Source organism: Aotus nancymaae, unplaced genomic scaffold, assembly GCF_030222135.1.
Source record: "Aotus nancymaae isolate 86718 unplaced genomic scaffold, 86718_ANA_hifiasm-v0.15.2.pri h1tg000007l, whole genome shotgun sequence".
Taxonomy (NCBI): Eukaryota; Metazoa; Chordata; class Mammalia; order Primates; family Aotidae; genus Aotus; species Aotus nancymaae.
Genome location: NW_026988418.1, coordinates 33882044 through 34170401, shown reverse-complemented (window position 1 = coordinate 34170401; position 288358 = coordinate 33882044). Strand labels below are relative to the sequence as shown.

At 37.7% G+C, this 288358-nt stretch overlaps 2 protein-coding genes across 7 annotated transcripts; both read left to right on the top strand.

Moving 5' to 3' along the window:
* Positions 1–29485: 29485 nt before the first annotated feature.
* On the top strand, positions 29486–47287 carry ZRANB2 (zinc finger RANBP2-type containing 2). 2 transcript variants are annotated; one of them, XM_021667767.2, is made up of 11 exons: positions 29486–29593; positions 31756–31808; positions 31897–32005; positions 33605–33687; positions 37986–38062; positions 38297–38431; positions 39560–39729; positions 41204–41290; positions 43664–43822; positions 44838–44912; positions 45455–47287. In XM_021667767.2, exons 1-10 carry the CDS (start codon positions 29538–29540, stop codon positions 44869–44871), a joined length of 963 nt encoding a protein of 320 aa, XP_021523442.1. In that variant the 5' UTR covers positions 29486–29537; the 3' UTR covers positions 44872–44912; positions 45455–47287. The 2 variants fall into 2 exon arrangements, with proteins under 2 accessions (XP_021523442.1, XP_021523441.1); XM_021667766.2 differs by lacking the exon at positions 44838–44912.
* A 17643-nt stretch (positions 47288–64930) lies between these two features.
* On the top strand, positions 64931–252163 carry PTGER3 (prostaglandin E receptor 3). Of its 5 annotated transcripts, none has more exons than XM_064372508.1 (5): positions 65138–66067; positions 101063–101242; positions 133779–133904; positions 145694–145785; positions 148164–149122. In XM_064372508.1, the coding sequence occupies exons 1-5, from the start codon at positions 65171–65173 to the stop codon at positions 148165–148167; spliced, it is 1299 nt and encodes a 432-aa protein (XP_064228578.1). In that variant the 5' UTR covers positions 65138–65170; the 3' UTR covers positions 148168–149122. The 5 variants fall into 5 exon arrangements, with proteins under 5 accessions (XP_012298026.2, XP_021523440.2, XP_064228578.1 ...); XM_064372507.1 differs by lacking the exons at positions 133779–133904; positions 145694–145785; positions 148164–149122 and adding exons at positions 163775–163795; positions 223195–223251; positions 225748–225831 and having other exon boundaries at positions 65171–66067; XM_064372506.1 differs by lacking the exon at positions 148164–149122 and adding an exon at positions 149418–150384 and having other exon boundaries at positions 65171–66067.
* The last annotated feature ends 36195 nt before the right edge of the window (positions 252164–288358 follow it).

Genomic DNA, 288358 nt, shown 5'->3' with positions numbered 1-288358 from the left:
TTAAAACTTCTATAAATTCTGAATTGTATGAATATCAAATTATTTTGATTACTAAGGCATTCTCTTAAGGTCCTGTGTTGATTATTATTGCTACATAATTAATCATTCTAAAACATAGTGGCTTAAATCATTTTATTATTATCTCTCTTATTTCTGGGGTTCTTGTTCTAGGTCTCTCATGCAGTTGTATTCACATGACTGCCGTGGCTGAAGCCAGAGTAATCCCCAAATCTTCCTCACATACATGTCTAGCAGTTGATGCTGGCAGCGGTCTTGGAACTCAAATGAAACTGTCAGCCAGAATACCTATTCATGGCCTTTCCATGTGGTCTGACTTCCACACAGCATGGCAATTGGGTTCTAGAAGTGAGCCTCCCAAGTGAACCAGGCAGAGCTTTATGACAACACCTCAGAAGTCACATAGCATCTCTTCCTCCATATTCATAGGTTTCTTAATGTCCAAAAGAAGGGAAAATGGATCCTTACTTCTCAATGAGAGGAGTGTCAATGTCACACTAGAAAAAGAGCACGTAGGATAGGAGATCTTGCTGCTGCTCTTTTGAAATATACAATCTGCTGTAGGTCTCTTTGTTCCAATATCGAAAAATCTACAATCACATAATGTTGAATAACCATTAACTATCTTAAAAAGGAGACAGGATCAGACCAGCAGATTTCAAACTGGGATATGTATACTTTGGTGTCATGAATAATTTCAAGGAAATAATTTCTACATCCTGAACTTAACATGTACACTTTCCTAAAATTTGACTGTCAGAATATTTATACTGGTTTTTCTTATCCTTGTTATCCTTGTCACACTTTCAAAAACAGGCATGCTTGTCATCTATTTTACCATTTTACTGTGGTACACTGACCCTGAGTGTAAAAATCTCCAGAGTTCTAGGACAATTCAAAATATTGCTTTGGTGTTGAGAAAGTAAATGACCCTAATAACTGAATAATAAAACCTAGAATTACTTTCAATTCTTTGCCTTTAATGAAATTCAAAGAAGACCTAATTGAGATGACAGCTGGTACATCATTAAAAATAATTTCTGATGAGACATAACTGTGATTTTTGGCATATAACTTGGAGGGAGTTCAAATATTTGAATGACACTGCTAAAACACAACCCTTTCCACTTCCATATACTTATTTATGAGAATACATTTTCTCAGATCTTGTCTCTATAAAAACAAAAATAGAATAGATTGATGCTAAGCTTTGGCTCGTTCTAGCAACAAGTAATATTCAGCCACAGATATATACATTTGTCAAATAAGAAATAGCTCAGTCATGAGAATCATGAATACAACTAATATATTTTAGTTTTTCATGTTTACTATCTAAAAATCATTCATTATGTTTAGACTAATTATATATTAACATGAATAATGAAAATTGAATTCAGAAGAAATCTTAACACCTGGAGTCTAAATTGCAAAAACATTTGAATTATTCTTTCAATGTATATCCATACTTTTATGGCAGGAAAAGGGTAATTACTACAAGACTGAGGCAGAGAGAATGCATTAAACTAGGATAAATCCCATTGAAAAAGTGGTATAGAAATAGATGTTCAGGAAGAAGAAAAATTGAAAATTTTGTGACTGTTACAGATGAACTTGTTTAAGTATTTTAACATTGATTTTTCATGGGAATCAAAATGAATTTATTTCAAAGAAGATAAAACTTTTATGTTAATATTTACAATTTGCTGTAAATGATATATTTTACAATGATTTAAGCTTAAATTGAGAAATTTTAGAGGTCAATTTATTTAGAGGTCAATTTTAGAGAGATGTAAGTTTTTAAAATGTACTTAAGATCATTGATTTATAATCTTTTTTTTTTTTTTTTTTTTTTTTTGAGACGGAGTTTCGCTCATTACCCAGGCTGGAGTGCAATGGCGCGATCTCGGCTCACCGCAACCTCTGCCTCCTGGGTTCAGGCAATTCTCCTGCCTCAGCCTCCTGAGTAGCTGGGATTACAGGCACGCGCCACCATGCCCAGCTAATTTTTTGTATTAGTAGAGACGGGGTTTCACCATGTTGACCAGGATGGTCTCGATCTCTTGACCTCGTGATCCACCCGCCTCGGCCTCCCAAAGTGCTGGGATTACAGGCTTGAGCCACCGCACCCGGCTCTGATTTATAATCTTAATCACCAAAACAACATATGAAAGAAGGTTTTCTTGTTTTATTGTGCTACTCAATTGCCTCACAATTACATGCACAATGTACAATAAAAATAACTGTATAGGTGAAAGAATGAATTTCTGAACATTTTCATATCCTGTTCACCTATACAGTTATTTTTATTGTACATTGTGCATGTAATTGTGAGGCAATTGAGTAGCACAATAAAAGAAAACCTTCTTTCATTAAACCTGGCAGAAAATTGGTATGGCTGAATTTTACTATTATGCCTAAGACTAATTAATTAGAACTGAGATTTCTGGTGTTACCTAGAACTATTTTTACATACACAAAGGAACATGCCTAGGGTGTAATTAGAAATCTCTTTATTATGACATTTTTGAGGAATATGAGGGATATGGAAACATAGAGATAAATGCTTGTCCATTTCTTTTGAAGATTATTAGTGATGTTTACGGAATATAAGACATCAATATCCAGATATGTATTCCTTGCTCTTTTGAGTGACTCAGTGCCCCTCTAAAAGCAAGCTGGTACACCCAGCCTCAAATAATCTTAATGATATTATTTATCCCAAGGCTCATCACTGGTGCCTGTCATAGGGTAGATGTTCAATATCTATTTGTTGAATTATTGAGTAAATGAAAGAACTGGAATATATTCAGTTAGTGAGTCAGTTAGGAAGACTTTTCCACTTTCAGAAATGTTCTATTAAAGTACAAATGTACATTGTACAGTGTTCCCAAAAGTCAGCCCATACTCTGACTGCTTTAGTGTGACCCAGAGTGTGTCGTAAATTTAACCTCCTGTACCCCCACCTTATACTACTAATGCTGAATACTTTAAGCAACATGAGGGCCAAGAATCTTCTTTTCTAACAGTCTCCCCAGTTGACTGACATGCACAGAATTGACAGGAAGCTGGAGAATCAGTTTTGGAAACAAGAAAATCTAGGGCAGATTTATTCAGAGAATGAGAAAACAGGAAAAACAGGCCGAGTCTCAGGGGAAAAATAGTCTGGTCAGGGCACCATTGCTGGAAATGAAATAATGCTAAACATTTGTTTCATTGTGCTCAAGATTCACATTTGAGGAAAGGACTCACTGCAGGACTACCCAGGGTCAGGTCGGTACCTTTTGTTTAGGGTGAGGTAAGGACCATGATAAACAGTTTCACTAGACTGTAGCAGATCAAGAAGAGGTTTTTCTATACACATAAATCAAAATGCTGGTAGAAATTAGGAATATTTTCTAGGAAGCCAAAAATAAAAGTTACAGACATAAGGCTATACACAATGGAATGGAGTGTCTCATAAAGTAGCATGTGTCCTGTCAACATAGAACTAAACACCAGACTTTTACTCAACTGGAACACTATAGAAAGAATTCCTGCCTCAAGTCCTATTAGATAACCTTGAAATTTGTCTCCTATTCTGAGAGTCTGTTGCTCTGTATTACTAATTGAATTCCAAAATCTACATGTATCTACTTTTAGTGGGGCACTGAGTCACTCAAAAGAGCAAGGAATACATATCTGGATATTGATGTCATATTCAGTGAACATCACTAATAATCTTTAAAAGAAATGGACAAGCATTTACCTCTATATTTCCATATCCCTCATATTCCTCAAAAATATCATAATAAAGAGATTTCTAATTACACTCTAGGCATGTTCCTTTGTGTATGTAAAAACAGTTCTAGGTAACACCAGAAATCTCAGTTCTAATTAATTAGTCTTAGGCATAATAATAAAATTCAGCCATACCAATTTTCTGCCAGGTGTAGTGAAACAAGATTTACAGTTATCTACATGTCTGCTAGATTCCTGTTAATATCCAACTCAGTGTTTACAAATCAATCAAACTTTGTTTGAAATCCTTTAGAAAAACTAAATAATTGATCACAATGGTAACTTTTTTGCTATGTCTAATGATAGAATACTAGGGAATGTTTATTGTAGGAAAGAATAATCAATCATCATCTGCTCAGTTCTAGGCCCTTTTAGCTAACCTAACTCCTTCCACCCATCATATGCCCACTGTTCCATAAAGAAAAACCTTAGTTATCTTATCCCCATCATTGTCAAATTAGGACATTGTCAAAGAACCACTTGTTAACTCCCAAAAGGCATTTTCTCTTTTCAAATCTTATTTCTTGGCTAAAAGTTGTTTAGCCTAATTTTGGCCTAACAATCTAATGTTCTTTCTTTCCTCTGACAAATGTCTTCTTTCCTCTGGCAGATTTGTCAATCCCTTGGGCTCACTGCATTCCCATGGTCCTGGGTAAGAATTGCATTCTCTTCACCATCCTGGAACCTAATTAATCACCCCTTCCCCAACATGGTTCACGTTGGCCAGATCATTCTTCAACCCCCATTTAAGCAGAAAAGTTTAATTAAATGTGTGACATATTTAAATAAATATGTGACATGGTTGAATATGGAGAGGCTCACTATTTAGCCAGGAAGTAAACTTTGACAAAACATCCAAATAGTTAAATAACTTCATAGCCACATCATTTTTCAGAAATTTAAATTTGTACGTGGCTTTTCTGATTCATGTCATTATTCTTTCAATGATAGAATGGACATGGTACACTGCTCTGTGAGGAATACCTCATTACCTTTCACAGTTCTCTGAAGTTCATAGTGTTGCCTAAAAATATCTTCTCACCAGAAGAGCCCAGAACAGCACTCAAAAGAGAGCTGTGTTTGCCATTACACTAATCTTAGTCAGTAGACGCCAATGGATTATTAAACAGCATGCTGCTCATAAGTCAACACACATTATACTTGTACTTACCTGCATTTTAGTCTTTCATCTGTGTACTGAGTGACATTTAATGTTAAACTAATTTAAGAATTGCCTTTTATCTCTATGGTTTGTTTTGGATTATTTTCTTTAGCATATTTACCAATGACCAACCTCTTCAAAAATTCATACATACTGATGATCTATGTAACATATCCAGGAAAATAACTTTACTTCTCTCAAGGAAAAAATGACTCAGACTATGATGAAAAGCAACTTTTTGACAACATAATCATGCTGTTGTTGAAGCTTTTACTGGAGCCACAAAGAAGTCAATTCTAAAATAGGCCTGTAATAGAAGCTCAGTGGCTATTCACCTGAACTCTGTTCACACAGAAGGTGATATTGGTTCAAGCATTATTAAAGCACATGAAAAGATAAAAAGTATGTGCCATAAAATTAACTCCAAACAATTGACTAGTTCTGGGTAGTACATTAACCTGATAATTTTGAGAATTCCAGTTGTCATCTAATGCTAAGGTATATGAACTCAACAGACATAATTCTTACCTGGCAAGAATATAGCTCCTAATTAACATTTGAGGGATAACAGGAAAATCTACACCAGATACAGACAAGCAGGATGGAGGCACTGGCTAATAGCACTGAACGTAGCATTAGGAGATCTGATTTGATCTTACGCAAACCAGTGGCTATGATACTACATATGTCTTTAAGCCTACATTTCTTGATCTTTAAAAGGAGAGCAAAAACACTTCTCTCACAGGGTGGTAGAGACAGTAATGGGAAATAATAGATATAGAAATGCTTTGTAAATTCTATAGTGGCCTAGAAATATAAGATACTATCTCTTCTGTTTCTTGTTAGTGCCATACCATAAGCTATCAAGGCAAAGTAATAGTTCTGGAAAGCACAAGTTTAAGGCAAAGCATTTGTCAAAGAAATCCCACTGGAAGAAACAATATAAACAAGTTTAATAAATAGTCTTTCCTATGCTTCTGGATACAACGGTAAGTAAATTACCAAAGATATTAAATAAAAGCTTCTATTAAAAAGGCTGTGCTAAAATGCACATAAAGAGCCCAAGAGATCCATTCCATAGGAATTCATACAGTTAACCCTAGCAATGTCTGAACTGGTTTCCAAGCAAACTGTCTCAAAAATGAATCAATTGGAGTTACCATCGCAACACCAATATAAGTGAATGTAGTGGTATGCTGGTCCTGGAGTATCGACATATCTGCTAGATTCCTGTTAATATCCAGTTAAATAAATAACAGGCTGCAAAAATGGAAAAAAGCCATTGCTTATGTCAGTGACAGAAAAAAATATGTCTAGAAATAAGGAAAGAATTAGTGATAGAGTGGAGCACACAGAATAGCTACCACTTTAAAACTATGTGGACTTACGCTTCCCAGAAGTCCCAGACCTGTCATTTTCCTAGCTACTATCACTCCTTACACCAAAGCTGTCAGGTTTGAATAATAGAACAGCTTCTGTTACTTTCTCTGGATACCCAGTTCACTCAGAGGGAGGCAATTTAACTATCCCTCCATAGTCTTGGTTCTTTCTTCCCTGACAGATGCAACGTCTTCCGAGAATGATCTTCCACAGCAATGATGAAAAATGAGAGTTTAAGAAAAAAATTGTTAGAAATTCAAACTAAGGGATTGGTAAAATGGTTTAATAAAGTAAGCAATATAATTTTAGAGTTAAAAACAATATCCTTCAAACCAGAATTTTCTTCTCAATCTTCTTCAGTTGGTTAAGACTACTGTTCTTGGCAGTTACTTAAGCTCAAGTATATTTGATCACCCTTACTATAATCTTTAAATTCTACAAAATGACAATCACTTGGATGGATAAATTGTGGTATATTTATATATTAGAATATCATCAAAAAATGAAAATAATTGAACTACAGATACATTCAACAGCATGTATAAATCTCATCAACATTGTTAAGTAAAAGAAGTTAGACACAATATCTTTTATGTAATGACAGATATATAGAATTAAAAAATAGTCACCCCTGGTCTATGGTGTTAGAGGTCAGTGGAGTTTCCTTGAGGGAAAAAGACAGGTATACTCTTTGAAAGGGGCTGAATGGACTTTCTGATATGTTGGAAATGTTTTGTTTTGTGATCTGGGTAGTGGTTTCAAAGGTGCATTAACTTTGTAATAACCTATTGAAATGTGCACTTATGTTTTGTGCACCTTTCTACATATTTAAAAAATATGTAAGTTTTTAGTTTGGACTTTAAGATTGACCATGATTATTTCCCAATGTGTTACTCCAACCTTACCCTCAGGTTGCCTCACTAAATATTTTATTCCAACTATGTTACTTTATTCACGCATCTCAAACAAGGTTATAATATTTTTTAACCCTGTTATTTTGCTTATGCTCTTTCTCACTAAAAGTCATCTTCTATGTCTCTTCATATCAAAATCCTAACCGTTTTTCAAAACTCAACTATACCTCTTTTATGTAGCCTTCCTTCATTTCAGCAAGTGTTCTTTATTCATCCTCTGAGTTGCAATGATCATTTGAACTTCTCTCATTAACTTGATTTTAATTACCCCTGAATTAAAAATAAGTTTATTTGTTTTATTATCTAACAGGTGTATAAATTATTGGAGAGCCAGGAACTATATATTACACATCTTGAAATTCTTTCCCTTACTTCACATATTAGCAGTACATGGTGCTAAGTGGCTAATTGGATGAGTGCGTGAATAAATGAACAAGCAAATAAGCCATTGAGTCAATTCTTTATAAAACATCTATAATCACTGTACACCTCCAAGGGGCACTTGGATCAAGTTTCATCCCAGCCCAAAAGTAAGGGTTGGTAAGTCCTCCAGTATCCTCTTGGTTCTGGCCAACAAATCAGTAGATGAATGGTGGAAAGTTATATAATATCTTGTATCTTACCACACCCCAAAAGTGAGAGAGAAACAGACTGAAAGCCTTGAATTAGTAAATATACTATCTGTCCAAGACAAAATTGTGAAATAAGAAGTTGTTTCTTCTCTACCCTTCCTCCAAGGATCATGCCTTTGTCCACTCCCACCTCCACACTGTCTTTCTCCTCTTCCTCCTTTATTTTCAGAGGTCAATAGTGACATCTGTGATTGCTGTATTAGAGTTATCTAAAGACACGGAGCCAATAGGATATGTGTATGCAAATTTCCATGTCAAGAGCAAAGCAAGAAGGTTATTGCAGGATCTACTCTGCAAGGTTGCCAAAGGCCTATGTTCTTGGCACATTGACTGAGGCAAAGCTTCACCAGATGTCATTATACTCACACTACTGGCTTAAGGGATGGCAGGCAGCCTGACACCTTTTTCCTGAAATGTCCCTCCAGCATCCTCTGCTGAGAAAGGTTAACACAGGCCTCACTCTAAAGGAGAAATACTAAAAGGAATTGTCTGTTATCACAGAATATATATCGAAGGGTGAATTTGGAGCCAAGAGGCAATAACTTGATAACTGGCATCAGGCTATGAGTATCATTTATGAGAGCCAATAAATTCCCTTTTGGTTTTAGATATTTTCAGCTGGATTTTCTGAGTATTGTACTGAAAGACTGTTAACTAACAAAAGGCCCAGTCTGCATGGTGGCACGTGCCTGTAATCCCAGCTACTCAGGAGGCTGAAGCAGGAGAATTGCCTGAACCCAGGAGGCGGAGGTTGTGGTGAGCCGAGATCACGCCATTGCACTCCAGCCTGGGTAACAAGAGCGAAACTCCGTCTCAAAAAAAAAAAAAAAGGCCCAGTCCTCATACCACCTAGAGCAAAGCAGAGTTTTTCATTGAATATTGCATGCTTTTCTGAGTCTTTCTGCCACTGTTTTCCCTAAAAACCTTTCTACCCTGGTCCCATTTTTTTTAGTTAAAATTTTACTTATTGTCTTTGATATATATGTTAACAGCCTGTCAACAACATATGTCTATTTTAATAATAGAATTCTAAGAAATAAAGGCTTTAAAACAGACGAATGGTAGTTAGGTATCTTAAAAAGTTGATAGAATATCTTAGGACAATCCGCACTTTGGTTTCCCTCAAATAATTAAGCTATAATATATAATAATAAAATAGATTTTGAATTTTTAATTCAATTAGGATTGCTCTCAAATTTGCCTAATACTAGAATTTCACCTTGACAACAAAACCCAAAAGGAAAGCATTTATTCTCAGTATCAATTAAAAATACTTAAGTAAGCAACTTTAATAGGGTTTACATGGGCTATTTAAGTTAAAAGTGAGATATCTAATGCAAAAGACAATTGCTTTCTGTGTTATTTTTGAAAACAGAAGTGTCAGAAAGTAGAGGAGTTAAGAACATAAAAACTGTGCACAATGGTAAAAAATGTGTTAGTGGCTAAAATAATTACTCTATGAAGTAGACTCCCAAAGAATATATAAAAGTTCCCAATTAGACAATATTGGTTCTTTGAAAAGTTTCATTTTAAGATTTAGACTAACATATATCTTTTTTTTTTCTTGGTTTCAGCAATTTCTTCTAACTCCCTCAGTAGTCTTGTCTTCCTCAGGTTTTATAACCACAAAGTTTATTATTAAAAAGTTTTAGTTCACATCAAATACTTTCTGTGCTATTTGGGAAAAGTATCTAGGGGAAAATTCAAGTAAGAAGAGTAAACCCAATTTAACAGAAAACATGAAAAATTGTTGATGAAGGGCTTTCTGTGTGTGTGTGCTCAGCCCAAAGGAAGCATTGGACTGGCTCTGGGAGTGGAAGGCAGCGTGAAAAGATGCAGTATCTCCTCCTCTGCCTGCTTGTGTTGGATAAATGGATCATTTAATTGTCAGGTTGGCTGAGACTGAACGTCAACATTATACAGGAAAGTCCCAAAGGTATGCAGCAGAGGAGATGCTATACCAGTTTCCTTCACTTGATGCTATTAAATGAGCTCACAGTCTGTAAGATAAAAGCTGGATACATTGAAGGCCAATAAGTACCTAGTTTTATAGCAGTGCTTTATGTTCAAACTCCTCACAAGTTTATACATGTTTCTACGAAAAGACTGCATCTAAAACAATGCTCTTAACAAATGAAATTTACAAGAGAAAAAATCCCTGTGAATTGCTATACTGATTAGTGTTTTTTTCTTTCACTAACAGTAGTATACTAGTCAGTTACAATGTCTGAACATTCTAAGCCCTAACAATAGATATTATATTTTATTTAAAATTTCATACATTCCATGCTCATTTAGAAAATTTTTCCTTTGTTACATATAAAGAACACTCAACCATTCATTTCACAAAAACTTACTTGTTACTGTCTATATGCCAGGAAACCATAATTTCTGCCTTTACAAATCTGTCTAGCATATGAAAAGGTGTTTTGCTATAAAAATCTGTGATTATCATGTGTTAAATGGGCACCACACTTCAAGAAGAAATAATATTTTTATGTAGTGATATAATTTCCAGAGTGTACACACACATACATATGTGCATGGAAAGAGAGAGTGAGATAATGGTAATATTCAATATATTTACCAACTTCTATAGCACACGTTCCAACAAACCAAAATGCAAATGGAATAGACTGATTTGGGAAAAAACTATAGAGTACAGAATCTCAGCCATTATGTCCACTTGCAAGCATGGTTTAGCAAGCTCCCACTGATCCAAAGACAGAAACTTAAACTGGGACCTTTCCCCCGTCTTCCCACTGTAATATGAGAACTTAAAAGAGGTTATAATATTAGAAATTAGAAATTGATCATTAATACATATTTATTACATTCATACTATGTGTCAAAACTTTGCCTGGTATTCAGTCGAAATAAGCCAAGTTTCAGGTTACTAAAGAATAAATATAAAACAAACAATAAGCAGGGAGTACAATGAGAGAATATTGATTGTGGTAGAAGCAAGGCTGAGGAGGAAGTTGTAGAAAGAGATTGGGGAAAAGGGCATCATTATTAGAGCAAGAACTTGCAAGTGGTAGAAGGTTTGAGGTCAAAGGCAAAGGGAAAGGGAAAACAAGGAAGAATGACTATGTTGAAGGAGGAAAGAAAATAAGGATGGATAAGAACTGTAAATCAATTTAAAAAGTTGTGGGAGAAGTAGAATAAGTCCTAGACTTATAACAGGAATTTGGAAAGAAAGAAAAAGGATCATCCAGAATGAAAAGAATAGATGAACTTTAGGAAGAAGTTATAAAGGAAAATTTTTCATGACTGTGACAACTATTTCCTCTGTGAAGTAGGGAAGGTGATCTGCTAAAAATAAAGAGTGAAGCATTAAGTACAAAGTTGAAAACGTGGTAAAAAAAAAAATTAAAAAGAAAATGTCATGAGAAATAGGTAAACATCTGTAAAGATTCCATAGAAAAAAAACTGAGAGTCTAGCAGAGGTCGGAAATCATAAATGTATAAGGCAGACAATCAACATGGTTATGTGATTTGCTCCAGGATTATTCAGTTCCTGGTTTCAGTATCAGAACAAACAGATGGTTGGGTTATTTTAGAACTGAGGATTAGGAATAATGGAATGAGAAGAAGGTTATGAGAGTGTTGGGAATTAAGAGTGTCAGTGAGAGAGAGGTTTAACTGAATGACTGTGGGTTGTCAGCTGGAGTGAATAAGGAAATGAAGCCAAAGAAGGCTTATTGATCAAGAACATATGAAACTAACAAAGTACAGAAGAATCAATGAGAGTGAAGAGCAGTTACTCTCCTGAATAAAATCTCTCAGGGTGTTCTGCAGCCTAGACGATAAAGTACAGTTTACTTCTTAAAACATACAAGACTTTTAATAATCTTACCTGCCTCTCAAGCTCATTTCTAATTACTTCTCCCAAATGCCTCCAGGCATTCTGTATGTCCTGGCAAGCAGACCAGATATGATGCTTTCTGTCTTCATGTTACTGCTGTTCTTTCAAAGAGCTCCTCTTCTCCTAAACTTCATCTCCTCTATTCACTAATAAACTTCTCAGTCTTCAAAATCCACTTCAAGCATTTCTTTCTTATTGACGTTACCTATAGTAATTAGTCTCAAAAGTGGCTGCCAAAATTTCCTTCCACCCTTATACACTCTTGCCATTACTTTCACCAAAAAAACTCTTGATTCTGGACAGACCAACACAATGCTGCAGAACTGACACTATTCCAGTTCCAACCTAACTCAATTGCCATGCTGCAAAGAAGTTCAGGTTATCTGGCCTGGAGTATGAGACACCATGGAGAGAAAATCATAGACAGGAGAAATGGCATATAGCACCTGTACCTCAGACATATGAGTGAGGTCTTCTTGGCCATTCCTGCTCATCCCAGCCACCAGTTGAATGGAGGAGGAGTCCAATCAACCCATAGAATTCTGAAAAATAAGAAATCATTTCTCTTTTAAGCCACTATGCTTTGGGGTTTAGTTATTCATTTATAAATAAATGGTATCTCTCTTATTTTCAACCTACATGCAACTGTTCAAACTTTCCACTGTATCACACTACTGCACCTAAAATATATCTGTATGATTTTTCTTATCACACTAATATAGCAAAATTGTTTTTAAATGTCTTCTCCCTTCCTATTCTGTGAGATGAAACAATGTTTCAGTGCTAGGGTATGTTTACAGTATGTGTGTGTGTATGTGGATGTGTTGTGAGTGTCTGTGTTCTAAGCCCTAGCACATATGATATATATTTCGTAATTGACTTGAACTACATTAAATATGGACTGAGTGAGTGAAAGGGAGAAAGAGAGCTATAAGGTCTGGTCATTAGAATTTCATGGTTAAGTATTACATAAAAGGAGCAGTTCCCTGATTGGAAGTGAAGTTGGTTTAAGGATAGTCTAGGAATTCAGGTGGGGAGGTAGAATCATCAAGGATGTGGACTTATGGCCTAGTACAATTACAGAATTTGTGTGGAATGGAATATGGTGATCCAGTAGGAAGAGACGGTGAACTTCAGAAAAAGAGGCTGTGAGTGACAGCTTTCCAGTGAAGAAAAAGGCTCTTAAAGTAACAGTAAACCATTAAGAATATGCTGTTTAACCTTCTGCCCAATGTATGCTCAAGGGAGAAGAAGTAAGTCTCCATTTAACAGACTTATGTGGAATTTGTACCTTCATTAAAGGAAGTTTCCCTCTAACTCATCTGAGTACACCTTTTCAGTCTCCTCTGTTGACCCCTTTTGTTCCACTGCCACTGAAAGCTTTCTATATAGTCCTCTGCCATTTTCACTCAACATTTGTTCTCTGGGCCATGTGAGTCACCTCCCATGGAGTCAATCATTACTTATTCACTGGTATCTCCTACAGCTGAACTCTCTGACTCCATTTCTTTTATGAGCCTTCAGCACTATTATTTATAATTCTTTTCTGAATATCTCCAGTGTTTGGTCTACCACTTATGTCAAATTCAAGATGTTAAGGGACAAACTGATTATTTGCTATTCAAAACATGTGTTTTCATCCTGTATTTCACAGTCCAGTAAATGGCATCCCTGGCCACTCCATGAGTATAGAAAGAAAGAGTCAGCACAGTGGTTAAAAGTTTGGATTCTGGAATTAATCCAACAGAATATGCTCACATCTGGCCTTCATAAATTACTAACTTGTATAGTAATTCTAGTCTGCTCAGGCTGCTGTAACAAAGTACCAGAATCTGAGTCACTTAAAACAGACATTGATGTCTCTCAGTTCTGGAGGCTAAAAAGTCCAAGATCAGAGTTCCACCATGCTGTTTCTGTTGAGGGCCTTCTCTGTGGCTTGCAGACATCTGCCTTTTTGCTGTGTTCTTACACAGAGCTACTTCTCTGGTCTCTTCTTAAAAGAGTACTAATGTCATCATGAGTATCTTTATGACCTTATCTAAACCTATTTACCTCCCAAAGGTTCCACCTCAAAATGTCATTACATTGAGAGTTAGGGTTTCAACATGTGAATTTTGGGGGCATGAAATTGAGTCCACAGCAACAACCTTGGCAAATTACTTTTCAGAGACTCATTTTTCTCACCCATCTTCAAAAGCTTGTGAAGAGTAATAAATGCTTATCCAAACCATCAAAACTAATCATACCAACTAGATCTCTTGAAGCCATTCTTAACTTCTCCCTTTCCCTTAGTACCCACCTCTTCCAAGCAACCGACTGCCAAATTCCTTCTAACATTCAAAATTTCTCCATTTCTAAAGTGTATTTTAATATATGCATTTGTCCATCATCACTTCCACTGTGCTAGTGCAGACCTGAACATATTTCAACCAGCCTATTCCTGACCTCGTCTAACCCATCTTTCACACCATTGCCAGGCATAATGTTTTAAAAAATATAAATCTGATCATAACCTTTTTCTTCATTTTCAAATTTTTTTTCAGTAGCTCCCTATTTCCTACAAAAGTCACACCAAACTCTTTAACATCTGATATTTGCGGTCTTTCTCTAAACTACCTTTCCAGGGCCACTCTACATAATTTCCCACCATTCCCTGTATTTCCCAGTCATTCTCTGAACATACTCTTCTGCCTTCATGTCTATTTCCTTTCCTAAATCCTCAGCCCCTACTTTTCCCCCTGAGAATTCCTGCTCAAACTCCAAGACCCAGCTCAAATGTGATTTTCTTTCTCTTGTCTTCCCAAAAGCCCCAAGTGACATAGATTGCTCCTTCATCTGTTTTCCCACAGGGATGTATACAAATATATCTAGCCTTTATCACACTATAGTATAGTTATTAATTTACTTGTCTATCTTCCCAGCTAGACTCTGAGCTCCTTCTCAGAAGCAAGGATAGTAAAATATTTATTCTTGCATTAAAAGTCCATAACATAGTTCCTGGAAAACACTAGTTAGCATATGTAAGATGCTGGATAAATGTTGGTTGAAAGAATGAATAAACTATGTAACTTCAATGGTGCCTGCTATATATTAATATATTAATTAAGTTCAGATTTTTCAGGTACATATAAAAAGTAAATTATGAAAACTGGGCATTGAAAGAAGTAGATGATAAGTATTTTTTCCAACTTTAAAATTCTATAATCTTATTGTGAACTGAGCTAAAGCTCTTCTCCAGGCATATAGGATTAAAGTCTTCTCTGAGATAGACTTAAATTTGTAGATAGGATCTAGTGGGTTGTTTAAGGTATATTTACAATTTATTCTATTATATTAACTTTAATAAACTGTATTTTGTGAATTTTATACTTTCAATTAAATAAAATTGAATTATATGCAATTGTAGATCTTTTAAAATGGTAACATAGTGAAAAAAGTTTTTTTTTTTTTTTTTTCTGAAACCTTGTCAGCTTGAGTGACATGTGAGTACCCAGCACTAAGCATCTGTTAGGGAAATCTTATTACTCTGTGTCTATCACTAGAAAATTGGAACAAATGTTGCAAGACCTACACACTTAAAATGTTATGATGTGTTTTTAAAACTGCTTTCCACAGAAAGCCTTTTATTTTATTAGAAAATTATAAGCAAACAAGGCTTGTTTAATGGCTTTCAAAGTATAAGCACATTTCATGTCAAAATTGTATCACTTTCAACTGCTGACTTGTGTGAGAAAGCTGTCAGGCCCTGGTGCCCAAGAAAATAGGGCACCATGGCAGAAATTTCTTACTGAAGGATATATAATATGTGCATGCTCAACTAAACCAACACAACGTGTGTAATGGTCTAATTCTATCTTAGAATGTACTGCTAGCTTTCTGTTCTGGAATCAGAATTTTCCTAATGCCTGGACATTTTGTTGAATCCCATGTAAGAAGTGATACAATCTTTGAGTTTATATCTCAGGGAAGGTTGGGCTCTTTTTCCTTTCTCCTTTTAACATTCAAAAATTCTCAGATATATTACCTTCTTAATCTGATAATCTATGTATACTCTGCTCCCTTTCCAAACTCTCTTAGCTTATTAAATATCTTAACTAAAGAAAATATGCATGAAATGCTAAAATTATAGCCAGTTTTTCAGAGGAATCAATTGTTGGTTATAGTGTTATTTTTTCTTGAGAAACATTCCCAAGTCGTTTATCTCTTCAAATATCAAAAATATCTATATGCGCTTCAAATGAATTTGATGATAATAAAATATAATGGAAAAATCCTGGAAAATTCCAACGTTCCTTATATTGTTTGTTAATTGACAAGTTTATAACAACTTTGCTGCTGTAAGCCAGCAGAGATCACCCACAGAGGTGGTGGATGCTAACTTTTCCACAAAATATGGCAATAAATAGATAACATTTAAGATATATATTTTCCTATATATTCTAAGGAAAGATGACTGCTAAACATGAATTCCCCATGATAGAAGGATATTGTATGCTACTAAACTGCCATCTACTGGATTTGTTCACCCAGTACACAAAATCATCTATAGACTTGTATTTTTCAAGGAATACGTGACTTTTTTCCCAGCCATTTCCTGACTTTCTTTCTTTTCCTACTTCTAGCAATGAGTGCTACTAATGACCAGGAAAAAAAAAAAAGTTTCAACTAATTATAGTCCAACCAAAGTTATTCACATCATTTAAGACTTAGATTGATTAATCATAGTGTCATGAAGACATGTCAATTTGAGACACGAAGAGGTTTAGAGAGGTTTACACTTTTCAGAGTGCCACCTGTCTCCAAAGGGCACGTTCATTAAGAAGCTCCAGGTGCAAGTTGTGGAAGCAACACAGCATAATGAAGTCCTTTGCCTCCTTGTGCACCTTTTGATTAATAACATCCTCCTTCAGTTCTAGCAGATTGTATACCAGTGTATGCCACAAGAAACCTAAAATACGAGCCTACTTTTCTATCTTTCTTTGAATAGAGTAAATCACCATGTATCTATGACCAGAATCAAAAGAATTAACAAAATAAGGTATTTGTGGCACAATCTACTTTTATAAGGAAAGAACAGCTAATAAGATGACTGATAGTATTTACTTGATAACAATGTTTAATATGTGTCACTGATCAAATTCCACCTAATCTATCTTCTCTGTTCTACATTCACACATGGAAATAAAATTGGTATTTGTCCAGGCATGGTGGCTCACGCCTGTAATCCCATCACTTTGGGAGGCCAAGGCAGGTGGATCACCTGAGGTCAGGAGTTCAAGACCAGCCTGGCTAACATGGTAAAACCCTGTTCCTACTAAAATTACAAAAAATTAGCCAGGCATGGTGGCGTGCACCTGTAATCCCAACTACTCAGGAGGCTGGGGCAGAAGAAATCCTTGAACCTGGGAGGCAGAGGTTGCTGTGAGTCGAGATCACGCCATTGCTCTCCAGCTTCAGCAACAAGAGCAAAATTCTATATCAAAAAAAAAGAAAAGATGGGGAAAACTGGCATTTATTAAATACTATTTGCTAGACATTTTCTTTATTTTTCTTTTTTTTTTTTGAGACAGAATCTCACTCTGTCGCCCAGGCTGGAATGCAGTGACAATATCTTGACTCACTGCAACCTCCGCCTCCCAAGTTCAAGCGATTCTCCTGCCTCAGCCTCCCATATTTACTAGATATTTTCATGGGCACTATCACACTTTATCTACATAGCAGCCTGGTTAGGTAAATATCATTAACCTCATTGTCATCACTGAAAGTGATTGAAGCTCAGAATGATAATAAGAGCTAACACTTATTGACTACTTAATATTTTCCTGGCATTGCCTTTATTACTTTAGAAGAATTGACACAATTAATTCTCAAGACCACATTATGAAGTACACATTATCACTATCCTCATTTTATTAGAGGTGACTCCAAGAAGCTAAGTAATTTGCCCAACATTATGCAAATAATGTGCAATAGAGTCTGGATTTAATCCCAGGCAAACTGGTTCCAATGCCTGCAACCTCAACATTATACAGTTTATGAATGTGTATGTGTGTGTGTGTGTGTGTGTGTGTGTGTGTTTGTGTGTATACTTTAGTATTAAATGGGCTATATTATTGTCTTGCTTCTAAAAATTGGTAATTGTGTATTTATTGTAGGCATTGTACATGCATTATCCATTTGAAATACGCACATATATTATCCCCATTTTACTTTGAAAAAACTGAGGTTTGGAGAATAACAATAATAAGAATAATCACAGTAAACACTCACATAACACATACCATGTGCTAGATATTCTTCATACAAAGAGTTTTAAACATAGTACATATTTAATACTGGCAACAACAATATGATGCACTGTTATTACTAATGTACAGGTGAGGAAAAAGAAAGGTGGCACCTTGACCAAAGTTGCAAGGCTAGCAGAGCAAGAAGTCTAGTTCCAAAGGCCCATGATTTTATCCACTACTCTAGACTTTGAAACAATTAAGAATAGTCATTCCTTGTTTATTGCAACAAATGTTTGCAACACACATTAACTATAATAGCATTCATCACAATCAGACATTTTGTTGCATACCAAGTAAAATAATTATGCACATTTGGTAGAGAGTGAAAGAGAATCAAGCCTGTACAGTTTCACATTGGTCAGACTTATGCATAGTTTCAATAGTGGTAAAAATAAAATTCCTCTCTTCATTTATCCTACAAACATTGAGCACTAACTTTGTTCCAGGTGCTTGGGTAGTGAAAATAGGGTTCACGTTATTCTGTGAAGAATTGGAGATACACAAAAGCAAATAGGTAATTACAACATAAAGGGATAATTGTTAAAATGAAGTTTTGCTTCCTAAGTCAAAGCCAAAGCTACAAAACACTATATGCTACCTGGCTTCATGGCTCCAAAAGAGGTCATACACAGGGTGAAACTAGCAAAAGAAGAAAAAGGCAGAAGAACATTCTTTCATAAATATATAAAATAAGGTGTTAAAATTGTTATAATAGTTGCAATCTTACTTAAAATTCTGATAACGTTTATGTCTGAACCACAGGTGGAAGTTCATGATACATATATTCCTTGTTTCACATCTGATATTTTTCTTTGTGTACTACTCCTTCCCAGTGGGTTTGCCTGGTCCTGAGTTCCCAAGTCCTTCTAGTCTGGCTCGTGTCAAATTCAAACTATCATATTAATCAGAATTTATAGTTGCAGGTGACAGAAACCCAGTAAAATTTAGCTTAAGCAAAAAGAGAGTGTGCTGACATGACTTAGATGACTGGGAAGTCCAAGAGATAAACATGCCTTAGAGCTAAATTCAGGGGTCCAAATGCTATATTTGGAGTTCACTTTTTTCCCTCGCCCCCCTTCCCTCTCTTTAATTCTCTCCATCTGTCAGCTCTTACTGTGTCTGCTTGACTTCTTTTTGTGGGTACTCTCTATACATAGTGGGTTTCACATTCACATACACCAGGTTAGCAACTCTAATGAAGAATAACTTCTCTTTTCCAGTAATCCGAAATGAATCCTCAGGAATATTCTGACTGGTCTTGCCTGGTTCATATATTCATTTTTCAGTCAATTACCATGATTACGTGAGCTAACATATAGAATTTGATGATTGAAAAGGACTCACAAAAATCTGAAATAGCATCAACCTTTCCTAATAATTTCAGGAGTACACACAATCAAGAGACAAAGACAGAGCAGAGAAAGTCTGGGACATTCCGTGTGGCCTTGCCAGATGCTTCCTATCCACTGACCCAGAGCGATTGACTAGGTCTCTGTATGTAGTTTTGCTGATTATTGCCTCACAGAGTAGAAGCACATAATTTATAATACATCTCCATTTTATACCTCAGAATGTTATAAAATGACATGCCATTACATGACATTCTCCAGAGAAGCCATGTCCCCATAAATCAATAGATTCTAGATTTATTTACTGGAAGTAATCCTTATCCAGGGTGACCCTGCTAAGGGCTTTCTGTAGAAAGATCTCCTTCTAACATTATTCTATTTATTAGGGTGTCTAGTTTGCAAGGAGATTAGAAGAGATTACATGCTTTCCTTTCTTTTTCCTAGTGGTGCCCCTATATGAAAGGAAGTGAATGGTCTAGAGGGCTGGCTGCTTTACTCCTACCTCCACATCAGGAGACTGAATATTCTGACTGGACATCCTGAGACAAGAATCTCAAACTGTGCTGGAGGGTAAAAGAAGAACCATGATTGACAGGCCCCCAGAAGCACCTGGACTGTGAGCTGGCAATAGAAAAGCACATTGAGTAGATACAAACTGTGGCTGCTCTTGTTTATTATACTGCTCCTGTCCACATAAGAGACTTTTAAGAGTTCCAATGATGCTGTAACTTTCCTGTTCCTGAACTTTGTCTATTTCTTTCTAGTTTCTAACTGTGAAAAACTCTTCAGCTATGTTCTATGACTCATAGATAAGGAACAAATAGTGACAGCAAAGAATGGAAACAACTATGCCAAATCTTGGAGCCTGTAGGAAAGAAATCCAAAAGAATGCTGAATAGGGCCTCACAATGAACCCTTAGGAGGAAAAAGAATATCCCAAGTGTCTTCCATCTAGGCTTATGTCCTCATATCCATTTTCTTACAGAAATCTAAAGTTCTAACATAGCAAATAAATTTATTTAATAGGCAGGGTACCCAAACAACTATCCTACTGACCTGATAATCCAGCAGAACTTTTTGTTTGGCCAAGACAGTATTTATTTTTAGGTTGAATTTGAAAAGCGTGAACAGCTCATCACAGCTCATCACATTCTCCCTCATTCCCTAGTGTTTTACACACTAGGTCTGCCTCATTCATTTGTTACTGCCATAACCCTGTAAACATCTGAGTTTTTGATTCATGGTTTAAGACTTGATTTAACAACTGAAAATCCCTTTTATTTTTTTAGACGGAGTTTCGCTCTTGTTACCCAGGCTGGAGTGCAATGGCGCGATCTTGGCTCACCACAACCTCCGTCTCCTGGGTTCAAGCAATTCTGCTGCCTCAGCCTCCCGAGTAGATGGGACTACAGCGCCACCATGCCCAGCTGATTTTTGTATTTTTAGTAGAGACAGGGTTTCACCTTGTTGACCAGGATGGTCTCAATCTCTTGATCTCGTGATCCACCCGCCTCGGCCTCCCAAAGTGCTGGGATTATAAGCGTGAGCCACCGCGCCCAGCCTTGAAAATCCCTTTATAAGAATGTAAACTTTAGGCCGGGCATGGTGGCTCATGCCTGTAATCCCAGCACTTTTGGAAGCTGTGACTGGTAGATGGCCTCTACTAAAAATACAAAAATTAGCCGACCGTAACAGTGCATGCCTGTAATCTCAGCTAGTTGGGAGGCTGAGGCAGGAGAATCACTTGAGTCCAGGAAGCAGAGGTTGCAGTGAGCTAAGATTGCACCATTGGACTCCAGCCTATGTGACAGAGCCAGACTCCGTCTCAAAAAAAAAAAAAAAGAATGTAAACTTTAAACTGTTTTTAGTTATTTACACGAGAATGTAAACAGCTTTTCAACTGTTTTTCACTGTGCGGGATGAGAAGTTTTTGAAGAACCTAAGACTGAAGGAATAACAGGATGGGGGCTAGGGTGACCCAGATGCCTAGGGTTCAACATTTAAGGAGGTGCTCATTCTCAAGTGAGACCTCCAGGCTCAGCAACTGAGAGAGACTACCTCCTTAAATGTCATGCCCTATGTGGCTTGTTGGCCTCACTCTTGTCCCAACCCTTTAAGGATAAAGTTTAACCAGCTTTGGTTTCTGTTACTTGTGATGAAATAACTTCAATGCATGTCCCTTCCCCACCCATGAACTGAGGGAGTTGTTCTTCCTGGGAACACCATCATATCCTCTAATTATACCTATATTACACTTACAACCCTGTTTTCTCACTGTTTACACATATGCACCAGCACTCTGTGTGCTCCTTAAAGAAAGAGACTGTGACATACATAATCTTCTTTATACCTGCAACATCTAGTTCTGTACCTGTTGAGTGAGAGAGTGAATGAATGGACAAATAAATAAATGAGTGTGCTATCAGCATTGAACATGACATACCTGCTGTGACATGGAACACCTGTGAAATTCTGTGTTAGTAAAAACGTTTTATTTTCTTATAGATTGATGGCAAATTTCAACCTGCTTTTATTCTAATTGTGATATAATTGTTCTCATAACTTTATATGTAGTCTTTGTATTGTTCTAGTTTTTTATTTAAACATATGTGCTCAAGAAAGAACTGCGGGAGATTTGCCACTGACAAGGTATATATGCTTTTGCCCTCAGTCTCCAGCAGGGCCAGCCTCTTTGACCTAATTAGACTTCTCCACTCCCTCATGGCTAGTAAATATTATAATTAATTTATAAAGAACTCTGAAACACCAGCAGGCAAAAATTTCCTATTAATGATTTCTACAGAACGAAAAGAGCATTTAAGTTGTAGGAGAGTTGTAATATGTGTGTGTGTGTGTGTGTATGTATCCACATTTTTTAATGGAGTGAATTTCTAAGAATGTCAAATCATACCATGTATTAAGTAAACAATGTTTAATAATTTCTTGTCATTTCTTTCAGCACATTTATTTTAAATCGTCGAGAAAAATCTGTGTGACAAAATATTCTTAGAGAATATTTGGGGTGGGTGACACTTGAATGGCCATGGATATTCACATGCATCCCATAAAAATGTAATTCTTAAAAGAAAGTCAAAGAGAAAAAGGTGGAACATCAGTTTAAGAAGGATGCCTCAATGCTTTGAGAAAGCAACAACTATAGTGACCACCTTTTGGAGTATTTGCCTATTCAGAAGCCATGGTTGGCAGAATTTCAAGATGGTTCCCAAGATTTCTGTGTCCTGGTGTACACGCCCTGTATTATATTCTCTCTGTGAGTGTGGGTAGGACCTGTAAATACAATGAGGTGGCAGTCCTTTGATTATGTTATGTGGCAAAGGGGATAAAACCATTTCTCCTATGATTGTATTATATCATATTATATAGCAGTAATAGTTACAGCAGTAGTGGTAGTAGATAGTAGTAATGGTAGTGGCAGCAGCAGTAGACTGGAGAGAAATTCTCCTGCTGGCTTTGGAAAAGTAAACTCCATTTTGAGATGGCCATGTAATTAGGACCTGAGGGCAGTCTCTAGAAGCTGAGAGAAATCCCTGGCCAACATCTCCCAAGAAAATAGGGAACTCGAACCTAAAGTTGCAGGGAACTAAATTCCACTAACAACCTGAATATGCCTGAAAGAGAACCGTGAGCTTCAGATGAAATTGCAACTCCACTTGGTGCCTTGACTGCTGCCTTTTAAGACCCTAAGCAGAGAATCCAATTAAGCTATGACCAGACTTCTCACCCACAGAAACTGAGAGATAACAAATACATGTTACTTTAAGCTTCCAAGATTGTGGTAATTTATTACATGGCACTAGAAAACCAGTACAAGAACTAACTGCTTTTTCTTTTCTCTGGGCACTACCCTTTTCTCCCCTTTTCCCACAGGAGTGCCTCTTAGCAGTCAGGCCTATACATTACACCATGCTCCTGAAAAACTGACATAGCTGATTAAACAGAGGTGCCCACCTGACTCAAGCAAGAGCAACTAGAGTCTATCTGGAAATTTGAAGGTAGGGGGCTAAGAGGTTCCAGGTGGGAATTTCTTGAATGGAAGAGAGCTAGAAACTTGAACACTTCAGCAAGACTATCTTCTGTCCAGGGCTGCCCATAGAGTATTAAAATCCTTGAGGAAATATTCAAGGAGAGGGAGAACCTATCTATAGCAATCATTTGATTATAAAACTAATTATAAAAGTCATGGACCCACATGAGATGGAGAGATTTACTGTTAAAGAGTCAAGGCAAGGAAAAGCTACTAACATAGCTGTTTACTGTCCAACTGGTAAACATAAAAATTTCTCCTAGTTTCTTGGAGTCACCTATTTGTATTTGTTATTTCTAAAGAAACCATTCCTGTTTAATTTCATATCTATCACTGCAAAGAAAAAGTAGTAATACGATTATCATTCACAATGATAGGATCTTTGGATCCTATTATAACTGGAACCGTATAGCTCTTCTTGCCTCTGCAGTTCCATAGTGCCATTTATTTAATGCTGATTACAGCATTACTCACATTGCTTCAACATCCATTGTGCTGCCTGTGAACACTGGATACTAATGACTCGAATGCTGTTAGTGTACTTTGTTGATGATGATTCCAAACATAGATCTTACGCAGAGAATGCAGGAAAATGCAAACAATTATTTACATTGTGGTCATGCTAAATTTATTGTTTGGAATTTATTAATAGCACTTATTTATAGAACTTACTGCATTAACATAGAATAGGACATCTCTGAACCATGTTCTCTCTTGAATCATCTAGACCTTAATGACTGCCTCCCTGGAATGTGACCCTTTTAAGGTTGGCTGTAGCCCTGCCTTCCACATATAGTTATCAGTAGTAAAGATAGATGAGGAGCCCTGGATAGATAAAAAGAGCCATCCCACTTGGGCAACCAATGTCCATCACTTGTTCAACAAGGCTTAAGACCAATCCAGAGCAGGTTGTCACCACGTTGATTAGAAGTAAGAAAGGACATAGATTGAAATGGACCATTGGCTTTGTATTGCTACAGTCTCAAAAGCCCTGAAAGGAGGCAAGCATTGCCATGATAAGTAGTGTCTGATATGTGGCACAGAGCTTGCGGAGGGGTGGTATGACTGCCCTAGTGCCAGCAGCAGGGTGAGGGCAGGATACCCCAGAATAAAGGATGTCTGCAGACACACATACCTCTTTCAAGCGCTCTCCACTAGAGGTGGCTCCTTGGTCTGACTAGTCAGGGACGAGCCCACATACTGGCTCATATGGTCAGCTCCAGACCAAGGATCCATGCTGGACAGTAGCCCAGAGCACTGAACTCATCCTGTGTCTGATACTAGTGAAAATCACCCTCAAACCAGTGAAAAAGCATCCTTCAGTGGACCAAACTTTGGAGATCCCATGAAATAAATAATGCCCCATCCAGTGGCAGCTTTTGCTCCCAAAGTTGCTCTCTAGGAACTGGCAGGGCCATCCAGTCCTAGGCCACCCTACAGGTGCTAGTCCCAGAGATCCTGGGGCACTGGTGGACCCTGAGTATGGTAAGATGGCAGTATGGTCAGGAGGGCCTGAAGGGAAGAAACAAAGAAGGCAATAACATTTTCTCTAGGCTTAGGGTGTCCCACCCAACAGGTCCTATTGACCTGGCTGGTCCCCGTTGACCTGGCTGGTCCCCACCACCAAGAGCAATAGAACATCTCAGGACTCCCATTGTCCAGGACCTACACAGTACTATGTTTTGGCTCCAGGAGTCCTGCTGGATGGTCCAAGACACCCAAGGGGAATTAGGGCATCTCAAGGAAGGCCAGGTGCAGCACCAGGTTAAGAGCCCCGGTTGCCCAGGTCTAAGGGCATCATTGATTTTGTCTTCTGAACTATGTAAGAGAAAAGCTACTCTGAGGAAAGAATAATGTGTACAGCAAAGAGACAGACAAAGTGTGCTGCTTGAATACAGGATAGCTTCTTTTAGGCTCTTTCTGGAACTACTGCACTCCTGCTCTGGCATTCCATCAAATATCACTTCCCCTTTATAATATGCTTACCCTTCTTGTTATTTAAGTCATTTTATGTTTATTTTTGTTACTTGCAAGCAGAGTAAGCCCTCTTACAATATTTAGAGCCAGATTCTTAGCTTTGTAGGTTCAGAAACTCAACTTTACCACTTCCACCAGAGCTAATTCCTGGGGACCAACATGTTAAGAGGACCCATAAACAACTGATAGGCATTTCAGGATGCCAAGTTATCAATCTAAAAAGAGAGCTTAATCCAGAAGAATAAATTGTATGTATAAATTCACTCTGGGTATTTCACCATGGAAGGTTAAGTATGTTCAGGAGAGGAGACAAATTATCAGAGGGCTGTTTGGTGAGCATATAATCAGAATAAAGAGAATGGGCAGAATTTTTCTTTCAAATTAGGATAGCTGAAAGAAATTTCTTCTGTAGAAATATTCCTCTTTGAAAACTCAGCTATAGTCCTTGAACTCAAATAACCTCTTATGATCATTATCAGATGCATTCATGCATATTGTTCATTGTTGTCCCAGACTTAGTATAGAGGATTTTTCTCTTGACACATAATTCTCCCAGAAAAATTTCACTACAGTTAGTACAGTTGAATAACTGTTGTTACATCAACTGCATGTCATTTACCAGCTCTTGCATCTATTATTCCTATTGACACCATCAAGTCACTACCTCCTCCCTACTCCCAAAGGTGATCACTATCCAAGATTAGTTTTACTGCTTTTGAATTTCATGTAAATGGAATAATATAGCATATGCCATTTTGTGTCTGGCTTTTTTTCAATTAAGACTATATTTGTGAGTGAAATAAATACTGTTCAATAATATGATTGTAATTTGTTATTCTTGTTACTGTATATAGCATTCCAACTGTGTAAATATGTGACTATTTATTTATCCAGGCTACCATTGCTAAGCAATTGAGAAGCTTCTAGTTTGGGCTATTTTGAATAGTACAGCTATGAACATTATTATATACATCTTCAGTGAACATTATGTGCATTCCTGTTGGGAATATGCCTAAGAATGGAATTTCAGGGTCATAGTGTATAAAAATTTTCAGATTAATAGATTCCGACGTTTTCCAAAGTAGATGTATCAACTAATACTTCCACCAGCAACGTATGGGAATTTCACTTGTTCTACATGCTTTCCGACACTTAGTGTTGTCTGAAATTTTCATTTTAGTCAGTTTGATGAATGCATAATGGTATCACATGGTTTTAATTTGCATTCCCCTGATTTGCGGTACCAACCAAGACATAGTAAGCCCACAATAACCTATCCTTCCTATTGATTACAGTGAGAAACCCAAGAAAAAAATACCAAAAGCAACTGCCTGAAGACTCTGGAAAAACAAACAAACAAAAACAGGTGAATTGAAGTGGAAAATGAAAACCTGGAGAAATGTTCTGTGTGTTTGCTTTTCCTCGTTTCTCATAGCTTTTGACTTGAGGCCTAACACCTAGTCAAACTATGGTGGCAGCAAAAACTGACAGAAACCTGTATTTTTTGCCAGATGAATGGGGATAGAAGGCTTTTGTGGGCTAGAAGTTATTGGGGGGAATACTTAATTTTTTTACATTTCTATCTCTCTCTCTCTCTCTCTCTCTTTTTCAGCATTGGCCCAAGAGTGAGGACCTAGGCTTGAACATCTAAAAACTAAAAGAAGCTCTGTTTTTCTGGACAAAGGAAGTGGGAAAGGAGGCCTCTGTGGTCTGAAGAGTTGTAGAGGGAATCCACATTTTTTCCTCTCTCTTTCCTCTCACTACTTTGTCTCAGAATCTGCCCTAGTTATCTGCTACGCCAGGTGGCTAAAACTCCAAGAGGAACCTCATATTTCTGGCCAGAGGATCTTGCAAGAAAAAGGGAGAGGAATGTAAGAGGAGAGAGCTAGAGAAGAGGATCCCCTAATTCTATGTATGAACCCATACAAGTTCTGTGTTCACACCTAAACTGAACATGTGCAGGACAGACACAAAATAGCATAGCAAAACTGAATTTCAATTTAAACTATTGCTAACATCCCCAAATAACCTCTGAGCGTTGTAGGTATAGGATGGACCCAAAGCAGCATAACAAAGCCTTTGAAAACCCAGCTGATGTGGAACCAGTACTCATAGAAGATGAGATTGAACTTTTGACCTGAAACAAATTCAATCAATTGCCTTCTAAAACAAAATAAAAAGCAACATTCCTCAAAGCCATTTAACAGGACTCAGTCTATGCAACATAATATTCAAAATGTCCTGGATAAAATCTATAATTACACAGCATAAAAGAAATGGAAAAGGGTGCCCAACTTGCAAGGGAAAATATAATCAATACCTGCCAACTCCTAGATGACCAAAATGTTATAATACGGATTTTAAAGCAACAATAACTAGAAAGTAGTTGAACAATTCCTCTCCTAAATATAGTCACACTTGCATAAAGATATTTCAGTCAATGATGAACCACATATACAAAGGTAGTCCTATAAGATTATAATACCATATTTTTACTGAACCTTTTTTATGTTTAGATACACAAATACTGTGTTAACAATTGCCTACAGTATTTAGCACAATAAAATGTTATACAGGTTTGTAGCCTAGCAGCAACAGGCTATACCATATAGCCTAGGTGTATGGTAGGCTATACCTGCTAGGCCTGTGTAAGTACATTCTATTATGTTCACACAACAGCAAAATTGCAGAAGGTGGCATTTCTCAGAACATATCCCTATCATTAAGTGAGGCATGACTGTATATGCTGTATTCTAAAAAATATTTTGCATTTATACACCATAATCTATGCATAAGAATGCTCATACTAGGGTTGTTTGTAAAACCAAGTCTGGCAAACAGAAGGAATAAACTGTCACAAGGAATATTACCAGTATACATCAGTGAAGACAACAGAACTACACCTATACACTTCTACATGCCATTACCTAGGATTAATTTAGAAGCCTAATGCTGCATGAACAAAAGAGTACATAACCAACTATCCTGATACAGCTTATCAAATTAAACATATATGTATGTTAGGTTTTGAAAGGAAGGCCAGTGTTAAAGAAAGAGAGGGTGGCTTAACAGCAAATGCAGACTTTATAACCAGCATACGACCTACAGAGGTGGGAGACCAGCTTAATACCAGTGCCCACTGCTACTTACAGGCTGGGGTGATTTATAGGCCTAGGTTGGAGTGGTTTGTGAGCCCATGGCCTGCTGCATGGGAAAATGTTGATGAGTGTCCCCAGGATGAGGCAGTTCTGGCCCTTGCTCCGGTGGAATGTGGTGTTCTTTGCACCTTCTCCCAGCAGAATATAGTAAGAGGCAGGCTGTTTCTCACCACCTGAACCTCGTGGAATGTTTCAATTTGACTAAGGCCTGTAAAATGGCAAGGGGGGCTTACAAAAATGGTGCAGTTTGGACTAACAATGTATATAAATTAAATTTTTAAAAAGCAAGAAAATAAATCCCAAATATGGGAAAGTGTTATCTCCGGAAGAAAGTAATGGGATGGAATCAGGAAAGACACTGGTAATTTAAACAATGTTGGCAATATCTAAGTTTTTAAATTACCAGTTGATTCCCACGTATAAGTTGCTTACTTATCTGTTACACCTATTTATGTACTAAAAAAAAAAAAAGGTTTCTAAACGACATCCTATGTGTATGAAATAACAGAATTCTTGTGCCTTAGTAAAATAATTTCTCTAAAAACTTGGAGACAAACCAACCTCACGCCCCTGAATTGATCAGTCACTTCCGCCTCCACCTTTCCAGCTCCGCCTATGGAAGCGGAAGTACTTTACTCTAGGGTCCTCCCACCTGTAGGGGGCTCTCCGAGGCTTCTAGTGCCACGAAGGCCTCCTGCCTGGGTTGTCCTTGTGGCGCCTGTTAGTTTAGTCCTAGAAAAGGTATTTGTATTTTAACCTTTTCATCTAAGAAACAATAGCGCAGACCTCTTAGTCTGGACAACAATGTTCAAGCTGAATTCCTGACCAGTGCCCTCATTGTCAAACCCTGACGCAGTAGTAGGCGGGAGTCAGGCGGTGTCGGGACAGCCCCGAGTTGCCGAAAGTCCCCGGCCCGCTTTCTGCCGTGAAGACATAGCTGCGGGTGGCTGTGCTGGTGGCGTTCAAGATGTCGACCAAGAATTTCCGAGTCAGTGACGGGGACTGGATTTGTCCTGACAAAAAGTGAGTTCAAGAAGGGTCCTGAATTGGGGCGAAGTTTATTAGTGGAGGCTTTCCCAGTTCCGTTCGGCATTTTCCTTTTCTATGATTTCCCGTGCCTTAAGAAGCGTTGAGGCGACGAACCGCCAGTTCCTGGGCAGGAAGAAGGCTCCCAGTCTCCTCATGAGAGAGGTCTTTCCCGGAGTCTTTGTTCTAGATATGTTTCCAGCGTTTCCTCGACATTACCTCTCCAAGGTGGCCTCTCTTCAGAGTGCGAGATGGCCTACCTTTTTGCCCCCACACCCCACCCCCGCTCCGGCCAGGTTTCAGCGATAGGAAACCTCTCCGTCAGGCCAGGTTGGTGTTGTATCTCCCCACGTGACTTTTCCCTGCAGAACTTTATTCTTGTTCACGGAAAATAGTGCTTTCTCGCACTCATCCATTTGCCTCTTATAGTTCACTTTGTTTTGTATTTTTACTCAAACTTTTCCTCCGTACTATTTTTCCCGTTTCCCCAAGCTCTACCCCTCTTTGGTTTGGGAAATTCTGACCATTTTCTTTGTCGATCATTAATTTCTCCACAAGAATTGGTCTTTTCGCCTCCTTAGAGCCGAAAAGGAGGGAAGAGGCCTGTGTTTTTGCCTATTCAGCCCTTAAGATGCCTGCAGCAGTGAAGCACATGTGTTAGTGGCTCTGCTTTTTGACATTGTTGCTGAAGCCAATGTGCTCTACTAAATTGTTAATCAGATTTTTTTTGAAGGGTGCACAAATAGGTGTATCTATTCAGAAATAACATGGAAAATAATTTAATGTACAACTCATGTTCAGATAAAAACTTTTATTTCTTGTACCTAAATTAGCCATAAAGATGTTTGGATTGTAAAGAGCAAAAACTGGAACAAACCTGGGTTTAATTAAAATTCTGTTACTTATTTAACTGCTAAAAAATAGGAATAGAATTGCTCTTTTGTAATTAATACATAAAATAACATGGATAGGGTATGTAAACAATGACAAATTCTTATTGGTAGCTATTGATAGTAATTTGATATTAAGATGACCTGAAGGAGTAGTTCAAGCCTAACAAATGATATTGAATAGAACCAGAGTTATATGTTGTGAATAGTATTGCTCTGAGTGGAAAGACATTGAAAACGTTCAAAAGAACAACAACTTCTGACTTTTGTTACCTGTAAAATAATGTGGTTTTGTCAGTGTCTTTAATGACAGCACAGGTAGATATTTGAGGTAGGAATCAAGGAGAGTGCATTTCAACTCATTTACAAATATGTGAATAGAATGTTGCTTGTACAAGATGTATAAATCCAGGAGACGTTTTCAGAGTATATTTTCCATACTTAATGTAAGGAATATTTTCAGGGGAGAAACTTAGCCTAAACATTATTTAGAGTGTTTCATCCCATACTTCACATCTGTGTTGTATTCTAGTATAAGGCTTTAAAAATCAGCCTTTAAAAATTTAAGCGTGTACACGTGCACTACTAAGGTCATGTGAGTGAACCAGTAATTCTTTAGGTTTGAGTTTGTTGAGCATAAGCATAAAGTCATGCTGTACTACATGAGTTGATTGGTTTGGGTGGTTGTGTCACTTTTCTCAGCTAAGTCTCAGGTTTGAGAAATGCCCAGTAAAACTCAGTCTACTTACAATTATTGAACATTTTTGTATTTTTAGTCACTACAACCTATCATCTTTGATTCCTTACCATCCTACCTGCTACCTGCAAAAAGATAATTTCATTAAGATCCATGAAGCGTTCCTTGATTAGTAGGGTTTTTTCCTCATTGGTCCACCCCTAGGGTTTAAAACTCCCTGGTACCTTGTAAGTAATTACTGAAGTAGAGTAAACTCTCACTTCCAGCTTTGTAAAGAGATTATAACTAATGATATGTGCTAATGTGAGGACTTGAGGCAAAGATCCTAAGTAATATAACCAAGACCACATAACTGGTAAATGGTAGATTGGGATTTCTTATCCTGGATTTGTGACTCCAGATCTAATATTTCCCCCCCTCTAAATTGTGAGGAGTTTTTTGGTAGATAACATTGACATTAACATGACTAAGATAGATTAGAAGTTCTGGATTCCAGATATGTAGTGGGGACACATTAACATGCAAAATTTTACAAATTTAAATTTTTATAAATGCTTTTTATTCTGTTTCAGATGTGGAAATGTAAACTTTGCTAGAAGAACCAGTTGTAATCGATGTGGTCGGGGTAAGTATTTAAGGAAGATTCTGTTTATACTGTATATACTTCATTTCTGTTTCCCCAGGTTCATCTTTCATGATTTTTCTGTTTTCAGAGAAGACAACTGAGGCCAAGATGATGAAAGCTGGGGGCACTGAAATAGGAAAGACACTTGCAGAAAAGAGCCGAGGCCTATTTAGTGCTAATGACTGGCAATGTAAAACGTATGTGTTTTAAATTATTGTCTGCTCTTTATTCCAAAATAATAGATCTGGCCATTACTTGTTTATATTACCAGCTCTTATTAGTCACATTGACAAGCCAGGATAACTCTTTAAATCAAAAGCTTGTTGATTGTTATTCAGTCTCATCTTTGAGTGTAGTATAAAGACATTTTAAGTTATTCTTTGCATTTTTTAATGGTAATAGTTGTTACTATGATGGATTGTGTATACCGGTAAACAAATACTTATGGTGAGCTAACAACCAGTTGCGGGGTGGCAGTACTTAAAAGTACTAAGGCCTACTTCTTTGTTATTGAAAAATCCCCCAAATTTTTAGACTGTATTGTTAGTGTGAAATGCACCATAAAACTCATTTTGCTTATTTACAAATTAACGTCAGAGTCATAAGTTGTGTGCCATAAGTAATTATTCCTAATTATAGGTAGGTTTCATAATAATTTTTATTTTCAGGTTTAGATTTAATTCAGTTCTTTATTGATTTTTCCAACTTCCATCTTTTCTCTATGCAGACGAATCCCATGTGTTTGAAAGAGGACTAAATCAGAAAAGAGTATTAAATAAGTTTCTCTTTTTGTTCATTTGTATTTTTTGTTTTGTGTTTTTTGTTTTTTGAGATGGGGTCCCACTCAGTCACCCAGGCTGGAGTGCTGTGGGGTGATCTCAGCTCACCGTAACCTGTACCTTCCAGGCTCAAGCCTCCTGAGTAGCTGGGACCACAGGCGCGCGCCACCACGCCTGGCTCATTTTTTGTAGTTTTGGTAGAGACGGTTTTACCATGTTGCCCAGGATGGTCTCGAACTCCTAAGCTCAAGTGTTCTGCCTGTCTTGGCCTCCCAAAGTGCTGGGATTACAGGCAAGGCATGAGCCACTATTCCCGACAAGAGAGTCTTAAATAAATTTCTGATCTGCTAGATTATAAATTTGTATTGGAAAAGTTTCCAGCGACGGATTTGGTCACTGGATTTGGTATGCTGTGGAATTCAGTGCTTGAAGTGATTCCTCAAAAAAAAAAAAAATTAACATTACGTATAGGATATAACCATACTCGTTAAGGTAAATTCAGAGACTGAGAAATTATTGGAACCTTTAATTTAAAGTGATACTTTTTTCATAAGGCATCAGAATTTCTATAGTGGTTCAGTATCACTTATCTGAAATGTTTGTGGGCTCAGCATCCCTAATCTGAAAATCTGAAATGCTACAGTGAGCATTTCTATTGAGTGTCATTTCCTCTTCTAAAAAGTTTTAGATTTTGGAACCTTTTTGAATTTTGGATTTGTGGATTAGTGATACTTAACCTGTGATTATAGTTTGTCGTTTAATTCTCAAAATTACAAAGTCACTTCATACTGCATAAATTTTACTTCTCTGGTTAAATGGTTCAGTTTGTTGTTGGAACCCACATTTACTCTTCAGACTGTTGTACATTTTCTTTACATTACCACTTAATAAACCACTTAATAAACATTTCTTTATGATAGTTTCATCCTAGTTTTTATTTTAAAATTCTAAAATATCTAAAAATATGATACCTACCTATGTGATAGCCTACTAATTTGATATTTTTCACTTCTAAAGTTGCAGCAATGTGAATTGGGCCAGAAGATCGGAGTGTAATATGTGTAATACTCCAAAGTATGCTAAATTAGAAGAAAGAACAGGTATGATACAACCACATTTTAACCAAGTAATTTTTTTTAAAGAACTAAATATTGAAACAATAATTGTATTACCTTCAATTAAGAGCACAGTAAGTGAGGATTTTGTGTATTCTGCCCTGAATGTTTCTTACTGGGTATTTTCTCCCCAATATACACATAGAAATTTTTTGTTTCACAATTTATAAAATAACAACATTAGGGATCTCTACCCTAACAAGGAGGGGCATAATACTTTTAGAAATATTCTCCTCCTTTCCCTTACAGTGGTTTATGTGTTTGTTGTTAGTAATGATATAATGATACCATTTTTTAATTCTTTTGATAGCCTGCTGTGACTTAAAGGGCAAAGCCACACCATTTAAAGTTCTTCTAAAGCTTAGGCAATAATTCTGAAACTTAGCTCTGTGTTAGGATCATCTGAGAAACTTTTTAAAATACAGATTGTAAAGTGCAGAACTGTTAAAATTATTTGGCAGTAGGTTTCCAAAATCTTCAGGTTGTTTGGATGGTGTTTAGTCATCATTGGCCTAAATAATAGCTGATCACTGTGTGTGTTACTGGTGAAATGAAAATGTTTACCTAATAGCGTATAGTTTTCTATTATCAGCAATTAGCCCAACCACATTAGCTGTATACTTCAAATCTGATTTTGTCATTCAGCTGCTCATATGTCACATGATCAAAGGATTCCATCTGTATGTAGTCACCCCATCAGACCTACACTTGGTGAATTACTTTCCTGTTTTCTTTGCCTCTCTAACTTTAGGCCATTTTCACTGTCTATTTAGTTTCTAGGGATCAGAGGGCCACTGTTGAATCTTTTTGACCTGGCTCTTCTAGACTTCAACAGAAATTCTATTTTTATTCCCCCTCCAACCCCTTTTTAAAAAATTATATTCTCATATGTGGGAACATTATAACATAATGTCCTAGATTTTTTTGTTTCCTTTTTCAACCCTCAAATCCTACCTTATTCTTAGGAAGTGATTTTGCTTTTCCACTGATTGGGTAGGTTAAGGTTTTCTGACAAGGATCTCCTTTTTTTCTTCCCCTCACTGAAGGTACGCAACACATCCCGCCTCCCCACCTTTGATTGTATATTCTGTCTCCTTTGTAGGTTTCTCTTCTTTTGGCCACTGATGTTGAGATTCTTTGTGGCCATCTCTGGCCCTCTTTCTTTCCTCTATTTTCTAAGTGTTTTCTTCTAAGCACAAGGTTTAAGTAACTGCATAATGCCCAAGTTTATGTCTCCACCTCAGACTTCTTTGACCCATATATCCAGCTAGCTGCCTGTTGAGCATTGCCAGGCGAATGTCAAACTTACTATATTCAAACTGAATTTGTGATTTTCCCCCTGGGACCTGACCCTCTTCCAATGATCTCTTTCTCGTGATTAGTACTACTCACCATACATTTGTTACGTAAGCTGGAAATCTTCTTAGCCTAGATAGCTCTTTCTTGGTATCTCCCATACTCAAAAAATTCTTTTCCATTACCACCCTAGGCAAAGATACTATGTTTTATGGAAAAATAGCCACCTAGTTGGTTTCTACATATGGGTTTTTTATTTCCGAATTTAAAACTCCCTTTTTTAAAAACCCATTTTGATTGCTTTTAGGATAAAGTCTAAAATCTTTTTAACAGTTTCAAAATTTAAAAAAACTTTTTCTCTTTTCACATTCTCTTTGACCTATTTCCTGACTCCTTTATAGTTTCACTATCACAAGAACTATAGTTTAACAGAGAAGTAAGCAAATTTAATAGTGATAAATTCTCACTCTTCTTTACTCTTTGTCATTTTTCAGTTATTTTGCTATCTTGAACCTTTCCCACTTACCTAGCTACACGTATTTGTCTTTGCTGGTAACAGTTGAAGGTGTGAAATAACTTATTCTGTTGCTTTCCTGTTTCTTTTGGCTATTTGTAATAAAGCAGTACAGGGTTCAGGGAGCATTTCCTAAGCATGAGACAGGATATGAATAAAAGAGAATGTGATTCACTACCTCTGAAATAGCTGGCTTTTCCTGCATAATTCCATCAAATTGTTCAGTAATTTACTTTTTTCCTGTTTCAGGATTTAGGATTATTACTGTTTTTGTCAGCTTTCTTAAAAAAAAAAAGAAAACATTAAAGATAATAGCACAAACACAATTTTAGTACATTGTGATTTTTATTCTTTTGGATTATTTCTTTAGAATAAGTTCTCAGGAGTTAAATTAATTGTTCAGAGTATAGAATCACAGAATTTTCCTGTTAGGCCTTAGTTCTTCCTTTGAAGTACATGTTATATTCATACCCCTTTTCCTCTTTTTTTCCATTGTGACAATCCTGATCCAAACAATCATTTTATAACTGTGTTTGATTCTTTCCTGGCCCTTCCTCAGCTTTTTACATCATACTGTGAGACAAATTTGAAAATACATTCATTGTAAGACACTAAAATCTACAGAAATTCTTGGTTGCTTTTTAAAGCCTTCCAAAGAAATTCAGATTCATTAAATGATTCCAGAATTGTGTTTTCTATATTCATTCCTTGAAGACTTATTTATAGGCCACTGTGCAAGGTCTTGGGGATACCTGGGTGAGCAAAATAATTTATAGCACCAATGAAATGGAGTCCTCTTTTACAAAGTTTATGCTTAAGCTAAGAGTGAAAGATGAGTTACCCAGGGATGAATTAAACACTCTTCTTTCTGGTTTGTGGAGAAGAAATTAGGAGAGGTGGTGGCAAGAGTGGAAATAAGAAACCAATTTATACAGCATTACCTGCATTGCTTTAAATCGGTAGAATGAAGGAAACAAACATACCATTCCATTGATTCCACTATCTCAGATATTAAGTGAAAATGATATGCTTCAGTTTTTTCATCATAGGGAACTAGTGTATTTCCCATTCGTAGGGAAAGAGTTAATGAGCTAGCTTTATATAGTCTGAGTTCATACAACATACCTTACTAATGTCTTTGTTGTCAACCATTTTGCTGCTTTTTCTGTGGCTTGTATGAGAATATGTGAAAATTGTTCTGTATTAGTTGTGATACTCATTTTAAAATAATTTTATTTACATACTTTTGAAAAATAACTACATGAGTTATAGTTCACTTTCTAATCTTACTATAATTTATTTTTGAGCTCTCCATATTTGTCATTACTTTTCAGTTTTTTTCTCTAAATTATTTCTCTAGATCCCATGTATGTTTAAAAATATTAACTTCCAAGTATTTTGAAGTTTTCACTAGTATAATGAAGAAAATATGTTATATTAGTGTGGGGTTTTTTTTTTCAGAAAGTGAAATTTTAAAAAGATTTTTTAAATGCTAATGATAGGCAAATTTTAAGTTACAAGTCCTAATTTTTATTAAAAAAACTTTTCATTATAAATCTATTTAATATTAACTAATGAAGTCTTTAAGTCTAGAAATCACTGGCCTTATGTGCTAATACTGCACTGGAGTATGTGACCAGTTTGATTGTATTACTCTTGATCAACACATACTTCTTTAATTTTCCATGGGAGACTTTTTCATAATATGTCAGCTCACTTTTCTTAAAACTAGCTCATTTTTTAAATTCCAGTCTCTCCTTTAAGCTTATGTCAGAGACTTGCCAATTGAATTGTATACGTTGGTTATGACATGAGATAATAGTGGTTTGCTCATCTCAACTACTTTTTAATAGAATGATTTAGTTTCAAAATTTACTGGCTAATTCAGAGAACCTGTGTGACCTTTACCTATGTGTTAAAAAACAATTACATTAAAACCAATTTAACCAAGGCCAAAGGATGGCTTTTATTGTGTTACTGTATTTGCCTATGTAATTAGGACTTTTCCAAGCTCTAATAAGGCCCATTACATTTTAAAGTAGCAAAATTCCAGTGGATCAGAAGATTTCAGAGTATTTGCAACTGGTAAACAGTGGAATTTAATGCTTAGTTGTTAATGAGCCTACTGTTTCCAGAAGAATTACGATAAACTATAGAGGAAAGTCCTTTAAAACTTGGTTATAGCAGAAGTTTGAGACGTTTTCCACCAGTGCATTCTATAAATTTAATGAGTCATATAGGACAATTTGAAGTTGAAAAAAGCTAGAAGTATAGCCATATGATGTTCCAACTAAGTTATCTTTATTTTCTGTGGTGATTTCTAGTATGCTTTCTTAAAGACTAGTAATTTATTAGATGGATAGGCAACTGTTGTTGATTAGATTTTTTTGTTGTTTGGAGATTATTTGGGCATGATGTGTTTAATATTTAAATGAATTGTCATAGGGTAACAATTTGTGCCCTCTTTTTTAAGGATATGGTGGTGGTTTTAATGAAAGAGAAAATGTTGAATATATAGAAAGAGAAGAATCTGATGGTGAATATGATGAGGTAAGCTATGTGTTGGTGTTCAGGTTGAATATAAATTAGAAAAAAATGACAAAAATTTCTTAAATGCAAAGGAAAACTTTTAAACATACTTTATTTTTATAAGTGTAATTTGAGTCTTCAGCAACTGATCATTTTCAGGGAATCAAAACTAATATCTAAAAATAATTTTTTAGAAAATGTATTAGGTTTAATGCATTATCAGCTGACAAATATTTTGAAATTGTTTTTCTCTAGTTTGGACGCAAAAAGAAAAAATACAGAGGGAAAGCAGTTGGTCCTGCATCTATATTAAAGGAAGTTGAAGATAAAGAATCAGAGGGAGAAGAAGAGGATGAGGATGAAGATCTTTCTAAATATAAATTAGATGAGGTGAACAACTTTCTTGACTTATTTCCGCTTTGTCTTATTTGAGTTATACAATAACCTGAATGCTTTTGACAATCTTAGGCACTTGGTGAAAATATATTCTGTGTTTTCCTTTGTTCTCACAAAGGTTTTGAGTTTCCGCTTTGCCAAGTACTATTTGTACATGGAACACTGTTGTTCTGGAGATACAGCAGTGACCAAGACAGAACCACCTTTCTCTTATTCAATTCTAGTGAAGGGAAGATATAAATAAACAAGATAATTTTGATAGCAATAATGTTATGAAGACATATGATGTAATAACAGTTTAAAAGCAACTTTGGTTTTTGCTGATGGATAATGTCTGAGTAGGTGAAGTTTGTGCTGAAACTTGGATGATAGGGAGGAGCCACCAATAAGAGCTGAGATGAGAGCACATTGAGGCAGAAAACAGCAAATACGGGTTCCCTAAATAGGAAATAAGCCAGCAGCCTTCAAAAATACCATATATAGGCTAATGCAGTTAGAGCAGAGGGGAGAATGAGATGAGGGGACAGCACACAATTCCAGTGATACTTGTTCTGTCAGGCCAGAGTGTAAGTTTTATGCCATATTAAGGGTACCTTGAAGCCTGATAATAAGAGATTCTGAAATGCAACCAAAGAAATAATAAGCCAGTTTTAAAGTTTTTAAGAAAAAAGTGAGATATATTTATCTGGCCAGTGTTTCTGATGACTCAGTGTGTTGAGATATTAGAGAAGCAGAATGGATCTTCAGATTTGAGGAGACCAGATAAGAGGTTACTGTAATATACTAGAGAAGAAGAAACAGAGTTTCTAACTAAGATTAAGAGTTGTGGATTCAAGGACTTTTAAGGAGATAGACTTGAAAATTTTTAACTAATGGGGTTGTTACACTATGTGTGACAGAGAAAGAGTATATAACCTCCAGGTTTATGTCTGCAATACCCAAGATAAAGTTGTCAAGTCTCTTTGAGATGAGTTTAGTAGGTGAATTTTAGAATTCAGAATGAATTTGCTGAGATACCTTTGATACATACATATGGAGGTGTTCAGTACACTTAGCTGTTTTATTTTTTCTGGTAGGTAACACTAATATCTAAATGTCTACTTATAATTGAATTTTTATTAGGATGAGGATGAAGATGATGCTGATCTCTCAAAATATAATCTTGATGCCAGTGAAGAAGAAGATAGTAATAAAAAGAAATCTAATAGACGAAGTCGCTCAAAGTCTCGGTCTTCACATTCACGATCTTCATCACGCTCATCCTCCCCCTCAAGTTCAAGGTCTAGGTCCAGGTAAACGGGTACAGGTCAAGGGTAACACCAGTCAAAATGTCAGTATCTAACTTTTTTATTTATAAATTTTGTTTTTCTTGACGAAATAAACTTTACTTTTAATTTTAAAAATTTAATTCAAGTCAACTTTTAAATAATTTTTCAGCTTAGTGCCATACACCTGTTGTCCAGTATTTTTAGAAATGTAAAGTCTTGGCATGAAACTTCCTTAACGTATTTTGGCCTCATGCTTTTGACTAAAATAGACTTAAAAACTGAATTAAATCCTTACATGCACTTATATTTAATTAAGCCAAAGAGATAGCTTACATTTAGAAATTAAGGGAAGATCTGTATTTTCATTCAAGATGTTGGAAGCTAGCACAGAAATTTTCTAGGTATTAATTAAATCATTGCTTGTTACACAGTATTTTAATAGTCTGCTTTGGTATCAGTATTCTGAATAAAGGAGCAAATTCAGCCATGTTAGTTCTGTTGACTAAATGCTCTTAATTTTGAGATGTCCAGGACTAAACTAAGTAGAGGACTCAGTTGGTGTACTTGAATATTCTTTTGTTTGTTGATATAAAATACATAATCTCTGATTTTATAGTTAACAATAAAAATAAAATTTTAGGTGAGTGAAAGTAGTGATTTAAATTAACAGTCCTCTTAAAAAACCTTAATCACAGTTAGTTGATGGCATGGGCAATTTTAATCATATTTAGGAATAAAATATTAGCTATTAATATATAACAGCTAGATATGTGTTAATTGAGCACAACAAAGGCTGAGAGCTTAAGGGAAGTGGGACTATAGTAATTTTGTGGTAAAAATATAGTGATTTTTTTCTGCAGGTTATTATAAGGGACAAATTATAGTTGCAAATTAGATTAATGAATTTTGTGAATTTAAAATTCGTATGGACCATATTTCCCTTTTTGTCATATTTTCCAAAAATGTAATTGCTTAACAGTGATAGAATTATATATTCTCCCTTTAATTCTTTAAGCATTGAGTATACAGAAAAATATAGGGATGAAATACACGCATGCCAACATTCAAAGCTTTGTACTAACTAGAAACAGAAATAGAAGGGAATTTATAAAGGAAAATGATAGAGACATTTTAGAGAAATTAAGTAAAAACTGCCACATTCTGTTTCTTGGATGTATTAGTTCTGGGTAGCTTCTTATTAATTACTTGTAAACAGAAAGTATTCAGTGTTTTTGTAATAAAGTGATAATACTAAATGTTTTATTTGTACAGTTGAGTAGCTTTAGGGTAATTTAATCACTTGGAAAGTGATAGTTATATTTTAATTATCTTTTGTTACTAAAAAAGCTTATTTAAAATAGTGTTTTGAAAGTATGTATCTTGTATAGTTATCTTTTTATATGAAAATGAACTCTAATACCTATCTTTCTTTCAGTGTTCATATCACAAAGTTCAATTAAACGGTCCTGGAAAAAAAAATCCTTCCGTGTTGTTCCAGGTCCCGTTCAAGAAGTTCTTCCAGTTCGCAGTCAAGATCTCGTTCCAGTTCCAGAGAACGTTCGAGATCTCGTGGGTCGAAATCAAGGTGAATGAGGTAGCATCTCTCTGTAAAGCAGAGAGAAAAATATTTAAAGGCTGCAGAAGGTGTTGCTGCTTTTTTTCCCCTTATTTTGCTTCTACTTGTCAATTTTATTTTAGCATTAGCTAACTAATGCACTTGCCTCGGCTTAATTTTCTCACCATAAAATGTTTCCATTGCCAGCAGTGTGCTAAGACATTCCCATGATTGAAATAAGGTGGCTATTTTGCATTATGCAGCGTTTGTTATTTTGGCGATAAGATGTGATGAAGTTGGAAGATGAAGCCAAGTCTTATCGCCACATCTCTAGTATATTAAGGCCAAACACAGTGGCTTTTGCCTGTAATCCCAGCCCTTTGGGATTCTGAGGTGGGAGGATCACTTGAGGCCAGGAGTTCAAGGTTGTAGTGAGCCTTGATCACAGCACTGCAATCCAGCCTAGATGACAGAGGAGTGAGACCATATCTCAAAAAAAATAATAGTAGTAGTTCAAATAAAATTACATATGTAAATAAAAAGAAAAATTTTCTTCATTATTAAAATGAGGAAAAAATAACCCTACCTCAAAACAGGTTCTGTTTTGCAAGGCAGTTCTTTTCAGAAACAAATTTGCCATTTATATCAGATAAAGTTCCTAGAAAGTACTATATACACATTTTCCTTTCTAATTTTACACAGAATATTATTTATAGAGCACAAAACACTCTAAATCAGGAGGTGTAGTTGGTTTAGATAGGACATGGTCTTAAGTAGTAGTAGACAGTGTTGTAAACGTTCATGTTACATGTAGTCACATCTATAGAGGGAAACATAATTTGAAAGATGCTCTCTCTGGAAATTTTTTTGTATTTAGTCAAAATATGCTGTCTTTGTTTTTAAGTTAATTTATGATGACCTACTAAAGGTATCTAAAATAAAAATAACAAAATGACTGAAATTCCCTATTTGTGGAAATTCACATTGAAGTCTAACAGTGGCTCTTTTAGTAAAAATATTTACTGCTTTGAATGAAATTTAGCATTAGAGGGCTACCACAGTGTAAACACGTTAAGGAGAAGACAATGGTGTGCACATTTGCTTTATAAGCCAATAAGAAATAGATAACAAGGCCAGGCTCAGTGGCTCACGCCTGTAATCCCAACACCTTGGGAGGCCAAGGTAGGAGGGCTGTTTGAGCACAGGAGTTTGAGACAAGCTTGGGCAACATAGTAAGACCTCATCTCTACTAAAAATAAAAATTAAAACAACAAGCCAGGCATGGTGGTGTGTTTCTGTAGGCTGAGGTGGAAGGATCACTGGTGCTCTGGAGATAGAGAGTGCAGTGAGCCATGCTTATGCTACTGCAGTGCAGCCTGGGCAACAGAGCAAGACCCTGTCTCAAAAAAAAAAAAAAAAATAGAAGTAGAGAGCAAATATATTTTTTATTGTTACCATTATTTAGTATCAGTATTTTAGTGCTTTATAGGTAAAAATCCTTAAGTTCTGGAATTCCCTTTGGGAACCATTATAATTAAGGTTTACAAAACAGCCTTCATATACTTCCCAAACATTTTTTCATTGCTTGTAACTTTCCAAAGAATTCTCCTTTTGGGCTTTCTGGTTTTATTTTAAGCCCGAAGGTGAATTTTTTGGGAAGTTTGAGCTAAATTCCTTCAACCAAAATACACAAGTGAAGAAAAAAAAATTTGTATTTAAACATTTGCACATTTACTTCTACCTGAAGCATGTGAATGTCAACACTTCATACTTCATAAATAGTGGGTTTTCATAAAAATAAGTATTGTAAATATAAATCATTTTAAAGTTACTTTTTATTTCTTTTTGAAGATTTAGCAGTTTGGTACATTTACTAGTCTTTTGTTTCTGTCCCATATACCTGGTTTTTCTGTAACAGCTTAACTAATGAGTTGTGTAATTCCACATGGAATTATGTTTATTTTCCTCAGGAAGTGGTTATGTTTATTTTCCTCAGGAAGTAATATATGATACATATTTTCTCCTTAAATGGAAGGATGAAGGATGTAGTTTCTAAACATAAAGTCCTGTTAATGCATTTACCTGCCGATTTTATAATACTCTAATATTTGTGTATACTTTGGAAAGCCTTAAAACAAGTCTTAAATTCTATGTTGATATTGCGGGGTTTTAATTACATATAATAGAATTTTAAAGAGATGAAATTAAAATAATATACCTAAGTAGAATGTTTTCCTGGTTGATCCAGAAGTCTTCTGTTGAGTAAGCAGTAAGTATTCTTCCTTATAAAATTTTCATAGTTGTTATAAATCCTGTTATTTTTGGAGCTATCTGATTAAACTAAATAATCTTCCTTATTTCTTCTTTTAATGAAATGTTTGATTTGTTTCTCAATCGATGAAGATCCAGCTCCAGGTCCCACAGGGGCTCTTCTTCCCCACGAAAAAGATCTTATTCAAGTTCATCATCTTCTCCTGAGAGGAACAGAAAGAGAAGTCGTTCTAGATCTTCTTCATCTGGTGATCGCAAAAAAAGACGAACAAGATCACGGTCACCTGAAAGGTTTGGGTTTCTGTAGAAATAAGAATGGGTGTTCTTAAGTCTGTTTAATAGATAAAGTAAACTTCCTAGTCAAGGGTTAGATTTTTACTATCTCCTGTGTTCCAACTTTCTACTTTTCAACTTTCAACTTCCAAAAAACAGATTACTTTGTTTATCCTTTGTAATTTGATCAGGTTGTTTAGAATTGTAGATCAAACCATTCTTTGATCATTTTATTGTTTAAATTTTTATTTCTATATATAATTTTTATAGCCAACTCTCGGTTATTTCTGTCTTTTGAGATTGCAATTCAGAAGCTATATGCTGAAGTAATTTATGAGTTGACTTTTTTGCCTCCTTAAATACTAAAAGTCAGGAATTCTAGAGCATCTAATAAAAAATTAACTTTCAGATCATTGGGAATCTGTCCTCATTTAAATATGTGTAAATGCATTTCTGCAGCAAATTGCTTCATGCCCTTTATCTATAAGGAAATTATTCCTTGTAGCTAATACATTTTTCATCTTGCAGTCCAAATCTTTTTTCAAAAAGACCTTTATTAGGTTACTTTATCTGTGTTGACACTTTTAATAATGGGAGAGTGCCACTGTCATCTGCCAGCCTTTTCTGCAACAGGCTACTCAGTTTCATTAATTTTCTCTTTGTTCTCAATTATGTAGTCATTTTAATGGCTTTATTTGTAGTCTTTGCAAATTTTTCATATTCTATTAACTTGTGAAAATAAAGATTATGTAAACTGATAATTGCTTGGTTCAGTGGTAGGATTATCTCATGATTCCTAACTTGTACAGAATGATTAGTTTTGCTTCACATTTTGGAGTTTAGATGTTAAGATTACACACAGTCTTGTTTCTCTGCCTTTGTTTCTTTGTTTAAAAAAAAAAATTACTCTGTATTTGAGTGGAATTCATTCTGTTGCTTTCTTACCACTTCTGCAAATTTTTATCTTAGCCACATATAATCCCCCTAGTTTGTTGTCATCTAAACTTAATGAACATGTTCTCTATTCCATAAGCCAGGTGATTGGTGAAAACACTAAACAACCCTGAGCCCAGGGCCAACCCCTACGGAACACCACTACTTTACCCAGGTTGATATTGACTTATTCATATTAGCTGCATGAATATAACCCTATAGCAAATTGTACAGTCATCTTGTGTGACCTAGATTTCCAAAACTTATTTATGAATATATTTTATCATACACAGAAGCCTTGCTGTATCTTTTTTACATATAGACTTCTTACACTTTATACACCGTGTCACAGGGATTGGTTTAGTCACACTTCCATTACCAAGTCTATATGCTTTTGTTGTGCATTTTCTGTAATTTTACACATTTTTGCAAGGCTTTTCTTCAGTATCTTAAATAATTGAGAGGTGGCTATATTTTGAAATGAGAGGATAACTTTTTTAAATTATAGAGAATTTAAAGTTGTATTTGTATCATAACTGGGCTCATATCCAAAGTCTAAACATCAGATAACTTTATGTGTGTAAGTTCCTATCTCAGTTTTTAATTTTTTTGCTAGCATCATGGTACTGAATTTTGTATATTTTCAGTCTTAAGAATGAATGCTGAAATTCAGTTCTAGCTTACTAGAATGCCTACTCTCTCCATTATGTCTTACAGACGCCACAGGTCATCTTCTGGATCATCCCATTCTGGTTCCCGTTCAAGTTCAAAAAAGAAATAATGCATTAAAATTTACATCTTAAAAAAATCCAGTACAGTGCATGAAGCATATTTTTAAAGAAGTTGGTGTTTTACTTGGTCAGAAGTGCTAAATCTGCTAGTAGAGGTGCATGCCTTTCATTGCTTTTCAAAACAATACAGCTGTGTTTATTTGTGAAGTTAAAAGTAAATAGCATTTTAAGCCATAATGTCCCAAAATAGATGCTCTGTCATTCATTATTTACAACCATTTGCTCCATTTAAAACCATTTCAGCTATAACAAAGTATTTTGCTTCCTAATTTAAACCCATTTTTCTCATTTTCAAATACATCCTGTCCATTGGCTAAGACAGGATTATCTAGGCTTGCCTGAACTTTGGGCATGGATGCAAGACTGGAAACTAGTTGGAAACAACATATTTATGGAAAAGAAGTCAACGTGTTTATGCTGTTAATGGATGTCAAAGTGATTCTCACCAAAAAAAGTTAAACTATGTTGTGAATCAGCCAGCTGTAAATGTCGTTATTTTGAAATTCCCTATGCTAAGGGTGCCTTAGAATCATTGTCTCTCTTTTATCCAGCTTTACTTTTCTGCTCCACCACATTTAATGCAAAAGAATCTTGTGACGTCTAGAAGGAGAGAAGTGGTATTTATTTTCCTTTCTGACACATAATTTGGGGCAAAAAAGAAAGTTTAACAGTTTATCACTTCTCTGCTGATATGGTTGCTTGATAAAGACATCTCAGAATGTTTCATATTTTAAGAAGCTTTGTGTGATATTCTTTAAAATCTAGTTATCAAATATAATATGGTAGAAAAGGCTAAATCATAGTTAATGAGCAAATTGAAGTAAGCTTTTAAAGTGTATTTCTCTTTTGGTGAAAGGCCAATGGAGACATTTGAATTTAAGTGAATATTGGCCTCAAAATGTTAACTATAAACACACTGCATATAATTTTCTTCTGAATAACAAATTAATGCTTATCTCTGCATGATGTAAGCAAAAATCATTATTTTTCCTATTCATTTGAAATAAGTTATGGCTTAAAATGCTTTCGGAGTTTATTTCTCAAAATCTGGTCACATGAGCTTCAATTTGTTTTCTGGTTTAAAAAATAAAAAGGTTTCTCTTAACAGTGTTTCCAGTGACAATGCAAGGTAAGTATATCAAGGGAAATCAACACTTGTGCTTTTTGTTATGGGGTATTGATTTCTGTTTCTTGTTTTTTTTTCCCCCATAACATTGTCTGCTGCAATTTAAATAAAAATTACGACATTTTAAGATATTTCATAGACAGACCAAACAAAAATATATGTTTTTTATTTTAAAGTGAATGTTTTTCTCTTCAGCTGATCTAACGATATCTTATGTAGAAATATTTTGATAATATTTTTACAGTGAGCTTTCCCGTGTTTTTATGTCTTAATTTTCTTTGCTGCATTTGTGTAGGTTGCACAAGAACTTTTACTCTCTTGTATTTGTGCCTCAGACTTTTTGAAAGTCTACCTTCTAAATTGCCCAGATGATCTAGATTCTACATGTTACCATTGGTTTATTCTTGTGCTTTCTGTATTTAAAACTTTGGCTGTACTAAGCAAATGCAAGGTTATAATTTAGCTAATAGTAGTTTATAGACAATTCTGATGATTATGATTTCATTTGGTTTAACTAAGCTGTATTAGTTCATTTCATAAGGAAATGATACTGTAGACAAATGTAAATAAAGCCTGTGAGTCAAGCATCAAGTGGTGTTTGTTAGAAATAAACTAGAGATTTTTAAGCTGTGATCTAATGTTCATTTTTAAATTAATTACAGTTTCACTTGTTACCTTTGATTTGTTAATTTTTTACACTCTTTATATTCACCTACCTTTTGTATAGGAATGCTTGGTGTTTTAAATTCCAAAGCCATTATCACTGCAACCTCAGAATTTTTAATTTTAACCTTTATTTTTCTTTTTAAATAGAGAGCTTCTAAATTAGTTGCACACTTCTTGCCAGAACATTACATCCCTTATTCCATGTGGTAAAATAGCATATCATAGTGTGCTTCCTAAATTGAATTACTCTTAAACTGTCACCCTATGTAAAGCACTCAACAGTCCACTTAACCCCTAAGTTTTCTTAAGTTTCTTTTTGGAATCCTTTCATCTAAACAATATTGAATAATACCTGGTAATAAATGTCCAAGTTTAGAACTAGATCTCTAGGCACAATTACCAAGCTAAATCAGGTCTTTGAAACCATCTCGTCTTCCTTCTTGCTATCTGGCATACATAGCTGGTATTGTGGATGTTGGTAAGAAGGTAGGGAATTTCCCCACTTTGCTCCCTGTTTTTGACATAAGGGTTAAATGTTTTTAAATGTTATTTAAAAAAATTTAGGAGAGTGTGTGTGTGTGTGTGTGTGTATTTGAGTAGATGGGTTTGTTGGATTTTTTTTCTTTTTTTTTTTGAGACAGAGTTTCACTCTTGTTGCCAAGGCTAGAGTGCGATAGTGTGATATCGGCTCACTGCAACCTCTGCCTCCCTGGTTCAAGTGATTCTCCTGCCTCAGCCTCCAGAGTAGCTGGGATTACAGAAATGTGCCACCACACTTGGCTAATTTTGTATTTTTCATAGGGATGGGGTTTCTCCATGTTGGTCAGGCTAGTCTCAAACCCCTGACCTTTGGATCCGCCCATCTCAGCCTCCCAAAGTGGACAGTTTTAACTAAAAGACAGTTGTGTGTGTGTGTGTGTGTGTGTGTGTGTGTGTGTGTGAGAGAGAGAGAGAGAGAGAGAGAGAGAGAGATTTGAGTAGACCGTTTTAACTAAAAGTTTTGTGCGTTTGTGAGAGATTTGCAGGCATTATCTGATTCTCCCTATGATACTGTGAGGATATATACTATTGCATATCTTCTGTTTTATGAAAAGGAGGGTTAAAGCACAAGGAAATTAAAGCCTTTTCCAAGGAAGCCACAGGAATAGCAAAGTAGGGATTCACCCTCAAACATGATGGCAGATTTCAGTATTATGTCTGATAAAAGCCAAATCTCTTTGAGAAAATAATGCAAAATTGCTAAGCCAAATTTTTTTTTGTCTGATAATTTTGTAGAGAATATTTAATTTTAGCCAATTATAGGTAGGGAGGCTAGACAAACACTACTTGGATGACTTTCAATTTATGGAAAGTTGCAAAGATTGTACAGACAGTTCTCGTTAAGTCCCCACCAAGCTTCTATGGTCATTAGTATCTTATATTACCAGGTATGTGTATTTCTCAAAACCGAAACCAACATTGGAGTATTACTATTAATTACATTACAGATTTTATTTGAATTTTACCATTTTTCCCCTTAAGATATTTCATAATCTAGAGTACCACATTGTACTACTATTTTCCTACTCCTCTGTTCTATGACAGTTTTTCATTCTTTCCTCAATTTTGATGACTTTAACAATCAGAGTGAGTACTGGCCAGGTGTCCTCTAGAATGTCCACCACTGCATTCTGTATTTGACTGGTTTTTCTCATGATTAGATTGGGATTATGGGGTTTTCAGAGAACAGCACAGAGGAAAAGTATCTTTTTCATCACTTCCCATGAGGGTACATGATAACCCTGTGACTTCACTGGGAATGTTAACTTTAATCATTCGGTTAAGATAGGGTTTGCCCTGATTCACTATTGAAGTTACTGTTTCTGCTTTTACCTACTCTTATTCTTTCAAATCAAGTTATACTAAGTGTAGCCCATCATCATAGTAAGATGGGGGAATTAAGTTCTGCATCCTTTTGGGGTTAGGTATCATCACCGTATTTGGAATTTTTCTATAAGAAAGATTTATCTCCATTTGTTTTACATATCATGTACTCAGATTTGTTTATTTTATGTTTGTTATTTATTTTGTTGCTCAGTTTGTTTCAGCTTTGGCCATTGGGAGTTCTTTCAGATTGGTTTCTGTGACCTTTCACAAGCCTCTGTTCTGATAGCAGGGAAAGTAGATAGAGGGAAGAATTGTTAGAGAGGTATCAAATAGGAGGAAAAATGGAGTCTAGAGCTGTGGCAAGGTGGTAGGGAGTGCCTTCAACATTAAATGGGAGCCTCCACAGTTAATTATAGTATGAGGAGGGATGGGTTCAGATTGTATTACGGCCAAGTTTGTAGTCACTGAGAGTGAGCAGTAAACACTTAATGAGTTTTTTTTTCCCCAGCCACATTTAACTACATGGCTGCTTAAATAAGGGTGTTGTAACATTACACACGGATATAAAAAATAAACATCTAGTAATTGTTACTAAATACTTGTTGAGCAAAATGAAAGGTGCTGGAATAAGAAAAATGTTAACAATAACTTGGTAAATTCTAAATACTTCAATGCATGATTAAAATGTATCTAAAAAGATTTTGAGGAAAGCTATCCAACTTTAGTCAAAGAAATAAAAATACCTAAATTTGAAGCAAAAAAATGCGTAGAACAGCCCCTCCCCTTAACCTCAATTTAGTGGGAGAAAGCTCTTACAAAATACAGTTGTACTTAAGTGTCTGTGGGGAATTGGTTCCAACATCACCCACAGATAGCAAAATTTAAGGATGCTCAAGTCCCTTATATAAAACCACATGGTATTTGCATGTAACCTATGTATATCCTCTCATATACTTTAAATCTCTAGAGTAACCCTAATACAATGCTATACAATACTTCATGTAGAATCAGCATAATACCATGTGGCGAATTCAGTATTGTCTTTGGAATTTTGTAGCGTTTCTTTTCCTTTGAGTATTTGTAATTTGCTTGTTGAATCCATGGATACTGGATACTGAACCCATGAATATAGATGGCCTGTTGTTCTTCAGGTTAAAGCCTCTCATAAAATAGGAACAGCTTTGCCTGAATAAAGAGGCAAACTCTTAACGAGTTGACTGAGCAGTCTTGAAGGACAAGTTTATAGATAAGAAAGGCGAGCTAAGGTTATTCTCTTTGCAAAACTTAAAATTTGATGTTTTTAGGGAACTAAAAGTACCATGGCTGTAGGAAACCTCAGAGAAAGACAGGGAACTTTGTAATAATGCTGTTGGAATTAAACTGGACCACAGTGAATATTGACTACAAACTGATTATTTGAATACCTAAGTGTGTAACACAGAACAATGAGATTCTTGCACCTACCTTAAAATGAAACATCTGTGTCCTGTTAGCAATGAGGTTATCACAAAGGCTAAGTACCTGCAATGTAAATGTAATGGGAACTAAAGTTTAATGAGTGTGATGCAGTGGTAGAATTGTCAGTGATGCTTGGTTGCTGTCTATTTCTTCTGCTTGAGTCAAAGTGCCTTGAGTTCAGTTTTTAGTTCATGATAACTAAATGACTTGGGACATTCTTTATGCCTAAGTTGTTATACCTGTAGAATGAAAATGACAGTGTAGGAATTTTAAATTGTAGAAATTCTAAATAATAAAGTATTTGGCACATAAATATGCAGCCAATATTGCCAGTTTTTATCCATTCCCCATGTCTACAGATACTTAATACATATGCACACATGTACATATGTGTGTGTGTGTATATATATATACATATATAGCAGCATAATACCCTGTGGAGAATTCAAGTATTATCTTTGGAATTTTGTAGCTTTTTCTTTTCCTTTGAATGTTTTTAATTTGCAATTGTTGAATCCATGGCTACTGGATACAGAACCCATGAATATAGAGGGCCTTTTGTTCTTCAGGTTAGAGATAAAGCCTCTCATAAAATAGGAACAGCTTTTCCTGAATAAAGAGGCAAACTCTTAACAGGTTGACTGGGCAGTATTGAAGGACAAGTTTGTAGATAAGAAAGGCAAGCTAAGGTTATTCTCTTTGCAAAACTTAGGATTTAAGTTTTACATGAAGACATTTATATATATATAATATATATATAATATATATCTGTGCATGTGTGTATATATTCTCATGCCTATTTCCCACTTACTCTTTATAGAGCACTAGAGCCATATATCTAGCTGCCTCCTGTGTATTTCCCTTTATTTTTATTTTTTATGAAGATGGGTCTTGCAGTGTTGCCCAGGCTGGCCTCGAATTCCTGGACTCAAGCAATCTTCCTGCCTTGGCCTCCCAAGGTGCTAGCATTATAGGTGTGAGCCACTACACCTGGCCTGTATCTCCCTTCCCATGTCAAACAAGCAATTTTACCGTATCTAAATTCTCTAAACCCTCTACCCACCAAACCTGTATCTCATGTTGTGTTTCATATTGATAAACATTATTAGTAATTGAGAATCCTTTTAGATTTCCTTTTTGCCTTCCTATGCCAAACAAAATCTGATTTACTTAGAACTGAGAATTCTGCTGCTTAATTCTCAAACCAATACTCTTCTGTTACCACTGTTTTCATTTGTAGGCTAAGATAATTGCACTTTCTTCCTAAATGGTCTTTTGGCATATAGTAGGGTTTTAGTAGTAGTTGCTAAGTGAATTTGTTTGACCAAGCATTAATGTTTTCATCACTCCGATGCTAGAGTGCTCTTAACTAACAAGCAATTTAGTTCGTGTTATTTCTTTGCTTAAAGCCTTTCAGTGCCTTTTCATGACTTTCAGAATTAAACTAGAATCCTTTTGCATATAGTAAAAAGTTTCCAGTTTTTTTCAAGACTCACACTACTCCCACCTCCCAATTCTAGCATACTTAGGTACACTAGCTATGCTGAACTAGTAATAGGCTTTCATCTTAGTACAAGTTTCTTAAACCTGGAATGCCCTACACATACCCCACTACCATTCCTTTTTAGCTTTCATGACTCAATTCGGAATACTAGGATGCCACCCCTGGTTCCTCTTCAGTTTCCATGGGAATTTGGTGAAAATCCTGAGTTTCTCCTTCCCCAATATCCCTCTCCCTTAGCATAGTGTCTGTCATTATAGCAAGCCCTCAGTGTTTGATGAGGGTCAATTAATATCTGTTACCTTTCTCAAGGTTTTGATCAGTTGTACTTTTTCCTCATTACTGATATAAAATAATAAATCTGTTTTTCAATGGAAAGCATTCTTTGATTGTGAAAGGAGCTTTTATTCTGAAGTTAAAGCTTTGTAAGATAGACCATTGTGACCGTCATTAAACTTGTGTCAGAAGAAACTTTTTTTTTTTAATCTTTATTTTAGAGACAGGGTCTCACTCTGTTGGCCAGGCTGGTCTGAAACTCCTAGCCTTAAGTGATCCTCCTCCAGCCTCCCAAAGTGCTGGGATTATAGACGTGAGCTACCATGCCCAGCTTTTTTCTGTTTCTTACATCCAAGAAGGCCATGTCTTCACAAGCCGAAAAATCTTTGAAGTTAAGGATAGATGCCTCTAGAACATGTAAATAAACTTTATTGTCCTCAATTTTCTACTTAAAGTATGCCAACTTTATTAGACACAACTAAGACATTTATTTTGGCTTATATACATAACACTAACTGTTATGAGCTATTTGTGTGGTAAGTAATGAAATAAATACCTGAAAGTCAAAATCAAAATGAAGTATTGAGTTTGGATGAAGCAAATCCAGTTAATTACAGTCTATCCTCATATTAACTCTGTTAGTGACACTGTTACCTCTAGTCTAGCTGTTGACTGTGAACCTGTTAAAAATGTTGCTTTTTCAGCAATATTTTCCCTGTGTCAGAATGGGAAAATAAATTATCTGTATTCTTATGATTTGAATAATGTATTAGAGCCTAAGAATTTTAAAGTGGCATTAGCAACTGTGACATGAGAATAGGAGATATTTCCACCTTTGTAAATGGTGCAATTAGAATTACAAGATTGTGTTGCCCTATATCACACTCAAAATTGTGTCTCCTATGTTATAATTGATGCCTTAGAATCACAAAAAAAAAAAAGAGAGAGAGAAATGTTAAGGAGAATGTAGTTAATTCTACCAGAAGAGACTGGTAGAGTCTACATCAATATTCTCAGGCTGCACACCTAGTACCTGTGGTACTAAAACCCTAGTATAGAAGAGTGCTAAGAAGGAATTAAAAATAGAATAATGAAAGTTGGGTTTTGTGTTTTTTCCTCAAATTAGTGATAATGAAAATGTTTAAATTCAGGCCTCCCATAAAGTATTCTATATCATAAAGTCTAAGGCAGGTACCTTACCATGAAAAACATTTTGAAGCACTGATGACTGATAGGAGAGACAAAATGTGTAACCTACAATTTTGGTAAAGCCATTGGAAATTGGCAAACCTAAACTATGTTTCCTCTACATTTGGAGACTTCATCTGTTGGTAAAGGGTAGGAGGGAAGCAGATGTCCAGGTTTATAGTTAATGTAGATGCAAAAGAAAGTCTTGTTCAAGGACTCTACATACTTAACACTTAATATTATACATTAAAATTCATTTTTTAGGTACCACTGCATTCTGGTATCATTACTTAGTGCCCTCCTGATTATATTTGCTGGGGCTATTTGAATCAGTATGATCTATTTTTGTAAAATCTCTAATTTTTTTCATTAGAGGGTAAGTTAGCCTAGCCCTTTTAGCGGCTAATTTGAGAATATCTGAAAAATTAGAATATTCACAGTATGAACATTTAAACATGAATTGTTCATGCTAGGCAGTGAACTAATGTTAGGTACATTGATTGAAGCAAGGAGAACAATTCTGATTGGTACTGTGAAGGACATAAAAGAGATCGGTGTATACTACTCTTAGATAGGACAGTAAGTATAAGACCTTGGGGTCTGGCAAATTATACTTGGTAGCTGAATTCTCAGAGTTCAGTGCCAGGGGAGCTAAGTCTCCTCTTGGAAATGATAAGCCAGTAAATGGTTTGGGGAAAAAATGGTCTAAGGGTTGTAGAGTTAGAGGACCTGTCATGCAAGCCTGGTGAACCATAGAAGGGAATTTACATTGTATGCAAAGAACAGTTGGAAAATATTAAACAGTTTGAAGTGACCTAGTTAGTTTTAATAGAAATAAATTGCTGCTTGGAGAATGGATCAGAAAGAAGCATACTGGATGGGAAGGGGATAGTAAGAAGTCTTGCTTAAGCAAATTAAAGTTATTAGAAATTTAATGATCAAAACCACTAAATTTTAGGGTAACTACATGACAAAGACCAATAGTGTTTTACGGCGTTTAAAATGTGGAAATAAAGTTACAACACAAGAAGTGGAAGTAGGTAGGTTGAGCCATTGTGAGATTCATATTTTAATCTCCATAACCATTAAAAGAATAATAAAGGTATAACAAAAAGTACAGGGGAATAAATGGAATAATGAAACTGATTAATACAAATTAGTTTTTTAAGAGAAAACAGCAAGCCAGTTAAACTGTCAAACCTGTAAATGGATTATGCACTCCAATTAATTCGGATATCAGGGTTAAGATGAATTCACAAAACAAACTGTATATTTGTAAGATGTATTTTCAGAATAAGAACAGTTTGGAAATAAGAGAATGAAAAGTAAACATTTGGAATTAAACATCCCCATGGGTCAACAAATAGATTTTTCTGAATGAAAATACAATTTATCAACACCTGTGAGATTCAGCTAAAGCAGTGCTTGGAATAGTATGACTTTGGAAGCCTACATTAGACAAAATTAAGTCAATTAAGCTTTCAAGAATACAGGAAAATAATGGCAGATCAAACAATTCAGCGAAAAGAGCAGAAGAGTTCTTCAGGCCAAGATTTACCCTTGAACCTGTAACAAACTAAACAAAATGTATTAAGCAGCATTTTTCAGTACATCAATGTAAAGCTGTGGAGGAGAGGTACTGGATAAAGGAAAACAAGGTGAGTCGTATTAATGCTTCCAGCTTACTCCCTTGAGAGAATTTCTGGGACACATCGCTGGGAGTTACCTGGATGGACCTCTGCGATCTTCCTGAGTTGAGGTGAAGAGGGTGGGCAGAAAGCACAAGGCCACTAAAGTTAATAGAATACGAGAGAGGAGAGATTCACAGATGTCTCTGGAAATCTGTACAAGTTTCTCTTCAAGTCTTCAGATGAGTACATCTATAAGGAAATCATATGCCTTTGAGGAAACTGCCACAAGCACAGGAAACATGAAGATGGAAAAAAAGTGCTAAAATCTTAAGGCAACCAAAGGGGAGGCCAGGGGGGCAGAATAATGTACTGCGTAGAGGAACACTTGTAAAGGTGACACCTGACTTGTCAGAATCAATGTAAGCCAGAGGATGGTGCAACCTCTTAACGTACTGGAAGGAAATCTACCAGTCTGATATTCTGTACTTGGTGAAAATATCTTTGGAAAATATATGTGAAGTACAAACCTTAGTTTCTTTAGAAGGTAATTGACTAAAACAAATTACAGATCTTAATACAAGTAAAATAAACAGCAGCAATAGCACATAGGTCGGGGGGAGAAGTGGAAGTGCACTATTGAAAAGTTGTTACACTGTACACAGATTGGCACATCATCTTGAAGGGTACTGTAAATACCAAAGCAACCCTAAGCATATCTAAGAGTTAAGCCTATAAAGTAGGGAGGAAAGTGAAATCAGATACTTGATCCAAAAGAAACCAGAGAAGGAAATGAGCAGGAGAAATCCAGCCATACTCATAATCACACTAAGTGTAATGATTAAACACCCCAGTTCCAAGACAGCATTGTCACACTGGGTAAAAGAAGCAAGACTGTGCTTTTACAAGAAACTTACTGGAGACGTAAAGACACAAATAGGCTACAAATGAAAATATGGAAAATGTAAACCATAATAAAAGAAAATGATCTGAAGAAATAGAAACCTAGAGTGGTTATATTAATTTTGGAAAAATTTGAGCATTAAGGTAAAGATCCTTTCATGTTGATGGAGTCTATCAGTCTCAAACATATATACACCTACTAAGCTTCAAAAGACAAAGGAAAAACTAATGGAGACAAAAATAGAAGGATCCATAATAAGAGATTTCTACACTTTCAGAATTGATGCAAGCTGTAGAAAATAATATAGAATTGAAAACCAACTTGATTTAATTGACATCTAAAGAGTAATCTACCCAACAACATAATGCACAGTATTTTTAAGTATATGTGGAACATTGAGGGAGGTCGACCATGCAGAACACAAACAGGTACACAGTCTGATTCTGTTTATGTGAAGTTCAAAGAATGCAACATTAATTATTGTGACTCAAATCAAAGTAGCGATCACCTTAGGTCACGGTGGCGATTATTAGTTGGGTTGGGACACAAGGGACCTTCTGGTTGATAGAATTGTATATAGCCACCTGGATGGTAGTTACAATTGTGTGTACATTTGTAAAAACATTTTTATAAGAACATTTTTGCACTTTGCTGTATGAATTTTATGCCTCAAAACAATATAACAGTACCTATCTATAAATACAAGTAATCTAGTGAACTAAGATAAGCAAATAGAAAAAATCCAGGGCTTTATGGGAATCTTTTTTAAACAATTTTTGGAATAATTTTAAATTTATGGGAAGTTTGCAGAGCTACTTAGCTCCCTTACACCTCTCATCCAGTTTTTCTATTAATTTCTTAGTATATTTTCAAAAGCCAAGAAACCAATATATGCACATTGTTAACTGAATTGAGATATCTGAATTTCACCAATTTTTCTACTTAAGGTTCTTTTTATTCCAGTAACCAGTCAAGGGGGCCACATTACATTTACTTGCCTCCCCATTGTCCTTTGTCAGTTTCTCATTTTGTTTTCACAACCTTGATGTTCTTAAGGAGTCCTGGCCTCATATCTTGTAGAATGACCCCCATTCTGGGTTTGTCATTTTCACGACTAGATTGGGATTCTGGGTTTTTTGGAAAGATTATTACAGGAATCAAGTGACTTTTCTCTTCACACCATAGCAGGGCATGTATATCCACCACATCACTCTTGATACTAACCATTAGTTGATTTCGTTTGCCAGGTTTCTCCACTGTAAAGTTACTCAAGTTACTATTTTTCCCATTGTATAGTATATTCATTTGGCTTATTCAATACTACCTTATATATTTTGTTGTTCAAATGGTTCCACCTTTGACCATTGGAATTTTTTTTCATGTTGGCTTCTTTGTCTTTTTGACACATCCCCCAATTCTTCTGTCTTCTGAGCACTTCTTTAATTTCTGGCAGTACAAGATGCTCTAGGCTCATCTTGTATTTTCTCCACCACAGATGTAGAATCAGCCATTTTTCCAAGGAGCCCTGTTTTGCTTTTAAAAAACTGTATTTAGAAACCAAGATCTGGACACTGGACTAAATCGTCATTTAGTAAATGATGAAATAGGTTTTCAATTAAGATGAGAATTATGATTTAATAAATGATGTTAGCTGTCTGCGTGATAATCCATAAAAAAGAAAGAAGTTAAATTACTTCATTACCATTTGCTAAAAAGTACAAATTTTAACATTTATTTAGATTGAAAACATGACTGTTTTCAAAGTAAGAATATTATCAAGTGCAACTTGGATATAGGAAATAAGGAGAGACTTGCTTAATCAAGCAGGAATACTCAAAACCATAAATGAAAAAGATAATTTTCCTGAATAAAGTGTTTATATATGGTAATATGATACAAAAAGTGAAAAAGCAAATGACAGGAAAATTAGAAACAGATGGTACCTCTATACAAAGAGTTCCTACAAATTAATAGCATAATGATAATCCAATAATGTATATAATTAATAGAAGAGGATGTTATTTAGCTTCACTGGTAGTCAAATTAGCATAATAATATATCTGGCCCATTGGGTTGTAAACATTTTCAATACATTTTATGAGTGAAAATATCTTTGTATGAGTGTAGAATAAAGCATAAAAGAATATGCCCCAACCAGTTAATATTGGTTAATTTGGAAGTTAAGGATCAAGAGATTATTCACATTTAAAATATCTAAATACTCATTAAATTTTAATTTGTTACAGTAAGCATAGTTTAAAATTGTAAAATCAAGGCAATTAAAAGTCTATTGCAGGCCAGTTGTGGTGGCTCAAGCCTGTAATGTCAGCATTTTGGGAGCCCGAGGCAGGAGGATCACTTGAGGTCAGGAGTTCGAGACCAGCCTGGGCAACATCGTGAAATCCCCCTCTCTACTAAAAATACAAACTTAGCAGGTCATGGTGGTGCATGCCTGTAGTCCCAGCTACTCGGGAGGCTGAGGCACAAGAACCACTTGAACGCAGGAGGCGAAGGCTGCAGTGAGCCAAGATCGTGCCTCTGCACTCCAGCCTAGGTGACAGAGGAGATCCTGTCCCCCCCCCCCCCCCGCCGAAAAAAACTATTGCATCCAGGTGTGGTGGCTCGTGCCTATATTCCCAGCCCTTTGGGAGACTGAGGCAGGCAGCTCACCTGAGGTCAGGAGTTCAAGGCCAGTAAAGTACAAAAATTAGTCGGATGTGCCCGCTTGAACCCAGGAGACAGAGGTTACAGTGAGCCAAGATCATGCTACTGCACTCGAGCCTGGGAGACAGAGCAAGACTCTGTCTCTAAATAAATAAATATCTATTGCAGTAGATTAGGCAAAATATTGTGGTGACTTCAACCAGGGTGGTGACGATGGAGATGGACATGAGTATATATGAGATATATTTTGGTGTGAAGTTGGAGTTCAAAAGAAGTGTAGACTGCAGGTACAAATTTGAAAGTCATCAGCTTATAACAGTCCACTTCTAATGATGTATCATGTAAAAGTGAGTTCCACAAATATACATACCAGTATGTACAAGAATGTTATTGAACCACTGTTTTCTTTAGCAAAACAGGTAACCCAGACATTCAGAAAGAATTTGATTATTCTTAGAGCCAAGTGGAAGAGCCTGAGGAAGAGCCTCCCAGGTCATGCTCACAGGCCACACACTGTTACGCAGTGGAGAGCCTGACTTTGAAGCTGAAGGGGAATGATTTCTCGGCATCGGGCAGTGGGGGGCTGTGTGGTGGACTGTGTGGGGCTGAGGTGGTGAGATTGCTTGTGGCCAGGAGTTTGAGACCAGCCTGGGCCACATAGCATGACCATGTCTCTACAAAAAATAAAATTGTAAAATTAGGAAACTATAGAATTTCTGGGCATACTAACCAAAAGAGATAATCACGTTGTTCAATACAACAACAACAAAGCTGTAGGAGTACTTGAGGTAATGATAGAGGAGGAAAGAGGTCACAAAGAAAAATCCTCTTTTAATCTAGGAGGTTTATAGTTTTAACAGGTACTTTTTTTTTTTTTTTTTTTTTTTTGAGACAGAGTCTTGCTCTGTCGCCAGGCACCAGGCTAGGGTGCAGTGGCGCGATCTCGGCTCACTGCAACCTCCGCCTCCCAGGTTCAAGCAATTCTCCTGTCTCAGCCTCCCTAGTAGCTGGGACTACAGGCGTGTGCCACCACGCCCAGCTAATTGTTTTTGTATTTTAGTAGAAATGGGGTTTCACCATGTTGGCCTGGATGGTCTCGATTTCCTGACCTGTGATCTGCCCTCCTCGGCCTACCAAAGTGCTGGGATTACAGGCGTGAGCCACCACGCCCGGCCTTACCAGGTACATTTAAGTCTATTATCTATTTTGTTTTGTGGTGTAAGGTCTATGTTCATTTTTATATCCATTCAGATAACTAGTTTTTCCAGCACCACTTGTTGAAAAGTCTGTTATTTTGAATCACCTTAACACTTTGAACAAAAATCTGTTGAATATGAATGTATGTATATGTACACATAGCTCTATGTATCTCTCACACACATATGTGTATATACGATGCTCTTTATAATTCTTTTATTGATCTAAACATCAGTATCTTTGTTTTGTGCTGCTCTAAACAATACCATGACTGGGTAATTTATAAAGAATAGAAATTTATTTCTCAAAGTTTTGGAGGTTGGGGATGTCCGAGAGCAAGGTGTCATCATCTGGTCTCTGGTGAAGGCCTTCTTGCCCTGTCTTCACATGTCAGGATGACAAGAAAGAGACCAAACTCCCTCTGTCAAGCCCTTTTATAAGAGCAGCTAATCCCATTCACTAGAGAGAAGTCCAGATAGAAATCTAGTCTTAAAGATAGTTTTTCAAGAATGCATCTACTTTGATGCTTTCTTTAGGGGATGTATTCCCAACTGTGCTGTATGTAGCTTGAGTGGCAGAAAGGTGAAGCTTTAGAAGCTTGAAATGTCAGGGAATAGCCTTAAGCTGTCAGCACAGCTGGAAATAAGAGGAGAATCCCTAGAATCAAGGAATTTACACAGAAGGTGATCTCCATCACTAACCAGAAAATTAAGAGGCATAGGGAAATGAGTCTATAGGGAGCCAAGCTAAAAGAGCAGCCATGGAAAACTATGAGAATAAAGCAGAGATATCAATAGCTGCATGCGCCAGGGGAGGCAATATTGGCAGTTTGAATCCGGAAAAGTTAGCTGTCAAACACAACAAACAAACATAAAATCAGTAATACTCAGGGGAAACAAAAAAAAAACAGTAGAATCAGAGTCATTAGAATACATTACAATGTCCAGTTTTCAATCAAAAATTATTAGGCATGTAAAGAATAGGAAGAAAACACAGGAGAAAGGCAATCATAGCAAGAGACTCGAGCATATCCAGATACTTGATTTAGCAAAGACTTCTAAGCAATGCTTTTATTTTGTTGATACAGTAATTATATTGATTGATGTTTAAATGTTAAATCTGCCTTGCATTGTACTTCCATGGCAATCATTCTGAGAAGACAAAAGCCATGGGATCAGTGTTTTTTCTTTGGTTATTTGGCACTTAAAATCAATATTTTTACACTAAAATATAAACTCCATAAATGTAGAGACTGTTATATATTGCTTTTGTATCCCTAATGACTGTAGCAGTGTCTGACATAGATTGGGTGCTCAATGAATAGTTAAAGAATGAATGAATGACTAAAATATAAACTAAAATTACTGATTGGCTCCATGGAGAAGAACTTTCAGATATTTTACATCCATAGTGAGGCAATCAAGGGCTGATCATGTGACTAGTTATTGGTCTTGTACCCATATTTAAGATTTTAAAATAGATGTCCAATAGAAGTAAATAGCAAAATAAATTTGTCACTAGCTAAATATTAATATATATTATACATTTTACACTGTAAGGTACAAGAGGGGTACAATTAAGTAATCTGTGAATTTAAACCATGTCCAGGGTAGAATTTCATTGAAAATATAAGAGGTGAATATATACTTAAAATTTTTTTTTAAAAAAAATTGAATACCTGGTCTTTCAATTTAATCCTCTACTGGTTTGTTGACGCTTAAACAAAGTTGCCAGTTTGTAACCTCAGAGGAAAACAAAGTGACACAATTATGTACTGATAAGTAGATCTCTAGGAAAGAAATCAGAGATTCCTTAAGCAAAGCATCCATTGGCCCTTTGGAAATTCTCTTAAAACAGAATGAAGCATGTTATTAGCCTTTATGTCACTAGAGGGTGGTATTGTTTCAGACCAACACAATTCAGCCTATATCTGTAGTAACTGACCAAAAAGTGCTAACCAGAATCCAACTGCTAGCTTCACATTGTTATTCCACAGATCCTCATGACCCTGTCTCTATAAAAAATAAAATTGTAAAATTAGCCAGACATGGTTTCATGTGCCTGTAGCCCTAGCTACTCAGAAGGCTGAGGTAGGAGAATCACTTGAGCCCAGTTCAAGCTATCATGAGCTAAAATCATGCTACTGCACTAAAGCCTGTGCAACAGAGTGTGAGTGTCTTGTTCACAAGGTGAATAGCTAAAGGCAGACAACTTAGGATGAAGCAAAATGCTGAAAAAAGAAATGTTAGACAAATTATCTGAAATGCAACACATTTAGTTCATTGGTATAGAGGTAATAGGCTAACAGTTCTTTACTAATACATGCTCTGATGCTTATGCTTATCAAGTCCATTTGGCTATAGCAAGCATTTCAGTGGGAGAAGTAAAAGTTTCAAAGAAGTCAAATATTTGTAAATAAAAATGAGAATAGTTTTTTTATGTAACTGGGAAAAGATCAGCTTTGCTTCCTTTACCGTGTGAATGGTGAAATAGTCTCAAATTTTAAATATTTAATTACACTAGAATTGTATTAACTGCAGAAGGAATAAACTTGATAGCCACTTTCATCCAAATGCTTTGGATAAAACTTCGTCTAAGAATAACCTCAAATATTATTTTACTTTTCAAATGATATTAGTCTAGAAAAATACTCTCCCAAATATGGGTTTGAGATTAATTCAAAATAATAAGACAAAAGTTTGGGGAAGATTTTAGAGTTAAACCATTTCACCCTTCCTACCTCTTGTTCCCATTGTAGATGTGACATTTTAATTAATAAAACTTAAAATTGCAAAAAAAATTTTAAATGACAGCAAAACACAAAACGAAATTCATGTTGTGATTAATGAGTTATTAAAATGGAATTTAAATAGCATTCTTGCTTTTCCTTCTTTAAAAAATATATAATGTTGTAGTGATATTTTTTCAAACTTTCATACAGAATCAAGACAACAGCACATAAAGAAAGCATGCAGAGGGACATATCCCATTCTTTTTTTTTTTTTCTTTTCTTTTCTTTTCTTTTCTGAGACAGCCTTGCTCAGAGCATCACCAGGCGCCAGGCTGAAGTGCAGTGCTCCGCCTCCCAGGTTCAAGCAATTCACCTGCCTCAGCCTCCCGAATAGCTGGGACTACAGACATGCGCCACCAGGTCCAGCTAATTTTTTTTTCTTTTTTCTTTTCTTTTTTTTTTTTTTTTTTGAGACAGAGTCTCGCTCTATCACCAGGCTGGAGGTGTGATCCCGGCTCACTGCAACTTCCGTTTTCCGGTTTCAAGCAATTCTCCTGCCTCAGCCTCCCGAGTAGCTGGGACTACAGGCACGCACCACCACGCCCGGCTAATTTTTGGTACTTTTAGTAAAGACGGGGTTTCACCATGTTGGCCAGGATGGTCTCGATCTCTTGACCTCATGATCTGCCCGCCTCGGCCTCCCAAAGTGCTGGGATTACAGGCGTGAGCCACCGCGCTGGCCGACATATCCCATTCTTACCTCTTAACAGTAATTTAAAAGTAAAGAACACCCATACAGAACATCAGCTAAGCTAGGAAAGGCAAAACCGATTGGACTTGTTCTGAAAGTTGATCTATGTCCATCAGAATAATGGTCTTTATAGTGCTATATGATTATGTCTAATTTCTTATAAATATGAGGAAAAATGAACTTTGCAATTATTTTTAAAAGTCTTTTTATTTCTTGAACAGCATGAAAAGAAAAAAAAAAGACTTTCCTAAGATTAGGGGAAAATGATCTCACATTTAATATTCATCTGCTGAGAGCAGTTATGGGATCCATGTCAGGAATACATGGTTCAAATAAGATGGGAGTTGAGAATTGCTGAGACTTCAAGAACATTCTTTAGCTTCTTGAGGGCTCAGTTACCCCCCTTTAAGGTGAATAATAATGGCAATAGTACCTTGGAGGATTTCTCTGATAAAATGAGAAAATGCTTGTGAGAAGTACATAGTATATGGCTTACTGAAAGATGTTATGAGGCAAGCAAGTATGCCTCTTTTCATTCAATGTTTATTATGTCAAAGGCAAAGTTTCCATATAGATTAAGGCCTTCATAACATCTAAGTATTTTACTAGTTCTTATTGTATGAAGAAAAGAAGGATGGTTGGAGGCTTTGTAAGGAATACCTTTCTCCTCTGCTCCCCTCTCAGTCCCATAGGCTGGGAGCAGCTGATTTCACTACCTCAGATACGCAAATTGTGCCACTCTCCTGTAGCCACTTTGGCCCTAGCTGACTGATTTGCTGGGGTCGGAGGGCGAGGAGAGCGGGCAGGATTAGGTGAGTGGTAATAGATGAGATTTCTTGGGCCTGGAATTCAACCATCCAATGTATTTGTTTCCCTGTGTCTATTCCCTTAAGTCTGCAGGCATTTTCTAGTAATTTTATAGTTTTTAGCGGCACCGCAGGAGACAGGACAGCTTGGCCGTTTTATAATCACTCAAGCAGAGTCCCAAAGCAGAAAAGAAAAAAGTTAACGATCACCTGTGCAAAGGCTTGTGTGGATTGCTTAAGGACAGGCGATTTACACTTTACCAAGAGTTACTAAAGGACTTCGGGAGAAGGGTCCAGTCCCTGTAGGAGCGTTTGCGGTGGAAGACGCAGGAGGGAGAGCGCTCAGGTGCGCCTCGGCAGCTTGCCTGGGGTCCCCAAGCCCAGTGAGACTTACTAGCTTGCTGTCCCCCGACACTTAGGCAGAGAACTGGAGGAGGCGCCCAGTGGGCTCCGCGTCCGGCCAGGAGGAGGGCATTTCAGAGGAGCCCGTCTGGGGGTTTTCTCAACCCAGGCATTCAGGCTAGGCAACAGCCAAGAGAGGCGCTCAGTTGCTTTGCACCCTCCTCCCACCTCGGTTCTGTCCACACCCACGGGCGCCCCGCCCCCTCGGCCTTATAGTGGGGACCGGGCACCTCTGCGCGCCTCGGAGCCAGAGGTTTCTCAGAGAGGAAGGCGCGGCTGCCTCCGGGGCCAGTGAGCTCTGGCGCCGCCGCGGCCGCGGCCTCAGTAGCGGAGTAGGGCGGCGGCTGCGCCCCCACACCATGGAGGGCAGCCCAGCCCCAGCCGCGGTAGCAGCTGACCTCCGCCGCCGCCCGCGCCGCTCCTGCCCCGTCCCGCTGCGGCTTTCTGGACGCCATCCCCTCCTCACCTCGAAGCCGACATGAAGGAGACCCGGGGCTACGGAGGGGGTGCCCCCTTCTGCACCCGCCTCAACCACTCCTACACTGGCATGTGGGCGCCCGAGCGCTCCGGCGAGGCGCGGGGCAACCTCACGCGACCTCCAGGGTCCGGCGAGGATTGCGGATCGGTGTCCGTGGCCTTCCCGATCACCATGCTGCTCACCGGTTTCGTGGGCAACGCGCTGGCCATGCTGCTAGTGTCGCGCAGCTACCGGCGCCGGGAGAGCAAGCGCAAGAAGTCCTTCCTGCTGTGCATCGGCTGGCTCGCGCTCACCGACCTGGTCGGGCAGCTTCTCACCACCCCGGTGGTCATCGTCGTGTACCTGTCCAAGCAGCGCTGGGAGCAGCTCGACCCGTCGAGGCGGCTCTGCACCTTCTTCGGGCTGACCATGACCGTGTTCGGGCTCTCCTCGCTGTTCATCGCCAGCGCCATGGCCGTCGAGCGGGCGCTGGCCATCAGGGCGCCGCACTGGTACGCGAGCCACATGAAGACGCGCGCCACCCGCGCTGTGCTGCTCGGCGTGTGGCTGGCCGTGCTCGCCTTCGCCCTGCTGCCGGTGCTGGGCGTGGGCCAGTACACGGTGCAGTGGCCCGGGACGTGGTGCTTCATCAGCACCGGGCGAGGGGGCAACGGGACTAGCTCTTCGCATAACTGGGGCAACCTTTTCTTCGCCTCTGCCTTTGCCTTCCTGGGGCTCTTGGCGCTGACAATCACCTTTGCCTGCAACCTGGCCACCATTAAGGCCCTGGTGTCCCGCTGCCGGGCCAAGGCCACGGCGTCTCAGTCCAGTGCCCAGTGGGGCCGCATCACGACCGAGACGGCCATTCAGCTCATGGGGATCATGTGCGTGCTGTCGGTCTGCTGGTCTCCGCTACTGGTAGGTAGTTCCAGGGTCGGGGGAAGTAGGGATGCGTGTGCGAGTAAGCGGAAACCTAAGAGTTCTGGAAGTGGCAGCATCTGCAGGGGTGTGTTTGCAACCGCAGAGCTCTGGAATGTCCTCTGCTCCTGCCCGCGCTGTCTTGGGTACAGCTGCAGAGTTGAGCTCCTCACTTACTCCCCGACTCGCTGAGCGCCTTCCAAGAGCCAGAACTCGCGTTAGGCACTGGTTATGCGCACATAGAGATCACAGGGCTGCTCACATTCTATTCCGGGAGCAGACAGGATGTGTCATTAAAATGACATATATACAGAGATAGAAGTTTGTCCTGGGTGCAATAAGAGCAGAATGACTATGATAACTATAATAACTGTAGCCTGATATTGTGTGGGCGGGTGGCGGGGGAGGTTCTTTATTTCAAATACCTTTCTCACGTTAATGCGATTTTCTGTCTGCAACCCCAGACAGTTACAGCCCTCTTGTAGCTTCCAAAACACTGAGCGACCTATGGGCGCCTTCAAGGTTCACTTTCTTTCTTTCTCTTTCTCTCTTTCTTTCTCTCTCTCTCTCTCTCTCTCTCTCTGTCTCTCTCTCTCTCTCTCTCTCTCTTTCTTTTTTGAGACTGAGTCTCGCTCTGTCACCCAGGCTGGAGTGCAGTCGCGTGATCTTGGCTCACTGCAACCTCCGCTTCCTGGGTTCAAACGATTCTCCTCAGCCTCCGGAGTAGCTGGGATTACAGGCATGCTCCACCACGCCGGCTAATTTTTTTGTATTTTTAGTAGAGACTGGGTTTCACCGTGTTAGGATGGTCTCAATTTCCTGACCTCGTGATCAGCCCCGCTTGGTCTCCCAAAGTGCTGAGATTACAGGGGTGAGCCACCGCGCCCGGCCTAGGTTCACTCTTGATGAGGCAGGAGAATGAAAGATGCGAGTTGCCTCCTCAGGCCTTTGGCATGGTGCTTGACCCTCTAGGAAGTGCCTGAACAACAGTCTGGGATTCCAAAGCCCAGCAGCTCCTTCAGGTCAGCATTTACTTATCCTTGTTGCAATCAAGCAGGATTGGCTATTCCTGAGATAGGAGATAGGCGTTTCTCCATGTCCTAGTTTCTCACACCAGAGCAATGCGGAGGAGCAAGGGGTGTTTTCATAGGCTCCTTGTCCAACACCTGCCTTTACATGGTATTTTTGAGGTTTGTTTGTTTGTTTTTTGTCTGTGTTACTTTTAGCTAATAAGTGCTGTTTACTAATTCCTGAAGAATAGGTGCTTACTTACTTAGGCCCTGTGAATCCTGGGTTAACCGATGTTGCAGAAAGAGTGATCTGGTCACTGTCAGAAGGTATAACCAACTATATATATTATACAATTGTGGAAAACCTTTGAAACACATGAACACAGTTTTGTTTTTGTTTTTTTTTTTCCTACTTGTGGTCTAATATATTACATACAATTTAGAGTTTTAACCATCATCATGTGTACAGTTCGGTGGCATTAGGCATTAAATACGTTGACTTTTTTGTGCATCATATATACTTTTAAATCCTTTGCATTTGAAAATAGAAATGTAATTCCTTTCACCTGGTTTGGTATCTTGGAGCACAAACCTTGGCTCCAAATCAGTGGCATGAGAGGACAAGGAGAGTTATGTTGGGACCCAACTGCCCACAAGTCACTTCATGGTCACAGTTCTTTATTCCAGGAGTTGGAACTCAGGCTGATGTCATCACTATGGCTTATCAAAACCAGCACCAATTTTAGACATGCAGTATTTACTTCTACAGCTGAGGAATGGAGTAAATAAGTGGCCAACTAGGAAGGAAGAGTTCTAAATAATAATCACTTTATTAAACTGTGGTAATTAACATAAATATAAAGGCAAACATGGTATCTGAATTTTTTACAAGTGTCATTTGAATCCCACATCTTTGAGTTTGCTGTATCACATGATTTATATCCTAGGAGAAAACACAGTTAAATCAATTGAACAAAAAACCCATACAGTTAATCAGACTTATAATTTATTGTTTGTATATTTTGTTTTTAAGTCAAAGAGAAATCATACAGTGTGTTTTTTATTTAGACACTTTAATTCTAGTACCATGAGTATGGTGACCTCAGAAAGAAAGTAGATCAATCTTGAAAACTGTAATTTAGGATGGCCAAACTCACTCTTACAAGAAAGACTATATTTGAAACTAATCTTACTTAATTTCAATTTATTTTCATTCAGACAATACTTACTGATTTGTAGCATTTACTGGGCACTTTATTAATTCAGTTATAAAAACATTAAATAAAATAAGTTAACATGTGATCATATCAAAAAGGATAATTTTTTTTTTTGAGACAGAATCTCGCTCTGTCGCCCAGGCTGGAGTGCAGTGGCAAGATCTCAGCTCTCTGAAGCCTCCACCTCCCAGGTTCAAGTGATTCTCTTGCCTCAGCCTCCACAGTCACTGTGATTACAGGCGCCAGCCACCACACCTGGCTAATTTTTGTATTTTTAGTAGAGATGGGGTTTCACCATGTTGGCCAGGCTGGTCTTGAACTCCTGACCTGAGGTGATCCACCTGCCTCGGCCATCCAAACTGCTGGGATTACAGGCGTGAGCCACCACGCCCAGCCTAGGAGAAATTTAAAGTTTCAAAAAAGGAACTTTTTAAACAAAAAGTTTCCATCGTCCGGGTATGGCGGCTCACACCTATAATCACGGCACTTTGGGAGGCCGAGGTGGGTGAATCATCTGAGGGCAGGAGTTCGAGACTAGCCTGGCCAACATGGCGAAACCCTGCCTCTACTAAAAATATAAAAATTAGCCGAGCATGGTGGCGTGCACCTGTAATCTCAGTTACTTGGGAGGCAGAGGCAGGAGAATTGCTTAAGCCTGGGAGGCGGAGGTTTCCGTGAGCCAAGATTGAGCTACTGCATCCCAACCTGGACGACAGAGTGAGACTCTATCTCAAAAAAAAAAAAATCTTCAAATATCTTCAAAAGGATTTACTGTACAAAGTTGGAATTATTTCAAAGTCAAGAAACTGGCAAAGCTGCTTTCTTAATAGAGAATTGTAGGAATAAAAACACTTGAATTTAGTGAATTGAATTTTCAGTGTATTAGTGTTAAAATGAGATCTTTTTTAACACTTTTTTTTCTAACTATGGGTAAAATATAGATTTCCTGTTAGCTTTTGTTATGTTGAGTACAGGATACTATTCTAATTGTCCCAACTTCTTACTTGAAAGGACCCTGAGTATATCCTGGAAGACTATCATGACTGTAACAAATACTCAGTTGTTACTGCAGGAAAACTTGGTAGGGCAGAAATACCATAATAAGAAAATGTCCCAACTGCTACAAGTTCCCACTACATAAATACTTAAACAGAGGTTTATGTATCCTTAAACGATAGTTTGTTTCCTTTTTCTTTTTCTCAGAGACTTTGCAAAAAACAATATAAAATGTGAAAATAAGAGAGTATAGTGGGAAACAATGTCGCCATGATCGATGATCTACAGTTCTTAGTTACTGCTTATGTAAAGCATCACGTTGTCATTCTGCTGCAATCAGCCAGTTGATTCAGCAATGCAGTCTATTTGACTTTTGTCATTATTGGTTTATATTTTATGAACGATGCTCAACATAGTTCAGCTTTTTGATGTGATTGCTAAATTTCCAGAAGTGGGAATGACCTTAGGATTTTGTTCAAAAGAAGCTGTGAGTACATTTTGTACTTTTATAACTTGGCACTCCCAAACAGGTAGAATGTGGCTAATACTGTAAGCTATCTCAAAAACAGTAAATATAAAGCCAGTTATCAACATTGTGAAAAGTGAGGTATGAGCAACAAACAGTTTCTCATCATCAATCTTGGAATGGATAAAAGCAGCCTTAAAAACTGTTGCCTTTAATCTTGAACCAATGAATTCCCTGCTCAGTATCCACAAATCCAAACAGGGATGTTTCAGTTCAAGAAGATATTTCACAAGGTAGTGATTTAAAATTTTTTTTTAGTTAAGGAATCACTGATTTATTTTGACAAGTGAAATTTGCCTTTAATATGCCACATGTGGTAGATATGTGTGATGAACTATTTTTCAGAAATAAGGTTGTTTGACAGCACATAAAAATATTATTCAATAGCTAATCTCTTCTGCCTCTAACTTTCTACGATATTCAGGATGTTGCTTCAGAGAAAATGAGTAAACATATGAATCCACATTGTAGGAAAATATTCTGCAATTTTTCTCTTTAAATCTGTGAAGGTCAACAAAATATTCTATGATTATAAAACTGATTAATGTTATAATCTGTTCAGAAAAGCAGAATTTTCATATTTATGACTGAAATATTTAAAGAACAATGGTACAAGATAGGGTGTAAGTAACACCTTTGGCTCTCAGAAAATAGTCAGTCTGAATTTGCCAGAGTAGATTTCCAGGAAGAGGTGAAATGGCATAACTTGACTTCATGACTGACAGCAAGTGTGTCCCAAAACCCAGCCCAGTGAGAACAAAGGGTGCACACTAACTAGATCAATGGGAATGATGGTTTGAAAATGTGCAAGAAAACAAATTTAGACGATTGAATGACAAGATGAGGACTTCGCTCTTTTGTCTGTAGGCAGTAGAACCTTCCTTTTGGGTTTTTGAGTAGGGAAAAAAGATTATTGGCAGAGTTGTAGGGCGTGGATAGATTTACGCTGGAAAATGAGAATGTGAGATCAGTATGACTTGCTAAGGTTGGTTAGGGCCTTAGAGTAGAAACAGTGAGAAGAGTTGAGTCAGAGAAGGAAACGTAAAAGAGAACTGATGCTATTAGAAATGGTTGATTTTAAGGAGTGATTGATTCAACAAATACTGAGTGTCTACTGTGTCTTATGAACTGTGATAAATGTGTTTCCATACATTGTGTCATTTAATTGCATCCTGTAAGATTTCCACTATTATCTACATCATTCAGATGAAGAATTTGAGTATAAAGAATATTGAAATCGTATTTCTAATTCAGGATATCTGATTTTGAATTTTAGTTTTCATTCTTGTTGTTGCTTATTTGTTTGCTTGTTTAGCATAGATAGAGGCCAGGAATTCTAATCCTAACAGCAGCAATAGGGGATTTATATATTCTCCTATCTATAAACACAGAAGTATGACTAATAGAGCTAATATCTTTTTCCATTTTTAGTATTTTCAAATTCTATTCTCTGGGAGAATCATGGTTCAATGAACCAAAATGGGCAATTTGGAAGGGGGACTGTTTGGTAGATGCTAAATAAGGATGGAACTCCCTGAGTGACTGGACTTGTGGACACAGTACATATGGGTCGATGGTGGATTATCTAAATGATATATCCAGAATCCAGTATAACTTGAAGATTAATGAGATAAATCAGGGCTAAGAAATGCAGATTTTGAAATTTTGAGTTTATCAAAAAGAGCTAAGAATTAAACACTTATTAAGCCATCATCTTTGAGGAAATTCACATGGTCCGAAGTTGCAATATAATTGTGAGTCACTGACCCTTCTCTTTTGAAAAAGCTGTGAAGGTCAACAACTAAATTATAAAAGTTTCCATAGGTTTAGTGTTCCGGGGCTACCACTCAGAACTATGCACCACAAGCATCTGTAACAGGCTATGATTCATCTGAGGGTGCAGAGGGGTGATAGGTGAGGAATACTGGGTGCTAAGTTTCAATTTTTAGTTCTGCCCTTGCAATGCAGGAAAGAAATGCAGGGAAGTCCTCCCTAAATCTCTTTACATCTGTGTAGCATTTTTGCAACCTGCCAGTGTTCCACATTTATCTCATTCATGCCTTGCAACTCTAAGATCTACAACTGTAAAATGTCAAATTCTTACTCTCCTATTTTTTCCAATTGCTTTTCAAAGAGATAAGGAAGGAAGTTTGTATTTCAAATCCTCCCAGCTATGCTTCTTGAGAAGGACTAGACAATCTCTCAAGCCCTTTTCCCTAGAAAATTCCAACTTTCATAAAGATGGTAACTGATGAAGGAATCTAATTTGGGAGGGGGGGTTCCTCTTATATCTTGTCCCATAAGTATATAACAGCATTTTACTGTAAACATAGTATAGACAGTCTCCGGCTTAGGATTTTTCAACTTCATTATGGTGTGAAAGGAATGCACATTCAGTAGAAACTGTACTTGGAATTTTGAATGTTGATCTTGTATCGGGCTGGTGATATGCAGTGTGATACTTCTTGGTGATGCGTGCACAACTCCCAGTCAGCCACACAAACACAAGGTAAGAAACCAATACTCCACAATGGACTGTACTGCCAGATGATTTTGCCCAACCATAGGCTAATGTAAGTGGTCTAAGCATGTTTAAGGTAGGCAAGGCTAAGCTATGATGTTTAGTAGGTTAGGTGTATTAAACGCATCTTTTTGACCTTACAATATATTCAACTTACAACATTTTCAGCTTACAATGAATTTACCCAGATGTAACCCTGCTGTAAGTTGAGAAACATCTGTAATTGATTCTTACACAGAAATGACAGTTGGACAGCATATGACTGAGATACATACAACATGGAATTAGCACTGCAGAGTGGAAATTCTCTGTGAATTCCTGCACCCTGCTCTCTTTACACGGAATACTTCCCTCTCCATTTTCCATTGCCACTTTGCCCCTCAGCCATTCAACAATATCTGCAAAGCACCCACCTCTCTTGGATTCGCTAAGATCTCAAGTTAGAAGCCATTTTCCAGCGAAGACTTCTTTCATCCTCTCTAGGCTGTGGTTAGGTGCCCTGACCGTTTTATCTCACGATACCCTGCATGTCCCTCTTGTAGTCTGAGTCACACTTAATTGGAGACATTGGTTTATTGTCTTTCCATTCTTTTCATTCTGCTAAGGGCAAGTACAGTGTCTGTCTTGCACATTATTTTTTTCCTAGAAATGATCATAATTACTTGCCACATAAGATCTGCCCAATACATGCTTATTGACTGAATACTATATTTTTATTTATTTATTTATTTTGAGACAGAGTCTTGCTGTTGCCCAGGTTAGAGGGCATTGGCATAATCTCGGCTCACTGCAACCTCTGCCTCCAGGGTTCAAGCGATTATCATGCCTCAGCCTCCCGAGTAGCTGGGATTACAGGCATGCACCACCACATGCCTGGCTAATTTTTGTATTTTTTTAGTAGAGACAGGACTTCACCATGTTGGCCAGTTTGGTCTCAAACTCCTGTCCTCCTGTGATCTACCTGCCTCAGCTTCCCAAAGTGCTGTGGCATTATAGGCATGAGCCACCCGCCCGGCCTTGACTGAATACTTGAGCAACTAAATAAGCAGTTAGTTTTTGACCTTAGACAATTCACTTAATGTCTTTATGAATCATTTTCTTTTCTTTTTTTTTTTTTTTGAAAATAGAAATAAAAATGTCTACTCAGTTCATTTCACAGTATTATAATGAAAACCAACAAAATTCATATGTGAAAAGAATTGGGTAGCATACAGTACTATGAAAATGCTTTATTACTGAGTCCTTGTAGCAAGCTGGGAATATTCCTTCCATATTAGGAATACTACTGTGATGTTTTACTGGATAATAATGCTGCCTCTTGTGTTGAGATAGGTCTTTCCCTTAGCAAACTGGAGAAAAGAGGCAAGTAGTGTTTCACAGCTTGATTAGTTATAGTTGACTGGGGAAAAAAATGTGGTAGGGAATGCAACTTTCAAAAACAGAAAGAAAGAAAAATGGTAAACCACCCGTGCATAATTCATCCCTTCTTCCCTCCCCCTGCCGCAATCTCTCCTCTGCATTCTCTCAGCCCTTTACAGCTTCTAGTTAGCTCTCTAACTCCAAAACACACTGATCTCATTTCCCCTTTCCCTTACATCTGAGGGAGGAGCTAGTACCTTGTGTCCTGAAGACCTCTGACACAAGTCTGGAATGCTCTTTTCTGCTCTATGGCCCTGAGAAGGGGAGGACTCACCTGCAGTGAGCTGCTCCCCTCCCCACCTAAATAGTCGTTCCTCTGTGTTGGGGTTGAATGTGGGTCTTGCTAGCACCCACATTGTCTCGTGTGAGCTGTTTCCAGTCAGAGTCTTCTTCCTGTTATCCTATATGTGCACAAACCTGTTGTGAACTGAATCTTGAGTTGAATTAATTGTGCATCTAACTGTTGTCTAGGATCAAGCCATTCTGCAAACTTCTTGAGAGAGTCTCTCCCTCGGTTGTCTTCATCTTTTCACAGGTAATTAGGAATGTTGGGGCTGAAAAGAACCTCTGCTGCTGACTGACAGCCCAGAATTGAACTGACACAAGCTAAGCTTAAGTCAGACCAAAATGTGCGAATCAGAGCTGTAAACTGCTTCACACAGTCTGACCAGGTCCTGACAACACATTAATATTATTTGCAGCCTGCAAAGAGCACAAAGTGTTATTTTCCTATCCAGCAGCCCTCCCAGATATTCTATGGGACAACATTTATAAGGAGGACATTTTAGTGACTCATGTGGGTGCTTACTTAAAATCTATATATTGTTTTAGCAGAACTGATTTTGTGATAGATATTTGAAGCATCATCAATCTAAAATGAAAAATGGTAGCAGAAATGGAAGAGGAGGCTTGATTATTCACATTTTATGTTAGGAAAAAAAGAAGACACCTACTAATTTAGATAAAAGTCGTGCAACATAAATACAAGATAAATTTTCCACCAAATACCATTACTATTTTAAAAACTCGGTAAAACAAAAACAAAAGGTCATGTTGGAACTGGAAGCCTGTTTATTTCAAATAATAATTGGTCCCCAAATAGTAAGTGTAATTTAAAAAATATACTTTTCACTAATTTTTTATTTCCTGAAAGTAAATTTGATTTGTATATCTTTTTGTCTTTCTTTCTGAATACATAATAAATGTCATTTTCCATGGTTGAGAATATGCTGCTATCGTGATTCATAAAAACTTGGAAAAACAAGTATGTTATTAATGTTGAAATGATGAGTGATTATAAAAGATAAGAATCATTCTGAGAAAATCACAAGACAGTAAAGTGGAGCTCTAATTGCTGTTCGATGTATGAAATTTCATTGGTAACATCTTGCTACCAACAACCTTATTTGGATTAGAGCTTCTGGCAGATCACATACTTTCGTATTTCCCCAAATAGAAGAATGCCTCAATAGCCAGCTCTTTAACCACAGAGTAGCATCAGTGATTAAGTGACCCCTGACTTGTGAGGACTCCTCTCTGCTTCATAAGAAGAACAGAAGAAAGTTATTGAAGAAGCCAGTGAGAGCCACAGAGAGAACAAGGCACTGGATGGCAAGAGATCTGGATCTGGTCATGGCTTTGCCATGTGATCTAAGTCACTTTGTCTTGCTGGACTTCCCTTTTCTCATCAGTGAGATAAAACGATGAACAACTCTAATCTTCCTTTCAGTTCTCACTTCCTGTGCCTCTAAATAGATTAAATGGCCCCTATTGGACATATTATTTCAGATACGTGGGGGAAAATACCTAAAGACTTAATAGGAAGAAGCATAGAAATGTATGCAAGTGGACAAAATAGATCATACATTCTTTTATCCAATGATTCTATAAATATTTATTGAGAGCTTGTTATGTGCCTGGCACTCTCATCATCCTGGCAATACAGTGGTGGCCAGTGCTGATTCATGTGGCCGGACAGGTTGAGCAATTACGTTGCTTGAGAGGGTGCTATTCACATTATATTGTAAGATGATGACAATCTTTGGAGTTGAGCATATGCAATCTGTGCAGCTCTTCATGGTAGCCTTGATGGTAAACCAAACAGAGCACTATCTTCCTTCATGGAGCTTTCAATCTACTAAGGTAGAAGACAGTAGATAAACAGTCATTCCAACAAGCAAATGTAACCAGTCTGATGGGTCTTACTGTGGTTGCCCTTACTACCACGCATGAGCTAGGCCTCATGTAGGCAGGACAGTGCTGGTCCACTACTGCATGATTGCTCGAATGGAACATGCCTGGCCCCAACTGTACTGGGTCTGTGCTTGGGCTCCATAGTTAGGGAGCACATTAATTCACACCTATGACTCCAGCCATAATGCTCAGCTGCAATTCTCCAGAGCACAACCACTGCTAGAGTGAGTATATGGACTCAAAGGGCTGCTGGCCTCAGGCCATATGCTGTTCTGGAACAGCCTTCCCTCTGGGGTCATTAGGCTATGGGTGGTACTCAAATTACCTCCTGACAAATTTGTCTTTCCCTTTCTTTTACTTTTTAATTTATTTATTTTGAGACAGTGCCTTGCTGTATCACCCAGGCCGTAGTACAGTGGTGTGATCATAATTCACTGCAGCTCGAGTGATCCTCCAGCCTCAGCCTCTGAGTAGTAGTACTGTTAGGTGTACACTACCATACGCAATTTTTCCGTTTCAGGAAGTTTTCTTTTAAGGCTTTTATGTCTTTTCCCTGTAGTGAATGTGGCCAAATCCACTCTGCTTCATGTTTCTTGGCTTCAAATCTTGAGAGCAGAAGTTCAGTGTCTTGGTCTCCTCTTCCACAGAAGGCCCTGAGCCCCTTAAGTACCATCTACCTCTTCCCAAGTGACCGGCTATATCATAGAGTGTTGTGTGGGTTTTCCTTTGTTATACCACACAATTTGCACTATGTAAAGCTAATGATTCAAAATTTACCAAAATAAGTAATTCTTCTGAAACTTCTGCTCCAATGTAATTTGCTCTGCCCACTTGACCAGAGAAGTGCAGATGGATGCTGGCATACCTTTTTATACATCAAAAACGAGCACTTTATGAAGGCAAGAGAAAGGTGCTTTGGGAGAGTGTCAAAGAAGATCTCCTATTGATGCATTGGGTTAGGGAGGGCATCTCTGAAAAAAGGGTCATTTATGATGAATCTTAAAAGATACGACTTCACACACCAGGGTCTGTTGGGGGATGGGGAGCTAGGGGAGGGATAGCAGGGGGTGGGGAGATTGGGGAGGTATAACATTAGGAGAAATACCTAATGTAGGTGACAGGGGGATGGAGGCAGCAAACCACTATGGCATGTGTATACTTATGTAACAATCCTGCAAGATCTGCACATGTACCCCAGAACTTAAAGTTAAAAAAAAAAAAAAAAAAGACTTCAAGGAAGAAAGAGCAGGATGTGAAGGTGTCAGTGTAGGAATACACTGGAAGCACTGGAGAAACTGACAGAAGGCCAAATGGATGGATTAGAGTGAATAAAAGGGAGAACGTCTGCAAGGCCAGCTAGAGAGGTAGGCAGGGCCAGATAATTCATAACATTGTCATTTTTGTTTGGGAGTTTAGATTTCTACCACAGGTACAATGGAAAACAACTAAAAGCTTTAGGGGAGTAATTTGGTCTGCTTTATGTTTTAACAGACCACTCGAGGTTGCCTAATGGATTAGATGGGTGGAGCATCAGAGCCCTCAAGGACTGGGGGCAAATGGAGTTGTAGAGACATTAATAAAAAGAAAAAAATTTCCTCAAATGTTGCTTTAAAAAAAAGAGTGGGAAGTAGCTTGGCCTAGAATTGGTGGGAGAGGGGAAGTGGCAGTGGGTCTGTGCAGATGATACACCATGGAAAACATTGAACCGGGTGTGCTGGGAATGGTAAGCAGATCTGTTTTTGTAGAAGTACATTTGAGGATGTCAAGAAATACAGATTTAGTCAAATAGAGACTGAAGGAAGAGGGAGAAACACATAAGAATATTGCTTAAGATTAGGAATGAGAATTTGTGTTTCATTTTGGGCAAGTTGTATTGATTTTCTGTACTGTTCTGTATTTGTAAAACAAGAGAGTGGGCATTATAAAATCTGAATTCACAAAGTTCATTTAGGAAAATGACTCATCTAATAGTTGATATCTTCCTAGAATAGTCTTAATGAAATTGTTTCAGCTGTGTTTGTTTCCACTTTACTGAACACCAGGCTTTTTCTCACACATACTTTTCTATTTTTTTGCGATAACTCTATGAAATAGGCATTCTTGTCTCCAAAGTTATAGATAATGAGAAAACTAAAGCTGAGAGGAATTGAGTGATTCCTCAAGGTAGCAGAGCTATTAAGTGGACAGGCTGGGATTGACAGGCCAAGCTGTTTCCTCCATGCCATGATGCCTTAGAATACCCTATTCATCTTGAGCTGTTCTTTTTTTTTTTTTTTTTTTTTTTTTTGAGACGGAGTTTCGCTCGTTACCCAGGCTGGAGTGCAATGGCGCGATCTCGGCTCACCGCAACCTCCGCCTCCTGGGTTCAGGCAATTCTCCTGCCTCAGCCTCCTGAGTAGCTGGGATTACAGGCACGCGCCACCATGCCCAGCTAATTTTTTGTATTAGTAGAGACGGGGTTTCACCATGTTGACCAGGATGGTCTCGATCTCTTGACCTCGTGATCCACCCGCCTCGGCCTCCCAAAGTGCTGGGATTACAGGCTTGAGCCACCGCGCCCGGCCCTTTTTTTTTTTTTTTAATATATATTTTATTGCATTTTAGGTTCTGGGGTACATGTGAAGAACATGCAAAATTGTTACATAGGTACATACATGGCAATGTGGTTTGCTGCCTTCTTCCCCAGCTGTTTTTTCTATTGGAAAAAAATCACTTCCCTTGTATTGACTGAGTCAGAATCTGTCCTCCCTTTTGCTTCCACCTTTCGGTGCTAATACGAGCTCTTGGATTAGTTAGAACAATACTAAATTTATTTCTATTTTATTATTTTTTTATCACAAAGATTATATTTTTTTACTGAAACTTAGTCACTGCATACATACTTTATTGCACAAATTATAAGTGGATCAACAATTATATTAGCAATGTAAACTCATGTGCATTTACATACAACAGCTGCCCTAAATTCTGGTGCATTTTGTGCCAGGCACTTTACTTTGTAAATATGGCAAACATAAAGGGACTTTGCTACTTCAATTCATGTGAACAAAGAATTATATATATCATCTTATAAAATACCTGTTATGTCAAACCCAGGAAAAAAAATGACAAAAGGAACACACACATACACATATATATATATATATTTATTTTTATTGTACTTTAGATTCTGGGGTACATGTGCAGATCATGTAGGATTGTTGCATAGGTACATACATGGCAATGTGGTTTGCTGCCTCCATGCCCCCGTCACCTATATCTGGCATTTCTTCCTATGTTATCCCTCCCCAACCTCCCTACCCTCTGCTGTCCCTCCCCTAGTCCCCTCAACAGACCCCAGTGTGTGATGCTCCCCTCCCTGTGTCCATGTGTTCTCATTGTTCAATACCCACCTATGAGTGAGAATGTGTGGCATTTGATTTTCTGTTCTTCTGTCAGTTTATTAAGAATGATGGTTTCCAGATTCATCTATGTCCCTACAAAGGACATGAACTCATTAAAAGAAAATGTAGTGATAAAAATGTTAGATTAGTTTCATGTTCTTAGGGAACTAGCATTCTAGGAAGGAGAGAGGCAATAAACAAATAAACTAGAAGTCAGATTATGATAAATACCATTAAGAAAATAAAGCAGTGTGCCAGAATAAACCCAGAAGCATCCTTCTGGCAGCCATGTGGAGCTCAATTGCAGAAAGGCACAAGTGGGAGCAGGGAGATCAGGTAGAAGGCTGTTGAAGTCGTCCAGGTGAGAGGTGGTGACAACTGGGATTGGAGTGGAGAAGTGCACATATTCACATGGTGTTTTGGGGACAGAGTTTACCAGACATTCTGGAATTTATTTGATCACTGTCCTATGACTCTGACAAGAAATAGGGCTCTCTCTGGGCCTTTGGTTCTGAGGCGGACAGCTATCTACATAGGGCTTTCCATTTGGCTCCCCAAGACGGAAGTGAGTGCTCTAAGCTTACACAACAAAGAAGGGAGAGAATTAGGAGGTAAATTCTATGTAATGGATGTTATTTCCTTTTTTCTGAGACATGAATCAGAACAGTCACACAGAGGCACAGAAGTTAGCAAAGTTTGCTTATAAAGTAATAGAATGTCATAAGAATTGTGATCCCCAGAAGATCTAGAGCATGCTGGTTTCCAGGCTAGGTCTCAGAAGAAATTTTTTGTTGTCGTCGTTCTTTTGAAACTGGCTCCGATTATTGTTTGCCTCTTTATCTCCTAAATTGAGAGCAGTTCTCAAATTAATATTCCCTACATTTAAAATCCAGATTGTTTGGCTGCAAATGACTGAAAACTAATGCAACCTAGCTTGAGGAAAAAAAAAAAAAGGTAGGGGGAGTTGCTTGATTCACATAAATTGCAGGGATGTGAAAAGTGTAGGTGGCCTTATAAAAGACTGAAGCCAGGACTGTCTCTTTCTGTGCCTCTAACTTTAGCTTCTTACTATGTATCAGAATGCCCAATTCAGGCTCTGTTCCTAAGGAACCAACCTAAGCCATAGCTTTGCAGCTCTTTGGCTAGCCCTTGTGTTATTTTTTCAAAACTTCAAGTTAATAAGTTTATATTTGCAGTCTACATGTGAGGTTTTAATTTTGCTTTTATAATAATACAATATTTTACTGAATACATCATCTTGAAGCACTGTTTAGACATCATAGATTTTTTTCTATTGTTTTGTTTTATAAATACAAGAAACAGTCATAGATGACAAAGCTCATTTTCAAAGACTAGGTTGAGTTTTCTAAGCTATGAGGAAGGATTCAGGCACTGAGAATTGTCCAGAAGTAAGTTAAGAGTATAATGAGAGGTGGCATTATAAGACTAAGAATCTTACAAATACTCCATTAACACCACAGCGAGATGACTAGAGAAAAAAGAAGTTCCTTCTTGATTTTTCCATAAAGGATGAGTTGTAGTCTGGCTTTTATGTTGATCTGGCAACGAGCTTTTTCTTTATAAATCAGTAGCTGTGCTAACGGCCAACATGCTGGGTGGCAGACTTTTGATGTCTTTTAATGGTAGTAATTTTCTCCAAGAATAGACTGAGGATTTGCCTGGATCCAAAAGTAAATTTCTTAATATTAGCTTTTGCTCTACCAAAGACATTAGGGAACATTTTGAAATTCTTCTCTCTAGCATCTATTTCTAATTAAATTTTGCTACAGATCAATATCAGGAAGCATGGAATATCTTCTGACTTCAGAATTCCACCCTCCTCCTTAGAGGAGGTTCTCGGCTACAAACAACTGACTGTGACTCCAAGTACAAAGGGCATATGCAGAAGGATTTCAGGAGCTCAGAGTCCATAGAAAGCTGGCAGGTCAGGTTTGGAAAACAGGCAGGACCAGGATGTTCTTGATGATGAGCTTCAGGCAGCACAGCCAAAGTACTGCTGCAAAAATGTTTGCTGCATGCTGCTGTGATGAATCCAGTGTCTAAAAACCCCCTTCTCCTTTGCGTTATGCTTGTAAAATTCAAACTTCTATTGCCAGTCTGACTGCTCTTACTTGGGTTATTTACTCCCAAGCTATAACAAAGGATGAAATCAGGCGCCTCCAGCACTTGGTTTATGAAATATGTGCTGGGATTTCTCTCCCACCCAGAAGACAGAGAAAAAGTTATCCAAAATTGGATATTAATAATAAAAAGTAGGGGTCCATTTTTTACCATTTATCTAATTTATTATTAGAAACATTATAATAGTAACATTTTTGAAGCCATGTGCACGTGTGTGTGTGTGTGTGTGCGTGTGTGTGTGCATGCATTCCTGTCGTGTGTCTGTTGGAGAAATTGGGGTATCAGTGAGACTGATGGAGTGGAAACTGAAGAGAGCCACAAAATATAAAACGGCTTCTATTTACTGAATACCTATTATGTGCAGGTACACACTTGAGAATTATCCTTTCCATACATTATCTAATTTAATCTTCACAATTTATGAGTTTGTTATTTTTCATTCCCATGTTTAAGTTGCAAATAATGAGACATAAAAGATTTGATAACTTTCCCTAATCATATTCCTAGTAATTGACAGATCTTAGGCTTTTTTACACTGTAATGCTATGTGTCATATTGTGTCTCTCTTTCTAATTAGTTTACAAAAATATTTTAAAATCATTTCATTGAAAATATTGTACAAAAAAGAACAGATTGAGACTAGTAAAAAAAATCACAGAAACAGTGTTGGTCAGATAATTATAGTAATTAATATTTCCTGTAGAATATCTAATGATTCATCAATGGATCAACGTTTGTAGGAGCTTGAGTATCTAGGGAACAAATTCTGCAAATCCCTTTAGAAGGCGACAAGAGCTTTCACTTGTCGACAGTCACCTGTTAAATGATTCCATTCACCATGATGCCTGCAATTTAGGAAGAGTTTTTTTTGTTAAGGTGTGGCATCAATTTTATTTACGTCTGTGTGTCTTTTAGGCTTAGAACATTCACATCCAGTGATAAAGTTTTACTAGGCAAACATTTTTCAGTTAGTACAAGTCACATATATTATTCTCTTCACTAAACTATTTATAAAACAAATAAAACTGTCTATTGAGTTCTTTTTGCTTAGTGGGAAAGTGTTTGACTACAGTCTAAATTAGAAACTTTGTTTTGACAGTTCTAAAGCCTCCAGTATGACACAGTGCAATTGGGATTCTTGCAAACCTGCTTTCATCTTTTTTTCTTGTAATTATGGAAAAGAGAAAGCCATAGAGAAACTCGGTGTGACCACGGTGACTCTCTAACATGGAATTCAGGCATGTAACTATGTAGTAGCCTCTCATCCAGATTGAAAGGCTTCAGATTCTTTAGTTTAATCCTCAAGATCTTGGATTTGGCCACATTTACCACCATACCATTTTTTTCCATCCCTCCCCTCTTATGCTTACCTTCAGTGATAAAAATCAGTTTGCAGTTCTTGTAATGATTCATACAATTTCACACTCAGAAATATGAACTTTGTCTCACATACAAAGCATCTGCTGTTTTGGGAGATAGGGGATTCTCTGAACCTAGAAATTTATTTATTTATTTATTTTATTATTATTATTATCAGTTTTTGAGATGAAGTCTCACTCTGTTGCCCAGGCGGGAGTGCAGTGGCGTGATCTTGGCTCAGTGCAACCTCGACCTCTGGGGTTCAACTGATGCTCCTGCCTCAGCCTCCGGAGCAGCTGGGATTACAGGTGTGTGCCACCACACCCAGCTAATTTTGTATTTTTAGTACAGTTGGGTTTTCACCATGTTGGCCAGGCTGGTCTCAAACTCCTGACTTCAAATGATCCACCTGCCTGAGCCTCCCAAAGTGCTGGAATTACATGTGTGAGCCACCATGCCCTGCCCTAGAAACTGATTTAAATGCCCTTTCTCTTTACTCCATAATTCCTGTGCATACCTTTACACTTAATTATACACAGTTATAATGATCACAATGAGGATGATTGGCCGTTGTAGACAAATCTTATTTTACAGTTAATGCACGTTGTATTTCACAGATATAATCTCATTTTGTTCTATTGATGACAACTTGAAGGGATACTGTCATCTTCGTTTTCAGAAGAAGAAACTGGTTTTGCGATGTTAAGTAACTTTCTTGGGGTCAAACCCACATTTGTCTGATTTTATTGCCTATGTAATTAACCACTAAGCTCTATGGCCTCCCTCTTGTTAATATCTATTTGTCTGATTTAGTGTAAATTATAAACTGCTTAAGAGCAAAGATCTTGCCTTATTTGTCAATAAACCTTCCTGGTCCCAAGCAGTTACTCAATAAATGATTGTGTAATAAAGTACTTAAGTGAAAAGGACACTAGATTAGGAAGAAGATCAAGGTACAAATCCTGGCTTTAAGAGTTTTACATATATTAGATGGTTTTTAATCTTCACATAAATCTTGAAACATAGGTGACATTAATTCCTGTTTTTTATTTTTACTTTTTTACTTGCTGAGTAAGCAACTTGATTTAAGGCCACAGATGATAGTGTTGAGTGAATCAAACTCAAATCTTTTTTTATTCTAAAGCCACTAATCCTCTTGAATCTAATGAATAATAGGGACCATTTAATACAGTAAAATTTATGGGTATTTAAGATAATAGTACATGTTTTGCTTTATTCATTACTTTTATTTTTCCACTTCGTTGTTAGTAATAAAAATTCTAGGGAAGATTTAAACATACCTTTAGGGAAGACAACTGTAAGAGAGACAACCTTGTTTTTATAATGGAAGACAGAAGTTAATTGGAAGCAATGGGAAACAACAAATAGAAAACAACTTCTCTAACACCTGGTGTTTAAAGAAGGAAAAAATGAAAGGGATGCTTGGAAAGGTGCCTTTGGGGGGTAACAATTAAACATGAAGAATTTCAGCAACAACAGGGAAACATAGTGAAAAATAACAAAGAAAGGAAAAAACATAATGCTTCGAAAGATGCTCAACGGTTTCACTAGATTTATGTTACCCTCAGTCATTATTAGAGATGATGTAATATAGTGGTTTGGGAATAAAAAACATAACTGAAAATCCAAAGTTGGGGCAGCCTTCAGAGTTGGTCAAGCCAGAAGCTTAGCATTGTCATCTAGGACCAAGGTTTGCCTGATCTGTCTTTCGCAGTACAATCTTGGCCTCATGCTACGGCTTACTCCCTGCTGGTAGTAGCAGAGATGCTAGTACGTGCTTCCTAGTTCCCGCAGGAGAGAGAAGCCGTGTTTTTCTATGACTTTCGCTAAACAATGAGGAAACTGTTGCGATCTCATTGGCTAGGATGAGGTCACATGATTATCCCTAACCCACGTACATTTCTGTAGCTAGGGATGGGGTCAGCCGTGAAGCACATAGACTCCAATGAAAATAACTATGTCTATGAGCAGGGGAGATGGAAGAATGGACGCTGGATAGGCGACTAATAGTGGACACTGCAGTGATAATACCTATGCAGTTTAATTGACAGAATGAAGGTGGGAAACCCTGAAAAAGAATAAAGTACTACACTTTCATCATACAGCGTAGTAGCCACTAGCCACATATGGTTATTTGGCCCTTGAAATGTGATTAATCCAAATTGAGGTACTTTAAATGTAAAGTACACAGCAGAGTTGGAAGATTAAATACAAAAAAGTGAACATAAAATATTGCATTAATAATTTTTATATTCACTACATGCTGACACAACATTTCAGATACAGAGGGTAAATTAAAATTCAAAATGTTTCTTTTTACTTAAAAAAAAATCTGGATACTAGAAAATGCAAAAGTAGACATGTACCACACATTTGTGGCTTGAATTACATTTCTCTTGGATAATGCTGCATTAGACTGGTGATTTTTTTGATTGTTTTAACTAGAGGAACTATGTCAATAAATCTCTTTAGAGAAATAGATGAAAACAGAGCTGTTCTGGTTAAATGGAATGGGGAACTAGATAGTTCCAAGTCCCAATAGATCTATTTGCCAATTCCTGCAAAACCATTCTTGAAAATATCTACATCGGCTTGGTGCAGTGGCATAAAATCTTTTGTTTTTAATTCCAGTGCTTTGAGAGTCCCAGGCAGGAGCATCACTTGAGGCTAGGAGTTCAAGACCAAACTGAGTAATGTAGGGAGATGCCAGTCTCTACAAAAATTCAAAAAGAAAAATATTAACCTGGCATAGTGACACATGCCTGTAGTCCTAACTGCTAGGGAGGAACCCTTGAGCCCAGGAGTTTGAGGCTACAGTGAGTAAATTGTGATGACATTACTGCACTCCAGCCTGGGAGACAGAGAAACCCTGTCTCTTAAAAAAAAAAAAAAAAAAAAAACTTACATGAAATACAGGATTTTAGATGAATTCACCAAAAGCATTTTCCCTACTATAGTTGTGGGAATTATTTTATTACTACTTGTTTAAGATCTTCCCTAGGAAAGTAAGTGCAGTAAGAATGGCTTTCACTGGGCTCACACATTAAGGAGAGAGGAGTCAATGGTGTTGGGATCTGTTGATCTTTTTACAGGATCCTAGGAGCCTGTGATGCTCATAGGCATTAGGCATTTGAGTCATGTAGGACAGGGTTCTTCCTCATATTTGCTTCCTTCCTGTTCTTATTATTTGCTGTTGGACCAAAGTCCAACATAATATTAATATAACATAATAATATAATATAGGATCAATAATAATGTAGGATTGTGTATTAATATTATATAGTATTGATCCAAATAATATAATATTAATAATAACATATTAATCCAAATAAATCAATAGATGAGAAAAAAGCAGCCTAAGGGGGTAAACATAGAAGATGAACACATTATAATTTTCCATTTTCCTGCATCGCATACAATACAAATTGTATCTTATTCAAACTTCCTTCAAACCTGGTATAAAAATGTAAGTGCTAACCATTATTTAAGTGAGATTTTAAAGTCTGATTTCCTGAAAAAGAAAATAAACATTTTTCAGAAGTTTTGAAAACTAAAGTTTACAATGAATAATATAAATATAGCATGGCACGTGCTGGTTTTCAGCTGTCACCTATGTATTGCATAAAAGGAAAGAGTGATTGTGAGAATGAATTACAATAGTGCTACATAAGCCTTGATGGGCAAGAGGGTTAAGACGGAACCCATTTCTGTCTTGGACGTAGCAAGTTATCATTCTGTGGTTTGTCATAGCCACACTCCCTGATTTGAATTCAGATATCTGGGAGGTCGCAATGAAGACATCTTTAATGGTTCTGTTTACAATACATAACATCCAAATAATAACAAAACAGCAAGTAGTGCTTACCTAGCACTTACGTAGGTAGGGAACTGTGAGTATTACTCAGTCCCTATTTACAGTCAACAGGACAAGAGTTAGCTGTAAAGAAAGCTGGTAAATTTAGCCAGGGGTGTGTTTTGTGTTAGGAAAAGGAAAATGAATGAATATAATGTTAGGAAGTCCCTGATGCCAATACTGAGTACAAGCCTAACTCTGGCAAGGAATTTGCAAGTGCTAAATTAAACTGTGACTGGGGTGTCATCGCAGATTCTCAGGAGTATTTTAAATATTTATCACAATATAAGCAAGGACTGAGTAATCACACAATGGCAGATTCACAGCTCGAGGAGCTGAAAGTGTCCCACGATGGCATTGCTTTATCTTTTAACGTTAAGACCATTCTGTGATTTCCTAATTATGACAGGGAGTTTGGTCTTCAAGGCCTCAACCTTTCCAAAGACAGCTATGCTCACTGGGTTTAACCCACAATGTTACTGCTTGGCTCTTGTGAAGGGAAAAGTGGCAACCAAATATTTCTGCCACCCTCTCCTCTTGGGGCTACCAAGTGGCAGCACTGAAGTCAATGATTCCTGCAACCCACTTACCCCACAGGCATGCATGGTCTCTTATAGTAAGTATTATGTAAGTATTAGTTGCTGTTTTTCATTCTTCTTCTTCAGATGTTAAGTATAAGATACAGTCTTATATTTGGGGGCAAAAATTCTATAAGAAAGGAGTGCTAGAATCATATATAACACTTTTACAGTAATAAAAGGACCTTTGATACTATGTACTAAAAATTCTATGGTATCCTCATTAAAGACTGTGTTAATATACATAATATCTTCTATGTTTTTTCCTTGAGCTATGTTTTTAATAGATGTTATTAGTCAATAGAATTTCTTCTTATAGATTCAATATATTTTATTTTAAATACTAAATACTTGCTTGTCTTTTTCATTTTATAACTTCAACTTACCAGCCTCAGGGTTATTACTGGCTATCATCTGAAAACGAGAGCATTCCAGTGAAAATCATGAGTGATAAGAAGATATGCCATTGTCCATTAGCACCTAGTTTGAAGCTGTTATCCTGGCTAATTATAATAACAGGAAGGAAGGAAGGAAAGAAGGAAGGAAGGAAGAAATGAAGGAAGGAAGGATGAAAAAAGGAAGAAATGAAAGAAGAAAGGAAGGGAGGGCCTGGAGTCTTGAAAAGCGTTGAATGTTGGTAGATTTGTCCACTAGATGAAAACTTTAGAATCTGTTAACCCCTAAATGGGCAGGATACACTGTACCCTTGTTCTCATTAACTTATTTGTTAATTCAAAAAAATTTATTAATCTATTTGGCTTGACCCTTGCTGTGATATACCTAGAATATAAAATAGAATTGATCCCTACCCTTGTAACAGTTTTTGATTATTGAAAGAGACCAACAATTAAAAACGAGCAGCAATATAAAATGTTTAGGGATGATAAAAGAAGTAGAGAATTATCAGAGTCCATATTAAGATTATATTAAGCCTTGCTTTTGTCAAGGGAAAGATCAAATAAATTGATGTTTTGAGACCACACACGAAATAAGTCAGAATTTTTCAAGTAAAGAAAAAGAGGATGAGAGTTTTAAGACTTAAAGATCCACATTTGTAAAGCCTCAAAAGCAAGAAAGAATTGGCACTTTTAAAGACCTGTGAGAAGTTCAGGGTAATTGGAATATTGATGCATGAGGGTAAGAAATGATGAGAAATTAGGCTAGAGAACACAACAGGTACTCACCAAGTAGAGGAGCTTGGAGTTTAAGTGTTTGGACTTTATGCTCAGGGCAATGTGTATACATAAATGACTTTTCAAAGTGGAATAACAAGATTACATTTTCATTTTACAAGGATCCTTTGTAAGCAGCAGCATGGGCCAGACCAGATGGAGGCCAACATATCATGTCAGATGATTGTGATGGTTCAGACAAGCATTGATGGAGGCCTCAGTTTATGGTCAATTGGGTGTGTAAATGAGAGAAGAGACAGATTAAACAGAAAACATAAGAGGTTAATTGGAGACATTGTGGTTGATTGGATGTAAGGAATATGGTGAATGTGGTGGAATGTGGAGAGAGACAGACGTAGAGAGACACACACAGAGAAATGAATCAAGGCTAACTCCCAGGTTTCTGTTTTAGAGAACAGGATTTACTGCGATAAGGAAGATGAGTGTAGAAACACCTCTGAGGAAGAAGATAAGAGTTTCCATTTTGAAAGTGCTGAATTTGTTGTAAGACATTTAAACAAAGCCATGCTATAGCAGCTAAACTAATCAGTTTGGAACACAGAGAAGTGGCCTATAGCACATAGATGGGTTTTGAAGCCATTGAGATGGAAGACCTCACCTAGTCAGTTTATCCACAGTAAGAAGAGGAGGCTCCTAAGATAAAATTCAGAAATCCTAACATATTTTGAGAGACAGAAAAACAGGAGCATATAAAGGGGACTGCAGAGGAATACCTAGAAAGGCAGCAGGAAAATTCGTAACAAAATCAGAACAAACGGTGACCTGAAATTAGGGAAGAGAATGTTTCAAGAGACAGCTACATTCAGTTAGGACTAATGTTACAGATAAGTCAAATAAGACTGTGGAGTTGATTCTGCAATCTTGTTGGTGGCCTTGGAAACAGCCCTGTCCTAAGATTTATGAGCACAGAGGTTGGGGTGTAACAGGTTTTGGAATAAGTTTAAAGATAAGGAGAGCAGACATCTCTTTTGAGAAGTTTGGCTGTAACTTCTGGAGCAGTCTATATGCAGGTAGGTGAGAATTCCACAGCAGGTTTTATTTTCTCAAGGTGGCAAAAATTTGGACATGTTAAAATGTGAATGAGAAAATGCCAAAAGTGGGAGAAGTTAACTATAAAAGAGAAAGGGAACGCTTGAGAATACATGATCTTGGAAATTTAGGATGGGTAGGATCCAGGGGATAGGTAGAGGCTTTGCCTTAGATAGACAGGTCACCTCTTCCAGTCAAATCAGAGGAAGGAAGGAATGGATGGCTGCAGATGCTGAAGTTGGTGGTAAGAAGGTGGGAAGCCCCCTAAACAGATTCTGTTCATGTGTATGTGTGTGCGTGTGTCTGTGGTAGTGTGTCTGTGTGTATAAGAGAGAGAAAGCACTGACTAGAGAATGTATTAGGATTGGGAAGCATACATTTAAGGACACCCCAGTCCTCTCATATTCACCCAACGTCCATCCCGAATATAAGATGGATCTATTTTGGATTCTCCTGTGAGATAAAATCTTCAGAGATTTTAAAGGCAGTGTCATTTTGACGTACTGCAGAGTTTAATAAGAATTTATCATATCAGATTAAAACCATATTCATTACCCTGCATTATGTACTGACTGTGGCACAGTAAAGGATTCTTTTGCATGTCATGGCTGTATCGTTCATGAAGTCCGTCACAAAGGCCAATAATTTACCACTAAATTTAGTAAGCCATAATTGTTGATCAAGCTAAATGTTTTGATCAGATCAGTTATAGACTGTCAGACTGCTTACCTCTTGTTAAATTATGCACACACTGACCTCCTAAGAATTCAACCTAAAATGACCACATTATAGTTCTAGGATTGCAACACTAACTCTTTACCAATAAATGGATAGATGATTGTTTATAGCTAGACACCAGCTACTCTAAATTTGTTGCTTTTTAAAGTGTAAAAAAGAGAATATTTATTGTAAATAATTTGGGAAAGAATACAGAGAAGAAAATAGATATTGCCCTAATTCTCCCCAAGAGAAAACTGCTCCTAGTATTTTTTTCTATATATAAGCACAGCTATTTTTTAAAATTTGGATTATACTGTGCAACATTTATTTTTACTTTTCACATTCTGAACATTTCTTCATGTTGCTAAATATTCTTCAATAGCATGATTTTCAATATCAAAATTAGAATACATATAAATTATGCATATAAAGGATTTTCCATAATTTAAGCAGTACTCTATTGTCAGTCATCTAGATTTTTCTAATTTTCTATTTTTATATTGAGGTGACTATCTCTGGACACAAAACTAATTCACATCTCTGATTTTTTTTTCCTTTAAGTGTTTAGCCGTTTTTAATTGTCACTAATACTCTGGTTTTTTAATGGGTGACAGCAAAATTGAACATTCTGTGTTTAAATGAAACTATATTTTGGGAGGGAAGAACTCTTAAATCTGAGCATTTTTAAGGATTAATGTACTTTAAGCCTTGTCAATGACATATTATCTAGACTTTCTTTTGACATCTGAGATATAGGTGTTTGAAATACAGTAAAGATAACTCTTCTTACTTGTGTGTTACCCAGCTAATCCATCATCTATGATCCAAGAAATGAATCCTTCTATAGAATAGATTTTGCCTTCCCCCTTTCAGCCTGAATTTGAATACTTACTTGGATATTGACATTCTGTGACTGTTCTAATAGAAGAATAAGCATTTATCTAGACATATGTCTTGAGCTATACTGAGCCAAGTCATAAAGAATTTACAATTTACACTAATTGAAAGGGAAATTCTTACATAGCAAATAATGTGGTAGTGGGCTGCTGGCTTCTTTATAATGTTGATTTTCCATGTCCAGTAACTGAACAATGGTTCTGCATTACTAAACATTTTTAAAGTTCAAATTTGAGATGAGTTTTCTAAAACTACTTTATTAGCTAGAAATTCAAGGAAAATAGACGTAATACATTTATTTCCTTGCAGTATTCCCCTAAGCATTTTCTGTTCTCTTTGTGTCAAGGCATTTTGTTCTGGAAGCATATGCAATAGTGTGATAGTGGGTGTGGCATGGGAAGAGATATGCTATGTAAATTGAAGGTATTAATTATTCCTATCTCACTTTAATTTTTGCAACTGCACTACTAGATGGAGACGATATACAGTGAGTATGTGTGAATCATGTTTTAGAGAAGGAAGAAGTTAACAACCAAAATTAGGTAACTAGTCTCCAAACTAGAAGCAGAATTGAATCAGACTTACGGAATTTCTTTAACTCCTGGTCAGTATGTTTGCCAGAATCTGCTACTTCTTTTAATAAAAATACCCCCACTACACCCCCACAACACACGTACTCTGCTGACATACACCAAAGCTTCATGAATCTAGTCCTTTGTTCTCATACACTGTCTTCTAACTTTGTAGTTTTTCTCTTTCCTACAGTTACCCCTTGGAGTTTTTTTGAAGAGGAATTTTGACTTTTGTTTCACACCTTTTTCCTGTAGGTTTTAATTCTTTTCCAAATGAAATCCTTTCATTTCCCAGCTTTGCACCAAAAATCATCAGAAAAAAAAGCTGTAGAAGTATATGCAGAGGCCATCCAGTCCAGCCTCACTGTTTACTAGTAAATTTAGTAAAGTTCAGAGATAAATGACTTTTCTAAAGTTGCAAATGATGGCAAAACCAACAATATAATTGAATTGATTCTTAATCCATTGCTATTTTTGAAAATCTTATTAAATTACATAGTAGTAAAGATGAAATGTCACAAATTCTAGTAATTTTTTTAATGTTTGTGAGATGTTTATTTGTAATGTTTTCAGCTTAAATAAGGAAGGGAAAGCTTTTGAAACAGTAGTCTAGGATCCCGAGATGATCTGACTACTAGAGAACAGTTGTAACTAGATTGGAAAGACTACAATTGTTTCTTAATCCACAGTGAAGCTTCTTCCCATGCAAATCCTTCAAATTATGTAATTAACTGGTTTAAAGGGCCCAGGCTGGCTTTAGTATGTTATGATGAAATACACTTATCAAACAATAGGGGGGAATTTCCGGCAGAGCAGGTTATTCTCCCATAGTCTAACAACAGAGAATTATGGAAAACAAAACATCACAGATAAAAAGTGCCTTCTGAGGAAACTTCTGTTAAACACTTACATTACGAATAAACTGGAAATGCATAAACACCCCAGAATTGAGCCTAAGGGCAGTTAACCAATTTATTTCCTCCCCCGGAAATTAATTTTTCTGGGTTTACTCATTTATCATCTTTAATAGATATGTGTGGCCTACAATCTAAAGCACTTTTAAACTAAGAAGTAAAGTACTAAAGATGTTTAAATGCGAAATTATAAATCCTGCTGCAATAGAATAAAATCCAAGGGCAGAATATTAAAAACAGCCTCCTTGATTAATGCTTTGAACACTTAAGAGAACATTATCATTGGGGAAAGGGCAAATCATTTTTTTTTTTTCTTTAGGATGGAACAGAGTAATTGTACTTGACAGCAGTCGGGGATGGAGAATTTACAGGTCACTGATGTAGTTGTGTTCCTGGTTATCTCAAGTGCATAAAGAGCTCTCTATTCCTGCTGATAACCAAGGGAGAGCTCTGCTAGAGGGACTGGGGAAGTCACGTGGAACCCAGGGACGAGGCTGGCAGAAGAGCTGCAGCTCTGTTCTGCTAGAATTGGTCTCACCACTCCCTTTACCAGGTCATTTGTTATACAAGGCTGTTCAAAAGGAGAAATAGTGCAGGGTATATGTGTGTTTGCTAAAAACAGTGAACTGCCTCTCTGCTAGGTGAGCATCCTGCTTTTTCTTTGTCTCCCTCCCTTGTATGACATAGAATTGGACTAATAGGAATAATTAATTCTATCAGAAATCTGCATATTCATGCCTAAAGTTTTCTCTCAAAGTCTAAACAGTCTGAAAAATATTTGCAAACACATACACAAAAACTATAATCGCTATATAGCTGCTTAAATATAGAGACTCAACAGATGGATGCTTATTTGAACTTATGTTCAAAATTGGATGAAGAATTTGGAGCCCCATTTCCATCTCTGCTGCCATTTGGACATGGCAGTAGCATGCTCACTGCGTCTAATTCCAGTTATCTCTGTATTGCACGTCTCATGATTTCTGGGAAAAGCTAGAGTGCCTCTCCTCATGTGCCAGCTACTGCTATAGAGCTTGGTTTCATAATTTCATAATCACTGCATTCTCAATAGGAAATTACAGTGTACTAAACAATGTAAGGCATATGAAACCTATATTTGCCTCATAAAATTAATTTTAAATTATTAGCCTCACAAAAATTAATTTCCAAATAATCAAGGAGGAATGTGTAAAATGACTGAAATCTCATTTTAATAAGTAATTTCGTGAATTTTTCTGATCAGAAAAAATTAGAGAAATCTAATTCTTTATTTTATAAAGAAAATAAAAATATAATTTAAGTTAGTTTTTAGATAATTCTAGACCAGGCCCAGAACACTTTCTAGAGGATGGTAAGTGGTCAAATATATTTAACTATTGGGTGGGGTAAAGGACTCAAAGAGATAAGCAAAACTTTTCTAATAGTTTACAAAAAGAGGGGAAAGGGATTAATAAGCTTTTTTGCATAAAGCCAACTGAGTTGAAAATATTAATTTTATACCTTTTAGTCAAACACATTGACATCTAACTGATGCCACTAGAATACAGGCATTTGTTTTTGCATGTTGTAAATTTAGAAATTGAGATAATTTGGATAGGAGTTAGAATGAAGTTTACTTTTACTTTATTTTTAAGTTTCCTAAGAAAGTGAAAAATTTAAACAAACTTCCCAGGCTATTTTATGTGTAAGAATGAGAAAATCGTTTTCAAGTTCATTCCTTCCATTCCTCTTAACATTGGTTGAGAGCTTAGTGAGCGGGTATATTTGTTTTCTACTGCTGCTATAACAAATTATTATAAGCTTGGTGGCTGTATTAGTCCACCTGAGACGTGCTATAAAGAACTACCTGGGGCCAGGCGCAGTGACTCATGCCTATAATCCCAATGTTTTGGGAGGTGGAAGCAGGTGGATTCCCTGAACCCAGGAGTTCCAGACCAGCCTGGCCAACATGGTGCAACCTTGTCTCTACTAAAAGTAAATGAATTAGCCAGGTCTGGTGGCAAGTGCCTGTGGTCCCAGCTACTTGGGAGTCTGAGGCACGAGAATGGCTTGAACCCGGGAAGTGAAGGTTGCAGTGAGCCAAGATTGCACCACTGCACTCCAACCTGGGTGACAGAGCAAGACTGTCTCAAAAATGCATGGTTCTGCTGGCTGTACAGGAAGCATGGCTGGAGAGGCCTCAAGAAACTTGTGATCATGGTGGAAAGCAAAGGGGAAGCAGACACATCTTCACCTGGCAGAGCAGGAGAGAGAGCAGAGAGGAAGGTGCTGCACACTTTTTTTTTTCTGTGGTGGAGTCTCACCTGGTCACCCAGGCTGGAGTACAATGGAGCGATCTCAACTCACTGCAACCTCCACCTCCCAGATTCAAGCAATTCTCCTGCCTCAGCCTTCCAAGTAGCAGGGATTACAGGTGTGCGCCACCATGCCTTGATAATGTTTTGTATCTTTAGTAGAGATGGGGTTTCACAATGTTGGCCAGGCTGGTCTCAAACTCCTAACCTCACGATCTGCCTGCCTCAGCCTCCCAAAGTGCTGGGATTACCGGTGTAAGCCACCACGCCCGGCCAGTGCTACATACTTTTAAACAAGCAGATCTCATGAGAAGTCACTCATTATCATAAGAATAGCAAGGGGGAAATCTGCTCCCATGTTCGAGTCACCACCAGGCCCCTCCTCCAACACTGAGGATTAGCATTTGACATGAGACTTTGGGAAGGGACACAGAGCTCAGCTGTATTAGTGGCTTCAGAGCAGCACACGTTTCTCTAGCTGTTCTGTAGGTTAGAAGTCTGATAGACCTCACTGGGCTAAAGTAAAGGTGTCACAGGGCTGCGTTACTTTTCGAGACTCTGAGGGAAAAGTGTTTCCTTGCCTTTTCCAGTTTGTAGGAGAGGCCATCCTCATTCCTGACCTTCTGGCTCCCTTCCTCCACCTCCAAAGCCGGAGACATTGTGTATTTCTAACCATTCTTCTGTAGTCATGTCTCCCTCTGGCCACAGCTGGGGAAAGTTCTCTGATTTTCAGGACCCTTGTTTTTACATTGTGTCCACCCGGATAATCCGGGATTTATCTTCCCACTTCTGGGTCCTTTACCTTAATCACATCTGCAGAGTCCTTTTTGTCTTGTGTGGTAATGTATTCACAGATTCCGGGGACCAAGAAATGGATATATTTGTGTGTGGTGGGAGGGGCATTATTCTGCCTACTATGATGGGAGGTAGTATTCAGCTCATAGGATGATAAGCCAGCCAACTTCAGAATATATTAATGTATTTTAAATAAATTCAGTGTATAATAATCCATTATTTATCAAAGAAGGGAATAATCATCTGCTTTCTGTAAATAAAAGACTTTATTAACATCATTTGAAATGTTTTTATATATATATATATATATATATATATATATATATATATATATATATATATTTTTTTTTTTTGAGACCAAGTCTCACTCTGTTGTCCAGGCTGGAATACAGTGGCACAATCTCGGCTCGCTGCAACATCTGCCTCCTGGGTTCAAGTAATCCTCCTGCCTCAGCCTCCCAAGTAGCTAGGATTACAGGCACACATCATCATTTCCAGCTAATGTTTGAGTTTTTAGTAGAGACAGGGTTTCACCATGTTGCCCAGGCTGGTCTCAAACTCCTGGGCTCAGGGGATCTACCCCTGGCTTGACATCCCAAAGTGCTGAGATTATAGGCATGAGCCATCACACCTACCCTGTGTACATACAGTTTTAAAATTAAATTAATGCTATTGATTAACAGTAAATTATAGTTAAATAGCAATAATTCCATTGCCTCCCACAAGTCTGCATATTTTTAATAATATAACAATAAAACTTTATATGTAAAAGTGTCTTATAGTCTGTTTTTTTACTTAATAGGTATGCTGTTTGTGAATTATTGTTTTATTAAGCTTTACACCTGATGTTAGAAATGTATGTGTTTATAATTTCTTGCTAGTATATATAACGCTCCTCTGAACATTTATTTATTGTATAGCTACTATTTACTTTTATTGAATAAATCATTTGGAAAAATTCCTGTGAAAGAAATTATACAGGAGGATTGCTTGAAGCCAGAAATTTGAGATCAGCCTAGTTAACATAGTGAGACCCCATCTCTGCAAAAAATAAAAATACTAGTTGAGTGTGGTGGCATATACCTGTAATCCCAGCATCTTGAGAGGCTGAGGCAGGAGGATCATTTGAGCCCAGGAGTTCAGGACTACAGTGAGCTATGATTGTGCCACTGCACTCCAGCCTTGGTTACGGAATGAGACCCTGTCTCAAAAAACAAAACAAAACAAAATGAAAAAAAAAATACAGAGTTAGAATATTTGGCTATCTACTGCTTTTCTACCCTTCTCTTCTTGTTATTTCTTTATAGAACAATAATTTTGTTTGGGTTTAGGGGGCAATTTGGTCAAAAACCATGAGTCAAACCCAAGAGCATGAATTTGCCATATAAGCCAAAACTGGAAATTCCCATCCCCTCTGCCAGGGATCAGTTTAAGAATAAAAACTGACTAAATAAGACAAAAGGAAAATGGCTGGAGACCAATGTCACAGTCTTGTAAGAATTTTGTTGTATGTATTTCCTCTCTTGCCTGTCTGCTTAACCTGCTCTACCTGGGTTTTTTTTGTTGTTGTTATATACCTGTATCTTAAAAATAAAATTGAGATTACATGAGCAGAATTGGCAATACCAGAAATCCTATGACCCAGCTCTCCTTTCATATTGACGTATCAACACTGGGACCAGTCAGTATCAGCTTGCTGGAAAAAGACACAGAAAATGGGGAATTAAAAGAATCAAACATTTACTTATTTCAAGCTAATATAGCCAATTACATCTTTTGGCTCACAATAGTAGTCCATTTTGCCAACAAGAGTAGAAAATTCTCAAACCTGATGGCTAAGTATCCTTTTTCCCAGAGCAAATCAATTTCAGATATGTCAATACTTTGTTCATTTGCTTACAGTCAAGTTCAGTAACCTTGGAGCTGGGTTCCTACATGTCCCAGGAAAAAAAGCTTATGTCCACTTTAACTCTTAGAGACCCACCTTTTTTCCCCTGTATGTCCAAGTTTTTGAGGGACATGTGGATGCCTGCTAGTATTGTCTGTCTACTACAAATGTGTGTTTATATCTTACACACACACCCACACACACACACAAAAAAAAAAATTGTAGGCCTTCAGAGGACAGTGGTTTGGAATGATCAGGAAAGACTCAGATGGTCCTGAAAGACATGGAAGTCTCGAAGGTAGAAATGAATACTAGGATTAAAAGTGTTACAGGGGTAGAAAATAGAAAGAATAAAAGCCAAAAGTGAGGAAAGAATAAAGGGATGTTCTAGACCAACAGACTATAGCTAGAGTTTGACGTCTGTGTAGGCGACTAGTGGGAGACAAGGCTGGAAAGAATAGTTTGGACAGTATTGTAGAGGGCTTTGAATACCAGAATTGAATTTCTGTTTGGTGGACAATGGGAAGACATTGATGATTTTCTAGTTGGAGAGGATTTGATCACAGCTGGGATTGGATCTGCACCTGTGATGGACAGATATCCGTATACACTGCCTTAGTCTGCTTGGGCTGCTATAATGAAGCTGTAGACTCGATGGCTTAAACAGCAGACATTTACTTCTGACAGTTCAGGAAGCTGAAGATTCTAAGATCAAGGTGCCCCCAGATTCAGTTTCTGATGAAGGCTCTTTTCCTGGCTTCCAGATGTCTGTCTTCTTGCTGTGTCCCACGTCCCACGTGGCTGAAGGAGAGACCTATGGGTTCTTCTCCCTCTTCTTATAAGAATAATAATCCTATCATGGGAGCTCCACCCTCATGACTTCATCTAAACCTAATTACCTCCCAAAGCCCTCACCTCCTAATACCATCACATTAAGGGTTGGGTTTCCACTTATAATTGGAAGGGAGGCACAAACACGCAGCCTCTACATGTACCATCTGGATGTCTGTTATTACCATAATTCAAATGAGAGGAAAACCTGAACGAGGATGAGAATGCAGCAAGAGCAAAAGGCATTGCAGAGGAGAGGGGAAGAAGAGTTCACAGACTCTCAGATGTTGAGCCAGAGTGAGTGTAAGAAAGTGCCATCATTGGAATTGTGGTTAAGTGGTTAGGGATGTTTTGGATGTGCAGAGATGTTGAATTCAATTTAAGTTATGTGACCTGAGGGCACATAGGGATAAGTGCAAGCCCCATGAGAGAGAGATTAAGTTCAATAGAAATGTACTGTGAGCAAAAAAACACAAGCCACACATAATGTAAAGTTTTCTAGTAGCTGCATTCTTAAAAAGTCAAAAGAAACAAGTGACATTAATTTGAATAATATATTTTATTTAATTCAATCTATAGAAATATTATTCCATTATATAATCAACATAGTCTAACATTGCAATGTGCTTTGGCCACATGTCAAGTACCCAATAGCTGTATAGGTCTAGAATGATAAACGTAGGAGCCAGTTACAAGGTCAGCTCTTTTCTTTTTTCTTTCTTTTTTTTCTGAGACGGAGTTTCGCTCTTGCTGCCCAGGCTGGAGTGCAATGGCGAGATCTTGGCTCACTGCAACCTCGGCCTCCTGGATTTAAGCAATTCTCCTGCCTCAGCCTTCAGAGTAGCTGTGATTACAGGCAGCTGCCACCACGCCCAGCTAATTTTGTATTTTTTTAGTAGAGACGAGGTTTCACCATGTTGGCCAGGCTGGTCTCAAACTCCTGACCTCAGGTGATCCACCTGCCTCCCAAAGTGCTGGGATTACAGGCGTGAGCCACCTCACCCAGACTTAAGTCAGCTCTTTTCTTTGCTTGTGAATGTGAACCCATGTTTGAGTTGTTCCTGCTTTTTTGCTATTATGAACAATGCTCATATGAAACAGTCATATACACAACTCTTGGTGCAGGAATTCTGGACAGTATATTCCTAGGAGTAATATCGCTGGGAAATAGCAAGTGAAATAGTGCCAATTTGTTTTCTAAGGTGGTTGTTCCAGTTTACACGCTCACTAGTAATGTGTAAAAGTGTCCTCTCCTGCCAGGCGCGGTGGCTCACATCTATAATCCCAGCACTTTGGGAGGTAAGGCGTGTGGATCACGAGGTTAGGAGATTGAGACTATCCTGGCCAACATGGTGAAACCCCATCTCTACTAAAAATACAAAAATTAGCCGGGTGTGGTGGTGCACGTCTGTAGTCCCAGCTACTCAGGAGGCTGAGGCAGAAGAATCGCTTGAAACTGGGAGGCAGAGGTTGCAGTGACCCAAGATCGTCTCAAAAAAAAAAAAAAAAAAAAAAATGAGAGAGTCCTCACCTTATTCCACATCCTCAGGAACAGTACAGTCACATTTCTTCATTTTGATCAATTGAGTCAGTGTAAAATGGCTTTGTATTTTGTTGTAATTTTAATGTTTTCTAATGATTACTAAGTTTGAACATTTTTCATATCCATAAGAACATTTTTCATTCAAATATAAATATGTATTATATAACTCATATACTGTCATTTAAGTGTTGTATAATATATTTCTTCAAATATAAAAATTTGTTCTCTCACAAATACATATTATACAACTAATATACTGTCATTTATATGTTGTATAATATATTCTTTAAAATATAAAAATTTATTGTCTCAATTACTTATTGAACGCGTGCTATCTGCTACACATTGATCTAGGCACTTGTGGAAAAAAATAGTCCCAAATTCCTGCCATTGTGGAGTTTACATTCTAGTGTATGTTGGAGGGGGGCAAAGAAAAGTAAAATATTGTACATTATATGGTGTTAGTAAACTTGGGTTTAAGTCTGGCTCATACATTTCACCTCATTAAATCTTGGGTTCTGCAAATGTAAGAAGAAAGTGGTAATACTACCTATCACATGTTGTTTATTAAATGCATATGAAGCACTTGACACCATATCTGGTAAAAAGTAAGGATTCTGAAAATGTCAATGGCAATAATAACAATAATAACAATATTATTTTCCCCCTTTCTTACTTCTACTTTTTCTTTAGTAACTTTTTTAGTTAGAGCTACTAAAAATTTAAGGTTAGCATATTTTGGTTGTTGTTGAAGTGTTGGCTCTCCTTTAGGTGAACTTGTGTTTTCTGCAACAAGACATGACTTTGGCTTATTTTGAGATGTGTTATTTTCAAGCTTCTTAAATTTCAAGAACCAGGAGCCTGAAGACATGCATGTTTTAAAGAGCTACATCATGTTGAAGAGCCACAAGTGTGGGAAAATACCTAGGAATGTCATGTATAATTCAGGACTCTGATCTCTGAGTATAAATGTTGCTTGAATTAATCATTTCAATCCAACAACCAATTTATTGAAAACCGACTATGTGCAAATTACTGTGTAGAGGAGACGCATATGACCTTAACTAATCTTTGAAACAATTATTTGTCCCCCTTTCTTAGATAATGATGTTGAAAATGATCTTCAATCAGACATCAGTAGAGCACTGCAAGACACACACGGAGAAGCAGAAAGAATGCAACTTCTTCTTAATAGCTGTTCGCCTGGCTTCACTGAACCAGATCTTGGATCCTTGGGTTTATCTGCTGTTAAGAAAGATCCTTCTTCGAAAGTTTTGCCAGGTAGCAAATGCTGTCTCCAGCTGCTCTAATGATGGACAGAAAGGGCAGCCTATCTCATTATCTAATGAAATAATACAGGCAGAAGCATGAATAAAACCACTTAACCTGCATGTGCACAGCTTTTGGTAACAAATATCGCTAAACCTTACTGTGAATTTAGGCATCTCTGGCATGCCACTGTTTATGCATTGAGTGGAATTTTTGGCATAAAGCTAAATGGTCTTAGAAGCATAGAAAATCCCCTATGTGCCAAAAGTAGTGAAACACAAACAAGAGAAAATATATTAATAACAGTCTAGTGTTTTTGTTGAGTCTGCCATTTGTAGCTGAGTATGTGATTAATTATGTGATGAAAACAATTTTTATAAATGATCTTGGTCTATTAGGGGGCAGGGATGGTTGATATTCCAGTACACTGAATACTTGAGGAATTTAACCACATATATCATTAAAAACAAGGGATAGTAGTGTGTTTTTCTTCAAAGATATTACTGTGTTCTCTTTCATTGCGTCTTTTGCTTTCTCTCTGTCACTTTTTTCCTCCTTACAATAACAAAAAAGTTTAATTAGGGTTAAAAATGTATAATGTATCCATAATATTCATTGATTCTGTTATTTAAATATTGCTCAATATAGCAAATTACCTCCTAACCTTACAAAGTTTTAGTTGGATTGATAATTAGGTTTATTCTTTATGTGAATAAGAGCCAATTCCATTTGTTTGAAATATGGAGTTTGTGACTACCCCACTTGCTAATTATCCTTTCTTTTGAATATATTTTACTTTCCTACAAGCCTGAGGAAGACTCATGAAACTAACCTATGAGAGTCATGACGCGGCTTTTCAGAATGCTATGTAAGGACCAATTTGAGCACTAACTGTAGGTAGTCTGAATATATATTTCCCTTGACTTTTTTCACCAAAAGTGTTCTCTAGTCTTTTGACTCTTTAAATTCCAATACTGATCCCAAAACAAATAAATGTTTGAAGATTCAATGAATACTTTCCACAGTTTGGCCTATTTATATAAGAAAATTAATAACATTGACCCCTCACAGCTCTTCTTCTGCCTGCTCCTCGAAGTGGCCCTATCCAAATATTTATTACTAAAATGTCTTTCCTACAGTCCAAAAACCTCTATAGCTAAGCTTGACTTATTTGTACACAAGTAGATCACTACAAGTTTTGGGAATTGCACTTCTTAAAAAAGTCTCCCCACCAAGCATAGTAATCCTATAAGTTACGCTTACACAATGCTTGTCATATTCTTTGGTGCATTCATTTTGTAAACCCATTAACTTCTTTATCTTGTTAAGATTTTCACTTGCAGTTCCTTGCACTGCTTTTGTAGCTTTTTAAAAGCTTGAGATTTATTTATTCTTCTTGTAGTAACTGCATTTTTGTGTGTGTGTTTAGTGGTCATTTGGTAAATAATTAATTTCGATAGGTACAATATGTCTATCAGATTAATGTATACACCAGCCTATGTCAATCAGTACTAATCATTTTAAATGACATGCCAAATTGAATTTGAAGACAAAATCTACTGAGGGTGCTTATATAATTCAGGATGGTTCTACTAATGTAAAGTTTGGAAAAAGTGATAGTCTATACTAAAACCTCACCATGCCATAAAATTGGATTATCCCATAGGTCACCTCATGGGGTATAACACAAAACTACCTACTTTTTTTCAAAAATGCACTTAAATGACATAATAAAGAGGCTTTGCCTCTTGGGTGGTCCTGTGACCTCAAGTTCTAATCAGATAGACACACAGGCACTGTGAATTTGAGTGGCATGCGCATGATTTCTTCTAGCACCTAGTATAGCACCTGGAATATAGAAATTGTCCAATAAATATTTATTCAATGAATCAATGAGCAGAAGTTTGCCAAAACTGAGTGCACATTGGCAAGGCACATATCATGTGATGGAAGTGCTTCATACCATTACAGTCCATCAGGCTGATAAAGTGAATTATTCATGCTTATTTAATTACAGAATTTGAATTTATCTTCAAGGGTGTAGTGTCATATTGCTGTACCACAAAGAACTTTATTTATACTAATAATTTAGGAGACTGATACTTACAAGTGATAATGGAGATTACTATCAAAAGAATATCACTTTTCATCAAACCACAAAAAATACAGAAAGGCAAAAAGCCTGAAGCTTATTCTTAACTGCAAAATAAATTCCTGCCCAGGGGTTATGTTTTAGGAAGGGATGAATGGCAGGTATTTTTGTTTTGTTTTGTTTTTTAATAAGCTTGAAAGGGAGATGGAAAAGAAAGAAATTATTTAAATGGCATATGAGTTTTGTTAGCTAGGCATTTGTTAGTCCAGGGAAACCTGATAAGTAATGAAAATCCCAAATGATTTCAGCCTTTTCATGGTTGTTGAGGTTCGGTTTCAGACAGAGACTAGAGTAGTGGTTAGAAAGAGGACATATGTAGTCACAGCAGAAAGACGTGTCTAAGTTTAATTTTATTGGCCTTCAAGTTCACTCTTGCATACTTAGTTTGTCCATACATATGTCTAATCAGAAAAAATGCATGTATAGATTATGACAATTCCTTGAACTTTGAAGTATTGGTTTAAAAGACAAAGGCCAAGAAAACCACATGGGAAGAAGTAAGCAAATGGAATATATGTAAATATTTTTATATGGAATATATGTAGAAATATATGTAAAATTAGCAAGTGTCAATTTTACAAAGTAGTACTGATTTTCCAAACAATGAATTTATATACTATGCTGAGTCATAGAAGAGAATGATCACACATTACTTAATGAGAAGTTTATTTTTCAAATAAAATAGGTATGGTGAATGTCTTAAAAATATCTTGAAGTTGAAGAAACAAAATGAGTTATCTCAGTATTTACCAAATTAACCTAGTGCTCTATGTGTCCCAAGATATTTCAGGTAAAGGTGAGTGTTTAATCATACCAGATTTAAACTAGGCTGAAATATTGGATATACATATATTTCTACTTACACTTCTTTATTTTATGAAATATCTCTTGACTGTGTTGCAGAAAATAATTGTGAACCCTTTTATAAGTTGACTATGAAAGATCCTGATTGAGTGACAGACAAACTTAAAAATTAACAAACAGTATTTTAATGATGAGGTGACTCTGTGGCAGTATTCTAATATTGCATTTTCTAGTAGATTAGGCTTTTTATTTATTCAATGCTTTTTATAATTTGTTCTTTTTGACCCCAAATTAGTGGTCGGCTTTCAACCTTCTCCACATCAGCAATCATTTAATAGTTCTTTTGGTTGAGATCAACTCAGAAAAAGAAAATAGAAAACTTCTGTTCTTTGAAATTTTAGACATACATAATATCTATTTCTTTTCATAATTTAACCCCAAAACTTCTTCTGCAATATACCGGATTCTAGGAGCTGAATAACACAAGGAGACTACAGAGTATTTATTATTACAAACACAGAAAAAGCTTAATTTGAATAATTAAAATTTCTATTTTTTATCTATATAACAAGTATAAGCCATCAAGGATGACAAATTTTCACAGCTGCTTATTTATTGCTTGTTTTGTATGTTTATATATCTCAAAATCTGTTAAAACTGAGGTCTAAAAACTGTACAGAATTGTGCAACTGTGGCTTAGTCCATAAGACTGTTCTCTGAGTTGCAATAAAATGCTGACACAGAGTGACAGATGTCTGTGATGTTCATGACATAGGTTATGATACAGCCAATTTACAAAATTTAATAATCCACCTAAACTCACATATGTATTTGTTAAGAAGCTGACATCAATTCAGTATTATAAGGAAACTAACCAGGTGGTGATGACGATAGGAGAATTAGAGAAAATATTTTATTTGATATATTCTCTGTTTTATAATTCCTAAAATGAAGATTCTATTTAAGGGTTATAATTTATACAAGTTTAGTCATATACCATTACATTATGATACCATAAGCAGACTGCATTATGATTCTTTAGAAATACAATTCAATCAGATATGTATCATATTCATTTATATGTCACACATTTTCTTTACTGAGAATAAACATTATCTTATTTTCAGAAGCTTTGTATCAATTAGTTTCATGTAATAAGCAATGCAAATGTCTACTAGATTACATATTTCTTCATTTGAAATTACGCGGTTTTCTCCTAGTCCCCTTGACTCTACTGTGCTTATCCATTCTTTTGTGGAGAGGAAGTAACAGACATATTTCCCATTGGTGAGGCTGGGATTGTTTTTAAGAGGAGAGATAATAACTTCATATTTTTGATACACTCTAACAGGTGAAACAGATCAGAATCTGTTTTGTAGTAAGTCTGCTTTGTTGAAGAATTTATTATAGAAGTAAAGATAAGAAGGAAGGAGATCGCCATCAGAAACAAATCAGCCTTTTCGTGCTTTTTTGAGCATTTTGGAAATAACTCCACTTTTTAAGTTATTGTCATTCATGTGTCTCTTCAATACTATTTGTTAAATGCTTCAGAATTTGAATATTTTGATCCTTTAATTAAAGTGAACCAAATGTCTAGGCAGAAACAGCCAATCACCAAACTTTAATAGTAATTCAAATATAGTTTCCTTATACAGTTTTCCATGTCTGTAGAAATCAAAACTGTAATGTGAAGCAGGGCGAAATGCATGTGATTTACTAATACACTTCTGTGTTCTTTCTCCTTCTGAAAGGATACTTAGGTGGGTGGGGTAGAGAACATAGAAAAAGATACGATGGAAACCTGTCCCTTTTCAACCTGTTAAACTTTATCATTTTGGGCCAGGCCCTGGAAGCAAAGAGAGGAAGGGACTGACTGCATTTGTCTTTGCATACCTGAGCATCAGTAGGAGAAAGTCCTGAGTGGCCAGGGGTCTTGTCTGTAAAAGCAGATGATAAGTTCACTCGGGCCCTTATTGACTGCTGAACTCTCTTCCTTCCCAACTTACCTGAAAGAGAAAAAAATAGTTTCCCTTCTCCTTCTCTTTATCAAATGTTTTTGTACAAATAGTATAAGCCTGTTTGAGCAAACCAATTAAAACAAGCACTGATTATTGTGATCTGTTTGTAACAAATGAATGTAAGTACTATTTACATAGTGTGCCTAAGGGGGAGTTGAAATCATTGGCACTTTAATCCATATTGTAAAGCTCAGTATTGAAAACATAGTGTTCTTCACCTCTCCTCCTCAGTATCCATCCCTATATACTTGATTCAATGGAAAAGTCTGTTTTATCACGTCTATGTAAAGCTTTTTGAGTAGTTATCTTCAGTGTGTTTAAATATATCTTCTAGTATGTTTTAAAGGCTGGTCTTCAATATTGTGGAGACAAAAAATAAAAAAGCCTATGAAAAGTACATCAGACTTTTGTGGGCATTCAAGTCATGGCTAGTCTGTGTATTTAATAAACGTATGTTATTTATGTCGTGTTTGTCAATGGAAAATAAAGTTGAATGTTCTGAAATGTCCCTGTGTTGTTTTCCTGATGTCAACTCCTGTCAGGAATATTTTACTTATAACTATGTTGACTATTTTGCTGAAATCTTATTTGATGTGCTTTGTCAAATAATAGCACAATGTAATGCAATAGCTCCATGCTATCTGGAAAAATTAGATCATTTTGTTTTATATTCCATAAATTGAACCATATATTTGTTATGTATATAACAAATTATTGTTGATTTACTATAAATCTGAGATTTGCTCTTTTCCCATTTTCAACATGATGCTTATTTATTTTATAATCCCAAGGTTATTGTACTTAACACAAATTACATTTATAAATTATTCTAAGCTTAGTCATTCCGATTTCTGGTGGATTTTGGTGTAATCCATAGGCAGCCAAAATAAGAATTGTCCTTGCTCATAGTCCAGCCCTTTAATTGACTTGTACCTGAGTGTTGGTGTGAGCTGAGTCTTGGTGGATATGAATGCTGGCCCCCCCTCAGCTACTTGTTCATGTACTTATCGAGGTCACTGTTGGTCTTCCATCTTCAATAAAGAGAGACGTTCTGTCAAATGTAGATGCAAAGTCAAGCTCATTAAAAGTATCTCTCTTACTTCCTAAGAAAAGGTATTTAGGGAGAATTCTGTCCCTGGTTCCTTTCACACTGGGGTTCTAAGTCTAGGGCTAGATCTTACTATCTCTACAATCTTGATTCTGTAGTATTTCAGGATAGGCAGAGATTTGTTGAAGTATACAAAAATCACAGCTAGATAAGAGAAATAAGTTCTAGTGTACTATACTGCTGTAGAATGACTACAGTTAATGCTAATATATGGTTTCAAATAGCTAGAAGGAGGATATTGAATGTTCCCTACACAAAGAAATGATAAATGTTTGAGATGATGTTGATACGCTAATTACCCTGATCTAATCACTATACATTATATGTACCGAAACATTGCTGTGTACCTTGTGAATATGTACAATTATTATTTTTATTAAAATAAATGCGTAAATAAAATTTAAAAGTCATTATGACTACTATAGGTATGGCTGACCCGAAATTTCCACCATTGTGCTGGTAAACCTACAGGCCATGGGGTGAGAAATTCCCCAGTTTCATGTCCTCAGAGGGCATGTGGCCAAATGTCCTTAGGGCCAGTGTGCTTGCTAGTAATATCCTCGAGTAAATCCAGTCTGGATGGATGTTGCTCACGGAGAATCTAAGCCAGTTCTCCAGGCCTTGCTTTTTCCTTCAACATATATTTATTGCCTATGTATTATGTGCCAAGCTCTGGTAGGTACTAAGACCCAAGGATTAATAAAAACAGCAAGCTCTCAATGAATTTATAACCTAGTAGGGGAACAGAAAATAATCAGAGCTGCAATTAGAATAAGCACATGGTATCATGAGAATACATGGAAACGTGATGTCAACATATGAAGTATTCCTGTAGAAGGTGACATTTAATACACATTTTGGGGAAAGAAATAGGTATCAACCTGTAAAGGAAGGACATTGTAGGATATTTTTTCGCTTCATTCTGTCCAAAGCATTATAATTTCCACATCTGGCAAATGGACTAAACTTTAGTGGCTCTGTGGGTAGTGTGAGTCTAAACAGAACCTATCTATATAACCTCTCAAGGTGATCGAAGTGGCATGGCCTTAGGGCAGGCTTGCTTTCTCAACATTGGCACTATTAACACATGGGACAGGTAATTCTTTGTGATGAGGGCTGTCCTATGCATTGTAGGTTATTTAGCAGCGTCCCTGACTTCTACCCATGAGATGCCAGCAATGCCTCTCTAGTTGTGACAATCAAAAATATTCACAGACATTGCCAAATGTACTATGGGGGATATAATTGCCCTCAGTTGGAACCTCTTCTTAAGATAAAGGGCCATGGCCCCTAAACAGATGCTGTGTACCCAAGGATTTGTGGGATGAGGCCATCTGTGGGGCCTCGGTCCAGATAGGCTCTGTTCTGGCATTTCCCGAGGCAGCAGGTACTAGAATGCCAGTTTGTGTCTGACTGCACAAAAATGTGATGCTACCACTACAACAATGCCTGGATCACCACAGGCCCTGGTCAGCCTCCATAGTCACATAAACCTATTCACAGACGAGTCGGTACAATTTCTTAGAAAGTATCATCTTTCTACTGATGCCTCCAATCTCTATTCTCTTTTTTGATAAGAGGCCTTAGGATTTATATCTCTCTCAAAGTGATACCTAAAGTGAATCCTTTTCTCCAAAGACCTTTAAAAAATCTCTTGTAACTACATCATTAAGTACACATTTCCAGACAATTCTCTCAGTAGGAGAAAACTAATTCATCAAACTCTTATTTTAAATTAGATGTTTGCATATTTAGTCTGTATAACAAAGCTGCAGAAGCTTCATTTTAGCTGAAAGATTTTTTTTTATCAAAGGACAAATATTGGGCAATGTCTCTTGACGAGCCTTTGCCTTTCTGAGTTCATGGCAGTCTTCAATTCCTCAGGTCTAGAGTTATTATCATATATTTTGATAACAGAGTTCAAGTCATAATCTCTGTAACTGACACTACTGAAACCTACTGTTTGTATAAAACGGGAAGATAAATTTACGTACCACACCAAAAACCAAAATCTGACCCAAAAAATACAATTAAAATGAGGGAACTAATCTGTTAACTTTAAGTTTCTGAGACCAAGTACAAAAAAGACTATGGAGAATCAGTGTTCATGCATAATATTCTTACCCAATTTTTAAAAGAAGGCTTTGAATATAACATACAAGGTTGTTTGAATCTGATTTTGCAAAGAACATTGAGAGAAAATAATTCTGAAATCCACAGTTGAGACCATTTTAAGTTATATTTAATTAGAAAGAATAGTGATTATCAATCATTTTAGGATCAATGACCCTTCTGAGAAACGGATGAAAGGTATGTGGTATTCCCACAAAAAGTAAAGAAGATTTTTGCACAGTGTCAGAAATTGTACAGGCCTGCCAAAGTCTATCTATAGACCTCTTGGGCATTTATGCACATAGGTTAAGAAATCTTTTTGTGAGAGTCTCTGTGATTTAAGGAACTGCAGAGGTTTCCATGTTTGGCTAGGAAGTTCAAACAGAAAACTGGAACCAAGTCAATGTAATTACTTCCCGGTGAATGCCAAAATCCCTAGACATCTGACTATATGCCCATAATAGTAAAGCAATGTAATTGGAGGTAGAATTATTATAAGGAACTGTAATCTTTTTTTTCTAAAAGTTGCTATCATGTGATGATAAGGAATAACACAATTCAATCTGAGGGGAGCAATATAGGTTACCCACCCCAAAACAGGTTGAAAGTGAGAGACTCAATTTTAACAATATATTACAAGTAATCCATGATGCAGTTGCCTTACAATAAAGAGGTTGTTTTAGTTTTGCCTTGTGCTGGCCCAGCAAGAGAGATTTATAATGTAGTTATTTAAAAATCAACACAAAAGTCGTCTACCCACCTCCCTGGAGAAATGCAATCTCCTATCCACAAGAAAAACTACATGGTTAAAATGTAACTTTACGATACTAGGATATATTTATAGACACATATCTATTTATACTTCTACAGGCACTAAATTTATGCATTGCTATTCAGAATGCAAGTGGCAGGGATGACCTTATTGATTGAATCTTTGAATAAGAATGCAAGGCATGCACTCACAGACCTTCTTACAAATGTATAATTAATAATGCTTTAAGCCAACCTTTAAAGCTATTAGTAGAATGTCTTAGTGATGTTTATAGTTTGCATTTCTCTGGAGAGAAAAGTGCAGAGCAATTAATGACATGTATTTTTTCATTTATCTTGCCTTATTGAAGAAGATGGAAATGAAACCTTAGAGCATTGATGTATTTGTCAATCATTAACAGCTCTTTGATACCAAAGCATCCTACATTCTGGATGTGTGTGCATGAATTGGATAGATATACATTATGTGCATGATATTACAAGTTGATTTTAATGAGTCGGCAGTAGTCCGTGAATTGGAGTCTTCTCCTTAGAAGATCTACGAAGAGCTGTTTTTAGAGGAAAAGGAATTGCCCTTTTTTATTTTCAAAATTCCTTGACCATTTAAATTTTTTGCCCAACATTTTTATTTTAAGAATTAAGGGTACAGAATGGATTTTTACTTGAAATATTTTGGAGAAATAATATTGGTATATCACCAAGAGTAATCACTGCCTTAAAGGTTGGGCAGTTCTAATTAGATAATCATGACTCATCCCTGTCCCAGATTTTCTCCCTTACAGGAATATTCAATATTAATTCAAACTATTAATAATTCAAAGCTAAACTAATTCATTTATTTTGGCCATATGTAATTTAAAATATTTTAAAGTATTTTTCAAATACAGTCATTTTACAAAAGTGCTCTCTAAAGTTTTGTGTGTCATAATGAAAGAGAAAATGTTCTACATTGGACAAGGAGTCAGAACACCTTGGTCCAATTATTTGATTTGTTATTCACTGGTTATTTGCCCTTGACAATTTATTAAACTTCTCTGAATAAACTTGAATTTTCTTATCAGTGTAAGATTGTTTCAATTACATGAGATAATGAAAATAAGGACACTTTTTTTAAGTTGTAAAACTAATCACATAACATTTTTTCTAAAGTTTATTGAGGTACATGATAAATAAAAACTGTGTAATCTGTGTAATGTGATTACTTGATGTATACACATGTATATGTATAGACATACACATATATCTCACACATATATATAGTGAAATGATTACTACAATCAAATTTATTAACATATTTGTCACTTCACATAGTTTATCATTTTTGTGTGTGTGGTAAGAACACTTAAGATCTGTGCTAGCCAATTTTAAGTATATGATACAGTATTATTAACTATAGTCAACCATGCTGTATCTTAAGTCTCCAGAAATTATTGATTCTGCATGACAAAAACTCTGTACTATCAACATATCCACATTCCCTCATCCTATAGCCCCGGGCATCCACCATTCTACTTTCTACTTTCATGAGTTTAACTGTTTTAAATTCCATATATAACAGTGATAATGCAGTATTTATCTTTTTGCGCCTGGCTTATTTTTCTTAAAAATATACTCCAGGTTCATTCATTTTGTCACAAAGAATGGGATTTCCTTCTTAAAGGCTGAATAATATTTAATTTTATCTATCTATCTGTCTACATTATGTACAAATAAATATATACAATTGGGCCTTTGTAGCTGTGGATTCTACATCCATGGATTCAAGCAATCACAGATCAAAAATACCAAAAACTAAACAAATGAACCAAAAAAGCTGCATCTGTATTGAAGATGTACAGACTTTTTTCTAGCCATTATTCCCTAAAAATACAGTATAGTAACTATATACATAATGATAGATATTTTCAGTAATCTAAAGATGATTTAAAGTATATGGGAGGATGCACATAGATTATATACAAGTGGTACACTATTTCATATCAGGTGCTTGAGCATCCATAGATTTTGGTATCCATGGGAAGTACTGGAACTAATCTCTCCCCAAACAATTGTGGAATGACTGATAATATACAATTTATAAAAATATAATGGAATATTATTTCTACATAGATAGATAGAAAAATAGATAAACAGATAGATGGTTTGGATATTTGTCTTCTTCAAATCTCATGTTGAAATTACACTCCCAGTGTTGGAGGTGAGGCCCAGTGGGAGGCATTTGGGTCATGAGGATGGATCCTTCATGAATGGCTTGATGCCATTTCAGGGTAATGAGTGACTTCTTGCTCCATTAGTTCACATGAGAGCTGGTGTTTCAAAAAGTGTGACACCTCGCCTCATCTCTTGCTCCCTCTCTTGCCATGTGACATGCCTGCATCCCCTTTGCCTTCTGCCATGATTGGAGGTTCTCTGAGCTCTCAACAGAAGCAGATGCTGGCATCATGCTTCTTGTACAGTCTTTAGAACCATGAACCAAATAAAGGTCTTTACTATAAATTATCCAGCCTCAGCTATTCCTTTATAGGAGCACAACAAGGAGTAACACTATGTATGTATGTAAAATTATGTTACTCATTTTTTGTTACTGAGTCATTTGAGTTTCTTATACATTTTGGATATTAAGCCCTTATCAGATGTATTGTTTCCAAATATGTTCTCTTGTTTTATACGTTGTCTCTTCATGTGTTGTTGTTATTATTATTTTTGCTGTGCAGAAGCCTTTTAGTTTGATGCAATACCATTTGTTCATTTTTGCTTTTGTTGCCTATGCTTTTTTTTTTTTTAATTGTACTTTAAGTTCTGGGGTACCTGTGCAGATCATGCAGCATTGTTGCACAGGTACACACAGGGCAACATGGTTTGCTGCCTCCAACTCCTGGCATTTCGCCCCATGTTATACTTCACTGACCTCCCCACCCCCCCGCTGTCCCTCCCTTGACCCTCCCCAACAGACCCCAGTGTGTGATGCTCCCTTCCCTGTGTCCATGTGTTCTCATTATTTTTAATACCCGCCTATGAGTGAGAACATGCAGTGTTTGGTTTTCTGTTCTTGTGTCAGTTTGCTGAGAATGATGGTTTTCAGATTCATCCATGTCCCTGCAAAGGACATGAACTTATCGTTTTTTATGGTTGCATAGTATTCCATTCCTTATCCAGCCTATCGTTTATGGGCATTTGGGATGGTTCCAGGTCTTTGCTATTGTAAACAGCGCTGCTATGAACATACATATGCATGTGTCTTTATAACAGGATGATTTATAATCCTTTGGGTATATACCCAGTAATGGGATTGCTGGGTCAAATGGAATTTCTATTTCTAGGTCCTTGAGGAAGCACCACACTGTCTTCCACAATGGTCAAACTAGTTTATACTCCTACCAACAGTGTAAAAGTGTTCCTATTTCTCCACATCCTCTCCAGCATATGTTGTCTCTAGATTTTTTAAATGATTGCCATTCTAACTGGCATGAGGTGGTATCTAAATGTGGTTTTGATTTGCATTTCTCTAATAATCAGTGATGATGAGCATTTTTCATATGTTTGTTGGCCTCATAAATGTCTTCTTTTGAAAAGTGTCTGTTCATAGCCTCCCACTTTTGGATGGGTTTGTTTTTTTCTTGTAAATCTGTTTTAGTTCTTTGTAGATTCTGGATATTAGCCCTTTGTCAGATGGGTAGATTGCAAAAAATTTTTTCCCATTCTGTTGGTTGCCGGTTCACTCTAATGATTGTTTCTTTTGCTGTACAGAAGCTCTGGAGTTTGATTAGTTCCCATTTGTCTATTGTGGCTTTTGTTGCCAATGCTTTTAGTGTTTTAATCATGAAGTCCTTGCCTACGCCTATGTCCTGAATGGTTTTGCCTAGGTTTTCTCCTAGGGTTTTTGTGGTGTTAGGTCTTATGTTTAAATATTTAATCCATCTGGAGTTAATTTTAGTGTAAGGTATCAGGAAGTGGTCCAGTTTCAGCTTTCTGCACATGGCTAGCCAGTTTTCCCAACACCATTTATTAAACAGGGAATCCTTTCCTCATTGCTTGTTTTTGTCAGGTTTGTCAAAGATCGGATGGTTGTAGATATGTTGTGTTGCCTCCAAGGCCTCTGTTCTGTTCCATTGGTCTATATCTCTGTTTTGGTACCAGTACCATGCTGTTTTGATACCAGTACCATGCTGTTTTGATTACTGTAGCTTTGTAGTCGAGTTTGAAGTCAGGTAGCGTGATGCCTATGGCTTTGTTCTTTTTGCTTAGGATTGTCTTGGCTATGTGGGCTCTCTTTTGGTTCCATATGAAGTTTCAGGTGATTTTTTCCAGTTCTGTGAAGAAGGTCATTGGTAGCTTGATGGGGATAGCATTGAATCTATACATTACTTTGGGCAGTATGGCCATTTTCACAGTATTGATTCTTCCTAACCATGAACATGAAATGTTTCTCCATCTATTTGTGCCCTCTCTTATCGCTTTGAGCAGTGGTTTCTAGGTCTCCTTGAAGAGGTCCTTCACATCCCTTGTAAGTTGTATTCCTACGTATTTTATTCTCTTTGTAGCAATTGTGAATGGGAGTTCGCTCATGATTTGGCTCTCTGTTAGTCTGTTATTGGTGTATAGGAATGCCTGTGATTTCTGCACATTGATTTTGTATCCTGAGACTTTACTGAAGTTGCTTATCAGTTAAGGAGATTTTGGGCTGAGATGATAGGGTCTTCTAAATATACAATCATGTCGTCTGCAAATAGAGACAATTTGACTTCTTCTTTTCCTAATTGATACCTTTTATTTTTTTTTTCCTTGCCTAATTGCTCTGGCTAGAACTTCCAGTACTATATTGAATAGGAGTGGTGACAGAAGGCATCCTTGTCTAGTGCTGGATTTCAAAGGGAGTGCTTCCAGTTTTTGTGCATTCAGTATGATATTGGCTGTGGGTTTGTTGTAAATAGCTTTTATTATTTTGAAATACATTCCGTCGATACCTAGTTTGTTGAGAGTTTTTAGCATAAAGGGCTGTTGAATTTTGTCCAAGGCCTTCTCTGCATCTATTAAGATAATCAGGTGGTTTTTGTCTTTGGTTCTGTTTATATGGTGGATTACATTTATAGACTTTTGTATGTTGAACCAGCCTTGCATCCCTAGGATGAAGCCTACTTGATTGTGATGGATAAGCTTTTTGATGTGCTGTTGCAATCGGTTTACCAGTATTTTATTGAAGATTTTTACATCTATGTTCATCATGGATATTGGCCTGAAGTTTTCTTTTCTTGTTGAGTCTCTGCCAGGTTTTGGTATCAGGATGATGCTGGTCTCATAAAATGATTTGGGAAGGATTTCCTCTTTTTGTATTATTTGGAATAGTTTCAGAAGGAATGGTACCAGCTCCTCTTTGTACATCTGGTAGAATTCAGCTGTGAACCTGTCTGGACCTGGACTGTTTTTGGTTAGTAGGCTACTAACTGGTGCCTCAACTTCAGCCCTTGTTATTGGTCTATTCAAGGTTTCAACTTCTTCCTAGTTTAGGCTTGGGAGGGTGCAAGTGTCCAGAAATTTATTCTTTTTTTCCAGGTTTACTGGTTTGTGTGCATAGAGTTGTTTGTAGTAATCTCTGATTGTAATTTGTATTTCTGTGGAGTCAGTGGTGATATCCACTTTATTGTTTTTTATTGCATCTATTTGAATCTTCTCCCTTTTCTTTTTTTTTAATCTAGCTAGCAGTCTATTTTGTTGATCTTTTCAAAAAACCAGCTCCTGGATTTATTGATTTTTTTGAAGGATTTTTTTCTGTCTCTATCTCCTTCACTTCTGCTCTGATCTTAGTTATTTCTTGTCTTCTGCTTGCTTTTGAGTTTTTTTGATCTTGCTCCTCTAGTTCTTTCAATTTTGATGATAGGGTGTTGATTTTCGATCTTTCCTCGCTTCTCTGGGGGGCATTTATAGCTATAAATTTCCCTTTAGACACTGCTTTAAATGTGTCCCAGAGATTCTGGTATATTGTATCTTCATTATCGTTGGTTTTGAAGAACATCTTTATTTCTGCCTTCATTTCATTGTTTATCCAGTCGACATTCCAGAGCCAGTTGTTCAGTTTCCATGAAGTTGTGCAGTTCTGAGTTAGTTTTTGAATTCTGAGTTCTAATTTGATTGCATTGTAGTCTGAGAGACTGTTTTTTATGATTTCTGTTCTTTTGCGTTTGCTGAGGAGTGGTTTACTTCCAATTATGTGGTCAATTTTAGAGTAGGTGCCATGTGGTGCTGAGAAGAATGTATATTCTGTGGATTTAGGGTGGAGAGTTCTGTAAATGTCTATTAGGTATGCTTGGTCCAGATCTGAGTTCAAGTCCTGGATATCCTTGTTAATTTTCTGTCCGTTGATCTATCTAATATTGACAGTGGAGTATTAAAGTCTCCCACTGTTATTGTGTGGGAGTGTAAGTCTCTTTGTAGGTCGTTAAGAACTTGCTTTAAGTACTTGGGTGCTCCTGTATTGGGTGCATATATATTTAGAATCATTAGTGTTTTTTGATGCATTGATCCTTTCACCATTATGTAATGCCCTTCTTTGTCTCTTTTGATCTTTGTTGGTTTAAAATCCATTTTATCAGAGACTAGGATTGCAACTCCTGCTTTTTTCTTTTTGCTCTCCGTTTGCTTGATGAATCTTCCTCCATCCCTTTATTTTTAGCCTATGTGTGTCCCTGCACGTGAGATGAGTTTCCTGAATACAGCACACCGATAGGTTTTGACCTTTTATCCAATTTGCCAGTCTGTATCTTTTGACTGGGGCATTTAGTCCATTTACATTTAAGATTAATATTGTTATGTGTGAATTTGATCCTGTCATTTTGATGCTAGCTGGATGTTTTGCCTGTTAATTGACACATTTTCTTCATTGTGTCGATGGTCTTTACTGTTTGGTACGTTTTTGGAGTGGCCAGTACTGGTCGTTCCTTTCCTTGTTTAGTGCTTCTTTCAGAAGCTCTTGTAAGGTAGCCCTGGTGGTGATAAAATCTCTCAGCAATTGCTTGTCCAGAAAGGATTTTCTTTCTCCTTTGCTTATAAAGCTTAGTTTGGCTGGATGTGAAATTCTAGCTTGAAAGTTCTTTTCTTTAAGGATGTTGAATATTGGCCCCCACTCTCTTCTGGCTTGTAGGGTTTCTGCCGAGATATCCGCTGTGAGTCTGATGGGTTTCCCTTTTTGGGTAAACTGACCTTTCTCTCTGGCTGCCCTTAGCATTTTTTCCTTCATTTCAATCCTGGTGAATCTCACAATTATGTGCCCTGGTGTTGCTCTTCTTGAGGAATATTTTTGTGGGGTTCTCTGTATCTCCTGGACTTGAATGTTGGCCTGCCTTGCTAGGCTGGGGAAGTTCTCCTGGATAATATCCTGAAGAATGTTTTCTAGCTTGAATTCATTCTCTCCGTCACATTCAGGTACACCAGTCAAATGTAGATTAGGTCTTTTCACATAATCCCATATTTCTTGGAGGTTTTGTTCATTTATTTTCACTCTTTTTTCTCTATTCTTGCCTTCTTGTTTTATTTCATTGAGTTGATCTGCAATCTCTGATATCCTTTCTTCTGCTTGGTTAATTCAGCTATTGAAACTTGTGCATGCTTCACGGAATTCTCATGCTGTGTTTTTCAGCTCCATCAAGTCATTTATATTCTTCTCTAAGCTGTTGATTCTAGTTTTATATCATCTAACCTTTTTTCTAGGTTCTTAGTTTCTTTGCATTGGGTTAGCACATCTTCTTTTAGCTCTGAGAAGTTTGTTATTACCCACCTTCTGAAGCCTGTTTCTGTCAATTCATCAGATTCATTCTCCATCCATCTTTGATCCCTAGCTGGTGAGGAGTTGTGATCCCTTGGAGGAGGAGAGGCATTCTGGTTTTTGGTGTTTTCATCCTTTTTGTGCTGCTTTCTTCTCATCTTAATGGCTTTATATACCTGTGGTCTTTGTAGTTGGTGACTTTCAGATGGGGTCTCTGAGTGGATGTCCTTTTTGTTGATGTTGAAGCTATTTCTTTCAGCTTCTTAGTTTTCCTTCTAACTGTCTGGCCCCTCTGCTGCAGGACTGCTGGAGGTCCACTCCAGACCCTGCTCACCTGGGGATTGCCTGCGGGGCTGCAGAGCAGCAAGGGTTGCCACTGGTTTCTTCCTCTGCTATCCTCATCCCAGAAGTGTACCCGCCAGATGTCAACCTGAGCTCTCTCCTTTAGGAGGCGTCTCTTTGGGTATACAGGGGTCAGAGAGTTGCTTCAGGAGACAGTCTGTCCCTTATAGGAGCTCAAGTGCTGTGCTGGGAGCTCCACCATTCCCTGTGGAGCTGCTGGGCAGGTACCTTTAAGTGCTGCAGCTGAACTCATAACTGCCTCTTTTCCCAGGTACTCTGTCCTAGGAAGGTTGGCTTTATTTATAAGTTCCTGTCATGCTGCTGCCTTTTTTCATAGATGCCCTGCCCTGCACAGAGTAGTCTAGTCACAATCTGCCAACAGAGGTGTTGCTGAGCTGCTGCAGGCTCTGCCCTGCTGCTCTGTGTACTGCCTTGGTAGTGATGGACTGCCTCAGTAGTGGGGGACTGCCTCAGTAGTGGGGGACACCCTTCCCCCCACAGAGCTGGACGGTCCTGGGTCCAGCTGCACTTGCTGTGAAACTCTCAATCCAGAGTGTTTCAGATTGCTTGTTTTTTGGGGGTGCTACCCACCGAGCCAGATCCTCTGGCTCCCTGTCTCAGCCCCTTCCCTTTGAGTTGAATGGGCAGCTGTCTCCCAGGCATTCCAGGTGCCAGTCAAAATGGCTGCCCAGACTTGTGTGAGTTTCTGTGTGCCGATGCGTCACTGGCTGAAACTGCCATGCTGAAAACTCATGGCGCTTTTCAGCCTGGGAGTTTTCTTGTCTGTGGGCAGTGAAAACTTGTTTGGCAATGCAGTGAGCACTCACCCTCTGCACTGTTCTCGCTGGGAACTGCAATCCAGAGCTGTTCTTATTAGGCCATCTTGGATCTCCCTTGACACTTTTTTTTTTTTTTAAGAAATGGGGTCTTACTCTGTCCCTAAGGCTGGAGTGCCATGGTGTGATCATAACTCATTGCAACCTCAGCCTCCTGGGCTTAGGTGATCCTCCCACCTCAGCCTCCCCAGTAGCTGGGACTACAGGAATGGGACATCTCACTAGGCTTACTTTAAAAAAAAATGTTTTATTGTTTTTAGAGATAGGTGTCACTATGTTATCCAGGCTGGTCTTAAACTCCTAGCCTTAAGCGATCCTCCTGTCTTAGCCTCCCAAAGTGCTGGGGTTACAGGTATAAGCTTTTGCATCCAGTAAAGACACCTGAAAGTGCTATACAAGTGGTCAGTGTTACTTTGTTATCTTCATTCCATTAATGGAACAATATTAGAGAATTAATTATGGTTGTTCTCATCTCAAGTTTTGTACAACCTTCCCAGTTTAGTATTGGGCAATTGCACATTCACCAGAACACACAAGTGGCATTGAACACTAGTTCTTGTCTTAGGCAGGATGTGTTATCTTGGGAAAAATACACAGCTTCTTTTAGGCTTAGTACCTTATCTGTAAAATAAGGGTTGATATTTCTATGTGGTGTCTTCTAACTGAAAAACCATGATTCTCCTTTCTCTCTGGAAATGTCATGAAGGTAGTTTTGTCAGCTAAACACAGACAAGGCTTTTTCTTCTGAGTCCTTGAAAACAGCTCACAGGAAACCTCTAGGAGACAAAAATAGCAAGACTCAAAAGTATAGATTCTTTATTTCCTCCAACAAGAAATTTCAGGTTCCCACTCCCTCTCCTGAAAGAGATTGATTTTCTTTTCTCAACCAACTTGCAAAATCCTTGAATACAGGAACCATGTCTCCCATTTATTAAGATTTTATGCCTCCCTTTGCTTTACTCCTCATCCTAACTACTAAATCCTATGCCTTTAGTTGATAAATGATGGGTATTTATTTATTTATGGCTAAGGAACTATTGTAACAAAGAGTAAGTTACCTAGATTTTATACACTTGTGCTTATTTGTGTGTGTGAAGGGGAGAGAGAAGGGGAGAGAGAGAGAGAGAAAGAGAGAAGGATCTGTCATACCTCAAATGTGTATTTCTTTTCTTAAGTTATTTTCATAAATTTTTATTAAAATATTATGTGCATCTCTTTAAAAAGTCAAATAGTGCTGAAAGGCTTATCATGCATGAAACTCACAGTCCTCATTCTAACCCTACCCGTACACCACCCTCTTTCCAGTGGCTACTCCTTTCAGCTTATTTTTTCACTGCTTTTTCTAGCAAAATGTACCATCATAATTTTAAATAATATATTGTTATCTTATGCTTAATCAAGTTTATAGACATTATATGTTGATTTTCTATTTTGCTGGATTTAGCTGTCTCCCCACCCATTCTCCCATTATAGTTATAACCGACTTTTCTTAACTCAACGTTCAATGTTTGCATTTTTATTATGATGAAAATATCCTTCACTGATGAATCAGTAGTACTGTGATTATGTTTCTTTTCTTGAATACACTTCTCTTTTTTCTAGAGTTACAAACCCATCAAGGTTTAAATTTGCATAACTTTGCTTTGGGACAATGGCTAAATCTTAAGTCTTCCAAGAGCCCAAACCTATCTGATAATCTTTACCCACTTTGGGAGTCTGACATTTTTCTGGTTTTCTCTGCTATTCACCCTTTTGCCTCTTTTTTGTAATTGAGATCTCTTCCTCTAGATCCCATGTCTTCTTCCTTCTTGAATTATTCACTCATTTTGACCATACCTGCTTTAAAATGAGCTTCTTAATAGTAAAGAATCGTAAGTAACCAAACTCCTAGAAATGGAAAGAGAATGCTTTCAGGGACACATGAACACTATCAAAATTTTAAAGAAACTTGAATTGGTGATAATGACAATAGTGGCAGATGCCATTTTATGAGCACCTACACTTTTAGTATGTTATCAAAAGTGTTAACTAAAAACACAGGTAGGTGTTATCATCACTTTCCAGATGAGGAAACTGGGGTTCATGGAAGATAAACCACTTGACCAAATCCACAAGAGTTAGTGAGAAATAAAGCTGGGGTTCACGCCTGATTTGGGATTAGAATATAATCATTGTGTAATTTCTGAGCAAATAATTATACTGTGATTAGTTTCAGAAGCTTCAAGTTTATCTTTGAGGATTTGTTTAAAGCCTCATGGAAGAAAGGCTTTGACTCTATTATTGGACATTTTCAAACCACCAGAAATAATTCTGGGGAGCAGTGGTGAGGCAGGTTTTCTAAGAGCACTGATTAGATTACGCAAACAAGATTCTCAGCAAAAAATGTGAAGGTCCATATGTTCAATCTAGGCATGTGCACATGACTGCAAACATTTAGATCCTTCCTTGTTTGATCCAGGACCACTTCGGCAGTGGACAGACTATTGGTTGCCTGGCAGCTGATGGTGTACAGAAAGACTGCACTTCTACTTCTACGCAGGCCTGCGGTTTTTGCTAACGCCAAGAGTTTATCACAATTTGGGTTACTAAGGATACATCTCTTTTGGCTCTATTGGTTTTGTTTCTTATTTTTGTTTTTCCTTTTACACTTCCTCTCTGACTTGTAACTTGGTAGGATGCTTACTGAAAAGCAGAAGGTAGTTGTGCTTCCTAGTTACAGAGGGACTCCTGAGAGACTGTAGAAAATTCAGGACCTAGGGCAGACGATTTGTCATCAGTGAAGCTATTCTGATTATTCTCTCTCCCTGCTTAATTTTGAAATTTGCTGTAGCTTCTTCAGGGAAAATCCAATGCAGTTTCAGAGTGGAGCACATTTTGTCTTCCAGAAAGAAAAATTCTTGCAACCCTCTTTTTGAGTTTTCCATCCTTTGTTGCTAACAGGTGAAATCTATTTGGTATATTTGATATTTTATTCATTCCCCAGTTTTCTCTTCAACTGACTGCTCTCTGATTCCCACAGAACTGGTCAGACTGATTAGAATAGTGCAAAACATTTTGCTCAAGGAAACAAAATCTCAGCATCTCCAAACTCTAGTTCTATTACTATCACTAAATGAATTCAAAACACAACCTATCCATAGGTATATGAACTTGAAAATTTTGTACATCTTGGTGTTTATCTTATGTCTCATTTTGTACATTGTCTTTGGAATATTTCTGTGTAAATGTGACAATAGTCAACAGTTCTCAGGCACCTCAGGGGTCCATTGACATTTATTTGAATGAATTCAACCCAATCACATGATATATATCAAACCTATTATATGTATATATTTTAAGTCTCATAACCAAGAGACGCATACTTACTTTATTTATTTATGTTATTTTTATTTTTTAGGAGACAGCGTCTCACTTTGTCACCCAGGCTGGAGTGCAGTAGTGCAATCTCTGCTTACTGCAACCTTCACCTCCCAGGTTCAAGCGATTCTCCTGCCTCAACCTCCTGAGTAGCTGGGATTACAGGTGTGCATCACCACGCCCAGCTAATTTTTGCATTTTTAGTAAAGACGGGGTTTCATTGTGTTGGTCAGTCTGGACTCGAACTCCTGACCCCAAGTGATTTGCCCTCTTTGGCCTCCCAAAGTGCTGGGATTACAGGCATGCACCACCACGCCTAGCCAAGAAATATACTTTAAAACATAGAAACAAATGATTCAGTAAATGTAGGGAAGATTTTAAAGTTTAAAATAATTATAAGGAACCAATACCATTACATAAACAGGGAAGTTTTTTTTTTTATCTTTTTTTTAAAATTAACAACAAAATTATTCTTAAAGACATTATTTTGTCTCAGAGAGTAAAATAGAAAAGGTAATTTGTTTTAGATAAGTCAAGCCTAGTTACTACTTACCTATTCAACATGCTCCTTAACAGGGTAAAATAGTTACATCTCTTTTAAAGCACAAAACCGGACACTCACATCTTTGTCAGAAATGCTGAAATTTCTGGCATCATTAATTGCTCCCTGAAGACATCATTTCAGTGTACCACTGCAAATAAAGGTTTATAGCATCATCAGTAAGGAAGGCAATGAGTAGCCTTATGGAAGGGATTTGGGGATTTTAAGATATAAATGTGAAGTATGGTTCTTGACTTACCAGCTGTGTGACTGAATAGGTTTTAATCTCTTTCAGCCTCTGTTTACTCATCTATATAAATGAGATATATACATAATCTCATTTCCTTGCTATCTTGTGAAATAGGTGTTGTTATCTTCCTTGCCCAGGAGGAACTCAATCACTTATATACAGTATTAACCCCGAATAACACCAATTGGCTTTCCAGCAATGTATTTAGGAGTTATATTAGTTGAACTGCGATAATAATAAAATAATATTAATAGTCAAGACTCATAAAAGTATTTTATAGTTTCTAAGCATTTTAGCATCTGTAGTTTTATTTGATCGAACTTTTTAGTTAGATAGAGAGTATTGTTATTATTATTCCTATTTTATAAAAAATTAAGACTAAGACATATATCAAATTATCATATTGTTATTATAATTTTTACTTGTCAATTAAAATAATTTTAAATTATTTTAAAGAAAGATTAAGGTTAGGTGTAGTATTTGGACTCTAGAGTGCAAATACTTCACCTCAAATATTACTTCTACACTTGCTGTAGAATGAATTTCTTACTCCTTCTAAGCTTCAGTTTTCTCATTTGAATAATGGAGATAGTAGAGTGCCCTCAACTATCTCAAAAGCAGAGAGTTAGAGAGGCCTTTAATACTTCTCCAGTGCTCACTGTACAAAGCCCAAAAGCTTTAATTTGTTCAAAGTTCTCAGTAAACCAATTCCAATCTACGATTCCAATTATTTTCTGGCAACACTGGCCCCAGCCTTTTTTGAATCCTTTCCCCAAACACATTATGCACATTCACAATTCTGTTTCTAGTGTTTACTTTACTTAAATGTTAATTTCAATGGAGAAAATTCTAATTCATTAAAGCCCAGCTCAAATGACACCTACCCTAAGAATTGTTTCCTTATGCCTAATTCAGAATTCCTGACTCTCTCCTTTGTACATCCATGAGTTCATTTGTGCCTCGGTGATTACTTCTCACTTCTCTACTTGTATGACAGTGAGCTGTGCGTGCTCCTAGCTCCCCCACTGGATTGTTACCTTCTTGAATGAAAGACACATCATTTTAATCTTAGTGTCCCAGCCCCTCCCACTTCCTCTCCTCCCCAGACCTTCAGCTTCCAAGAAAGTGAAGGCTTTGAAGTATAGACACATAGTAGACACAGAAATATTTATTAAATTGATTTTAATGACCAAACAAAATAGTACAAATCAAAAAAATGCAATGATGCCCAAGAAGAGCATCATTTTTTTAATTTAGTTTAAAAAAATTTTTTAAATTTCATTTAAAAAATTAAGGTTTACAGACTTACCACATTGATAGATACAGCATACATTACATGTTTCTGTAAATGGTTAACTATAATTAGGGAGTAAAATTAGAGATAATGGCATCCAAACTTTGGCATGCCTATTATTTAGAATGCCTCTTTTTCCATTCCAGTAAAGGTCTCTTGATGTCATCATTGGACAGAATATTAAATTGAATGAACTACTAGTCTTAGTGAGTGCAATATTTCTTACATTCTTATATTAAGTTTCTGAGGTGATGCAAAGGGAGGATAGTGTTTCATTAATTCAGATACCTGCAATGGCCCTAGCTGGAGAATGGCCAGGCTGAGAGGTGAGCATCCAGGCTAGAAGAAAGGTTAGCTGTGGTTGGCAGGAGCAGAGCAATTGGAAAAGAGCAGAGCAGCCTTTGGCCACAGGGTCTAAACCCACATCCCTGCTCCCAGCCCTTTTGGCAACATAACTATGAAGTCAGAGGCTGATAAAGAGTGAAAAAACACTTTCCTTCCAAGAATCAAGAGCCTTTCAAAAAACTTCTGACCACCTCCTTTTGACGTGCAAGGAAGTTGAACAGGGTTTTTATCTGTTCATATTTAGAAATTCTTTTTTGCTTCCTGCCATGTGCTCATATCACTAGACTCCAGTTTCTCCATCAATTCTTCATGTTCACTGCATCCCTTATTCCCTCAGTCAGTCAGTTTGTATTCAGCTTCTAATTTCTGCTTATTACTATACTTAACCACAGTGAGGAGGTAAATGCCCTTGAAGAGTAAAGCATGCAAATAATGCATCTCAAAGACTGGAAAACTCCAAAGCACACCTGAGCAGCCGCCCAGTCATTCCTGAAAGTGTTCTGAGCTCTCCAGAGACTACAGAGCTTTCTGTTATTAATACTCCTCACCTAAAGTGAGAAGTTTTGTTATGGGCTGCTGCCAAAGGAGAGTCTAACATGGTTGAATATTTTAGCCTAACTATACAAAATGTTGACTTCTCCCAAGACCAGTTCACTTTTCAGTTCTTGGTGAATTTCTCAGAAAATGAGCATAGCATGATTCCTCTAGCTTTGGAGGTATCATAAGCTCTATCACAGAGACATATTCACCCATGTCCCATGTGTACAGATGCACTTTACAAAGCAAACCTAAGACCCAGGAGTCTCGCACTGTCTCTTTAGAAGTTTTCCCTTTAACAAAGACGCCATCTGTGATACACTCTGCTTTCTTAGTGGAGGATACATAACAAATGTAGGACAATAAAACTGAAAAACAAATGGTTTAAGGATGAATGTGTTCCACTATGCAGAAAAAGAGAAGTGAGGTTCAACAGAGAATATATGGAGGTGGGAAGAAAGTAAGTAAGTATATCCAGATCTATATCTAGGTATACTTGTTAGAAGAGAGGGGAATTTAACAGAGGGACCTCATATCTAATTTTATTGAAGAAGAAAAACAAGGTTAATGGAATTTATTTTCAAGTATGTAATGAAATTAATCTCAAAAAGTTCTACCCAGAGCAGTGTTGTTGTTATAAATGTGGTGGGTCTCAATTATATTTTTGCTATAGTATTCAAATTAGCCTGGATGATCATTCATCAAACACTTCTAAGATGGTAGTCACAGTGCTAAGTGCTTAGAAACTGCATTTCTCATCTCTGCTTCTCAGAGGGAATTGTATAGTGTAGGGTGAGGCTTTAATTAGTATCTTTTATTTGTTCGAGCCCTGAAGAAAATCAAGTAAAATGATGAAATCGATGTTCCTGCTTGCTCAAGGGTTGCCTCTTTTCTGTGTCTAACTCTAGGCTGTTTCCACCGGAGTGCATGGTAGAGAGGAGAGCATATTTTGAGACGTGAACTGCTAGGTGTGTCTACACAATCACTTATATAGGGTCCTGTAGCTGAAAGAGGCAGTAGAGATCATTGAGTCAAAAGAAGTTCAACTGGTTGAACAGAGCCCCATCTTTAGTAAGGGGTGAAGGGTTAGATTTTGAACAATATATAGGCAGCTATATCAGCAGCCTAGGCTCAATATCTCTCTTTTATCTGTCATGTATATCAGGCTTTTAATTAGGATTTCATTTAAAGAAATAGTTCTGCTTCCGAAAAAGCAAGGATATCAACCACAAATTCAGTTCAGCTGAGAGAGTTTAAGTGGCTTGTTCAAAGTTGCATCGTTCCTTAGAAGCAGAGCCAGGTGTAGAACTCAGGCTTTCTGACTCCCAGACAGACTTCAGCCTTGATGCTGTTTTTGACAGCCATCTGGATGAATAAAGAGCAGGGATTCTGGAGCCAGACTACTTGGGTTCAAACCCCAGTTCATTTACTTACTAGCTGTATGACTGAGGGTAAATTACTCACCCTCCTTGGGGCTCAGTATTTTCATTTGCAAAGATATTAGTAGTATCCTCTGGGATTACTATGAATATCAAATGAGCTAAAATGTGGAAAGCTCTTAGAAAAGTGCTTGATATTTAGTATAACCAATTAAATGTAGGCCATTGTTATTATTAAAATAATTCCCGAAAGCTTTCCTAAACCTATAGGATCCACCATAAGACCTATAATCCAAGAATTTTCATTTCTTTGCTCAAGGACACAAAAGGCCCATCTTAGAAGGTAAATACATTATCTGGGTAGTAACACAATAAGTCACTGTCACTCTCTTGTATCTCATTTCCATTAGCTCTAGCCACTCAGTAAGGCGATAGAAGAATGGGACATAGAACATTTAAGCCTTAATGATGAGTTAGAGTTAGGATTTCTTTGGAAAAACCTGGGAAGGACATGAAGGGCTGAGAGGGGCAAATCTCAAGAGAAGACAGACGCCTGAAGCAATTGTAGTCTCTTTCAAAATTCTCTTCTGAGCCCACATCAGAGACTGAGGCATGGAATGCATCTCCCTGCAGTTCCCAGAAAGGACTGGTGTCAGGGTCTCCATGTGCTCACTCCCTCTAAACCTTCTTCCCTTCCTTTTCACTCCACATATATTCTATATATCCTTGCCTTCTGGCTCAGATAGTGATGAAAGTAGCAGTGGAAAAATTGAAGAAAGAAAACAGGCTCATAAGTGAAGACTGAGGGCTTGGAAAGGAGGTGATAAGAGGAAATGTCTCACCAGTCAACTTTGGGGATAGCGGACAGAGAATGAGTCTGGTTTTCAAGAGAGGAGGAGTAAAAAAGTGTCATGTCCACAGGCCAGCTCCTCTTTCCCCACGTTTCCTTGCACTGTCAGAAGTTTGAGGGCAAAGAATCCCTGAATATTTGTCCTTGTAGAGTGTCTTGTTTTTCAAGATTGTATTGGAGGTGCGAGTTCTGATGGTACATGTGTGAGTGTCTGAGAGAGAAGAATTGAGTGGAGTTTAAGGTTAGGTGACTTTCATTATTAATCAAATGGAAGTCCTAGGTCAATGAGATGCACATTGGAAGGAAGCCTATAAAATGAATGACATTCAGAAGGCTGTTATCAACAAGAAATTCAAATAACCTGCTTCCTATTGAGCAAGAAATTAAATCTCACCTTCAATATTTGTGAAATGGAGTTATAGCATTTTTTATTCTGCTCCAGGTAAACACAGATAATCTAGTGTTTTTATTGCTGTTAATATTAATCTCCATGTACATGATTATGGAGTGATACATGTTAGTTAAATATTTTGGTTCCAGCCAGGCACAGTTGCTCACACCTGTAATCTCAGCACTTTGAGAAGCTGAGGTGGGAGGATTGCTTGTGCCCAGAAATTCAAGAACAGCCTGAGCAACATAGTGAAACCTGGTCTTTGCAAAAATAAAAATTAGCCAGGTATGGTAGAGTGCACCTGTAGTCCCAGGTACTTGGGAGGCTGAAGCGAGATTGTTATTGTGCCACTGCACTCCAGCCTGGGCAACAGAGAGATACCATGTCTCAAATACATATATATGTGTATATATATATGTAGTATGTGTATTTATATGTGTGTATATATGTACATGCTTGTATTTGTATGTGTACATACATGTATATAAAAATACATGCATGTGTATATATTTTACACATATATACACACACATACATGAATATTGTGCCCAGAAGTTCAATGTGCATATATACAAATACATACATGTATGTGTATATTTCCATATATATTTTTACATATACACATATATATGTGAAACTATACATGCACACGTATGTGTACATGTGTGTGTTTGTGTGTGTGTAGATTCCATTGACTGGTAATATGTTTTTGATAATTCAGAAGGCACTTCAATATTTTGTAAGTCCAAGGGCATTTTTACTCTCACTGATAATTGGTCAATGCTATCAAAGTAGATGCTGCTATGTGAAATGTCCGGATGCTTGATTCTGAGTTGAAGAAATGTTGCTGCGCATAGCATTTAGATTTCAATCAGTAAGTGACATATTCTAACTGCACAGCCTTCTATAATTAGTTAATAAATTTATTTTTATTTTCAGTGTCAGTCCAAGTGCTTCTCAGCTAGTTTCAAAAGAAGTGGTTGTGAGTTAGCCAAATACACATTCTCAACAATATTCTTTTAGCTAAAAATACTTGCATACATGTAGCTCATGAAAACTCAGACTTCATAAAAAAAATTATTCTACAGAACCATGAAAGTGAGAAGGTAGAGAAAATAAGTTAATGCAGGCAAAAAAGAGTGTCTTTTAAAAGGAAATTATTCCAGAAAACTGAAAACAGAGTGCTTCTCCCAGAGAAACATAAGTGAGCACCAAAATGATTTTAGTAACAACAATTAACACTTTGACATACATTTATTTTATTTTATTATCCCAACTTCTTTGTGTAGAAAATGGAGCTGCTGTTATCATTATCCTTATATCATAGATAAGAAAACCAAGCTTTATAAAATTTAAGCAACTTTCCGGGTCTATTGTGAATTAAGCTTCAAGCATTCTAATTTTCATTCTGAGCTCTTTCTGGTACCACTATCTGTGTTGTAAACCCAGTGTGAGGACAGAGCAGATTTTTAATTACACAGTAGTATGATACTATGCCACCTCTCCTCCTTAAAAATATCAAATTATTATACAAGTTTTGGGAAAATTCCATGCAAACAGTTTTAAATTATCATTGAACTTCCTGGCATGATACATGGCAAAACCAGCCTTCTTGTGTCAACTCCCAAAACCTTGGTAACAGAAAATTTTAGGTAATTAACTTCATCTTCGGCTAGCTATGACGAAAGCTCTTGGTTTCCTCTTATAAGTGTGGCTTCTCTTCACCTTACTTTTTCTCTTGATAACTGCTCAGAATTTATTCTGGCTGATGGGATGATTTTATCAGTTATGTTAGGTTTTGGTCAGCTTCAGAAAAAAAAACAAAACAATGGTTAAAAGAACACGGATGGGTATCTCTTTCTTATTTATCTAAATTCTGGATGTAGACAGTTCAGAGCTGATCGGGGCACTTCCTGGTTATCAGAGATTGGAGCTATTTCCTGCTGTCATTCTTAGTGCACATCTTCATAATCCAATATAGCTTCTTGAGCTCCAGTCATTATTCTGCCTTCTGGTCAGCAGTAAGAAGGAAGGAGTAAATAAAGAAGGATGTGCCTCTTTCCTTTGTGAAGACTTTTTAGAAGTCTCATTACTTCTGCTCACAAATAATCAGCTGGAACTTAGCCACACTGCCACAGCTAACTGGGAGAGTCTGGAAATGCAGTGTTTTAGTTGGTACCCAGCTCATAATCAGGGCTATGGTAGAGAGAGGAGAGAGTGGATATTAGGAAGCAATTGGAAACCTCTGCTATAGTCAGAGAATGGCTCCTTATTTTATGTACCTATATTGCATAACTTTTAAAACGCCCTATGGGTTATTTTATGTCAAAAAATTTATCAAGGTTTTGCTTGAAGATCACAGTTACCATATTATTAAGAATAAGAGAAGCTGAATGATAATTTGCTGTATTACTTCACATTTAAAGTTAAACAACTGGTTTTTTTAACCACTTTTATGTAAGACCCAGATTCCAAATGGTCATATTGTGACTCATGAGGCTTTAGTCATTTTTATTTTGATACTCCTATCACTTAGAGAAATGAGAATGCATTGTGAATTTAGACACTTCATAACCACTAACAACATACAATGTATACTACATAATGAGAGCTGTTTAACAATAAAATATTTTTATTTGTAAGGATTCAAGGTTTTCTTTTAATGCCTAGCATAATGTCTTACACATGAAAGATATCTAATCAATGAGTGCTAAATTGAATTGACCTTCACTACTCAGCTGAATTTATTTATCTGATGTGTAAAAGACCCTTGACAGCTTCTGCTAGTTTCCAATCATTATTCTCATGGCAGTGTCACACACAAATGATTTAATTTGATTGTGTTGGGCGGTTGTGATTATGCCTATGCATAGCCAGGACCACAGGGAACAAGTCACTTTTCAGCCGTGTTAAGTGTTTTGCCCCAGACAGTGACCACACCTGCAGCTTCAGGGATTAGGAAATCTTCCAGAACACTGAAGTGCATAGAGCTCAATCAAATCAGCTCTTACTTGGAGAATAAAGATCGATTTATCATGGAATTCATTACTTAGTGCAATTACCACATTTATGACAGTCTAATCTTATTTAATCCTTCTCAACTATGGATGTGGTAATATACTATAAGAGTGCATTGAATATTTTCTGTTTATCTGAGCTATATTTCTAGTAATTTACCTTGTAAAAACTGTAGGTAAAATTGCGATGAGACCCTTGATTGACTCTCATATTACTGATTACACAAGAAAAGATAACTCACATGTTTTGTCAGACTTAATTTATCTTTAGACGTATATTCTTAGAATGGCCTGTTTTTATTAGTTATCTTGGACACTGTTTTCGTTCCCTTCCTGGTCACCTTTATAATACATCAAACTGGAAAAGAAAAGACTCATATTCACAGATTTATAAAGGGGAGAACCATATTTGTTTAGTGCTATGGAAATCTGTTTGGCTTTTAAGAGTGTCTGTTTTTGCTAATGGCTAGGATGAAAATTATACAGTGTACAATTAGGCTGTAATACAATTACAGTACATGCTAATTGTAAAATTAATACAATTTTAGGAACTTAAATATATGTTTAAAATTTTTCTACATAGAACAAAACTCTCACAAATTCTTGGTCTCTGCTGGCTGCGGCAGGGGCTGGGAGGTAGAAGAGTAGGAGATGGGTTCTTGATCTTGCAGTTGAAGATACTTTGTCCATCCATTTTTTTCTCAGTTTGGGTTAATTCATTCTCTTTGAGGCAAACGTCTTTCACGATTTCTCCAAGCACCCTCTTTCCTTAGCCAAGATGGCATCTGAGTGAAAGAGAAAGCCCAGATTCCCTTGTGATAACATGGGTAAGTGAAGGGAGGCTGCCTGTCAAAAGCAGTCCTGATCCTGCCCTTTGGGTCCTCCCTAAAATCCCCAGAATCAATTGTTTTCATGCCTGGTTTCTAGATAGCCGCTGGCATCCAGCATTGACTTCAGTGCTGGTGAAACCTGGAAACAGTTTCCTCAGCATGTTCTAGCCCTGTGGCCTTGCTTCCTTGACTTGGCCCCACTGTCCTCTCAGTGGCACAGAAGACCCTTGAGGCACCACAGTCACTTCCTTCCTCCAGACCATCGCCTTGGGCTCTTCCCCCATAGGAACTGCTGTCTCTGCCACAGTGTTAGAGGAAAGGGGACCTGTTCCAGATCCCAAAAGACGGTTCTTGGATCTTACACAAGAAAGAATTCAGGGTGAGTCTACAGAGCAAAATGAAAGCAAGTTTATTAAGAAAGTAAAGGAATAAAGAATGGCTACTCTATAGACAGAACAGCCCTGAGAGTTGCTGGTGGCCCATTATTATGGTTATTTCTTGATGATTATGCTAAACAAGGGGCTGATTATTCAGGCCTCCCCTTTTAGACCAAACAGGGTAACTTCCTGATGTTGCCATGGCATTTGTAAACTGTCAGGGTGCTGGTGAGAGTGTAGCAGTGAGAATGACCAGAGGTCACTCTTGTCGCCATCTTGGTTTTGGTGGGTTTTGGCCAGCTTCGTTACTGCAAGCTGTTTTATCAGAAAGATCTTTATGACCTGTATTTTGCGCTGACCTCCTCTCTCATCCTGTGACTTAGAATGCCTCACCGTCTGGGAATGCAGCCCAGTAGATTTCAGAGTTGCTCTGGTTCAAATGCCTCTGACAATGTCATCTTGGCCCTACTCACAGCAACTTCATTGCAGTCTCTATGGTGTTGAGTTTTCCACTGCCTTCCATAAGCCACAGGGAGAGTTCAGGGAGGCTGGAAGAGAGTCAGGGAACCGTAATTGGCTTTCTCTTTCGTGTCCATGCATGCGTGTGGTGACACCTCATGAGCCTGTGTACTACAGAGCTTGGGACCATTTCTTCTATGTGATGTTTCTATTCTTTCTCCTGCTTCTGGATTTTGACTCTGAGGCCATTGTAATTGAGAAGGAAGGACATCATCTCCTACTCCTCCTTCTATGCTGTCTCCTCTTCTAGCACTAGAAGGATTTCGTCTGGAAAGACCCTTCCTCCTGCTGCTCAACTTGGCATTGGCTCTCTCATTTCCTTGGGGCTATCATGATGGAAGGGTTTTCATGAGTGGGGAGGGGATAGGAGACAATATTATCACCAATTCAAGAAAATATATTTGGAAGTTTTTGAAGATTTAGAGAGCATTTTTGTTGTTTCACCAAAATACTTCTTTGATTTTTCTGAAGTATGTAACCATATTCTTAAACTGCCTTTGAAAACTACAACTTTTTCTTATTTTTTTCTTTAAATTATTAACTGGGATGTGAGTTCCTGGGCTTTCCTTATTGATAAGAAAAAATTTTTTTTAAATTTTATTTCTAGAGACAGGGTCTTACTGTGTTGTCTACGCTGGAGTGCAATGTTACAATCATAGTTCATCCTATCTTCTAGCTCCTGCGCACAAGGGATCCTTCCATCCTTCAGAATAGCTGGGGCTACAGGCTCACTCCAGCACAACTGACTAATTTAAAACAAGTTTCATTTGTTTGTTTGTTTGTTTGTTTGTTTTTTGGTAGGGACAGATCTTGCTATGTTGCCTGGGCTGGTCTTAAATCCCTGGACTCAAGTGATTGTCCCACCTCTGCCTTGCAGAGTTGCCCTTATTGTTTTATTAGTAGAGCAATTTTGAATAGTTGGAATAATTTTGTTAATTTAATGAATTCTTTTTTTGAGACAGAGTCTCAGTCTGTTGCCCAGGCTGGAGTGCAGTGGCATGATCTTGGCTCACTGCAACCTCCATCTTCCGGGTTCAAGTGATTCTTGTGCCTCAGCCTCTGAAGTAGCTGGGATACAGGGGATAAAGGTGAGTTCTACCACACCTGGCCAATTTTTGTATTTTTAGTAGACAGGGTTTCACCACATTGAGCAGGCTGGTCTTGAACCCTTGACCTCAGGTAATCCACCAGCCTTGGCCTCCCAAAGTGCTGGGATTACAGGTGTGAGCCACCACACCCAGCCTTAATGAATTGTAATAATGTTACCATTTAAATCAATTAGCAACAAAGCAGATACAACAGCTAAGCCACACAGAACTGTTTAGTAACAACAGTTTCTAGTACTCAACCTAATGGTTATGTGTACAATTAATCCTTTGGCCAGCTCAGGCTTTCCATGGCAATAAATCTCTAGGGACTAGGATCTTTCAGGAGGCAGCCTCTGGTTAAAGTTTATTTCCAGGGATATGACTGTTTCCTCATGGTTCCGAAAGCCAGGAGGCTCCACTTGTGGAACAAACCAATCAAATTCAGTGAATCAGGAAGTGGCAAAGAGTTCAGAGAAGGATTGGTCTCTAGATTACTGTAATTTTGATACCAATAATTGTTCTTCCTTTTGCTTGTTTTACCTTTACAGAGCTGTGGAGCACATACAAGATAAGGCAGGATGTGAGTCTGACCAGGTGTGCTTGGTTATCACCAGGCTTCAAAAAAAAAAAAAAAACTCCCTTCGACATATACAGTGCATTCTAAATCAGTCAGCAAATCATAACTAGTGTCACTCTGTGTCAGGCATTGCGGTGGGTTCTTGGGAGTTACATTTATGACACAGTCTCTGATTTGAAAGAGCTTGAATCTTGTTGAAAAGACTATACACTCATTCGCCGAATATTTAATGAGTTCAGACTACGGGATAGGCACTGTGATATGTGGGCATAGAGCAGCAACAGGATAGATTTGAACCCTGCCTCCATGGAACTGATAATCGAGTGGTACTGATATTCAATAGGTGACTCTGGATGTTTCCAAATATTCCCAATTCTAGCCATAGAGGGTTCTTTTTTTTTTTTTTGAGATCAATTAAAAAAACTCAAGCACCACATTCTGGATGAATTCATAAAATGCAGTCCCTCTCGATCACTCTGATGATTCTAGGGAGTCATTAGGTTCTGGCCGTCACCTGACAGGTCTCTCTCTGGACTGTGGCTTTGCATTTCCACAGGTCCCTTCAGGCTCTCTTAGATCCGTTTCTCTAGGTGGCTGTCCTCTCTCTACTGTGCTCTTAATCTATCTGGAAAGCCTCTTTTTTATTCTTCAAAGCTTCACCCTCGTAAATCTCCTCGCTAACTTATTTGTTTAGCTTCTTTTTAGAAATTTGTGATTTATTTTATTTTTAATTGACAAATAATCACTGTGTATGTTCTGTATAGGGTATGATGTGATATTTTGATATATGTTTACACTCTGCCATGATTAATTTAAGCCAATTAACAAACGTATCACCTCTTTATGAGTCTTTACTGAGACCTTCAACTGACCCAAGGGTGAATGGGGAAGGAGAAAGTGAAAAACAATGGAATTTAAAAGCATAGATAACTACTCCTAATGTTTATTAACTGCTCCCTTTCATAGATATCCACAAACGGACAGTAAATTTTTTAGCTCTGCTAATATGGAGTGGGAGAGAGAGAGGAATGATGGTGGAGAGGTGGACAGGAGACTTGTGGCTGATGAAATAGATACTGGTCTTTATTTTAAGGACAACAGAAAAATAAGCAATTTTACCAAGCAAATATGTAGGGATGTCTGTGTATGTATGTTTGTAATGAGCAGGTTTTCTTTAGAAACAATCGTGTGGAGAATGGCTTAGCTACCAACATTAGGTGGCATATGCCAGATGCTGCATGAGCAGGAGCGGTGTCATGTACTGATCAGTTTTCCCTCCCAAATCTGAAAGTAGATCTGTCAGACATGAGGAGTTTCTTCCCAACAGCCCAGGGGAGTAGAATACTGCAGTCCAATCACAAAAGATATTCCCAAAGTGGGAGACAGCAGGTGTAAGACCGAGCTTATTTATATAGCAGGTCTGTGTGATTATACACACTATTGTAAATATACCTGGTAGAATAATTTCACGGAGAAAAAGTCCCTCTTGACCTGGTAGCAGATGTAGATGTACAGCAAAGTGAATGAAGCTGAAGCTTCAAAGTCTCTCACTTGCACAGGCCTTTACCTAGACCGTGGACCTAGTTTCATGTTCATTTTATTAAAGAAAGTTTTATATTCTTCAAAACCCAGATCCACTTCTGTCCCGTATAGTCCACAGGTAGACATGGAGAAAGTGGAATTTGAACTTGCCCTTGAAAGAAAATTATGTCACATAGAATATGTCACAAAGAATGGGACAACTGTGGGGGCAGTGTGGAGGGTGCACTGGAGGGCCAAGAGTCAATTGATTGATGGGTACCAGGGATTACTAAAGCAAAGATCAGATACCTGAACTCATCTTTGCATTGGTTGGTTATTTAGGTTCTTTGGGAAATAGGAAATAGATCACCACTTATGTTAGCTTAAGCAAGAGGAGGTTTATTGTAATAGAAACAGCATTATGGGAGGGGCACAGTGGCTCATGCCTATAATCTCAACACTTTGGGAGGTTGAGGTGTGAGGATCACTTGAGCTCAGGAGTTAGAGACCACCCTAAGCAACATAGTGAGACCCTGTCTCTACAAAAAGATGAAGACATTAGCAGGGTGTGGTGGTGCATGCCTGTAGTCCCAACTACTTGGAAGGCTGAAGGAGGATTGCTTGAGCCCAAGATGTCTACATTGTAATGCGCTGTGATTGTGCCACTGCACTCCAGCCTCGGTGACAGAGACAGACTCTGTCCCAAAAAAAACAGAAGAAAAGGAAAACAACATTATGGCTTGGAGTGTGTAGGCTGGAGTTGGAGAGTAGATTAAGATCCCAAAAATCAACAACTGGAATAAACGGAGTCTCTTGCCTGTTGTCCATCATTACTGGACCCAGCTATTTTCTACTTGTCATAATTGTGTTTCTATTGACGGTTGCCTTTCTTTCTCTGTATTGTCAATATAATTTCTTAGCTTAATTATGTTCTTCCTCATGTTCCTGAACTAATCTTCCTCATTTTCTTGACATTTTCAAGAAAGGAAGTCTCTTCCTTATAAGGTCATTGCTCCTTGACTGGCAAAGTCATAGATCAGCGGTTAATCTGTGGCTTGGACTTGCATACCTTGTCCAATCAGGTATGCCTAGGACATACAGAATCTTTGCACAAAATAGGTGACCTGTAGTTGTCCCTTCAGAAGTTGTGGGGCAAGAAATTTCCCTTACAAGAACCTACAGGTGAGGCTAGCATAATCAATGGCCTGTCCATTACAGCTGAAATAAGAATAGCTAATATTTTCTGAGTGCTTACTTTGTGCCATTGTGTCAGATTCTGCTCTAAGTGCTTGATATGCATTAACCCCTTTCTAAAAAATTTAAGAGTCAAGGTCTTGATCTGACACCCAGGCTGGAGTGCATCGGTACAATCATGGCTCATTGCAGCCTCAAATTCCTGGGCTCCAGGAATCCTCCTGCCTCGGTCTCCCAAAGCGCTGGGATTATAGACATAATGGGTAGCCAGCATTAACCCTTTTAATTTCACCAATAATCTTATAGGGGTAGTTGAAACCTTTATTCCCATTTTACCAAGAAGGAAACTGAGGCCCAGCCAGTTGCAGTAACTTGCCCAAGGTCACGCGGCTAATAACCGATGGAACCAGGATTCTAGCTGGGCAGTATGTTCTAGAGTTTACCCTTCTTCCTGCCTTAGGTTTTTGGTTATCAGTCTCCCTAAACTGTGTCAAAGTCTCCACTTATTTGAACGTGGTAACAGTTCCATTTCTCCAGTCTTAGTCCAAACGTGAAACATCCGCAATAACCAACTGTATTTGCATGCTGGCTTCCACTCTTCCTCATTCAGTCCTGTCTTTGTTCAAGCCTTCCCCCTCCTCCCTTCCAGTTCTTTTCATGCCCTACACTTCCTTATGAAACCTCAACTCTCCTCAATTACTTTTGTATTTCCCCTTTCTCTGAATTCTTAAGGCTTCTACAGGCTGTACTGTTGTGAGGAGACCAGTATAATTGCATTTAAGGTCTATTATCTTTAGAATACATTTTCATGTAGAAAGAGAAAAACACAGAACCCCTTTAAAAGATGAAGATTCAGAAGGCAGTACTTAGAAGTCACAAAGCCTAGTAACAGTATAATCTCTTTGGATAGTGAGGCTGTAAAAACCCCAAAAGATGAAGTTAAATTGAGAAGATTGTAAAGCATTAGAGCCTTTAACATAGTTAGAGTTGCTCCGAGTCTCTTGAGGGCTATGAGAATGATCCTTGGAAGGAGAGTCCCTGGCCTACCCACTTCGTTTCTCCAGGCGGTTTGAATTCTGAGAGGGAAGATAAGAAAGGAAGGAAACTTTGGAAAGTAAGAAGGGGAAACCGTTTATTTTTGTTGTTGGTGTGATATAGCAGGCCCCGGACTAGAAATGATGGCTCACACCCCAAAAGACCAGCAAATAAATAATGACAGGAGATAATGTGCCAGCTGTACCCATTTCCTCAGAATTCTGCTGAAGTTACAAATCTATCTTTATTCCCTGTGCAGAATAACTAATTGATTTTTTTATGAAAGCAATCTTTTTACAGCTAAATTATGAATTAGGCACCAAAAACCTGGTTTCTAGTTCTGGTTCCAGGCCTAGATTTGAGCAAGTCAACTTCGCTCAGCTTTATTTTATTTTTCACCTATAAAATAGAAATATCTACTCACTGATAGACATTGTATATAAAAACCTGTAGAAGAAATTGTCCATTCACACACCGCCTAGTAATTACACCACGATGCGGCTGACTCTGGTTTAGTCACTGAGGGTCCATTAACAAACAGAAATGTGAAAATCTCTGCTCTTGTGGGGCTCACTGAGTAGTATAATTGGCCAGGTCACATATTTTAGTTTTTTAACCCTGCTTAGTTACCCACACCTTTATTTTTTGTTAATAAACAAGCATTTGCTGAATAAGGTATGTAGGGTATTTATGAGTGGATTAAATCTACAAGTCTATTACTGGGCCTAGTGATAGAGCAGGAAGAGGAAGCTAGATTCCAGATAGGATTTGGCTGCAAGCTAGCTTTGTGGCTATAAAAAAAAAAAATGTGGCTTCAAATCCTCGTCTGTAAATAAGAGAATTGGATTACATCAGCTCCAAGGCTCATTTTAGCTTTAAAATGTGCAGTTTTGTTTACTCCCACAGGGATCACCACCCTGTTGGTGGCAGCTGGCATGATGCCTAAGAAGAACTTTTCAGTGCTCAGAATACACCGTCAATTCTAACAAAGTAGATTGGGAAGCATCGCCATACTATGCTCTGAAGTGTCATTATATGCCACTTTCTATTATTTCTTGTTATTTCAATTGCTTCCCAGCTAGAGCACACACTCCTGCAAGGCAGGAATCAAGAAGTGCATTATTCCTATTATTATCTGGACCCAGAAAGATTCCTTTGATATCAGAAGCCTGGATTTGTATTTCTAAAATTATCTATGCTTTCCCCCTTGAGTAGGTCAAATGCTGCTCATACTACCTTATATGTTTTACTTATTAATTTGACCAATTAACCAATCCCATTTATGTCATGAACAATATAAAATTTAGTTCTGCCCTTATCGGAATAATGTGTTCATTCCAGCTTAACGAAGTTTCATTATACTTGCATAAAAGCAGCGGGGTGGCAGGGGGAGGTTTGTAAAGACTAGAACTTAATATGCAGTACAGGTATATCTAGCCTGAGTACTGCAATACCAAAGATGAAAGCATACACCAAAAGTTTCTAAGAGACTAGTTTTGTTAGCACAGGAATGAAAACCAATTATAGAATTTGGAGGGAGTGAGGCAGTAGAGTGTGGTTAGGACATGTGTTTTGGAACTAGACTGCTGGCATTTGAATTTAAACTCTGCCACTCACCTGGAGGTGACCCTAGGCAAGTTACTTCACGTATCTATATGTCAGTTTCCACATATCTCATTTCATTTTATTAAAGATAAATTTCATTTTATTGAAGATGATAAGAGTACCAATTACAAAGAATTAAATGAATTATTATTTGTAAAGTGTTTGAACAGCGCCTGACAAAGGGAGAGAAACTTCTAATTCTGTTCAGTTGTTTAGGAGGGAGTTAAAATGAGAGGAATTAGGAGCAACAGAGACTGTATGTCACTTAAAGAAACTAGTGTTAAAAGAAGGCAAAACATCGGACTGCACTCGTAGGAAGGAGTAGAGACAAACAGTGAAGCACAGGTGTTTGTGTGGATTTTGTTTCCCAAGACAAGGGAAATGTCCATATATTTGAAAGTGGATGGAAAGGAGCCAGTGGTCCGGAAGTTGGAAGAGGGAGGGGATAACTATGGGAGTAGAATGTCCTGTAACAAGGACATAGGTAATCAGAGGTGAAGAGAGGGAATTCTAGGAGAGTTTCCTCTTAGTTCCTGTAAAATCTAGCTAGCTTTATGCCATGTTACAAATCTGGCACTGAAAATCTGGAAGTGACAGCACAGACCATCATAGCCCTCAGATACTTAGGATCAAGCAGTGGATAGGGATAAATTAGTGAGCTGGTGTGGGTGAGCAGAGAGAACTATTAATGACACGATGGAAAGAAGCTATAACCATGTGGTACCGCTGGGTCGTTCTGGAAGGAATCTCGCAGACAAACTAGCATAGTGTTCAGCCCACAGAGGCAGCGTGTCTCTGTGAATACAGGCATCAGGCATCCTCAGCTGAACCATAACCGGCCACAGGGTCCACAAACGAGCCACAGCAGAAGGCCAGACAAATGAGCTGTGTTTGTAGTCTCCAGTTGGTGTTTGTGGAGTGCCCATTCACACATCAATCATCTTTCAGTATTGCCATAGGAAAACAATTTGGCCCAAGAGTTAAATTCAGATTGGAAGATCAACACCGACCCTCCCTCCAAATACACAAATAAATAGCCTGCACCACCTAACTGAATTATTTTAAAATATCCTGTAACACATCTTAGTAAACAAAGCTGTTTTAAATGAAATCCTTGGGCTCTCACATCCAGAGGGAGGATAAACTTTGCTGGCAGATTGATATCTTATATGTTTGGCAATTTGGGAAGAACACAGCAGAGCTGCGAGTTTAGTTGACACAAGAACAAGATTTATTTCAGTCAGGAAGATCCTAGGCTGCATGAATGAAGATTTATGGCTATAAGCGCTGATATGTCTAAGAGAAGCCCATTAGTACCTGTTTATCCTTATACTTTCAGGACAGGCCATATTTGGTGTGGATGAAGAGCGGTGTATCAAAGGGTTTAAGCACTAAATGAAATTAAAGGCAAAGGGGCTTGACATCACCTGACATATGGCAGTCTTTATCTTTTAGAAATGGGAAACTTTCAAAGATATTTATGGTTTGCCAAGATTTGCCTTGGAAACAATATGAAGGATATGTTAGAGAGAAGGAAAACTTGGATCAAAAACATTAGTAACAAGGCTATTACTAGATCAAATCATATATAATCTTCAATACACAACAATTTTTAAAAATGTAATTTATTTTTTTGAGCAGTCCACAGCAGAATTGAGAAATACAGAGATTTTTCACAGAACTTCTGTCCCCACATAAGCATAGCCTCCTCCATCATCAATGTCCCTGGCCAGAGTGGTATATTTGTTGCAACTGATGAACCTACAATGACAGCATTATTACCCAAAGTCCATAGTTTACATTAGGGTTCATCCTTGCTGTTGTACATTCTATGGGTTTGGAAAAATGTAAAATGATGTATCTACTAATATGGAATCGTAGATTAGTTTCACAACCCTAAAAATCCTCTGTGCTCTGCAAACGATGCCTCTAGGAAAATATATGCTTCAGAACTCCCGGCTCTTCACAAACTACCTTGCAGTGCCTCATTCTTTTAGGTTTTTTTTTTTTCAATCTTCTGCTATTTGGCATTATACAGGTATGTGATATCGAAATTCCTACAGCTGTAATCTGCTTCTAAAGTTTAGCCAACAAATAATGCAAGCCCAAGGGCATTTCCTTTGTGAAGGCAGGCCTTGAAATAAGAACCAAACAACATAATAGCAAGAAGAGAAGCCTAGTGGTCAGCTAAGGTGAGAACTTATCCTAACCGGATCGTTCTTCAGCATACGGAGAATCTTCTCACATAGGAGTATAAAGGTGGCTTTGAAAGTCTTGCAGAAAGAAGGAGAGAGATCCAAGATGGCTGATCACTAGCAGCTTGGGCTCCTAGCTCCCAGTGAAAGCGCAGAGAACGAGAGGACGCCACACTTTCAGACGAATATTTGTTGCTCACGGACCAGGAGATTCCCAGCAGAGGAGCCCCACGTGTCGCCAGGGCGACTCTTGTGGCCGGCGCGGTGGTTTTGCTGGTGCCTTAGCGCGCCAGTTTTTGGTGCAGAGTCCGGAGATTCCCGGGCAGAAAAGCACCATCAATCTTAACACCGCTATTTTGGCCGGCGCAGTGGACTGCTCAGATTTCGGCGCTGGGAATCAACAAGTTGGACGTCTGCTCGGAGACCTAGTTAGAAAGTCGGTAATTACAAAGACAACAGACGGATAAATATATAATGAAGGGAAGAAATCAGTGTAATAAGGCAGAGAATACTCAAAATCAGAATGCCTCTCCCTCTACAGGGGATCACAATTCCTCATCAGTAACAGAACAAGGCTTAACAGATTACGAGTGTGTTCCAATAACAGAAGCAGGCTTCAAAACGTGGGTGATAAGAAACTTCTGTGAATTAAAAGAACTTGTTCTAACCCAATGCAAAGAAACTAAGAACCTTGAAAAAAGGTTTGACGAAATGTTAACGAGAATGGACAATTTAGAGAGGAATATAAGTGAATTGATGGAGCTGAAAAACACAACACGAGAACTTTGTGAAGCATGCACAAGTTTAAACAGTCGAATTGATCAAGTAGAAGAAAGGACATCAGAAGTCGAGAACCAGCTCAGTGAAATGAAACGAGAAGACAAGATTGGAGAAAAAAGGATGAAAAGGAATGAGCAAAGTCTCCAGGAAATATGGGACTATGTGAAAAGACCTAATTTACGTTTGATAGGTGTACCTGAATGTGATGAAGAGAATGAATCCAAGTTGGAAAATACTCTTCAGGATATCATTCAGGAAAATTTTCCCAACCTGGCAAGGCAGGGTAATATTCAACTCCAGGTAATACAGAGAACACCACAAAGATATTCTTCAAGAAGACCAACCCCAAGGCACATAATTGCCAGATTTATTAGGGTTGAAATGAAGGAGAAAATACTAAGGGCAGCCAGAGAGAAAGGTCAGGTTACCCATAAAGGGAAACCTATCAGACTTACAGCAGATCTCTCAGCAGAAACCCTACAAGCCAGAAAAGAGTGGGGACCAATATTTAACATCCTTAAAGAAAAGAACTTTCAACCCAGAATTTCCTATCCAGCCACACTAAGCTTTATAATTGAAGGAAAAATTAAATCCTTTGCGAACAAACAAGTACTTAGAGAGTTAACCACCACCAGGCCTGCTTTACAAGAGCTTCTGAAAGAAGCACTATACATATAAAGGAACAACCAATATCAGCCTTTCCAAAAATATATCAAAAAGAAAAGAACATTAACACAACGAAAAATTTACACTAACTAATGGGCAAAACAGCCAGCTAGCATCAAATGCTAGTATTAAAGTTATATATATTCTAATTGGATAAAAAGCCAAAACCCATTGCTATGCTGCATCCAGACCCATCTCACATGCAACGATACACAAAGACTCAAAACAAAGAGAAGGAGGAAGATTTATCAACCAATCAGAGAGTAAAAATAAACAAATAAAAAGCAGGAGATGCAATTCTCGCCTCTGATAAAGTAGACTTTAAAGTAACAAAGAGCAAAAGAGGCAAAGAAGGACATTACATAATGGCAAAAGGATCAATGTAACAAGAAGAGCTAACGATTTTATAGATCAATGAGACAGAAAATTAACAAGGACATCCAGGACTTGAACTCAGACCCGGAACAAGTAAACTTAATAAACATTTATAGAACTCTCCACTTCAAATACATAAAACATACATTACCACCTCACACCTATTCCATAAGTGACTACATAATTGGAAGTAAATCACTCCTCAGTAATCGCATAGCATTTCATAGGTTTAAATGAAATATTGGTTGGCTGCTCATTTGTTATTTTCTTCCCTTATTCCTTCCTGTTTACATCAAGTATAATTATTGGTATAAAAGAGGTTTTCAATACCCATTACTAAACTGCATTCTAGCCTGGGCAAGAAAGCAATACTCCCATTCTCTCTCTCTCTTTCTCTTCCTTTTTCCTCCTCTTCTTTATTCTTTTTCTTTCTTTCTTTCAAAAAATAAAAATAAAAAAGAAAGTCTTGCAGAAAGAAAAAAAAAACTGTTTTCCTTTCTCCTCCAGGTCTGACCAGTCTTCCAGAACCATAAAATTTCTGTGCAAATTGCCGCTAAACTTTTTCTGTTTGTTCTGAAATAGGTATTGGTCAAAATGTAATTTTTGCTGCAAAGAAGACATGGCATTTTATGACTTTTCACACAGCACTGCCTACCTAAAACAGAAATCACCCATTTGCTTAACACAGTTAAGGATTGGAAAACTGTATGTCTGTCTGGACAACTTATATAATGCCATGCCACTTAAGATGGCCATGCTGTTTAAGATAATCTGAATTACATTTTTGAGAAAAAAAAAAAAAAAACCTTAGAAAACTAACTTAAAAAGGCTGAAGATAAAATAGAATTCATTTTATCCTGTCTTTTTCTTATAAGACTATTATTGAGAAATGTATAAAAAAACAAATCATTTTTCAACTGTGACATCCAGTGAATTTAGGCCATAATGTGGAGAGTGCTGTTGAGGGATGGGCCTCAGGACTGCCCCACAGCATTGTCCCCTTATGCCACAAGTGCTTATCCACTGTGATTTATGTGCCAGGCACCGTGGTAGCTGCTGGAGACTCAGTGACAAGCAAAACCAGGTAGGGTTCCTGCTCTCGTGAAGCTTATAGCTTAGATACAATGACAATTATTCAATAAATAATCACACACATAACTATAAGTTTCAAACAACAGGACTTCCTGAAAGGAAAAATAGTAGATGTCATATAGTAGGGAACCAGTCTTAGTCAACAGGATGCTCTCCAAGAAAGTGATTCTCTAAGTCAGGTGATAAGAAATGGAAGCATACTCCAGGCAGAAGAAAGTGCGCAGGCCGTGAGGTATAAAGGAGGATGACACTGTTTATACTGCTCAAAGATGGCTGGTGTAGCCTGAGCACATAAGACCAAAAGGGCAACAAGTTTGAAAAGAGGCTGAAGTTGCATTCCGAGGCCAGAGAAAACAGCCTTTGAGGTCATGTTAAGAATTCTAGACTTTATCCCAGAGCAATGGGAAATCATGAAAAATAATAAGCTGGAGGGTGACTGAATTAGATTTCCCTTCACCAATCGCTTGAGGTCAATGAGTTTTTATTTAGCATTTAACAAGTCCTGTGATAACTTCCCCAGTCATAGCAGACATGGTCTCTGCCCACAAGTGATATTTGGTGTGTAAATGTAGGAGGAAATAAGTGTGAGTCAAAGCATGAAAGTAGAAATGAGATGGTCTTAGGAAGATAATATCTAAAACATCCTTATTGATCAGTAGCCAATGTGACTTTGATATGCAGATTTTGGTTTTGCTTTTCTTCCAAAATACTCAAGGAAGTGTCCTTTGAAATCCTCTGTCTGTTCACAGATCAGGTACCACACAGACAACTATGCATCCAGCTCCACCTCCTTACCCTGCCAGTGTTCCTCAACCCTGATGTGGAGTGACCATTTGGAAAGGTGAGATTTAGAAACTGCCGGGATTTACAGCATAGCCTCCCTCATCTCTCTGTTCTAATCTGAGTTCATGCTATAAAGGCAGAATATCTCTGAGAATTAAAATGCAAATTAAGCATACACATCTGATTAAGAGTACTAGATTCCTTAGAGGAATTCTCGTTTTTAAAACTTTGCTTAAGTTTCCTCCAACCAAGACATTTTTGAAAGTCTGATATTGTGACTGATCAAGCCTTTTGCCATGAAAGAATCTGTAAGTCACTGAATTTTTCATAGTAAAGACAGCTTCCAGGAGTATGTTAAGGCTAAGCTACTCCTACTTTAATTAGTTATCAGAATCCAGTGTGTTCGTTACACGGCTCATTTGGCTAGCACACTCTTAGTTGCACTTTTGATTAGATCTATTTTGAATAAAACATGTACTTCAATGAATGAATACTCCAAAAGGCAGAACATAATGCCAAATGTGATGTATGATTGGCCATGTCGAATTTTCAGCTTTCGTTTCCTCCCTCAAACACCTCTTTTTAATATTTCTGTTAATAGCTAATTGAGTGGAAAGTCTGCTGGGTATTACAGCATTGTGTGATTTCTTTTTCTCTTTAAGAAAGAATGTGAAAAGGCTTATTTTTGCATAGGTAGCACACCAGACTTATCAAATGTGAAAAAGCATGCTAATTTTATTTTATTCTCCAGATAAGGCCAGGTACAGTAACTCCTCTGCCCTGTAGCAGTTGTTATAATGGATATAAACATTCAAGCAGCTCAGTTTCTTTAGACATTCATCCTCCGATGGTTGAGGGAGCTGAGAGATAATCTCCTGCTTTTCAGAGGAAGAGCTGAGTGTGTTTTTCCAATAAAGATGTAGTGTGCCACTTATAGGATAAAAGCAAGCGGGTTGATTCTGGAAATTAGCTTTAAAATCATGAGGTCAATACAATTTTTACTCAACTCACATACCAGACTTATCAAATGTGAAAAAGCATGCTAATTTTATTTTATTCTCCAGATAAGGCCAGGTATGGTAACTCCTCTGCCCTGTAGCAGTTGTTATAATGGATATAAACATTCAAGCAGCTCAGTTTCTTTAGACATTCATCCTCCCATGGTTGAGGGAGCTGAGAGATAATCTCCTGCTTTTCAGAGGAAGAGCTGAGTGTGTTTTTCCAATAAAGATGTAGTGTGCCACTTATAGGATAAAAGCAAGCTGGTTGATTATTGAAATTAGCTTTAGAATCATGAGGTCAATACAATTTTTACTCAACTCACATCTATAATCCTATATCTTTCTATATATATACATATATATAACAAACACACACACACACACACGTGCACACTGTGTACTGTCTTGGTGTTAACACAGATTCCCCTAGAAAACAAATGAAGGGAAACAGAGAGATACCTTATTTCCATCTCTTTTTTGATAGGTTCACTCTAACTCCATTTTTAATTTTTTAAAGTAAATCTTATTACACTTTTGCTCAGTTATAAAAATAAGCTCTGTTCTCTACAGAAACTTTGAAAAATGATGAAAATTAGAAAGAAAAGCAGCTTACTAAACTTTAGTCAGCAAAAATTCAGTATCATGTTAGTGTATTTCTATTCTTTTTTCCTACAGTTTTTTGTTTTATACACTTATGTTAATATTATGATATACATTTTTAAATCTTGCTCTCATTTTATTTAGCATAAAATAAGCATTTCTCAGACTATTTGCAAATTATTTGTAAAGGCATTATAATATTTATGTAATAGGTTATCTAAATAATACACTATAGTTTACTTAACCATAATCTGTGGTCAAATTTGGCACACTGATAAAAATATTACTTTATCATTACCCAAGTACTGAAATACAGAGGTTTTAAAAACTGTTTATATATATTTTTACCATAAGGAGACTTTATGGAATAAGTTATATGTAATATTTAATGTTCTTTAAAGATACACGTAGTCAGAGTGTTTGCTAAAATAATTGTAGAGATTTAAAATTTCATCAACCTTGTGTGATAAAGTGTGCTTCACTCTAACCGGCACTGTTGTACTATCTTTTAAAAAATGAACAGAATACTTGTTCTGGTAGGAAAATGTTCTATTTCCTGGCTATTTCAGCTTGTATTCTTCCTTATTTCTTTTTAGGCTAGCATTATATACTAATTGGAACTTGTTTTTACAACAAGATTATGTGACCATTTATTGTGCCCACAACTGTTTCCTTTTTAAAATAAAACACCATGTAACTACTTCAGATGGGAATGTTTTAAGTGTTTCATGCAAACAAATTTTTTACTTATATTTTATTCCTCACGCCATACACAAAATTAAAAAGCATTATCCCCATCTGTTCTTATTGCATATTTCTCTCTCTATTCTAACAGATAACGAAAGAACGGAGTTGGACATTTTATTGCAATTCCTGCTTCCCTGAATTGGTGTATTTCTTCCCACATGAGAAGGAAAATTACATATTCTGATTTCATTATTTCTTCATTTTTATCTTTTTATTTTAATGATTGTTTTGTCAGTAATACCCATGGAGATGGGTATTTATTATTATAATCTGTGCCTTTGAATATTAGATTGGTTTCTTGGATGGGATTTTGAATATGCATTTAAGAAGTTGGGAAGAATTTCACAGATGATGATTGGAGGAAAAAGTGATGAAAAGAAAGACCTGTGTTCCAGGAGTTTTCTCCAACTTCAAACCTTTATGTGAATCTTAACCAAAGTGAACATCTTTACATTTCATGATAGCTTGATTTTACAATATCAGTTTGAAAAAATCAGTATAAGTTTATGATGGTGACAAGTCAACATATTGAGAGCAATAATTCAACTAATAGGATATGAACTTAATAAGATATAAAAGCAAATGAAGGCAAGAGGGAACCATGACAAAAATATTTATGCCAAATGTATGATTAACATTCTAGAAATGTTTTGTGCTTGTGGGTTTAGCATGGAACTAAAAGTTCCTAAGTCTCAATTCTAATTATGTGTCATTTAGTAACTCAGGAATCTGCTTAATTGTTATTTCTAAGCTTCTGACGACAAAGGAGTGATGCAGCTAAGAGAAACCTTGAAGTGTCATAAAAAACAGATTTGAGATTAGATGATTAGCTGGGCAGTTAGAGTGATAAAAAAAAATCCAGGCAGGCCTTCTGATGCACCATAATCAAGTCAGGATTTCTTAATATTTCTTTGTTGGCAACACACACAAAGGCAAAATTAATAAATAACATAGTGGTTTAATAAAAAATTTTGTTACATTTTTATGAAATAAAAGAATCTATTTTGTCTGTGTTAAAATAAAAACTTTGTGGACTTTTGAAAGATATACTTGTGTCACTTAACAGTTTTCAATGATATGCCGTTACCTGCTTTTAAATTCAACCAGCCTTTCTTCTTGTCCTTTTTTCTTCCTCCCTTTCTTCTGTCCCCTCATTTATTTAATTCACCACATATTCACTGAGTATCTCCACTCTGTCACCTATAGGACATCTTGAGAAGCAATGAAAATATGGTATCAGAATTTTTGCCGTAGGATCCTATGCTGTGACTACATTATCGTTTCTGCCAACTATAATGACTCAATAATAGAGTCCTTCTTTTTTTTTTTTTTTTTTTTTTAGGTAGAGTCTCACTCTGTTGCCCAGGTTGGATGGAACATAGTGGCGCAGTCTCAGCTCACTGCAGTCTCCGCCTCCTGGGTTCAAGCGATTCTCCTTCCTCAGCCTCCCAAGTAGCTGGGATTACAGGCGACCACCACCACGCCTGGCTAATTTCTGTATTTTAGTAGAGAGGGCGTTTCACCATGTTAGTCAGGCTGGTCTCAAACTGCTGACCTCAAATGATCTGCCCACCTTGGCCTCCCAAAGTGTTGGAATTATAGGCATGAGCCACTGCACCTAGCCAGTAGAGTCCTTCTTAAATAGCAGAACCAGTTGTGAATTAGCTGTAAATTATAACTATTTTCTTCTAAATCTATAGTTGAAATGGTCTTAACTAGCACAAAGCCAATGCTATACGTAAAATGAGTGTTACACAATAGATCCTCAGAAAGCATTTACTATGATTAATTCTTTACCCAGACTTATCTCTACCTATTTAATATGAATCTCAATTTCAGCTATAAACTGGGTTTCTGACTGTATGGGTTTAAATGTCATGAACAGAATCAACCAGAAACATTTGGATGCTATTCTTGTTTACAAGACCTCATGATCATTTTTGTCCATGGAAAACCTACCCACTTCCCACATGTTCAGATCTCACCTCTTCCTCAGGCCTTGAAAATTTAAGTATTTTTGCTCTTTCCTTACCTCTGTCCCCAGCTTTGAAGTTACATAGTACTCATTTCAACTATTGTATTGTACTATTCCTTAAATATTTTCATTGTTTATATCTCTTCCCATGTGACAAAACTGTAATTCACATGTTTAGTGTAGAGAACTCTTTTCTTAATTTTTTCCATAGGCCTCTTGGCACTAGTGAAGTGTTTGACACCTAGAAAGATGTTCCTTGTTAAGTAAATTATCAGCAAAGGTAACATTTATGTACAACATTAAAATAAATGAACACGATAGCTCTTTGTTTTTATGTTGTTGTTCATGTTATTGGTTGTTGTCATTTCATGTTAAATTTTCCTGGTTTAAAAATGTTTACCTCCAGGCAGAATAATCACATTAATTATTCTTTTGTTTTTTGGGTTTTTTTTAAAGATAGAGTCTCACTCTCTCACCTAGGCTGGAGTACAATGGCACTATCTTGGCTCACTGCAAACTTGGCCTCCCCAGTTCAAGAAATTCTCCTGCCTCAGTCTCCTGAGTAGCTTGGATTACAGGTGTCCATCACCACTCCCAGCTAATTTTTGCATTTTTAATAGAGACGGGGTTTCACCATGTTAGCCAGGCTGGTCTTGAACTCATAACCTCAAGTGATTCACCTGCCTCAATCCCCCAATGTGCTGGGATTACAGGTGAGAGCCATCATGCCTAGCCCACATGAAGTTTAATATAGTACGTTTAGTAAAGCTTTTTGTTAAAGTAATAAGTAATAAAACAATTGGAAAAGTTAAAAAAATAATGACTATTTGGCTATTTCTCATACAATGAGATTTATCTTTGTCCAATTAGTTTAAAATCTGGTGTAGAGAAACTATATATCTATGTATACATATCGGTATATATATATAAAAAATACTTTAAAAAATAGGCTTTAGTTTTTAGAGTAATTTTAGGTTCACAGCAAAATTGAGCAAGTACAGAGAACACTTTTGTTTATAATCTGCAGAAATGTATCCATTGTATACTAAATTCATTGAAAATAATGTTATATTATATGTGTACTCAAATAATCTGGGTCATGATTCAGCAAAACACTGATTTTTAACAAGTGATTTTATCTTCATTTTCATTATTATTTTCAATAAACACAAATTCTCATCATTATGTAACAAGGTTATAGTGAAGATAGAGTTAACCTTCCAAATAAAGTAAGATCCTTAGGAACTTTGCAAAAAAAAAATTTACTTGTGAAGAACTGATGCTTGATCTACAGTTTTATTGTAATTATAGTAACTACTATAAATCTCTGTGGGATACCTATGTAAAAAAACATATAACATTGATATGCTTTAAGTGGACTGTATAGCCATGAGTCCTGATTATACATGTAATATATTCTGTGTACTTCTAAACTTACAGCTTTTGCTTTGGAAGAAATGAACTGCTGCCTACTCCAACCCCCATCTTATTGAAGCATTAGTGCTTTCATTCAGGCTCACTGCAACCCAGCATAAAAGAAAACAAACAAACAAACAAAAAACCCAGCTGTGCTGTTCCCAAGACAGTTTGGGCCAGGGTAACGTGAAGGGGTGTGCCAAGCCATGCTGAGGTCTTAGAGCAGTGATAGGTAAGAGAACAGAGAATATTGTGTTTAAAAGCTTTGGCTTCCATCATAAGGTATATTTATCTAAGTTCTCCCAAGGAGGGAGGAGAAAAGTAGAGTCATTATCTTTTAATAATAAAATATATCCACAGAATATATGAAAATTCAGACAGAGTTATTGGATCTGTGTTTTTAGTATCTATAAAAATATTTTTAAAAATTAAATAATGAAATAAAAGAAAATCAGACAAATGAATTAAGAGAAGTCTATCAACATCCACAGTAATTGGAAGCACATTTCAAAGAAACCAGTTCTTAAGCTAATTGTCACTATGCAGGTATCCTAAGGATCTGTATAAAATATACTTTTTTCATTATAGTTTTAGTTATTAGACTACAGAAGTGTTTAATTGCTGTCTTAAAAATATTTGTGCTCATTTTTCATTAATCCAGCCTTGTTGACTATTTTATTAATTCAAAATATTTCTAAGCTCATCCTAGATTTTTGACAACTTTATTTTCAGTCTCTGAATTTTTTTTACTTTAAAATAATTTGTACAATATGTATTTTTAAGAGCTTCTGTATTTTTATTTAAATACTCAACCACATTGTATGCTATTATGGGCAGGACTTAACTACAGAGTCTAGCACAGTCAGTGCTAAGCACATAGAAATTGCTCAATAAAAATGTGATGAATAGTCTTGGTGGACCAGACTGTAATATATATGAATGACGCCTAAAACAAGTAGGTGATATCACACTTTGAGTAATGGTGGCATTTAGTTGACAGTTGATTCTCTATTTACATTTCTTCTTTGATATTGTGCCATTTTGGTCAGTCTTTAAATTTAAGTAGTACAAGGAAGTCTGTTTTAGACTTCTTGAAGAAAACAGCTGTATTTTTTTGAACATGGCATGACTGCTGTTAAGAAAAAGAAATGAGGTTTCACCATTGTGGAAATTAGTTCCACCATTGTGGAAGACAATAGTGATTCCTCAAGGATCTAGAACCAGAAATACCAATTAATCCAGCAATCCCATTACTGGGTATATACTCCCCAAAATATAAATCTATCTACTATAAAGACACATGCACATGTATGTTTATTGCAGCACTATTTACAATAGCAAAGACATGGAATCAACCCAAATGCCCATCAATGATAGACTAGATAAAGAAAATGTGGTACATAAACACCATGGAATACTATGCAGCCATAAAAAATGAGATAATGAACTTTTCAGGGACATGGATGAAGCTGGAAGTCATCATCCTCAGCAAAATAACACAAGAACAGAAAACCAAACACCACATGTTCTCACTCATAAGTGGGAGTTGAACATTGAGAACACATGGACATAGGGAGGGGGGCATCACACACCAGGGCCCGTTGGGGGATGGGGGTGAGGGGAGGGAACTTAGAGGATGGGTCAGTAGGTGCAGCAAACCACCATGGTACACGCATACCTATGTAACAAACCTGCACATTCTGCACATGTATCCTGTTTTTTTTTTAGAGAAATAAGGAATAAATGTAAACAATGAAAAAAGCATAAATATAAGCTTGCATTTAAAATAACGTATTTTTCTATATTCATTTTTAAAAATGTTTTATTTCCATAGGTTTTTGGAGAACAAGTGTTATTTGGTTACATGAATAAGTTCTTTAGTGGTGATTTGTGAGATTTTGGTGAACCCATCACCCGAGCAGTATACACTGAAGTAACTACTTTTAGCCAGCTATCTAATTTCTTACCTTGACATAGGAGCTGAATTTTACCTTTACACCTACAGGCAGATGAAGGTATTGCAGAAGATATATAGCCTGTACCATAAAATGAACATAATTTGCACACATGAGAACAGGAGAAAATATACATTTTATTACTTATTTGAGGAAAGTATAGTGTTCTCTTTACAGAAATAAGTACACCAGAGCCTTAGTAAATGAATAATTGTTTTCAGTTTATTTCTGTATAAAAGTTGGTGATTGCTAATTATGGCTTTAATCAGTTTATTGATTTAACTTAAAACTCAAATGCTAAATCTCTTTAGATGCATTGGAATTACATAAGAAATATTTATGGAGCTTTACTTTGAGAAAGTAGTAAAAAAATAACATTCCAAGTACATATCAAAAACCTGAGAACTTAAATAATAAGCTCTGAAATCCTATGGTCCTGGAAGAGCAAAAGAAAATACACACTAAACCACAGAACCATGAAAAATAAAGGATAGTGCAAAAGTAAAGCAGAGAGAAAGGTACATTTGTCACAAAACTGGACAAAGTACGATTTAGTGAGAGGTGCTCCATAAACACTTGCTGCTTGTGGTGGTAGGGAGGTGCTGCTGCTTGGTGGTGTTTGTAAAGAATAAGACATAGATATTTGAGCAAAATTAGCTGAATGTCATACTAAGTATGGAGGAAATGGGGAAAAGATAGTCATAGTCTTTTAAAAACTTAGGAAAAAGGAAGAAAAATAAAGGATCGAGTTAATCTCCTTTCTAGGTAAGTTCCACTAGTTCTACAAGTATTTCTCAATTCTGCCCCTCCATCTTTACTGCCATGGTCTACACCTGGGTCTTCCCATCTGCATTGCCTCAGTAACAGGTGTCTTGCTTCTGGTCTTGGCCCCTCTGATCATTTTCCACACCTGCTGCCAAAGCGATATTTTGTTAATAAAATGAAAATCTCTTTGATTTTTCTTTTTTAAACATCTTTAATATTTTCCTGTGACTTACGGGATAAAGTTAAAACAACTAAACTCAGTCCACAGAACTTTCTACAACCTAGTCTCTGCAAGGTTCTGTGTTTTTTTTTTTTTACATCCGTCTTGCTTTCCAGCAATGCCTACCTGCTCTCTCATGTCTCTGTGCTTTGCACATGCTGTTCTGTTTACACTGGATACTCCCTTTTCCCCTTCTCTACATGACTAACCCTCACTCATCTTTCACGTTTCAACTGAAGTACCACTTCCTTCAAGAAGCCTCCTTCCTTGAGAAAACATTTTTCTGTGTTTAATTTATGGGTTTATTTGTCCATCTTCTTTGCTAACCAAGATGGGAACCATATTTCTCACTTCTACATCTGGTGTGTCTATCACAGTGTATTGCATAGAGCTGGTACCAAACAAATTCTTGCTGGAGAAAGAAAGAACAGAAAGTAGATATGCAACAATCAACTGTGAAGGTTTGAGCAAAAATAATAATTCAAAATAATTTAAGACTGAAACCATCCTTTTGTTACTAAAAACCGGTAATTAGTCACACTTTCTGAATAACTGCTTCACATGGTTTGGCTGTGTCCCCACCCAAATCTCATTTTGAATTGTAGCTCCCATAATTCCCACCTGTCACGTGAGGGACCCACTGGGAGGTAATTGAATCATTGGGTGCAGGTCTTTTCTGTCTGTTCTCATGGTAGTGAATACATCTCACAAGATCTGATGGTTTTATAAAGGGGAGTACTCCAAACATGCTCTCTTGCCTGCTGCCATGTAAGATATTACTTTGCTCCTAATTCACCTTCTGCCATGATTGTGAGGCCTCTCCATCTATGTGGAACTGTGAGTCAGTTGAACCTCTTTCCCTTATAGATTGCCCAGTTCAAGGTTTGTCTTTGTTGGCAGCGAGGGAACAGACTAATACAGTACATTGGTACAGTAGAGTGGGTGCTGCTGTAAAGAGCACCCGAGAATGTGGAAACAACTTTGGAACTGGGTGATAGGTAGAGGTCGGAACACTTTGCAGGGCTCAGAAGATAGGAAAATGTGGGAAAGCTGGGAACTTCCTAGAGACTTGGAGGTCTTAGAGGAGAGGAAGATGTAGGAACGTTTGAAACTTCCTAGAGACTTGTGGAATGGCTTTGACCAAAATGCTGATAGTAATGTGGACAATGAAGTCCAGTTTGATGTGGTCTCAGAAGGAGATAAGGAACTTTTTGGGAACCGGAGCAAAGGTGACACTTGCTGTGCGTTAGAAAAGAGACTGGCAGCTTTTAGGCTCTGCTCTAGATACATGTGAAACTTTGAACTTGAGAGAGATGATTCGGGGTATTGGGTGGAAAAAATTACTAGGTAGCAAAATGTTCAAAAGGAAATGGAGCATTAAAGTTTGGAAATTTGCAGTCTGACCATGCAATAGAAGAGAAAAACCCATTTTCTGGGGAGAAATTCAAGCCTGCTGCAGAACTTTGCATAGCCTCTGCCTGGATTTCAGAGGATGCGTGTAGATGCCTGGATGTCCAGGCCGAGGTTTGCTTCAGGGGCAGGACCCTCTTGGAGAGCCTCTGCTAGGACAGTACGGAGGGGAGATGTGAAGTTGGAGCCCCCATACAGAGTCCCCACTGGGACACTGCCTAGTGGAGACGTGGGAGGAGGGCTGCCATCCTGCAGACCCCAGAATGTGGATCTGCCAAAGGTTTGTGCCATGCACCTAGAAAAACCTCAGATACTCAAGGCCAGCCCACGAAATCAGCCAGGAGGGGGACTATACCCTACAAAACCACAAGGACAGAGCTGTCCCAGCTTATGAGAACCCACCTCTTGCATCAGCATGACCTGGATGTGAGACATGAAGTTAAAGGAGATCATTTTGGAGCTTTAAGATTTGACTGCCTCACTGAAATTTGGACTTGCAGGGGGCCTGTAGCCCCTTCATTTTGGCCAATTTCTCCATTTGGAATAGGTGTATTTACCAAATGCCTGTGCCCCAGTTGTATCGAGGAAGTAACTAAATTGATTTTGATTTTACAGGCTCATAGGCACAAGGGACTTGCCTTATCTCAGATGAGACTGGACTGTGGGCTTTTGAGTTAATGCTGAAATGTATTAAGAATTTGGGGTAGTGTTGGGAAGGCATGATTGGTTTTGAAATATGAGGGCATAGATTTTGGAGGGGTCAAGAGTGGAATAATACGGTTCAGCTGTGTCCCCACCCAAATTTCATCTTGAATTGTAGCTTCCATAATTCCCCCATGTGTGGGAGGGTCCTAATAGGAGGTAATCAGATCATGGGGGCAGGTCTTTCCTGTTCTGTTCTCATGATAGTGAATAAGTCTCATGAGATCTGATGGTTTTATAAAGGAGAGCTCCCCTGCACGTACTCCTTTGCCTGCCACCACATAAGACGTCACTTTGCTTGCCATTCACCTTCCACCATGGAGTGCGAGGCCTCTCCAGCCATATGGAACTGTGAGTCAGTTGAACCTCATTTTTTTATAGATTGCCCAGTCTCAGGTATGTCTTTTTTGGCAGTGTGGGAACAAACTAATACACTGTCCAGTTGATGGCTTTCCTGTCACAGACAGAACTAATTTTATATTTAGACTCAAAGCACACAGAATCCTATTGAGATAGCAAACAAAACTAAAGATGAGTGTCATAACCTTATCTCATTTGGTAGAATTTTAAGCACAATCTTGGAAACTCCAGGAAAAATAACAAATGAAAATTTTGCTCTCAAACCTGACCCTGCATTTCTTCAAAAGTAGAATAGAGTCGTCTTGGAGGAGCAGCTCAGGCTTGGAAGTCGGGTAGCTGTGGGTTTGAATCCTGACTGGTATGAGGCAGTTGTATAATCTTCAAGACTTGATATTTGATTTTGCTTAGCCTCAGTTTTCTTATTTGTAAAATAGAGTAACATCTACTTGCAATACTGCTGCAAAAATTAGAGCTAAAGTGTGCCAGGTCACTATTTTTGGAACCATTGCAAATCCCCAGAAGGCAAAGTTGGTCCAGAGAAAGCCATTTACAGGATGCCTCAACTTTGAGTTTGTGGCTGGATTTGAGAGACAGGAATTATGTGTTCTCAAAAGCAGCAGATGGGCAATGATAGGGCCCCAAGCAATTTTACTGCAATCCTTTTGCAAATCTCTAATTGTTCTCTAAAGAGTTAACTTCAATTACCATTAGCCATCTGCTGAACCAATGGGATTTCCTCTGCAAGTGCCAGCAAGAATATTCCTGCCAAAAAACCAAGAAAGTGGTTTTGAAATAAAACTTGTAGAGCATAACTCACCCATAAATACTCTCAAAGTTAAGCAGAAACAGCCTGGGGCTAGAGCCACCATTAGTATTCAGATTAAAATATGCATGTTGTAAGATAGGAAAGAGTGAACGATAAGCAGGGAGTTACCAGTGAAGGCTACATCATCTGAGTCTGTTTCCGAGTGGCCTCTGGACTACATCGTGATACCAGGGCCAGCTGGGATTAAGGAAGACCATCTCCCAAGGCACCTGTTCCTGAAAAGAAAAAGCAGCGAACTGTGGTCAGCCAGTGGGATCAGGAAATTCAAGTTCAGAACCTAGTACTTGAGCTACTCTTAACTCATCACATAGCTACTCCCATATTGCAAAATTCACTGGAATCAAGTGGAAAAATGACAGATGCTAAAAAAAAGGAACTCAAAGAGATTTGTGTAGCATTTTCCAAACTTGCCTAATCGTACTAATCAGGTAGGGATTGTTGAAACAGAAAATTCTAGCTGCTTCCCTGGAGGTTGGGTCAGAAAGTCTGGCATGGGGCCTAGGATTTTGCATTTTTAAAAATAAGTTCCTTCCAGGTGATTCTTCTCATCAGGCAGGTTTGACATTGTTAATCTAGTGGTTCTTAAAGTATTGTTCCCAGATCAACAGCATCAGCATTACCTGGGAACTTGTTAAAAATGTGTTATTGGGAACCTACTCCAGACCTACTGAATTGGCAACTACAGGGTGGAGTGGGAAGAGGGGGCAGCAATCTGTGTTTTAGAAGCCCTTTGGTGATTCTCATCCATACCAAAGTTTGAGGTTTACATTTGTCAAATATGGTCCAGAGAACTGGAAGTGGGGAGTGTAGCCACTGATTAGGAAATTATCCTGGCCCAAATTCTCCTAGGACTAGGAAGGTCATGACTTAAATCCAGATACTAACTGTTGCTTTTCCCTTGACTTCACTATCTCCTTTCCTATTTTCTAAGGAGAAGTTTAATTTTGTGGTCCTTTTTACATTTGCCACTGATCAAGGCCAATCCCCTTTCTCCTTGATAGCAAAGATTCTTTATTATTTTCCTCCTTGATCCTCTTGCTTCTTTTAAGTAGAGATCCCGTCTCTACTTAAAAAAAAAAAAAATTAGTCAAGCATGGTTGTGGGCACTTGTAATCCCAGCTAATTGGGAAGCTGAGGCAGGAGACTTGTTTGAGCCTGGGAGGTGGAGGTTGCAGTGATCCAAGATCTTGCCACTGCACTCCAGCAGCCTGGGCAACAGATGAGAATCCATCTCAAAAAAAAAAAAGAGAGAGAGAGAGAGAAAAAAAGAAAAGAAATTGAAGAGGACACAAATATATGTTCATGGATTGGGAAAAAGCAAGCTACAGATTCAATGCAGTTCCTACCAAAATACCAATGACATTCCTCACAGATATAGAAAAAAACAATTTAAAAATTCATATGGAACCAGAGAAGACCCAAATAAGCCACAGCAAATCTGAGCAAAAAATACAAAGCTGGATGCATCACGCTATCTGACTTCAAAATATACTACGAAGCCCTAGTAACCAGCACAGCATAATACTGGCATAACAATGGACACGTAGACCAATGGAATAGGGAACCCAGAAATAAATTCATGCATTTACAGCCAATTGATTTTTGACAAAGATGTCAGGAACACATATTGGGGAAAGGACAATCTTTTCAATAAATGTACTGAAGAAAAATGGATATCCACATGCAGAACCATGAAACTAGACTCCCGTCTCTCACAATATACAAAAATCAACTCTAAATGGATTAAAGACATAAACATAAAGATGCAAACTATAAAACTATAAAAAGATAAAGGAATGCTTCATGAAATTGAACTGGGAAAGGATTTTTTGAATCAAACTTCAGAAGCACTGGGAACAAAACCACTAGAACAAAAGCTAAAATAGACAAATGAGATTACATAAAACTAAAACACTTCTGTACAGCAAAGGATATAATCAATGAAGTGAAAAGACAACCTACAAAAATGAGGGGGGACAACAAAAGGTTGGTCAATTGCTACAACATTAAATTATACAGAAAGAATAAGTTTTGGTATTGTATTACATAATACGGTGGCTATAGAAAACAGCATTGTAGTACATATTTCAAGATAACTGAAAGAGAAGATTTTGAAGTTGTCACCACAAAGAAATGTCTAAAATGATGAATTTGATAACTACTCCAGTTTGATCATTATACTATGTATCTATCCCTTGAAACATCACATTGTACTCAAGAAATATATAATATTACTGTGTCAATTATAAATTTAAAAATAAATTTTAAAAAGAAAGAGAATTCAAAAGCAGTCAGATTTCTGACCCTGTATTATCTGGAAATTTTCCCTGAAAAAAAAAATAATAATACAAAGTTTTTAAAGCATATGGTGAATAAGATATTTATGTTGTTCATAACAGATTTTACATGATCAAATTAAATAAAAGTCAAATTGCTCTATGAATATTGGAGAGGACAAAATGTTGTAGGAATACCTGCAGTTACATTATCAACTCAGGTTGATTTCATGCTTTGAATAGTCAGATTTCTCCCCAGTGGTTTCCAAATCAGAGCAATATACTCATTTAGGTGTTGAAGTTTGAAAGGAAATCAGATGACGCTCATTTAAAAAATGATTAAGGTTTACATAGTTCTTTGGACAAAGGGACATTCAAATAGATGTATGATGTTATTACTGAAAACAGAGGGTAATGGTGGTCTCACTGTTGCCTTCTCAAATCAGACTTTCTTATTTGGGGCTTTTAATTTACAATTGTGTCCTGTATACAGACAAACCTTCCCAAGAATATAACAGTTTTACTTCTATTATTATAATTAGTTTTGAGACCGACTCTTGTTCTGTCACCCAGAACAAGAGTTCTTGTTCTTGTCACTGTTCTTGAGTACAGTGGCAAGATCTCGGCTCACTGCAACCTCCGCCTCCCAGGCTCAACCTCCTGAGTAGCTAAGATTACAGGCTAGCTACTCAACCTCCTGAGTAGCTAGGATTACAGGCATGGGCCACCATACGTGGCTAATTTTTGTAGTTTTTAGTAGTGGTGGTTTTGCCATGTTGGCCAAGCTGTTCTCGAACTCCTGGTCTCAAGTGATCCATCCGCTTCTGCTTCCCAAAACATTGGGATTACAGGTGTGTGCCACGGCGCCTGACCTACATTTATTAACAAAAGTCTCATCTTGAGTTTGGGATTAGCTGCCTCTGCTGGTCTCTTGACTCCATAGTCCAGTTGGCACCAATTTATCTTGGTGCTTTGGAAGCCTCTAAAGGCAGTTCATGATCATTCAGAACATTGTCCAGTGTTGTTGCTAATACACATATTGTTAGTCTTATCCTGACCTTTACATTGTGCCAGTAAAATTTCATTGACTGTACTTTTTTATTTCATCATTTTAGTTGTGTACCCATGCCCCACTTTTTAAAGAAAAAATCGTGTTTGAAAGACATGTACTTGTGTTCTAAGAAGTGATGCAACTGTTTTTGGAAAAAATAATGAAACTTCAAGCATATTTCTAAAGTTCTTTTGGTATCACCGCTTCTTGCTGTGTTTTCCCAGTCACAGTGGTATTTGACAAACACCCAGCTGATACTAATTTGGTATACAACTGAACAGATAATTTTCTTAAAATGGTTCCCTCAAAAGGCTAATTATAAATATAAATACCTGTAATTACTTAGAGTACCTGTCTATATACAAATGATTATAGGAAATATAGAGGGAACTGCATTAGTATGATCCACTTAACAACATTTGCAATATTCTGTAATGAATTCACACTTCAACTTCACTCAGAGTTCAAAACTATACAAGAAATGAACTCTTTCTCATGGTGGAGATAGCTGCCCAAACCTGTAGTGTCTCTCCTCTCAGTGCCGTTGGAAATAGCTACTTGAAATGCCATAGACAGCCAAAGTCCAGTTAAGATCAATCCTAGACTGGGTGTTGAAAAATTTATTTAGGTCTTTCAGGTTTGCATTAGGCATCTGGTCAGTTGTCTAAAAAATAAATGTATAATTGTGCATAGTGCTGGGATTAGTGGCCCTGGAATATATTTCTGTAACAATTCCACCCTTGAATGAATTATAAAATCAAACAGAGCCAAAAATCTTTCAAGCAAGAAGTTCTAATTTGAGAACGAATGACCAATTTCTAGTGATATTATCAGAAGTGTTATAAAATATTTTTTTATTTCCTGTTTTCCTACTGGGGAAAGAGGACAAGGGCAGGATGGATAACTCCAAATGCTTCCAATCTCTGCTAACAGAACAATATCAGATCATTTGGAGAAGGAACATGTCTCCATCTGATTTTAGTATTGTTTTTCTTAGCAGGATTTCCCCCCTCTCCCTTCCTCTTTGCTTGACTTCCGCCCCTTCTTTCTTTCCTCCATCTTTCTTCTCTGTCTCTCACTTTCTCTCTTTTAATACTTACTAAGTCAATAAAATCCATGTGATTGTGCATTGCTTGGGAATAAGAATCAGGTTTTTTCTAGAATATTGAGAATCTATATAATGCAAAGAGAAAAGGGAAGTAACCTTTTTTAAAGTTTACAATCTATAAGTGCTTTATATCCACTATGTCATGTAATAGCCACCATCTTTCTATGAGATTGTCGTTATAAACTTTCATTTCAGAGATAAGAAGCTTGAGGCTCATCTTTAAATTATAACGTAATTAACTTATTTCCTCAAGGCCTATAGATCTATGTGATGGAATTAGAATTCAAACCCAGGTTTGGCTACAAATTCTGTATTTCCACTGAAAGTTTCATAATATCTCCAAAGTTTACAACTGACTGAAAATAAATCGATGTTAGAAATTATGTTAGCCATAAGAAAATAATTATACTTTCCTAAAGAAATTATGAGACAAAATCTTAGCTTCCTACCCTATTTTCTTCTCTCATTTTTTATTTAGGTAGAGATTAAAATTCTCTGAAAGTATGGGTATTATTTTTAGCCAGAAAACATGACAATATAGGATACCTTACTTTAATTTAATTTTCAATAGTATATTTGTAGTTTCTTTTTTAACCCTCATGTGTTTTTTTCTTCCTTTTAGTTGTTAAATGTAGAAAACAGAATTTAAAATTTTCAACTAGATAAAAAAAGAAATATTTGTATTACATTATAGCAAAATGCTGTCAAGAGACACTACTGAATTTGCTTTCTCACACAGAGAAAACTGTAACAGTGAAAGGGAAAACGAGATATTAGACTTGAAATCAAATGGGCTGGTTTTGAAATATATATACCTGAATTTGGGTCAATGGTTTAAAAGCTTTAAGCTTTAGTTCCATCATCTACGACAAAGGTCTTAATCCCCGTTTGCAGTATTGCTGTGAGGATTAACATGAGGAGACTATGCAAAGACTCTCTGAACGTTTTCAAGAGTAATGTAGACATACGGCACTAGTACTGCCAGTCCCCACTCCTGACCCCGTGGAAGACCCTGCCAAACTATAATGGTACTCCTTCCAGAAGATCTGGACAGCTTCACAAAACGAAGCCTCATAAAAGTCTTTTATAAAGACTGCTCCAGGAGACCTGCCTAGCTTAGTGGACCTAACAAGCTAACAAGTGGGCATAATTAAGTTAGATGAATCCTCTTGGCCAGCCTGGGTTCAGGTGAGAGATGTCCACTGTCTTTCCACCTAAGCGTTAAAATACTAAGTTGGCGCTTTAGCCCTTTAACTTAATTCCTGTTAAAGTGCAGCTATCTTAGTGAGTGATTTCTATTTAATTTCCTGGGAGCAGTTTGTGACAGAGGAGTGGGAACAGGGTAGAGAAAGCATGAGCTGTACACAGAAGAGACAGAAAGGCATGCCCACAACTAAGAGAGGCTTGATAGTCAGAACCGAGGGGTTGAATGACAGTGTTCTACAGTCATTTCTACAGTCTCTGCAGATTCAGTCATGCCTACGTGGCTTATCTTTTGACACACTTTTAGTCTGTTTACCGTTACCCCTCACAAAACTAGCTATTTTCACTGAACATCATCTTTGGTTTAGCATCCTGCTGGGAACTTTGAATATTAAATTATAGCCAACTTATACTGTTATTACGCTTTTTCAGATGAGAAAAAGAAGGCTCAGAGGGCAAGGGCAAAGACAGTATCAAAACCAGTTGCATTTAAATCCAAACCCCTTCACTTTCTGCCAACTATACTGTTTGCCATATTTCTTTAATTTGAAAATTTGTATTTTCCTTCCTATCAAGAATGTGAAGGAACCTATCCCAGTCATGAAGATTAGGTTATACAGTAGCTGCAGCAGCAACAACAAATCCCCAAATCTTAGCATTTAAAAATGATCAAAGGTCTTTGCCCTCATATAACATGTCTTCTGGGGATCAGCTGTGGGGACCTGGCACATCATCCTCATTAGAGACTCAGGCTATTGGAGGCTTCAAGCTCACTAGACCCCAGAGCACAACAGAAGGGAAGAATTGCATGGCAGCTCTTAGATACTTCCAGAGCAAGTATTATGTGATGCCAACCTAAAGAAGCACAGTTGTTCCTCGGTGTCTACAGGGAATTAGTTACACTTCCCGCATATCAAAATCCCAGGACTCAAATCCCTTATATGAATTACAGTCATATTTACATATAACCTATGCACATCTTCCTGTACATTTTATTTTATTTATCTATTTATTTATTTTTCACCTATACATTTTAAATCATCTCTGGATTACTTATAATACCTCATACAATGTAAATGTTATATAAATAGTTGTTATACTATACTGAGTTTTTATTTGTACTATTTTATTTTTATATTTTTTTTATTGTTTTCTTTTCTCAATATTTTTGATCTGTGGTTAGTTAATCTTCAGTTTGCAGAACCCCCAGATACAGAGGGCAGCTGCACATGATGAGCATGTACAAACCTACCATGTGTTGGAACAGGAGAAACGGAGGTACTGGTGAGCAGCATTAATGTGTACACCAGAATCTCAACAGTAAAGACAGAGTAAAAATGAAGAAAATAACTACAGGAGTGCTGTGTTTTAAAAAAGCAAGCTCCTCCAGCCGAGTTTGTGACTCTAATCTCTGCTTATTTTGAGCATTTTTCATGTGTTGATGGACTTGAAAAGGTGGGAGATTACCAGCAAGCTGGGCCATTTGGGCAGACATGGGCATATTTTTAGCAAAGCAGAACAAACTGCTTGGTCACTCGAACTGCCCAATTTAGACTTATGGTAAGAATAGCACATGGTTCAGAATTGCTAAGACTGCTGCTTTAATCAACAGAAAACTCCTTGTATGCCTGGTGGTAATGTAGTGGATCTCTAGAAGAAATTCAAAAATATTTTGATATTTGGTCCAGAAGAAATATGTCAGGGGTGTTTGCAGAATTTATGAAAGTTATGTCAGTGACATAAAGTTATGGATTTGTGAACTGAAAATCTGTAATTTGTTCGTTTTATTAAAACACATTCTAATTCAAAGTAATTAGACTGGGAAAAAATTCCACTTTTAAGACTCTATGAAACCTACATTGACATTGAATTAACAGATCTAGGAAGCGTGATGTAGTAGAGGGGCTTTGAGGAAGTCAGGGTTCATAAGCCTATATGAGGTTACTTACTACAAGAGCTTTAATTAATTCTTAATCTTTCTGGCCATTTCTCGTCTGTTATGTGAGAATATTAATAAGTAAATGTGGCAAGTACTGTTGACTCTACCTTCAAAATATATCTTGTACTTCCCTCCATCTCTAAAACTTGTATCACTTCTCTCCATCTCTAAAACTCCTAATCAGCAAAACTCATTTCTCAGCTAGACCACCACACCTGCTGCTAATACTTCTCTTCTTGCCACCACCCACCCACTCATTACTCACAGACATAAGGATCTTTCCTGCCCCAGGTCCTTTGCACATGCTATCCCACTCTTTCCCCTACCTCCTGCATGCTACAGCTCTGTTTCTTCCTTTGGTTAACGGCTTAAGCACTTTCTCTCAAAGCATTTTTTCTTGATATTTCTATCTACCATAGATTCCTCTATTATTTACTGTCTCAGCTCATTTGGTTCCTTCATGGTGCCTATCCTATTTACTAATTTGTTTCTGTTTGTCTGTTTACCTTTTGTTTTCTACATTAGAATATGAGTTTCCCAAGGGCAGAGACAGGCTTTGTCTTGTCTGTCCTTGAATCTACCAAGCGCAGTGTCTGGCGCATGTGGGGGTGCTAGGGAAATATTTGTGTAATGAATGAAGGAATTGCTGTGAAGAATATGTGAGATAATTAAGTGCATCTTTATGTACCTGGGTAGTGCTCAGTTAATATTGTTATTCTTTTCCTTTTCTTTACCAGTCCTGCCCAATCAATCTCCATTTCTTCCACTCCATACATTTCCCTGCAGAAGGTATACTAGCATGTTTCCCCATCATATGCAAATATCCTAGAAATGTAAACTAAAAGGCAAAGATAATGAAGTACAGGGAACAGAAGAGCTTGTTCTTGGATTTGATACATTTCTTTTTAAACATATCTATGTTTTTGTGAATTATGCACTGAAACTCTTACATGACCTTTCCTACACCAAATTTAGAGGTTTGTAATCAGCAGACAAATGTTTGTTTCTTATGATTTCTTTTTATACGTTATACAGTAGCTGTAAGTTTGTCTTGAACAATGGTGTTAAAAAATTATTTTAATACTTTATTGTTATTTTCTTCATTATTCAAAAATGGGTGAAAATGAAGATGGAAAAATGCAGAAACTAGTTATAAAAAGTTAGGGTAAGGAACAGCAGAGTTAAGACAAAGGTAAAAGTAATTAAGCACGCAGTGGATGGTTAACATTTAGTTTCTATTGGACACATTAAAATTAAACTGATTATTAGTGTCTTCATTTACAAAGGAAACACTAAGTTTAAAGAATAGATGAAATGGGCCTGGTGCGGTGGTTCACGCTTATAATCCCAGCACTTTGGAGCTTGAGGCAGGCAGATAACTTAAGGTCAGGGGTTTTAGACCAGCCTGGTCAACATGGTGAAACCCCATCTCTACTAAATAACAACAACAGCAACGAAAATTAGCCAGGCGTGGTGGCGGGCACCTGTAATCCCAGCTACTCAGGAGGCTGAGGTGAGAGAATCGCTTAAACCTGGGAGGCGGAGGTTGCAATGAGCCAAGATCATGCCACTGCACGCAAGCCTGGGCAACAGAGTAAGACTTAGTCTCAAAAAAAAAAAAAAAAAGGAATAGCATAAAATGCTAGAATTTTTTAGGTATTACATTTAAAAGGAGAGGCATATTTATAAAATTTAAATCAGTTTTAGCTCTCTGTAGAACAGAATCCTCACTCTAAAATACATTATCCTTTTTTTTTCTTTTTTTTTTTTTTGAGACGGAGTTTCGCTCTTGTTACCCAGGCTGGAGTGCAATGGCGCGATCTTGGCTCACCGCAACCTCCGCCTCCTGGGTTCAGGCAATTCTCCTGCCTCAGCCTCCTGAGTAGCTGGGATTACAGGCACGCGCCACCATGCCCAGCTAATTTTTTGTATTTTTAATAGAGACGGGGTTTCACCATGTTGACCAGGATGGTCTCGATCTCTTGACCTCGTGATCCACCCACCTCGGCCTCCCAAAGTGCTGGGATTACAGGCATGAGCCACCGCGTCCGGCTAAAATACATTATCTTTGACATATTTGACTTTCTTACATGTTTTTAGTCTGATTTTGTTTGAAAGCAGTAGATTGCCAATACAGCTTGCTCCTTTTTTCCCCTGAAAGGTGAGTAAACCCACCCTGTCATTTACTTAGGAGGAAACTGTGACCCAGTGAAGGGAAGGAATTAGTCCTGCTGGCCTACTGGAACGCCTCCATTCTTTTTAATCAGTTGCCTGAATTATTTTAGAGTCTAGGTCTGTGGGCACAGAAACAAGTGTTTATTTTAGAGGAATCTTTCATAGTTCTGACAAAAATTCATCTGTAAATGGCTTTCAGTTTGGGGTGGAAAATATTAACTATTAGACAGCTGATAGTTCCAGATGCTCAAGAAGTAAGGCACTCAGAATGTCTTTAACTTTGCTTTCCTCTCGGTTAGTTAATCCCTTCATATACAATAGGTTGTTTACTTCAGTCTGTTTCTTGCTTAAGACCACTGAAAGTCAGTCCACGGAGATCACACTCTGTACCTTCTGAAATAACTCTAACAAATCAAGTTTAACATTTTTCTCACCCTTCTTCATGTCTTCCTTCACTCCCTAATTCCTGCCAGTGTGTGCTGGGAATTTGCCTCTTGGACTTTGACACATTTACTCTTTAGATGTGTTATGTCCCACATTCACTGAACTTGGCCATATTCTTAATGTTGCTCTGGATTTGCAGAGTGAGTTTTGGAGTTCCGCCCATATTCCCAGCCACTAATCCCCAGAAAGTGTCTCTCTGTTTTTCTCCACTAACCAGTGCCTTAAATGAAATCACCATTATGTTAGCCACATTTCAAGTTCTTGGTAGCCTCATGTAACTACTGGTAATCATATTGGACAGTATAGAAAGTGGTATTGAACAGTGCTGTCCCAGAGTATCTAGACCTTCACCTACCTGTGCCATCATCAGTATCTCTCTCTATAAATGAAATATCTGAGCAACCCAAACTGGACTGCCTCAAGTGTCTATAAAATTGTTTGACAAGCTAAATCTCAGTAAAAATGTCCTCGATGTTTCTTTCTTTGTAGTTAATGATGCATTTCATTACTTTCCAGACTCTTTCACAAGGCTTACAAAAATCCATCATGACCTTTACCATTTGTCTAACTTCATTATTTCTCTTTCCCTTGAACTGTACTCTTTTGGACTATTTTATATTTCTTAACTCCAGGTTTAAACTTGCTACTCCTTCTGTCTAGAATATTCTTCCTTTCCTATTCAGTGTCTCAAGTATTCTCTGGTGCTGTGGGACACTTTAAGAGGAGGAGCTTAATCCCTTTAGACAACTTAGAGATGTGGAATTAATTTCATGTTGCTTGATTATTTCTTTTGTTCAACATCTGAAAGCAATTTAGAGCATAGGCAATGTGAAACTGCATTTTGTACACAGAAAATTATGAAATACTAAATTCTTAAGGGAGGAGACCTTAACCCCAGAAACTTAGATTGTTCCTATTGTTTTATAAGAAACAAATCTTTTGCATATTTACCCGTAGATGTGTGTGTGTGCACATGTGTGGGTGTGTGTAACTCCCTTCCCCCTCCAGAAACTTTTCCTGACACTTCTTTACTCCACACATGAAGAGACAATGGAGGAGATAATGGAGGAGCTCTGTGAATAGAATGCAAACTGTATTTGAATCCAGTCCAATATTTAACTCTAAGAAAGTATTTTAATACTAGCCAGAACCTTTGAGAAGCATGCTCTAATTCATTCTTTCTTTTTCTTTATGACATCTGGCTAGAGAGAACATTTGTAGAGGAGATTCATCCACAGAGAGAATAGGATTGGCGGAAGCAGTGCAGATCACAGATAGGCTTTGGTTCTTCCTGTAAGGCAGCACCTGACCCCTATCTTGTGAGAAACATTTAAAGAGAACAGGCTGAGTTGCAGCAAAGAATGCCAGAGAGTTGGGATACCCTCATTAAAGATACTTCCTAGTACTATTATAATATCTTAAGCTAATATATTTGAATGGATGCCAAACATGAGCTGGCATCTTACCTGTATAGCTTTTTCACTGCCTTTCCATGGTCTTCCTTTATCCATGTTTGGGGTGCAGAGGCCAGGGTAGAGATCTCTTCAGGAAATGTGTTTACTTAATGACAATAAGCTACAAGGAGCCTTTTCTGATATTTTTACTCAAGACTTGAGAATTGAACCTGATGCATATGCTTCAGACTAACAAGAAAATGGAAAGAAAATGTGTGAAGTTTTATAATATACCTATAGTTGCAATATCATCATGAAAATGCAGTAACTATGATGAAGATTTCACAAATTCCATTCCATAGGTCCCAATTTGACCAAGATCAGAATATTCAATTAAACTTTCAGGCACTTGAAGCAAGAACTCATAACCCTCATCAAGCCAAGAATGTATACCCATTTGAGAAACCATTCACAATTCAGATGAAATGCCTCTGGTCATTTTTCTTTTCAGTTAATGCAAAACCTGCTTCAGTGAAACATGCTCATCTGTTTCTACATAATTAAAAAAATATCTTGTACAAGTAATGAAGTACATGAAATCAAACACACTTGCTAAACTAATGGCATATGGAGTTATTATACATGCGAGACTCAAGTCTCGGTGATTAGATTATGCCTCTCCATTTCCATTATGACTGCAAATTGGTATGCAGCCAGTTTCAAATTAGTGGCTGTATTAGTTAGTTCACAGGCTGCTATAAAGATCTGATGAGACTGGGTAAATTATAAAGGAAAGAGGTTTCATTGACTCACAGTTCCACAGAGCTAGGGAAGCCTCAGGAAAGGGGAAGCAAACACTTTATTCTTCACATGGTGGCAGCAAGGAGCAGTGCAGAGCAAAGTGGGATGGGGAAAAGCCCCTTATAAAACCGTCAGATCTTACGAGAACTCACTCACTATCATGAGACCGGCATGGAGAGAAACACTTCCATGATTCAATGGCCTCCCACCAGATCCCTACAACGTAAAATTCAAGCTGAGATTTGGGGATACAGCCAAAGCATATCAGTGGCTACATATAAAGTTCAAAGACTCATGTCCAGTTTTGCAGCATGTTGGTTTTATGTAATACCAGTTACTGTCCCTATGCAGTGAAGTGAGATACAGGTTCTTTTTAAGGCATTACAGGAAACCTCTATCATTCTATCACACTCACTATGATGAAATCCATGACTGTGCTCTCTAGCACTTAATTATGTTTTGATTACTACAAATAATTTTTTTTTAGATTTTGTTTCTTAGGATTCCCAAGCACAAACACCCATACATCCTATCAAAACAAAACAAAACATAGCACATATACGTATACACTTTTAGAAAATGTATACATAGGCAAACAAGTGTATAGCATGTAACAAAGTTTCTAAATCATGTCACATTGTTCATTTTAGTTGCCAGTACTCAACAATGATGCCAGAAATTCAGACCACAACAGCTTTAATGTCTCAGCAATGTAACCTGAAGCTTAGCAACCCAAGTCTACAGCAGTGGGAAAGCCTGAGTTTGTGCATTGTCCAATGTGAAGGTTAATTTGAATTATTTTTCCAGACATATGGAGCTCTCCTTTACTTTCAGAAAATGAGAGAAAGAAAAATTTGTTGCATACCTATTGTAATAATTCATTTTTACACTGCTGAAGAAGGCATACCCAAGACTGGGAAGAAAAAGAGGTTTAATTAGACTTACAGTTCCACATGGCTGGGGAGTATCAGAATCATGGTGGGAGACAAAAGGCACTTCTTACATGGTGGTAGCAAAAGAAAATTAGAAAGCAAAAGCAGACCCATGATAAACCCATCAGATCTTGTGAGGCTTATTTACTATCATGAGAATAGCACGCGAAAGACTGACCCCCATGATTCAATTACCTCCCACTGTGTCTCTCCCATAACCCACGGAAATTCTGGGAGATATAATTCAAGTTGAAATTTCAGTGGGGACACAGCCAAACCATATCCCCTACTTTAGTTTAAACATGGTGTTAGATTATCCACAGATGATACCATGTTTAATTCTAACAGTGACACTGAGAGTAAGAATTTTTACCCCTATTTTTACTGATGAGGAAAACTAAGGCACAGAGCAGGTCACTGACTTCCTCAAGAACACAGTGCTGAGGCTGAGATTCAAACCTAGTCCTGGAACCCTTGAGTTTATTCCTTTTCTAATGTACCATGCTATTCTAGGTCACTGAAAACCTACTTATGTGGTTATACCTGGAAACGTTACAAGCCTGCTTAAGGACATGCATAGGCAAATCAACCAGTGAAAATAAAGTATAGCAGAACCGGGAACAAAGACTATGAGCAGACATGTCTGATTCCTAGAACGCAGATAGTCAGGACCCCAGCCAAATGAGCTGAAGGTTAGTTCTGGGCCACAGTCCTATTAGAAATAGAAGTGTCAAATAGAAAACCTATAGCAGAAGTCCCAGTGGGCAAACTGTGCCAGTTGAGTGGACTATTGGAGATCTTTTTGGTGTGGTGGGTCCATGAACACCCAGGTCCTACCAGATACACCAGCTTTACAGCAGCAGACTTAATTCCAGACTCTGCAGACTGGATTACTATAAGCCTGCCTGTTAACACGTAAGATGTTTTATGCAGATTATCTCAATGAAACCTCACCACAGCCAGGAGGAAGCAAGATTATTTTATTACTTACCATAGTTTAGGATGGCAGGTTAAGTAGTGGTAAACAGCATATACTGCAGAACCATGTTTCCTGGGTCTGTCTTCTGGTTCTTACTGATTTTGTTATCATCTATTTGGGGAAATTTGCTTAAACTCTGTCTGTAACCCACTTCACTTATAAACTGGGAGTGATGACAGTGCTCACATTTTCAGCTTTCCAAGAGTATAAAGAGCTTCAAACAGGGCCAGGAAATTGCTAGGCAAGTGTATGATAAATAAAGGAGGAAACTAAGTAACTTGCGTAAATTCATGAAAGTGATACGTGGTGGAGCTGGGACTTAAATCCAGAGATATCTGACTCTACAGGTGAGGGACCTCAGGGACTTCACCTGTGAGGGCACTAGGGAAAACAGAAAAATAAAGAATCTTAAGAATCCTCTTTATTTCTGTCTTATCCTATAATGGCTACCATTTCAATGAAAATCATGAAATAACTAAAAGTCATTTCAGAATCTTCTTTGCATAAAGCCTGATGCAATGTTAGCTGTGCACTTAAAATATTTAACTTTGCATTGCTGTATCTACCTCCATCTTACTTAAATACTGTTTTGTATTCTCTGGCTTCTGAGGAATTCACAATAATGGACCCTAGGCAGAGATTTTAGGTTAGAGTGTAAGGAATCGTATTAAGTTTATGTATATCAGTGATGCCTTCTCCAAAATAAGAAATATGCTTTCAATTTATGTCATAAAATGAGATTTTAAAAAAATGTTAAAGGTTTTCTTGATGTACTTCCTTAAACTAGTATTCCAAAAGATAAAAATAGCTTTTTTCTGTTAAGAAGGAATGGCTGCTTTATGAGTGTTTTCTTCTTAACTTGACATGAAGCAAATTTAAGCAATATATAGCTAGATCTGTTCAGTCTCAACCAATATATGAGAAAGTAAATTTTCATTAAAAACCTTTACCTGTGCCAAATCAAGTCCTATTAGGTTGTATAAGATCTGTTATCCCATGACTCCTAGTGTCTGGAATGCAACCCAGTTTAGTCTAGTAGAGTTACTTTCTCTGCATTTCATATGCATAGACATATGCCTGGTAGACAGAGACACCATGTGAATTTGAAAGCAGGCATTTTCAAGCTAAAGCCATGACTGACAGTTCTAAATGAGAGTAAAATCTCCTGTGTTCCTTTTCACAAAACTGCAAAGCCGTAAGAACAACATGGGTGTCTTTTGGTACATTTTCTTGGATCAGGTTTTGTCTCACTGTTACTAGTCACTCCAAGTTCAAAGGGGCCATGTCCAGTTTGTTTTTCAGCTCAGAAAATATAAGAATTATATTGTGAAGGGATGTAATATGTGTAATAGTAGGGAAATAAAGCAAAGATTTTGAAGTCAAGCCCTGTGGGTTTGAATAGTTCCTCAGCCACTAGCTAACTACAGGACTTTAATCAAGTTATTTAAGCTCCCCAACAGATTGAGAAGAAACAATCTGGAGACATGGAGACCTCTCAGCAGGCTACTACACTGGTTCAGACGAGAGGTTCTCATTAAAATGGAGATACTAAGATGAGGAGGGAAAATCTTCTTAGGATTTGGCCTTTGGGAGACAAATATTCTGATTGGCTCTGGTGGCAAGGACTCAAAACCCTTTTCACCTAATTTCTCTGATGAAAATCCACAGATGATAGAGCACGGATTTGGTACTTTTGATGAAGAGATAAGGCTATAAAAAGACATATCGACAAATGGCACAATAGGTAGCATTTGTCATCTTCATTCAGCATCAGCAGATAGTTCTTGAGCATCCACTTACTTCGGTTACAGTGTTAAGCATTCAATTTGGTGCTAGGTATACGTAATAAAACTTCACCAGCTCAAAGACATACAAAGAAACACTATCCATGTTTATCTGGATTTTTTGTTTCAAAAAACAACAAAACTCAGATTTAAAAAATGGCATTTATTGATGAAATAACTGAAAAGTCTAGGATTTCAGAAATGGATGGATCTTGGTGCTTAAATGATTGCGAAGAATGTGAGTTTTTCTGTCTTTTGTCCTGACTTCTTCTGTACTGGTTTCATTCTCAGAAAGGTACTCTTTTCATGGTGGTAACATGGCAAACAGGAGCTTCAGGCTGTTGTCTTTACTATTTGAGAAATTTTGGTGGGAAAAAAATTACTTCAACTTCTCTTAATTTCTCAGAATTTCCAGCAAATATTGCTGATAGAGTTATTGACCTAGTTTAGGTCATACATCTCTATGTCTCTTCTTGAGTTAATTACCTTGCACTAGGCTTGACCCTAATGAACCTTTTAGACTAGAATAGAGGATAGTTGCTCCAAAAATGATGATAGAATCATTATTACTAGAATCAAGGAAGAATGACTTGAGTGATCAAAAATTACATATGTCAACTATACTATCTAATTGATTTAAGCAAGAACTCTTTTTATTGCAAATGACAGAAATTCATTTCAGCTTAAACCAAATGAAATTTAATATAAAAATCTCATGGAACCCAAGAGCAAGGAGGGTTCATAAGGAACTGAAATGAGAAAATGAAAACTAATTGGTAATACATCTCTCTCTCTCTCTCTCTCTCTCTCTCAGCTGTAGTTGGGATATTTCTCTGTCTTCAGTCAAATATCCCTACTTCTCAATGCACATGATTACTCAACAATTCTCAGTTTTAGCCACTCAGAAGAGATCAAAATTAGTTTCTTTCACTCTTAATTCAAGATTTGTGGAAAAAATATTCTTATTAGTCAAACTTGTATCTAGTGTATCATACTTTTGTCCAACTAAGTGTGACATAGAGACTAGATAGAGACTAGGTTAAACCAACTGCTTGGTTTGGGGGTAATTATTGGAAAAAGAAGCCTATTGTAATGTTGACAAAATACCAAAAGCACTCCACTGCAACGTCACAACCAACCTTACTGACAGAAGATCTTGTTCCTGCCATAAAATCCGTCTTTATCTTCCGGACTTCAGTAAATCTGCAAAGGTATAGAAACTATATATTTAAACAGTGTCCACACAGCAATATGAAAAATGGCAAATCAGTCTCCAATAATGAAATCTTGTATCAAAATCAGGCTACGTGATTGTCATCCTGGCCGTGTCTGTAAAGAAGCTAGAAAACAAACTGGCAACTGGCAAGTTGCAAGTTGTGGGAAAGAAATTAATCCATTCTAAAGAACATTTATCCATTTCTTATGAATTTCCAAACATGTTGTCGGGAGTTAAGGCAGCAGATTTATACACAAAGTCACTTTCCCTCAAAGGCCGACAAACTAGTTAAGGAGACAGAGAAGTAAATCAGATTGAAAAACAGCAATGATAAGTGATAAATGGGATATGCTCAGGATGCTACGAAATTGCAGAGAAGAAAACATCCTGCCTCAAGGGGTATATTAGTTTACTAGGGCTGCCATACAAAATACACACAGACTGGGTGACTTAGAAATTTATATTCCCACAGTCCTGGAGGTGAAAAGTCTAAAATCAACATGTTAGCACGCTTAGTTTTGTTTGTGGCTTCTCTCTTTGGCTTGTAGGTGAACACCTTCTTTCTGTGTCCTGTGCCTGCACGTCCCTTGTCTCTCTCTGTATGCTCAACTTTCCTTTTCTTAAAAGGATACTAGTCAAATTGGATTAAGGCCCATCCTGAAGACCTACTTTAACCTAATTACTTATTTAAAGGCCCTATCTGCAAGTACAGTCACATTCTAAGACACTAGGAGTTAGGTCTTCAACACACATATGGGGTGTGGGGAGCACAATCCACCCATAACAAGAGAAATTTTCCAGTGTAGTGATGCTTGACCCAGCCTTAAGGAGAGGGTATAACCCTGTGGATAGGACAGCAGAAACCAAGGCATAAATGCAATAGCGAGTATTGCTTATCTATGGAACTTTAAATAGTCTGGTAAGGCTGGAGCTTAGGATACATATGAAGAATTGAAAATTGGTAAAACATGAAGTTGGAAAGGTAATTAAGGATTGAATTATAAAAGGTTTTGTATTGAGATGAGCTAAACTATGGTAGGAAAAAATGCCTCAAGACATAATAGCACAAACACAATAAAAGTTTTTCTCTCTCAAGGAATAGTTCAGGGTTGCTGCTACAGGTCCACTAGCAATTCTCTTCTACAGAGTGATTCCTGGATCAGACTCTGTTCATCTCAAGGCTCTCATCTGTGTGATCATGCCTGGGTGGCTGTGCCCAAGACTTTGACTTTAAGGTCTGAACCAGTAAGTAGCACAGTTCACTCCTGCTGTCCTGCCATTGGTGAGACTATTCTCATGACCTCTCCTGGTGGCTAGGTTATGGGGATTATAATATCATAAGGGAGTTGGCCGGATAACCCCTTCCCAGCTGTAATTGTATTATTATGAAAAGACAGAAAGGCATTTTGTACATAGGAGCTGTTGTCATCATAGTCTTGTAAGTCATAGTAAGGAATTTGGGTTCTTATAGATTTGAGGATTTTTAAGCAGGAATGTCGTGATTAAATTTTAATTTTAAAATGTAATAGTAGCATTATAAAGAAAGAACTTGTGAGGCATGTCAGAAGCACAGATATAATATTGAGGAAGTTGTTTTGGTAATTCTGGCAAGTCATTCTGAATTAGGGCAGTGCTAGTAGGAGTGGAGAAGACGGAGCAGATTCCAGTGATATTTTAGAAATAGACTCATCATGACTCCCGACTGATTTCTTATGAGAGGGGAAGAAGAGGAAAATTCTAGTAACTCTTAATTTCTGGCATGGATGAATGATGAGATTTTGATAACATTAAATGTGGAGAAGAGGGCTTGGGAAAGGCTCAGTTAAAAACTTACTGAGGTTTGAGATATCTGTGGAATATCAAAGCAGAGGCATCCGGTAAGTCATACACATAAGGCACATTTTCAGCGGCTGAAAAAATACATTTCATGGTTATTGTAATAGTGATAAAATGTAATTGAAATCACATGGGGATGAAATCAACTGTAGTAATCATAGATTTATACAATGACACAAGAATGGTGATTTCCAATTTTCATTTTATGCCCAAACAAAAAAGGTCTTAGGCAAAACAGAAGAGTTTAAATAATACCAAATTATGAAAGCAGTGGCTTAGCTGTTTTATAAGTATTCAATGGCAAAAAAAAAAAAAAAACACACAAAAATTTCCCCTTAAAACTCAGAGATTCAAATTCTATAAAAAGATAATCATGAACAGAAAATCATTACAAGTTAGAGGAGTTTTTGAACTTGACAACTCTTTAAGTATGAGTATTGCATTAGGTATGTACTGTCATTCAAGTAGACATTTAATTAATAACCCTAGGCTCTTGCAAGTATCTATTAAGTATGTTGAAAAAACAAGAGGCAACCAATTTTATTCTTCCATCTATCTTGCTGGCAAATAACTAGCTCCCTTCTGGAAATTCTGAATCATTTATATTTACATTTTTTTTTTTTTTTTTTTTTTTGAGACGGAGTTTCGCTCTTGATACCCAGGCTGGAGCGCAATGGCGCGATCTCGGCTCACCGCAATCTCTGCCTCCTGGGTTCAGGCAATTCTCCTGCCTCAGCCTCCTGAGTAGCTGGGATTACAGGCACGCGCCACCGTGCCCAGCTAATTTTTTTTTGTATTAGTAGAGACGGGGTTTCACCATGTTGACCAGGATGGTCTCGATCTCTTGACCTCGTGATCCACCCGCCTCGGCCTCCCAAAGTGCTGGGATTACAGGCTTGAGCCACCGTGCCCGGCCATATTTACATTTTTATTAACCTGCTCATTGGAGGATAGGCTCAAGGTAATTACTACTAGATTAAAGATGATCATGTGACCACGAGTTAGCAATATGAATCAAGGACCCAAATGCAAGATCCTGTAACATGACTTAAGAAAATGCCAAACAAACAAGTAATACCCAGATCACATGGTTTGGCCATATCTCCCCTCAAATCTCAACTTGAATTGTCTCTCCCAGAATACCCACGTGTTGTGGGAGGGACCCAAGGGGAGGTAATTGAATCATGGGGCAAGTCTTTCACATACTATTCTCATGACAGTGAATAAATGTCACAAGATTTGATGGGTTTATCAGTGACTTCTGCCTTTGCTTCTTCCTAATTTTACTCTTGCTGCAGCTATGTAACAAGTGCCTTTTGCCTCCTGCCATGATTCCGAGGCCTCCCCAGCCATGTGGAACTGTGAGTCCAATTAAACTTCTTTTTCTTCCCAGTCCCGGTTATGTCTTTATCAACAGCATAAAAACAGACTAATACAATAAATTAGTACCAGTAGAGTGGAGCATTGCTGAAAAGATACTCGAAAATATAGAAGCAACTTTGTAACTGGGTAACAGGCAGAGATTGGAAGAGTTTGGAGGACTAAGAAGAAGACAGGAAAATGTGGGGAAGTTTGGAACTTCCTAGAGACTTGTTGGATGGCTTTGCCCAAAATGCTGACAGTGATATGGAAAATAAGGTCCAGGCTGAGGTGGTCTCAGGTGGAGGTGAGAAACTTGTTGGGAACTGGAGTAAAGGTGACTCTTGCTGTGTTTTAGCAAAGAAACTGGTGGCATTTTGCCCCTGCCCTAGAGATTTGTGAAACTTTGCACTTGAGAAAGATGACTTAGGGTACCTGGCCGAAGAAATTTCTAAGCATCAAAGCATTCAAGAGGTGACTTAGCTACTGTTACAGGCATTCAGTTATATAAGAGAAGCAGAGCATAAAAGTTTGGAAAATTTACAGCCTGACTATGCTATAGAAAAGAAAAACCCGGCCGGGCGTGGTGGCTCACGCCTGTAATCCCAGCATTTTAGGAGGCCGAGGTGGGCGGATCACGAGGTCAAGAGATTGAGACCATCCTGGCCAACATGGTGAAACCCTGTCTCTACTAAAAATACAAAAAAAAAAAATAGCTGGGCGTGGTCGTGTGCGCCTGTAGTACCAGCTACTTAGGAAGCTGAGGTGGAAGAATCGCTTGAACCCAGGAGGCGGAGGTTGCAGTGAGCCGAGATTGTACCACTGAACTCCAGCCTGGCGACAGAGCAAGACTCCATCTCAAAAAGAAAAACCCATTTTCTGGGAAGAAATTCAAGTCAGCTGCAGCAATTCACTTAAGTAGCAAGGAGCCGAATGTTAATACCCAAGACAATGGAGAAAATGTCTCCAGGCCAAGTCATAGACCATCATGGCAGCTCCTCCCATCACAGGCCCAGAGGCCCAGGAGGAAAAGGTGGTTTCATGGGCCAGGCCCAGGGTCCCTGTGCTGTGTGCAGCCTAGGGACTTGGTGTCCAGTGTCCCAGTCATTCCAACCATGGCTAAAAGGGGCCAACATACAGCTCAGGCTGTAGCTTCAGAGGGTAGAAGCCCCAAGCCTTAGCAGCTTCCATGTGGTGTTGAGCCTGGGGTGCACAGAAGTCAAGAATTGAGGTTTGGGAACCTCCGCCTAGATTTCAGAAGATGTATGGAAATGCCCAGGCAAAAGTTTCCTGCAGGGGTGGAGCCCTGATGGAGAACCTCTGCTAGGGAAGTGCAGAATGGAAATGTGGGGTCAGAGCCCCCACACAGAGTCCCTGCTGGGGCACTGCCAAGGGGAGCTGTGAGAAGAGGGCTACCTTCCTCCAGACCCCAGAATGGTAGATCCACCAACAGTGGTAGATCCACCAACAGTGGATCTACCATTCTGCTCCTCTACCGTGCTCCTGGAAAAGCTGCAGACACTCAACACCAGCCTGTGAAAGCAGCTTGGAGGGAGGCTGTACCCTGCAAAGCCATAGGGGTGGAGCTGCCCAAGACCATGGGAACCCACCTTTTACATCAGCCTGACCTGGATGTGAGACCTGAGGTCAAAGAATATAATTTTGGAGCTTTAAAATTTGACTGCTCTGCTGGAGTTTGGACTTTCATGGGCCCTGTAACCCCTTTGCTTTGGCCAATTTCTCTCATTTGGAATGGACGTATTTACCCAATACCTGTACCCCTATTGTACCTAGGAAGTAACTGGCTTGCTTTCGATTTTACATGCTTATGTGGGAAAGTACTTGTCTTGTCTCAGATGAGACTTTGCACTGTGGACTTTTGGATTAATGCTGAAATGAGTTAAGACTTTGGGGTACTATTGGGAAGGCATGATTGCTTTTGAAATGTGAGGACATGAGATTTGGAGGGGCCAAGGGTGGGATGATATGGTTTGGCCATGTCCCCACCCAAAATCTCAACCTGAATTGTATCTCCTAGAATTCCCACATATTGTGGGGGAGACCTGATGAGAGGTAAATGAATCATGGGGGCTGGTCTTTCCTGTGCTATTCTTGTGGTAGTGAATGAATCTTACAACATGATGGGTTTATTAGGGATTTCTGCTTTTGTTTCTTCCTCATTTTTCTCTCACCACCACCATGTAAGAAATGCCTTTCACCTCCTGCCATGATTCTGAGGTCTCCCCAGCCATGTGCAACTATAAGTCCAGTTAAACTACTTTTTCTTCCCAGTCTCAGGTATGTCTTTATCAGTGGTGTGAAAACAGACTGATACACCAGATGTCTGAAAATATTTGAAATTTCTTAGATAATATTACTGAATTCAGGAAATAAAAATGAAAAATGTTTTTAAAATATAGCATTATCATTGAGTACTTTCCAAATATTTAAATTCTTTTTCAGTGAGAATTATTATAGTAAATTTTATAAATCATTATAATTTTAGTAAAGGTAACTTACAAATTATATTTGAGTTGAAAAACTCCATAGTGATTTGATTTTTCCCTGTCTAGTCTGATACTCAGGCTCCAGTGTGATGTTTGGGTATTGACACTTGGGTACTGAATTTGGTGTATTAGCTTTTTCATCCTCTTCTAAGTTCTGATTTTATATTTTTATTTCTATATCATGAAGCCTTTTAAATAAGACTTTTGCTAAAATTGACATTGCCACCACCACACACACTCTTTTCTTTAAAGAGGAGAGTGTAAACAGTATTTCAAAATAGACATCTTATAATTTGGACTATAGAGTCTTTCAGTTATAGAATTTGAGTTTGACTCCAAAATGTCATATTTCATGTCAAAATAAAAGTCAATATCCTGAATAAGAACTGACTTCTACCCTTTGGTGGTAATCAAATTATAAAACTACCTTCCTATTCTTTTTAATAAAAGTGAAATATGCTTAAAACCAAAATGAGCCAATTGCTTCAGATGACACATAAATATAATAAACAATGATTAACATTTATTTTTTTAAAAGGGTATTTTATTTTCATGTTTTATATTAAATTAACCATTAAATAAATGGTTATAGGATAATAAAGAAACAATACATTTTTAAAATGGATATAGAGAGTCGCTACACTATATAAATAGATTTTCTATGAGGGAGTGACCACTTCAAATGACTAACTCACTTCCTTGGGACTAATGATACCTAAAAGGCAGTTTCAGGTACATCCACATTCTCAGGATCTTCATTCCTCAGGGATTTATCTTGGTCCCCTTTGCATAGCATACTTTTGAAGGAATATGTGGCTTAAATTCACATGCACATGCTGATGATTCCCAAGTGTCTTTCCTGTTCAGACCTCCCACCTGCATATCCAACAGCTGGCTGGACATCATATTCAATTTAATCCCACACCTAGTGCCCACCAAATAAGTGATGTCCATAAATGGTTTATTGAGAATGTTAAAAGCTTTACAAAAATACTGGGTTATAGACATCTTTGGTGACCCAAAACAAAAAATACATCAGCTTATAGCAATTTTCATTCCAAATTTTCAACTACTGCAAGTGATTTCCACCTGCTATTCCTCTCTCACCCAAAACTCGCTATGCTTATCATCATAATATTCCCCTCTATCTTACTCTGAGACAAATTGCCAGCTCTGATCCTAGTTTACTCGTGTCTTTAAATGGCACCAACCTTGTTTTGGGCCAAAGGAACCCTATTCAAGTGTATAAATTGGGAAAAATACACTTTGGGCAGGAACTTCTTCCCCTTTTAGATGCTTTTTTTTTTTTCTGCTCTTGTCCCTTCATTTCCCTCCCGTCCTACAGAAATACTGCTTTCTACCAGTTGTCAATTTCCTTCTTACATGGGTTTTAATTGATACCGTATTTACTCTCCTAGGGAATTAATGAAAGAAAACTCAAAAGAATGACTCTGCAGTGGTGATATTTTAAAGGTTATGCTAAGCATAAAATAGATATACTTGGGGGGTGCGGTCTTTCCTGATACCTTTCAGATAATACAGGTTCCACTACAGGCAAGTATGAATTTACAGTGAAGAACACCTAAAAATTATCTAAGCCACTTTTGTTCTCTTTTGTTACAGTCTTACCTCCAGCTTCCTAAAATCCTGTTTTATTTATGTTGCTGTCCAATTGAAGAACACGCAAAGCTCTTCCATTTTGTAGGCCATTGCAGTTTTCAACATCTGTCAGATCATCAGTCTGATCTTCCCTTTACAGTCATTTTTTTCTTTCACTATGTAAAGTATCCAGACTTTACACTTCTTGACTTTTGGAATTGTACTACAGTATTAAAATCCCCGTTCTATACTTGTTAGTTAAATTATTTTATTAAATGATGCATTAATAACTGAAATAATTAATGAGTAAAATATTGCTGTGCCTGCTCCCTGCATGTGACTTCTACTCTCCCTCCAACCTCTACACTTCTGCCTGTGCTATTCCTCACACCTGGAAACACACTTTCTACCTCTGCCACCGTGACTGTAGTATGCACCAAAATCACCTGGAAGGCTTTGCAAAGCACATGGTTCTTGGTCTCACCCTAGGCTGGAGCCCAAGAGTTTACATTCAAGCAAGTTCCCAACAGATGTTAATGATGTTGATCCAAGGACGACACTTTGAAAACACGGTTTAGAGCTCATAGTATCTAGAGTTCTGAGATCTGAGATCTTCACATTGAGGTAAACAAATTTCTGGAAAGTAATGTTGTGTGTGGCCTGTATTTATGTATCAGTGGAGACATCCTAATTTTTCCCACAGTTGATCCATAAGCATATTTATAGTTTAGTATTTTTAAATCTATGTTAGTGATGGACAGGCCACTTTCACTGATACGGAAACTATGCAGTGAGAAACTGAGTTTTCCAAGCACAGAGTTAATGAGAAACTGTCTAGAGTTCCGAGATCCACTTTGTATTATTTCACATGAATTTTTGTGATGTCCTTTCAGAAGATTTGAATCTATACTGCTCTCTACTAAGTCCTTTTGTTTAGTTTTTCATACTTCTAGAAACTTGTTACATATTGTTCTGTTCTCCAAACACTTGGTGCTCTCACAGCCTTAGTCCTAACCATGCTGAACTTTTTACCTTCCCCTGAAAAGACCATGCATTTTTGTAATTGCAAGCTATTCCCTTTCCCAGCTTACTTCTCATTCCTTTCATCTTGGTAGAATCTAAGACCTAGTTCTACTGTCCCCTCTTTTATTAAGACTCCTTCACCGTTCCATCTCTTTGGTCCCATGGATCACTGCACTTGTCAAGACCACTGAGAAAATCTTTGCATGCATATTCCAAGTGCCTAAAAGGCAGAAAACAGAACATATATATATTTTTATCCTTAGTACCAACACAATGCCTCACTAGAAGTATTTTTAAAGTATCCTGATTATTTGTAAAATATTGTATTAAGTAAAAGCCAAAAACAAGCAATAAAACTAAACCAAAATAACACAAAAGGAATGTAAACTTACATTCTAAGTTGTCATGTAGAATATTGAAAATCAGATCAATTTAGGTAGACCCTCCCATTAAGGCACAACGTCAGCTTATATTCATGGCTAAAACATGCCAGGTAGTATATTGATATATTTATTGCTATTTCTGTGTATAAATAAAAACTGAAAAGAAAGAGTAGGTAAAAGGAAGGAAGAAATACCTCTGCTTAGTCTAAATAAGACTGACTAGATGAAAATCAGAGGAGGAGGTTGAAGAATATTTAGATTTGCTTGTATTTTATAAATGTGTATGAAAAAAAGCATTGCTGATGTCATTCACAATGAGAAATTTCTGAAAACAGCCCCTATGACCCTTCTAAATTATTTCTAACTTTAATGTGCTTCTTCCAAAACAAAGATTTGATTCTTTGCCTCAAGTCCACTAGAAGCTTTCTTGCACTTGACTTTAGGACCAAGGCATCCTTAGTGGGTTCACTATGTACTTAGTTCTCTTTTTCTATCTCCAGGATATAAACCACTTGTGATTTCAACAATGTTTTGTTCAAAATGGATTTGTTTAGAACTGGTAATCAAAATGTATCTTGAAGGTCCAAGAAGGGAAAGTTTAGAGCTGCCAGGTTAAAGAAGGTCAATTTGAGGAAGTAATCATTTCGACAGTTGACATTATGTCTTACAATAAACTTCACCAACTGTTTTTTGTGGAAATTTTATTATTTCTGTTGTTATGGCTGCTTCTGTCAGTGAAGGTGATCTGGAGAGTGTTTTAGAAAACATGCTTTTCATAATTGAAATGATAAATCATCTTATGTAACTATCACACTCATTTATATCTTCACATTGAGGTAGGCAAATCTCTGGAAAGCAATGTTGTGTGTGGCCTGTATTTATGTATCAATGAAGACATCCTAATTTTCCCCACAGTTGCTCCATGAGCATATTTATAGTTTAGTATTTTTAAATCTATGTTAGTGATGGGCAGGCCACTTTCACTGACACGGCAACTATGCAGTGAGAAACTGAGTTTCCCAAGCACAGAGTTAATGAGAAACTACCGAGTCAGAGGATATAGAAGATTAAAATAAGCTAGTGTTGCCAAACTAAGTAAGTTCCCTTAGCCGAAGTAACTGGATTCCTGAAGTGGAGCCAGTCACTTTGAGACATGTGTTTTCTTTATGCTGCAGCATCTTCCTGATGATGTATATTACTCATGTGTACACTCAGAGACACATGACTGTGAAAGAAAAACAGGAACAGAATGCAGTAGCCTAATCTTGTTGGCTGACCCTTGTCAAAGTCTTGGTTGGAGCTGTTGGTTGTGATTATTTTGCCTTGTGGGTAGTTTAGTGTGTGGTCTAGTTTGTCAGGTAATCAGTTTTCTAATTTTTGGTTTACAATGTTGTCAAGAGAATTAAAAAAGGATATATTGTGAATAGATTAGCACAAGACTGGTACATATATATTGTCAATAAATGGATCTATTACTATCATTGTGAGAAAAATGAGATCTTTGAAGATTTTATTCTCAGTGACAGGAGCCATCCTATTCTTCCCTGTAGATATTTACTTCAGCACTTAGAGAATACTTCAACTTTTCAATCAATTTCCATGAAAGAGTCTGCCTCTTTCTGATTTCCAATGGCCTACAGTATTGTCACCATTTGGGGGATATGGTAGTAAATAAAAAAGTTAATGTTTCTCCAATTTCTGAGTTAAAAAAAAATTTCCATCACCCTTTTCAAAGTCGTTATTTCTAAGGATACCTAGGCACTGGATGCAAAAGTATAGAGTGAATGTAGCTATTAGAAGTGGATGATTGTAAACTGTTGTCACTCCTAGTGTTTGTTAAAGAACCAAATTGTTGCAACAGATGAACAAAGAAAAGGAGAAGGCTCTCTTGCTGCTGGAATAGTCACTTTCTCCCTTGTTTATTTGGTAGCTCCTATGTGCTGAGCCCAGGCAAATAAAAATGCATCTGAGATCATTGTGCTGCACAAAAACTTTGCATTGTTTAATGATGTTTATTTGGGGAAAATATTTGCGAAAAATATTAAATAATTTCAGCAAGCATTAAGGAGAACTTTTTACAAAGCACAGTGATTTTGAGAGAAAAGATAATGAAAGAAAGTATGATCTTTTTTATGATAGGGTAGAGGAAATTTCTGGGAAGTCAGTGACGGCAGTCAGTCACAAGCAAGAAATAGAGTATTATGAGAACTAGAGAGAACAGAGTTTATTCCTATCTTAAATAAATCTGCAAGACTTCAGAGAGGCAAGGGAAACTGATGTAAGTCTTGAAGAACAATAACTTCATTCACTCTTCAATCAAGCAATTATTAAGCCATTACTAAATACCAGGTACTATGAAAGATACAGAGGAGATACAGCTCTGCCCTTTAGCAGCTCATGGTCTAATTATAGAAGAGACAGGTATGTAATTAAATAATTGTAATGCAGTAGACATAATATTAAAATATAACATATGATACTAACATAATTTAGTATAGTTACTGAGAGAACCCCTGTCTTTGCCTTTGGTCTACAGTTGTGTGTATGTGTGTGTTTGTGTGTATGTATGTGTATCTTTATGGTCTTTCCAGAGGAGATATTTGAACTAAGTCTTGAGGAAGGGTAGAATTCAGCAAGCTTCCCTAAGAATTGGGGGCATAGGTGAAAGAGGGAGGTGATATGGCATGGCTCTGTGTTCCCACCCAAATTTCACCTTGAATTGTACTCCCGTAATTCCCATGCGTGATAGGAGAGACCTGGTGGGAGATAATATGAATCATGGGTGCACTTTCCCCCATACTATTCTCCTGGGAGTGAATAAGTCTCATGAGATCTGATGGTTTTATCAGGGGTTTCTGGTTTTGCATCTTCCTCATTTTCTCTTGCTGCCACCATGTAAGAAGTATATTTCACCTCCTTTCGTGATTCTGAAACCTCCCCAGCCATGTACCACTGTAAGTCCAATTAAACCTCTTTTTCTTCCCAGTCCAATTATGTCTTTATCAGTAGCATGAAAATGGACTAATACAGTAAATTGGTACCAGTTGAGTGGAGCATTGCTGAAAAGATACCCAAAAATGTGGAAGCTACTTTGGAACTGGATAATAGGCAGAGGTTGGAACAGTTTGGAGAGCTCAGAGACAGAAAAATGTGGGAAAGTTTGGAATCTCCTAGAGAGTTGTTGAATGACTTTGACAAAAATGCCGATAGTGGTATGAATGCTAAGGTCCCAGCTGAGGTGGTCTCAGATGGAGATGAGGAACTTGTTGGGAACTGGAGCAAAGATGACCTTTATTACATTTTAGCAAAGAGACTGGTGACATTTTGCCCCTTCCCTGAAGATTTGTGGAACTTTGAACTTGAGAGAGACAATTTAGGGTATCTCGTGGAAGAAATTTCTAAGCAGCAAAGCATACAAGAGGTGACTTGGGTGTTGTTAAAGGCATTCTGTTTTAAATAGGTAAACAGAGCATTAAAGTTCAGAAAAGTTGCAACCTGATGATGCAGTAGAAAAGAAAAACTCACTTTTTGAGGAGAAATTCAAGCTGGCTGCAGAAATTTGCATAAGTAGCATGGAGCTGAATGTTAATCCCCAAGACAATGGGGAAAATGTCACCAGGGTATGTCATAGGCCTTCACAGCAGCCTCTCCCATCACAGACCCAGAAGCCTTGGAGGAAAAAATGGTTTTGTGGGCCAGGCCCAGGGTTCCCATGCTTTGTGCAGCTCAGGAACTTGGTGTCCTGCATCCCAGCTGTTCCAGCCATTGCTAAAAGGGGCCAAGGTATAGCTTGGACCATGGTTTCAGAGGGTGCAAGCCCCAAACCTTGGCACCTTCCATGTGGTGTTGAGCCTGCAGGTGCACAAAAGTCAGGAATTGAGGTTTGGGAACCTGCACCTAGATTTCAGAGGATGAATGGAAACACCTGGATACCCAGGGAAAAGTTTGCTGCAAAGGCAGAGCCCTCATGAAGAATCTTGCTAGGGCAGTGCAGAAGTGAAATGTGGGATCTGAGGCTCCACACAGAGTCCCTACTGGGGCACTTCCTAGTGGAACTCTGAGAAGAGGGCATCAGTCCTCCAGACCCCAGAATGGTAGACACACTGACAGCTTGCACTGTGCACCTTGAAAAGCTGCGCACACTCAATGTCAGCCTGTGAAAGCAGCCAGGAGGGAGCTCTACACTGAAAAGTCACAGGGGTGGAGCTGCCCAAGACTATGGCAACTTACCTCTTGCATCAGGATGACCTGGATGTGAGATATGGTGTCAAAGGAGATCATTTTGGACCTTTAAAATTTGACTCCCCACTGGATTTCGGACTTGCATGGGCCCTTTGTTTTGACCATTTTCTCCCATTTGTAAGGGCTGTATTTAGCCAATGCCTATATCCCCATTGTATCTAGGAAGTAACTAGCTTGCATTTGATTTTACAGACTCATAGGTTGAAGGGACTTGGCTTGTCTCAGATGAGACTTTGGACTATGGACTTTTGGGTTAATGCTGAAACGAGTTAAGGCTTTGGGAGACTGTTGGGAAGGCACGATTGGTTTTGAAATGTGAGGACATGGGATTTGGAGGGGCCGGGGATGGAATGATACGGTTTGGCTCTGGTCCCCAACCGAAATCTCATCTTCAATTGTACTCCCATAATCCTCACATTTTGTAGGAGGGACCCGGTGGAAGATCATTTGAATTATGAGGGTGGTTTCCCCCATACTGTTCTCATGTTAGTGAATAAGTCTCATGAGATCTGATGGGTTTATCAGGGGTTTCCACTTTTGCTTCTTTCTCATTTTCTCTTGCCACCACCATTTAAGAAGTTCCTTTCACCTCCCACTGTAATTCTGAGGCCTCCCCAGTCATGTGGAACTGTAAGTCCAATTAAAGCTCTGTTTTTTCCCTGTCTCAGGTGTGTCTTTATCAGCAGCACAAAAATGGACTAATACAGTCATTACAGGAGGAAACCAAATTTTCTTAGGAAACTGCAAAGAATGTGAGTGTATGAGTATAGTGTAAGGAGATGGAGAGTGAGATCTGGGAATGGGAATGATAATGTCAATTATGGTTTAGAGATGAAGGATAAGAAACTAAAACTCAGGTAAGTACCAGATAATAAAAGGCTTTGTACAAAACAACAAGGAATTTTTGAGGTGGCTGAGGTTAGCTCAGTGACTGAGCCCTGCCCCTGGGGAGTCTGGGTCAGTAAGACATAGTCTGCATTACCCATGCCCCAGCTTCAGTCACCCCATGTTCCCAGTCCCACACAGCTGTGTTGCAAGCATATGACCTCAATTTTAGGAGCTATGAAGCCAAAATCTACTGTTATTGTTTGAAATACTTTGGGAACATGAAATAACACTTTACTTAGTTTAGAATTGTTAGCTTCATCTTTTGATATAAATGTAATTTAGGTCTGAAAGTCAAGAGACATAAAATAGAGAAATATAAGAAGAAGCATTTTAAACTGATAAGAGATCTTACATTTTTTAAGTAATATAGTTCAGGAATGGTTTCTTCTACCTTGAGTTATTCAGAAGAGTTAATTTCCTTTGTTGTTGACATAGAATAGTTGTCCACATTTCATTCCCATTTAACTCATTTATATTTCTCACTGGTAGAGGTTTCCATGCAAATACTTTTCTCCACTGGAGGTTTTGGGAATAAATAAGATATTGGAGATAAAATTACAAGTTAAAACTATGTTTATTTTTCCATCAGCTGCCAGTGACTTAAAGGGTAGCAGAGATAAAAGCTATATATTGGGAACTTCTGGGAATTTGGTAGAGGATTATCTTTTCACCTGTTTTCCAGCTCATGAATATAAACACTGCTCAGAGAGACCTGTTTTAGGGTAAAAGCAATGTCACTTTGTACACAAGGTGCTGTGTGTCACAAAGTATTTGATTAACCAGGGTGACCAGTAACAAAGTTAATTATTTAGTCAATGTTTTACTAAACATTTCAGTCATTACCCATTTTATTTTATTTTTAAGTACTTTATTTTCCTGTACTCTCCATCTACACATCTGATGTTTTACATGAATGTATTTAAATTATTAAATCAACTGCAAAAGCCAGCCACAAGATTAAATCACATTTTATCAAAAACTTGTACCTGGCTAGAAAAAAAAAAAAGACCTTTAGGAAAAGAACTACTAATTAAACATTTGAACTTCACTAAGTTCCTTTCAAATTGCTTTTTAAGATTAGCTCAACAATCAAGATGTTACAGCTGAATGATAGACAAGAACTCCACAGTTTTTACAGCTTGAAGGTAAATGGGAAAAATCCTTTTGAGAGTTAATGTCATAAGAAAAGTGAGGAATTAAAACACAGTTGTATTTATTAGTCTTTAGAGCTATTTTATTTCGTAACTTTGGATTAGTAATTTAAAAATGGCAAAGAAGTCGCATGTTTTCTATAACAGAAGAGAACAATATACACAAGGTCAATTTACAAGACTCTAGTTTGCAGCTCTCCTGAGAAATGGAATTCTGAAAAATCTCTGTCTGATCTGGATAACTTAGTTCAAAGTAACCTGCAAAAATTTTGTTTAAGTCACGTCTTTTATTTGGGTTTCCTAATCCCGAGGTTGTGAATGTGTGTTTATATGTTTGTGTGTGTGTGGCATGTGTGTGCACGTGCATGTGTGTGAGTTTGTGTGTGTGTCTGTAAATTCATAGGATAGAAACACAGGCTAATGAAGTGATGTGAATTTCTGAAATTTTCTACTGAGTAGTTGATTTTAAATTATAATTATTAGTAATGCATGCTAATAGTAGCAAGTCAAACAATACAGAAGCATTTGAAGAAAATTATTTTCATTTCTCTGGTTTCCAATTCCTTTTCCCAAGAATAGCAAGTCTCTTATGCATATCCTTCATTTTTTGTTTTGTTTTGCTTTGTTTTGAAATGGAGTTTTGTTCTGTCATCCAGGCTGGAGTGTAGAAGTGCTATCATGGCTCAATGCAACCTCAATCTCCCAGGCTCAAGTTATCCTCCAACCTTAGTATTCTGAGTAGCTGTGACTATAACCGCATGCCACCATGCCTGGCTAATTTTTTATTTTTTGTAGAGATGGGTGTCTCACTATGTTGTCCATGCTGGTGTCAAACTCCTGGGCTGAAATGATCTTTCTGCCTTGGCTCTCAAAGAATTGGAATTATAATCATAAGCCACCTTGCCCAGCTTCCTCTTCAATTTTTTTTCTTTTTCCTTATTTTTTTTAAGTAATCAACAATCAAAGGTATTTTAACTTCATTAACATGATTTATAATTTGGAATTTCTATACAAGGCAGTAGTTTTCAGCTGTATTTATATCTCTCACACACATTTATGTATACTTAGATACAAATATGTATATAGGATGAATATATTTCTTTATTGTTAACCTAAATGTTTCAAAATTAATTTTTAAAGCCATAGTCTTTAAGCAGTACTTTTATCTATATAGTACCTGGTACATAAAAGTTGCTCAGTATTTGTGGAATGAAAAAATAATATCCCTCTAACCATTAGAAGTAGCTCTGGCACACTCCAAGGCACAACCTGAAAATCATTAGATGATGGATAAGGGAACTAAGGTACCTGGTTTACAGGTTTGGGTTTTGCATAGGCCCTCTGTGTTTCAGTTACAATTTCTATTTCACCTGATATATCTGGAGGCACTTAACATCATTGGCCACTTGGCTTTTTCATATTTTCCTGTTCTTTTCTATACCCCTGAGAGTTTCTTCTGAGTCTCCTTTATGGTGAATGACCTCTAAGAATCCAATACAGCTTTCTTCTCCTTTTTTACTTGATATTCTCTTTTTTGAATGATCTCATCTACGTCTGTGGTCTTAGTTACTGACATGTTAATGATATTTAGATCTTTATTTCCAGAGCCTGCCATCCTCCTGGAATCCTGAAAATATTTCTAAATGTGGCTGAACAAGCTCATTTATATGTTATGTAGATGCTTCACACTCTAAGATATATAATGCTATCCTCTCTATCATGATGTTCCATAGGTATGCTTTCTTTTTTACTGTCTTCTCTATTTTGGATAATGGCATTGCTTGTTCAAGTTAGCAAATTAAAAGGCATCTTAACAATTGTCACTTCTCTTAGCTATCGTCAACTCTTGTAGATTCTACCTCTTAAATAGTTCTTAAATACTCCACCTCATATAATTTGTTCCTACAACCATGACGATGGGTCAGAACCTCAACATCTCTCACATAGATTGTCTCTCCTCTACAATGTTGATGAAAATATTTTCTTCTTAAAACAGAAACATGAGCAGATTATCTTCCTACTAGAAAAGTATCAGTGACTTCCATTGCCTAATTTGGTCATTTCTGTGTAGCCCCAGGGGATACATTGAGGTTTGAAAAGGCAATATTGAGATTTCTGTTTATATTCACTCTTTTTTAGTGCAATAATTAATATTTACTAAAGAATGTAACATATATTTTATAAAGCACAATAATGAAATAATGAAATAAATGCCTATGAACCCACTACTGACTTACATCTTTACATTTTCAGAACTATTTCATCTACCCTCACTTTTACCTCTTCTCTCATCTTGCTTCCACTAACACAACCACACTTAAGATATATTTCATTTGGTATAATTTCCTTATTTTTCATATATTTACAACATATATATTTACTTACAAATATTACGTTGTTTAGTTTGTTCTTGAACTTCTGAAGATTTACTCTTATTTTTGCGTGAGCTGTAGTTCATAACTTTTTTATTGCAGAATTAAATTTTATTCCATTATGTGATACATACAAAGTTATTTGTCTACTCTCTTTTTGATAGACATTCACTTCTGTATAAGTTTAGCTATTATGCACAATGTTACAATGGACAGTTTTATATATTCTTTTGTTACATGTGTATGATATTCAAGAATATACCTGGCAGTGGAAATATTGTATTATAGGATGGACAAATGTTCAAAGCATACTATGTTGTTGTGACACATGTGCCTAGCTTATTTTAAAATGTACTAAAGTTATATTAAGAGTAAGTATTTAGCTGAGCATGGTGGCTCTTGCCTGTAATTCTAGCACTTTGGTAGGCTGAGGCAGGTGGATCAACTGAGGTCAGGAGTTAAGAGACTAGACTGGCCAAAATGGCAAAACTCACTCAATGTATACTAAAAATACAAAGTTAGCTACTCAAGAGGCTGAGGCAGAAGAATAGCTTGAATCTGGGAGGCAGAGGTTGCAGTGAGTGGAGATGGTGCCACAGCACTCCAGCCTGGGTGACAGAGTGATACTTCAGCCTGGGTGACAGAAACAATACTTTGCATCCTTCAATCCAATCAAGTTGACACTCAAGATTAACCATCACAATAAGGTTGGGTTAAAATAGACAGGTAACTGAACTAGGAATTATACTAGATTTATCTCAGTTCATCTTTGGCTAGCCATATTGTTACAGGAAAGGGGTCAGGATTCAGATGCTAAGAGAGGGTTCTTGGATAACAAGAAAGAATTCAGGGTGAGTCCATGAAGTAAAGTGAAAGCAAGTCTATTAAGAAAGTAAAGGAATAAATGAATGGCTACTCTATAGACAGAGCAGTCCCAAGGACTGCTGGTTATCCATTTTTATGGTTATTTTTTGATGATATGCTAAACAAGGGGTGGATTATTTATGCCTCACCATTTTAGACTCTGTAGGATTATTTCTTGACATTGCCCTGATATTTGCGAACTGTCATGGTACTTAAGTGTAGCAGTGAGGACGACCAGATGTCACCCTGTTGCCATCTTGGTTTTGATGGGTTTTAGCTAGCTAGCTTCTTTACTGCGATTTATCAACAAGATCTTTATGACCTGTATCTTGTGCTGAACTTCGACCTCATCTTGTGACTTAAAATGCCTTAACTGTCTGAAAATGTAGTCCAGTAGGCCTCAGCCTCATTTTACCTAGCTCCTATTTAAGATGGAGTTGCTCTGCTTAAATGCCTCTGACATCTCCTCCCTCCCTTTTATAAGAGACCCCTTAATCCTAATGGTTGCAGAGGGACAAAGATCCATCTTCTGTAAATTCTTAAGGGTAAATAAGGGTGATGATATTTACGCCTATTAGGGTCTCTTGTATTTAGGTAGGAAGAAGCTCAATCAGAAAACATCAGTATGTTGAGGGCCATTTATAACCCTTGAATTCTGACAAGAAGTGATATCTGGAAGATTAGTAAGTGTTTAATTTAAGAAAGTGTTTAGTAAGTTTCTCCTGTATTCCTACAAAAAGAGTACAACAGCAATATATTCCACAAGAGTAGAGCAAAATAAGTAAAATTATCTCACGTAAATGAAATTAGAAGGCTTTCCATGAATTGGGCAACTGTTAAAACTAAGCTAATATGGGGTTGCTAGCTGATTCTAATGTTCCCACCATTAGACTATTGATCCAGATTTTTACGTTACTCATCCCTCTTGTTTATTCTGAGTAGCAGTCAGAGATCACTGGTTGGTTCACAGGAATAAGCAGGGTTAGCCTAATTTGCAGAAACAAGTTTAAAAACAACTGATGAGACCAAAATCTGATAACAAGGGTACCATTGTTCTTGGAACATAATTTCTCTCTCCAGTCTCCCATTTTTACTAAAGACAAATCATGGTAAGACTGATTTGTTTTATTATATTTGGGCTGATTATTTGTATGAAGTGCAGCAAGAATAAATATTTGATATAAACTTTTTAAAAATTGGCTTTGATGGAACTCTGTTATATAGAAGGAATCTTAGATAAGACGTTTTTTTAGAGCTGAGCCCTACCATGGGTTTGCACTCTAAGATAACTACAAGTTGGGTAAATTCCTCTCCTTTTGAGTTCCCAAGATAACTTGGGGCTCCTGGACCTGTGAAATTCTTTATTTACCATGGGTCAGGAACCTTGTACAGGAACAGTGTAGGCAAGGTATGAGGCCAGTTTCCCAAGGAGCTTTTATTTACTATACAAGTCAAATTTGATTCCTTAAAGAAAAGCATGCCACTCAATAAAAGTCTTTGTAAAATAACCAACTTCTCCAATTGTGTCCTGTTGCAAAAGAAAACAGATTCTTATTGCACTCATGCAAATAACTATGTTGCCATAATTTAAGAATATTTACAGATAGTTTCCAAATTCTGGAGAAATCAGATAGAGAAAAACAAATACGCTCCAACTTTTGTTCATAGGAGTATATTTACTCAATTTCTACAAGCTGTAAATAGCTCAAAATTTTTCCTAACTCTGAAAAGCAAAACAAAGGATCAGCAACATTTTAAGAAAAATTAAAAAGATTACTTTAGACTTCTACTAGTTTAGTCCATGAAGATAATTTCTGTTTAATATTCATGAACATTTCAGCTTTCCTTGGGTGTTCTGAAAGTTTTTTATTCTAACACAATAATCTCCAAGGTTATCAGAAACTTGCATTTAAGAACATCTATTACAAGTTCTACAGTTGATTATAACATCATCTACTAAAGAGAATTAAACCAGGACAAAAATTGTCTGTGGATAATAAAAAGTTTTAGGACAGCCACTGTTAAAGCCACGATTGATAAGGAAATTTGGTTACTTCTGTGGTATATAGCAATTTCACATAATGATTATAACTATTAATAACATACACTAAGCCACAACAGAATTATAGGAATTTCCCATAATTTTGGAATATATACCAATAACACATTTCTACAAATACAGCCCAAAGAAAATCAAGCACCATTTTATATTTGACAATGCTTCTTGTATAATTTTTATACCAAGTAAGCCAAATGTCACTGTTGTATTAGTGCATTATTGATATTAAACCCAATTCTTAATAAAAACCTTACAGACAAATATATTTAATCATAATCAGTTTGACCATAGGTAAAATTTCCAGAAATTTGTTATAACCCTTTACAATTTTTCTTAGAGAGCAGATTGTAAGCAGGTTTTTGCTCCAAGAAAACCTTGTCATGCTTTTATCCAATGCTTAATTTACAGAAAAATTGAATAATAACCCTTTAACTTTAGCCAGTATGTTCACACAGAGAATTTCTTTTACAATTAATTTTTCACAAACCTTCCACAACTTGCATAAACCTTCAGCTTTATTCTCACTTAAAACAATCTTTTAATCCTTTAACCTAGGCAAAAATTTAATATTCCCATGACTTCTTATAATTTTTTTACAAAAAACACATTCTACTTTCTTTACACCTTGTGTGTAAAACTGGTTTTTTAGTAGTCTCAGATACATGTTATGCTGTTAACTCTTAGCAATTTTTTTTAGTGAAAACCTTGGTAAGTAAAGGATTTTAATTATGTACTAGTGTGAAGCCTAGGAGCCAGACAGAAGTGTAGATAAGGGCTGACTATTTCCAGCACAGCTAGGGGGAATGATTAACTCCACATGTCCCAGGTCTTACCTAGCTGTAAAGCATGGAAGTTGTATAGTAAGAGGCATAGTGGCATGTTATAAAGCATTCAGGAGGCCTAATTGTCTTTAAATTGTACAACATTTCTTGCATAAACTTTTCATGAATTCTTTCATGACTCACACAGATCATCTATGACATGCTTGGACTTTCTGACTTGTCCTAAACATTTCTCTTGCTAAACAACCAGTCATTTTGCTTTAGGACAAGAATTTGCCATAAAGACCATTTCTTATATGAAACCTCTTTCTTTATAACCTTCTTTGCATAGCTATGACCTTAAACAATTTAGCAAACATAATATCTGACCTGCATAATTTAGACCAAATGTTACATTTTTAAAAAATTTTAATTTTACCAACAAAACTGTATTTTAAATCTGTCTCTATTTTCCAAAGATTACTTAAGTCACATAAACTAAAAAGCATTACACATTTTACTTTTCTGACAAAATATTTGATGTAAGTGTGTATTTTTAAGCCAATCAATCAAAGCTCTTTCATATACAAATATCACACACATAATACATGTAAATACATAGATAGAAGATAAAGGACTCATTTTCCAAGCCAAGAATTAAAGCCTGAACCCAGAGTGCCACTGTGATGGCAGAGACCAAGAGAAAGTACTGTCATCTGGTTGTAAGGTCAAGCTCCCAAAGACATACAAGAGACAAGAGGGAAACTTCATCCCAGTTTTTTTTTTCAGGGACCTGCAGCAAAGTTTATAACTGAACAGTTTCCTGGGTCATCTTGAAAAGCCAGTTTAGAGGTGTCCTAAGCCCATGTTCTATTCTAATGTACTTTTTATTATGACAGAACAATACAGAAAAACACACAAAGTACAGCAGATTGGCTACAGCTTAAGACTAGCCTCACAAATCTCACAAATCCCTTTTTCTCATCAATCAAAATTTTACAGAGGAGGTAAACAGTGACTTTTACTATTCATTCAACTGGTTTGCACAGGGAGAGAAAGGAAAGCATTGAGCACCTATTATGTTTATTTATAATTTAAGTATGATATGAGTGAATGAGTATAAAGTACATGAAGGATTTTAACAATGATATCACTGCATGTTTCTAAACTTTACCAGATTCCTGAGTAGTCTTGTCTATAATTAGTTTATTTGTAAGAGTTAGCCTTGTATAGAATATGCATAAAGTCAACAACATACAAATACTGTCAGGATTCTCAATATCCCCTTTAGTGCTTCTTGCCCTTCTTCATCTAACCACATTTTGCAGTCACTAATAAAATATGAACAACAGATGTCAAATTCAGGATCCAGTTTCAGAAGGGAAAACAGAAACATTTACTCTGTTCTTAGGACATGCTATGATCTTTCACAGGTGTCTGTCCATCTTGGCTAATGTTGTTGAAATGGCTTTCTTAATCAAATAATCTTGATCTCTAGCTTTGTATCTATATCTAAAGTTCCCATATTACTTATACTTTGGGCTATGGACACTGATACCATATGTTAACATGAAAACATAATCTAGAGAGGAAACAAAGTTAAAACCTTAATTAATCATTTATAACTGTATTCAAATTGGTTTCCGATATTTCTTTTTTTTCCTTTTTTTTTTATTTTTTGAGACGGAGTTTCGCTCGTTACCCAGGCTAGAGTGCAATGGCGTGATCTCAGCTCACCGCAACCTCCACCTCCTGGGTTCAGGCAATTCTCCTGCCTAGGCCTCCTGAGTAGCTGGGATTACAGGCACACGCCACCATGTCCAGCTAATTTTTTGTATTTTTAGTAGAGACGGGGTTTCACCATGTTGACCAGGATGGTCTTGATCTCTTGACCTCGTGATCCACCTGCCTCAGCCTCCCAAAGTGCTGAGATTACAGGGTTTTCTGATATTTCTTTTAGTAAGCAGAATCCTAAGAAAGTAAAACCCTGGTCAAAATTATCTTGGAGACCTGCTCAATCCAGTGGGATCTTGAAGTGAAGTCCTGAACAGCTGAATTACACAAGGGCTAGAAATCTCCCCAGTTCTTAATTTCTCCAGCATATTGAAAGGGTGACATTTTAACAAGAAATTAACCAAAAGTCTGCAAAGGCATGAATGATGAGCTTAGTGTGGAGTACAGAATGAATCCCCAACCTCGAGTTTCTTTAGAGACACTTAGTTTGTTCCTTGAACATTCATTTCTCATATTCTTCTGAAAAGCTTGTGACAGTTTCTACATATAACAGAGAAATTGAGTCAATTGTCAGCATTAATTGGGCCTCAGACTCAGCCCCAGCAAATAGCAGAATCAAAAGAGTATTTGCAAAAGAAGAAAATAACCATGAGCCAGCCTTGCCCCAGTAAAACCCGGGGCACCTTCATAATTGGCAAGATATCTTATCTTAGGCTGGCGGAACTCAATACTTTCAGTAAGATGTTTAATGATTTCTTTACAACTGTAATTACTGGGTGCTCACCTCAATCCTCTGCAATTCTTTTTCTTATGAAAGCCTAGGACAGTATGATTGGAACTCTACCTGCAACTTTTCTGACTTCTAATGATTTTCCACTCTATTGCGCAGAGTATAAAATAGTATTTCTATTAAATATAGATTCAGTAAGTAATGGCCATGTCTTATATTCATCCTCTTTTATCCCCCAGTTGTAGTAAAACTCAAAGTGAAAAAACAAAAAGATTTTTCTTCAGGAGAAACAGAGATTATAAATGCTTACTTAACTGCCTGAATTTTAGTCACTGTGGGTTAGTGATAACATTTGCTCTATCACAATAATTTGCTACCTGAATTGAAATGACATCTAGCTATTTAAAAACATATGAGTACATGCATTAGATTGGAGCTTAAAATCTAAATGGAGTTTTCTCTAGGTAAATATGCTTTGTAAGATATGCTTTCCAGTCTGTATTTACTGACCAGCTGTGTTCCCAGATTTTTCACCTCCTCTCAGGTCACTGGAAAGGAAAGAGATTTCATGATGTGTTCTGAGAACTAGAAAATATCAAGGAACAGACTCTTTGCGACATAATCCAAAATACCTCCATCTAAATATACAGAGAAAAATTTCCTTTTAAGAAAGGAAAGAACTGAGAAAATTATTACTTTTTCATCATTTCAAAACTCAGGATCTATTTGGATTGGGTTAGATCTCAACAGACTAAATTGCTGGACAAAGTTGGGGTGTGGTTTACATTATTAGAGAAATAAATTGCAATAGGCCTGGCAGGGGCAGAGGAGTGAGAGAAATATAGAGCCCATACTTTACAGATGGCCTACTTGAACAGAATGTAGTGTCATTTTAAATAAGCCCAGGCAGCAGTCCCAGGCCCTGTGTCATTCATGGTTCTACTTCTTACTGCAAACTAGAGCTTCTATTTGTCCCTCTAAATAAGTGTCTCAGAAACTATAACTATTTCAGTGATATGGATATTGCAGGCTTAATGTAACAGCAAATAGTCTTAACTCTCTGCTTCATTTTTATTAGGCATTTATATACCATGTATCTAGCATGCAGTGAGAGCTACCTATATATTAGCAATCATCATGTGCTTCAGGAACTTCAATAGAAGTACATCACATATTGGAAAGCTATTTGTTCATGTTCAAAATTCAGCCATAGAATCAACATTCTGGTGCTGTCAGAAGCTAGAGGATTGTCCATTCTAATGTTTTCTGCATTTTGGTGAGGAAAGAAAGGCCCGGATTGTGAAGAGACTTGCTCAAGATCATATAGCAAGGTAGAAGGATAACCAGGTCTGGATTTGAGAATTCTGAACCTTATTTTCTGTGACTCAAGCTCAGAATGATCATTGCCTTGATTAAGATGCACTAGAGAAAAGTTAGACTCTTGTTTGGGAAAAAAGTGAACAGTTTCCAAATTAGATTGACTTTGTAGGTAGTCTCTTCACTTTATTGACTGTTTCCTTGACTGTGCAGAAGCTTTTTGGTTTGATGTAATCTCATTTGTCTATTTTTGATTTTGTTGTTTGCCCATGTTTTTTAGGTCTTATTCAAAAAAATTCTTGCCCTGCCCAATTGCATGAAGCATTTCTCCCATTTTCACCTAGCAGTTTCACAGTTTCCGATTTTACATTTAAGTATTTAATCTATCTAGAATTTACTTTTGTTAATAGCTGTCATATTTTAAAAGCTGCTATTTGTTATCTTTGTTATTTATTATTATTATTATTATTATTATTTTATTTTATTTTTTTTTTTTTTTTTGAGATGGAGTTTCGCTCTTGATACCCAGGCTGGAGCGCAATGGCGCGATCTCGGCTCACCGCAATCTCCGCCTCCTGGGTTCAGGCAATTCTCCTGCCTCAGCCTCCTGAGCAGCTGGGATTACAGCCACGCGCCACCGTGCCCAGCTAATTTTTTGTATTAGTAGAGACGGGGTTTCACCATGTTGACCAGGATGGTCTCGATCTCTTGACCTCGTGATCCACCCGCCTCGGCCTCCCAAAGTGCTGGGATTACAGGCTTGAGCCACCGCGCCTGGCCTATTTATTATTTTTTTGCAGCTTGAGGTCACAATCCTAACAGAATTAACACAGGAACAGAAAACCATATACTATATGTTCTCACTTGTTAGTGGGACATTGAGCACACATGGACATAAACATGGGAACAATAGTTACTGGAGACAACTGGGTGTGGGGGAGGATGTGGGATGTGGGCTGGAAAACTACCTATTGGGTACTGTGCTCACTACCTAGTTGCAATATACCCATATAAAAAACCTGCACATGTACCTTCTGCTTCTAAAATAAAAGTTGAAAAACTGAAAAAAAAAAAAAACTAACTTAATTCGATTGGATTTTAATATGACTTTTAAATTCACAGTTGACACATAATTATACATATTTATGGGACACAATGTGATGTTTGAACACATGTATACATAATACAATGGTCAAATTGCAGTAATTACCATACCCATCACTATAAACATTTATCATTTCCTTTGTGGTGATGACATTCAAAAATCTCTCTTCTTGTTATCTTGAAATATACACTACATTGTTATTTGCTAGAGTCACTCTACTATGTAATAGAACACCAAAACTTATTCTCCCTGTCTAATGGTAACTTTGTACACATTGACCAATTTTTCCTTGTCCCCCTTCCCCTACCCCGCTTTCCCCTTCTCTCCCCCACCTCTGGTAACTGGTGTTTTAGATTCTGCTTTTAAAGTCAATTTTTTTAGATTCCACATAGGAGAGATCATGTGCTGTTTGTCTTTTAGTGTCTGGTTTATTTTACTTAGTATAAATGTCCTTCAGGTTCATCTGTGTTGCTTCAAATGACAGAATTTCATTCTGTTTTATGGCTATGTATATATTTTTTATCAATTTCATAAAAGGGCATTTAGGCTGATTCCGTATCTTGGCTATTGTGAATAGCACTGCAATAAACATGAGTTTCATGTCTCTCTGACATACTGATTTCATTTTCTTTAGATATATACCCAGTAAAGAGATTGCTGGATTATAAGATAGATCTATTTTTATTTTTTTGAGCTTAAAAAAGCTGAAAGCTTTTTATTCATTGTTTTTTAATTTGTTTTTTGCTTGTTGACTTACATTTCTTATAGATTCTGAATATTAGACCGTAGTTAGATACACAGTTTGCAAATATTTTCTCCCATTTTGTAGTTGTCTGTTTACCCCATTGATAGTTTGTTTTGCTGTGCAGAAACTCTTCAGTTTAATTAGGTCTCACTTGTCAGTTTTTGTTTTGCTGCAATTGCTTTTGGGGACTTAGCCAAACATTTTTTGCCAAGGCCAATTCTGAGAAACAGACTCATAGACCAATGAAACAGAAAGCTTAGGAAAAAAGCTGCACATCTGCAATCATCTAATCTCTGACAACACCAACAAAAACAAGCAGTTGGGAAAGGACCCCCTATTCAATAAATGGTTTTGAATTAGCTTTAAATTTTGGTTGAAATTGGCCAAATGGACAATTATATTTGAGATACTTAATGACTGCTAACACATTTGGGGATTCCTCAACTGTCAAGTAAAGTTTATTATGTCTTTATGATTGTTACCCAGTTGGCAGAAGACAATTAGGCTCTCCAGACTATCTAAACAGATACAATCTGACTCCAAATTCAGTGACCTTAACCAGTATGCTCTGTTTGCATCCTAATCTCTTTTTTCTCAATTGTTTCATCATCATCATTTTTATCATCTCTTTTAAGGTCTTTGTGATTCTTAACCAGTGTCCTATCTTTCCAAACTCTCCATGCATTAATGTTTCATTCATTCATTTATTCAATAGGCATAGATAATTTAACACATTCCACAAAACAAAGATATATAAGACAACTCTCCTCAGAATTCATTGCCTAGTGAGGGGCACACAGATTGTAAGAGAGAATGACGATGAAAAAAAACCTAAGTTTGAAGCTCACATACCCATGGGAATAATCTATGCAGTTCTTGATTTTTTTCTAGTAAAGCAGATTACAATGTGCTTTTATGTAAATGCTTCTCATGCCAAGCTTGTGAGGTACACAGAATAAACTGAAGTCCAAAAGAGGTTAAAGCAAGGTCAGTAAGTCCCAGGAACCATATGTGTCCCATTTACCTCTTGTGACTTGCACCTAACATAGGTTACTGGCATATACTTGGAGTTTAATAAATTTTTGACTGAATGGCTGAACAGAGCTAATCAATGTCTAAACTAGGCCTTAAGCACAGGTCTTCTAATCTTGATTTCAGTATATATACAATTGCATTCATTTTCAATGCCCACTATGATCATTACCTTACTTTACTTCTCAGAGCCACCTCTCTCATTTTCTTCAAGTCCCATCTACTTGATATAAATCATTCCAGTTAACTGATGCTTAGGAAGCTATTATTCAATATATTAACAAATTTGAAAACAGTCTCAGCTGAAGCAGAGGATGATTGATTCTCTAGGTATTGTACCTCTGATGTGTAGATAATTTGGATTAGGAGGCCCATCAAATCCTATCAGAGATATAATCACAGTCTGGTCTTTTTGTAGAATCCCAGCCTTGGGAGTGCTGGGACAAGTTTTATGAGAAGAGTAAGGAGTCTGACGTGTGGCATTTTTAAATGACAAACAGCTATATATTTGCTTTTGAAATGCTCATATTTTTATCATTAAGTGGCAGAAAACATGAAAATACTTATGATGATGTCATTGATGGCAGGAATTAGGTTGATAATAATAATAAAATATGGCAACCATTTACTGAGCTCCAACTCTGTTCCAGCAATGTGCCAAACGATTTACACATGTTATCTCAGTCAAATCCTAGCAATTTCATGACTAGATATCAACTACAGTTTATAGGTAATGGAGGCACAATGGCTTCCATTAACTCTGCAAATTCAGCAAATACAACTCATCCTTAAAATGGTTCATCCCCAAACAGATGTACTGTTCTCATTTCCTCACAGCCATATTCATCCATCTCCCTCACACACACACATAATATTAGAATACAAATATTATATATCATATATACTATATAAATATATGGTATATACTTATATATACTATAAGAAAGGCCAAACTAGCAGTCAAGTAAACAAAATATTGAAGACCATGGAATACTTTTCAACTCATTCTATGAAGCTTACATTACTCTGACACTAAAACTGAAAAAGGCATTACAAGAGTACAAACTACAATACCTGAAGAAAAAAATCTGAAAAAATCTGCATTTATTTCTGATAAAATCTCTCACATACTGGGAATTAAAGGGATCATCCTTTTCCTAATAAAGGGCATCAATAATATTCTGTAGCTTAATACTATACACAGTGGTAAACAACTGAATGTTTTCTCCTCAAGATTGAGAATGAGGCAAAGCTGTCTCCTTCAGTTCACATTGACTGGAGAGTCCAGTCAGGATAATAAGGCAAGATTAAGAAATAAAAGAAATACAGATCAGGCATTTAAAAATGAAGATTTCTATTCACAAATAACTCCATCATCTATGTAAAATGTCCTCAAAAATTTTTTAAAAACTGCCAGAACTAACCAGTGAATGTAGCAAGGCTGTAGAATACATGGTTAAAATTTACAGATCAATTTCATTTCTCTATGCTAGCAACGAACCACTAAAAATTTAAATTTAGAAGACAATACCATTTATAATAGCATCAAAAATATAAAATATTAATAGGAATAAAATTCATAAAAGATTCACAAAAAATGGTACACTGAAAGCTACTAAACGTTGCTGAGAAAAATTTAAAGAAGACCTACATAAGTGGAGACATATACTATGTTGAGAAAATGAAAAATTAAATATTGTTAAGGTGGATATTCTCGAGCCAGGCGCAGTGGCTCACGCCTGTAATCCCAGCACTTTGGGAGGCCGAGGCGGGTGGATCACGAGGTCAAGAGATTGAGACCATCCCGGTCAACATGGTGAAACCCCGTCTCTACTAAAAATACAAAAAATTAGCTGGACATGGTGGAGTGTGCCTGTAATCCCAGCTACTCAGAAGGCTGAGGCAGGAGAATTGCCTGAACCCAGGAGGCGGAGGTTGCGGTGAGCCGAGATCGCGCCATTGCACTCCAGTCTGGGTAACAAGAGTGAAACTCTGTCTCAAAAAAAAAAAAAAAAAAAAAAAAAAGAAGATGGGTATTCTCTCAAAACTTATCTATAATTCAAGGTAATTCCAAACAAAATCTCAGCAGGCATTGTCTATAAGCTGATTATAAAATGTATAAGAAAATGTCAAAAAACTAGAGTAGACAAAATAACTTTTTGAAAAAGAAGCCAAATTAAAAAACTTAAACTGCTTGATTCCAAAATGTATTATAAAGCTAAGGTTTAAAAAAAGTATTGTAATACTCATATAAAGATAGACATATAGATCAATGAAACTAAGCAGGAATTAAGAAATAGTCTCACACACATGGTCAACTGATTTTTCAATAAAAGTGCCAAAACAATTCAACTGTGAAAGAATCATTTTTTCAACAAAAATCGTGGAGCATAAAACTATAGAGACTAGAAAATAAAAACAAAAACATGATAAAATAGAAAGGTTTTTGCATGTTTCAGACTGAGTGTAAGTAGTACAGAGCTTATGCTGGTCTCATGATATTGAGGATGTGGCCTCCTTCAATCTTGTACTTCTGAAGTTCTCCATGTGAACCTTTCACATTGAGATTTAAAATAGTAGTCCCGGCTCCTTGTTTTATGTAGATATCATAGTCAGTGGGAAAGAAAGAAAAGTAATGAAAAAGAAACCCTTTAATTGAACATAAAGTGGACATTGAATGTATCACTTCTGTTATCATCCCCTTTAACTGAGTCATATCAAATATAAACATATATGAAATTTCACTTGAACCAGTTCAATAAATAAGCTGTTGATTATGTTACAGTTTTTTTCAAAGGTCATAGACCAGAAGCATTTTCTATTTTATTTTTGTATGTAAGATGGGAAGAGTTAGGCTTTAGATTGAGGAAAAAATGAATGATATCCTAGATCCTGCAATCAGAGTTCAAAGCTGTGTGGATATTGAGAAGATGGGAAAATTTCCTATGAAACTCTGAAAAACTGAGAAGAAATCGTGTTACAATGTAACTAGAAATAAAAATTTTATTTATTTGTTTTGGACTCCACAATGAACAAAAAGACCTCAGATGATAAATGTTTATAGTCATTTTTCACTTTCACACATTGCCTTCATCTTTTATTTAAAAATTCAGGGAGAAAAACAGTCCCACATTTTGCTGCAGACCTATAAAATATTTTAGTACTTTCATGATCTCAAATATTCACCATGATGATTAAAGAAAAAAATCGCTCCCCAGAAAATAGCTGATAATGACATCAGAAATTACTCTCTTATCTCACTGAGATCTAAGCATTTTGTGCTGACTCAGAAATACTGGTGGACCTGCATGGCCATGGATCAAAGAACCTGAAGTTATAGTAACTGGGTGTTCTTAAGTATATAACATCATTACAAAATGTTACAAAATCAAGGAGTTTGAAATCTTACCCAACGTTACAAGAATCAGTAGCTGAAACCCAGGATAATTGGAAAAGGACCACCCTACTGTTTTTATCCTATTTAGAATAACCTAATTGTGATTTCTCTTGGTACCCTCTCTCTCTTTCCCTCATCCTCTGATTTATTCCCCAGGCTGGGCCTGCAAAAGCCTCTTGGATACCATTTAAAGCTGTCAACTATGTATGAGTGTGAAAAAGTGGTAGCTGTGAGGACTGATTCATTACCAAAGACTCATGGTTCTATAGTGAAAACAAGGAGTTAGAGTGAGAGAGAGAAGTTTGAATTAACTTAAGACGGTGATTTTATTTCTTTGAAGCTCATTTTCCTCAACAATAAAATGGAAAAAGAAAACATAATGGCTATCTCATTGTTTTATCATGAGAATGAAATAAAATTATATGTATAAAGATTTGTAAGTTGGGTGAAAGGCATTATATCTATGTTGGTCATTACTGTCTCACTTGCAATGATCAGTTGTAAGGTGCTATATTGCTTTTCCAGGGTTTTTGTAACAAACTACCATAACTTTGGTGACCTAAAACTACACAAAACTATTTTCTTTCAGTTCTGGAGACCAGAAGACTAAAATTAAGGTGTCTGTGGGGTCACACCCCCTCTGAAGGCTCTAGAAGAGAATTTATTCCTGCCTCTTCCAGCTTCTGCTGCTGTTGGCATTCCTTGGTATTCCTTGGTTTGTAGCCACATTACTTCAGTCTCTACCTTCATCTTCCCAGCCCCTTCCCCTCTGTGTCTGTCTCGAATCTCCTACTGTCTTTCTTTATAAAGGCACTTGTTACTGGATTTTGGACCCAGTTGGATAATGCTAGATGATCTTTTCATCTCAATATCTTAACTATTATATCTGCAAAGATTCTTTTTCCAAATAAGCTAACTTTCACAGGTTCTGGGAATTAGAATGTGAGGCATATCTTTTGGGGGGCCAGCATTCAACCCACTGCAGGTATTATAAGTGTTTCTCTTTTCTTAAGCTCCATATGCCCCTCTCTGAGTCACTAACTGCCACTTGCTAGTAGATTTCAGTTGCAAATCTTTGATTTGATAAATAAGTTGTCCAGTACATAAGTCAGCCCTGCCTCAGCCCCTAACCAACTACACAGAACTTTCTGGTGTTTTCTGAATATCCCTTGTACTTTCCAACCCTATACCATTTTTTTTTTTTTTTTTGCCTTTCCTCTGTTTCTGGAATTCAACACTATTTTTCACCCTCTTCTGTGAAGTATTTCTAATCAAGAAAGATTATTTTCCCTTTTCTCTCCGAATCTGTTAGATTTCTGGGCTTTTCGTCTTGATTCTAGCACTTACCACAGTCTGACCTTTGCTGTTGCAGCTGAGCACCTGTCTGCTTCCCCATGAGACTGAATGCTGTTTTTCTTATGCCCTTGAGATAGAGATTTCTTATGCCCTCGAGATAGAGATAGTGACTCATTCATCTTTGTATCACCTACTGCCTATGGCCAGTTGCCAAACATGTGGTAACTTCTCAGCAGAGCTTGGTGAGCTCATGGAACCAGATGGAACTTCATGGCACCTGAAAACCACCTGCCTCAGATTTCCGTGATCTACTGCCCTGTAGGGGCAGCTGAAATAAAAGCCATAGAGTCTTATTGCCTTTTCAGTGGTGCAAATTCTACTGATAACATTGTCTTATTCTCCCTATTTGGACATTTATTTATTATTATTATTGTGGCGGCAGTAATTATTGTTATTTTTAAAATTTGACTTATAGATATCTTTCTTTTTTCATTCTATAGTTTATTCTGTGGTAATTAATCACTCTATCTTTTAAGGATTTCCTTCTACGAAAATAGGTTTTTATTTTTTTTTTCTGGAGGAGAGTCTATAGCTTTACCATCAGCAATAACTGATATTTCTGGTATCATCTTACTTTGGTTAACTCTCGGTTGAGGTAAGGGAAGGTACAGAGAAGCTGTGAGTCTCTCTTCTCTCCTCAGATCTCTGCCCTGTGCTTTGATTTAGGTTGACATTTTTGAAGTTCAATAAATTGGTTTTTCCCTTTCTTTTCCCCTATACTTTTTGTAGAGAAATCCTTCATCTATCTTAGGTTTAAAATCCAAAATTAGGTTTGGGATAAAGTGAACAGACGATTGACTCTTGTCTTATTTCCCGAACAATGCTGTATGTGGTAGGTACACAGTTGCCTTCATGATTTGTTAAAAGCTTTTCCTTTTGAAGTGAATACCTGTCTCAGAATCTCCTAGATTAAGTAGTTATACTCACATATTCCTTAAACTCTAAATTCTGTGAAGGTAGGAACTGCATTCACTCTTCTCTATAATCATTGTGCCAGTGCAGTATCTGGCACATAACAGGTATTCAAAAAAGATGAATGAATCAGTTAATACAAATATCTATGTCAGGAGTTAGCACAACATCAGTAGACAATGGATTCCTCTGATTTCTTATTTCTACAATAATGCAACTTAATTTTGTGGTAGTATGTTAACAGACATAATCTCTTTTTACGAACACAACATCCAGGGAAGCCCAAGTAAGTTCTTGGTTGAAACCAACACATTTCAAAATTCCTGTTCTTCACATCCGACCTCCACATAACAGCTGATGATGATATGTTTGCTTACAGCTCCTCTAGTCCCACTTTGCTAATTTAGGGTCAGCTTAGATTTGTGAGCATTTGAGGAACAAGACAGAAGCCTGCCCCACTCCAAAGCAGTCAACTTTAGTCCACATCCACCAGTGTCCCAAGTTTCAGTCCTACCACTTAAGCCTCTCAACTCAGGATGAGATCTCTGGGGATAAACCAGGAGACTAAGAGATTTTCTCTTCCGGTTTTTCCTATGGGCTTGGACATCAGTCTTATCCCATATGGCACTGTTTCTCCCAGAAGAAGTCCATTTGAGCTTCACTAAACAATAATTTCTGGGCCATGCCCTTGCAGTATGTCTAAGCCACTCCTATCTATTTCCTCCTCCTGGTCCAGCATATGTACTCGCAATAAATAATCAAATAGCAGAACCATCAAGTCCCGACCCTCACTGCTTTATCGCTTGGGCTTGAAGAGGTTTATCCAAGATAAATTGGTTCATGCATTATGATCACTTCCAAGTGCATGTGTGACATTCTTCATGGAGTACACTAAGTTCCATACAGCGGGGGTGCCCTACAGAAGGCTGTGCTTTCCTCACTCACTCCTCTTCTGCCTTTGAAATGAAATATAGAGCTGAAAGGCCATACCTGTCTTAATGGATGTGCCAAGCTGCATACATTACATTTTGTATCTTACCTCGGACAAGAAAGTTATAGGATCTTAAAAGAAATGCTCAACACACTGTGTTCACAACTTCTTTCCTCTCTAAATTCATCATTTATATATTAATATAAATATGATATAAAATTGCCAACAAAAGAGATATAAAGGCATACTGAAGTAGTCTCTAGGGGTTCAATCTACATTTCCCATCACTCAGAGCCGGGGGCACTCAATCATTTGTTCCTGCACGTAAAAGAGGCTGACACTCAGAATGAGAACACAAAGCAGCTGTCCTTCAAGGTCCAGCCCTATTGTATAGATAGCAGAGAATACCCCTTCTCCCCAACTCCATCAGCCTGACCACTGACAGAGTAGCAAACACTAGTCATGATAGGAGCTAGGGGTTTTGCAGTTACCAAGCAAAGAAATAGGGGCAGTTGTCTGCAAGAAGTTGAAGTTAAATCATTTAGTAAAATAAAAAAATAAAGATAAAAGGAAAAGCAATCTGAAACAGGCTTTGTGTCAGACAACAGCAACAACATGCTGAAGAAAATAAGGATAAAAATTGATAGCTTTAGGTTATTTTTTAGTTCAAACTTGCACCTCCATGGAAAAAGCTAGTGTCACTCAAGTGTGACTGAGAAGTTTTCAGAATCCTTAAAACTCACAGGTTGCTTCTGACATACTGAAAATTCCTACCACTACAGTCATTGCATCTAGAAAGTCTAGGGAAGTGCTGAAGAGTCTAACACTGAGTCACTGAAGGATAGAGTACAATTACACCCTATGGCAACTGGTGTGCACTTTTATCTATTTTCTCTCCTAATCTCTTCACTAGCCTTTCTTTCGCCTATGTCCCTTAGTTCCAGTACTTGGGATTTTTGTGGGGTTATTGCAACAACCTTACAAACTGCTTTCTGTTTCTACCCTAGTCCCCTGCAACTTACCCTTCACGTGACTACTAGCATAAAACCCAAACTTTGTTCTATTTGTTCCCTCCCTGAAACTCTTTAAGAGCTCCTCAAGAGTAAAATCCTGCAAAATAAAATCCAAGCGGAAGCATAAAAGCCCCATATAATCTGGCTCATGCTGATCTCTTCTAACCCCTCACTCCCTCAGAACTCCTTGCAATTGCTCCAAAACACATTAGTGATTAGTGCTTCTGTTTCTTCTCTCATGAGATTTCCTGTTAGCCTGGGATACTCTTCTCTTCCAAGGCCGATCAATTTTCATTCATCCTTTGAGACTCAGTCTGGGTGCCATTTCCTTCGGGAAGCCTTCTCCTGTTCCTGGAGTGAATTATATATATGCACAGCAAGTTACAATAGTGTTTTTCTCCCTCCAACACACCTCTTGACATTGTATCACAACTGTATGTGTAATTGTCTCCATTTCCCACTAGACAGTAAACAGTAGAAAAGCATGAACTGCATCCCCAGCACCCACCCAGTAACATAATGCCATTAACAGAGCAGGTGTTTAATAAACATTCCTCTAATGAATTCATGAGCTGTTCCTGGAACAGATTTTACCTTGGGCATTTTCATATATATTATGCCTTTTAATCTTTCAGCAACAATTCCAGTCATTTCCTTTTACACGAGAATACTCCATTTCTTGGAGCATTCTTCAAGCAACAGGCTAAGGTAGGTGAGCATTATTACACCAGGCCATTGAAGGAAAGAGAGGATGCTCAGATGGGAGCTGAACGATGAAAGAGGCAATAGTTAAGAAAGAGGAACATAAAACAGGGATCTTAAGACATTACAACATTGATGTTGTAACAAAATCATATCTCCTTATTTGAGATTTTAGAGGGAAAAAGGAACATGAGATTATATCACTGTATATTATTCACTAGGTAATATATTCACTATTTTATGTGCTTTTATGCATGAACTCACTTAAGCCTCATAAAACTCCAGAATATAAGTACAATCATTATCCTCATTTTACAGAGGAGAAAACTGAGGAACAGAGAAAGAACTTATTTGTACAAGGTATAGCTAGTAAGTGGCACAGTGATTATTATAAACCTGAGCAGTCTGAAACCAAGAGACTGTGCTCATAAGCACTAGACCATGTTCTTTCTTTATGATGCAGTTACAATGCAGAGGGGTAAATATATTAACAAGTTGTAGCAGCAGCGCTGATGGAAGACTGGTGGTCAAGGAAGGCATTCGACAGGAGATGAGGTATAATCAAGTCTTAGAGGAGCAGGAGATAACCAAAGGGCAGGGAGTAAAAGAGCATTTTAGGAAGAAGGACTGACGTCTGTAGAGATGAGCAGACTGTGCTCATCTTGGTCTGGAGTTGTATTTATGACTAAATACCAAGGAAAAGGGGAAAGGAGAAAAAGAGGAAGACCAAGATGGGTATCAGTGTGTGTTGCCCAAGTCCATACCTAGTAGTATTGGCTCGGGTTGCCCAGCGGGAATGTGGGAGAAGTCTTCCTTGATAAGACCACAGTCTCCCCCATGTGAGGATGCTGGGAAACAGGCCTCAAATGGACCATTCCCAGAGCCAGCAAAGGACTGGGATGTGTGGGAGACACTACATATACACTATTAAGGTAAGAAATATCTGTAGAGAGCCTCTTTCCAATTACCCACTCCCCAACCCTCACCTTTTTTTTAAATCAGTGACAATATATATTAGGTGATGTGTTCAAATAGATTAAGTAGAATAGCTCTTTAGCAGAAAGGCTGGGACTAGAAATGAGTAAATGCAGCTTTTTTCCTTGAAGAACTGATGATCTTTTAGGGAAATACAAATGAAAAAAAAAAAACATGTTGATGTCAGTCATAGCATCTCAACAGATGCAAAACAAACAAACAAATAGGCATTTCACAATTTGAGTTCTAGGTGCTGAATGGTTGACTGAGTAAAGGCAGAAACCGGGAAACATTCCTGGAGCAGGTGAGCTTTTAACCAGTTTGTTGTGAAGTGATGGACTTCGGCTGGAGGCAAAGAGGACTGAAAGAAATGAGCTCCCGAAGGGGAGACATGTCTTATGATGCTATAATATGTACCAGTTTGGTGGGTTGTATGGGCAGGCAGGTTGACATAGTGGAAAGAGCAGACATGTGGGAGTCATAAAGAACTGAGGTCAACCTGCTGATATTCATCAGCTGCGGGAACATCAGCTTCAGTTCAATTATTTGATCCCAAGTGTTCTCTATTCAGTGAGGGTAGAGGTTCTCATCACTTATTGGTTATTGTAGTTAGAGTCATTTGGTGAAAGCAGGGATTGATGTCCTTATAACTCCTCTTTTTTACTCTTCATTGAATGAATTCACAAATGAATAAATGAGTGTATGGATTCTCAGTTAGATTTTCTTCAAGCTAAAGAACTCTTCAACCCTCTCAAGCAATGGAAATGTGACACTCACCAGTGCATTTGAGCATAATCAGATAAAATATACCTCACTGTCCATAAAACCTCCTCTTATGTAGCTTGCCTGGGAGGAGAAAGGAAAGGAGAATAGGCTCTCAAGACCACTGAGTGGTGGGCTGCTTGATGATCCAAATATGAAAAGGAAGAGGCATTCTAGAGACCTCAGGCACCTATCCCTAAGCTTCTGAGAAACACCCTTCCTCAACAAATCCATGGGTGGAGGAGTATCTAATTCTTACACAAGGAGTGTCTCGAGTTTTACTTCTACTCAAACTACAGTGAAAGAAATCCAGCATCCACGTTTAGTGTTTCAAGACATATTGTGGGATGTTTTTTCAGGTTTGGGTCTGAAATGCCTAAATATTGTGCTTGTTCGTACTCTGCTATGTCAAGGAGAGTCTGAAAAGCTCCAGTCATGGACAAACACTAGCATCTAGTCAAAAAATTAGAAAACAGATCTAGTAGTGTAAAATGTCATAAAATCTTAGGGTTGGATGGAACCTTAAGGCCACCCCTGTTATGGGTTTTCAGACTTGGCGATTTTAAGAACTAGTAGAATATCAAAAAACAAAACAAATAAACAAAAATAAGAATTTGACTTAAGATGGCTGTATTAGCTTCCTAGGGCTGCTGCAACAAATTACAAGCTGGGAGGCTGAATGGAAATTTACTGTCTCACAGCTCCAGAGGCTGGAAGTTTGAGATCAAGGAGTCAGCATGGCTAGTCTCTACTGAGGACTGGGAGGGACAATCTGTTCCATGCTTCTCTTAGCTTCTGGTAGTTTTTTGGCATTCCTAGGCATTTCTTGGCCTGTAGATGGCATTATCCCTGTGTGTTCACATCATCTTCCTCTTTGTATACATCTGTCTCTATGCCCAAATTTCCCCCCTTTTGATAAGGACACCAGTCTTGAATTGAGGCCCACCCTAATGTTCTACTCTAAACCTGATCATTTGCAAAAACTCTATTTCCAAATAAGGCCACATTCATAGATACTAGGAATTAGGACTTCCATATCCATTGCAGAGATGCAATTTAACTCTTAAGAGTAGCCAACTAATAATTTAATTAAGTAAGGGCATTTTTAAATAAGAGAAAAAACATGCATCCTACTATCTTCATTATTTTGAAGAAGAGATATTTTAACTACTAAAATTTTAGGAATGTTATCATTTCACTGCAAAGAGCAGTCTTTGGCAGAAAGAGTAGTTGGAATCTTACACCAACTCAACATGCACATATGCACTGCAGTGCTCTTCTTCCTAACCTTACTCCAGATTGTCAGGGATGTTGCCACTGACAACTAGCAATCTGTGAAAAAGTTTTCTTTGGTTCCCTGGTCTAGTACAACTGCTTGACCACTGCTTAAACCTCTTTTGCAACCTCCTTAGCCTGAGCTTTGAAACTATAGTTCTTATATGTGATAACAGATACAATCAAAACAAGAGCTTAAGCTGTTGCCTTAACATCACACTTCTGTACCTAAAATTGTATTAGACATAATTCCTTTCCTGTTCTCTAAAATGCCTTCAATAAGCATTCTATGGGTTGTTTCTGTGAAACAGAAACTCGTTTTGTGAAATTTCACATTGGAGACTGAGCCAAGCATTCTAAAACATTTTTTTTCTTTTTCGCAGCATCTGGAATCTGAATTTCAGCTCTGTGTCTGTTCTCTTAGTTTACAAAGGGATGCTGATTTAATCAGTCCTTACATTGGATTTTATGTAAATAATTTTGTAGTTGTATACCATGAGAAGTAACCACTATTCAAAGGCAATGAGTAATCATAGGCAGCCACTTATATTTTGGTACAACTTTTCTCTTATCTGTGGCCAAAGACAAGTTTCTTCAAGCTGGCAGAATGTTAACCACATGAAGCTTGGATTGTTTGAGTTCCTATTCATGACCAGCAACTGACTTTGCCTTATAAATGTCCAGAGAGCCTGATACACAAAGAATGTGGACTGTCACCTGTCAAATATTTTTTAGAAAATAAGAAAAGAATGAGTAAAAATTGTGGCTTATATATTATTTGTAATTTCTCCTATTTGTCATTTCTTTTGTGAAATCCTATGCTCTTGCTCCTGGTGCTGGGGGGAATTCAGTGCTGATGTGTCAAGAAAACCTTAGAGAGAAAAACTAAGAATACTAAGAAAGTCATGCTGTAGGTGAAAAGATTGGATTTGGGCATCAGATATAGGTGGTTTAACCCTCACCTCTTCCATTCACGGTTGTGTGATTTCAGGCACAATACTTAAACTCCCTGAGTGTTAGTTTTATCACCTATACAACAGAATTAACATCTACTCCTTAAGACTCTTGTAAGGATTAGCATATTTCTACTGGAGTTAGGGATGGGATGAGTGCAGAGAGGACTTTCAAGAAGCAAACAGGAAACTAAATATACTTTTGCCTAACGGTGAGGCTTGATCTAAATTCCACAGGAGTTGTTATTCATCATAGCACTTCATTAAAAATATTCTAATTTTCTTCCATGAGTTGAATAATTATGTAACATACTTTTTGGGGAAAAAAATGAGTTTGCCTTCAACAAGAGTTGAAGTTAACCAAATACGCTTCATACCAGACAGCCAAAGCATTCTGAAATGTATTAAGCTATTCAAGGTCATGTAGAAAGCTAGGCATTCAGTATGGTTTTCTGGCAGACTTGCAGGCTCAAAATGCTATTTGGTAGTTAACACAGTTAAACTGATGATTGTCACCAAACTTCATAAGAAAACACACTTATCGAGTACTTTAAAAGATTATTTTTCATTCTGACCAAAAAGAAAATGTGTTTCTTGACATTTAATAATCATTTGTTAAATAAGGCTGTTATATGTAGATTAAATTATTTTATTTTATTTTTAATAAATATTGTTGGATTTAAGAGAACGTTGAATTGGGTATGGAGGCTATAGAAGATGTAATTAGAATATCAAGGAAGCAATCAGCAAATGAATTTTCTCTGTCGCTTTTATTCCTAATAGCAATAGACTTTGGAACATTTCGATAATTTCATCTTGGCAGTAGTTTTCAAAGGAATTTTTTCCTGACTTATTTTAACACTTTGTGTAATAAAATCCTGTAAATTCACAGCAAAGTCCTGACTATTCAGGGAATAGTTCTTAGTCATGTAAATGGCATTTCACATTTAACACTGACATATGAACTTAAAAGCTAGGATCTAACTTAAACAATGATTTGTCTGTGGTCTTGTCACCTAGTTGGATAAGGCAGATGCTGCGGAAAGTCCTGGTGATGTAGCCTCCTCCGGAATCACAAGGAAAGACGTGCAGAAGAAAGACCCTACTACCATTCCCAGCATATTGGCCCTGTCCTGACGTCTTTCTCCGCACCAGGGCCCTATAGCTGAAACAAGGGACAATGTCCTGTGGAAGGAGGCAGCAAGCTGTTCTAGAATTAAATCTAAGCTGCATGATGTCTCAGCCTCATTGAGCATCAGCTTCTCACCTGTACCGTGGACATACCAGTATTTACCCCACATGGATTATTAGAAAATTAGGTTTGGTGGTATAAGGTACCTGGCACATAGTGGGTAAATCATCAATTTCTAACCTCAGACCACACAGTCATGGTGTATTATACGAGGAGAATGAGGATCTGAGAAAAGCTGGCGAACTAGATTCCATTTGTTCTTTGTTTAGTTCCAGTTTGTACTCAATAGTAATGAAACATTATTTTTTAGTTGGACATTGTTTCTACTTTCCAAAAGCCCATCACCTGCTCACAGAAAGCACATAGATAAGATATTATTTAATATGTATCACAGGATCTGCTGTAGATGCAATATTATTTTATGTGCTAGAAAGATACGAAGGTGAAGTAAGAAATGTTCCTATTCTTTTTTTTTTTTTTTGAGATGGAGTCTTTCTCTGTCACCCAGCCAAGAGTGCAGTGGCACAATCTCAGTTCACTGCAACCTCCACCTCCCGAGTTCAAGTGATTCTCCCGAATAGCTGGGACTATGGCGTGCGCCACCACACCTGGATAATTTTTGTATTTTTAGTAGAGACGAGGTTTCACCATGTTGGTTAGGCTGGTCTCCAACTCCTGACCTCAAAATCCACCCACTTTGGCTCCCCAAAGTGCTAGGGTTACAGGTGTGAGCTACCTCCTGAGGAGGTTACAATTTGCAGAGGAAGAAGACAGGTGATGAGGATATGCTGCTCCTTGGACAGCTGGTGCAATCTATCTGTGAACACTATAAGCACACTTTCATTCCTAACAGTTTTTCTGTGTGGGCTTCTCATTTGACACTGGTCATACCTAGTGCCAGCTGTGTTAAATACATGTCAACAGGTGGCAGTCACCATTTACTATTCATTCTGTGTTAGGCACTGTGCTGAGCATTTTGAAAATCTTATCTTGTTTAAACCTCAGAAGCAACCTGTGAGGTAGGGTTATCACCAATATTTTATGTGAGGAAACTCAGGCTCAGAGAGGTTAATGAGTATGCCCCAAAGCAACAGCTCTTGAGTGATAGAATTGGGTTTGAAATGCAGATCTGTCTTCCTCCAAAGCTTCCCCCCCCCAAAACTCCATATTTTACAACCTCACCTCTGTGTATTTTTCTCAAGAGGTTACATAATAAGTGCCCCAAAATATTTATTCCTAGATGATTATAAAGAAATAAATAGCTGGCCAGGTGCGGTGGCTCACACCTGTAATCCCAGCACTTTGGGAGGCAAAGGCAGGCAGATCACGAGGTCAGGAATTCAAGACCAGCCTGGCCAATAGGGTGAAAACCTGTCTGTACTAAAAATACAAAAATTAGCCAGGCATGCTGGCACAGGCCTGTAGTCTCAGCTAGCCAGGAGGCTGAGGCAGGAGAACTGCTTGAACCTGGGAGGCAGAGGTTGCAGTGGGTGGAGATCACGCCACTGCACTCCAGCCTGGGTGACTGAGTGAGACTCCATCTCAAAAAAAGAAAGAGAGAGAGAAAAAGAGAGAAAGAGAGGAAAGAAAGAAAGAAAAAGAAAAAGAAAGAAAGAAAGAAGAAAAGAACTGGTCTAGGAAGTCCTTTCAACATTAACTCAGCCCTGCTGTGGATTTGCCCTTCTCAGCTGAGTGAGATTTCATAGCAAAGACTTTTGTTTCCGTATAGCATTCCTACTTCTAAGTGCAATTTCAAATGTCTAAGACTCATGGCACATGCCTCTCTTACATGGTTTTCCATATTATATAAAGCATTTGTTAAGCATCTGTTAGGGCCTTTTGAGATCTCCATCAATGATCTTACATTGGCATAAGTTTGTAATCTTTCCTTCCTTAGCTGATGAATAAGGTTGCAAAAAAGTCCATGCTATTTTTATAATTGTTTTTAGAGAAGAAGAATGCTATGCAAGCCTGCAAGCTCTAAGACAAGCAGAGTGTATCAAGAACACAGTTCCTGCCCTGGAGGGTATCTGATCTAAAACCACAAATGGGTGTATTATATGGCACTGACCATTTCCATACCCTTGGGGCAGCAGTTAAGATCATTTGATGTCCTCGTGTTTTAAAAATGGAGAAATTCTTCTTCTTTTTTCTTAAGACGGACTTCTATCCATTATAGTGAATGAGAGAGAGAATAGAATAACAAGAACTGAGAAACAGAGCGTGCCAGGAGTGTTGCGCCTTTACAATTCATTAAAATGTTTCTAGCTGCTTTATTAATATCTAACTGTAGGTCTGAGGGTGGCATCTGCAGTTTGTGAGTGAGTGTGTTTATATCTAACGGGAATTCAGGAAATGCATTTCAAAATCAAATAGAAATAACTTGGGAGTTATTGTTTCTTTATTTTTTCGTTAAACAATCCTTAATCGAGTGCCTGTGTGATGAATGATAGTCCCTGCTGCTAGAAGCTCGTGGTCTATGTCCAGAGACTAACAAAGGCACTGCTGGTTAACACAGAATGGGGTGAGTTTTATGACAGTGGAATTGAAGGTTATACTTGAAATCCAAAGGAGTGCCACTTAATACAGCCAGGTAGTGAGGAAGTCAGGAAAACCCAGCCTGGAGAAGGTGAAGCAGAGTTTTGCAGGTTGAGTGAAAGCAACTGCAGCCAAGAATCAGGTTCCAGAGAGGATAGCATGTCAATAGTTATGAAGAAAGTAAGGGGGCTTATTATGTTTAAGGTACTTAAGGAACAAAACCAAAATTCCTATGAATATATAACTAACTCCTGCAGGTAACTCTAGAGATAGAACCAGAGGGAAAAACCATAGCCATATCTTGAAGGGCTTTTTGTGCCAGACTGAGGAGTTTGGACTTTGTCCTAAGAAGAATGGTTAAAAGGTTTTTAGTATAAACATGATAAATACCAGTTTCTCTGATAGCACCATGAAGGATAGGTCAGGGAGGGTTATGTGAGGAGAACAGGCTGTTACAGTAAGAAAAGATAATGTCTGTGGAGATAAATATTTAAATGCTAAAACTGATAAGACAATGCAACTGTTTAGGATAAGGTCAGAGGGACCAGGGCAGCTGAGTGGATAACTGTGCCATTTACCAAGATAAGGTACACCAGAGGGACTTTGGAAGAGGTGACACTTAAGGTAGATTCTAGCATAAGTTATTGCGCCAATATTTTGTATTATAGTTGTTTTATGTCTACTTTTTTTTTATCATCCTCCACTAGTTTCCAGAGGTTAGAAGATAGATCTGGGCATTTCAAATTTCACATCCACATCACTTATTGGCTTTCTGATCTTAAGAAGACCACTTAATTCCATAAGCCTCAGTGTTCTCATTGGTAAAATGGTAAGAATACTTATGTTACAGGAGTGTCAGAAATAAGAGGTGAAAGAAAAAATGAATAGAGTCCTCCTGTGACAAAATGAGTGTTAAATAAATGGCAGTGATTGTTACTTCTATTGCTGTCTGTTGAACGTTCACTGAGTGGAGGGTCTAGGCTTCCTTCACTCTGTGTTTCTGCAGGACCTTGCCTAGTGGTCTGTGTATAAAAGAGTAAGCCATAATCATTGAAGGGGCACAACATGGAATGTCAAATAGAGTTTCTGAAAGATATGAAGAGTTTATGCATGTTTAAAGCATTTCAGTTAAATACGTCACTCAGAAAGGATAGAGAGTCCTTCATTTGGAGATGAAGGACAGGAAAAGAGCAATGATATTGATGAAGTAAGATGGAAAGTGGCTCCTAACAGTAATAAAAGTAAACTGACCCAAGGGAAGAAGCCTAAGAACGACTCCTAGAAACAGACGTGGTGCCTTCAAGAGGAAGTTAGTGATCTGATGGTTCTCCTTCTCAGCTCAAGGTTTTACCAGGATGTCAATCAGCAATTATCTAACCGATAATTATCACTGCAAGAAGAAAACTATTGATCATAAGCCATATGAAAGGACTTAAACACTAGCTTGGTATAGAAACCTAATCTGAACATTGATGTATTGTCCAGTTACCATTATGATTCTTATTTTGTTTTTCTTTCGGTCATTTAATTTTCTCTGAATGTGAGCCTTGTTACTATTTACATGTAATTTTAGGTTGCCTTTGCATTTTCATACTAAACTTGTCCAACAGATAAATAAAAATTATATTTATCATTTAACAGAAATCAAATAAAATATAAGCCAACCAAAACAGAGCGTAATCTTAAGTGGAAATCCGGTTGAGGTACTGGTACTGAATTTAGATTTGAGGGGTTAGTTTGCATATCGCTAAAGGGCAAATATAATAGTTAAATCTAAGTCATGAAAAGGGGGGAATCTTTAATGCCACATAAATTCAGCTGTTCTCAAGCACTGTCTTTTCTAATAAACCTACTTCACTCCTGCAGTGCACCATGGTACACCCTATCTCAGGGTTGCTGCAAATTGTTAGGCACATTATTCATACCATGAGGGTGCCAGGCAGAGGAGAGGGAAGGTGAATCCCAAAGAAACAGGCATCTTTTTCTAATTTGCACAAATCCATGGCTAAACAGCAGCACAACTACATCCTATGCCCCACAGTCTTTTCCATCAGAAAAAAAAAACAATCCCCAAATTCATAAACCAAAGCCTAGTTTTTTAGCATAGATCGTGCTTTTGTTCACATCTCAGATGAATTTAAAAGTGTGAGATGGCGTGAAGAAAAGGAAGATGTAGGTTAAAGGGAACATATATAGGATAAATAAGTCTAGAGATCTAAATTATACCATGAAGACTATGGTTAATGATTGTGTATTGTATTCTGGAAATTTGCTAAAACAGTATCTTTTAGGTGCTCTTAACAAACACACAGGCACAGACAGGTGATGTGAAACGACTGATGCATTAATTTGCTTGAATGTAGCAATTATTTCACTATGTAAATGTATGTCAAAACATCATGTTGTATACCTTAAATATACACAATTTTTAAAATTCCTGGGAGACTGAAAAAAATCGGATCAACATTGATACATTTTGACGTTCCTGAACTTCCCTAACCTTCTCTTTAATTGTCTCCGGAAGCCTACTATTTATCTTTTAAATGGTGGTTTTTCAGAGTCTTTGGATCTGCCTGAATTCATAAAAGCCCATCACTTTGATGCGCCTTCATGACTGTGAGAAGCCTATTGCAACACAACCACGACTTCCACTTCTGCTCGGAGGGCTTGTTGGGGATGTTCGCTCCTCCTGGAATCTCAGCTTGGAGAAAGGCCAGGAGAGCGCTTGCTAGTGTACATGGCACTCTTCTGCTGATTGTCAAATAGTCAACTCCCACAGCCTTGCATGCTTTGATTAACACCAAAATGAAAGCTAGAAACAGTGTTATTGCTTCACTGCTTTCCAGTCAGGAACAAACACACATAAAGCTGCCTTTTTTCCCATACCTATTTTGAGTTACTCAGAAACAGCTAAATAGAATCTTATATCCAAACCTAAGGGAAGAAAGAAAATATTTTTCTACTCTTTGCTCTTGTTTACATACTGGTCTACAGTTTGTGTCTGAATATGAATTTTGGAATATTATGAAACAGCATAACCACCCAGCTAGAAAATAAGAGCTAATATAAATCAGCCAGTTCACAAGCAAAACAGATTTTTAAAATCTGCTTTGTATTCTCTAATGCACCACAGAGAAGATATCAAGAATTTGAAATTTAAATACAGAGAAATATCATTTAGAGACTTTGTTGAAAAGTAAGTATAGTTAGGAGCAATAAGAAAATCTACCATCTTAGAACCTAGAACAGAAAGGAAGCAAATTTCAGTCATTTCCCATGCCATAAAAAATACAAAAACTATAGATTTAGAAACCTGAGCCTTCCTCATGCCATGAAAAATATGGAAGGCAGGAACATTATCAATAGGACAAATTACACAGTTTTGGGTCGAAAGGAGAAAGAACTGTAATAATTATAACCAACGACATGCAAGAAATCAGCAAAAGAGCCTGGAGATCAAAGCAGACCGTAACCTAAAGCTAAAGCCTTTAACGGGTTATACCAAGTCACACGTGAAAAGTGCCAGGAGGGAATATATTTACTCAATTCTCTGCTTAGTCCCTTTGAGGGAGCAGTGTACTGTAGAATTTCAATGGAAATGAAACCAGATCTGAAGTGTTTTTAGAGTCCATATAAAAGTCCTTTCCCCTCTCAGGTGGTCTCAAGCCCTCATCATTAGCACTCTGAGGGGCTCTTACCCCCACTCAGTAAGCTTTTCCTTCATGCCCAAAGGAAAAATGATAGACTTCTCTTCCAACACTTCCAGATGCTTCATTATTGGTCCCAAACTATTTCACTCGTTTCATCTTTGGGACCCTCCTTCTTACATCCCCTATGTTGCAGCTTATTAGCTCTCTAGTGTTAACTTTTTCTTCCTTCTAAGAAGTAAGGAGAAGTATTTAAGAACTGGGTCAATGGAGTCAAACAAATTTTGGTCCAAGGGCCAGCTCTACCATCTACCAACAGTATGACCTTGGCAAGTCACTTCATTCATCTATTCATGAATTCAACCATATTTATTGAGCATCTAATGTGTGCCAGGATCTGTGCTTAGCACTGGGGATAAAGAATAGCAAAAAAATTTCTGTCCTCACGAGGCCCTTATTCTAGTTAGAGGAGATAGAAAATGTCTAATAATTGCCATGATGAAAACTAAAGCAGAGTAAGGATGCAGAGAATGATGTGGGAGTGAAGAGAAGAGAGGGAAGAGAGAGGTTGTGCTTTTGACAGGTTGATCAGGAAAGGCTTTTCTGATAAGATGTATTTAGATGGAAATCTGAATGAATGAGGAAGTGAGCCTTGCGGTATCTGGGAGATGGTGTCCCAGGCAGAGGGATGATGAGATGTGGTCTGATGATTTTGGTCACTTCTTTAGGAACTACTCCCCATTGGCATTGTATCCCTGTTTTGGTCAGTTCTGGATGCTATAACAAGATACCACACGCTAGGTGGCTTAAACAACAGAAATGTATTTCTCACAGTTCTGGAGGCTGGCAAGTTCAGAATCAGGGTGCCTGCAGATTCGGTGTCTGGTGAGTGTCCTCTTTTTGGTTTGCAGATGTCAGTCTTCTCATTGTATCCTCAAATGGGGGAGAAATTAGAGAAAGAAAGAAAGCTCTCTCCTGTCTTTTCTTAAAAGGGTATGAGTCCCATGATGTGGGTCCCACCTTCATGACTTAATTATCTCCCAAAGCTTTATCTCTAAATAGCATCACACTGGGGATTAGGGTTTCAACATATGAATTTGGTGGGTGGGTATGGGGGACACAGATATGCAGTCTTTAGCAATCCCTAATCACAAGAAGTTGTTGTGAGGATCATATGAGGTTTATTAGTATAAAAGTGCTTAGGGCCATTCTTGGAGCATAAGAAATGATCAACAAAAAGGCAGTATTATTTTTTCTAACAGGTTCAGCAAGAATATCCCCTTTGAAAATTCCTTTGCCATATGCTCCCTCCCATCCTTATTGCCAGCATTATTCCCCTCCCCATTTGGTTTGGATTGCATGTTACACACAACACTGTAACAACATTTATCATATTGTATATCATAAGTCTTTTCTTTTCCTTTTTTTTTTTTGTTTCCTCAATTAGACTGTGAGCTTGATAAAGGGAGGGCCTGTACCATATTCTTGGGTCCTCAGACCCTAAATAAACCTCTTTATTTAGGAATATTTCTATTTAGAATTTAAGTCACTGAAATCAGAGTGTCAAACTTATGCCTGACACACTGAAGTTTCTAAATTCATGCTTGTTGAATGAATAAATGAATGAGCTTAAATACTTCTTGTTCCATGAAGTTTTTAAACTTACTCTCATCTCTACCTTCACTTACATTTTGTATCCATCATGTAGCGTAATATATGTATCACTTAATTCATATTATTTTGAATGCAAAATTTTTTGCATCTATATCTTGTTTCCAACTAGATCATAAAGTCTTACAGAATAGAAATGGTATATTTTATTCTTTGTATCTTTCTTAGAGTGTTGTGTACATATATGGGTTAATTATCATTGTACTGGTAGAAGAAAAACTTAATGAATAAATGCACAGATGGACTTAAAAATCATTTGATGGGCCAGGCGCGGTGGCTCATGTCTGTAATCCCAGCACTTTGGGAGGCCAAGGCAGGTGGATCTTTAGGTCAGGAGTTTGAGACCAGCTTGGCCAACCTGGTGAAACCCTGTCTCTACTAAAAATACAAAAAAATTAGCCAGGCGTAGTGGCGCATGCCTGTCATATTAGCTACTCAGGAGGCGGAGGCAGGAGAATTGCTTAAACCCGGAGGCAGAGGTTGCAATGAGCCGAGATCGCGCCATTGTACTCCAGCCTAGGGGACAGGGCAAGACTTCATCTGGAGAGGAAAAAAAAAATCATTTGATGGAGTATTACATATTTTTAACGGACGGAGTGAGTGATGTTAGAATATAACTACTATTGCTTCAAAACAACCACAGAGAACCTCAGAAGTCCAAGCCAAAGAAATTTTAGAATGCTCTCAGAATGAAGTGCAATAAGAAAAATCTCAATATTAATTCAACACTCAAAAACTTACCTTATTCCTGGTCACTAAAAGAAGTAAAAAGAGTCTAACTCTTTAGAATCAAAGAAATATTGGCTCTAGTGTTTTCAGGAAAATGATCTTGTAATAGTTAGACAAAGTGCCAAAAATATACAGAATTCAATGGGATGTTATTTTAATATCTAAAAGAGTTGTGACTCAAATAAAGGAAGCACAAAACAAATATAGAGGATCCCCCTCATGTTCCTATTTACAAGAATCTAGTAATGTGATGGAGTTCCTTTACATAGAAAGACACTTAAAATATCTCAGCCAGAAAATGATACAAAATTCTATAGCAGCCTGTGTGGGGTTTCCAATCTCTGTGAGTGAACAGAATTAGACACGTATACATTGAATTTAAGGGGCACAGATGATAAGACCATCCCAGTTAGAGAAGGTATTAATTTTCTATTGCTTTCTAACAAATCACAAATTTAGTAATTTAAAACAACACAATTTTACTATCTCACAATTTCTGTGTGGGAGTCTGGGGATGCATTAGCTTGGTCTTCAGCTCAGGATCTCACTAGGCTGAAATCAAAGTGTCAGCCAGGTCTGTGATCTCATCTGAGGCTTGAGATCATCTTCCAAGGTCAGCAGGAAAGTGGTGGTGCTCCTGCTATTGCTGCTGCTTGTCTCTTTTCAGGTTTTACCTGATTAAGTCAAACCAACCCAGGAACTTTTCCTTTTTAATTAACTCAAAATCAATTGACTAGGAGACTTCAATGCATCTGGAAAATACGTTTGGCAATATAATGTAACATCTGAGTTATAACTCATGATATTCCCAGCTTCTGCCTACATTCAAGGGGAGATGATTATACAGCTTGTGTATACCCGGGGGTGGATACCTTGGAGGCTATCAAAATTCTGTCTAATTCAGAAGGCACTGAGATAGAGAAAAAGAATCAGCGTGTCCCACCCAACAGCATTACTGATAAGGGTCTCAAAATTATTGAGATGGAGTCTTGTTCTGTCATCCAGGCTGAAGTGCAGTGGCACGATCTTGGCTCACTGCAATCTTCGCCTCCTGGGTTCAAGTGATTCTCCTGCCGCAGCCTCCCAAGTAGCTGGGATTGCAGGCATGCACCACAATGCCTGACTAATTTTTGTATTTTTAGTAGAGATGGGGTTGCGCCATGTTTGCCTAGCTGGTCTCGAACAACCGACCTCAAGTGATTGGCCTTCCTTCCAAAGTGCTGGGATTACATTGGGATTACAGGCATGAGCCACTGTACCTGGCTATGTTCTAATCTTTTATTGATGGCGACATTTAGTATTATAGAGCATGAAAATGTCAAAGTCACAACTGTAAAACCTCTTTATTTAGGAATATTTCTATTTAGAATTTAATTATTAGTATTATTTAAGAAAATTGGACTTTTTATAACAGGTCAACATTGTAATTCCAGGCTAAAGTAAGTGAGTAATTGCTTTAGGCTTGTAATTTCAGATTAAAATCTTACTTGGAACATTTAAGAGAACTTCAGGTTCATCATACCTATAAATTTAATTTATTACGCTTATAAGAGTGACTTAAGTTCTTGGGGAGTTTCTTAAGTTGCTCAATTGGTATACTTAAAAAGAAAATAGAAGTATGTTACATTAATAAATGTGCTTAAATATTTAAGGAATTTAATTAAGTTGTAAAATCGTCCTTCAAAATAATTATGTTTGCTATATTTATGAATGCATTAATAAGATTTATACACTAGCATAAAAGGCTAAGAAGAACAAGAGTTTAAATAATTTGAACACTACTTTTGCACCAAAATAATGTTAAACAGGTTTTTTTCCAGGCACAAAAACTCCCCTCAGGAACATAAAAATACTCATGTTCAACAAGTTTCAACTTTGCTATTTTGTATGACCTTTGTCAAGTTACTTAACTTTTCTTAGCTTCAGTTTTCTCATCTACAAAATAGGTATCATATTACCTTTTACAGTTTCTGTAAGGATTGAGATATTTTGCATAAAGCGGTTGGAACATGTAAGGCCCTCGATAATGAGAGCTCCAAGAAAAAGAGATTAGAGGGGCCAAAATGATAGACTAGAAGCAGTTCAGGTGTGCTGCTTTCAGAGAGGAAACGAAAGGGCGAGTGAACACTGACCCTGCAGGGCAAACATCTGAGAAACCATGTTTGGATCCATCAAGACAGTAGGGGGACACAGAGCAGAGAGAAGCAAAGCCAGACATAAGCCTGTCTGGGCTTAGTATGAAACCAGGAGAACCTTTCCCACATAGTAAAGGGTGAGTGAGTGAGAGCCCCTAGAAGATTCACAGAGACAAATGCAAGACTGGGAATGGGAGAATCCTTCTGGTCCCCCACACTCCCATCTGTGATACTAAACTGAGGTAGAGAGCCACCTGGTCATTTTGTGGAGGCAACTCTTGAGTACAAGAGGGCCTCTACAAGCCTTTGGCCTCAAAGCAGACCAGCACTGGCTCCATAGCTCCAACAGACGCCACAGTTGCAGTGTCTGGGAGAAATAAGATTGATCTATCCTCACCTCATTGGACAGGGCTCAGCACTAGCTTCCAGTCCAGTGGTGCTGCTTCTGCCTGAACTTGGCCAGCAGCCGCAGTCTCCTGCTATCCCAGAAAGCACCTAGATGGCAGAATAAGCAATCCCACCCACCCCCACCACTGATAACCAGGTGGGCAATGCCTGCTAGAGCTTCTAGCCTAGCAGTCCCACATCTATGGAAACTCAGCCAAGGGTGCAGCATTCTGTTGTCCTGGGAAATACTCAGATGGTAGGATGGGTGACACCATACACCCATGCCAATGGTAGCCAAGGTGTAGGTAATGCCAGCTAGACCTTCGAGCCCAGAAAATCCTCCTCTACCTGAACTCAGCTAGCAGGCAAAGCCTCCCATTGTCCTGAAAAACACTGAGATGGCAAGATGAGTGACCCTACCAACCCCTACCACTCGAAGCCAAGTGGGTAATGCTTGCCAGAGCTTCCAATTCAGAGGTTCCACTTCTATCTGAATTTGTTGGGGGTACAGCTTCCTGTTGCCCTGGAAACACCAAGATGGCAGGGTGGGCAACTCCACCTACCCCTGCCTCTCATGGCAAGATGGCCCATACCTGCTAGAGTTTCCAGCTCAGTGGTTCTGCTTTTGCCTAAACTCTGTAGACAGGTGCAAACTTGTCTTGTTTGGGAAGCACTCAAACAAGTTTAGGGCCAACCCAGCAAGGATATGGCTTGTCTGCTGACTGCATCCCCTGCCTAAGGGAGTCCTGTGGACCAGAACACACAACAAAAGAAACAGTCATCAAGACAGCAATTGGAGGGATCTCCTCTAACATCCAGGAGCAGGCTATAAGTGAAGCCAGTTGTCTTATTTTTTTTCTCTTTTTTGAGACGGAGTCTTGCTCTTGTTGCCCAGGCTGGAGTGCAATGGCGCAATCTCGGCTCACCACCACCTCCGCCTTCCGGGTTCAAGTGATTCTCCTGCTTAACCCCCGCCCCCTGCGGTAGCTTAGATTATAGGCACCTGCCACCACACCTCTCTAATTTTGTATTTTTAGTAGAGATGGGGTTTCTCCATGTTGGTCAGGTTGGTTTCAAACTCCCAACCTCAGGTGACCCACCCACCTTGGCCTTCCAAAGTGCTAGGATTACAGGCATGAGCCACCACACCTGGCCGACTACTGAAGCCAGTTGTCTAAACCCACCAAGAACCACAATCAAACCCTCAAGGGAAACAAACAAGATAAAAACAAAAAGCCCATCCAAAGGACTGCAACTTCAAAGACTGAAGAAACATCAGCCCACATCAATGACAAAAAAACGGTGCAGGAACTATGGCAACAACAACAACAAAAAATAGCAAAAATGCTTTCTTACCTCCAAATGACTATAGTAGTTCCCAGCAAAGGTTGTTAACCAGGCTGCAATGACCGAAATGTCAGAACTAGCATTCAGAATATGAACGGAAATGAAGATCATTGATATTCAGGATAAAGTTGAATCCTAATCCACTAAATCTAAGGAATATAATAAAACAATTGAGGAGATGAAAGATAAAATAGTTACTTAAAAAAAGAATCAAACAACTAATAGAGCTGAAAACCTCACTTTAAGAATTTCATAATACAATAACAAGTATTAACAGCAGAATCAATCAAGCTGAGGAGAGATTCTGAGAGCTTGAGAGATTGCTTCTCTGAAATAACTTCATCAGACAAAACTAACGCAAAAACAATAAAGAATGCACAAAACCTGAGAAATACAGGATTGTGTAGAGATCAAATCTATAATTCATTGCCATCCCAAGGAGAGGGAGAGAAAGGAAGCAACTTGGAAAATGTATTTGAGGTTATCATCTATAAAAATTTTCCCAACCTCACTAGAGAGGCCAACATTTAAATCCGGCAGAGAACCCCTGTAAGGCACTATACAAGACAACCATCCCCAAGACCCATAGTCATTAGATTCTCCAATGTTGAAAAATGAAGGAAAAAAGGTTAAAAGCTAGAGCGAAGGGGTAGGTAACCTACAAAGGGAACCCTATCAAGCTAACAGTGGAACTTTCAGCAGAAACTCTATAAGCCGGAAGAGATTGGGGGCCTATATTCAGCATTCTTTTTTTTTTTGAGATGAAGTCTCACTGTTTCGCCCAGGCTGCAGAGAAGTGGCACAATCTCAGCTCACTGCAACCTCTGCCTCTTGAGTTCAAGAGCTTCTTTTCCTCACCCTCCTGAATAGCTGAGATCACAGGTGCCCACCATCATGCCTGGCTAATTTTTTCATTTTTAGTAGAGACGGATTTTCACCATGTTAGCCAGGCTGGTCTCGAACTCTTGACCTCAAGTAATTGACCCACCTTGGCCTCTCAAAGTGTTAGGATTACAGATGTGAGCCACTGTGTCCAGCCTCAGCATTCTTAAAAAATGAAATTCCAACCAATAATTTCATATCAAGCCAAACTAAGCTTCATAAGCAAAGGCGAAACAATATCATTTTCAGACAAGCAAATGCTAAGAGAATTTGATACTGCCTTCAAGATCATTAAGGGAGTGCTAAATATGGAAAGGAAAGACTGTTACCAGCCACCACAAAAGCACACAAGTATATAGGCCATAGACACTATAAAACAACCACACAGTCAAGTCTACATAATAACCAGCTAACAACATGATTACAGGATGAACCTACACATATCAATATTAACCTTGAATGTAAACAGGATAAATGCTCCAAACTAAAGGCAGAGAGTAACAAGTTGAATAAGAAAGCAAGATCCAACTGTGTGCTGTCTTTAAGAGATCCATCTCACAGACAATGACACCCACAGGTTCAAAGTAAAGGAACAGAGAAAAATTTACCAAGCAAATGGAAATCAGAAAATAGCAGGTATTACTATTTTATTTTCAGACAAAATAGATGTTAATCCAATAATGATCAAAAAACAAAGAAGGAATCAGACATGGTGGCTCACCCCTGCAATCCAGCACTTTGGGAGGCTGAGGTGGGAGGATCATTAGAGGTTGGGAGTTCAACACCAGCCTGGCCAACATGGTCAAACCCCATCTCTACTAAAAATACAAAAATTAGCCAGGTGCTGTGGCTCACACCTATAATCCCAGCTACTCAGGAGGCTGAAGCATGAGAATAGCTTAAACCTGGGAGGCAGAGGTTGCAGTGAGTTGAGATCATGCCACTGCACTCCAGCCTGGGTGACAGAGTGAGACTCTGTCTCAAACAAAACAAAACAAACAAACAAAAAAGAAGGACAGGAGGACATTACATAATTATAAATGGTTCAATCCAACAAGAAGACCTTACTATCCTCTATATACATCCACCCAACACAGGTGCACCCCAATTCATAAAGCAAGTACTTAGAGAACTATGAAGAGATTAGATAATCACACAAGAATACTAGGAGATTTTAACACCCCACTGACCATACTAAACAAATCATTGAGGCAAAAAAACTAACAAAGATATTCAACACATGGACACAACATTTGACCGAATGGACTGAATAGACATCTACAGAACACTCAACCCCCAAAACAGAATATACATTCTTCCTGTCTGCACATAGCACATACTCTAAAATCAACCACTCAATAGGACATAAAGCAATTCTCAGCAAATTAGAAAACAAACAAATGATATCAACCACACTCGTGGACTACAGTACAATAAAAATCAATACTAAGAAAATCATTCAAAACAGTACAATTGTCTGGAAATTAAACAACCTGTGTGGTGATTCCCCAAAGAACTTAAAACAATTATCATTCAACCCAGCAATCCCATTATTGAGTATGTACCCAAAGGAATAGAAATCATTCTACACAAAGACTCATGGTGTGAATGTCCACTGTAGCACTATATGCAATAGCAAAGACATGAAATCAACCTAAATGTCCATGGATGGATATACAACATGGAATACTACACAGCCATAAAAAGAACTAGATTATGTCTTTTACAGCAATACAGGGTAAAGCTGGAGACTGTAATCCTAAGCAAGCTAATGCAGAAAAAGAGATCCAAATACCACATATTCTAACTTATAAGTGGGGGCTAAACACTGAGTACACATGAACATAAAGGAAGGAACAGTAGGCACTGTGGCCTACTTGAGGTTGGAGGTTGGGAGGAGAGAGCGATTTGAAAAATTGCCCATCAGGTACTCTGCTAATTATCTGGATGATGAAATAATCTGTACACCAAACCTCCATGATGTGCAATTTACCTGTATAACAAACCTACACATGTACCCCTAAACCTAAAATAAATTTAAAAAATAAAAAGAAGAAGAAAAAAGAAATGGTATTCTTTTAAAATAAAAACAGAATTTTTTTCTCGGTCTACCCATGCCACTTTAAAAGTTCAATCCTCCATACACCTTCTTAAGTAATGGTAAGTTTGCTACCTTTCTAGTTACAAACCATGTTTAGAGAATTAATGTTAATGTCAAAAGCAGGAGCATAACCTGTCACACCCTAGGGATGTTGATCACACCCTTCAGATCTTCACCAGAAGGTGGCTGAAGGAAAGCAATTGCAAACCCATGTCCCATTTTAGTCCTTAAAATTGAGGCACAAAAGGCAGAAAGTTAGCGTCAGTCTCCAAAGACTTTATGCAACCAATATTTCTGTGCCAACATCTTAGGCCAAATTGTTGGAATGAGGTTTAAAGCACTAGGGGAAGGGAGAAGCTGAGTATTCCCTCTAGGCTAATAGTTGCCTGGTGAAATGTCACTGCATTTGTGTCAGAATGTGCAGAGGAATGCAATCCTGTCTGGGCAGAGGGCAAATAGAAAACCCACAGGAGAGCTGATTTAATCGCTCTGTATGATTTAGAATGTATTATGGTTAACATAGACACCAATCCACTTTTCCCAAGTTCCTATATTTGGTGACTGAAACTGCTGTTTCAAAGAAAAAAAAAACCATAAAATGAATTATTCTGAGCATGTATACAAATCTTTTAGTGTATTCAACTTCTTCTAGGAAAATGCAATGATTTTTGATGACAGTTCTGGAAGGGAACAAGCAGAAGTATAGAAAGGAGCATGGGGAAGTGTCAGAGAGAGACAGAGACAGAGGGAGAGACATAAAGAGAGATAAAGGAGGAATACAGGAACAGAGAGAGTCTCAAAGCAAGAAAACAAAGAAGGACACATTCAGAGACAAGTTGTGAGGCAAGACCCAGACAGAGAAAACAAACCCAAAGAAGTAATATGTAGAACAGCGGGAGGCCTAACACTGAAAACTAATGACATAAAAACAAACGAAACACTGAAAAAAATACATATAATTTTCAAAAAAACCAAGAAACCAGCTAGAGGAGCTGGGGAAGGAAAAGAGAGAAAGGAAGATAATCCAGGACAACACGCAATTGAGTCAATATTTATTGAGTGCCCACGGAGAGCATGGCAACCTACTGGAACTGCAGCGGAAATAAATTCAATTCTCTCCAGTCCCAAAGGGTGGGGAAGTTCAGGTCTGCCGTGCTGCCTGGGGCTGAGGAAGTGTGAGTACTTGCAGAACCACACTGAGCTCTCCTTGCTGTAGTTTATCCCCAGCTCCACCTCCTTGGGCTGACCTGCAACCTTCTTCCCCAAATTCCATTGAAGAAAAACAAATACTTAAAGAGACACAAAGACTTTTTTTCCTTTGGTATTTGTAACATCAGGTCTAAAACAAGTAGAGGTAGTAATAATGCTATATAAAAATCTGGAAACTAGATGTTTTCAAAACAGAAAGATTAAAATTTTAAGAAGAGACCAAACAAGAGACCAGTTTCATTAGGTATCTCCCCTCCCAGGCCCTGACATATATAATAAAACATAGTATTTTAAAAGCATCAAAACCTCACAAATCACTACTAAGGAACTTACTCATGTAACCAAACACCACCTGTTCCCCAAAAAAACTATGAAAATTAAAATAAAATAATATAAACAAAACAAATCTCTCTTATTCTATACAATTCAGAAAGTTATATCTTAAGAATAACAGAGTACTATTATTATTTTATATCAATATTTTATATTTATATTTACATTAGTATTATTTTATACAATTAAGAAAATACGTCTTAAGAATATCAGAGTACACAGACACATGTCTGGTCAAAATGTCTCCAAAAAACCTGCAGAAAGGAAAATGTAGTCTGTTATATGACTCACAGCATCCATAAAATAAAAATAAACCAGTGGTTTATAAGAAAAACAACTATTCCTCTCAGTGGGTGCTAGAAAATAGATTTGCAAGGAAAAGACACAATAATCAAAGCTCATGATGCTCTGTCAATGGACCATACCCATTCAGACCAAACTATCTGGTAAACCTAAAGAAAGAAGACCTGTAGCAGAATAATTTGTGGAATATTAGCTTATTTATTGTGCCTATATTTTCCTACCTCACAACTGAAATTTTTGAACTGCTCAGCCTCTAGGATTTTTATAGGGTAGAAAACTAAAAGATACTTAAAGCTTTTTGTTGTTGTTGTTACATAAGAACTTCTTTCTATATGAGAAAATAAATAGATGCAGAGAAACTATGCTACTGTTATCCTGAGAATGCAGGATGGAGAGAATATTTTCAGAAGCTTGGGAAGAGGGAGCTATGTCCCCTGAACCAAAAAGAGGGTCAAAGTGAAGGGCCCAGACATTTCTCAGTAGCAAAATACCACCCCAGGGAGGTGGTATATGTCAGCGGAAACGATCACACAGTCTGGAACAGTGAGACTCTCAATGGTACCCAGCGAACCAAGGACAAATAATTACATCTCAGATGATGTGGCACTCCTTATAACTAACGTTAGGACTTTGGCACACCTCTTCGGTGTTGCAAGTCCCAGTAGTGACTTCAATAGAATTCTCTACCACTATAGCAAAATAGACTATGAGAACAATTTTAGTTAATTTTATAAAAATGAGTTATTTCATATATGCTTGAGTTTGTGGTCTAGATGTCATATATGCTGCACAAACTTTGGCATCAAATAGAATGAGGTCTGAGTTAACCACGGTCATCTTACTTAATTTCTCCAAGTCTTACTTCTCTCATCTGTAAATGGAGACATTTGTTAGTATAAGTGCATGCTCAGTGCTTAGTCCAGTACCTGGAACATAGTCAGTGTTCAGTAACGGTTGTTATTTTTATTCAGTTTGAAAAATGTCTCACTCTAATAAGAAGTCAAGCAAAATTTTGACACAAAGCTTACATGTAACTATTACAGAGGAAAACACCATCAGTTATGCACAACTGTTTACAAGATTTAAAAATATAGACTATTAATAGTTCTTCAAGAGAAATACTCCTAACCGTTACAGGAAGAACAATATGAATGTGCAACCAAGAAAAATACCAACCATCTCCCACAACTTTCTCAACATGGGCCATGCCCATTCAGATCAACATGTCTCATAAACCTCAAACTCATGGGAAAGAAAAATTTAAAAAGCATTTCAAATCTGTAATATGGCAATGGCTTTTAAAAAGTCAACTGCAATTCTTTGGGTATATACCCAGTAATGGGATTTCTGGGTCAAATGGTAGTGCTAGTTCTAGATCCTTGAGGAATCATCACACTGTCTTCCACAATGGTTGAACTAATTTACACTCCCACCAACAGTGTAAAAGCGTTCCTGTTTCTCCACATCCTCTCCAGTATTTTTGTCTCCTGATTTTTTAATGATTGCCATTCTAACTGGGTGAGATGGTATCTCAATGTGTTTTGATTTGCATTTCTCTAATGACTAGTGATGATGAGCTTGTTTTCATATGTTTGTTGGCTGCAAAAATGTCTTCTTTTGAGAATTGTCTGTTCATATCCTTTGCACACTTCTTGATGGGATTGTTTGCTTTTTTTCTTGATTTAAGTTCTTTGTAGATCTTAATATCTTCTGGATATTAGCCCTTTGTCTGATGGGTAGATTGCAAAAAGTTTTTCCCATTCTGTTGGTTGCTGGTTCACTCTAATGATGGTTTCTTTTCCTGTGCAGAAGTTCTTAAGTTTAATTCGATCCCATTTGTCTGTTTTGGCTTTTGTTGCCATTGCTTTTGGTGTTTTAGTCATGAAGTCCTTGCCTACGCCTATGTACTGAATAGTATTGCCTAGGTTTTCTTCTAGGGTTTTTATGGTGTTTGGTCTTATGTTTAAGTCTTTAATCTATCTGTAGTTAATTTTTGTATATGGTGTAAGGAAGGGATCCAGTTTCAGCTTTCTGCATATGGCTAGCCAGTTTCCCCAACACCATTTATTAAATAGGGAATCCTTTCCTCATTGCTTGTTTTTGTCAAGTTTGACAAAGATCAGATGGTTGTAGATGTGTGGCATTATTTCTGAGACCTCTGTTCCGTCCCATTGGCCTATATCTCTGTTTTGGTACCAGTACCATGCTGTTTTGATAACTGTAGCCTTATAGTATAGTTTGAAGTCAGGTAGCATGATGCCTCCAGCTTTTTTGTTTTTTTTCTTTTTTTTTGCTTAGGATTGTCTTGGCTATGCAGGCTCTTTTTTGGTTCCATATGAAGCTTAAGGTAGTTTTTTCCAATTCTGTGAAGAAAGTCATTGATAACTTGATGGGGATAGTATTGAATCTATAAATTACTTTGGGCAGTGTGGCCATTTTCACAATATTGATTCTTCCTAACCATGAGCATGGAATGCTTTTTCGTCTGTTTGTGTCTTCTCTTATTTTCTTGAGCAGTGGTTTGTAGTTCTCCTTGAAGAGGTCCTTCACATCCCTTGTTAGTTGTAGTCCTAGATATTTTATTCTCTTTGTAGTAATTGTAAATGAGAGTTCCCTCATGATTTGACTCTATTTGTCTATTACTGGTGTATAGGAATGATTGTGATTTTTGCACATTGATTTTGTATCCTGAGACTTTGTTGAAGTTGCTTATTAGCTTAAGGAGATTTTTGGGCTGAGACAATGGGGTCTTCTAAATATACAATCATGTCATCTACAAATAGAAACAACTTGACTTTGTCTTTTTTTTTAATTGAATACCCTTTATTTCTTTTTCTTGCCTGATTGCCCTGGCCAGAACTTCCAATACTATGTTGAATAGGAGTGGTAAGAGTGGGCATCCTTGTCTTGTGCCAATTTTCAAAGGGAAAGCATCCAGCTTTTGCCCATTCCGTATGATATTGGCTGTGGGTTTGTCATAGATAGCTCTTATTATTTTGAGATATGTTCCATCAATGCCTAGTTCATTGAGAGTTGTTAGCATAAAGGGCTGTTGAATTTTGTCAAAGGACTTCTCTGCATCTATTGAGATAATTATTGTTTTTGGTTCTGTCTATGTGATGGATTATGTTTATAGATTTTTTTTAAAAAGTCAACTGTCACCTTTTTTCTCCTTTTTTTCTCTCCCTTCCCTCAACGCATCAATGTTTCAAGCCAAAGCTATTTATAGTTCTTGGAGTGACTGACTCTAAAAGGCTTTTAACAAGCAGTCTGGTGACCTTGATGAAAATACCTTAATCCAACAGATACACTTCTCAAATGGAATGTGGGAGGGGAGAGAGTGCTTTAACTTTTGGTAAGCTAAAATAGCACATTGAAAATGGAATGACCCTAGATATGGATTTAGTAGTTGTACACATTTCAGATTATAAAAGCCCTAAGATTAAAGAAAAATTACAGGTCCAGCTCAGGATAGAGGTAGGTTGATATTTCTGCATCTAATGCATGCCTCTAGCTTATTAGGTAATAAGATTTGCATTCACATTAAAATTCTTAGTGTGGCTTCAGGCTCTCCTCATTCTTGCTTTCCTCTACCTTTCTCAAATGATTTGGGACTAATCATTGGTTTCACGTCTCTCACCAAGGGGCCCATGGTGAAAAATTCATGACATAACAATTGAACAAACATTTCTTGAGCATTTGTTATTAACTCAATGCCCAGGATACAGACATGGACATAGTTTCTGCTGTCAGTCCCATCTCGAAACTCTGTCAGAGGCTTCCTCAGTTACATAGTTTGGATATTTGTCCCTGCCCAAATCTCATGTTGAATTGTAATCCCAAATGTTGGAGATGGGGCCTGGTGGGAGGTGTTTGGTTCATGGGGACAGATCCCCCACATCTTGGTGTTGTCCTTATGATGGTGAGCAAGTTCTCATGAGATTTGATTGTTGTAAAGTGTGACACCTACTCACCCATTACTGTCTCTCTTGCTCCTACTTTTGCCATGTGAAGTGCCTTCGCCCACTTCACCTTCCACCAAGGGCAAAAGCTCCCTGAGGCCTCCACAGAAGCCAAACTAATGACAGAACCATGCTTGTATGGCCTGCCAAACTGTGGAACAATTAAACCTTTTTTTAGAAAATAAATTATCCAGTCTCAGATATTTCTTTATAGCAATGCAACAATGGCCTAATGCAGAAAATTGATATTTAGAAGTGAGGCATTGCTATAAAGATAGAAACCCAAAAATGTGGAATCAGCCTTGGAACTAAGTGACAGGCAGAGGTTAGAAGAGTTTGGACATCTCAGAAGACGAGAAGATGAGGTAAACTTTGCAGCTTCTTAGAAACCCATTAAACGGTTGTGGCCAAAATGCTGATGGTGATATGGACAATAAAATCAAGGCTAACAAGGTTTCAGATTGAAATGAGGAATTATTGGAAACTAGAGCAAAGGTCACCCTTATTATTCCTTCGCAAAGAATTTGGCTGTATTGTATCCATACATTAGGGATCTGTGGAAGCTTGAACTTGGGAGTCACAACGTAAGGTATCTAGGTTGAAGGAAGGAAGACATTTCTAAGCAGCAAAGTGTTCAAGATGTGGTCTGAGTGCTTCTAACAGCCTATGTTCAGATACCAGAGCAAAGAAATGACTTAAAATTGACTTTATAGTTAAAAGGAAAGCAGAGCATAAACATTTAGAAAATTTCTCAGCCTGGCCATGTGGCAGCAAAAGAAAAAGCATTTTCTGGAGAGGAATCCAAGCAGGCTGCAGAGAAACTACTTGTTAGAGAAATTTGTGTAACTAAAAGGGAGCCAAGTACTAATAGCCAAGACAACAGGAAAACAGTTTGGAAAGCATTTCAGAGACTTTTGAGATAGCCCATCACAGGTTCAAAGACCTAGGAAGGAAGAATGATATCGTGGGCCAGGCCCAGGGCTCTGCTGCCCTGCACAATCTCAGGATAATGCTCCTTGCATCCTGGCTGCTCTAGCTCTAGCCATGGCTCAAAGGGACACAGGTGTATGTAGCTCAGGAAGCAGCTCCAGAGGGTGCCAACCATAAGTCTTGGTAGATTCCACATGGTGTTAAGCCTGCAATTACACAGAGTGCAAGAGTGGTGGAGGCTTGGCTCCCTCCACCTAGATGTCATGGAACATATGGAAAAGCCTAGGTGTTCAAGCTGCTTATCAGGGTGAGCCCTCACAGAGAACCTCTATTCAGGTGGTACAGAGGGGAAATGTAGCACTGGAGTCCCCACACAAAATCCCCACCAGGGCATTGTCTAGTGCAGCTGTGGGAAGAGGGCCACCATCCTCCAGACCCCAGAATGATAGAACCACTGGCAGTTTGCACCCTCAGTGTAGAAGAGCCACAGACATACAACTCCAACCCATGAGAGCAGCCACAGGGACTGAACCCTGCAAAGCTACAGAGCAGAGCTGCCAAAGGCCTTGGGAGCCCATACCTTGCATCACTATGTCCAGAATGTGGGGCATGGAGTCAAAGGAGACTATTTTGGAGCTTTAAGATTTACTGACTGCCCTGCTGGGTTTCAAACTTGTGTAGAGCCTGCAGACTTTTCCTTTGGTCAGTTTTCCCCTTTTGGAATGGCAACAAGCCATTTACCCAATGCTTGTACTCACATTGTATCTTGGAAGTAAATAAATTGTTCTGATTTTACAGGCTTATAGGTAGAAGGAAACTATCTCCAGAAAAAACTTTGGAGTTAGGTTTTAGACGTGGGACTTTTAAGTAATGCTGGAGCAAATTAAGGTTTGGGGGTCCTATTGAGAAAGTATGATTGTATTTTGCAGCATGAGAAGGATGTGAGATTTTGGGGTGGGGAGGAGAGGTGGAATGATATAGTTTGAATAATTTTCCATACCCAAATCTCATGTTGAGTTGTAATCCCCATTGTTGGAGATGGGACCTGACGGGAGGTGCTTTGGTCATGGAGGCAGATCTCCAGGGCTTGGTGCAGTTCTCATGATAGTGAGTGAGTTCTTGCAAACTGTGGTTGTTGTAAAGTGTTACACTCTCCCCCTCCCCATACACATACACTCTCTCTCTCTCTCTTGCTCTTGCTTTCGTCAATTTTGCCTTCTACCATGACTAAAGCATGTGCAAGCATGGCACTGGCATGTACTGTAGGCTGTAATACCTGAGACTGGATAATTTATAAAGATAAGAGGTTTAATTGGCTCATGGTTTTGCAGACTTTAAAACGTGGCACTGGCATCTTCTCAGCTTCTGGGGAGCATGAATGGCCTAATACACCCAGCTTCTTACAGCTGGGCCCATTCAGTCCTATCTACCACCCAATCTCCTGAGCCACTTCCTGTGGCTCCAACAACCTCCACTATGGCGTGGCACTTTTTCTTTCCTGTAAGGTTACAGAGCAGCTCTAATTCAAAGATTTATGAACTTTTGAGGTTCATTCTTCAAATGATGATTAGAACTTATGCCTGAGTTTCCACTAATGTTCCATTTTGTATGATAGGGCTTCCATCTTCATTCTTGTTCTAGCAGTCTTCATGGTTTTCTAGACCCTTCCGAGGAAGAGTTTCCCTTAACGCAGACAGTCCTGCCTCTCTGGAGATAAGGTATTATGACCCAGAGCATAATCTTAGTGGCTGTGATCTTCCTACCTGCACACAAGCTTCCCTAATGACATCTGTTTGGATTTCTATGTTCTGTTTGTACATTACCTTGTGCCCACCTCCAGGGTAACTCAGCTACTAAAAGTTAAACCACTCGAACCCATGGATGAATATTTTGATAATCAGTACTTGTTGAATGAAGGAATAAAACATTTAGTCATTTATTTATTATTTACGAAGTGTGTGCTTATATCAGACACTGTGTCATATTCTAAAGCTATGGAGATAAGACACAGAACCTACAATTAACAACTACCGTCTCAAAGGGAAAACAATAAGGAAACAAACAATTATAAGTGATTTATAAGTAGCAGAAATATTCAGAAACACCATGGGCATCGAGAGGAAAAGCCCAAGTCTTGTTATGAAAGTGAGAGTGGGCATCGCAGAGGAGGTGAGGTTCGAGTGACATACGAGTATACTAGATGAACTAAATGGTTGACAGGAAAAATGGGAATGGGCGAAGATACATAGATTGGAGGCAGTGGGGACGGTGTATGCAAAAGCCTGGGATGTGAAAAAAGCCTGGTATATCTAAGGTATAATAGTCCTGTATGTTTTGCTTAGGAGTTTGACTTTTATCTTATAGGCCCAAACCAGCAAATAAAATTAATCTGAAGGGCCTACAGACTCCTGCCTCTCAGGGTATTTAGTAATGTCTATTGCAGATGAGGAAGACAGGACTGTGAATCAAATGCTGTCTGTTTGCAATCTAAGCTTAGATAAACTTAAGCCACCGAAGGATTTTGTTAATCTGTAAAATAATGTACCTACAAGTTTCTATCTTGCCACTCCGAGCTTCTTTAAGATCTAGCCTGTCCTCATGGGCATATTTAGTGACCATGTGAGAACGTTTATCTTTCCAGACTTTTTTTTTCTTTAGACAAAGTCTCACTCTGTCACTGGGGCTGGAGTGCATTGGCACTATCTCAGCTCTGCTTCCCAGGTTCAAGAGATTCTCCCACCTCAGCCTCCCAAGTAACTGGGACTACAGGGACCCACCACCACACCTGGCTAATTTGTGTTTGTATTTTAGTAGAGATGAGTTTCACCATGTTGGCCAGGCTGGTCTCAAACTCCTGATCTCAAGTGGTCTGCCCACGTCAGCCTCCCAACATGTTGGGATTACAGGCGTGAGCCACTGCGCCTGGCCCAGACATTTTAAATTACAAGTAAACAGTCTGTAGATTTCCTTGAAGGTTTTGATACTTGCCCTTGAAGAGAGAACATTAAACTATGGGAGAGGAATAAGTAAACAAATAAATATGAATAGTGTGATAAGTGCCTTAATAAAGGTACATTCTTAAAAGCCTGCAACACAGAGCAGAGAGAAAAAAAATCTACCTGGATGATCAGAGAACTCTTTATCAAGTAGATAATACAAGAGCGTTGCATGACAAGTTAGAACTCTTAGAGGTGGAGAAGGGCATTTGCAAAAGAGGAAACAGCCTGAGCTAAGAGCACAAGTGTGGGGGCGTCTGTGGTCTATTCAGGAAACAGCGGAGAGTTTTGTATTGACAGGGTGGTCGTGAACCAGGACTGGTGTCAGATACACAACTGTAAAAGGCAGGTTGAGGCCACTGAAAAACCGTGTATAACATGCTTTGAGCAGAGCTGTTTCTTAGACACATCTCTAATGTGGTAAGAAGAACGGGTTGTAAATTAGCATGGAGACAGAGTAGTTTGAAATCCAGTAAAACATTCAGAGCAGAGAAGCTGATCCAGAAATAAGAGCATAAACCCCCTATCTTTCTGCCTCAAAAAAATACAGAAGTTCAGGTTTGAGTTCTAGTTCCATCACAAACAGCCTACAATTCAGGCCGTGGGAACACCTCAAGCAATCTCAGCCTGACAGAGCTGCCAGTGCCCTCTGATGGTGGCTCGTTGGATGGCCAGAAATCAAGGCACCATCTAATTTCTCTTCCATTTCCCAAGATCTTGCCAAATGCTTGGCTCCTGTGATAACTGCTGGATCCACACATCTTCAAGACATTGGTCTTTCAAAAAGCTCACAGTCTGGTCATCCTGATGTGAGACACGAAGATGAGCACATCATTATGATGTGTTTGGTCTGTGCAATAAGAAAAATATGCGTAAGATAGTTTGTACAGAAAGATGATTAAGTCAGGACTCGGGGGCTTTGATGGTGGTTTGACCTCTGGGTTGGTAGTGAAAATACCCTCATGGAAGATGTGATTGGCCTCTGAAATAAGATTAGAACTTCAGAAGGTAATTAATTGAGATCAACATGGGCTATCTGGAAAACTGAAAGTAACTCTGTGTTCCAGAAGCATCAACAGTTGGCACAGATTTTTGCAGTGGCTCTTCTGAGGAAGTCTTAATGATACCCAATGTTTCCTAAAGTGCTTCCCTCAGCAAATATGTACTAGGCATCTTCTACTGGCCAAGCCCTCTGGTCAGCAATGTGGTATGGGACCCCCAAGGTGCTTACAGTCAAGCATTAAGACAAGTGCTCAGACAAAAAAATATGAAGGGGTACTTTCTACAAAGTTCAGGTTACACACAAGTACCAGTTGGCAGCAAAGGGAAACAGGCTTTTACACAGAAGGGGCAGTCAGAGAAAGCTTTCCAGAGGAGGAAGTGCTTGAGTTGAACTTTGAAGAACAAATGAGTAGAAATTTCCCGGATGACAGTCCAGGAAATGTGTGCCATCTTTGTTTCTGTGATGTGGTTACAGATGAGTATCTTCCTGCCTCTCTGGTCACATCATCTCTGCTCTTCCCTTCATGCTCCTTTTCTTCCCACCCCTGAAGTGATTGATCCCTCAAGGTTCTGTGCTCAGCTCTTCCACTGGTTCTTGGCTTTGTCCTTTCCCTCCATGTCTTTATTCATATCCCTGACTTCCACTAACACTTGCGAGCTTCAAACTTCTTACTAAGTAAAGACCCCACATTGCCAAATATGGGACTTTTTACCCAGGAAGTCAGCCTATCTCTAATGAAACATGCTCCAAAAATAACTTACACCATCTTTCGTCTCTGTTGTCTCACCCACCTTTTTGTGGCCTGATTTTATAAGAACCTTGAAGAGACCCTTAGCTTTCTTCCTTTCTATTCCCAACATCCAGTGCCTCTACAAGTTCTGCAGTGCTCTTAAATCCTTCTTTCTGTGTCCATTATTAATGCCTTAAATGGGTCTCTCATAATCTTTTGCCTGGCTGATTGCTGTTACCTTCTAATCTGTCTCTCTATTTCCAGCTCATGCTCTAAACCTATCCTTCCTCACTACTTCTAAGGTGGTATTTCTAATCAGCAAGTCTGGTCTTCGATCGTATTCCACTTAACCACACCCCTACTACTTACGATACTCCTGTGTTCCTGACAACCTTTGGAATTAGGTCTCAGCACCTTAGGGTGGTAGACAAACTTCTCCTGCTGACCTCACCAGTAGCTTTATCTGTTGTCCTCTCTCTCCAGGAATTCTCCAGAAATTCTAAACGGATTGTAGATCTCCCAAAACATCATGTTGTTTCATGCTTTCTTGGCTTAAACTGCTGTCACCCAGAAAGTTTTCCCTATCACTCCTTCCACATGACACTGCCACATACCCTTCCTTGACTCTCCCTTCTGGATAGATGGCCACTTTCCTTTCTGGGCTACTTCCAGACCAGGTATTCTGAACTATCTATTATTATGCCACTTTGCAAAAATCAAAGAAGCAATGTAGCATAGTAGTTAGGAAAAAGCAACCAAATCCCAGCTCTGACACTTATCAGTGTGAATTTAGGCAAGTTATTTAATCTCTCCTTGGCTTAATTTTGTTTTTTTTTTTTTTTTTGCGATGGAGTTTCACTCTTGTTGCTCAGGCTGGAGTGCAATGACGTGATCTTGGTTCACCACAACCTCTGACTCCCAGGTTCAAGTGATTCTCCTGCCTCAGCCTCCCAAATAGCTGGGATTACAGGCATGTGCCACCACGCCCAGTTGATTTTGTATTTTTAGTAGAGACGGGGTTTCTCCATGTTGGTCAGGCTGGTCTTGAACTCCCAACCTCAGGTGATCCACCTGCCTCAGCCTCCCAAAGTGCTGGGATTACAGACGTGAGGCACCACACCCAGCCCTCCTTGGCTTAACTTTTGTAAAACTCATCTATAAAATAAGAATGATAATAGTATCAACCTCATAAAGTTGTTGTCCAGTTAATGCATATAAAGTGCTTTAAACAAAAAAAGTACTTGACTTATAATAAGGGTTATATAAGAATTTGCTGATTGGCAACTGTGAGCATCTCGATGTGAGGGAACTATGTCTTATTCATCTCCATGTTCCCAGGGCCCAGCATCAGTGCCTTACACAGAGCGCGTGTGAACAAATGTTTGTTTACAGAGGAATGACTGAATCTCTGGCTTTTCCTTTCCCTTGGTGTAAGACTCAGTAAATCCCAGAGTCCAGGTGATTCTCCTTTCCAATGTCCTCTGAGTTTAATTTTTTTCCTATGGTAACTGTCACAGTTCCTTCATTTATTCAGCAAAAAGTTATTAGTTAACAGTGTGAAAGGTACCCTAATTGCTAGAGATAACTGCTGTAAACAGAACGAATTCCTTCTGCTATGGACACTGCATTCTAGCAAAGGACACAGACATGAAATAACAGCACATTAATTGCTTGATCAAAGGATGATATATATAATAGGAGTCTTGGGGAGGTCAGAAAACTTCTCTTAGAGAAAAAATTTGACTAATGTGTAAAAAACTAGAAGTAAATAGCTAGAATAAGGTGGTAAAAACTGTCGTGAAGAGTGACCCAGGCAAAGAAAATGGCATGTATAAAGCACTGAGGTAGGAAGAAATTTGACCCATGCAGATTTTTAGTTCCCTGCGTCTGGATTATTGCTACAACTGCTACCTGATTTCTGTAAAGAATGATCCTCCTTACTGCTCTCATATTAAACTTTCCATCATGTAGATTCCCTGCTCAAGCTAGGTTGGCCAATATATAGATCCTCAGACTAATGAGGCTTTCATTACAGTTTTATTCATTTATTCTCAATCACTTTTCATTGATTAAACAACTACTAAGTGCCACGTGCTGGAAATACTAGATGGCTAAGATGTCATCCCTCCCCTCAACGCCTAGTCTGTTCTGAGCTCCAGAAAGGGAAGGGAACAAATAGGTAAGCTATTATTAAATAGAAATTCTTATGTAAACTTTAACAGCCAAACAGTTCTACAAAAGCATAAAAAATGTTAAGAAATAAGAGTTTGCTTTCTGTACAAAAAAATAAAACCAAGTAAGTTTTATGAATGATAAATACTCTGAGACAGAAACACACAGCAAGCTGCAGATACCATACAGAGAAGTTTGTTTTTGTTTTTTTGCTAATGGAACTATGAAGATTCTCATTGCATCAACTCACATTTAGTCAGTGCTATTTCAGTTAATTCTATTGGATTCTTTTCTCTTTAAGTTTTATTCATGTTTGATTGACACAATGATTGTACAAATTTATGGAGTAAAATGTGAACGTTTCTCTTTATAACTGAAAAGCAAGTAGCCTAGCAAAGTCTAGACATTTCTTCAAAAGCGTAAAAGCAAAATATAGTCAAGGTGATGCAGCAGGTAGTCACAAGTGGTCAACACTTACAGCTTGTGTTGATTATTAAACTTTGAATGTTAATGTGGAGGCTGCTGATGCTAATACCAGAAAATTAGAAATGTATTCTGAAGGATTTTTGACTTAAGCAAAATTAAAAATGAGCAAAACCTTTCTGAACAGAATGATTCCACAATTTTCACAAGCCAAAAATTCTTTAAAATGCATCACTGAGGCTTTTGCATAAGTATTTAGGACCTCTTTGAATTTATTGCTATTCCTTTAACATATTTGCTTTATGATACATATCCTTTTGTGGTTCTTTCTAGTTGGAATAACTCCCTGCCCCTCAGGTGCCCAGTAAACTTAATTGTCACTCCTATGAAGCACTACAAGATCAAGGGGAATCCCTTAGGCTGAATTAATACCTCCCCACTCCTAGTGGCCACACCACTCTGTGACTTTCCTTTTAAAGTGTCCTTACTCCATTATAGTATTGTTTGTAGAAGTGTCTCTGTTCCCTAATAGACTGTGTGAGCTACTCAGTGATTCCTTAGCTACAGGACCCAACAGTGCCTTATATAAATTTCCATATAGGCAGGTTTAATGGGTGAATCATTCTACTTTTTTCTTTGCCTCTTCTGTGTCACCATAGGACTAAGTGTCTGTTTGCTTTCACTGTCTTTTCTTCTCCAGTTTGAAAAACTTCATGATGTACAATAAGGTCTTACTTAACATCATCGGTAGGGTCTGGAAAACTGCAACTTTAAGTAAAATGATGAGTATTGAAGTCAATTTTACCGTAGGCTGATTAATATAAAAAAGAGATAAACTCCTATGGCGTATTTCTGGTCACAAAAATGTCACTAAACTTCTAAATAAAAAGCAAAACCCTTCTAATCTTAACCTTGAGATAATGTAAGCTATACATTCATTTAAGACAGATTAATACAAACAAGTAAGATAATTATTTACCCTATTATTTCAGTTCAGGGTCACAGGTGGCCAAAGTCCTTCCTGGCAGCTCACAGAGCCAAGCAGAAACCCAACCTGGAAAGACTAATGTGCAAACTCGGCACAGATAGTAGCCCTGACAGGGAATCATATTTTTTTTCTCATCAATGTTATAGTAAACCAAAGTTGAATAAAATGCCATTGAATAAAAATTATTTGAGTGCCTGTTATACATTATTAAAAAGTTCTAATCTCATAATTAGAATACATATTATTTTTAATTAGTTACAAATTTATCTTAGAAAAATATGGGAGTTCTAGTTTTAAGAGCCATTTTTGTCAGTTTGGGACAATTACTTTACTTGTCTTGACTTCAGGTTTCTCATCCAAATAATGAGGACATTACCAAATGATCTGCAAATCCAATGCCCCCTCCCCCCGGCCCACTCTAATACTATGGTCTTACACTCGCCTGAATTCTTGAAAAATGGATAGTCTGGGTCACATAATTTTACACTTAATTAACAGTTTCATTATCTTGACTCATTTCTTCTTTCTTTGCTTTTCCTCAAAAACACAGAACCAAATTGTAAGTTCTATGATGTCTGAAGAACTGGGAAAGTCAAACCAATACAGATTCAGGTCTTGGCTCTGCCATATGAAACATCTTTATAATCTTGGCAACTTCCTCAATATGGCTAAGCTTTAGTGTCTCATGTGTAAATTGGGAATGATAATAGTGCTTTTTAAATAGAGTCATAGCTAGTCTCCTTCTGTATTTCTTAGGAGTCCCTGCAATTGCAAGTTGTGTAAGAATGCAAGATCTTAATAACACAAATACATTCTCTGATAAATTAATCACTAGCCTGTGTTTTCTCCCTTTATGTCAAAGCATTTGTATCTGTTTCTTGCTGATTGCCAGATACTGTAAATATCTAATAATACAAGAAAATTACAGTGCCAAGTACATATAGTGCTAATTAAAATTGTAAATCTTGCAATACATGCAAATCTTCATGATTTGATAAAAAATAGAGCTAAATAATTGTTAAGACACACAGGTGAAACCATAAACAAATTGAAGAAGGGAAAACTAATGAGAATATCACAGACTAGGCACCACAAAGACACTGAATGGAAGATGGAGATTAAATAGATACATGACTCAACATGTTTCACAAAAGAATTACGCTGCAAATGTTTAAAAAGGATATTGTTTTGTATTGTTATACATTTTTAAATGCCCAAAATTAATTATTTAATTCATTATTTGTTCTTTCTATGGAGTAATTTATGAAAATAATGAGCAAAAGGATGAAATTTAGCATGAGAATAGGAGTGTCCCACAGTGGACACTGCAGAGAAGGCGGGGACGGTGAGAGGCAGCAAAGGCAGCCCACTCCTCATTCTCAGTTCTGCCACAGGCCACTCTGGTGCTCACCCTTAGCAGCAAAATGAGAAAGCAGTGGAGAAAACCACAAGGCAGATCATTGAACTGTGTATGTTTGACAGCTAACACCGTATTGAAGTTTCAACCTAAGCAAGTCTATTCAAATATAAAAAAAAAACCACTAATAATTATTGTACTTTCATAGAACTTTAGTAAACATTAATTTATTTCTATAGCATTTGCAATAAATAAAAGTGATTTCATTGCTTTTTGTTCAACAAATAACTCTGTGAGGTAGTTAAAACAGATATTACCTCTATTTTACTATTGAAAAACCAAATATTGGTGGGTGCTTACTCAGGTACTCACTCAGGTACTCAGAGAAAGAACACAGGGCAACTCTATTTGGATTATATAATCTCCGCTGGTCTCACTGGACTAACTAATATGATTGTCTCTCTAAATAATTGAGAATTAGGACCAATAGATTTAAACTGGGTAAACTTAAGGTCCTATGTTGTCAATTGGCTACTGCTATTCCTTTTTTATTTTATCAATTATGAGATATTCCAAACATAGAGAAAACACCTATTTCCCTCCTTCCCTGAAAGAACAGATATTAATACTCTGTCATAATTGTTTCAAATTTCTTTTTTCTCTAAAAATTATAAAAATTTTGATATAGACACAAAATTAAAGTAATACTAGATATACCAATCACCAAGATAAAACAATTATCAAGATTTTGTCACATTCACATAACCTATTTACTTACTTATTTTAAAAATTATGGTAAAAACACATTTTAACACAAAATGTTTAACATAAAAATTATCATGGTTTTGACAATTTCTAAGTGTATAGTTCAATAGCGTTAACAATAGTCACACTGTTGTGCAATAGCTCTCTAGAAGTTTTTCATTTTACAAAACTGAAACTCTATACCCATTGAGAAACAACTCTCTATTTCTCTTTCTCATAGCCCCTGACATCCACAATTCAGCTTTCTATGAGTTGGACCAATTTAGATATCTTATTTAGGTAGAATCACATGGTGTTGGTCTTTTTGTGACTGGCTTATTTTACTTAGCATAACATCTTCAGGGTTCATCAATGTTATAGCACATGACAGTATTTCTTTCTCTTTTTAGACTAAGTAATATTCCACTGTATGTATATACTCCATTCTCTGTATCCATTTATGTGTCAATAGACATTTGGGTTGCTTCCACCTCTTGGCTATTGTGAATAATGCTGTAATGAACATGGATATGCAAATATATCATCAAGAGTCTGTCTTCAATTCTACTGTGTATGGGATTTCTGGATCATATGGTAATTGCATTTTTAGTTTCCTGAGGAAACTCCATACTGTTAGTGGCTGCATTGTCAATTCCCATTGACAGTGCACAATAATTGCAATTTCTACACATTCCAATACCACTTGTTATTTTCTGTTTCTGTGATAGTGGCCATGTGTATTAGTCCATTCTCATACTGCTATAAAGCACTACCTGAGACTGGGTAATTGAAGAAAGGAGGTTTGACTCACAGTTCCATAGGCTGTACAGAAGCATGTTTTGGAGACCTCAGGAAACTTACAATTGTAGCAGAATGCAAAGGGGAAATAAGCACATCTTACCATGGTGCAGCAGAATAGAGACAGAGAGAAGGGAGAAGTGTGCCACACACCTTTAAACCATCAGCTCTCATGAGAACACATTATCACAAGAACAGCAAGGGGGAAATCTGCCCCGTGATCCAATTGCCTCCCACCAGGTCCATCCTCTGACATGTGGGGATTACAATTTGACATAAGATTTGGGTGGGGACAGAGTCAAACCATATCACCATCTTAATGGGTGATATCTCATTATATTTCTGATTTCCATTTCTCTAATGGTTAGTGACATTGAATATCTTGTCACTTGTTACTCATTTGTAAATCTTTGGAGAAATACCTGTTTGAGGGTTTTACCCATTTTTTTAACTAGGTTAGTTTCTTATTGTTAAATATAGGCATTCTTTCTATATTCCGAATATAATTCCTTATCAGATATATAATTTGAAAATATTTTCTTTCACCCAGGTTACTTTTTCACTCTACCCATTGTTTCCTTTCATGTGCAAAAGGCTTTAAGTTTGATATATTCTCATTTGTCTATTTTTGGTTTTGTTATCTGTGGTTTTGGTGTCATATGCAAGAAAACATTGCCAAATCCACTCTTATAAAATTTTTCTCCTGTGTTCTTCTTGTAGTTTTATATTTTAAGGTCTTATGTTTAAGCCTTTAATTCATTTGGGGTTCATTTTTGTATATTTTTGTCAGATATATTTTGTATATCTGACTTCACTTTTTTGGACATGGATATCCAGTTTTCTCAACACCATTTGTTGACAAGACTACCCTTTAGCCCATTGTGTGGTTTTGGCACTCTTGTCAAAGACTGATTGATTGTGTGCACTAGGGTTTATCTCTGGGATCTCTCCTCGATACTATTGATCCATATGTCTGTCCATATGACAGTACCACACTATATTGATTACTGTAGCTTAGTATCACTTAACGTATTTTTTAAACACTTTTTTTTTCTTTTTCTTATTTGAAGTATTTTTCAGCAAATATCAGATGGTATGATTTTACCCCTTCAAAGTTCAGTATAACTCTAAAAATTATGGCCCACTACAAAACCACAATATTATTATCACTCCTAATATTTCTTTGGTATAATCTTACACCTGGTCTTAATCAAATGTATGAATTTTCTCAAAAATGTGTGTTTTGGTTTATTTGAATTAAAATCTAAACAAGGTCCACATTTTAATTTGCCTGTTTTTTAGGTCACTTTTAATTTAGAGTAATTCTTCCTCTGCCCCCTTTTCCTCCAACCATTGACTTTTAGAAATTAGTTTAGTTGTTCTGTAGAATGCCTCCCATTCTGGATTTCTCTAATTCTTTATTATGTCATTTAACACTTAATGAAAACTAGCTGGTGGCTTAATTGTGTGGTCATTTAACTATAAATTGAAATTAGTCTAAAACGATGATTTTTCTTTCATGTCTGCAAGCAGTTTTTTAATCTTATCTACAAATTGAAGATTCGAACAGAAACACCCCACCTCCAAACCTATTCTCTTTTACTTCTTCCCCCAAGCCCACCACTAAAGATTAACCATTACCCAGAAGCTGTTTTATAAATTTCACTGGATATACTCACATGTCTTCCCATTTTCCACCCAAAGTATATAGGATCTCATTCTCTAAGTAAATATCTATAGAAAAATTTTTTATACCCTGAGTTTGTGGTGTACATAGGTCGTCCCTATTCATTTTTCTCTATTCCTGCCACACAACTTTGTTCCTGTTCTACTGCTGTAAGTGATTTACCATTCCTGTTCAAAATCTGAAACGTATGGGAATTTATTGCCTTTGACTTTTATTTAAAATATTAACAGTGGATTTATTATTGACTAACCTAATTGATTTTTTTTTTCAGGAGGAGTTTTGGGGAAATTAAAACCTACCTTTCTGCCAGAATCACATCACTGGAATTTCCTTGACTCTTTTTTTGTAAAAAAAAAAAAAAAAAAAAAAAAAAAAAAATCACAGAAACAGCCCACCTCCCATACTATTCTCTTTCACTTCTTCCCCCAAGCCCACCTCTAAAGATAACTGTTACCAAGAAGCTGTTATGTCCTATTTCCATGCATGTTTTTGTACTTTTACTATATCTATATGCATCAATTAAATTTATGTCCTATTCTTTTGTGAATTTATATTTGACTATACATTTTCAGATTACATGTATGATTTGCATTTTTGTTTTCTTAATTCAAAACTATGTTTCTTGAGATTTATCCATATTGAAACATGGAGCTCTAAATTGTTAATTTTAACTGCTGTAGAGTATTCCATAATTTGAATAAAGCATAATTTGTTTGTACAATCTCCTACCAAGGGAAAATTATTTCCACTCTCATCATGACAAGTAAGACCACAAAAATAAAAATAAAAATCATATTCATACATATTTGCTTGTACCCATCTGCCTGATTTTCTCTAAAATAAATATCTAGGAGTGGAAGTGCCAGGACAAAGGGCATGTGCATCTTCTTATGCTCACATATGTGAGAGATTTCCCCCAAGTATATCTATATCAACATTTATGATGTTTTAATTTTCTACACTCTTGTCTATATTCACTTATTTTTATGCTACTGTAAAGAAATACCCAAAACTGGGTAGTTTATAAAGGCAAGAGGATTAATGACTCACAGTCTGCATGACTGGTAAGGTTTCAGGAAACTTACAATCATGATGGAAGGAGAAGGAAACACATCCTTCTTCACATGGTGGCAGGAGAGAGAAGTGCCAAGCAAAAGGGGGAAAAGCCCCTTATAAAACTATCAGATCTCATGAGAACGAACTCACCATCATGAGAACAGCATGAGTGTAACCACCTCCATGATTAAATTACCTTCCGCTGAGTCTCTCCTACAACAAATAGGGATTATGGAAACTACAATTAAAGGTTAGATTTGGGTGGGGATACAGAGCCAAATCATATCATTGTCAATGTGAAACAGAACCTTATTGTTAATCTATTATATATTTTCTGGAATAAAATGTGAGGTTGAGAACCTTTCCAAGTCCTATTAATCATTTTGTCTTCTTTTTCTGTGTATGGTCTGTTTATAAAATTGATAATCTCTTGGGTTATATGTCAGCTTCTTAATGATTTGTGAGGGTTTCAAAAATATATTCTGGATAATAATTCTTTTTTAATATTTATTAAATACAATGGGTTCTCATAAAGTCATCTATGAATTCTTCCTCCCTTCCCCCCTCCTTCCCCTTTCCCCTCTGCCTCTGTCTCTATCTTGACATCTACCTCTACCTCTAGTTCTATCTCTAGTTTGAGCTCTAGCTCTAGCTCTATCCCTATCCCTGAGACTATCTCTAGTTCTATCTCTACCTCTGCCTCTACCTCCACCTCTAGCTCTACCCCTGCCTCCACCTCTGGAACTGGTATTAGCTCTAGCTCTACTTCTATCTCTACCTCATCTCTATCTCTAGCTCTAGCTGTCTAGCCCTACCTCTAGTTCTACCTCTACCTCTAGCTATACTTATATCACTACCTCATCTCTAGCTCTAGCTCTAGTTCTAGCTCTACCACTACATCTAGCTCTAGCTCTACCTCTCTCTATCTCTATCATCTCTATTTTTATCTCGATCTCTCTCTATCTCTAGCTCTAGCTCTAGCTCGGTCTCTATCTTTATCTCCATAACCCTTTCTCTCTCTACAGTTCAGATTTCATTCTGGGAAACAGCCTGGGAATCAGGCAGTATACTATACTTTCCATCTTCCCAAATCTCCATCTCTAACCACACCTCACCCCTCTACCACCACACAGATTTCTTCATGGAACATCCCTTGTTTCTGAAGCATTGACACTTACGCAAACAGGTATTAAAAGTAGAAATGTCCTGCCTTTATGGACAACCTGTTTGTCAAATATGATCACATTCCATAAATTAGTTTTGAGTTTACCTGGGATTTCTCCCCTTTCAATGTGCATATCATCTCTTCCCTTCTTCTGGACATTTCCTATCCATGTCTTTACTAGGATTATTACATGTCTGGTGAGTGCTGTAAACAAAATGTTATGTGTGCAATTAGTGCTAGTTTGGATGATGGGAAACAGAAAAATTAATTCTAATTACTATTCAAACATCGCTCATGCATTAATAAGAGAATCTGATGTCACTGCAAGATAATTTAGTGGAGATGATAATGCCAATTTATTTAAATGGGAGAGCGTCATAATCAGTTTTTTAAAAAGAAACATTTCTAAGACATATTAATGCATCACCTCCACACATAAAATTGGTATTAATGTACAAATTCCTTTGGATGTTTAAGAAGCAATGCCTCCTTAAATATTAAGATCTAGTGAATGCACCTTTTTAAACTTTAATATATGGGTCAGAAGGATTTTTTGTTTGTTTTGTTTTTCTATCTTTATCTTTGGCTTTTCTCTTCACAAGAACTAAAGGCACATGCAAATGCTGAGATTTATTTATTTATATTTCAATTGAAATTTTTCATTATGTTTATTATTTTTAAACACAGGCATCTGTTTGGCTTTATGTGCAAAATCCTGAATTTCATTCTCGTCTTACTGAAGTTCTTGAAATAAAAGTAATACTTTAATATTTGATAATAATGGCCCAAGAAGGATGGTAATATCCAAGTGTAAGTATTCCATATTGAAGAATAAATTTTTTACAGGAAAATGCATTATATTAAGAATCATAGACATTTTTATTTATAATAACAAATATGGCAGGAAAAAGCAGCTTGCGATAAACATACTCAGTCCATATTTGTATCCAATATATTTTTTCTCTAAAGCAGAATTACAATATAAAAACAAAATTTAGTTTCTAAACAGTAAGTCATATTAGAGAGGAAAATAGCAACACATGAACAGTTAAAACTGTCCAAAAATATGAGTAATTTTATTTAAAAAATGACAAGCATTCTTCAGAGTTCTGGGCCTCCAGAACAATTATTTCAATAAAACAAATTGTCTTGGAGAAAAGCTTATAAGCTCTGAGCCATTCATTAGTTTTTTTTTTGTACCATCAGGGAGTTAGCTTGGGAAATTAGTAAACTCCTTTCTGACTTGAAAAGTACACGCCCTTGGATTAGGGTTCTATGCAACAAACCATGCAAAAGGCTAATAATTTTACTTAAGAACTTTCTGATTACTACTTCTCATTCTGTTAGCCTACATCACAATTAAAAGAAATAAATCATTTTGATGGTTTGTGCCCGATTTTCCCCAAATTTCTTTGTTTGCTTGTTTTAATACTAAGTATAATATTTCTATTAGCTTCAGTGTATACTCTTTACTACAAATTCTTAATGTCTTGATTTACTAAATAATTAAAATCATTCTTGCAAATGTCCAATATATAAGGGAGTAGGCAAACTTCTTGCTTCATACCTTTTTCTAAAAGCTTTTATTTTCAATTAAATTTGATTCTTATTTTCTTTTAATTTATCAGTCACAAGCTTAAGATAATTTAACTAGCTAGTTAATTAAGCTTTGTATTAAATCTTTGTATATACAATGATTTACTTGGGACTTAAATTTTGAATTCTTTCCTCCTTAAATTAACAAAATTTTGAGTTTCTGTTTTAATCCTCAATTATTTCAAATATTTATTTTTTAAATAAGCCTGAGTTAAAGGAATGATTGAAATTCATAATAAATGCCATATTGTCTCTTAAATGATCATACTATTAAAACTATAAAGTTCACACATCAAAACAAAAAGGTAACTAAAGACAAAATAAAAAATTGTGAAAGCACCAAGAAATAAATGACACCTTATCTTTCAGGGGAGAAATCTTATGGACTCTACATAAGAGAAAGTAGTACCTCCTCCAAGGTCCCTGAAGGATAAGAATCTGTGACACTGCAGAAGATACTCAGACATAAAGCAATACCAAGAACAAAGACTACTGTATGTCAAGAGCTACTTATTTTCTTATTTTCATGGCAGCCAGGAATACATTTGTAATACATTAGTCACAATCTAATTGCACTACCGTTGGAGGGCTGTTCAGGGTTTCTAGCTTATCACACAGTAGGGGATGAAAGTTGAGTTCATTCCTTTTGAAGGTTGATACAATTTGGCTGTGTCTTCACCCAAATCTCATCTCAAATTCCTACATGCTGTGGGAGGAACTCGGTGGGAGGCAATTGAATCGTGGGGGCAAGTCTTTCCTATGCTGTTCTCATGTTAGGAAGTCACATGAGATCTAATGGTTTTAAACATGAGAGTTCCCTGCACAAGCTCTCTTTGCCTGCTGCCATTCATGTAAAATGTGACTTGTTCCTTCTTGCCATCTGCCATGATTGTGAGGCTTCTTCAGCCATGTGGAACTGTTAAGTCCAGTAAACCTCTTTCTTTTATGAATTGCCCAGTCTCGGGTATGTCTTTATCAGCAGCATGAAAGCAAACAAATACAAAGGTCTAATTAGAGTTTGAATTGTGTTGTTGTTGTTTGTAACACTCTGCTAAGACTGACCACAAGGAGGTCCAGTTTTTCCCATGTTACTAGCCTTTTCGCCTGTTTCCCACAGTAGCAAAACTCATGCTAGGAAGTTAACTCTGTGGGCATGAGAGTTTGTCTATACCATGATCTCCAAAAAGCTGATTTTAATTCTTTTTATTTTTCCCATCAATATACCTGCCATTGCTTTCCTCTTCAAACCTCAACTATTCAGTAGATTCAGCTTTAATCTTATTGCCTTGTATGTTATATGCCTTTACATGTTTTATGTGAAACAAGATGGAGCATAAATAAATAAGTTGTGTGTATGCATGCCCATGTGTGTGCAGAAAACTGTGATCTCAATTTTTTATTATTATCTAGTGGAATTAAAGAGATGGTCAAGCACAGGTAACAAAAGGGTTTAACAAAACAGATGACCTATGTTTTCAGGGAAGAAAAGATTATAAATTTCACACTGGTCAAAATAGGAATTTCATAGAATAAGCATCTATAGCTTATGCTAAAAGCTGCATGTAGGGTTAAAATGTGATATAATTACAGGTAGATTTCAACCTTTGGTTGCAGCTGGCTAAGGGGGCTGCTGGCAGCAGCTGTTATTTGGGTGCCCCAGCTGACTGCTCCCAGGTTACCCATAGCAGTCACATGCTGGGAGGAGGAGAAGGCAGGTGCTATCAGATGACTGCTCAGGAATGCACCCTAAAGGGGACTCTATTTAGCATACAGGAGACTTGTCATGTGGCTTTCTTTGGAGGGTGATTTTAAAGAGTTGTCTGCAACTGATGATGTCTGTGATCTGTACAGAGGTCACCTTCAATAACTTCTTTTCCTGTAAACAAAAACGGAATACTGGGAAATGGGTAAGAGAGAGAAAACAAGAGGAAGTCCCAGTCATTTCTGGACCTAGTAGCCAATGTGACACTGCTTGCTATCCCTGGAGCTGAGTTTTAGTAATCCTTAGATATTTTCAGTCTACTTTGTTTAGAAACTGAACTTCAACACAATGAACACTAGTGAGGTTGGATGCTGCAGCCAAAAAGCTTAAGATTTGAAGGAGTCAAATCTTAACTTCACTACTTCACAGCTTTGTGTCCTTGGTCTCATCATATAACTCACCTATGTGTTATTATCCCAGTTTGTAAAATGGTGATTATAATCACTGCCTCAATACATTAATGTAAAGATGAAATCAGGAAACATGTAAGGTACATGGCATATATTAGATGCTCAATAATTATGGTTCCTTTTTCATCATGTTGTAGGCTAATTGAACCCAATCTTTCCACCCATGGAGATGGAGTTAGGTGTTAGAAAACATTCACACGTTATGTTGGGAATCAATTCACTCCATCCACTCTGGCCATCCTTGCTGTTCCTTAAACGTAGTAGGCACTCTTCTACCTTAGGACAACCGATCTGCTTGTTCCCTCCTCTGAACCTTCTCCCAAGTATGCCTATGAACTAACTCACTTCCTTCAACTCTTCACTTAAATGTCTTCTTCTCATTGAGGTTTATCCTGACAATCCCACTTAAAATTGCAACCTGTACATGGCCCGCTTCACTGCTCCCTCAGTGCCATACTCCTGAGTCCCTTTACCATGCCTCTTTACTTTTAAAAAAAAATACATTTATTGCTTTCTAACACTTAATAAAATTTTTAAATTACATTTACTGTTTATTCTTTGTTTTTCTCCAGTAGACTGTCACATTAGTTTGTTTTCATGCTGCTGAAAAAGACATACCCAAGACTGGGAAAAAAAGTTTAATTGGATGCATAGTTTCACATGGCTGGGGAGGCCTCAGAATTATGGCAAGAGGTGAAAGGCACTTCTTTCATGGTCGTGGCAGGAAAAAAATGAGAAGGATGCTAAAGCAGAAATCCCTGATAAAACCATCAGATTTGTGAGACTTATTCACTATCACGAGAACATTATGAGGGAAACCACCCCCATAATTCAAATGATCTCCCACTGGCCCCTCCTACAACACGTGGGAATTATAGGAGTACAATTCAAGAGAAGATGTGGGTGGGGACACAGAGCCAAACCATATCATTCCGCCCCTGGCCCCTCCAAATCTCATGTCCTCACATTTCAAAATCAATCATACCTTCCCAACAGTCCCTCAAACTCTTAACTCATTTCAGCGTTAACCCAAAAGTCCACAGTCCAAAGTCTCATCTGAGACAAGGCAAGTCCCTTCCACCTATGAGCCTGTAAAATCAAAAGCAAGCTAGTTACTTCCTAGATATAATAGAGGTACAGGTATTGGGTAAATACAGCCATTCCAAATGAGAGAAATTGGCCAAATAAGGGGGTTACAGGGCCCATGCAAGTCCAAAATCCAGTGGGACAGTCAAATTCTAAAGCTCCAAAATGATCTCCTTTGACTCCATGTCTCACATCCAGGTCACACTGATACAAGAAGTAGGTTCTCATAGTCTTGGACAGCTCTGCCCCAGTGGCTTTGTAGGGAATAGCCCCTCTTCTGCCTGCTTTCATGGGCTGGAGTTGAGTGCCTGTGGTTTTTCTAGGCACACGTTGCAAGCTGTCTGTGGATCTACCATTCTGGGATCTGGAGGACAGTGGTCCTCTTCTCACAGCTCCACTGGGCAGTGCCCCAGTAGGGACTCTGTGGGGGCTCTAACCCCACATTTCCCTTCTGCACTGCTTTAGCAGAGGTTCTCCATGAGGGCTCCAATCCTGAAGCAAACTTTTGCCTGGGCATCCAGGCATTTCCATACATCTTTTGAAATCTAGGTGGAGGCTCCCAAACCTCAATTCCTGACTTCTGTGCACCCACAGACTCAACACCACATGGAAGCTGCCAAGGTTTGGGGCTTGCACCCTCTGAAACCATGGGCTGAGCTGTACCTTGGCTCCTTTTAGCAATGGCTAGAGTGGCTGGGACACAGGGCACTAAGTCCCTCAGCTGCACACAGCACAGGGATCCTGGGCCTGGCTTACAAAACCATTTTAACCTTCCAGACTTCTGGGTCTGTGATGGGAGGGGCTGCCATGAATACCTGTGACATGCCCTGGTGATATTTTCCACATTGCCTTAGGGATTAACATTCAGCTCCTAGTTATTTATGTAAATTTCTGCAGACAACTTGAATTTCTCCTCAAAAAATGGGTTTTTCTTTTCTACTGCATCATCAGACTGCAAATTTTCTGAACCTTTATGCTCTGTTTCCCTTTTAAAATGGAGTGCTTTTAACAGCACCCAAGTCACCTCCTGAATGGTTTGCTGCTTAGAAATTTCTTCCACCAGATATGTTAAATCATCTCTCTCTAGTTCAAAGTTCCACAAATCTCTAAGGCAGGGGCAAAATGCTGCCAGTCTCTTTGCTAAAACATAACAAGACTCATCTTTGCTCCAGTTCCCAAGTTCTTCATCTTCATCTGAGACCACCTCAGCCTGGACATATCACTATCAGCATTTTTGTCACAGACATTTAACAAGTCTCTAGGAGGTTCCAAACTTTCCCCCATTTTCATGTCTTCTTCTGACCTCCAAATTGTTTCATCCTCTGCCTGATACCCAGTTCCAAAGTCAATTCCACATTTTTGGGTATCTTTTCAGCAATGCCCCATTCTACTGGTACCAATTTACTGTATGAGTCTGTATTCATGCTGTTGATAAAGATGTACCCAAGACTGGGAAGAAAAAGAGGTTTAATTGGACTTTCAGTTCCACATGGCTGGGGAGGCCTCGGAATCACGGTGGGAGGCAAAAGGCACTTCTTACATGGTAGCAGCAAGAAAAAAATGAGGAAGATGGCAAACCAGAACCCCTTGATAAAACCATCAGATCTTGTGAGACTTATTCACTACCAGGAGAACAGTGTTGGAGAAACCACCCCCATGATTCAAATTGTCTACCACTGGATCTCTCCCACAACACATGGGAATTATTGGAGTACAATTCAAGATGAGATTTAGGTGGAGACACAGAGCCAAACCATATCAACTGTACACTCCATAAGGATTTAAAATCTTAATTTATTTACTTCACAGATGTATCCAAAGCACCTGTTTCCTTGTAGGTAGTTAGGGCACAATAAATATTTTTTAATGAATGAGTGCACTGAGGCATTTCCGCATAAATGAAACTATAGTGTTTAGGAATGGACCTGAATTAACATTCTTTGTTCACCTCACATCCCCAGACCCTGGAGTGTAGTATGACATGTATAGTAGAATGAATGAAAATAATGGATTCAGGCACCACACAGCTTCCCATGAGGCTAAGGAATTACCCAGACTCAGACAAAATTCATTACTATCATTCTCTTCTTTCTGAACCTGACAACCAAACATACTGGCTTAGGATTTTTTCCTATTAAATATATTTGATTGATGTTATACATCCAGAAGTTGAAGATAATGTGGAAAACATTATTTACTGCCCTTGAGTCAAGAACTTTGATGGATGTGATGGTGAATATTTAAGCTTATTATGTCATTTCAAGTTTGAATGTTGACAATTAACTTAAAATTAAAATAATGTTCCTCATTTTTGTAACACAAGAGCAACAGAAAGAAGGTCAGTCGCACCTTATCAGTAGATAGTGCTACACTGATCCTGTGTCATTTTGAGCTTTGCTGAGCAGGAGACTGGTATCTAATCTCATGGAGTGATCCTATGTACTTTACCCAAGTGAAGAAAAACTACTGATTAAGCCTTTCCTAAAAAGCTATTCTTTGTTCTTGAAATTTTCTCCTCTACATAGTAGTAAGAAGGCATTATCTAGTACAATCTTAAGAAAACACACCCTCTCAACACTCAAGATGAAAGTGCTCAGAGGATTTGTATAGAGTCAAATCCAAAGTGAAAAATAACTTTATAGTTGTGTTATTGTGAGGGGTGGAGACAATGAGACATAAAATAAGGAGGGGTAAATGTTATAAAACAAGATAGAAAGTTTACGGTAATCATAGTAAATTTCTGTCAAGAGGGCTACAATTCAGATATGCTCCATTCTCATTTGACCTTTATTTACCTCTAATCCCAGTCATCAAAATGATGGTCTTTCTCCAGAGATAATTCTATAATGGATACTTTAGGGCATATTAATCTGATTTCACACAATTGCTGTGCTCAGTCATCTGTATTCAATGTGTCATATATGCTTGAACAACCAGACATCATACAAAGGCTTTATGTGATGCTAGTATGTGGTTTTGCCTTACAGCAATGCATTTATCAATTATATATGCCTTTGTATTTTCTCCTGGAACTAAGACAGCTAAAGATTTCACAAGCTGTGCCTAAGAATGATACCCTAGGGAAGCATTGGACCTGTTTATATTCTACCTCATCATGAACACAGTCATTTACTTATTTGATCACACAAGGTAAAGGAGATATGCAATAATTTTCTGAAACAATGTGAAGAAAGATTACATCAAGCATTCTGGTAAACAATTTGTGCCCTCACAAACATGTTTTAATGTGTGCAACTGTCTTTAAGTGCTCAAAACCCAGACACCTTAGTTTAGAGTCAGAGCTCCCAAGTGGCAGACAAAAGCACCAACTTGCTCATGACTCATTCTAAACTCTTCATATACAACTGTAACTAGGAACCACAGTCAAGGGATAAGAAAGCTGATCCAGAATGTACCACTGTAAATTATTCAGCTAAAAATATTATATAAATGCATGCAGAAGTCAGGAGGAAGCAAAGATCATAATCCCAGTAGCATGCTGTTAAAACAAGAATGAACAAAGATTGTTGGCTCTATGTGGAGATACTATATTGAATGGAAGACATGAAAAGCTGTCTGCTCCCAAGACTCTGATGACATAAGTGTCAAAGAAAGAGAAATGGGTGGGATGATTAGTCCTAAAAGAAACTTTTAAGGACATCTAATGCAAATCCAGTAATTTTACAGAGGCTTTAAATAGGTTTGGATAAGTTGAATAATGTGCTCTCAATCCGTAATTAGTTGATACTGGTGAATATACCAGAAAAAGAGAATAAACCATCTTTGCCACTAAAGTTTATCTGTCTTATTAGGTTTAACTAATATATTTAGACATCAGATCATGCAATACCAAAAGCTTGAACTGGTCAGGTGTTTCACCTTGTTCCCAGAATTGATAGATGGTTGTTATTCCATTCTGCCATTGCCTTTGTTTGTTATCATAGTAATTATAATGCCCTATTTACTGTTTCTGGATATCTTTTCTTCTGCCTAGACATAAATTATTTGTATAAACACTTTATAAAATGGAGCTCCCAGGTTTTGTTCTTATTCAGTTATTCTGTTTTCTATCTTGCAATTAACTACAAAGAGGTGAATATACAGCACTGAGAATGAGGCAAACCAAGGGCCTGCCATCAGGTGATTTTAAACATTAAACATTGGCACAGCAATTAAACTCAACCAACTGTAGAGGCAATAAAAATACAGATCCAGATTGCTAGTCAACTACTTCAGATGCATGGTTGTGGTTACACAGTAAAAACCTAGGAGCCATAAGGACACTGTAGAGGTTGCTGCAGACAATCTAGTCAACACCTTACAAACCATCACAGCTGAAAAGGCTGAGAATGATCTAGTAGACCATTCTCACTGAAGCTCAGAAAGATCACTGATGGCTGGACCAAAATGAGAACTAATAATTTCTCACATGAGACCAGGAATCTCTCCAGGCAACTCTAACCGTGAGGATAATGTAGCTTTGAAAGAAATTTGTACATATTTTTTCTTACTTCTGTGGAATACTTAAATGTCTCCACATAATTTCAAATAAATCCTGGTTGAGATTTCATGGATCTCAGTTTGTTTTGAACCTACAAGTTATTTACAAGTTTTAAAACTACTGAGTTAGGTTGTTTTTTGTTTGTTTATTTAAGAAAAGGGAGAACAAATAGCCCCAAACTTCAAGCCGTTCATGCTGAGGAACTGGACATTATATATCAAGGACGCAGGAGGTATGAGAATTCCTTAGCTACAGCTGGTAGCAAATGTGTTGGACTAGCTGAAATGTTTGGAAGTAAGTACGAGGCAAGAGAGATAGAGGACAAGGAAGGAAAGCTGAGGAAATAAATTTTTCTTACAAAACTCCTTACTCTTTTTATAACAGGTCTTGCCAGAACTTAGATAAGCCAGAATGACTAGGTTATTCTTCCAGAAAACCATTTATGAATCAGTCTGCTGCCTTCTACCCTAAAGAAAAAAATTATCACAGTACTTCAGTACTGAGGGGATTAGTGGCTGAGCAATCCCCTTCAGAGTGCCGCTCACTTAATTTGTTAAAGGACAAAGTAGTTAAATCATCTTACTCACTGAATCTAGAGGAAAAATACTGTCACTTTTTATTGTTGTCATTTTCCAGTGTTTATGTCATAAAATGTTAGGCTTTAAAATCCCAATCTGACTGTTTAGAGCATGGATCTCCTGCCATCTGCATTATGTCATCAAATGAGCAAACATAATAAACACGATTAACATAGCATGTTGGAATTTAAAAGTTGTTTGTTATAGCTACTAGTGTTACCTACCCTGACTTATGCACAAAGGAAAATGGTTTCATTTCAAATAGGTAGCTTTTTTCCCAAATAACTCTACATATTTTTTACCACTATTTTATTCTTCTCTTCTGTACACCTAGAGGATTTGATATTGTCTTGCTTGACATTGAGTAAAGCATTGTGACTAGCTCTGGCCAATAAATTGTAAATGAAAATTATTAGGTTGGTGCAAAAGTAACTGTGGTTTTTGCCATTACTTTTAATATGTGTGGCTGTGACTGTTATCTCATGTTCAAGTATCCAGTCTTTCTTTTGGTGATCGATACAGTTTCAGGTTCTAGATGTTGCAGCTACCACATAGTAAAGCCCCTTTTGGCTTGGATTTCTGAGTGACTCTAGAGCTGAGTCCCATGTCAACCAAAAATAGTTACACAATTTGAGTAGGACATAAGGTTATATGGTGTTAATTTGCGGAAATTTTCAGTTTGTTATCATGGTATAACCTACCCTATCCAATATATATATAACAAATGGGATAAAAAATATGTATGCATATATTTGCATATGTGTGTATATATGTATATAAGCATCTATGTGTATGTATATATGTACATATGTGGATATGTATGTGGATATGCATACATATGTACATATATACATATATAAGTTTATGTATGTATGTACGCAGACACATTAAGTACATATAAAAATGTATTAGTCAGAATATGCATGTATATACATATGCATGCACGTACATACATATGCATACATACACATAAATACATATGATTACTAAATTTTTGCATAAAGAATTCTGATAATATAAAAGTGCTTTATTTTATAGAAAAGTTTCTTAAAGTCCTTGCCTACGCCTATATGACCAAAACACCAAAAGCATTGGTAACAAAAGCCAAAAAAGACAAATGGGACCTAATCAAACTCCACAGCTTCTGCACGGTGAAAGAAACAGTCAATAGAGTGAATCGGCAACCAACAGAATGGGAAAAAAATTTTGCAGCTTACCCATCTGACAAATGACTGATATCCAGAATTTACAAAGAACTAAAACAGATTTACAAGAAAAAAACAAACAAGCCCATTCAAAAATGGGCGAAGGATATGAACAGATACTTTACAAAAGAAGACATACATGAGGCCAACAAGCATATAAAAAATGCTCATCATCACTGGTCACTAGAGAAATGCAAATCAAAACTACATTGAGATACCATCTCACGCCAGTTAGAATGGTGATCATTAAAAAATCTGGAGACAACAGATGCTGGAGAGGATGTGGAGAAATAGGAACACTTTTACACTGTTGATGGGAGTGTAAATTAGTTCAACCATTGTGGAAGACAGTGTGGCGATTCCTCAAGGACCTAGAAATAGAAATTCCATTTGACCCAGCAATCCCATTACTGGGTATATATCCAAAGGATTATAAATCGTTCTACTATAAGGACACATGCACACGAATGTTCATTGCAGCACAGTTTACAATAGCAAAGACCTGGAACCAACCCAAATGCCCATCGATGATAGACTGGACAGGAAAAATGTGGCACATATACACCATGGAATATTATGCAGCCATCAAAAACGATGAGTTCGCGTCCTTTGTAGGGACATGGATAAACCTGGAAACCATCATTCTCAGCAAACTGACACAAGAACACAAAATCAAACACCGCATGTTCTCACTCATAGACGGGTGTTGAACAATGGGAACACATGGACACAGGGAGGGGAGCACTATACACTGGGGTCTGTTGGGGGGGAGTGGGGGGGACAGCAGGGGGTGGGGAGTTGGGGAGGGATAGCATGGGGAGAAATGCCAGATATAGGTGAAGGGGAGGAAGGCAGTAAATCACACTGCCACGTATGCACCTATGCAACAACCTTGCATGTTTTTCACATGTACCCCAAAACCTAAAATGAAAAAAAAAAAAATGTTTATCACATTATCTGAACTGATGACATTGATATAAAAATAAAATTAGGAAATAAAAAAAAAGAAAAGTTTCTTAATTGTGTCTTTAAAAGAAACAGTTTTCAACAATTTAGGTTACCTTTTATAACACCATGCCAAAAAGCAAGCAAACCATAGCCTAGATGGCAATCTCTGCTGGAGGTTCTGCAGGTGCTAATTACATCCCTTGATCTTTTTACATTTTAACTAGTATGAAAATAAACACAAAAAATATGTGGAATCATGAGTCTCAAAATATTAGCTTTTTCACCCTTAACGAATAGTCAAAGTGGGTTTTTCTACTCTGTACTACCTAATACGAACTGATTCATCCTTCTACTTACAGCGAGAGCCACCGGAGGACTGTGGGTTTTCTTTTGCAGAGCTAAAAATGCTCTGCTCTAGTGAGTTTACTGCCTGGAGGAGTAAGCTGAGAAAAGCAGGCATTGCTTGAGGACATGTTGGAGAGGGAGCAAGAGGCTGCTGTCTTATACCACAGTGATACTCACCTCATCTCACCCTGAGGAGAAGTCGAAACCAGGGCAACTGGGAAATATTCTCCTGGGGTTCTTCCAATATTGTTTCCTTCTGGAGAGACTCAGAGATTCTTTCTTAGCTATGAAATTTTAAGAAGCTGATTAATATGCTTTCCCTTCCACCCACAACAACCTGGTATGAGTCTTCTACATCTTTGCCATTATTACTATTCATCATTAAAAACTGTGTTCTCTCACTAAGGAGACATGATGACTAAGTGTATGTGATTTTCTGAATTGGATACTGAAACAGAAAAGAATACAAGTAGAAAAGCAGATAAAATTTGAACAAAGTCTGAAGCTTAGTTGATAGTAATGTGCTGATGTTAATTTCTTAGTTTTGATAAATGTACCACGGCTATATAAAATGCTAACATTTGGGGACACTGGATGAAGGGTATGTAAAAACTCTGTACTACTTTTGCAACTCTTCTGTAAATCTAAAATTATTTCAGAATAAAACCTTAAAAGAAAAATATTTTGATTTTACAGGATGGGGAGCACAATCGTTAGATATTTAGCTTATGAATAAATTTATGGCAAAGCCTCCCTAAAGGCAAAGTGAATTATGTGGGATGAATATAAAGAGATGTTTTGGGGCTCCACTTTTAATATTCTGACTTACACATAATAATAACACACTTCTTGTAATGCGCTGTGGCAAAGCTAAGACAAGATTAACATATTTGGGTAAATCAGCACTAAAGTTCTGTGAATCCAGAAAATCAGAGACAGGTGTCAGTTAATTTAGAAACTTTATTTTGCCAAGTTTAAGGACACACCTGTGACACAGTCTCAGGAATTCCTGACATGTTCCCAAAGTGGTCGGGGCACAGCTCAGTTTTTTGGTTTTTAGTTTTTTTTAAATTATACTTTAAGTTCTGGGGTACATGTGCAGAACATGCAGGTTTGTTACATAGTTATACATGGGCCATGATGGTTTGCTACATCCCTCACCCTGTCAACTACATTAGGTATTTCTCCTAATGCTATGCCTCCCCTGGGCCCCCACCCCTGACAGGCCCCAGTGTGTGATGTTCCCCTCCCTGTGTTAGTGTGTTCTCATTGTTCAACTCGCATTTATAAGTGAGAACATGCAGTGTTTGGTTTCTGTTCTTGTATTAGTTTGCTGAGAATGATGGTTTCTACCTTCATCCATGTCCCTGCAAAGGACATTACATCATCCTTTTTATGGCTGCATAGTATTCCATGGTGTATATGTGCCACATTTTTTGCATCAGTGATAGCACTGATGGGCATGTGGGTTGGTTCCAAGTCTTTGCTATTATGAACAGTGGTGCATAAACATACATGTGCATGTGTCTTTATAATAGAATGATTTATAATCTTTTGGGTATATACCCAGTAATGGGATTGCTGGGTCAAATGGAATTTCTATTTCTAGATCCTTGAGGAATCATCACACTGTCTTCCACGATGGTTGAACTAATTTACACTCCCACCAACAGTGTAAAAGCATTCCTAATTCTCCACATCCTCTCCAGCAACTGTTGTCTCCTAATTTTTTAATGATCGCCATTCTAACTGGCGTGAGATGGTGCCTCATTGTGGTTTTGATTAGCATTTCTCTAATGACTAGTGATGATGAGCATTTTTCATAGTTTGTTGGCTGCATAAAAGTCTTCTTTTGGGAAGTGTCTGTTCATATTCTTCACCCACTTTTTGATGGGGTTGTTTGTCTTTTTCTTGTAAATTTATTTAAGTTCTTTGTAGCTTCTGGAGATTAGCCCTTTGTCAGATGGGTAGATAGCCAAAATTTTCTCCCATTCTGTAGGTTGTCTGTTCACTCTAATGATAGTTTCTTTTGCTGTGCAGAAGCTCTTAAGTTTAATTAGACCCCATTTGTCAACTTTGGCTATTGTTGCAATTGCTTTTGGTGTTTTAGTCATGATGTTCTTGCATATGTCTATGTCCTGAATGGTATTGCCTAGGTTTTTTTTCTAGTGTTTTTATGGTTTTACATCTTATGTTTAAATCTTTAATCCATCTTGAGTTAATTTTTGTATAAGATGTAAGGAAGGGATCCAGTTTCAGCTTTCTGCATATGGCTAACCAGTTTTTCCAACACCATTTATTAAATAGGGAATTCTTTCCCCATTGCTTGTTTTTGTGAGGTTTGTCAAAGATCAGATGGTTGTAGATGTGTGGCATTACTTCTGAGGCCTCTGTTCTGTTCCATTGGTCTATATCTCTGTTTTGGTACCAGTACCATGCTGTTTTGATTACTGTAGACTTGTAGTATAGTTTGAAGTCAGATAGCATGATACCTCCAGCTTTTTTTGTTTTTCTTAGCATTGTCTTGGCTATGTGGTGTCTTTTTTGGTTCCATATAAAATTTAAGGTGGTTTTTCCCCCCCATTCTGTGAAGAAAGTCAATGGTAGCTTGATGGGAATAGCATTGAATCTATAAATTTCTTTGGGCAGTATGGCCATATTCACAGTATTGATTCTTCCTAACCATGAGCATGAAATGTTTTTCCCTTTGTTTGTGTCCTCTCTTATTTCCTTGAGCAGTGGTTTGTAGTTCTCCTTGAAGAGGTTCTTCACATCCCTTGTTAGTTGTAGTCCTAGGAATTTTATTCTCTTTGTAGCAATTGTGAATGGGAATTAACTCATCATTTGGCTCTCTGTTTGTCTGTTATTGGTGTATAGGAAAGCTGGTGACTTTTGCACATCGATTTTGTATCCTGAGACTTTGCTGTAGCTGCTTATCAGCTTAAGGAGGTTTTGGGCTGAGATGATGGAGTCTTCTAAATATACAATCACATCATCTGCAAATAGAGACAATTTGACTTCCTCTTTTCCTAACTGAATACCCTTTATTTCTTTTTCTCACCTGATTGCCCTGGCCAGAACTTCCAATACTATGTTGAATAGGAGTGGTAAGATGGGACATCTTTGTCTTGTGCCAGTTTCAAAGGGAATGCTTCCAGGTTTGCCCATTCATTATGATATTGGCTGTAGATTTGTAATAAATAGCTCTTACTATTTTGAGATACGTTCCATCAATATCTAGTTTATTGAGAGTTTTTAGCATAAAGCGCTGTTGAATTTTGTCAAAAGCCTTCTCTGCATCTATTGAGAAAATCATGTGGTTTTGTCTTTGATTCTGCTTATGTGATTGATAATGTTTATTGATTTGCATCTGTTGAACCAGCCTTGCATCCCAGGGATGAAGCCTACTTGATCACAATGGATAAGCTTTTGGATGTGCTGTTGATTTGGTTTGCTGGTATTTCATTGAGGATTTTTGCATTGATGTTCACCAAGGATATTGGCCTGAAATTTTCTTTTTTAGTTGTGTTTCTGTCAGGTTTTGGTATTAGGATGATGTTGCCCTCATAAAATGAGTTAGGGAGAATTTCCTCTTTTTTTTTTATTGTTTATAGTTTCAGAAGGATGGTACCAGCTCCTCTTTGTACCTCTGGTAAAATCCTACTGTGAACTTATCTGGTCCTGGACATTTTTTGGTTGATAGACTATTAATTGCTGCCTTGATTTCAGACCTTGTTATTAGTCTATTCAGGGATTCCACTTCTTTCTGGTTTAGTCCATTTGGAGGGTGTAAGTGTCCAGGAATTTATCCATTTCTTCTAGATTTTCTAGTTTATTTGCGTAGAGGTGTTTATAGTTTTCTCTGATGATAGTTTGTATTTCTATGGGATTGGTGCTGATATCTCCTTTATCATCTTTTATTGCATCTCTTTGATTCTTCTATCTTTTCTTCTTTATTAATCTGGCTAGCAGTCTATCTATTTTGTTGAACTTTTCAAAAAACCAACGCCTGGATTTATTGATTTTTTTAAAAGAGTTTTTTGTGTCTCTATCTCCTTCAGTTCTGCTCTGATCTTAGTTATTTCTTGTCTTCTGCTACCTTTTGAATTTTTGTTCTTGCTCCTTCAGTTCTTTGAATAGTGATGTTATGGTGTCAATTTTAGATCTTTCCTCCTTTTTCTTGTGGGCATTTAGTGCTATAAATTACCCCCTATACACTGCTTTAAATGTGTCCCACACATTCTGTCTTCATTCTCTTTGGTTTCAAAGAACACCTTTGTTTCTTCCTTTATTTCATTATTTATCCAGTAGTCATTCAGGAGCAGATTGTTCAGTTTCCATGTAGTTGTGTGGTTTTTGAGTAAGTTTCTTAATCCTGAGTTCTAATTTGATTGCCCTGCGGCCTGAGAGACTGTTTGTTATGATTTCTGATCTTTTGCATTTGCTGAGGAATTATTTACTTCAAATTATGTGGTCTATTTTAGAATAAGTGTGATGTGGTGCTGAGAAGAATGTATATTCTGTGGATTTGGGGTGGAGAGTTTTGTAGACGTCTATTAGATCCACTTGGTCCAGATCTGAGTTCAAGTTCTGGATATCCTTGTTAATTTTCTGTCTCATTGATCTGTCTAATATTGACATTGGAGTGTTAAAGTCTCCCACTATTATTGTGTGGGAGTCAAAGTCTCTTTGTAGGTTGTTAAGAACTTGTTTTATGTATCTGGGTGTTCCTGAATTGGCTGCATATATATTTAGGATAGTTAGCTCTTCTTGTTATATTAATCCCTTTACCATTATGTAATGCCTTTCTTTGTCTCTTTTGATCTCTGTTGCTTTAAAATCTGTTTTGTCAGAGACTAGGATTGCAATCCCTGCTTTTTTTTTGCTTTCCATTTGCTTGGTAAATCTTCCTCCATTTCTTTATTTTGAGCCTATGTGTGTCTTTGCACATGAAATGGGTCTCATGAATACAGCACAAGGATGAGTCTTGGTTTTTTATCCAATTTGCCAGTCTGTGTCTTTTTTTATTTTTGAGACAGAGTCTTGCTCTGTCACCAGGCTGGAGTGCAGTGGAGCAATCTTGGCTCACTGCAACCTCCACCTCCTGGGTTCCAGCAATTCTTCTGCCTCAGCCTGCTGAGTAGCTGGGACCACAGGTATGTGCCACCATACCTGGCTAATTTTTGTATTTTTTTTAGTAGACACAGGGTTTCACCATGTTGGCCAGGATGGTCTCAATCTCTTGACCTTGTGATCAACCCACCTTGGCCTCCCAAAGTGCTAGGATTACAGGCGTGAGTCTGTGTCTTTTAATTGGGGCATTTGGCCCATTTACATTTAAGGCTAATATTGTTATGTGTCAATTTGATCCTGCCATTGTGATGCAAACTGGCTATTTTGCCAGTTAGTTGATGCAGTTTCTTCAGAGTCCACAGTCTTTACAATTTGGTATGTTTTTACAGTGGTTGGTACCAGTTGTTCCTTTCCATGTTTAGTGCTTCTTTCAAGAGCTCTTGTAACACAGGTATGGTGGTGACAAAATCTTTCAGCCATTGCTTGTCCATAAAGAACTTTACTTCTCCTTCACGTATGAAGCTTAGTTTGGCTGGATATGAAATTTCGGGTTGAAAATTCTTTTAAGAATTTTGAATATTGGCCCCCATTCTTTTCTGGCTTGTGGGGTTTCTGCTGAGAGATCCACTGTTAGTCTGATGGGCTTCCCTTTGTGGGTAACCCAATCTTTCTCTCTGGCTGCGCTTAACATTTTTTCCTTAATTTAAACCCTGGTGAATCTGACGATTATGTGTCTTGGGGTTGCTCTTCTTAAAGCATAATTTTGTGGTATTCTCTTTTTTCCCTGAATTTGAATGTTGGCCTGCCTTGCTAGGTTCGAGAAGTTCTCCTGGATAATATCCTGAAGAGTGTTTTCCAACTCGGTTTCATTCTCCCCATCACTTTTGGATACACCAGTCAAATGTAGATTTGGTGTTTTCACCCAACCCCATATTTGTTGGAGGCTTTGTTCATTTCTTTTCACTCTTTTTTTCTCTAATCCTGTCTGCTTGCTTTATTTCATTGAGTTGATCTTCAATCTCTAATATCCTTTCTTCCACTTGATTGGTTTGGCTACTGAAACTTGTGTATGCTTCATGAAATTCTCGTGCTATGTTTTTTCAGCTCCATGAGGTCGTTTATGTTCTTCTCTAAACTGGTAATTGTAGTTAGCATTTTGTCTAACCTTTTTTCAAGATTTTTAGCTTCCTTGCATTGGGTTAGAACATGCTCCTTTAGCTCGGAGAAGCTCATTATTACCCACCTTCTGAAGTCTGCTTCTCTCAGTTTATCAAACTCATTCTCCATCCAGTTTTGTTTTCTTGCTGGTGAGAAGTTGTGATTTCTTGGAGGAGAAGAGGTGTTCTGGTTTTTGGAATTTTCAGCCTTTTTTTTTGTGCTGGTTTCTTCCCATCTCCATGGATTTATTTTCCTTTGGTCTTTGAAGTCAGTGACCTTTGGATGGGGTCCCTGAGTGGATGTCTATTTCTTTACTTTTTTTTTTTTTTTTTTTTTTTTGAGGCGGAGTTTCGCTCTTGATACCCAGGCTGGAGTGCAATGGCGCGATCTCGGCTCACCGCAACCTCCGCCTCCTGGGTTCAGGCAATTCTCCTGCCTCAGCCTCCTGAGTAGCTGGGATTACAGGCACGCGCCACCGTGCCCAGCTAATTTTTTGTATTAGTAGAGACGGGGTTTCACCATGTTGACCAGGATGGTCTCGATCTCTTGACCTCGTGATCCACCCGCCTCGGCCTCCCAAAGTGCTGGGATTACAGGCATGAGCCACTGGGCCCGGCCTGACGCATTTCTTAAAAACTACACTAACTGTTGTAGGCTCTTTGGAGTCTAAGACTCTCATGCAACCTATTGGGAGAAGCAAATATTTAAATGAATACATTGTGATACACTGTGCAAGTATAATAGTTGATGTGAGTATGGATACAGGGGAAGCAAAGAGGAGGGAGCGAGCAACTCTGCTAGAGCAGGAGGGAAAGAAGCGCAGCACTGGCCAGAAGGCGTCATGGGGACTACTGTGATGGAGCAGGACCTGAAAGGCGGAGTGCCAAAGAAAGCATTCACCAGAGAGGGTCCAGCACATCCAAGAGCTGGAGGCATTGAAATGTATAGTGTTTCCAGGAAACAAGCAGAGGACTGAAACTGCTGGAACATTCCACTGGTGTCAAGGACTGGAAGGTGAGGCTCTGGAGACGTGGGCAGGGGCCGGGTTATGCAGGCCTAGGCTACAGAGTTTCAATATTAATTTGAGGCTAATTTCCCCAAATTGACCTGATCAAAAGAATCAAAAGAATCACATAAAATATTTGTTAAAAATATACATTTTCAGGACCTTTCTCTGAGGATCCTGATTTAAGTATAGGATTAGGTACTGGCCCCAGGAATCTGTATTGTAATGAAATGTAGGAGCGGAAAGAAGGAAACATTTTAGAAATAAATTTTAATTTTAATCTTGCCACTTACTAAAGCATATAAGATCCTTAGAAAAATACATAACCTCCTTAAGTTTCACCTTTGAAATGTGAAAAAAAGACCCCTACAATGCAGAACTACTAAGGGAAGAAGAAGGGATGTAGTAAAATGTCTGGCATATTGTAGGAAGGCCAAAGTAATAGCTATTACTGTTGCTTTTGCCATTATTGTGTCCCCTGTTGTTCATGAGTTCGATTCCTCTGTTTTCCTGGACTATTACAATAACTTTCCATCAAGTCTTCTTCCTCCAGTATCACCTAAACAAGCAGTAGGAGACTGTGCAGGCACAGGAAATTAAAGGCTGGGATGAAGGATAAGCGTAGGGACCAAAAGAAAGACTGGGCAAAATAAACCAGACACAGAAAGACAAAAACTGTATAATCTCACTTAAATGTGGAATTTAAAACTCAAACTCATAGAAGCAGAGAGTAGAACAGTGGTTGACACAGATTTAGGGGGAAGGAAAAATGAGTTTTTGGTCAAAGGCTAATTTTCCAGTTATAAATACAGTAAGTTCTGAGGATCTAATGTATATATTGATAATGTGTATCAATGTGCACTTTGCATGTGCACATATTTACCTGAAAGATCTTAGACATTTATGATTCCCTGGAAGTAGCTCTTAACTAATGGCTAGTATTTAGTTATCGGGACAAGGCTGAGGGGAAATCTTCATTTCAGAGCCCTCCTGGGGGATTGAGCCAAGGGACTTCACTTGATTTCACACCTGTGCACCTTAGTGTGTCTGCTTTTCCTTCTCTGGCCCCATCTCTACCCCCTTACCAGATTTTCCCAGAAACACTTCTTAATAAATCCCTTCCAAGGTCTGCTTCTGCATAATTTAATCTAACATACCAGAGAAGCCAGATATTGTCCCTACTTCCCCGTGGATAACAATGCTTGAGAAAATAAAGCCAACAAGCAGAGAGATAAATTGAATCTGCTTCCAATCACTCCAGCCATTCCAACAGATAGAATGATAAATACCCTTTTATGCCTAAGCTAAATTGAATTTGATTTCTGTCACTTGCAACCTAAAGATACAATTCATCAGGGTGATGTAGAGTGACTCCTTTCCTTGCTTCACCCAACAACAGATCTCATAGATAAGATGTACATGATATCACCATAAAGGGAAATAAATCAGCAGTGTTTTCTGAACAAAGTTATTAGGAGGCCACTGTCATATTTACTGTGCCTTGGATGCCATGTGCCCAATTCACAATTTGTGATTTACGTATCTTTCATTAGAGCTTACTGAGCTGTTTTCAAATGTTTCCACAGTATAATTAGATTTAAGAATTTAGTCTATCTTGATACATTCCATAACACATATCTTGCATATGTTAAGAAAGAAAAAAGAATAAAGACTAAAATCTTTCTAAAATGCAAATCTGATCATGTCAGACCAAGTTTAAAGCCCTTTAATATCTCATTCTTGTCCTCAGGATAAGGTTCATACTCCTTAAAATGGTCTCAAAATTCTTCATTATGTGTGGCCTGTCACAATCTTTGCCCACATTCTTCCAATCCACCTACATTCTACTCACGGTGAAAACTTTTCATCCCTTCAATGACATGCTCTTTCTTGGCCCTGAACCTTTGCCCTTCTCTTTCTCCATATGCCCACACCCTCAGATTCTCAATTCACTAAAATCATCCCATTTTACGTACTTAACCAAGGTGTTACTTCTTCCAGGAAGCCGTCTTTGAAGTCCTGCTTTCCCCAAGATTCAGATGAAGGTTTCCTCCTAGGTGCTCCCTTTACTTTCCTATAATTAGGTATGTCACTATTTATTGTGAATAAATAGTGTCTGAGGTAAGAATATATGGCCTTTGACAGAAGATCGTGTCTGTCTGTCTAATGCTATATTTCTGGAGTATAGCACAGCATCTGTCTCACAGAGTCACAATAGTATTGAATGACGAATGAATGAGAGATGTTGAAAGAGAAGAAATAATATCTTTTTTGAACCCCAGCATAGCTGGCCATTAAATTCCAAGCAGGAAACGTCTTCTTAGAGGAAATGTGCTGATGGGGAAAAGATGACTCCCTAGCATATGTTTACCTGGGCATCAGCTCTTTATGAGAGCTAAAGTTAATAACCGTAAAATGTGTGCTCAGCAACAAGATAACTCCTGTGATTTCACAACAGGACCTAGAGTCATTTAGCTACGATACCTGGCTTCCCTCCCACAATAAGATACCCAAGTTCTCTTTGAAAAAAAAAAAAGCATCTGAGATAAGTATACCCACAGCTTAGTCTGTGAACAGACTTAGCATGATCACTTAACCTCATTATTGTTATATTAATTTATGAATTAATGTCCAGGGCAGCTAGCTGTAAAGACTGCTCTTCAAAACAATTTCATTTTAAACTTGTCCCATTTAGTAGCTAGATAGATTAAGGAATGAGGAGACTCTGATTCACAAAGCAAAGTGTAAGAATGGAAATCAGAAGCTTGTGAACTATGAAGAAAATTGTAGTATATTGTTTCTTAGCAAGAGAAAGACTAGACAGCACTTGTGCATCAGATTGAAGAACAGTATTTATTGAGAGGAAAGTTACTATACACACCAATGGAAAACACACATAACATGATGACCTTCACCATAAGGCACAGGCAGCCAAATAAATAGAAGGCACTGATCCACGTGTGCTCTTTTTTATCTAGTGAAGTGAGAAACTTACCCTCTCTCAGCACAGTTGATTTGTTTTAAGCTGTCAGGTTTGCCCTGACCAGGATCACTACGTTGGATGTTATATACTCAAACAATATACTAACCAGTCTCAGACATGGAAGCTATGACCAGTACTGCCCTCCTCTATGCAGTGTCCTTGACTGCTTTACTGGATGTCAGTCATCATTTCTCAGGAGTATTAATCCCAAAGCCCAACTGAGGAAAAACACCGAAATGAACTTTCTTCCAATCCTCAAAAACTTTCATTAGAAAAGAAGAGAATGAGGAGAAAAAGTATTCCAAGTCTGAGGACTGACAGTGGCAGGAATCATAATGCATGCTTATGAATGATTGTGTAGAAGACCAGTTAAGTTGACCTGGAGAGCTTGTATAATGCAGTATTGAGGGAGAACTGCTGTCAATTGAAAGCCTTTTTTTAAAAGCATGGTTATAGGGTAGAGGCTCGCCAAACTTTTACTTGAGGAATAAGAATCTGGAAATGTTGTACAGGATAGATGGCAGGATGGAGAGGGTACAGGCAAGTCATATGTAACATTCTATGCAAGAATCACGATGGTAAGAAAAAAAAGATGTTAAGGGTACAGAGACATTTCAAGCAGATGTAACAAATGCTTACAGCATGGATTATGAAATGTAGGAATGAAATTTAAAGATGATAAATGAAAGCAGATGGCTCTTCCTTTGAAGTGAATTATTTCTTTAATCCAAACACGTATAAATACCTAATTCCGGAAACATTTGCTGTCATCATTCTATTTATAGTTCATGACTAGCAAGAATAAAATAAGGCATCTTGCACAAATAGCTTTCTTTTTCTGACAAATCTTATTGAATAAGAGATTGTCAGATATAAAGAGTTTAGTCATTACAGATGGAAATGTGAGCTGTATTGTTAAGATTCGGACTTATTTACCTCATTTATTTGCAGTTTCCCAAAGGGAAGACAGAGACATATGAAGGTTTACTTATGTTTCTTCCCTTTGTGCAATCTAGTTCACCCTCAGTCTGATTCCAGGGAGGCAGCATTATGGTGAGATTCATCATATATTTAGAAAAAAAATTTTTTTCCTTAGGTTACTTAGCATTTAAAAAGTTATATTTTTATATTAAGCTCTTGAACTCAGATCAGTTAAACCCATAAAGAATGAGCTTGAAGTGCAGGAAACACATCCAGGAGTAATTCCAACGGGATTGCTAAACTTTCTATCCTGAGCATGGAGCAGATAAAAATGACTCTTCTCTGATCTAACCAAAGAGTAAGGAAAGAAAGACATCTGCTGATGAATGGTGCAAGCATTTTGACTTAAGTGGATCCCTTTATAATGTTTGAATGGAAACTGTGATACCCTTCAGTTCTGGATCCTGTCACCTTTGAAAGTGTCCAGCCCCCTCCAAAATGAAGTGATTATTCTGTTTATATAGAAAGATAATTCACTGGTTTAATAAAAGCTGAATGCTAAGGGCATCAATAGTATAATGATAGTAAATTTGGCATCTCTGTCCTCTAGTTACTAAGAGAAACAGTATGTTGTACATATTTAGGACATAATAAATGCCAAACACTCTGATAGGCACATTCACACATACTTTTCTTATTTTAACCTCATAACAGATTTGAAAGTATTATCATTATTATTTTTACAGATAAAGAAATGTTCCTCATATCACAGAGTAAGCATCAGGCCTAGAATTTGAATACAGGTCTATACTTCCCTAAATTATCTGCTATTAACAAACAGTAATAAAGCATGATGCTTGAGAGTGTGGTCCCTAACAGCCACTTACTGTGAGTACTTGGAAAGAGTTCTGTTTGTTTAAGGTAAAAAGAACCAGGACTCAGCAGAACACTGAAGCTCAGAGGAAAGCTTAGAGTTACTACTGTGATCTCCCTAGGTCCTGTGGGAAGTAAGAGGACCAGAGAAACTTTACCAGCTGACCCCATATTTCCACACATGCCAGGAAACTACCTGACAGAATGTGGGTTAGAATTAAATACTAGTGGTGATGGTAGAGTTGGAATTTCATTAACAAAACCAGATGGAGGTTACCCTGATACCTCTGAATTTTTGAAATTAAGCCCTTGATTTTTTACTTCTGTCTCCTTCTCCCTGTCCCTGCCTCCCACTCCTCCTTTTCCCTCCCTCCCTCCCCCTCCCTCCCCCACCTCCTCCTCCCCTCCTTCTTCCTCTTCTTTCTCTCCTCCTCCTCCTCCTTCTTCTCTCTCTTTCTCTTTCTTTCTTTTGCTGCTTGGTAACTCCCAAGAAATTTTAGCTAAGAAAACACTTATTTGATATATTTGTATTTGATCTTTACTTCCCTTCTGTTCTTTCTTTCCTCTCTTCCTTCTGGTAAGTTTTGCCAGTTTCAGAGGTAGAATCAAATAGAAAAAGATTACCCTTCGTGAAGCTGGTCTTAAAAGAGAGACTGCTGGGAGTCTATTGAAGTGGAAGACTTTTTTAACCAAGATGACAAGGAAAGCATTGCTAAAGGTAGAATCAAAATCAAAGCTGTGTTCAAGAGGGCACATTCCCATGAACCTGGGAAGTTGATGTGGATGGTCAATTCTGAAAAGTGATGTGAGGATGCAAATAGAAGGATGAAAAGATCTGGGAGTATCAAGACTAAGACAATGAATGTTACAGGCATAAGTCAGAACAAGCTGAAGTTCTGGGAACAGGAGAGTGATGAAGCTCTAATTTTTATGTAGCATTTGTATACAGTTGTAGATGACCATGCAAATAAATCTTATAGGACTAGGTATTTATTTTGTGTTTTGTCAAATAGCTTGTGCATCAAAAGGCTTCTTATAGATGAATTCTACTTAGAACATATTGGACCTTTCTTTGTTGTTGTTTTGACTTTGAAGAATATTTGACCTACTCATAAATAAAATATCTTGACAGTTATTTTTTCCCCTTGGGGGGAGTATGTGTGTATGAACCAGCAAGTGTGAAGTCATAATTTTGGACCTAATCTTAGAAAAATCATGATGTGTCATTTCTCTGGCTTCTAAAATTGAAGTCAAAGAGAGATGCAGGATTATTTTCTACTCTTTGGCAAAAGGCATTACAGAAAAGCCGAGTATCAGCCTGTCATTTACACAGCCTTGGACTGTGCTGTCCTCAGAATACAAAACAGAAAACTGCCATTGGAGGCTATTGCAACTGGCTTCCTCTGATTCATGAATAATTTCCATTCAACCCAAATAGCAGAAATAATCCTCAATAAGAAAGAGGCCCATGATAGCTCCACCTATCAATCCATGCAGGTGAACATAAAACTACCAACTTTTACATGGACAGATGTTATTTTTTTTATCTCCCTCCCAGTGGAAAAATAAAATCAAATTTATAGTTTACTGTGCTTAAGGAGACATTGACTAACGGTTAACGGCTGTGATTCCTTCCAGAGCCATTGCTCTTCCTTCAAGACAGAAGCATGACCCAGTCTACTAATTCATGCAGTAGCCACATTTACAACTGAGATGTAAGGGTGAGGATTCAAGGTGGGATTGAGGTGGAGGGATGGGAGGGGAAAGTCACTCTAGGAAATATCAGGTGATTATCTTCTTATCTACTTATCAGCTGATTATCTGTTATCTAGTTAAGAGAAAAGTGATAGGTAACCAAAGAGATTAATGTAAACACTTACTTGTAATTATAGGTTACAATTTGTAATTGCAATTTGTTATTTGTAACTGTAGGTCAATCCAGACATGGAGACAATTCCTGGCTGCATACATCCACATAATGTAAATTGATGCATGAATTACTAACTGTATAGTACATAGTTCACTGCAGTAAACTACAATAATTTATAATAAACTTTTTTTTCCCAAAAGCATCAAGTTACATTGTTGTTATTTAAACGTGTCTGGTATATAAATGGAACAACATTGCTCTAAGCAGAATTGTTTCTTTAGAAGTAAGATGTAGGAAATCTTCATAATTACTCTGCATCTCCATTACAATAGTAAGGGCGCAGAGGATCTCAGCTAAAAGGTGTCTAGTCTCCAGCATGTTGACCTGGCAGTAAACGAAGAATGAACCTTCACTACTTCAAGTTCTTCCATCTAGAATGCTTCAGTGAGTTTCTAGGGGGAAATCATTTCCCTCTCTTTCTTAACATCATTTATCGTTTAGTTATATAAACTGATATTTACATCTTGTCACAAAGGCTCAACCCTATTAAAGAGCATATTAAGGGAAACTTGTGGAATATATATGAGTTATGTGTATACAAAAAGAGGTGATCTACAAAACCTCTATAAAAGACAAGTTACCATTTCCCATACTTTGGGGGAATAATAGAAGCCCCTTTCCCCTCTCCCCTATGCTGAACTCACCGCCATTTTCTTGCCTTCTTTATAGTAAATTCTCTTTTGTGTATTTTACATGCTGCTAGGTGTTTGTGGATAAGGGAAGGACAAACTTGCTACTTTCTAATTCTTGTTGAGAAAACACAATAACATGGTATTTTATAGTTAGGGTTGTCAAAAGCAAACCTCTGTTTTGCCACATAACAGCAGGACCTTTGGAAAATTACTTGACTGTTCTAAATGCCAGTTTCCCTGTCTGTAAAATGGAAACATAATAGTATTGATATCTCAAAGTTGCTGCACATGAAATAATGTACGTGAAGCACATTGTACATTGTCTCTTTAAATTCTCAAACCACTCCATGAAGTGAAACTATTATTATTATTTCTCACTCAACAGATTTGTTCATTAAATTTTCCAAGATCACTCTGTTAACTAGTATTGGACACAAGATTCAAACCCAACTTTGCCCGACTCTAGGGCCTGAATTCCTTACCACTGCATGAGACTCCTCCCCGGGTACTTCACTAGTTTCTAGCAAGGAAGGATTTTAGTCACTGTCAGAGCTCTGCTGTATAATCAGTCCTTGTATTTGTGACATATGTAATTTGGCCTAGCCTCATTGTATAGAAACCTGTTGCATTAGTCGATTCCCACACTGCTATGAAGAAGTACTCAAGACTGGGTAATTTATAAAGAAAAGTGGTTTAATTGACTCACAGTTCCTTATGGCTGGGGAGGCTTACAATCATGGCAGGAAACTTACAATCATGGGAGAAGTCACCTTCACAGGGCAGCAGAAGAGAGAATGAGTGCAAGCAGGGAAAATATCAGTTGCTTATAAAATCACCAGATCATATAAGACTCACTATCACAAGAACAGAATGGGGGAACCACCCCCATGATCCAATTGCCTCCACCTGTTTCTGTCCTTGACATGCAGGGTTTATGGGGATAATAATTCAAGATGAGATTTTGGGTGGAGACACAGCTAAACCACATCACCTGTCTCCAGTTTTCATACCATACTACAGATACAGCCATTTCACATCCAACCGTTGGTTATTATTTTGAAGTCACATATCTAAAAGTCTCCTCTAGTGTTACTCTAGTTTGCTATCTAACAGGTAATTCCCAAAGGATAGCTGCAGTGAACATTCTGAGGCTCAGGGTAGGCAGAGCAAATAAGCAGCTGGTATAAAATGAGTTCTTTTCCAGGTGTCCTGAAGTTTACATTCATATTCACAAATGTTAATCCAGCTGCTACCCATTTGAAATTGCTAATAGATTTATAATAAATTACCTTTCCTCAAGCCAATACCAGAAAATTCAAACCAGAGACAAAATTAGTCCTGCAGGTACTGGAAACTTAATAATAACTTATCCCCAAGGATCTCAATCGTTTTGGTCTCAGGACCCCATATGCTCATCAGTATTGAAGACCCAAAAGTAGCCACGTGTGTTACTTATGTATTGCTAGGCTCCCTATTAAAATTTAAAACTGATTTTTTTATTTGAAGTAACAATAATAAACCTATTACATGTTGGTATAAATTAATGGTAAGATAAATATCTTTAAATAAAAAATATCTTTTTCAAAACAAAAAAATTAGTGAGGAGCATGGCATTGTTGAACATTTTTGCAGATCTCTTTTATGGCTTAATAAAAGATAACTGGATTTTTTACAGCTGCTTCTGCATTCAATCTGTCACAATATTACTTGTCCTGTAGATCCGGGAAAACATCATTCTTCACTCATGAGATAATAAGAAGGAAAGAAAAGATAATATTTTAGAATGATTATTAAGATAGTTTTGACCTTACAGAATCCCTGAAAGGATCTTGGGGACATATAAGAGTCTCTGGCTCACACTTTGAGAACCACTAGCTTAGCTAATAAACTTGACGCCATGAGGAATGTCCTAATGCAGCTGGTTTGATTGATAGTACAAGAACACTCATGGCTAAAATCATTCAAGCTCAAATCAAATTTATAGTTAACTGTGCTTAAGAAGACACTGATTCGTGGTTAACGGCTGTGATTCGTTCCTGAGCCATTGCTCTTTCTTCAAGACTGTTTAGTAACATAAGGTTTGAATTTGTGAGTTCCAAAACTTTTGTGCAAGTAGTGGGAAGGTCCAGGACCTTTGTCATTATATCTTTTGCAGATTTTAGAAATAATGATATTTCTTTCTTATGATTTTTGTCCACTTAGAGCGAGATCCAACTGGTGTCAAAAGCCACTTAAAAGAGTGGTTGTGAGATTCAAATATATATATTCCTTCCAGTAAAGGAGTATTTACTGGACAGTGAGGTATCCACCTTCAAAGGATCCGTCAGGCATCTGGTGTGTAAACAAGTCTGTGGTGCCCAGTGGCTTTCTCTTCCACAGGTTCCGAGAGAGTCCAAATCTCCCCCTTTTTTCCACTGTGTCCTTTAGCAGACCACTTCAGTGCACATAGCCTGCTCTCCTGCACTATGACAGGCCCACAGAGTCTCTGGGCACTTGTACTTTCCTGCTTCTGAGCATATTCCTTATAGTTTCCATGGTTACATTGGTGGAACTCCAAGTAGGCCAGATGGCTGCAGAACAAGGTTCTCCGGTTACCGCTCCTCAGAGTATTCACCTGCTTTCTTCCATCCCATTAGGTTTCCTTTCATCCTTGGCCCAAGGAGATCTTTAATCGCCTGCAGTTCCTAGTGACCTTGATAATCCGTGAAGCTCATTCCAAACAGTCTCCGTTAGTAATATTCAGTTAACTCTGCAGTTAGTTAGGCATATAATCAAGCTTGAGAATAAACCCAAAACCAATGTTACCAATATTTATAAGATTGTATCAAATCTTATAAAATCATTATTATTGCTGCTATACACAGTCCTTAAAATGTAACATACTCACATCACGTATCTTGCAATTTGTAGGACTCTCTTAGAACTACTGTGATGTAAATCATAATATAAAATGTCAGTTATGATGTATCAATAAGTGATAAGCTAACATATTTATATCTATTTTCAGTTTAAAAAGACCTTTCATAGACATTATTTTATTTAATCTCCAAGAAATGCTCTTTCAGATAGCTACCTCTTATGGCTGTTCTAAGAATGAGAAAAAGTAATGAGGCAATGGGAGGTTATTTAACTTATTTGAGTAATCAACAAGATGGTTTCCAAATATCGGTCTTCAGATTAAAAACTTAGCTTCCTTTCTGTTATACTGGTGTTGTATATTTAAGGTATTTCTATATTATTTGCCATATCCATGTACTTGAATTTTCTATATCAAATAAAGTTATTTAATTCTAGTTGGAAACTGTTGCCTACTAAAAAAAAAAAACAGAAAACAAAAGCTTAAGTTTCTATCTACCCTTTGTTAAAAGAGGAAAATAGCATGAGGTTGAGAAGTTGCTAAAGTCATACCAATAGCAAACTGTGGCTTTCTCTTTAAGAACTGGAGGCAAATTGAATAAGGAATAACTTTGCAATACACTATGTATAATCATTTTAGTACCTATCCATGCTTGCTTATTGAATTTGGAGCACTGTCCTCAATCATTCTGAATCCCTTGCATCAGTGAGTTCCAAGTCTCCCATAAAGCGGGTGCTCAACCAAAATCTATTAAAACTGTTTGAAAGTGGAGACCCCCCAAAAGGAAATCAATATGTGACTTTCAGCATATATTGCATCATGGCACATTTGAAAACCTGATGAAAGTAAAACACATTTAGTTAGCGATGAGGGCCAAGTTTATAATAGAAGTAATTGTTGCGAATGTCACTCAGACTTAACCAAAAATTCATTGCAGTTGTCTAGGGTGAAGGAAGTAGCAATAATATATAGATGATTCAGGTCTCATTTCAAAGAGTTTCTTTATAGGAGAGAAACATGTATATCAAGTTAGGATTCTAGTTAGGAGAAAGGATAGGATGAGCCCATGTTTCCCGATTTATTCTGTGAGAGAACATCGTAATACTGGAATAAACATAAAGAGGCTGCAGTAGCTGTGTGAGCTTCCCTAGAGGCTAAGAGTCCTGTAGTGGTAGCCAGAGTGCGGGCGATCAACATCTCTACAAACTTGCACATCACTTGTGGCTCACTAGGCTACAGCAACACATTGGTGGGAGAGCTCTGCTGTAGGAAACTGATCAGAGGACCATGGAATAAGAAGAAAAAAAACACAGTCCCTTTCTTTTTTTTTTGAGACAGAGTCTTGCTTTGTCTCCCAGGCTGGAGTGCAGTGGCATGATCTCGGCTCACTGCAACCTCCGCCTCCCAGGTCCAAGCAATTCTCCTGCCTCAGTTTCCTGAGTAGCTGGGACTACAGGCATGCGCCACCATGCCCAGCTAATTTTTGTATTTTTAGTAAAGACGCAGTTTCAGTATGTTGGTCAGGCTTGTCTTGAACTCCTGACCTCATGATCTGCCTGCCTCGGCCTCCTAAAGTGCTGGGATTACAGGATTAATTTTCTTCCAGAAAAATGTATAAAGCATTGATGGTGGCAGTGGCCTGTCTGGAGCAGCCACTGTGAGGACACCAGCTGTAGCAGGGGAGTTATGCTCAGGGCTATGTGCTCCACAGAGCTGGTGGGGCTGGGCACAGGTAATCCCACACCCTACAGAGTTGGCAGTGTGGAAGCCCAGACTCCTGAGTGCAGTTGCAGTCACTCAACCATGGCTCTGGTCCTGGCCATCCCTGTGCTCTCAGGGACCTGGGTAGCTCCCTGCCTTTGCAGGCTCAGAAGTGCTTCTCCTGCTCCCTGGCCTCTCTCCACTGCCAGCACCCACTTATGGATGTGTCTTGAGAACTGAGCCTGGGCACTGTTGTGACCCAGCTGGGTGCATACACCCTCAGGGTGGTGCTGACATACCAGCCCCCTGCTTCCTCAGCCCCCTCCAAAAATAACCTCTGAGGCTGAATCTTTAGGTGCCAATGACCATGGGAGGGAGGTTGGGGGACTGAGGGCAGCTCAGTGCAGGCCTGCAGGTGCCCCACAGCGCAGACAGCTTGGGCACCAGGGTTGGTATGTTGATGGTGGCAAAAAGCAGACAGGTTCCTAGGCAGAAAGGGGTTGGTCCCCAGTGAAACCCCAACTTCAAGCCAGGGATGGCCTAAAGCCTGGGGGCTGAGGTGCCAGTTCTGGTAAAATAGGAGACCCTGAGTAAGAATTTCCTTGATGCCTTTTGCCCAATCGGATGATGCTTTTTCCAGGTCCGCCCATGGCCACTCATGGATCAATCAGCATGCCCTTCCACCCAAGGACTAGTCAGCAAATACGTCCTATATTCTGAGCCCATAAAAACCCCACACTCAGCCAGACTCACACACTCAGTGGGACTACCTGCCTGTGGATAGGAGCTAACTGCTTTGGGTCTCCTCTCCACTGAGAGCTGTTCTGTCACTCAATAAGGCTCCTCTCTACCTTGTTCACCCTCTAGTTTCCCAGGTAACCTCATTCTTCCTGGATGCTGGATAAGAACTCAGGACCCGCTGAACAGCAGAAGTGAAAGGAGCTGTAACACATTCCTGGCTGGCTTGCTGAGCTGCAAGTGATAACATGCTCCCAAACTGTGGGAGTGAAGAGTAGTGACCCTTCTGGGGGCCCAGACCTCAGGATTGCCCCAGCCAGAGCTGCTGTAACACTATAGTCCTCCTGCCCTCCACCAGAGCCAGGCAGCCACCCCATGCAATGGGAAGCAGCAGCAGGGCTGGCCCAGCCCAGGAGACATGGCCCAGAGAGGGGCAGTGGGACTGAAACAGTGGTAACATAAACAGGTTGAAACATGCCTCCCTGAAATATGTCCTTCCACTTTCTACACTGTGGGTGACGAGAAGGAGAGAAGACCCGTGACCCTTCTGGGAGCCCAAACCTCGGGGCTCCCTGAGCCAGGCCTGTGACATGCTGTAACACCCTCTTGGAGGCTCTGTAGTTCCTGGTGTCCCTGAGCTTTTGGTCATCACTGCCTTCCCCTCACCAGTCACTGGTGCCCTCAGCAGAAACCACTTACAGTATGTCTGTCTCAGTTGCAGCCTCATACAAAGCTGGTGCCCATGCCAGTGCCTGGAGCTGTCCACCCCACTTCAGCAGCCAGCATGCCCAGCTGTCCACAGTGGCCAGACCCCATGCTCACTCACTGATACACCCTTTGCTGTACCATACCTGGCTTGTCCTTGACAGGTGTAGAAATGCAGCATCTCAGGATGCTGTCTGTGGTGTGAGCCAAGCACAGCCTGACAGGCCAAGTGTGCAAAACAAGCCCAGCAGGCACAAGCAAAACTCAAGCAGAGGTGCTGCTTGCCACAGAGGTTTCCAGCTGGAGAAATGACACCTGAAGGATTCTGCAACAGCATCTTCTATGAGCAAGGCATTGACTGTAATAGATACTATGAACATATGACACATTTGTATTAAACCGAATATTCAGTTTTACCTTGAAGAAGGAAAACATTGAGCACCTACAACTTGTGACACATAGTGACAGACATTTGAAATTTCTCAGAACTTACAAGTATTCAATAAATGACTACTACATATTTCTCTGCCAAATTAAATTTCTTTTCCACACTCAAGTTTTATATACTTTACAGTCACTAGTTTCATTATATGCATTTTACTTCTTCCAGTAGCCTCATCAAATAATATATAAAAACTTTAAACATTTCTTTCTTTCCAGGAGATCAAAGTTTATTGGGTATTAATAATATGAAGTCTTCTACTTGTCCCTTATGTAAATTATTTTAAACTTACATCGACTACACAAAACTGGAATAATCACCTAATTTTACAGATGAGAACATTTTGGCCAAATAAAAAAAGTAAATAATAGACAAAATCCAGCATTAAAATGGAGGCAATTCTGACTTAAAAGTCAATCCCTTTTCACCACAATATACTGCAGTTTAAGAATCCATCTTTATTAATCTTTGTCTTTACTTAATAAAACAAATATAGAAAATTATCCACTGTTAGACTCATATTCTTCATCTATTTACTTCACAGACTGATGGATTGATAGTCACATATATATACCTAAACATATGTGTATTAGTTCCTTTTCATGCTGCTAATAAAGACATACCTGGACTGGGAAATTTACGTAAGAAAGAGATTTAATGGACTTGCAGTTCCACACGGCTAGGAAGGCCTCACAATCCTGATGGAAGGCAAAGAGGAGCAAGTCATATCTTACACAAATGGCAGTGGGCAAAGAGAGAGCTTGTGCAGGGAATCTCCCATTTTTAAAACCATCAGATCTCATGAGACTCATTTACTATTACAAGAACAGCACAGAAAACATGTGCCCCTTAATTCAATCACCTCCCACCAATTCCTTCCAAAACATGTAACAATTGTATGAGTTACAATTCAAAATGAGATTTGGGTGGGGACACAACCAAACCATATCATTCCAACCTTGCCCCTCCCAAATCTCATGTCCTCACATTTCAAAACCAATCACGCCTTCCCAACAGTCCCTGAAAGTGTTAACTCACTTCAAAAGTCCACAGTCCAAAAGTCCTCATCTGAGACAAAGCAAGTCCCTTCAAACTATGAGCCTGTAAAATCAGAAGCAAGTTAGTTACTTCCTAGACACAATGCGGGTACAGGAATTGGGTAAATGTAGCAGTTTCACGTGAGAAATTGGCCAAAACAAAGGGGCTACAGGTGCCATGCAAGTCAAAAATCCAGCAGGGCAATCAAATTTTAAAGCTCTAAAATGGTCTCCTTTGACTCTAAGTCTTACATCCAGGTCATAGTGATGCAAGAAGTAGGTCTCCATGGTCTCGAGCAGCTCAGCCCCTCTGGCTTTGCAGGGTACAGCCTCCCTACTGGCTGCCTTCATGGGTTGGCATTGAGTGTCTGAAATTTTTCCAGGCATATGGTGCAAG

Coding starts and splice junctions, on each gene's coding strand:
- ZRANB2 (XM_021667766.2), top strand. CDS start 29,538: ATGTCGACCAAGAATTTCCGAGTCAGTGACGGGGACTGGATTTGTCCT. Junction 33,688..37,985: donor TAAATTAGAAGAAAGAACAG/GTATGATACAAC, acceptor CTCTTTTTTAAG/GATATGGTGGTGGTTTTAAT. Junction 38,432..39,559: donor CTAAATATAAATTAGATGAG/GTGAACAACTTT, acceptor AATTTTTATTAG/GATGAGGATGAAGATGATGC.
- PTGER3 (XM_064372506.1), top strand. CDS start 65,171: ATGAAGGAGACCCGGGGCTACGGAGGGGGTGCCCCCTTCTGCACCCGC. Junction 66,068..101,062: donor TCTGCTGGTCTCCGCTACTG/GTAGGTAGTTCC, acceptor CCCCTTTCTTAG/ATAATGATGTTGAAAATGAT. Junction 101,243..133,778: donor TTCTTCGAAAGTTTTGCCAG/GTAGCAAATGCT, acceptor TTTTTGAGACAG/AGTCTCAGTCTGTTGCCCAG.